Source organism: Strongylocentrotus purpuratus, unplaced genomic scaffold, assembly GCF_000002235.5.
Source record: "Strongylocentrotus purpuratus isolate Spur 01 unplaced genomic scaffold, Spur_5.0 spur5_scaffold_12, whole genome shotgun sequence".
NCBI lineage: Eukaryota > Metazoa > Echinodermata > Echinoidea > Camarodonta > Strongylocentrotidae > Strongylocentrotus > Strongylocentrotus purpuratus.
The window spans coordinates 6536956-6769229 of NW_022145597.1; the positions used below are offsets into that span (position 1 = coordinate 6536956).

Consider the following 232274-nt stretch of genomic DNA (forward strand, 5'->3'; position numbering starts at 1 on the left):
TTTGATAGCTTCCTTTGGGTATGTTTGTGGTAACAGGTAGTTGGCCCAATTAATTTGGTTGAGAAGTCAGTTCAAAGAAATTGGAAGCGAAAATCCGTTCTTGTACAGCGTATATCACATTAGCAACATTCACACGCGGTATAGAGTACCGAAGCTGTGACGTCATAAAAATCTATTTTTAGAATTTCTCAATTTTTTCTTCATATTTCGAAAGAACATCAAAAATAATGTCCAAATGTCGAAAACCAATTGAATATGTTAAGTATTGGCTGAGATATGACCATCTGAATAAATATACTCCCCATAGGAACTCAGTGTTATATGCTCTGGCTCCTAATGGGTAGGAGCCAGAGCATATAACACTGAGTTCCCATAGGACATAATTTCATTCAGATGGTTATATCTGAGCCAATACTTAACATATTGAATTGGTTTTCGACAATTGGACATTATTTTTGATGTTCTTTCGGAATATGAAGAAAAAATTGAGAAATTCTAAAAATAGATTTTTGATGACGTCACACTTCACCACTCTATACAGTCGGAGTTTAAGATTTAAAGTTTGCGAAACCCCGAAGTTAAAAAAACCAGGGGCGTCAATCCATTTTAAAATGTATTTATTTATTTATTTAATTCTGATATGTAGACAATAGACAGGATGACTCATCACCAATATTGGTGGTCTTCCATGAGTCCCTGTTAAACACAATAAGGAACAATAGTTTTGAAAATATATATATATAATGATAATAACATAAACAGAATTATGAACATAAATTCATAACAGCAATAAATAATAAGTAAGAGCATGTATAATAATATCCCGCTTTTATATAGCGCTTAATACAATGGCTCTAAGCGCTTTACAGATATATTATAATATATTGCCCCCGTCATTCAATTCAGTGCTTGCCAGCTCACACTGGGAATGTTAAGATTTAGAAATATCGACTTTAAAGCTTATCTGTGCTAATTTGGCTAGGAGGGATTAGACCACACATGAAGGTCACTGACAGAAAAAGAGGATCATGGGGGACCAATGGTCACCGATTAGGCATTATATCTATATAGAGGGAGCAAGTAGTACAGTGGGCCTTTAAGGATGTGTTACTATAAATTTAATTTTGAAACAACTAACTGGAGGGCCAAAGTGAGAAAAAGAGAGGTTTTCCTGACACTACCACACAAACTAAGCACACCTTGTTCATTCGAAAGATTTGTATCATAGTACACAGTATGCCAGAGGTGGGGGTGTCCAAAAGAGAGGCCCTTTTGACGAAAAATAGTATTTTGTGATTAACATTTGTAGGAAATCTTGAACCACCATGAATTTGGTGTCATAATTAACATTGACAATTTAAGTAAAAGCACGATTATGGGGTGATATTTTCGAAATATTTAATTTAATTTAAAAAAACGTTATTTTTCATATTTCAAAATTAGAGAATTGCCTTTTGTATAACTTTCCAGATATGTACAAGGACAATTTCTTATGCAAAGGAGAGGCTTATATCTCTTTTCAGTGAAAAGTAAAAGCAACCCCAAGTTATTGATTTGATTTCCACAAAAACGTCATCTTTTGCCCACATGACATTGTGTATTAACTGCATTCATATACGTGTATTAGTGTGTTGAGGACGTGTTTGGTGTGTTCCCATCGAGTTTTAAAGATAATTTTAAAGTAAAACCTCTTATCACCATGGATATTGTCTCAACAGATTGATAATTAAAGTACCTTCTAGTCTATATCAATTTCATTGAGTTATGTAGTGTGTGAAAAATAAATTTGAGCCGTAAAGGTGTTCTTCGGAGATATCTTTTCACTCTTATTTTGGCCAGTATCTCGGTAAATCAACTTGACAAAAGTGATTGGACATTTTGTAGTGCAGAAAGTTTAAACGATTAGGAGTGCTGAAGGCAATTGATAAGTACTTCTTCTGTACTCTGTGATGTTTCATGTGGACATTGGCAGTCCCTCCTCCCCCCCCCCCCCAAACACCGCGTCCCTATAGTAACTCTATTTATTCAGATGGTCATATCTCAGCGAGACTCAGCCAATACTAAACATATTCAGTTGGTTTCCGACATTTGGATATTATTTTCGATGCTCTTTTGGAAAGTGAAGTTAAAATTGAGAAATTCTCAAAATAGATTTGTTTTGATGTCACAGCTTCGGTACTACTAACCTAGTCCAATAGCGCAGACAATATTACGCAAACTAAGGTTGGGCCTTCAAACTAGGTATGGAGTTGCAAATTGAAATCGAAAGCAGTGCCATGCCGATTTGACGTTTACTCAAGATAAAGTTAACATACATGTAGCTTTAATTTGAAGAAAAAAAATCATCCCAATGTCTGAATTTTCCCAGATTCTTATTCTATTTCAGAACAAAAATAACATTTTACACAAAAATGATGGTGGGCGGAAGTAGGATGGGACGAAAAACAAGGAAATGATATGATTTGGCCCTATGCGGTATGGGCTATAAATAGCAGGTAGTGCCATGTTATTTCCTGCCTAGATTCGTCCACTCTACCCTTGCGCTGATTTTCTCTTCACGTTGTTGTAATCGAAAAGAAAATTAATTCATAGATTTTTGTCTCTAGCTCCCTTTAATTGGCTCGCCCCATTTTTTGTATTCTTAATTTGTTGATATTTTTAGTAATATTTTATATTTTTCTAAAATGGAAATCTGAGGACATCTAAATTAGATGGTTAGATAACAAAGTCATGGGACTTCTAAATCTACACTTCAATTTAAACTTGTTTTGATGAATTAGAGTCCATGTCATAAAGATATTGCACATTTTAAATGCAAATCATTTGTGTGAAATTTGACCCCCTAGCTAAGCATTCTTTGTGTACAAGGACACCACCGGTTCCTCAATCAATTCGGACGAGAATCGAGGAATCCCATTTTCATTTAGGAAAACCTCTCAAAACTGAGGACTGATTTATTCTGGGAAATCAAATCTAAACTGAAAAACGACATCTCAATCATGTTTGTCTTCTTCTTGGCTTCTTGGTATACAAATCACTTAAATCGACTCTCATCTGGGTGTGTGATTAAAAAAAAAACGTTCGTTTGTTGTTAAAACCACGTCAGTCTCTTTCCCGTGATTTTATGCATAATATTGTTTCTAATGGTGGTGTACGTCTGGTAGAATAACTAGAATGCGTATACATTGTACTTGAGAAGTGATGTGAATATTTTGTCCTATTTGCAACTTCCGAGTGCGACCTCATCTTGAGTGGCGAAGTATCCTTTGTCGATTTGTTATGTTTTCCACCGAACGTTCAAGTTCACTCAAGGTCAAGTGATATATTTTTCTTGGCAATTCAACACGTTATTAAGAATATATTGTTCCGCCTGTCAGACTGTATCGAAGTAGTCTGCGTGCACAGACCCCTTGTTAGTTGAAATTGATAAAAGAGTGTCTGAACGGTATAAGACTAACTATACTGCACGGTTTACTGCACACCATACATGCCCTGAAGTTGTGACTCGGCCAGAGACTGACATATTTAGGCCAGGGCTCAAGGATTCGTGAAATTCTGTATTAAAGTGTCAAAAAAGAGTATTGGATTAAAGACTTTAATAGTGTCATCAGGTTGTCACGTCCCTGTATCCAGTACGTGTCTATGGTTGAACTTTCAACAACGCCAAAGGGTCGTTTATTTTTCATTCGTGCTCCCCCTTTTTTATTACAAAGAAAGAGTTGTTAAAGGTACAATGTCCCTTTTGCAACCAACCTCAAATTCTGTAGAACTTTGCAGGAATTATGAATATGTCATGTATGTCCTATCTGTGAAATTTAAACGTTAGCAGTGTCCTCATATTCAAATTATGCAAGGAAACCCGTTTACTTGCTAGACTTCACTGTCAGACACTATTGACTGACTGACTGGCTTCTTTTCTTCATTGGTGATAACATACATGAAAAGAGTTGTAAAGGGTACATGAGATTTTGTCTACATCAATAACCCACTTCTTGTGATGGCCAAGATTAAAGTGATTGAATCTTTGCGCAGCATAAAACGTATGACCATTCGGTACAATTGTCTAAAAATCAAGACTATTACTTTTGGGCTCTATAGCCCTAAAGTCGATTTGACAACTAATAGTCGTTATTTTCCCACTTGAAGACATTTTCAAGCCCCACTTTTTTTTAGGGAAGTTCTAAATTAATATTATTTTTCAAATGCAGTTGGAATTAAACTTTTTAATTTTTTGGGCCTGCAAATGGGACATAGTACCTTTAAGATACGAACTTGGCACAACTTGTGCTGAGAGCAAAAAGGACGTAAACTCTGTGTAAAAGTATACTAATTTACAACCGTTTGGCTCTCAACAGACGTGTTTTCGTGTCCTGGTTTTCCAGAAGGTGTTAACACTTTTCAGCAGTGCCTCATTAGAGCCTTTGCGTTCGTTTATTTTTCCTTCGCGCTCCCCTTTTGTATCATAATATAGTTGAGTTGTACAACACAAAAAAAAACCATAGCACAATGATGCGAACATGACACGCACAGAAGGGCGTTATTCCTACTCTCTTAAAGGGAAATATATACCCTTTTAGCAAAACTAACTCTACAAGAAAGCAGAACAAGCAGAGAAGCAGACTTTGCGAAATCGGTAATATCACTGTGACGAAATGACGGACAACCTTTTGTTCCAACCCACAAAATGATTTAATGTCAATTTTTCAGTCGTAAAATCTATGATTCGGGAATGACTTTTCTTTTTAGAGAACCTTTATTAAAGGTAAAAGCCAGTATTGGAAACGCCCCAATTTCAAAAAATGAAATGGAAGCTCTTATTACTAATCATGTGAAAGAGGATGTATTGACTAATACATGACGATAAAAATGTTGCCGGGAAACCGCCTACTAATTTGGTAAATTAGTTTATCTATTGGTGTGTGAGAGATAAACGCACGTGTCGCGCACGTGTGCGTAGTCCCATATATATATTTCTGTGTACAGTGCTTGTAACTTTACGAAGACTGGGCCACGATTTCTTATCATTTTGTTGATTCCACAGAACCTTGCAGTACACATCAATACTTATATGCTAGATGATCAACCTTTTCTGATCGATTCTACAACGTTTCTTTCACAATGCAATCGCATGACCATAACTGGTCTTTATCTTTAATATGTTTTTTATGATATGTTGATTTGTACAGTCACGTTGAACGGGAGAGTTAACCGCGACTACGTCAAAATCCAGTAACCAAATTGCCGATTTGTGTGTTGAGACGCATATCTCATATTTCAAACACTCACAACTTTCTCAATATTTGTCCGATTTAATTCAAACTTTCGTCATTCTGTTATACTTATTTTTTCACTTTCATACAAGTGAAATTATCATCCAGGTGGGATTGGCCTACGGCTCCTTGAACATTGTTTATCACCAATGTTCGTTACGTTCCGTCGGAAATTCATCTTTACCTAAACCACATAATGCAGTTTCTTTTTGAGCTTCTACCAACCTTGAATTTTGTTGCGCAAGCTTTCGTCCACTCCTGTGGACTTTATCAAGCTAAGTGATCAGTCCAGGTTTAACTCACATATCCTGATCAGTCATACGTTTTCTTAGCTGCACTGCCTGGTGACCTGCGATCACTGGACCAAAGATAGGTGACAATAGGTACCCAAAGTTTAGTGTAGGCTTAATCCTAAAGGGATCCGGTAACTTTGTCTCAGATTCTGAAACAAAATTCTGGATTTAGCTCATGCTGCAATGATAATTATAAACCTTTAGGTCAGTCTGGAACCCCACGACTTTTACAAGCCGATCGCTTGTCTGATTATGAAGATATTTATGATTGGAATTACAAATTTTGAAAACCGTTTGCCAAACGGTTTTCATAACACTACAGTCTATTGGCGAAAACGAGAATGGTAAAACCGGTCACTCAAAGATTTTCTACTTTTTGAGGCACTTCTTGATCATTTTGAAGCGCAATTTTTTTAGGGCTTCAATATTATACCATATCACAGACAATCATAACACGTAGGGACGTGTATCTCAGATTTAACATTATTAAACGATCCCTTTTATCCATATGGACTCTTTCACCTTTCTTGACCAGAAGTTGCTTTCAAAGTCAATAATGAGGGCATCCTCCCATCCAAAATTATGTCCTCTGTTGAGTGCTCTGTTGTGTCCCTTTAATCGAGTTCTGCCAGTTTCCCCCAACATAAAAATTATTGTTACAATCTGTGCAAGTAATCTTGTACACAATGCCTCTCTTTTCATCTCTTGGAATATAATTCAGTGTGATTTGTACATGACTTGTATATAATTTCCATTGTCAACGTTCAAACGGCAATTTTTCAAATTTAACAACGATTCTCATTTACTTACAATTGACCGAAGTTATAGGCCTATGTCATAGAAAATATGAAATAAAAACAAATGTACAATCTAGACATATCGTAAAGGGGCGCCTATTCATTATTAGGAGGGTGGGGCATATTCATTTATTTAATTTTGGGGCGGCTAATTCATATGAATGTAGCTTTGCTCAGACGCACTTATAGAAGAAAAAATTGTTCGTCGTGTGCCTCGCTTAATCTTTTTTTTAATCAAGAAAATATTTTAAGAGGGCTTGAAGAAAATTTCCTCCAAGCCCTGCTCTAGAGCCGCTTCTCCAATTGCTTTCGATGATTATCCGGAATTGATTTTGTTTGTGATGACGACTCTCGGTCGACGATAGTAATTCCAAACCGTCTGGCTTCTAGTATCCTGTCTCACTATCAAATCTAACACAAAATGGGGGAGGGGGGGGGGGGGTTAAATGTTAGGGGCTTGCGCTTACCTATTACATTTTCAATAGGGTCTAAATTTGAAAGGGCACAAAAATACAATTATGGGCATAGTATGAAAGGTCGGGTATTAAAAGTGTGCTGCTCGCTCCACATATACTACTTTCAATGTTACAAACATGTACTTGAAATTTGGCCCACATGCTTGTAGTAGTATTTTCGAAACGACGCAATTTTAAGTATGTTTAACCCCCTCTCACCAATTGCACAATCTCATACAGTTACTCCTCTGATGTAATATAGTGCAGGAAATACTTTTTGCACTGTGCTTTACAGGGCAAAAAAAAAGCCATTTGCAATGTTCCTTCCTCATGCACACAGCGACTATTTTTTTCTCAGTATTTGTAAATCAAAATTTACAAGAAATGGGGGGGGGGGGGGTGGACCCCAGGCCCCACTCCTCAGCTGGACCCCCTGTCTAAACATCTGGACAAGAAACTAGACGAGAAACTAGACGGTCAAATGATTTTACTTGGCCTCATGCCAAAAGGAGAGAGGAGGGTGGAATGAAGCAGACACCGTTTCCGCCTTCCTCACTTTCGGGGTCAGTAGGTCAAATGGGACTGTCCCTTCGCTGTACGGATGTTTGTACACAAATCACAGACAGTAAATAAGAGGTGACAGCCGCACCGCTTTTTAAAGGCCCACTGTACTACTTGTAGCTACTTGCTCCCTCTATATAGAAAACACTGCATAATCGGTGACCATTGGTCCCACCCCCCTCCCATGATCCTCTTTTTCGTATGTGAAAGGGATCGTTTAACAATGTTAAATCTGAGCTACACGGCCCTACGTGTTATCAGTGTCTGTGATACGGTGTAATAATGAAGCCCTACAAAAAAAAATCGCGCTTCAAAATGATCAAGAAGTGCCTCAAAAAGTAAACATCTTTGAGTGACCGGTTTTACCATACTCGTTTTTCCCAATAGACTGTAGTGTTATGGAAACCGTTCAGCGAACGATTTTCAAAATTTGTAATTCCAATCATAAATATCTTGATAATCAGACAGGCGATCGGCTTGTAAAAGCCATGTGGTTCCTGACTGACCTAAAGGTTTATAATTACCATTGCAGCATGAGCTAAATCCCACTATGAATATGACTGACAAAGACAGCGGACAAAATATACAGTTCCTCAGGTAGACAAAGGAACATCCCTTCACTGATATTATGTAAAAATGTGTAGAACAGGTGTCACATGCATATTCACCTTTTTACATAATAGCAGTGAAGGGATGTTTCTTTGTCTACCTGAGGAACTGTATAATTTGTCCGCTTTCTTTGTCTGTCATATTCATAGTGTCAAGAACTTTGTTTCAGAATCTGAGACAAAGTTACCGGATCCCTTTAATGGAGAGCTGAGTTAATGAGATAGCCACCTGTCAGTGACCTTCATCGGTGGTCTAATCCCTCCTAACCAAACGGGTACAGACGGCCTTTAAAGGTCTGTGTAGAAACTAGAAAGCAGTTTTGCTGATAAACATGGACGAACAGGACCGTCGAAGAGAAGTTTCCAAAGTCGAAAGTAGAGAAATTTTCTATGCAGAGTGAAAACTAGTATTAGTTACTGGCAGCCTGGCAGAGTTAAAGGGGCGCAACTGTAGGCCTATTTTGCTCCCCCTCCCGTTAAAGATGAAGTTGAGTTCTGGTCATGCGATTGCATTGTGAAAGAAACGGTGTGGAACCGACCAGAAAAGGTTGATCATCTAGGATATAAGAATTTGTGTGTATTGCAAGGTTCTGGAATCATCAAAATGATAAGAATTGTGGCCAAGTCTTGGTAAAGTTACAAACACTTGCACAGAAAGATGTATATGGGACTACAAGAACACGTGGCGTAAAAAGCCGGCCCCCCCCCCCCCGATTTTTACGATGTTACATGCATATTTAGAATATGAAGGCATTTGAAGAGCCAAGCCAAGCAGGGAACATGTCTTAACTGATGTTCTTCCACACTTGCATAATAAGAATGAGTAATGCTCACAAATTATTTTTCACCTCTTCCCAGAACTCAACCTATATTCCCTTTTCCCAGTCTTTCTTTTATTCCTCTTCCTTTTTCTCACATTTTTGATTGCTTGTTAGAGATATTGCTCGTCTGACCCTCCTCAGTCTTCTGCAGAATCCTGAATGCGTTCTTACCTCAAACTTAATGCCCTATTGAAATAATTTTCGTTCAAACCAATTTTTAGATTTTTATTTTTTTATTTAATTATAGTTTTATTTCAACAGGGGGGTCTCATTCAAGTTCATTTCTGAACCTGCTCTCCTAGAAAGCCCTGCATTCACATAAAAACATGTACAATAAAAACGTGAATTCAAAACATACATGGGTACCTGGTAGGAATTTATTCCTTGAAACGCAGCGCGCGTAACAACTGCACTGCTAAAGCCAGGGTAATTATGCTGCATTATTGTAGAGCGTTTAGAAAGTAAGTGTTAGGCGCTATATAAGCAAATATAATTATACATACAAAGGTGAAATATACATGATTTATACAATAATTAAACATAGGTAACAAAAAACACGCATTAACAATTATGAGGGGAAAAATACAACTATCAAATTGAGAAAACTAAATGAATGAAATGTAATTAATAAAGGTCAAATTAATGTGAAAATATGTTTACAAGGGATACTGAAACGTTTTGACATTCTTTTTAAAACTTTGCAGCGACTTACAATTTTTAATATGATAGGGTAATTTATTGTATAATTTAGCTCCTGAAACCGCTAAGGTTTTCGTTAGCTTCAAATATTGCACAAATTGGTTGGAGCAATATTTAGCCAGGTCATTTTGTAATTCCGCACCTGTGCGGAGTGTTGCACCTGGGTAAAAAAAACAACAACATTATGGCGACAATAATGATGCGGTTTTGAGGTAATCGAGGTAATAGTATCATTAACCTCACACTGGGAAGTACTTTCTGGTCATGACCGCAAAATCATTTTGATTTGTATAACAGGCGGAAATTGGTACAGACTTCACGCCATGCCATTCCTAAAATACCAAGTGTTGAATATGTATGAATCGAATCGTACTTCTTGACAAACTGATGATCTTTGTAAGCATTTAGACTTTCTGCAACTCGATGTACACTTCCCGTGAAGGTATTGATTATATATATATATTGAATGGGTCTTATCTCCATTAATCAATAATAACGCCGCTCACCCATTGATTTAAACAGTAAAAAAGTGCTGCGACAATATGGTATAATTTTGGTATTCATCTGCTCGGTTGAGCACGAGTTAAAGATGCAGTTGAGTTTTCAGGAAAAAATAACTCCAATTTTTAACTTGTGCAGAAGTTTATACCTTTCGTACAATGGCGTAGGTAAATGGGTACATGTGCCCGTGCCCCCTCCCCCCAATAGAGTGGTTAAAAGAAAAAGACGGAGACTGACGCAACATTTAGGCTCTGCTCAAGAATTTAGGAATTGTGAAAATTAGAGTCCCTCTCTAAAAAAAACACCATCGAGTGATCCCTGACGTCACTCCTCTGGAGAGTGAAAATGTAGGGAAAATAGAGTGAACATTCACTCTTTCCTTCTTAGAGAGCACTCGCAAATCAATCGATATTCACTCCTAAACAAGTGATCCTTGACGTCACTCCCCAGAAAGTGAAAATAGAGTGAAAATTTACTCTTTAAAACAAAATATACTTGCAGACTACCCTTTTTCCCAATCAAGTAACCTAGTTTATTTGCATTTGATTTTCGGAATAATATGGGTGTTCTCCCCCCCCCCCCCCCCCCCCCCCCCCCCATCGTCCCAGTGCCTCCATAATGGGCAGACTCACGCCGTTTCACTCTTTATTTTTTTTTCCATTTCCGCAAAACAATTTTTCCTTTGGCCGTGTTTTTGGTGGTGCTTGTGTAAAGTAAGACGGGCAAGATGTACCGACGATATTATTTCTCATTGAACGGTGAAAAGGGCTCTTGACTTGTGACGGGTGGCAGTATCATTTCCGATGCTTTGATTTTCTTTAGTCATCAGCAATTGAAAATTTGGAATATGCAACATGAAGTTTACATTGACTTACATTAACTCAGGTACTCATCTTTTATTAGGGATGCCTTTATTGCATTCCCAGCCAAACTAATACGGATAATTTTATTACTTCTATAACCATGTCAAAATACTAACATACCTATACTAGTACCTTACTGTTGTTGTTATTATTAATCTTAGAGCGTTTAAGAATTACCGCAATGCTCCCACACAGGACTGTAGAAAGTATAAATAAGTTATCAATATTCATCATTAATAATTATTTCCTTTCATTATTTTTACAGCGAACACATACCGTCACCATCATCTCCATCTGCAGTACATTGGTCTACCTCGCCTTCTTCCACGGCACCGTCATCCACGATTTATTCAACCGTACCGAGGTCGACGACTTCGACGACTTCCAACCCGTGAACAAGGTCGAAAGAAGACGTACCCGGAATAAGAGTTCGCTGCCAGCTTGGAGTTATGAGCGGCGGAGAGACTCGGCAGAAACCAGCTTGAAACAACTTGCTCCAGAGGTGGGAGTCCAGAATTTGTTTTCTTATTATTTGTTTGATTATTGTTAATAATGTTATTGTTGTTATTAGATGATCTGCCGTGTAGCATATCAGACCACCTATTGATTTCGTCAGCATCTATCCTTTTTTCCTTTCTTTCTGTATGGATTTTGTTCGCTTCACTATCTAATTTTAATTACAAGTCATATGCCATATGCATGATGCTGTTGTTGCTGTTTTGGTTTTTATGGCGTGTATCATTCATTTATGAATTATTAATATTATTAACGTAGTCACTATCTAATATGACATGGTTAATGACAGTGCCATTTTAATGACATGTGCCATATGCATGATGTTGTTTGGGTTTTTATGACTCTTGTTATTAATTTGTTTTATTCGCCGACTATACGCGTTAAGCCGAGTGATGGCGCGATCCTAAGATTTATGACCTACTACACATGGAAACTAACTATTATATACAGTTAAAGGTAAAGACCAGTATTGGAAACGCCCCAATTTCAAAAAATGAAATGGAAGCTCTCATTACCAATCATGTGAAAGAATATGTTTTGACTAATACATGATGATAAAAAAATTGCCGGGAAACCGCCTACTAATTCATATATTTGGTAAATTTGTTTCTCTCATGGTCTGTGAGAGATATAGGGTAGTCCCATATACATCTTTCTGTGTATAGTGCTTGTAACTTTACGAAGAATGGGCCAAATTTCTTATCATTTTGATGATTCCAGAACCTTGCAGATGCTAGATGCTACATGATCAACCTCTTCTGATCGATTCCACAACGTTTCTTTTACAAAGCAATCGCATGACCATAACTGGTCTTTACCTTTAATGCAGGAGGAAATTCTAGTCTAGGCGTTTAATTCTCCCTGGTTTGATAGCGTGAAATGGCCTTGCACTTCAAACATGGTCTCGTCAACATTATCTGTTATTTTTAAACTCGACCTGTATTTTCCATCTGGCTTTCTGCCTCTCTCTGCCTCTCTCTCTCTCTCTCTCTCTCTCTCTTTCACTCAATTACTTACACCCCTCCTACTCTCCCCTCTCCCCTCCTACTCTCCACTCCTACTCTCTACACTATCTTCTCTTCATCGATACACTTTCTTTCTTCCGCCTCTCTTGTCTCCGTATTTTTTTCTATAGTGTTATTTTTTTATAGGAACCTATGAAATCATATAGTGCCCCCCCCCCTCTCTCTCTACCTACCTCTCTCTCCATCTCTTTCAGTCTCATATCCTCCCAATTGTTGTATTATTTCCTATTTTTCAATGATTTCCCTTGTAATACTCTCATATTTTCAACCTGTTTCCTTCTCTTCCTTACCACCTTTTCGTTCGATTGTACCTGCACGTGGATAATATAAATTTATCACTGTATAGAAGCGTTGAGGGGTAGTGAAATAATTGTTGGGGGGAGGGGCGGCACCCCGGTCTCATTGGGAAACTGAAATACGACGGCTACTGATCAGGGGAGGGTGCGAGAGGTGTTCCACAGTTCCAATCGTCGTCTGTTCCATCCTTTTCCCCTTCTCCATTTCCCTTTCTCTCTTTTCTCGCCCCTCTTTCCCTTTTTCCTCCCTCATTTTTCACCACTCATTTAGGGGGTCCACTCGACCCTGCTATAGCTATGCAACTATTCTGTGTACATGGGTAATCCTAATCCTGGGCCCCATTTCACAAAACTTGTCATCAGTGACAAATGACAGTTTTTGTTATGAGCTACTGAAATCCTTGCTTCTGATTGGTTATCAGCAGATTTGTCACTGATTTTTGTCATTTGTCATTGAGAAAAGGCTTTGTAAAGCGCCCCCCTGGACTAAAGGAAATCTTTCTTAAATCAAGGACAATCTCCGGAAAATTTGGGTCAAAACCTTTGGACCCGAAGATTTTTGTTGTCAGTATAATTGTGAGATTGAGACGAGGAGTTCTCTCATCCAGTCAGATCACACGAAAATCGCTTCCGATCCCGATAAATCGTGAGTGCCAGATATTCCCCGACGACTTTTCCCCGACGCTTATGATTCTGACTACTCCAATTTTACATCCTGGGACCCGTTTCACAAAGCCTTTTTTCAGTGACAAATGAAAAAACAAAAAATCAGTGAAGAATCTGCTTATAACCAATCAGAAGCAAGGATTTTGCAGTAGCGTATAACAAAAACTGTAATTTGTCACTGATGACAAGTTTTGTGAAACGGGGCCCAGATCTATCAAAATAATTCTGTCATTTCCTTTTGGTCGTTGTTTTACAGTTAAACCTGTATATACAGACCGATCAAGGGAGACAAGAAAAAGCAGTCTTTATAGGCAGGTGGTCTGTATGTACATGTACATGTTTCAATGACAATCCCTATTCCCGGGAAACGGGGAAAGTGGTCTTTCTATACAGGTGGTCACTAGAGCAGGTTTCTGGTATATACTCGTTTAAAGTTCTCTTTCCTATCCAGCGGCGGATCCAGGACGGGGTCGGATCGGTCGCTGCCCCCCCCCCCCCTTTTGGCGGCCTCAAAAGGGGGGGGATATAGAAAGACGGGAGAAGAAGAAGAAGAGGAAAAAAAAAAAGGGGGGGAATAGAGAAAAGTAGAGAAAAGAAGAGAGAGAAGGAAAATACAGGGAAAATATCGCTCTGATTAACGGGTCAGCAACGTATTGGATATGATTGAAACCGAATCCCACTGGGGGGGGGGGGGGGGGGGGTGCGGCCATTCGGCCGCGTTCTCCTCCTTTTTTGGTGGCCTTAACTGAATTTGAAATGGGAAAAGAGAGAACGACGGAAGAAAAAGGAGAAAAGAAAGAGAGAAACGAATGCAAAAGAGAAGAAGATAGAGGGTGAGAGAGAGAGAGAGAGAGAGAGAGAGAGAGAGAGAAAGGAAGAACATGAAACTTAAATTTACACAATACAGATTACATTCTTTCTAGCTTCTCACCAATCCGACTTTTTATTGCTTTTTGTAGCTCTTTTACTCGTCTTTTATTACCATCTATCAGTGCAGCTTTCTTTCTTTCAACAGACCCCCGACTTCTTTTGTTACCCAAGGCTTGTTTTTGTTTTTTCTTTATCATTCACCCTCCCCCTCCCTACCCGAGCTGCCAGGCAAGCGCTTTCTACGAGAGCCTGTCTCCGAAAGACTTTACAATGAATATAATTTATTTTCATGAATATTGATGTATACATTTTTTAACTTGTTGGAAATTGTTTTAATTAATTATGCTGTGCATTACGATTTCCTACTGCGTATTTTGTATATCACTTTATATTTTAGATATTTAATTTTTATCTGGGGGCCATCAAAGACAGCAGTTTATTAACTGAAGAGACAATCCTGTATATATAAAACTGAACATAAATATACAGAAAGAAATTAAAAGTTGGCTCCCCGAAGTTGGGGTCCTTGCATACTGGTACTTATTTTGTTTTGTTGGTGATTGAATGAATATAGATGATTTTAGAAGGAGTATAGGACTGCTACACGAATTCCATCGTTACAAGATGTTTAATCCATTGAACAAAAATGTCTCTATCTCTTCTCTCTTTCTCCCAGCTTTTCAACGCCCTTCCCGAGCCGTTCTCGAGCAAGATGAAAAATCCGTGTTGGAACATAGTGAAGAAGAAACCGAGACAGTGTCTTCCGTACTTTTACTTGATTGGGATGCCAAAGTGCGGCACCACGGATCTGTGGAATAAATTAATACGTCATCCCTATATCGTGTACACGCATAAGGAACCGCACTGGTGGAGTAGGACTAGAATAGGTAGGTGTTTTCGGTCAGTGAATCAGTAGAAGTTCTAGAGGGGAAGGGGAAGCTTGCTAGAGTGGGGAGGGGAAGATAAGGCCCACTACAAAAGAAAAACTTAAAACCCCTCCCCCCAACAGAAATCAAATAAATTAAAGGAAGGCACGTGTAGAGAATGAATGCACGATTAGCATCCCTTAAGTCCACCCCTCAAAACAAAATCTTCAAGCCTTTTCCCTCAAAATGATTAAGTAATTTCACCAAGGCACCTGTATAGAAAATGAATGTAAGAACCCCCTGAGCCTCCCCCCCCCCCCCCAAAAAAAAAACAATTATAAAAAATTATACATTTTTTATTTGAGGTAATAGCTAAGAGTTAAATGGAAATGTGCAGTCAGTGGTGGATCCAGGAGGGGGGCCGCACCCCCCCCCCCCCCCGGCCAAAAAAAGGACAAAAAAGTATATTTTTTTTTTTTGTGTGTGTGCTAAATAAAGCCCCAAAAAATAAATTTGCTCATCTGACCGTGATTAAATGCCTTAAAACCTGTGAGCTTCCAGGAGCTCTGCCCTCTGGATTTCACCCACGGCCCAAAGTCAGGAACCTGGATGCTCATCTGACAGTAATTTAATGCCTAGAACCCCTGAGCTCCTGGGGGCTCTGCCCCCTGGACCCCACACCAATTAGTGACCTGCCAGTGTCACAAATAAGGTATAAAAATATGCTAATCTGACGATAACTTAATGTATAAAACCCTTGAGCTTCTGGTGGCTCCGCCATCTGGACCTAACACCAATTTGTGTCCTGCTAGTGTCACAAATAAGGTATCGAAATATGCTCATCTGACAATAATTTAATGTATAACACCCCTGAGCTTCTGGGGGCTCCGCCATCTGGACCCAACACCACTTTGTGTCCTGCCAGTGTTACAAATAAGGTATCAAAATATGCTCATCTGACGGTAATTAAATGCCTATACCCCCTGAGCTTCTGGGGGCTACACCCCTTCACCCCCACCAAAAAACGTTCAGCAGGGCCTGCATGTACGAGTGGGGTGATGGGGATTTTTTTTGTCTACCCCCCCCCCCCCCCCCCCAAACGTTTTTGCCACTGCCGGTGTCACCATTACGTACCAATATTTGGCTCGCATAATTTCAAATTTGGGCCCCCCACCCCCAAAAAATTCTGGATTCATGCCTGTGTGCAGTCGGTCCCTAAAAAGAGGGTGTGGCATGGTACTATCATTTTAGGGGGCGCTGATATAATAAGAATGAGAACTGAACTGCAACAGAAAGAATAATTTGTGAATGATGATCACTCCATTTCATTTCATACCGTAAAACTACATCGGATGCAGTAAAATATTTTCATTTGTCACAGCTTTGACGGATACATCAATATCCTCCTGATATTATTCTAGTACCAAATCTTTCTTTGTTGTTTAATGTATGCTTTCATATTCCTGTTCTTCCTTGATAGGTCATGGCCATGCAGTAACAAAGTTAAAATCCGATCCCGTGTCTTACTACACCCGCTATGCTAAAGCTCTTGACAACTTTGCAAAAAGGGAGAGGCTCAACAGGACCAAGCTTGTCGTAGGTGAGACGATTCACACGATAGGCCTGTTCACAATTCGTTTGAACACCACGATTGTTAGTTTCTGTTACTAAATACAACAATGTTACGAAAGGAAGCTTCCCACCAACCTCCACCCCCCCCCCCCAACAAAAAAAACAAAACATAATCGCCTTGGTATCATCATTAAAAAGATTTAAAACCTTATTTTACGGACATTTGATTCGGAAGTATCGTTTTAACGATACCAGAGTAAGAAGTTTATGCCAACTAATGCAGTAGTCAAGTGTATGACTGTGTCGAAAGAAACATCATTGGTATTTAAAATAAGTCTTAGGGCTACATACATTATGAATGCAGAATGGAAAGAGGAGGCGAATGCTTTTAATGATATCTAATTGTATAGTTACACGGTTGGATGAAGTCTGCAACTATTCCATCCATATGACGACACATCGCGACGCCTCATTATGTAATGGACAATGAATTTGAATAGTAAATGCGTTTTGATTTGTATTAAAGACTTTTAAGCTGTAACTTGGTAAATATATAACATTTAATGTTACATCCTGGTGTGTGTAGGGGACGGTTCAGCGTCGACCATGTGGGATAACAGGTCCTGGAGGCATTACTATCCTAACGCAACCCGCGGCCCTCCTCATGTCATTGGGGAATTGATTGAGGCGATCCAGCCTGAAGCATTGGCTATTGCTATCCTGAGAAACCCTACGGATAGGTAAGCATCCTACAACTTGTGGTGATGATGGTGGTGATATTGATGACGGTGGTGATATTGATGAGAGTGGTGGTGATGGTGGTGGTGATATTGATGAGAGTGGTGGTGGTGGTGGTGGTGATATTGATGAGAGTGGTGGTGGTGGTGATATTGATGACGGTGGTGGTGGTGGTGATATTGATGACGGTGATGGTGGTGGTGATATTGATGACGGTGGTGGTGGTGGTGATATTGATGACGGTGGTGATATTGATGAGAGTGGTGGTGGTGGTGGTGGTGATATTGATAAGAGTGGTGGTGGTGGTGGTGGTGATATTGATGAGAGTGGTGGTGGTGGTAGTGGTGATATTGATGACGGTGGTGGTGGTTGTGATATTGATATTGGTGATGGTGGTGGTGATATTGATGATGGTGATGGTGGTGGTGATATTGATATTGATGACGGTGGTGGTGGTGGTGATATTGATGATGGTGGTGGTGGTGATATTGATGACGGTGATGATGGTGGTGATATTGGTGACGGTGGTGGTGGTGGTGATATTGATGACGGTGGTGGTGGTGGTGATATTGATGACGTTGGTGGTGGTGGTGATATTGATGACGGTGATGGTGGTGGTGATATTGATGACGGTGGTGGTGGTGGTGATATTGATGACGGTGATGGTGGTGGTGATATTGATGACGGTGATTATGGTGCTCGCGGCAATGAAATACGTAGTGACAGTGTGAGTGATCAGTAATAGTCAGAGGCGGATCCAGGGGGAGAGGACTGACTATTACTGATCACTAAAAAACCCCGTTAATTTTACCTTTTTTTGGTGGAAGATTTGCCCCCTCCACTGGCGCTGAGGGGGTTTCACTAATGAAATGTACTTTCTTGCTGCATCTCTTCACAGGTTATACTCGGACTTCCTCTATTTCACCAACACAAGTATGCTCAAATTAACACCTGAATACTTCCACGAACGAGTGAAGACGAGCATAGCCAAGTTCCATGAGTGTACCAAAGACTTTGATGTTCGTACATGCACATATGAAACCCAGGGTATAAAAGCTTATGTGGTAAGTAGCTTATCCATTGTATCCCAAATCCCAATGCATCTGCTTTCCATATATCCCTCGGTACACCCCTCACGGAACACGTACTTCCACTACCCCTCTTGATAATTCAGTCATGGATGCGCGACCAAATTCAAGGAATTTCAGATGTACATGAGTGTAACAATTCAAATGTCGTCTGTTTTGATATTTTTACTCCGAGCCGTTCCGATTGCGATTGAGTCAACTTCTTTTCATTTTGATCATTCGCAAAATTCATGGAGTTCATCAATCCTTATGCATTTTTCAACTTTTCTTATTGCTTCCTTCCAGTGTCTTTCACAAAATTGTATTTTAAAGTGATTGGGTATCTTCGCCTCACATTCTATACAAAATCCTGGATTAACTTATAAACCTTCAGGTCATTCAGGAATCCCATGACTTTAACAAGCAGATCGCCTGTCTGATTATCAAGATATTCATGATTAGAAAATCGAAATTTTAAAAACTGCTTTCCCAGGGTTTTTATAACACTACAGTTAATTGGGGAAAATGAGTATGGAAAAAAACCGGTCAGTCAAAGATTTTTACTTTTTAGAGGCACTTCATGATCATTTTGAAGCGAATTTTTGTTTAGGGCTCCATTATTACACCATATCGCAGACACTGATAACACTCTCAGATTTGTTAAACGGGAAACATTGTTTAACGATGCCTTTAAATGTTCTCACTTGTCATTATTGTTACAGAGATTGGAAGTCGGGTTGTACAGCATTTACGTCGGTGATTGGTTGTCATTCTTTCCAAGAAAGAAATTAAAAATAGTCAAGATGGCCGACTGGCATCAGAAATGCACCAAAACACTTGCAGAACTCTATCATTTCTTAGCATTAGGTAAGTGTATTAAAAATGCCTGGGCCCTGTTTCATAGAACTTGTTATCAATAACAAGTTACAATAATCACTGTTATGAGCTACTGAAATCGTGGCATTTGATTGGCTGAGAGCAAATTTGATGAAACAGCTAGTAGGGCACTGGTTCTACCCAAAAAGCCATACCAAACCATAACTATAGTCAATATACTTGATATTTGTGTTTATTTTTATGCTGTGACAAAATATCTATCAAGACTTAATTGAGCTATTAAGAACAAGACTATGTCTTAGTAACTTGAGAGCCTCCAAAACTGTAGCGCTTGGGGTATTCCAATTATTTTCCTCCTAATTAATACCCATACATAAAAGCAAAAATGTCAGTACCGGTAAATGCTGTAATGTTTTGTTAAAGGTTCATCCACTAATCTTTTTATTTTCCAAATATTGCCTTGTTTGATGATAGTTGGTACCACCTTCCTCCTTTTCTACTTCTCCTACTTGTTCGTCATTATCTCCTTATATTTTCTTGTTTATTATCATCGTGGGCCGCTTACACATCATTTCTTAGCAGTTAGGTAAAATGAACTAACCGTTCAATCACCATCATCATCTCCATAGTCATAGTATTTCCATCTTCTTTTTATAACAATTTCTTTTCTTTTTCTTCTTCCTTATCGTTCCAGAACCGCTTAAGATTCCATCCTTGATCAAGATTTGCCGAGACGAGGCAGAGAATGCTCGCTCTCCAGAGAAAATAAGTATTGGTCCAATGCTACCCGAGACGAGACAATTACTAAACGACTTTTACTCTCCTTATAACCTCGAACTTGCCCGTATGTTAGGAGATGACCGGTTTCTGTGGAACGATGAGAACGCGGGGAGCAGCGAAGAATCAGTGCCGTGAATCTTTCAGACTTGTAACCATGGTTACGCCTTTATGTCAAGAACTCAAGATCGGGAATCGTGTGCAAAAAATTCTAAACAAGTCATTTCTGACTCTTATGAATGTCAATTATCTGGTCATAGAATAAGGATGTGATGGAATAATTGTGAACACAGACGCTGCCAACTAGGCCTATATTATCGGATCAGGAAAGATACTCTTCATGTCGGCTGCCTCTTTTCTTGGAAGATATTTTTATGATGTTTTATTAACTAAATTGAAAGATGATGTATAGATCTATTACAGATACTTAAGAGGTAATATTTATTTTCTGAAGTCGGTCTTCCAAACCTGATGGGCTTAATGCATGCAGAGTTGCAGACAAAATATTCTTCGTCATCAGCATGATTTTATTCGATATTTTTAAAGCAGTACGGGAATTAGTCTTCTTTACTTTCGTTCACTTTGTACATAATTATGCTTGCCTTTGGAATGTCAATTGAACATTGTAACGTCTTAGTTTGCTTCGTCATTTTTTTAACATTTGAAATTGTTGATATCATGGAAGTATATGCCTTAGTATCTAAGGTTAGGATATATAGAGATTTGAATGTCTCTGTTGTTTGTCTTTCTCGTTTATCATGTGTTTCCTACGGTGGGGCAAAAACAATATTTGTAGAATATCGGTTTTATATGTTCTATTTTAAATATTGTATAAGAATTAGCGTTTCGCGATTCTGTCGTTCCTGTGGAGGGTTTAAATTAAGCCTTTGGAAATATTACATGTATATTAACAACAAAAAGAAAGATACGAGGTACATTTATTTATATAACTAATACGGAGTCGGTTAGAATTCGGTTTAGAGTCGGGTCGGCGGTGTGAATGAAATAATTAACAACCTGGTCACACGGCCACAAGACAGACGATCGACCAAAATATAAGATTACGAACTCCAACTTGTAATCGCTACATGTATGGGGATTTCAAAATGACCGAATCGGTAGTGTCACTGTTACGTAGTGGCAGACTACTTGTCCTTTTGTTCCAACACACCAAATTAATACCAAATTAATTTTGTCAAAATGTATAACTCAATTACTTAGGAGAAGCTTTCCTTTTTAGAGGTCATGTATTGATATGCTATCCATAAAATATGTTACTAGGGTGCCCAAGGAAAGAGCTGCATGAAGAGAAAAAACAGATATTAATGATATGTTTGTAAACGACAAACGGGAGTGTATAGTCCGTGCATACGTCTTATAATTGGTCGGATTTATTTCAAACTCCGCAATTCAGGTCTACTTATAATTCCACTATCAAACAAATTAACTCATTGCAAGGGTCGGATTGCCCTTTAAGGTAATGTAATATTTTGTTCGGTCTGTAGTCGGTCTATAGTCGGCCTCGTCGGTGTGACTGCTGGTAGTTCGGAGGACTCGGTTGTGATTTTGATTTTGTCGGTTAGTCGTAGTTTCCACCTAAGTTATGTTTTTTTTTCTTACGTTACATAATTATTACGCGATTATATATTTTGACTATATGTAATTTATATCGAGTTGTATAAGTTTGTTTGTAAAAAGCTCAGTGCTTTCGTATTTGTTTTTGGCATTTTTCTGCTTTACGTTTGAAGGCTTCTCGTCTGCCGATGAAATAGAGAAAACTAAAACAATACCGACAGCGCTGCAATGGTTACTTTTACTGTGATTCTGTATACAATAAAAAGCAAGGGAAAGAAAATCCACTTTAAATCATCTTTGATCCATTAACCTCCTGGAACTGGGCCCTGTTTCATAAAACTTGATATCAATAACAAGTTACAAGCTACTGTTATAAGCTACTGAAATCAGGCATCTGATTGGCTGAGAGCAAACTTGATATCAATAACAAGTTACAAGCTACTGTTATAAGCTACTGAAATCAGGCATCTGATTGGCTGAGAGCAAACTTGATATCAATAACAAGTTACAAGCTACTGTTATAAGCTACTGAAATCGAGGCATCTGATTGGCTGAGAGCAAATTTGTCATAGAAATTAGTCATTTGTTATAGATAAAAAAAAGTTTCATGAAACAGGCCCAAGGTTAGTGTCCCGACTAGTTCAGATATTAGACGCAGTAAAATCGCGGCGGTCATTTTACCACGATGTTGTAAAGTGCAATACGATTTTGTTGTATAATACAGAGCTCGATGAAGATGTGCAAGACCTTAGTTGCGTGCTGTTGCCTTTCATACACGTTTGCACAACCACGGCTGCTTTGCGGCGCCGTATCTGTGTTCCAGTATTTTTTGTTTTCTCGAAAGAGAGTACATTTTCCTCCGAACGAAGTTATGCTCAACTCAACATGACTAACCAAAAATTAGATTTCCACTATTCAATATTTCAGGCTTGTTCATCAATGACGCAGTAAACCGCCCCTCAAAAGGCCGCCGCGTCTTTTTGTTGCGGTAAATGAATGAATGGCAACTGCGCGTATTCACTGAGCTCTGTATAAGATACAGAAACGTGAAGCGTACTGTTACGGCATCATAAAAACCTACCGCGGATTTACCGCGTCATTTCTACACAGCCTTCAGAAAAAGAGAGAGTGTAGATGAGCGGGTAGGGGGCGCCAAAGTATTTTGTTTGGAGTAGTTATAGTACTAGAAGTAGTAGAAATAGTAATAGTAGTAGTAGGCCTATACATGGGTGTATGAATGCATACTACGGTGTATACAGCGTAGGGTTGCATGTATATAAACCCATGTTCTTATGGATATCAAAGGCAGCTTATTTATTGCTTTGTTTCATCCTAACCCTATGGGCTTTCTCCTATTTTCATCATCCACAGTTATTAGGTATTTTACAGCCTTATTCACTGTGCATTGTTAAACCGCAGCAGTATTTACATCATGATGTATTAAAAGTGTCCTTAGATTGACTTTTCTGTATTTTAATTATAACGCAAAGCTCAATGAATTCGTGTTGGACCTTTCTTGCCACAATTTAAAGCTATAGAGGCCTAATCACTCTCGTATTTAAACTTTAAGTTTGCTGAATCAGTAATGTCACTGTGATGTAAGTAGTTCCGGTTCCCATTTGTTCTTACACACAAAATGACTAATATATTTGTTTCGTTGTTGAAAATGTGTGCCTTGGGAGGATCAATTTTTTTCAGAGGACCTATGATAACAAAATATTCATGATATATTCTTAGCAGAAGGCCCAAAGGGAGAAGTCACTTGAAAGAAAAATATTTGACACGACAAACAAACCATTATACAGCAAAAAGGTTTGAAAAGTCGTGCCTCAATAAAAATGATAACAATAATTAAATTTAACACGATACATTATTGTCATAGAAAATGAGATAGAAAACAAAGATATGCATCGGTTAAATAGTCAAGGATGCAATCAAATTTCAGAGCAAGTAAATTTTAAAAATGTTTAATTGTTTAAATATGTTTCAGGGTGACACAGGAAGAACAGTGTCATATATTTTTATGACACTGAACGGGCAATCCAGCCAATCATTTTTAAGCAATCTATATACACATGTAATTAATTTTTTTTTAATTCTGTTATGTTTCATTTCGTTTTATGTCATATGTTATTTGTCTTTTTAATATGATTGGAAATAAATACAATACAATACAATACAAGACGTTTATAGTCATGCTACTCCACGAGCTTAGTCATTATAAAATGCTTTACCAACGTAACTTGTTTTTATGCCTCCGCCACCGACGGTGGTGCCGGAGGCATCATGTTTTCGGGTTGTCCGTCCGTACGTCCGTACGTCCGTACGTCCGTCCCGTTTGACCGTTATCACAATATCTCAAGAACCATTTAAGATTTAAACTTAAGACTCGGGAATAGTATTTATCACCATAGGAAGACGATCTGATTAGATTTTGGAGTACGTAGGTCAAAGGTCACAGGTCACAGAGGTCAACTTATGAAATTCCTTGTATTGAGTTTGTTAGCGCGATATCTCAAGAACCATTTGAGATTTAAACTTCAAACTTAAGGATAGTATGTATCACCATAGGAAGACGATCTGATTAGATTTTGGAGCACGTATGTCAAAGGTCAAGGGTCACAGAGGTCAACTTTTGAAATTCCATACATTGAGATTGTTATCATGATATCTCAAAAACCACTGGAGATTTAAACTTCAAACTTAGTGATAGTGTGTATCACTATAGGAAAACAATCTGATTACATTTTGGAGCACGTAGGTCAAAGGTCAAGGGTCATAGAGGTCAACTTATGAAATTCCATACATTGAGATTGTTATCATGATATCTCAAGAACCACTGGAGATGTAAAAACTTCAAACTTAAGGATAGTATGTATCACCATAGGAAGACGATCTGATTAGATTTTGGAGCACGTAGGTCAAAGGTCAAGGGTCACAGAGGTCAACTTATGAAATTCCATACATTGAGATTGTTATCATAATATCTCAAGAACCACTGGAGATTTAAACTTCAAACTTAATGATAGTGTGTATCACCATGGGAAGACAATCTGATTAGATTTTGGAGCACGTAGGTCAAAGGTCAAGGGTCACAGAGGTCAACTTATGAAATTCCATACATTGAGATCGTTATCGCGATATCTCAAGAACCACTGGAGATTTAAACTCCAAACTTAATTAAATTGCTCTATGGCGGAGGCATCATTTTCGACTGCGCGCAGTCAAAATTCCATCTAGTTTTCGTCTTCTTCCCTTTACTCAATGGCCGAGAGCCCAGGGGCGTAAAACGCCCTCTCCGGGTGCGAGAACATTGTCTTGATTGATGTTATTGAAATGTGAAACTTGTCCTGCCCAAGTTATTCTTGCCACAATTCGTAAAAAACACGAAAATAAGGGGCAATGAATGCTTGATGATTGTGCTCGTTCTGATCTGTCTACGCAACGAAGACAATCTAGTTTTTATTTCGGTTACAAAACATATTTATTTGTATCTTTTAACAGTTAGATGTTTTGTTTTGAAGGTCTAATTAGTGCCTTATTTTATTAAGAATATTTACGTTTGCATAATTGCATGCAATATGTCTCCAATATAAATGGAAGAGATTTTTCCCTGCCCCACATTTTGCCAAGGGACGTCATTATACATTCTTTTATTCTTATTTTTACTCCGCTTCCCTTTTCTAGTGCTTTCGTTGCATTTGTTTCATTCTTTTCTTATTTCTACGTTATGTTACATGTCCTTTATTACATTTTTATGAAATTGAGAGGTCTTCGCTTCTTATTCTGTCGATATTCCCCCTTTTCCGGCCCTGTGGCTTTATCGATATGTTCCATTGACTTTTTTTTTCAATACTAGTTTTCTTTCTGAATATTTTTAGATTTCAACTGCCCTTTCTAAGGCGTATTTCAATTTTAATTGAATAGTTCAATAGGCACTTCACTATTTTGTCTACTGAACTTATTTTAATGATTCAATGTGTAGTAAATTTGATAATGTTCATCTCTTTAATCTTAGTATTTAATTCAATTGACCTTTTGTACTATATTGTGGATGGAATTGGGCGGATATTAATCTATTTACCTATATCCTTACATTCTTAATCTCACTTTAATTTTGATATCGAATCCAAATTTTGAAATTTGAATTGATGATTCTGTTTTGTTTAAATTATTATCATCATTTTTTTATCCCCTATAAATATTATTTCATATTAGTTTTTTTGTGGTGGAAGACCAGAGGGCTACAGTTTTAGTTTTACTTTTTCCATGTATGGTCTCCATTAATAATTTTGTTTATTGTGTACCCAGGGTGGGGTGTACCACAGTTTGTTGTACCTTGTTGATCTTCTGTTATATGTTGAAATGCTGAATGATGATGATGATTAGACCATAGCTTTCATGAAGTTGTATGGGTGTTCTTTCTCTGCATTTGTGACGTACATGCAGGCCGTATTTGCAACCTTCCTTTTCTTTATTTATCAAAATTAGTTCTTCATATTATTTAATGTTACATTGTATAATATCATCATAGATTGTATATAATTGTGTATGCAGTGCTGTATTTTTTAATTTTTTATTTTATTTATTTTTTTTTGGTTTTTTTGGGGGGGGGGTTTTGATGAATATGAAACCCAATTTCATAATTTGAAGAAGAAATTGTGCGTCCTGTTCTATGAGGTATATCAGTCGTTTCATGATTATAGTATGGTCAATGATCAATCAATATTGTTGACTAGATTTATTCTTCTTCTTACTCTCTCTCCTCTCTTCTTTTCTTCCTCTTTCTTTTCTTTCTCTTTCTTCTTCTTTCTTCCTCTTTCTTCATCTCCGTTTTCATCCTTTTTGTCTTATCTTTCTCAACATCTTCCTATAATCTCTTTCCTTTACTTGTTCTTTCTTATATCTCATATTTTCTTTTCCTCGATATTCAAAGAATGGTTGATTATGTCATCTTGTCAAACAAAAGAGTTTTTATATTAAAGAAAGCACTTTTGTAGGAGAAAAAAAAACCAATGTGCAAAGTGTTTTCTTTTTGTCTCAAGAAAAAACTTTCTACATTATTATATGTATGGTACCCCCCCCCCCCCCCCCCCCCCCCCATTCCGATAGTTTTGGACCTGATATAATCTACATGTCAGTAATGATGAATGAAGTAAGAGTTGCAGAGACGTCAATCTTTCAAAAACAAATGGGGGAGGGGGTAGAAAACCACACTCCATACTCATTTCTAGTCGTTGGTTAATTAAAAGAAATACAAACACAAAAAAGAGCTATGGACTCACTTTTTTTCGCAATAAAGAATCTACTTTACTCCAGCAACATACATAGCATAAATGTACTATACATTTTCACACATTTACAGAATTCAAGCGCTACATATTTGAGAGAAATTTAAAAGGTGCACACACATTCAATACATTCACATAATCCAATTTTACACATACATATTTACATAACATCTCAAATGAAGGACTCGGAATCCATCAGTAAATTGTAAAATGTATGAACCATGAGCAAGTGAATATGAATTTTCTTTCCATGAAATGATATGGGCGATTTGAATGTTGATTCAAATTGTATATCATAATAAAGAAAGTGCTCTTTATCCACGTTACTTCTTATATTTGTTAAATCACAACATTTTCTCGTCGCCCTGCAATGGGACTACTTAAGAATCAGGGGCCATATTTAATTAAGTAAGTATTTAATTAAAATTTTTACTTGGCTAAGTAATATGTATTCAAATCATATCTGAGCATTTTACTTAAGAAAGTCAACTTTAAGGCAAAATCTTACCGGGAAGCCTTTTGAGGTCACATGGTCAATCCAAAATTATGTGCAATTAAAGCATTCAATTAAATAAGATAACTGTGTATGAAGCCATATGCCTGCCAATCAAGTCCTCCAAAATAATTGGCTAAGTCCGCAAGGGAACTGTCTTAAACTTAGGGTAATATACTTACTGAGTACCAAAGTATTTAATCTTACACGAAAACTTGGTAAACTACCCATATTTGTGACATTAGCATTGAATTGAATACCGGCCCATATCTAAAACACTGTCTACCAAATCAAGGTGATTTTTGATGGTATATACATATTGTACACAAATTTCAATTTACACATATTTTGTTTATATCTATAGACAATGACATTTTAAAAAAAAATCCAACCGACCGACCCAGGTTCTGGCACCTATAGGGCATCCCAACATCCTTTTTTTTAGGCCTTATATATGACACAAACAAAAACTTGCTCAGAGGAAAACATTAAATCATGTATCTACTTTCACATTTCTTTGTAAGATTGAACATGTTAAAACAATGATGAGTTTTCAAATCAAGAGCTAACCTAATAGATCATAGTTTAACAGATACAGCCTGTATTTGGTAACCCTGCTATGTGAATACAACTCTTTACAATTGAATTTCATCGTCAATTATCAATATCATCACCACCATCATCATCATCTTGCCCTTAACGTGACTCAGTAACATTGCCTCAGATTCTGAAACGATATCCAGGATTTAGCTCATGCTGCAATCATAACTATAAGCCTTTAAGTCAGTCAGGAATCCCATGACTTTTACAAGCCGATCGCCTGTCTGATTATCAAGATATTTATTATTGAAAATAAAATTTCATTTTTGTTTTTATAACACTACATTGGGGAAAATGAGTATGGTAAAACTGGTCACTCAAAGATTTTTACTTTTTTGAGGCACTTCTTGATATTTTAAAGCGCGATTTTTTTTATTAGGGCTTCAATAAAACACCATATCACAGACACTGAAAACATGTAGGGCCATGCATCTCAGATTTAACATGGCTAAACGATGCCTTTAAAGACCGTCAATACTACTGGGCCAGAAGGGATTAGACCACACAGCGAGGTCACTGACAGGTGGCTATTTCATTAACTCAGCTCTCAAATAACATAAGAAAAAGAGGATCATGGGGGACCAATGGTCACCGATTAGGCATTGTTTGTTATATAGAGGGCGCAAGTAGCTACAAGTAGTGCAGTGGGCCTTTAATCATCCCCATGGTTGAATAGCTTCTAGAGGACAAGCCTCTCTTCATTGGCAGCCTCGTCCCTGACCATTCTCCCAGCGTCTTGGTCCTGTTTCTGATGTAGGAAACATTGTTTCTTGCATTCCATCAAGGCCTGGAAGTCACCCCACATCGTCATCTGCTTCATGCTTGGTCCATGTCTCTCTTTCACTGCTTTCTGCTTGTCACGTAAACTCTGAAATGGTAGCAATGACTAATCAATTTAATTAATTGTTTCTTTATCACAACCAAACTAGTGGTTGAATTTAAAATAAAAATAAAAATACAAAGAGATGGATAACGATGATAAAAATAACGTACACTGATACTGTTTTCACACTGGCAAAATTTTGCTTAACCCTGGACTATAGGTGGGGTTAAAGGGGGTCTTATCCCCACCTATAGTCCGGTTAAAGCTTACTCCACTTTCTGTTCAGACACGTATTTACCAAAGTGGGCTAGCCCCACCTAAAGCATGGGGTTAGCTGGCCCTGCAGAAAAAAAACTTTGATGTGGCAATCTTTCTTCATGATTATTTCATTTAGTATTACAATTACACTGACGTTGTATCAATTATATCACTTTTTTATTATCATGATCATGTTTTTATAATTTTGTAACTTTGGAAAAAGGCTGTGAAGAGAAATAAAATAAATAAAATAAAATAAATCAATAACCATATTATCACTGATATCACTTGATGTACACAAGTAACTTTAAAAATGTTCATAAGACTGACGCAATCTCTGCTATCTTCTTTCAATTTCACCTTTTTGACCAATTTTTATCAAGAAACTTAAAGGCCCACTACACTACTGGTAGCTACTTGCGCCCTCTATATAACAAACAATGCCTAATCGGTGACCATTGGTCCCCCATGATCCTCTTTTTCTTATGTTAACTGAGAGCTGAGTTGATGAGATAACCACCTGTCCAGTGACCTTGCTGAGCGGTCTAATCCCTCCTGTAAACTACGGCAGATAAGCTTTAAATATTCTCAAGGCGAAAGTGTGGAAAAAAACTCACCTTTCCCAAATTCTCCTGTTCCTGTAGCTTGCGTGTATACTGATCCCTGAATGCCTTCTTCTTCTCCATCTGATCTGCGGACGTGTATGCTTTCATCTCGCTGGCTACCCGCTGGTTCTGCATCTCAACCATCTGCAGCATGCAATGAAGGTAGTGGTATCGGCTCTCCTCCTGACTGCACTCCTCACGATAAGCTCTCACCTCCTAAACAGATACATTAGTATAAAAATATACAATGACAATCGAGATTCTAGTTTTAGCTTGTTCCGAGAATGAGTCATTGTTTAATTGTTTTACATAACATCCCTTCCACAAGTTCCACCCGTATCTTCCACTTTTGTGATAGCATGTATCGTAATCACATTCACATTACATCTCAAACAAATTGCACTGCTCAAATGAAACACTGTATGTAGGACGTAAATATGTTTAGCTGTTGCTATACAGGGACTGCAGTATGGTAGTGCAGTTAATTCCACTCAGTGTTAATTGCACTACATGAGCGCCGTGACAACGCAGGAGTTGACCGCTGGAAGCATTAGAAATCTACTGTACGCTCGCTGAATTTTGCCATTTTTCTCCTTTTTTTTGGGGGGGGGGGGCGGGAAAACGAATACCGTAGTACCCTTTCCCAGGAAAAGGTGAACTTTTTGTGGCATCAGCAATAAAAAATAAACTATTCGCCAGGACATTTCTTTTCTAGTAAAACTATTTTTTTTCTTGTTGTGTACGTACTCTTTAATGCAACAATTTTACGATAAGGGACATAATAAAAACTATTGACTTGTATCACAATGTACATGTATGTCTTGATAACATCTATGTTTGTTGGTTTTACATCTCTACTATCTGCAGCATGAACAGGAGGGATTGAAATCAGCTCTCATCTCAACTGCATTCCTCACGATAAGCCCTCATATCCTAAAGTAGATTTCTTTTTTTCTGATATATTTTGAAAAATGTACAGTGTTCGAAACAGTTTTCCAAACCGGTCGGAGACCTTTTTTACATTTTCTTCTTGAGTCACATCATCTTTACTTCTAATGACGCCACAAGGTATTCATCAGATAACAAAAACAGATGACACAGATAATCGAAATACGACTTGCCTTATTACTTTATAATGATATATATCGTTGCCTGGCTGGCAGAAGGGCGTTAGCTCGAATTTCAGGTAAAAAAATGAAGCGTTAATCAGAAGGGCCTAATTAGCACTAAATTGCCTCAACTTTTATAAAACTGACTTATTTCTGAGAAAAAAATTGTGGCCGTGTTCTTCTATTACACTTCCATTTGTCTTTTAAGTTTTAAAGGTACTATGTCCCTTTTGCAGCCAACCTCAAATTCTGTAGAACTTTGCAGGAATTATGAATATGTCATGTATGTCCTATCTGTGAAATTTAAACGTTAGCAGTGTCCTCATATTCAAATTATGCAAGGAAACCCGTTTACTTGCTAGACTTCACTGTCAGACACTATTGAGTGACTGACTGGCTTTTTTTTCCTTCTTTGGTAATAACATACATGAAAAGAGTTGTAAAGGGTACATGAGCATTTGTCTACATCAATAACCCACTTCTTGTGATGGCCAAGATTAAACTGATTGAATCTTTGCGCAGCATAAAACGTTTGACCATTCTGTACAATCGTCTGAAAATCAAGACTATTACTTTTGGGCTCTATAGCCCTAAAGTCGATTTGACAACTTACAGTCGTTATTTTCCTACTTGAAGACATTTTCAAGCCCCACATTTTAGGGAAGTTCTAAATTAGTATTATCTTTCAAATGCAGTTGGAATTAAACTTTTTCATTTTTTTGGCCTGCAAATGGGACATAGTACCTTTAAACCAATTTTCGAAAAAGAAAGCAGTTAAATATAAAACAAATCTTTAAATGCGAATAATTCAAAAAGTAGCTTTTAAGTCGCTCAGGAGCTATCGCCCTTCTGCCAGCCAGCCGAGGATATATATATATATAGATATGTATAAGTAATATTCAAAGGCATAGGCAATAATGGATTTAATAGCATCATAACGTAGAATGATGTTCTCACCTGTTCAAGTTTAGAGCGATTGCTCTCCAGCCCGGCCGCCTTGGTATCGTATGCCGTCTTCTTATCGTCGTAAACCACCTGCATCTCTTGCGCCTGCTGACGTAGAGGGCGCAGCTCCTTAATGATCGGTGCCAGGTTCGCCTTCTTGGATGCTATGCTCGTATTCAGCTTTTGCACCTGTGAAGTGATTGTATATGATTCATATCGATTAGATTAAAATGATTTATATGATATGATATAAATGGAAAATATTTTTTAAAGACACATAGGAGTGGACTCTCAAGGGGAATTTGAAACCAATCGGATGTTTATCCAGATGGTGTCAATCACCAGGATTAGCCTGCAGTTTTATGACCAACAGGCCTTATGTAATGCTTTGCATTCCTCCATATGGTAAAGTTAGACTACCGTTCTCACTCACTTCCTAGACCAATCCAGGTTAGATCGGTCTAACTGTGAGTGTGAACAGGAGAGGTCTAGCTTGTTCGCACTATACAATAGCAACAAGAGCGGTCTAGCTTGTGAGTGTGAACATAACCGGAGCGTACCTCTGGAGCGATCCAGTGGATCGATCTAGCCTTGATAGGTCTAGGAAACGAGTGAGAATGGGATCTTATTATCTTCACCTGAAGACTCTCTGAGAAACTAGGGTTAAATTTTGTGTAGGACTCCAGGTTTGCTGTGTGCAGACTTGAAGCCCCATTTATGGTATTTCCACCAAGTCTTGTGTCAGCGAAATATGGCCTGCTGCACATGGAAACTGACGAACCTCTCCCTTTAATATTGAGAAGTCTGCACTGGCATGTCGGGGTTCACATATTTCTCTCCACTACAAAGTTATTAATAACAGAGATAACACAGGATGGTATTTTAGCATCCTCATTTTAGTGGTATTTTTTAAAAATTATCTTTCTGCTGAATGCTATAAATTTTATGAGTAGAAAAAGGAAAAAAACCAACCAAAAGAATTTAGTCCGCTTTTCCCCTGATACAGTGAAGCCTCATTCAGAAATGATGCTGTATACCGTAGAACTTTTTTTTTTTTGAATGACGTTAGTGTAATACGCTTCACATTTCTGAATCGTATTACACAGTGAATACACATAGGACCAATGTTGCACACACTTGCCATTCACTTTCACTTCATATCTGAACGAGCTTTGAATGTAGAACGCCTTGAGCATTTGACTGTCAAGTGGATTTGGCGCCTTATAAATCTTATGTATTATTATTATTATTATTATTCTTACCAGATGTGACATGTCCTCCAGAGTACGACCTTTGACATCATCCAACTCACTCTTGATTGTAGACACCTTCTCCAACTCCTCCTGGGTGTCATGGTAACCGGCCACGCCCTTCTTTGCTTCCAGTTTGGACTGTTGGACAATATAGAAGAACAATAAGTTTGGCTCACAATGATTTCTCAGTGGTAAATGCAGTACATTGGTTGCTATGTGACATAATGGAAGATCATGTGGTGACTGAGTTTAAATTTGGCTTCTTGCCTTTTAAACCTTTTTTTGTTGGTCAGTAATACTAAAACTAAAAAAATGCTGTCAGTCAATTAATTCTGGTGAATGAAATACATTATGGATGACCATGTCGTGACAAGGGGATTTTTTTATGTCAATTGACTGCTGAACAAAACCATTAAATCTAAGAAAATCTATTGTTACCAAAAGTTAAAAAATATCTCCTTGGTAAGACTGGCAATGCTACACATCTGCTAGCATGTCTCCATTAATACTGATATTGTACAAGGAATGAGACTGATTTCTTACAACCTGGGCCCCGGCATAAACTTACCATTGATGGTAACTTTGCCATCAATGGCAACTACCATGGTAGTTAACAGGGCTCAACAGCCAATCAAATCAAGGTTTCCATGGTAGTTACAATTGATGGCAAACTTACCATCAATAGTAAGTTTTGTGCAACGGGCCCCTGGACATCCAAAAACAAATCTACAAAGGGACCCATTGGGACAATGTAATTTGTAATATATCAGACTCAGCAATAATACAACACATACTCCTGCAACGAATGCTCTACAGTTCATTAACCAAATACCTAGCTTCTATCCTGTGTGAACTTTACATGTACCTAACCCTACAACTAGCCCTCAACCTACATATATTCTAAATTCCAGGGGCAACTGGAAGAACAGTATGAATACGAATGAGGCTACCCTGCGTAAACACAACATATTGTTATCATTACTATTACAGTCAAACCTGTCTATAGTGACCGCCCAAGGGAAACGCAAAAAGTGGTCTTTGTAAGACAGGTTTCTTCAGTGCATGTTTCAATGAGAAACCATTTTCAAGGAAAACAAAAAATGTGGTCTTTGTAGACAGATGGTCTTTGTAGACAGGTAGTCACTAAAGCAGGTTTGACTGTATTATTATTATCATAACCCTAACAACAACCCCAAGCCATTAACAAAACAAAGCCATGACCAATAGTGACCGTAGTCAGATCAGTGACTCACCAGACGGTGTTGTATCTGTTCGTCTCGTTGCTTGAGAATTTCCTCTGTCCTGGAGAGTACACCAAGCTCAGCACGCAGCTCTGCCAACTCTTGACGTTTCCTCTTGTAGTCCGTGCTCTTACCACGTAGCTTGTTGACGTAGCGCTTGAACTGAGAGGATTAGAAAAGAAGGAAATTTGGGTTAACAATAAATTTCAACAGCAAGCTTTTAACTCAGATTGCAGAGATATGTTTATTTCAGTTATATTAATTCAGTTGTAATGCATTTTTATTGTAAAACGTTCCTTGTCTGTATTTGATTTCTTGTTTACATTTGTTGTGTATTAAGGCCAAATAACAAAAATTAAGTGATTCTCGTCCCCGGCTGTGATGTACATTTTGTTTAAACAGCTTCAAAAGTTATACAAATCATTTGTTTTGTCATATATTACATCAGTATACTCACATAGCACAATATCTATGAGTAAATAGGCTTGGCGAGCTATAATTAGCATGGCAGCCATCTTGGGAAAAAAAATGCAAAATAGTAATGCCCTGCCTCCTCCTTTATTTTAAAGTCCAGATGAGAAACATGTGTTTTTTTAAATTTAGCCTTATAGCTTCATGGAAGATCAAATTTCACTGAATCGTTTATTTTTCTCTCTTCCGACATGTAATAAATAAATCAATTTTTAGGAACAAGGAGACCTTCATTCAATGGAATTATTTCGGTAGAAATATTCATATTTTTTGGAGCATCAAAGAATTTCCACTTACATCATCCCCTTTCAAGACCTCCTCTCCTTCTAGATTTTTGGCTGACTCCCTCTTCTCTACCAGCTCCTGCTTGGCTTGCACTAGCTCCTCCTTGGCCTCATGCAGACCATCCGCTCGACCTTCCTTCTTCCGGGCAATGATGGACGCTTGTTGACGAAAGAGGGAAAGCTTGTCATCCTTGGGGTCATTGCTCATCATTCGCTTCTCGATTAGGGCGTTCACTTCAGAGTTGACAGCTTTGATCTGTAAAGAAAATGTAAAAAAGGGGTTTTCATTATACAAAAGGTTCATGGGTATGGGTTACTACGTGGTTCTATGATAGTGCTCCTGTTACAATTACCCCATAATAATTCTCTTACATTTTTAACTAAACATGGTAATTTCACCAAGCAATTAAAATGCATATTTTGCAGTTCCAAGCAGGCAATATTCCCTGATATGTTCACCCTTCCTGGTTTCGCCATGGACTTTGTGTAAAACAGTTGCAGTCAATATTCAGCCTGATACGAATTGGCCTAGCTCGTTTAACATCCAGGACCTTCCAAGCAGCTCATTTGATTCTAATGACCATTTAGGCTAATAGTCATTTGGTTTAATCTCCAATAAGTCTACTACCTATTTAGTCTATCACTCATTTGGTCTAATTGCCAATCAGTCTATCTACCAGCTTGTCTAATGTCCATTTTGTCTACCATCCATAAAATCTAACAATCATTTGATGATTACAGTATCTTAACTGCTAAGGGGCCACCCTGTTGAAATCCAAAAAAAAATCAACAACAAAAAAATGATCATCCTTTATGATTAAATGATTATTAGATCATATGGATAGTAGGGTCGGTGTAGACCATATGGGAATAGACTAATCGGGTAGTAGACCAAACAGAAATTGACAGTTTAGTCATACCTGAGTCTGTATCTCCTCTAGATCTCCCTGTCCCATGGCTGGCTCGTTGACGACCCTCTCAAGATCCTGGCAAGCTTTCCTCAGAGTCTCCAAGTCCTTCGGAAGCTTTTCCTCGCACATGTAAGCATTGACCTTATTCTCCTCATCAAGCTTTTTCACCAAGTCTGTTGGTAAGATGAAGATGAAAACAAATGTGATATAACTGTGCTGATCAACACTGTTCATCCAGGTTCAAGGTTTTTTACGACAGATTTCTCAGATCGACTCTTGAAGTCCTCCAGAAGCTTCTCCATATAAAGCATTAACCTTGTTCTCATCATGTTTTTTTCACCAAGTTCAAACAAGTTCATTGGTGAAATGAAGGAAAAAAACAGTTAAGGTATATGAACATGTCTGCTGTTCATAAAGATTCAATATTTTTAGGAGAGATTCTTCAGAGCCTCCAAGTACTTCAGAAGCTTCTCCTAAGAAATGTAAGCATACACCTTGTTCACTTCATCAAGTTTATTCAGCAACTTACTCAGTAAAATGTAATAAAAGAATAATGAATACATTTCATATTAGACAGCACAAATCACATCATACATCGACATTGGCTACCAGAGTGCTCTGGAAATCATCACACATTGGCTGTAGCTCCAGCGGCCATTACAAGTGCACAGTATGTCCCAAGGCCTCTCCTGAATAGTACACAACAGCAATATTCACTCCAAGGAATTTTTGTGACTTTTAAATATTCAGTGTTGTATCAGTTGTGATTCTGTCACTTCGCAGTGTGAAACTTAAGTCAATCTTACTCACTTACAAATTTCTCTTCACATTTCATGCATGCTAGCAGACCTGTCAACCTCTGGAGTTTAAAAACTGTATTCTTTAATCCCAAAAGTTGTATTCTTTAATCCCAAAAGTTGTATTATACTGACAAAAACTGTATTTTCAACAACAACAAAAAGGATCAATGCCTCTTACAGTTCCTACATACAGGAATAATTTTTTCATGGATCATTTGGTTGAATATGCAAGATTTTGTCATGACTGGTTGTTCGATGAACCGATGAATATCCCCAAATTGCTGATGTGAGATTCTTGTAGGATACAGAATGGACATTTTGCCATTGAAAATGGCACACACACACAAAATACTCACACATTATTTTGTTTGTTTGGAAAATTCTACTGTCCTATTTACTTTTATATCCCGCATACTAAGAATCTTGCAATCTGATTGGTCTAAATGAGGTCACATGATAAAATATAGATAAGTACTATCTACCTGAGATAGTACTCTTGTAAAGTAATTTTTTGCTGCTGACCAACTTGCCCACCCTTGCCCATTGAAAACGCATAGCAAAGTAGATTACGCGAAATGTCAAATGAGCGTGCATCGACTGTATTACATGTATGCATGTTGCGCTTTGTAAAAATCTAGCTGAAGCTAAACTGTCTGCAGAATCAGTTCTTATTATTATGTAAAATTCACTATAATTATTGCCGATGTGGGATATAAAACAAATATTAACCTCCTTTACTCGGGCAATGGATACAAATTATAATCGCCTCGGTGATCTCGGCGATGATAGTTTGCACCATTACTCTCGTAGTCGATTAATATTTGCTTACTAGTGTTTCTGGTTTTACAGAAGGAAACACTCAAAAATATGGACAAATGTCCTTACCATCAGCTGATACTCCAACTGTAGACTGCTTCAAGTCCTTGAGTTGCTGCTTCATTCGCTGTAGTCTCTGCTCGGCATGGTGCAGCTAGGGAATATAGAATACATACAGAGATCAATTAGATATCATTCCAGGATGCATCCCAGTTTGTACTAGCCAGGGGGGTGTTTCACAAAGATCCTAAGTTGAACTTATCTTCAAGTTGGACTCAACAATTATGGAAAGCCATTAGCATCCTTGATATATTTTGTAAAAGTTATTTCAAAAGGCATAAAATGTTGATTCAAATCATTCATATTTTCTATTATCATGGGAGAATTCATGTTCTTGATGCGGAATTTATGAAAAGTCTAAAATACTTGAACTTTTGTTTTTGAATATATTTCATTATAATATATGTGATTGATACACGTCGGTAAAAACCCAAATTAGACACACCAGACTTATTTAGAGAGTAAAATATACCAATTTGGTCAATTCTTTGAGTGATTGATAAGTATACCTGGTTCTTCTGTTCTTGTCTCTGCTGTGCCAGTGATGCCTCCCTTTCCTGCTCCTTCCTGAAGTTCCTTGCGATAGACATCATATGCTCGTAGTTGGGTACGGTCTCCACCTGTAACATTAGAACAGTCATTGATGCTTGAGTCTTGAAGGAAATGTTCTTGCGAAATTAATTTAATAATAATTATTGTTAGAACATCATTAGTGTGTTAAATTTACTTGTCTTTATAGTGTAGCACATAAGATATAGCTTTGTGCTTTGTATTATCTGGTATGGTTGTCTATTAATACTACAACTACTACTTTCTACTATTACTACTATTACTATAACTACTGTACTACTTCTACTACTACTACTACTACTACTATTATTACTTCTACCGATACTAATGATTCTACTACTGCTACTACTACTTCTACTACTACTACATCACTACTATTACTACTACTACTTCTTCTTCTACAACGACTACTATTAGTACTACTACAACTACTACTATACTACTACCAGTATTATCATTACTACTACAACTACAACTACTACACTTCAACATGCCATGTCTATCCTATGTATTTGACCTCTTACCTTTTTCTTCAGTCTCTCGATCCTCTTTGCGAGTTGGTCTTTCTCATCTTCCATCTGTGAGATGTCTTTCTTGATCTCTGTCGTTGAGAAACCTGACGTCTTCAGAGACTCCGAAGTCCTGTGCAGCTCCATGAATGCATCGACCTGCGCCTCGTACTAGAAATAGAACAGCAGTACTTGACGGTTAGATTGTGTAGATTGACAATGGTCATAACCATAGCTAGTTAGAGAAATAGTTGCATCAGTGGAAGTTTCTCCTGACTGGTCAGTCATTTCATTGAGAATCAAAATAGTTATAGTTCCCTCAGTGACTTTGAACTAATGCATTTTCTATGGCAAACATATGATCAATCTCTAATTTTTAGGAAACTAAATCATCTGTAAATCTAGTTCCCATCAGAGTCTTCAATTTTCGGCAATAAACAATGAATGAAAGATTTTTTGATATGACGATGACTAATACTTGGTAATACCAGAAAGCACCATTCTTTTGGGGGGATGAATTATGTGGAAAAATTGCATGGAATTGCATAGAATAGACCGATTTACTAACATTTTCAAATTGTATGCATACTTTTTAAACAAAGGTTGTTTTTGACGAGCTGAAAGTTTGCCTGGGCTTGCCTGACGTAGCAACCAGTAATGTATGCAGACTGGATTCCAAGTATTGTAGTCCATTAATTAATAACAGGTTAATGGAATAACTCATCACTAGGTCCCCAGGAAAGAAACATAAATAAATTTGAATAGGTTAGTTAACCGGTCTATAGGGCAATACTCAGAACCTCCCCCCACTCCCCCAAAAAATGATAACAAATATATAAATAAATGAATAAATAAATAATCCATGAGAAGGGTATATCCTACCTGAGAGTATGTATCCATGACGGCGTCCTCTGCAAGAATCTCTCCTGGTACTTCAATCTTCACGAGAAACCTGGCCAGATACGCCCTCTTCTTCAACTCGGGCATCTTCTGGAAGAGCCATTCTAAGATGGAGTAGACCACTGGCTTGTTGCCGGCTACTAAGCCCTGCCGAAAGGTAGCCCTGTTCCCGTAATAAAATGATTCATTAATCAGTTGGATTAAGAAGTGATTATTAATTAATAAGAAACTCTAAAGGATGTCCCTCTGCATTCAAAAGTTTAGAATGACTTTGAGTCTTCTTTAATAGGATAGAACCATTCTAAAATGAAACTAGAAATGCAATCGTGTCACAACGATGTGCGTGCAATGACGCCATGTTTCTACGTGTCAAACGAAAGAGCTTCTCTCGGACTATCCAGAGCAATTTGTTCGAAGTCTGTAGCTTCTGTGATATTGGAGATAGGTAGGGCGAAAGAAAGGCCTCAAGAGTGACCTTGATGGCATGGTAATGACTACGCCTACGAAGTTTGTAAGAAATTGGGATAGGGGAAAGAACCTAGAAAGAGTTACTAAACACTGCGTGCAAAAACCAAGGGGATTTGGTGCATGTTCGTCATTGCAATAAACATCGTTCTGGGGGCCAAAAGCGTGAACCCGATATGCCCCATAGACAATGCGTGTAATGAATGGGCGGAAAACGTACAGGATCTGTATTATGACCGGAGTTAAATTGTTTTTTCTCTCTCTCTTTATGTCTCTTTATAGGCCGTATTTGGTATCATTAGAAAGAGAATTTCATGGTTGTTATTGTAAACTACTCTCTTTTTATCTATGATAATCCTATCGAAACATGTGATGTAAAATAGATTTATAGAACAAAATGGCGTCTTGAATGGCCCCCTTGACCAATTTCGAAAATCCGGCCAAGAGGTGCCCTGCGTATTGGAACTCGGCATGCCACTGCAAATTTTCAAGGAAAAAAAAGGACATTTAGGGGGCGAAAAGCAGTCTGAAAAAATGACGTCATAGCCGATACGTGTTAGATTCGGGCGGAATTCGTGTAGTGACCTTTGTTAAAATGCGATTTACTCACAATTTTCTGTGTGAACATATACTGTACTTGGTATCATGCGAAAGGGCACTTCATTGCGGTCAGTTTGACACTATTGTTATCTCCGCCAAATGTATTGCACGCATTTAACGCGCTATAACGTAATGCATAGTAAATTCATCATTTTTGGCGATAACTTTGCGCTGACACGTTCAAATTTTACCAAACTTGGCAGACAGTTGTCACGTATATGGATACATATGTCTGCCTAATTTCATTGACGTTGGTACAAAGATCGCCATTTTAGAGCAAGTTGAAGTTATTTTGGAATTTTCTTGAAAATGGCGAATTTGGAGGGCATTTTTCTCAAAGTCGGTCAGTGTTAGGGTATATAATTTTGTATATGGCTGGAAAGGGCATATCCTCAAGTATCTAAATCCAAAAAAGGGTACGGATCTGCCAAGCCATAATGGAGATACGGCCACAGAAAGAAAGCCAATTCCCAGAACTTTAGAGGGCGCTATTTATGTAGTGCAAAGCCATTGGAGCGTGAAATTTGGCATGGCTATGTGCAATTATGAGACAAAGATACTGCGAGAAGATGAGACGGAACGGAATTGGTTAAAGAAAGTTATTGCAATTTTTAGATTTGTAGGGGTCTAGTTTTCAAGAATTTGAGAGATTGTTGACGGAGTCGGTTTCAGATTTGAATTTTGACTATGAAGATGGCATTTTGAAGGTCAAGTTATACGTCGCAGATGAAAGAACATCTCTTAGACTATCTAAAGGAATTTGTTAGAAGTTTGTAGGATCTAGTATAGTGGAGATAGGAAGGAATGAAGAAAGGCCTTAAAATGGACCAGAAACGGACAAAATAGCGCCTGGATGGTTATGCATGAGTGATTTCGAAAATCGAAAAAGTAGGTGACCTTGATGAGATATCAGAGATTACGCCTACGAAATTTGAAAGGAAAAGAACTTGAGGAAAGTACCTAACTAGGAATAACAAGCACTACGTGCAAAACGAATAGGATTTCCGGACGATAAGGAAGAGGATAAGTATATTAATGGGGCAGAATGTGAACGAAAACAAGGCAATGACGAAGGTTCGTCATTGCAATAATTAAAACACAGGCTTGTTACCGGCTGATACACCCTGCCAAAATGTGGCCCTGTTTATGGTTTAAAGGCAATTCAGTTGTCATATAAAATCTTACTGGGGGTAATTTAATTCATCAGGAAGATTAGTAGTGATCTAAAGAATGCCTTTGAATCTGAAAAAAAATAACTGGGGTGAGTTTTTGCTCTTAATGCAGTCTAATAGTTCCAAGTGGACAGAACATAAATGATGAAGCTTTTCACATCACATCATGCATACATATCTGCATATTGGGTGTAAGCATTCAGACCATAGCACAAGCTTGAATAGTTCAAAAGCAATACTGAATTGAAATGTTTTTTTATCTTCTCCATTTTTTCCCCCCATGCATCTCCAGGTAATATCACTTGGCTACCTTTGCAGAACCAGCTCAGACAAGGAGCATGACTCTTTTTCTGAATGATTATATTACTAGTATAATTATTATTTTAAAAACCTTAAAACACAATCCTGTTGAGGAAAAGGATGAATTCGATACTTACGGCTCAACCGTAGGCTTGTATTTTAGGACTCTGAGTTCAGATAACATTCTCATGGCTGTAGCATCAGGCGTTTCCTCTCTGATATCAAGCTTATGCTGGAGGGGAAAAGTATGGAAATATTTTGGATATAAATATCAAATATAACAAATAATAACAATAGTAACACTCGTATAGCGCCTAATAGTACGTTAACATTACATTGTAATTATCATTACCTCGGTCATTCGATTCAAATGCTAATCCGCACATGATAGTGCCAATGCTCCTCTCCCTGAGGAGTATTCCGGCCAGGTGCCATTTTACAAGCGCACACATGCCAATCCAACCACATCAACTTTAGCATCCTACTAGGTATCCATTTAATACCTGGGTGGGGAGTGGCAAATAGAGATAAGTGTCTTGGCAGAGGACATTAGTGCCGCGGTGGGACTCCAACTGCGAACCATTTGACCCACAGTCCAGTGACATATCCACTAGACCACAACACCTCTACAATTTTATCCTCTGTAGCCAGGGCATCAAAGCTGATTAGATTGTAGCTCCTTATTTTATTTTATTCCATTTTTTAAAATGTTTTGCTGGTGACCACTTAACCATTCAAGTCTTACCTGTGGATTGACTTCGGATAAGACATCATTGAGAACCTGCAGCAGTTGAAGGGGCTCTAAGGCATCAAAGCTGATCAGATTGTAGTTCCTCCTGTAGGGTTCTTTGTTGAGTTGCTCAACCACATACTTCAGTATGGTACTCATCTTGAATTACTTTAAAAGCTATCGTAGTTCCACAAGAATTAATGATCGAAAGTGGATGTTCACATGCTTTCCTAATAGGGAAAAAAAATAGAGAGGAATTAAGCATGCATATATGTAGTTACATAATCTTGATTGCTTTGAAACAGAGTTCACTTCTCCACTGTGATGTGTCCCATTCTTATTTTTATGAATTTAATATTCATAAATGTATGATACATTTGCAGACTTAACAATATTATTAAGGAGAGGTATTTACTCACTTCTATATTATGGATTTTGATACTGGGGCCAGTTTCTCGAAAGTGTCATGACATAAGTCTAAGTGTGTGGACAATATAGAAAAGCATTTCAATTATATTACACGTTTCAATGGAATGTCCAAGAAGTTAAAGTCTAAATTGTAAACTTGAGCTTTTCACAGTCAACAGGTAAAGCAAAGTTACTCTATTTTTTAATACTATGGCGGATGCTTACTTCTCGCTCATCAGCATTTTCTTAATTCCACTTCTTCAAAATCTCTTGTTCAACATTTCCTTCTTTGCAGAGTTTGTTTTTTGAACTTTTGATGATTCCTCTTTTCCATTGCTATCTTGTTACCCATCCTCTTCATCTTTGATGTGTTCTTCATGTTTGTTATCTTCTGGCGTTCTGCTTCTTTCTAATTCCTCCTTTCCTGCCCGATTTATCTTCTACTTTAATAACAATATATACATCAAATCCAAAAACAGTCATCTGTCTTAATTCTTCCCCAAGATTTTTCATTCATGTTGTTCTCAAACTTTTTTCATATTCTCCTCATTTCTCTACTCTCTTTCATCACCCCCTCCTCCTCCTCTTTTGGGTGTCTTATTATTCTTTCCTCCTCCTCCTCCTCCTTCTTCTTCTTCTTCTTCTTCTTCTTCTTCTTCTTCTTCTTCTTCTTCTTCTTCTTCTTCTTCCTCTTCCTCTTCCTCTTCCTCTTCCTCTTCCTCTTCCTCTTCCTCTTCCTCTTCCTCTTCCTCTTCCTCTTCCTCTTCCTCTTCCTCTTCCTCTTCCTCTTCCTCCTCCTCCTCCTCCTCCTCCTCCTCCTCCTCCTCCTCCTCCTCCTCCTCCTTCCTCCTTCCTCCTCCTCCTCCTCCTCCTTCTCCTCCTCCTTCTTCTTCTCCTTCTTCTCCTACTTCTTCTTCTTCTTCTTCTTCTTACATCAGATAAGAAGATCTAGATTATCTAAAGACGTAAAAACAAAACTAAAAAGTCCGAAATCTCATCTTGTAAAATGACATGGATGGGACTGAGCTGAGATTGAGAAAGAGAAACCCACTAAAAAAAACTGCAGTAGGTCTACAACCATCTACAATAATACATTATTAACAATTGTGCGATATAAACTTAAGGTTATTCGTTTTGTGTTCAAAATAATGAGTTTCAAATACATACGATCAACATTTGGTGAGATATGAGCCGAATTCTTCTGCCTTTTCCCTCTCTGTCGCGGTCCAAAAAGCGTCAGTCAAAGAATTTCGTCGCTCAGTGACGTAAAGGCTCATGGGATATCTCGAAAAAGCATTGATTTTCATTCTCCTAGGCGGTTTTCATGTAGCGGGTTGGGCCAACGTGTCCTTAGTTCAGTGTAATTTACCCGGACGCATCTCGGCTCTGAGAGTCGCCTCTGTGTATGTAACATGCATGCAATTGTACTGTCCATATGTTTTCGTACACGTATTCTTATGCTTGCCAAGATCAATGGTGATTGATAGAAGTGGATAAATTACAGTCCATTTGTGAGCAAAGAAAGAACTCATTTATTGAGGAAAGTGTAGAGTACTTTAGGAGACAAGGAAGAACTGGTATTATGTCAAGTGAACGTGGAGAAAATGTGGTAAGAAATTTAGTTTTTGTTCTAAAAAAATGAATGAAAATGAGAATTCTGAATAGAATCTGAGAGTGAGAGTGAGATGGAAATGAAACAGATGGAAACATTCAAACAGGCCCGTGTCCTATGATGTAAATAAGACAGAAATAACCGTCTGGTATACTATCAATAGGGGCGCTGGTCCAAGAATAAGGATTGTCCGCATTTTCGTGGACGATTCGTATTTCCGATCCACGCATTGGTGTTGCGAAAAATGGATTCTGCAATGTTTTTCGTGATAAATTTCACATTGACTTGTAGACTCTAAAGGACTTTCACGTAATATGAGCGTTAAATCCTTGGGAAGACGGACAACCCATTAAAGTAGAAGGTGTCACAGTGAAATGGGGGAATCCGTTTTTTGCATTGCCAGCGCGCGGATCGGGAACCCGAAACCTGCCGAAGAAATAAAAAAAATTGTGGACGATCCATATTTTTTAGGATGCGATTTGTCCTTGTTTTTAAGGATATCCTAGTTTATGCGGACAATCCTCATTTTCAGACCAGCGCCCCTACTTACTTGGTAATTGGTAAGCCTTTGATAAAACTGAATTAACTGACATTTGTCAAGTTAACCTTCCCATACATGTATGTACAATACTGACGCTTTCGATCTAGATCTAGATGTAAATAAAAAGAAATAGGCCTATAAAGAATAAATTTTAACTAAAAACAGTATGGCACTTTACGTTAATGGAATTATTATTGTCTTCTTTATTTCTTTAATCGTTTTCAGGTTGAGGAGGAGCCGTGCAAAGTAGATAAGTGGAATGGAACAGCTGTAAAGAATGCCTTGGATGATGACATCAGGAGGGTAAGAATTGCGTTTTTAAATTTAATCTAATTTTTATGAAGGTAGTCCGCGGTTAAAGACGCACGTTCCCCGTATTCCAGAGGGCGTTCAAAATGCGTACGCGCTGGTGGACGCGGTGCTAGCTGCCTAATGACACCAACAGAATACGGCTCTTACGCAGATGGCATGTTCTGAATGCCTGCACAAGGCCGATTATCGCATACATGTGCCGAAGTAATACCAATCACAGTTCGGCTCTAAGATTTGGCTGCTGTTTCCGCCCACTTTCGTGACGTCACAATTGGCAGGGATCAGCTGGCTTGGCGAAGGCAGGCTGTACTTTGATTGACAGCTGTATGCAAATTAGAAGTCGATCTTCGGAACCAAGATGGTGATGACTAGAGCAGTGATAACTACACTGGCAGGGTGCGCCTTTAAAGTCCCGCCGAGGCACTAATGTCCTTTGGCAAAACATTGATCTATACTTGCCACACTCTACCCAGGTGAAGTAAATGGGGACCTGGTAGGAATTTATTTTTTGGAACGCAGTGCGTGTAACAGCTGCACTGCTAAAGCCAGGGTAATTATGCTATGAAGATTTCATAAAATTTATCGTCAAAGAATTCCGGAGAAAGTGCGATCTCAAATTTGGATGTTGAATTGGAACTCAAGAAAAAGTCTTTTAAAAAACGAGGCCTTAATTTGTGCACGGGAGATAACAGCAGATTTATTATAAAAAGCAAACAATCCAATATAAGGTGATATTGTATTTTGCAAGGCAAAATATCATACAATCAGTTGGTACCACTTTTTACTAACAGTTTTGAGGAGATTTGCTCTAAAAACAACAATTCCCAGACCCTTGTCAGTAAGTTCATATTTTTTTCGGTATGGATGCAAAATTCTGCAAAAATTTGCCAATCTTTTGTCAATATTTCCATAATTTCACACCTAATTCCATAGAAAATGTTATCTCCGGTTAAATTTAGGTTCCTCTTTCCATTTGCTGGTGTCAAATTTTTCGAAATCTTACCCATTTTCTAAGATAGCGAACTAAGGTCACGTGTGAACTATGGTCAAATCACCATACAGTGTGGTCAGATTGCCCATGTCTGCGCATAGGCCTATCTCCCCGATTCTAACAAAACAAAACAAAATGAACACAAGATCTTGGTATCCATTTGAGCGATGCTTTATTTGCGCAAAAAACAAGTAAAAACTGATGAGAAAAATCACATTACGTGTGGTTAGGTTGGGCTAGCCATAACGTTTGTCCTACCTTGTAACAATTAATGTATGCGATTCACATTCTGAATTTTGAAATCATTTATTCATAATGTGTTATGGGTGAATGAAACGATTTTGTTCATTAAATTTGATTACTTTACCCCCTAAATGGTGTATTGCAGGACCCCGGCCGAGGAGGATTCTCTGGATAAACAATATTATTATTATTATTTTTATTATTGTTATTATTATTATTATTTTTATTAAGTCTATTTTTTAATGTTTGATTTCTCCAACAGATTTTCACCAAGGTGTTTGAATATGATGAGAACCATTCCTTGATTGATAACCGTCTGCGCTTATGCAGTGTCGCCTGTATGTTTGCCATCGTAGCCCTCATCTACGACTACCTTAAACCATTCCCGGAATCAAGATCTGTCCTTGCCTTCTGTGTCCTAGCATATCCTTTACAAACCTCTCCACTTTCTAAGAGAATGTGAGGACTTAATTTGAGCCACTGCAGAAATACTATCTATGCATGAACAGATAAAGGTCATTTGTACAAAACTGTAAAACACATCAAGACGACTGCTGGATACATATTCACGAAATTTATCTAATCATTGTTCATTAATAATATACACCAGCAGAACATTCTATGATACACAGGCCGACGTATTATTTTCAAGAGGGTAAACAAAAGGTATTCATGGAGCAATTCAAGAAGCACCTACATGTACATGTACATCACTTTGGCAGTCATTATTCTGTAATTCCCAAAGTGGGACGTCTCCATGTGTTAAAGATCTGTGGATATTTTGGGGTCTTTTGTTCAAGTGCTATCTCTAAAGTGGCTCATTGATTGTACCTTTTATCAATTTTACAATGTTGTCATTGTATTGAATTGAATGGTAAAAGTATGAAGGCAAATATTAGAATGCTGAGATATTCTAGTACCGTTGTGTTTTATTTGTATCCCTCTAATGTGTAAGGATCGTTGGTCATCTGACAGTCGTTTTAGTGATATTGACCGTTTTTTACCGATAATCAATGTTATCATCATTTTATTCTATGTAATATTATTATTATTTATTTTTTGGGGTTGGGAAGGGAGATTAGGGATTAGAATCTTATAGAAAGTATTGCAATGCTCTTTCAAAATTGGCGCACGGACTCGGTTTCGAACATGGGACCTCCCGGTAACGAGACCACTGCTCTACCACTGAGCCATCACGCTTACTCGATTGTGAATGTTAATGTTCTTGGCATTTCCTGCAAAGTGTTTTTACATTTTTTCAATAATATGCCCATTACAGTGTTCAGCAGTTTTTATATTCCTTGACCACCATTACACTTATTTTGGCATGATGTCATTGTTGACCCTGTATACAACCATGGTAGAGAAGAACCATTTCCTGGTGACGAATCAGAAGGATGCTGCCGGTATCGACCCCAGTGATACCTGGTGCTGCGACTCCTATATGAAGAGGTAATTATCACTTACATACCCGTGGACAGAAAGAGTTTGTAATAATGAGGTATTTGCCATGGCAGGAACAAGACGAAAGCTTCTGAATAATATAAGAGGTCGCCAGCTGAGCTTCTTGGGTCATGTTATTCGGAAGAATGGTTTGGAAAATCTTGCACTGACTGGGAGAATCGAGGGGAGGAGGAGTAGGGGTAGAAGGAGAATTCCGTGGATGAGGAGCTTAAGGAGTGAGATTTCTGAAAGTGGAATTTACAGGGAGAATGAATTACTTTATAGAATATGGTACAGAGAGTTGTTGCATTCCATGGTCGCCAACGTCTCAACGTAAAGAAGAACAAGACCCAGTTCAGGTATCAACATATATATATAACAGCTTTTCAGGTAACACCAGCAGTCTGTGTAAGGAGCATCCCAAAGAAGCCAATCAAATTGATTTGCTGCCGATTAGTTGATGTTACGTACATGTATCACTAAAATCAGACACGATTATCATATGTACATGTATTTATGATTAGTATGAATGCGTAGTTGAATGTGTATACAACATCCATCAAGTAATTTTCCTATTTTTAGGCATAGAAGTTCTATGTTGTCAGTCAGACATGGTTTTGTCAAATTTCTCACAGATACATCACCCCACACAGATATATAGTCTAAACCTCTCCCTTCTCTTTTGATTTTCTTCAGGTTCGACGATGAATACAATCTGGTTCTCCAGTTTGAAGACGGCAAAACAAAGGAGAAGAGAGAAAGCAGCATCACCAAATCTGTCGGTTCGTGGTTTGACGAGAACGGATTGCTTCTTCACGAGCTTTTCCAAAATGATGTTTGTAAGCTGCACAGTAGTCTACTGGCCGAGAAGAAAGACAAGTAGTGCTCCTTTTTTCTTCCCTTTTTTTCTTCATATTAACCCTTTGCCACTGGGAACCGAGTCGTTCCAGTATTAAGCCTATAGGAATGTGCCATTTCGGCAGTCAATGCAAAGGTGAATTTCATGTTTGAATGTCGCTGATGTTAGGGTTGGTCTCTCTTTCTTTCTGTTACTTGAGGTAAATGTTATGTTAAGTTATAAGTGGTTTCTTTTTCTTCAAATTTTACACATGAAATATTCCACATTTATATCATATTCAGTTCACATTTTCAATCTAATGTTTATCTTATATTGTCTGAAGTATGTGTTTTTTTCAAGTTGGTTTTAATAGAAGCAGAAAAATGAAAGGAACATGACTGAAAGTTTGAGCAATTTCCAATTAAAAATAAGAAAGTTTTTAATATTTGAAGGGGCAATCACTGATGACAACTTTTAAAATTCTTAACTTTCCTATTTTTTAATCGGATATTGCTCAAACTTTCACTAATATGTTTCTCTCATTATTTCTGCTTCTACTAAAACCAACTTAATATCAGGGTGGACTTCCCCTTTAATATTTGTGCCACTCATTGGCATTTTATTTGAATCAGTTAGCGGTGCCTGCTCCGGTATGATATACAAGGTTACAATGGAGAGAAACTATTCCAAGAAATCATCCGTCATCTTCACAGAATTTGATATTTTATCTCACACATGCTAAAATAGGGTATATATACATGCAGATTGCACAGTAGCATAGTGTAGAAAAGGTTCAGCTATTTTAATTCATTTTAATGCATGATTATTAAGTGTACATGTACCAGATATGTAGAATACTAGACTACTATTTGGATATTTTTTTTCTCACAACTACCTTACACACAATTTGGGTATGAACAATTATCCGGTATGCTGTTGGCTGCGTTATTGTGAATGAGTTTTTCCGTCTCTCTCCCTTGCTTTGATTGTGGGAAATAGATTTGACCTTTTCTTGAAGTCTGTATCAGACTTACATTTACTTTTTCTGTATCCACCAGCCCTGCCCCCACCCCTAAAAAAAAAATAATACATCTAATAAGATGGAGATAAGCAGGCATATGAATTATGAAAAAGCTTTTTGTTTTTAGCCAATTTACATACACCTACATTGCTCAAGTCTGTACATTATACATGTCTACAAGAGTGTGGTACATTTGTTTTGTTTGTCAATAAATTGTTACTCAATTTCACAATTTGATTTGAAAAGCTATTGCCATTATTTGTCTTGTGTCACAGCTGGGGTGGGGCTCAAGGGATGGTATTCTCGAAAGCGGACTAACTTTAGTCCATGGTTTAATCCACCAACTAAGTATTGAATGCCAAGTGTCCATATGAATAGTCTGCTTTCGAGAATACCACCCAAAGTCTATTTACTGGTAGTAATGAAGCATTGCCGTAATTGTAATCATCACCTGAAAAATACTTTGTGTATAGCTGAAATGTATAAAATCAACCTAAAAAACCTTTACCTGCCAAGCATTCTGTCGGTAAACGGTTATGAAGAATATACAGGATAACTGCGTATAGGGTGCACAGGGAATCCAAGTCCGACTCGAGTTCCATGTGAACCCTAAACTATATGCGAGTGCATAAGCATGCTTAAACTAGTTTATCTAATAAGAAGTTTTTCGTGTTTTAACTGCAGTAGCTCTTTGTAGAAGTAATATTTGAATACATTATAGCGTCATCGAACCCTTTACATCAAAAGCAAAACAGGTTTTGGTGATTGGTACACTTTAAATAAGCCCACTTTGAAGAATACCAAGAGATTACCAGCCATTGACTATGTACCACACATTAATTAAATACAGTTGACACAAATTATGATAGATACTTCTTTTATTGCTAAATTAAAAGACTCTTTTACGATTGTACAATCCTTTGGAATGTAGAAAATGCAGTAGAAAATGTTACAATACAAAGAATGTAAAACCAGCAACTTCAGGATCTGAAGCTTTCATAAGTGGATAATTATAATAACAGCACTTTTCACAGCCAGAAACTTGCAAATTGTAAATATTTCATGTTAATTTCAAATTCAACCATTTCACAGCATTAATCTGAAACACCTGTGAAATTGATGAAAGTTTGTGCATGCAAAAGTTTCTGGTTTCGCAGTAAAAATGAACACATGGATTAAAGTAGTAGAAAAATATGGATTAAAGTAGTAGAAAAATATGCACGCAACATTTATTTACTCTGACTCATCAATCTACAAACACATACTAAAGTAATGTGAGTGATTAAGGACTCCAACACTGAAGGCGGACTGTGCCGAAACTTGTGTTTAAAGCTCATAAAATAAATTGCCAGTGATTTTACAGTCACTTTGGAATAAGCATTCCAGTTAGCTTTCTTTATACCCCTAATAAATAATTCTCCCCCCCCCTCCTAGATGGCTAGAAAGGAACTAAAAGTTATACTACAATCTCACAAAACATTTTAATGTCCAATACCAATATCATGGGTAAAACATAATTATCTTTGCACTCTATTACTCTTAATAGTTTTATTCAGGAATTCAGATTGAGATTGTGTCGCACCACCCATTGTTTTGGAACTCTTTATTATAAAAAATGTGCCTGTATGATTTCAAATATGACAAAATAGATACTAAGGTAGAACCTGCAGTAATTGGGTACAGGATGTTTAAACAAGGCTTCAGTATTGAATTTTCTACATCAAACTGACTTCATGCTAAAAATAAGCACTCTACAGACTTCACATAAAAGATATAACACCATTAAAAAAAATTATATTTAACATACATAAACCATTGATATGTGTGAAGAAAAAAAATTTGTGTTCTTTCTGTTGAGTATTTGTATCATTTTGTTCCGGCATTTATCAGCTATAGAACAAATATGTTGTGGTATATATTATATAATACCTAGTTTCAAATCAAAATCTTAAATTTATGATCTAACACATAGACGCAATGCTAATTACTTGATGTCAAATTGTGGCATTCGTAAACGACACATGCACAAATTTCATCTACAACTGCTTTGAATACAAGAGAACTACAAATAGCAGCTTTCTATGATGAAAAAAAGACAGGCCACATATGGTAATCAAGCGATACCAGTTCAAAATGCCAATTTTATAGTAAGCAACATTTTTTGTACAATCTAGCACAACAGGTAACTACTACCTAGTAACTACATGAACATAACATATAAAATCAACCTGCAGCATTACTGACTGAACTACTGAATGTGAATTAAAGTCCTTGGCAGAAGTGAAAAACAAAATAGATGAATTATATATCAATAGAAAGCTTACAAGATAAAGGTTACAATAATATAAATGATATGCTATTTTAGTGTCTTTCAGCGGATTAACAGCTCTTCATTCAGCTTTACATTGATATAAAGTTGTGTTTTCATCGGATAGGGCCTTTAAAGTACATGCATGTACACAGTAAAAGAATGTTACATATCATGATAATACAAAAGATTAAGGCTCTTATTGTATAAAAGTGAAAGACAGATGGTCACAAAATAACCGGTAGAGTCACAGTAGTGATTACTTTCATTTTCCCATTCACTATTTTTCTAAAACAAAAAATTGCCCAAACATACCCCCCCCCCCCCCCTTATGAAAACAACAGCTTTGTTGCCAGTTGCCAACAAGAAGGCTATTACACATGGACTTAGATTGTCAGTACATGTACATGTATATACAGCAGCACTATTGTAGACAATACTCTTCCAGAAAATGGGACATTACAATTTACATGTATACCACACATAAAAAAACTACCATTATGTCTTCACTCTCTCAATCTCCTCTCATCTTCTCTTTAAAAATATATTCCTCTTTTTTTATATTATTCTCTCTCTTTCTCACCAGCTATATGTAACTCTTGTTCTTTCCTGTTGTAGTGTCACTTCACATTAAAAGTGCACAATTGTTAGTGGAGCAGAAAATGATCCCCTTTAAGCGGACTTTCAAGAACACTTTCCACAAATTCTGACCCTTTTTGGGGCCCCCCCCCCAACCAAAAATAGGTACAAATGTGCTCTAAATATCAATCATTTAGGGGTTATCAAGTATAAATTCACACATAGTACCGTTTTTTTTAAAACAAAATTCGCCTTAATGTTATTCGAGTTGCAAGTTTCTCTTAAATATGTGACACTGAAGCAATTCCTTGCTTTTTCAAATCCACAAACATGTCAGAGTTGCAAACATTCCTGAAAACTGTCCCCTTTTGCAAGAAATTTCTAACTATCATGCATGCACAAAGTCACTTATATATTTCAACACAGAATGAAGGTTTATTGCCGTTCGGTCTACTATCCAATTAGTATATTCCCATATGGTCTACACCCAGCCCGTCCACTGTTCACATGGTCTAATAATCATTTAATCATAAATATCATTTGGTCCATTGACCATTTAGGCTAATGGTCATTTGGTCTAATTTCCAGTCGGGTTTAATTCCTAGCTAATGCCCATCTTGTCTACTATCCATAATGACCAATAGTCATTTGATGATGATTATTATTCATGATTGAATGATTATTAGACCATGTGGATAGTAGATCCCTGGGCTGGGAGTAGACTATTTGGGAATAGACCAATTTAGTAGTAGACTAACTGGTTATAGACCAAACAGCAAGTCACCGGAATGAATACCCTCCTTTACAATGGCTCCATACAGTTAATGTTTCGAACAATCCTCATCTCGATCACCCTCTTTTCAAGTTCTCTTCCTATAATGTCCACTCTCTTGGTCTATGCGTCAGACCCCACCCGACAACCTCCTGTTTCATCAGCGACAGGTGCGGCATGTGAGATTTCGGTATTGACGGCGTCGAGATGAAGGGTATATCCTCCTCGCCCCCAAAAGACCGCCCAAGAACCGACGCCCTCCCCGTCTCCTTATCAAACGAGGCGCTCAGCTTCCCCGACATGGGCCTCATGTGGCCCAACATTGAGTAATTCAGGCTTCTCGCCGACAGATTCGCAGTCGTCGACCCCAGTGCGGATTTCGGACGTATTCTTAGACGGTCATCCCTCTCGTCAGTGTTGTCTTTCTTGGTCTTGACACGACCTCCGATGGGGTGACCTAGGTTATAGGTCGGAGTGGCCGATTCACTGTAACTCCTGGTATGAAGTCTATTTGACTTGCCTGCGAACCAGGTATCTGAACCGTCTGAAAAATAGACATTTTAAAAAAATATATAAATGTTGGGCGTTATATAAGGGCGTAATTACGTCGTATTAGGGAATTTTTACATTGTATTAGGGTGTTATAATGCCGTAATAAATAGGGAAAATTTGTTGGTGGAATCAGGCACCCTAGTTTTCAGGTAAAACTATTAAAGGAAAAAAATCATGAGTAATTTCCCTGTATGATAGATAATGCAGTCAAAATGGTACTATAGCCATTGTTTTTGGAATATTTAAAACTTAACTGAAAGGGTGTAATAGAATATCTTATATACCTCACTTAAGTAATCCAGCAATCTGATTGGTCGAAATTGCATTCATAAACTTTAACTGTTCCCGAAAATTCCCAGTAACCATGATTAAAACAGTTCTAAAATCCCAATAACCATGGTTACCGGGAAAATAGTTCAGTCTCCATGGTTACCCCATAGGTTTACATGTTAAAAAATGGTCTGAGCGATCGAGGATACCGTACGTGTGCGAAGAATTGGTCGGTAATTTCAATACAATTGAATCTCGATCGATCTTACCGACAATTTTATCGTGCATTGTTGACATGAAGACGAAAATAAACTTCCAAAAACAAAAAAACAACATCTGCCGATAGATCTTGATCTAAGTTCGGGCCAATATGCATTGCAAAAGTAAAAGAAGGGCCCGTTTAATGGAGCAGCGGCGAAGCATCCACCACGCGAAGCCGTTTTCAATCCATTTTAATGTATATATTAGAAAAAAACTGCTATATATGGTGACAGAGCGCGCTGGCTGAGCGGTTTAAGGCGCTGATTTTAGTTACATCACCTTTTGTACGCAAGAGATCGAATCCCATTTTCAACAAAAGTTTTTTTATTTTTTATTTTTTATTTTTTAGTCTATTTTTTTTTGGCATATAAAAGTATTAATGACTGCTTTAATATTCGAGAAATAGTATAGTATTAATGACTGCTTTGAGAGAAATAGTTGTTTTTATACGCTCAAGGGAAGGTTAGAATTGTGCTGTCGACTGTATCAATTAGACTATTCAACACATACCGGTAAAGCATTATTAACATGATTCAAGGCTGAGAATGCTATAGCAGTGTCTGAATTTTTTTGGATGATAAATTGTGGGAAACATCATCAATCAGCATAATTTTGTCTGAGAGCTATCAAAAATTCAATTTAAATATTTGATTATTTTTCTGTAACAATATTGCAATCTAGAATTTACTCTTTTATTCACTGGTACCTACAAACTTTGGACAACACTGAAAAAAAAGTTCTCACCTTCAAACCCTTTCCCTGCTGTATTCATGTATGATTCGCCAACCGATCTTCCATCAAAGTAGTCCAACACCTTAGGCTCTGCAATTAAAGACAAATGTTCAATTTACTTTCAAAGTGTGGCCCCTCTAAAGTGTTGGGAGCCCCAAATTTGATGGCAAAATTTAACTCAAATTGTGTAATGATGTACTGAAAGAGGATGTCATTTAACACTTAACTCAGCAAGAACTTTCATAACAAATGTGTTTGAAGACACATATTGCTGACAGAATACAAAACTTGGATTTTTGTGTTGTATGCAGAAAACCGAAATTTTGTATTTTTTCATCAATATTCATCTTCAAACACATTCATTTAGAAGTCAGTGTTAAATGACATCCTCTTTCACTTCATTATACATATGAAGTGAATTTTTGTCATCAAATATTTTGGGCTTCAACACTTTAGAGAGGCTTTATGTTTGATTTTTCATGTATTTCATGTATGCTTTATACATTCAAGTTGAATCGGGCAATGTTAGGACATACAGCTCAATATGTACAGGCAGCCCTTAAGTGATCTCTTCCATTTATCATTGTCTGATTTAGAACAGAATACCTCAAATATTTATCCTGGATCTTTAACTCCTCATACTTGAAAAATGGGTCCTTACTTTCTTTCACCAAAATGTTTAGGAGATTAAAACTACATTGTATATTAACTTATGAATAATTCACCCACATAACTTTGTTATGAGGATTTTCATTTTGTCATACACTGGTAGTTGGAAATACAATCAAATCTGTCTATTAAGCCCACTCAAGTAAAAATAGAAATATGCAAATGTTATTTAGTTTAATATCCAGATAATAGTCTAATTCCCAGTTTGTCCAATGTCCATTTTGTCCACCGGCATCCATAAGGTCTAATAATCATTTTGATGACTATTATTATTTAATGATTAAATGATTATGAGACCATTGTGGATAGAAGAAATGGGTATTAGACAAACTGGGAAATAGACAGATTGGAAAATAAACTAAATGGGCAATAGACCAAATGACTATTCGCCAAAATTATAATTAGACCAAATGATAAGTAGACGAAATGATGATAAGACCATGTGTAAATTTACGGTAGAGGGGCTGGGTGTAGACCATATGGGAATAGACCAAATGGGTAGACAAACTTGTTCTAGACCAACAGCAATAAACCACCCACAGCACCCATGGCCAAGAGGAAGAAAATAACGGCGACCACTACAGAGAGTTGGTCATTGTAGAGAGGTAGCCATTATTGTGATTACTATATAAGCTGTGTAATGTTGACTTACTCTGTGTGGAGAATAGTGTACCTTCAACCGATGATTCTGGACTCACTGACTTGTATGTATCAAAGAGCCTGGGAAAAAAAAGATATTATTGAAAGGTCAGAACTCAGCAAAAATGTGTTAAAATTTGTAATATATGGCAAAATTCTATTACCCGTAATCAATCAACAGTTACCAATCAATATTATTACAAATCATAGAAATTCTGCTTCCTCAACCAGTAATGAACATTTGCAGTAGAGTAGCATTGTTACAGATGTATCAACTAGACATAGGTCTATACATAAATCCAGATAACTTAGGATGAAACCTGTTACAAAAGAATATGATATTTTTTCCATCAGGTTGAAATCAAATTATCAGCGTTATGCAACATAATATTCAGTCATTGTTTACTCTAAATCGTTTGTCACTTTTTTTTACAAGAGTATACCTGCCTGCTTGCTAAGAATGTTATATATTTATCTAGCTCATATTGTATCCTGAGAATTAAAAAAAATGATGATTGAAATGGAACTTGTTACTTTGTGTGGCCACACTTTTGCTGGATGAAGAAAAGAACAGAGAGAGGTATATAAGGAGAGGGAGAGTAGAGGTGTCGTGGTCTAGTGGGTACGTCACAGGAAGGTGGATCACAAGGTTCTCAGTTCAAGTTATCACCATCATCATCATCATCACCACCACCACCACCATCATCATCATCATCATCATCATCATCATCATCATCATCATCATCATCATCATCATCATCATCATCATCATCATCATCATCATCATCATCATCATCATCAACATCATTATTATTAATATACCGGTAAGTATAATTATTATTATCCTCATTATTATTGTCAATAAAGAAGTTAGTGACTTACCCTCTCTTAGCGAATGTGAACCTTATCCGAGATGGATGGATGAAGATACCATGTTTGTTTCTACAGCTGAAGTACTGCCTTCCCTTGTATAAACCATTGTGTTTACCAACTGCAGAAAAATATAATCATATTCAACTCTTTTATATAGCTTTACTCACTATGAACATGACGGACAATGAAAGCAGACAAAATATACAGTTCCTCAGGTAGACAAAGGAACATCCCTTCACTGCTATTATGTAAAAATGTGTAGAACAGGTGAATATGCATGTGACACCTGTTCTACACATTTTTACATAATAGCAGTGAAGGGATGTTCCTTTGTCTACCTGAGGAACTGTATATTTTGTCCGCTTTCATTGTCCGTCATGTTCATAGTGACTACAGAGTAAAGTAACTGAATCTGTATGTATCACTGTGTACCAATCACCAGAAAATATTCAAAGGACAATCCAATCCTTGTAATAAGTTGATTTGTATGAAAGCAGAAAAATAACAGAAACAGAATGGCAAAAGTTTGAAATGAATCGGACCAATAATAAGTAATGATTGTTTGAAGTATGAGATCACTAAGTCTATGCGAATCTCAAATTGGTAGTTTTCTTCCCCGATTTTTCTGCTTTTTGCTTTGAATTTCCCTTTAAATATTGGTAAAGGTGAACCTGCTACTAGATTGATCGATAAAGAAACTGTGTTTGTTCCTACAGCTGAAGTACTGCCTTCTTTTGTATACTATATACCATTTTGTTTACCAACTGTAGACAAAAAAACAATCATATTCAATATTTCCTGGTATCCTTCAGCTCAAAGAAATTTAATCATCTTAAAGTAAAGGTAACCTGTATTTGCCTGATAGGGTACTGTTGTATTTGGTATCATTTGTATTGCTTGCTAATTACCCGATTCATCAAGATCTATTCCAACACAGTTGTGAGGCCTCCTTTGTAGACTACTTCAAGGTCCCCTCATGAACTTTACCCTTGTATATGACCTCTACCTCTTGACCTCACCCTCTAACTAGACAGCAAGTGTCATAACTTCATCCCCTTTGCTTACTCACCCGGTTCATCTAGATCAAGTCCAACCCAGTCACCCGTGGTGTTTGTGAGTCCTCCTTTGTACTTCACGGTCCCCTCGTGAACTTCACCCTTGTATATGACCTCTACCCTTTGACCTATGTTGATGTTGATGAACAGGACCATGGCTAGGGAAGATCATGGGCTCACTGATCTGTAGGAATAGAATAATTGAAGACATATAATACTTGCAGCCATATTTTAAACTGTTACTGTCAATAGATAACGTCATCTTCCTTCATGCACAGTGCAGTAACACTAACAGTAACACTACAGTTTAAAATACGGCTGCAAGAATTTCAACACAGAGTTCACTTTCGACGAAGAAAATCCGGAAAAAAAAGACCCTTAAACGCATCATACAGTCAATCTGGTAAGTGGAACCGATATATTTGAGCTTACCGTAGGCCTAATTTTTGAGAATAAATGCATCGGATATGAATCCGCTAAAATGACATTATAGTCCAAAGTTTGCAGAGCTGGTTCAACGGTAGGCTTCTGTCTCTAAAGAGAGCTAGAGCCGACTCTACCCAAATAAGACATAAGAGGCTAACGGAAAAAAGAGACAGAAATTTTGGGTATAGTGCAAGATAAGCCCGAAAGATTCAGTCGCTGATATCGATGGTAATTGTTCCACTAATACCTTACGTCTGGCTCCACTGATTGCCTCTGATAAAAAATTCCCCATATCAGACAGCTATTTCTGTCTAATTACTCAGTCTCAGGATAACAAATGGGTTCACACATACTTATTTTGATATACCCCTGTATATAAGTTCTGATTTACGATAAATTAAGTTTAACGCAATGCCAGTAGACAGAGACAATCCCTCTTTGAAAATTGAATAGCCTTATAGGGTAGCTATAGCTGCCCGAAACATATACACCATATTCACCATCAGACATATATAGTGACATAAATGACATATCACACATCAAATATACAAATCGTTCGTGTATAGTCATAGTGACTGCACGAGCGCTCGATTTAGCCGGCGAGTCTGGTCAATGCTGTATCCTTTCTATACACCCTCATGCCTCATCCATGTACAAAATCAGCAAAGTGCATGCACTGCTAGCTGCTCCACTAGTATAGGCACTAGCAAATATTCAATCATGTCCCGTATATTTCAATGAAATTCCCGGCTTTAAAATGTACCTTAACTTACTCATTAAGCTGTCAAGATCAAGATTTAGTATCTGGTAGAAAAACAACTGATAAGAAGTACCCTTCCTTTCCCTGTCCCAGGCCCAGCTGTGATCTACACGCAGATGATGATCAACATCTCCATTTTCTGAGATCAGCCGGTCACCTGTGTTACGGTCCGATGCACCTGTTCACGCTAAATCCGTTGTTGTAGTAACCAGATTCCTACATTATTTTGTAGGGGTGTATTTCTAGAGAATGCTAAATATACATCATTAATCTTCCTATTTCCATCTATATTTTGAAACAAATACTTTATATATCTAGTAGTTATTATAAATTTATCAATAAAAAAGTAACAAGAGCGAAGGATTCTCTACAATAATTTTCAATACCCATGCAATGTTCACTAACCGCCATTGGGCCGGGCTATCCTCTATAATTTTCGGCATGAGCAGAAGGCAACAGAATCGCGCGAGGGAGGGGTGGGGTACATATGGTGGAGAAGTGAAGAAAAATCCCCTTCTGCGACGAACAGTGTCCTTTGCCGGTAAAAATGCCCCCATGAGCTCTGTTGAGGGTCTCCTTTCGTAAAATGGCCTCTTATGTATTCAGTATTGTATTTATTTTGTATTTATTAATTTCTGATATTTATACATGCAGGGCGACATGCACATATCACCAATTTGGTATTTCATCCCTTTAGCCATGCCCTCACTTTTACATCTTTTAAACAAGTTAATTTATGTTCATTAATGTACTATTACCAGTCTCTTTTTTCATGTAAAAGATTATATCATGTTTTGGATGGTTTTGAATAAAAATGAACTAATTGTAGTTCACAAAGAAGTATATAAATATACTGCAATAGTCACTTTATCTTGTGAATCATATACTAGTAGGCAGTGGCGTACGCAGGATTTTTTCAATTAGGAGGGACGTGTTTGAAAGTTGAAAATCGCGCCGACCCATCTTTCGCTAAGTGGTGGCGGGGGGGGGGGGGTTAGTGAGCACTAATCTCTTTTTTTTTTGCCCTACAAATTTGAAAATCGCGCCGACCGATATTTCGCTCAGTGGGGGGGGGGGGGGGCATTTTTGTTTTTACTTTTACACCTCCCCCTCCGCTTTAGCAAAACAAATATATTTGAAAATTGAGGGGGGGGGGTAATCCTCAAAACACCCCCCCCCCCCCCCCCCCCCCCCCTCTGCGAACGCGCCTGCTAGCACTCCAGCAAAGCATAGAGAGTCAATGCTATGCTAGTGGGTCTGTATAAATGAAGAAAAAAAATCAAAATAAAATCATAACGTTTACAAATAAAAAAAGAGATCGGGATAGACGGACATATGCCCAGCCCTATTACCTCTCCCCCCCCCCCCTTTCCCGTTCCACACATAGACCCCCTATTAGCTTATTGATATTAGCCAGTGGCTCAGATTTTGTGCTTTCTTTTCCTCTGCCAATTTGCTAGATGGAGAACACCATAACCTACAAAGCTTGCGCTGTGCTTCTTTGTTTTCGAATTTGACCCTCATAACGCTCATTTATTCATCGAATTGACATTCACCTCGTGTGTCATCGAAATAGTATGGCAGGTAAGATTAATTCAATCCATTTTTTTTTTTATAATTGACCCAATTGATCGAGAAATATCGACAAAATTTGGGGAAATTGATCCATAATAATTTTGTATGTGAGCCCATGTACCGACTTTCATGTTGGTCACTCCTGAACTTTTTAACTCGAAACTCACGTAAAGACGAGAAGAAAAAGAAGAAGAAGGAGGAGGAGGAGGAGAAGAAGGAGAAGGAGAAGGAGAAGAAGAAGAAGAAGAAGAAGAAGAAGAAGAAGAAGAAGAAAGGAGCAAAGCCAAAGATAGGGTGTCTGAACGATTTTTCAATTTTCAATTTGGGATCGTTTTTCACCATTTTTGTTTGATATTTGAATAAAAAATGTTATCAGAATAATACATTTCAAATTTCAAGTCTCACCGATGTTTCTATCAAAAGTTACAGCCCCTCCAAAACGCTGGTATATTCATATCATTTTGGTCAAAATCGACGAAAAAAAAAGTCCACGCAGAGTGATGTTGTTTTGCTAAATTCAGACAAACGGCTGTATCGCGCGATATGCAAGCGTATGCATATAGTACGCATGTTGCTAAGCCAATGCGCGACTTGCAGCTTGAGCCACGCTGTCTCCGCGATATGTGCCATTGACTAGTATGGTTGGCAATTCGCGCCGTAGAACCCGGAAGTGAATACACGTTGTAGTCAATGGCAATATTGCGGAGACAACGCACGTTGTCTCCGCGATATTGCCATTGACTATAACGTGTATTCACTTCCGGGTTTATCGCGCGAATTGCCAACCATAATTTCATTCACTATCATGTGTAATTGAATTTGGGGTTTCGTTCGTGCGCGGAGATGTTACGCGATGTAACCATGGTTTGGACTGAGCGGAGCGCACGCCCTCTAATTAGCTGATCCACCAAATAGCGAGAAGGATATTTTTAAACTGTTATCAGTTGTGATCCCTGGGGGCTAGCGAAAATATAAGCACATAGAATAATAGAATTGTTCCTTAGGACTGGGACTACTTATTAGGCCTGAGTCATGTCGGGATTTTCATAAACCGGGTCCCGACGGCCTTGCACCGATCGGGACCCGGTGTCCCGAAATCAGCTCGCAGGATTTGTCACTTGCCTCTATAAAAAGCGCATATCATCAGTATGTCCCTTAAAAGTGACCTTTTTTATCAGTCAAATAAATCAACACATGCATACCTCGGCACAGACTGGTATATTCTTCCATTTGACATTATTTTTCATCCATGATTGGCGATGTTTAGTGGCATTATCGTGCCTCTAAAAATAAAAAAACTCGAGCAAAAATATAAAGACAACATTCGAGCCGCCATTTTGATTCATGCAGGTTGAATAAATCGGGTCAAAGAATATGAATGTTAGAATAATAAAACGGCTTTCTAAAAAATTCTTCTTTACAACATACCGATCAAATAATTTGTTAAAGACAAAGAAATATTTATCTCTTATTTTAAACATCGCATGCTTTTTTTTAAAAGCTGAAAATTACTTGGTAATCACAACAAGAAGTTTCGATACGGACAGCTGTTGCAAGGCAAGTTCAGACTAGTCACGGAAAAATGCGCAGTGCACCTCTTAGCTGTAATGCGTGCCAGACCGAACCAAAACAAATATACTTGATCGTAACAAAAAATCATTCAAAACTACGAGAGCACAATTGGAAAGAGAACTACTGCTCAAAATTACCATAATCAGATACATTACTTGGACAAAGAATTCAATAATCGCCCAAGAAATGCCACAGAAAATGTGATAATCGAGGAGTAACTGGGTACATTTTTATCGCAAGGGGCCTTCTGCAAATACTCGAATACTTTGTTATACTGCTTTTACCGTAGAGGGCGGTATTTGTTTTCGATCTAGCCTCGTGTTCAATTTAAACACGTGTAATTCAGAGCAGAAGGCCCATTCCGATAATGATTGTACCTATAGTAACTCCTTAAATATCACTGTTTCTGTGGCTTTTCTTGGACAACTATTGTCTTCTTCCTCCAAGATATGTATCTGCTTACGATAATTTTGAGTAGTTGTCTTTCCAATTGTGCTCTCGTAGTTTTTAATGATTTTTTCTCGTTACGATCACGTCTTTGTTCTGGCACGCATTACAGCTAACGACGAGGAACACTGCGCATTTTTCCGAGACTAGTCTGAACTTGCCTTGCAACAGCTATCCGTATCGAAACTTCTTGTGATTACTAAGTAATTTTCAGCTTTTAAAAGAAGCATGCGGTGTTCAAAATCAAAGAAAAAATATATATTTTGTCTTTTAAAAATTATTCGATCGGTATGTTGCAAAGAAATACTTTTTAGAAGGCCGTTTTATTATTCAAACATTAATGTTTCTTTCAACCTGATTTAATTATCCTGCCGAGAGACCCGGCCAGTATAGTAGCTAGCTAGCAGCTGTTAACAACAACCCCATGGGTCGAACTGCTTTGCAACCCATATTTATATCAGCAGTTCGGATTGATTCAGGATGAGCTAGAATATGATTGGTAACAATTAAATACTTAAGTTTTAAGGTGGAATGATTTTAGTGGTGTGCAAAACTCCAATTTCTTACATGTTTCATTATTTTTTTCGGAGCGTCGGTTCTCAAAAACGAAACCGGGACCCGACGGCAACGGTCGGGTCCCGGTGTGATCGACCGTACCGACTCAAGCCTACTACTTATTGATCGGGGCGTCATATCTCAAAAGTGACAAACCTCAGAGTTAGCCAGGACACAATGTTTAAATTGCTGTTTTGACCAAGATATTTTTAGAATTTCGGGGGCTACGCCCCTTTGGAAATATTGGAATTCACCTGCTCTTTCATATGCCACCTCATTTATTGATTATCACCTTCAGGATCACAACAGATAAAGGTTTGAATCTCGAATTGAAAAAAAAAAATTGACTTTTTTTGCATGGTCGCGCAGTGCAGGTAGACTGCATAGGGATGCGTGTAATCTCTATGGGAAGAATTTTAGCACACAACATCGGGTGCGCGATCAGACACCCTACCAAAGAGGAGAAAGGAGAAGGGGAAAAGAAAGAAGAATGGGAAAGGAAGAAAAGAGATTAAGATTAAGTCTAATACCCCTTTCATAGTGCTTCTAGTTCTATCGGAGTCACACCGATGAAAATACCGATTTAATTTTCGTTATGTAAACGAAGGTAAAATCGCCGCTTTCCCTGCTATCCTTTTCATACTGTGGGTGAACTGCACTCGCTGTAGGGAGCCCTTGCCGTAAGGAAAGAATTATTGTGCAATTATTAAGCCCGCGCCTCATCTAGTTAGCATGCAGCATGCTCAACAAAAGTCAATAAACACAGCTGGTTATGATAAAGCGTGCGTACACTGCGACCTTTGACCATTTTCTTCAGCCTTTTAATCTGTGTTTTCTCCCGAACGCATTCACAGTGGCTGTTTCATCGGTGTCACACCGATAGAAAGAGAATTTAATCGCCTATTTCTCTTCTTTTCATCGGCTATTCTTTCGGCTCTTTCTCCTTTGTACCATTCATAATGGCTCTTTCATTGGATGCGTCTGGATGCATCTGATGAAAATCAGGCCAGTTTGAAAGGGGTATAAGACTTAGTAAGAGGAAAAAGAAGAAAAAAAAAATAATGACAGAAGCATAAAATTATTTTTGGTTACAGATGTACATGCTTTTTTAGTAATGAGCATTCTAGACATAAATAACCGTCTGGTATAAGGAATTCTTTAATTAAACTGACATTTGTTAAACTTCCCCATACACAGACGGTAACCCTTGCAACAGGCACAAGGCCAAAAATCCAAAAAAGCTTGCCCTCAGTTTCCCTTTATCTAGACTTAACAGTTTCATTTAGAAACAAAAAGATGATTGGAAAGAAAATAGATCTAATTTTCAATATACAATAAATAAAAATAACAAAAAATCATTGTAAAACAATTTCTTGAAGCTATTGCGCCCAATTAGATCGGTAATCAAACACAAACTGCATTGTGTAACCCCTCCTCACTCACCTGTATAATGTACTTCAGTCTCTGGATAGAGGCAGTCAATGAAGCCAGACAATTAAGTCTCAGCAAATATCAGAGACTGAAACTTGCTTTTTTGTCATTTTTTGCATATTACTAACTTTGCTAATATGATTTATTGCCTGATATAACTTATTTGAAGTAACTCATTACCTCTACTTGTAACCTTTCATGAAAATATATTTTCTTTATCTTTGTGCACCTAGATGATGATTGGTTTTCTGGTGAGGCGGGAGGAGAAGAAGGAGGAAAATCAGGGAAAAAGAATCAGAAAAGGAGAGCCAAGGCAAAGAAGGGGAAAAGCAGCATTTCTCAAGAGAATCAAGTAGACCCAGTTGAAGAGCTCCGACAGCGGCTGGCAGATGCCAAAATCAATAAGGTAATTTTAGATTTCAGTGCGATGGTTCTGATATTTTTAGCCTTGTGATTGCATCTGTCGAGTCTTTGTCATTTTTCTCATGTTTTTTTGACATTATTACCATCACCTTATAAAAAACAGAAAGGAAAGAAAAAGATTCTCACATTTTGGGGTTGCCTTTTCACTTTAAAAATATCTGGAGAAAAAAGGGGGGTTCCCCTGTTCACTACAAGAGGGTGAAAACAAATTTTAGGAAGGGGGTATGGCAGGGGTCACATAAGCCCCTCATCACCCATAGATTTTATGGGCCTGTACATACTGACAGTTTATATTTTACGCTAGCTCAAGTGAATCACTGCTGTTGTCAAAACAAAATGTAACATACCTGTGTTAAGCATGAAATCACACTAGTAGAAGTGTTTTAAACATTTTTGATGAGTTATGTTGATGACTGTGTTTTCTTTCTCTTACTGGTATTTTACTTGAACTTCTTGAAGGACCACACACTTGCAGGAAAACTGAGACAACAACTTTGGATTGTGCAAGACTTAGCTGCTGGAGTGAAGTGAGTGCAGAATTGTAACCCTAACATGTGTTCTTTTACACAGTTTGATTATAATAATGATAATAATAATAGTGGGTTCTGGTATTTATTTATTTATTTATGTTTGTTTCATTCACCTAGGGTAACCCCATTAGAGAGTAAAACACTCTTGTACTTGGGGGCTTACGGTATAGCGCTCATGTCTGTCAAACTTGACACTTCTGGCTCTATTTTAAATTGATCTTTAAACTTGAAGAGTGTGTTGAGTTCTGTCAAAGATTCCTTTTTAAATTGAGCTTTCTCATGCTCTTAGTCTTTTTATTTCCATGTGAAAAAATAGCAATAATGACACATGAAAAGTAATACTTTTGAAATGCCCTCATATTCCAAGTATGACTAGGATTAATGAAAAACTCTGGACAGATTTGTGACCCTGATTTGTACGTCCCTTGAGAGATCAATGCCAGTAAATGGTGAGAGCAAACAGTGGCATGAATGACCTTCCATAGTTAAGTCCAACTTTAAGTCGATCTTAGTCTTTGTGAAATACTCCCCAGGAGTGTGTTGAGCCATATTATTTCAGATTCAGAATCAGAACCAGATCGCCTTTAACCCATTACCTACTGGAACCAGATGGTCCCTGTGTTAAGCCTATGCAAAATATTGCAAATGAGAGAATTCAGGAGTCAGCGGGTTATTAATGAATCTTCTTATCATTCAATTTTACAGACCGAAAGTAGACCAAGATGATAAAGATGGACAGGCCATGGTGGAGGAATTTGAGAGGACTGGTATCATATCTCTTCCATCCAACGATGCAGCTAACCCTGCTAACAAAGCAGAAGAAAAGGCTTCCAAATCTGAACCAGTCTTCTTCACTCCCGTAGCTGGCGGTGCGGTGGTAGAAGATAAGCAATTCAAAAACTTGAAAAAGAAATTGAAGCAGATTGAGACACTCAAGGAAAAACAGAAGAAAGGAGAGAAATTAGAATCCAATCAGGTTTGTGCAGACTTCGACAATGTAACTAATGTGTGTTGAAATGTTACCCCCAGTTTTATTGGTTATCATTCTTATCTCGCCTCTTTTCCTGAAACCTTTTCCTTCATCACCTCCTTCCGTTTGATTCATATTCTATGACAGTATTTCTATTTCTATAACTGTATTTCTATCAAATTTCTATATATTGAGGATTCAGTGACACAGACCTAACTCCATATTTTGCCAAAAATGAGTATTTGATATCAAAATGTTCAGAAAAATGTGGGCTTTCCAGGAAACACAAAGACTTAACTCCACCCAAGACCCCATTGAAGTCGATGGCTAGTGAAACGTAGACTTAACTCTTTAGGGCCCAAGTGCTCAGTGACACATAAACCACTTTTTCTCAGAATGGCCAAAATGGAGTTGCGTCTTTGTGTCACTGACCCCTCGATATGATCTTTTCATTTTACCGTATACCAGTAAAATTAATTAAAGGTAAAACAAAGTTTTGGTATGGGGTCATGAATTTGGTTGAAATGAACATATTGGAAGCATATGCGATCCTACAATATTCAGTGATCGTTGTCGCAGTTGAAATCGAGTCTAAAGTGATGAAATTTAATTTAGCTATCCAGCAATGTTCTTTGAATAAAATCGACCAATTTGCTATTACTATTTAGAATATATATATATCACAACTACATATTCTGAGATTTTCATGGTCGCAGCTACCATCGTATGATCGTAGGCGCTATTTTAAATTTATCAAAATTTACAGGGAGTAACGGTAAATTTATATATTCAATTTTTATCGAAAGCAGAAGTGTTTTAGGGGCTAAATTTTTAGTGCTTATAATACATCCATAGGGGCATCCAGATATATCAAAATTGTAAAGAATCACTATCCTGCCAATTTTCAAAATTTGCCAAAACTTTGTAATACCTTTAACTCTATTTCACATTTGATATATAAATTTGTTGTTTACATCAACAGTTTTTTTTTTTTATTGTACCTTGGTCTTGTTGCATAAAACTTACAACTGGTGGTAAACTTGCTATTAATGGTAATTACCATGGCTACATCACTCAACAGCCAATCAAATAAAGGTTTACATTGAAGTTACCATCAATGGTAAGTTTTTTTGCAACAGGGCCATTGAAGGAAAGTTTAACCAACTGTACACAACCCCTCAAAAAAAGAAGCAATTGTTGATTTCGTTTTCTAACTCTGTTTTGCAGTTGGAGAAGATCAAATCCGAGGCTTCCGTCCGCAAAGAAATCCAGGAGACAGAGGAGCTCATCAGTAGACTTTCTGCTGAAATCAAGAGTTGACAACAGTTCATCTGTGTTGAGAAGCTACAAATTACCTCATATTGATGGGGGAACTGCCTTCCATGTTTTGTGGAGCCCCTGCCTTATCGAACAAGCATTACAAGACTGCTGGCTGAGATACTTCACGTTGCACGTTTTCACTACCATGTGAAGCAACAAGGAGGATCAAATCAAACCTTGACTTATGTGAGCATTGCTTGAGGAAGAGATAACATTCAGAGTTCAAAATGCAACAGGCCATTGTAGTTGCGATCAGGACATGTACATGCATTTAGTTTATACATTTCCATTTAGATAGAGAGGTATATCGGCAATACAGTTTATTGCTATCATGGAATGCAACAATTATTTTATTAGAAGCAGCATTTAAAGAGAAAATAAAAATGAGAATATTTTCCTTATTTCATTGCCTCTTTATGAAAATTAAATGTAGATTAATAATCTGTATTGAATTATCATATTCTCTGTATGTTTAATACAAGAGCCATCAGGTTCCCCTAGGCAATGGGTTAAATGAATAAAATACCTTTACAGTAAGTGTTTTGAATTAATGCAAAATTCATATCTTGCCCCAATATCCTACAGAAAAAAATCCTCTGTGTGGCCATGCCTTGAACCATAATGCATGGCTCTACAGAGGATTTTTTCCTCTTGGGGACTGGGAGAAAATGCAATGAATTATTGATAATTTATTGCATTTTCTTTTTTTTTGTATTTGTGGGGGCGGCCCCGTACCCTAGCCCCCACTGCATACATTACAGCCATGATTCAGTAGCTAAGCAATGGCCTCGTTACTGTGAGCCCCCAGGATCAAAACCGTGTCGATCAGCTATATTAGTGCCCTTTTGTGAGGCATTAATCCTCATTACTGTCAGTTATGACTTAAGGACGTAAGTCCCCTAGTTGATTAGCATAGTAGCACACACATGCTTTAGCAGTCACGCAAAACAAACATTGCAAAATAGTATTCAATAAAATCTGAGAATGTGTACTATTATTTAGATCTATTAGGAATAAATCATCATTGTCTAAATCATTCCATAAATTGGGGTAAAAATAATTATTCCACCTTTATGACCAACAGTGTAGTTGACTTTTGTTTGTCTCGATTTTGTTTGCTTGTATTTTGGAATCATTTCCATAATGAATGTTCAGTGGATTATACATTAAAAATTTCATCATGTTACAAGGACATTTTTGCTTTTTGTATTTTAAGATGTATTGCACAAACCTGCCTTGAACTGAAATAGGTTAATTGACCTGGTCATTTGTAAAAATTTGTACAAGTTCATTGAAATAAAGAAATTATTACAATGTAAATTGCACTTGTTTCATTATTCTGGATCAATTCATATTTAACAAAATGCAAACTTTGGATTTGATTATCTTTTGCATAATGATATAGAGTAACATCTTTTATATGCACAATATTGTCCATTACTGAAACAAGATACTGGTACTAGATATGTTCTATGAATGGGAGAACTTTCATTTTGACCAAAATTTAAATGTGCCTTTTCCTTAAATTAACAATCAACATGATGGGGGGGGGGGGTTGAGCAAGAGGGAGGGGGTGGAGGGGGAGGTATGTAGACTATTGGATGAGAAAAAGAAAGAGACATCGGGGTGAGAGGTGGGAGAGAGAGAATTAGAAACATATGGACGAGAAATAAATAGAGAGGATTAGGAAATAGACTAGTCTATTAACATATTCAAAATTTATAGATGTTTCTTTCATAGGGACCTAGTGACATGTTATCATATTCTCCTGTGAATGAACTACAATACTTGGATTTCAGTTTGAATATGTTATTTGTTGCTATGTCAGGCAAGCTTTGTGCAGGCTTTAAAGGTTTAGACCAGTTCTGGTCATGCGATTGCATTGTGAAAGAAACGTTGTGGAATCGATTAGAAAAGGTTGATCATCTAGCATATAAGTACTGGTGTGTACTGCAAGGTTCTGGAATCATCAAAATGATAAGAAATTTGGCCCAGTCTTGGTAAAGTTACAAGCACAGTACACAGAAAGATGTATATGGGACTACCCACACGTACATTTCATATTATATATTATATTTCCTTCAATAATGAATTATCAACAAATGTAAATTCTGAAGATTTGTGACCATGATTTGCATGTCCTTTGAAAGACCAATGCCAGTAAATGGTGAGAGCAAACAGTGGCATGATCGACCTGCCATAGTTAAGTCCAACTTAAAGCTGATCTTAGTCTTTGTGAAACACTCCCCAAGCTATCAAAAAATAACACAAGTTTCAAGAAGAAAGATGTATGAAGGGAAAGAGGAAAATGAATTCTAATCTGGAAATTGCACTAGAAGAAATACAAAAAACTTGCTCTGATCCAATGACAAAAGACACTAATCATATAATTTGCTTTGAAAGTGTTATTTATTAAAGCAATAACTGTTGGAAGCATATGGGTAGAAGCAATACAAACATTTATATAAACATACAATTTGTCGAGTCGAAGGGTGAGCAGAAATACAACATGAATATCAACAAAAAAAGTGCAAGTTATCAAACAGCAAAATCACTATTACTTCTGCATTGGAATGCTTACAGAAGTAAGAAATGAAAGTATTTTGCGTGACTGGCGTGTGTTATATATTTCACTTGCATCTATCATTAATTAATGTAAATTCCTAATACATACATTCTATAACATAACAGTGTACATTGTATTGCCCCCATACGGCTGTACTTTATAATTACAGTACGATTCTCATTTCACTAAATATTATTAACTCCTTGTATAGCATAAATGATATAAATCATACAATATATTTGCAATTAATCATGAATTGTAGTTGAGGTATCGAACACTGCATTACTAGCACATCCTGGCTTTTTAATTGATGGTTTACAAATAAAACAATGAAATATAATCTGAAGCACCACAAATGATGATTGCACATAAACTATTACAGAAAATCTGATGAAGAATAAGATTGCATTGATAAAGCAACAATGCACATATTTTAATACAATGTGTCAATACTATGTTATATTTTTTCTTTTTTAAAGATGGAAAATAAATTGAAATTGAAATTGAATTGAAATTGAAATGCAGGTGGATAATTCATGAGGTAATATCCTAAAACAATATTTATCCATGCGGTAGTTTTGAAAAAATGTTTGGATTCCATAGCTTACTATAGAAGCAGAAAAATTATGAATTCACAATGATGATTATGCATGTACATGATTTACCATCCCTTTCGCTACAATCTTTCCAGATTTTGGGGTTTGGATCAATAACTTGTGATTCAGAGCCCTAAAATATGCCAGTACAGTAGTAGAAAGGGCCAAAATGTATGCACACACTCACTATGAATATGACGGACAAAGAAAGTGGACAAAATATACAGTTCCTCAGGTAGACAAAGGAACATCCCTTCACTGCTCTTATGTAAAAATGTGTAGAACAGGTGAATATGCACGTGACACCTGTTCTACACATTTTTACATAATAGCAGTGAATAGATGTTACTTTGTCTACCTGAGAAACTGTATATTTTGTCCGCTTTCTTTGTCTGTCATGTTCCTAGTTACTGCCTCCATTTTTGTTCCATGACTATATTGCATGTGGTGCTAGGAATTTTAAGCAGGAAAACAAGCTATAAATTCTTTAAATTTGCAACACAATGAGAGATTTAAAATCATTGTTAGACAAATTTTGTTGATAACAGATTTCCTTCTTTAATTCTGCTTTCTTGTTGGGGTCATAGGTCATTAGAACATAGCAACCATACATACAACAAAAGATGCATACTAAAACCAATTTCCGGAATTAAGAAGGAAATCACAAACAAGTTATACAATAAAGAATCCATTCCAAAAGTAGCATGGGGTATACAATGTTAAGAACAAATTTCCTCAATTACTTGTGGGGAGGATATTGCATATGATAACTTTACTGGGAAGCGTAATTCTCATAGATTCATTATATATATATATATCTAAATAGGCCAACATCCAGTTTTTCTCAGTAAATAAATGAAATTGCATACACCTTTACTGAAAATACTTGAAAATATTTGTCCTCTTGTTGATAAAATGTAACGCAGATTAATGCCTTACCAATGCGTACGAGCGCATTGATTTCGTTTCGAACCTGGGACCTCTCGGTTAAAAGACCATTGCTCTCCCAGTGAGCCATCACGCCTCCTTTTTTAAGCACAAACTATTTTTATTTCAGGGATATGAAGTTATTCTAATAAAAGGATAACAGGCAGCAGCAGATGTAGTACCAGAGCTTTATTAATAGTACATATAATCAGAATGGTAATATAACAATGAGAAGAAAATATACCTTGACCAAAGAGAATAAGAGAATAATAACAATTTCACATATATATATATATATATTTATATATATATATATATATATATATATGGAATGTCAAATTTTACTACATATTAATAATATGTTCATAGAGCTTTCAAATTGGCAAGATTACAGAGAAAAACATGTTCATAAGAGGCAAAATTATGGAATTGTAGCTTATAATATTTATCATACAAACCATAAACAAACTGAAATATACACTTTTGTTATATATGAACATTATAGGAGCAAGATAAAGGAAATATTTTGTGTCTTTAATAGGTTGGAAGTGATTTAACTGTATTTTTCTACAATTTCAAGTAAATCCTATTACTAAGATGAACAATAAAACAATACTTTCAACAGAGAAACAGCCTCTCTTACCCAATAAATATATAAACACGTCATTTAATTATGTTTCACTGCATTATTGCTTTCAGTATATGACCTTTAACTCAGTTGAACGGTATACTATGGGACAATAACACCCCCCCCCCCCCAACAAAAACAAAACAAAACAGCACATACTGCTACTAGCTGGGCTTGAATGTACATAATTGATTCATCAAGATTGAAGCAAAACATAACATAAAGCCCATCCGATATATCTAAACTATTCTTTTTATCTTTTTTAAAGAAAGAAAATATATAGTAAAGCTAATATGACATGTTTCCATGTACGCTTTAACATGTACAACTGAATATACCTGAGGGCTACTAATGAGAACATGTTCAAAACAGATATCGAGGCTGATACAGGGGCCAATAAGTATTAATCAATTTGTCTGCATGCTGTTCTTATAACAGTTATACCTTTTCCATATTTCATTTCAATGTCAGGGTTCAAATGTTAGCAGTCTAAAAACCTGAACAGAGCTAAAGATATAGTTGATAGAGTAACATTTAAAAAAAAAAAAAAAACCAAATTATACCAATCAATATACTATCCTCAAAGTACGAATCTATAGCAATGCGATATATTTCCAGAACAAAATTTAAGGAAAACAGAACAAAGTCCTCCAACAAAAATGAGAATAATTATAGAGTAATTGTACATAGCCCTCAAAAATATATATAGCAATATAGCCAAATGATATATTCCTAAAAAATAAACGAAATTGACATTTTCATCACATTGTTTCTGATATGTACTTTAAAAACAATGCAAAATATGGCAAAGATGAACATTCTTCAAATCATAGTAACTGAATATATTCAAAAATATATTTCATTTGTAGTTATAGCACAAAACAAGCATACCGGTACACAAATTGCATAAAATATAACATCCAAATCCCAAAATAACAATTCTGATTCTTTAATCCCTATTATACACAGGAAAAGGTTATAATGCAATGCCAACAACAACAAACACCCCCAAAAAAAATCAGTTTAAAAACCAATTAAGATGATAGTACACACCCTCCGTTCCCTGGGGAGGAAAGATTAATTGTGCTATGCAAGAGAATGGATGTATTATGTGAGGTTTTGCATTGATTGAATTGAAAAGAAATGGACTTAATCTTGCTGAGAAATCACATGCTCTGCACACGGTAATGGGTATGTGGGACTTCACACACAACAATGGGTAACGTGGAAAGGTCCGGTTCAAACTTTTCAGCTATTTTTTGTCAAATTTCAAACAGGAGGGCATCTTGAAGGGATTGAGTATCTTTGTCTCAGATTCTAAACAAAATCCTGAATTTAGCTCATGCTGCAATCATAATGATAAACCTTTAAGTCAGTCAGGAATCCCATGACTTTTACAAGATGAGCGCCTGTCTGATTATTAAGATATTTTTGATTGGAAATCAAAATTTCAAAAACCGTTTTCCTAATGGTTTTTGTAAGTCTATTGGGGAAAATGAGTATGGTAAAACCGGTCACTCGAACAATTTTTACTTTTTTGAGGCACTTCATGATAATTTTGTAGGGCTTCAATATTACACCATACCACAGACACTGATAACATGTAGGGCCATGCATCCCAGATTTGTAAAACTGGAAACATTGTAAAACTGGAAACATTGCTAAACAATGCCTTTAATAATAGCAATCCTTCTCAGGGGACATTTCTACTATGATATTCTTCCAAACTTGCAAAAGGAAAGAGAAAGTTCCGTCACAAATCATCTTTCATCTTTAACCAAACTAATCCAAACAGCAAAATCAAAAGGGTCTCCCCTATTTCTAAGCACTTGGTGATAACAAATTATACTTCACAACTTTCAATCAAAGCACTGCAAATTCTCACTGGACAAAATGGCCAAATATGTACATCTCTTCGCAGAAAAATATTAACGGTGCAATTGAACATTGTCGCAAGTCAAACATACAATGGATGGAATTCAAAATAAATCTGTACCGTAATATGCAAACGTGCAAATTTGTTGTAAAATGTCCATAGTCTGTACACAGAAGGACACGCATAACAAGCTATTGCTGGAGTGACACACACAATGATTGTACAAAAATTTGACTTTGCTAATTCACCAAACGGCTAAACTGACGTCAAAAAACTTTGTGCTAGAAACCATTGCATCCTACATGACCAAAGAGTATGATCATTCGATGCCCGCAAAGAGCTCTTATGGCATTAACAATAGATTTTACCGCTTTCTTGCAAAAAACCACCAATATGCAGCTAACTACGTACATAACAATACTCCTAAATACTATCTAGCGATGCAACTATCGCGAGAAAAAGGCTACGATGCTTTACTACATGAACAAATCTATCCTAACATAATCCAGCAATTACATGATCCATACAGCACTGACTCTATTCACTATAAGCATCTATTGACTATATCTAATTTCACATCTATGCTTTCGCTTTCTAATAGCTCACTAGACTCCGAACAGTACGGACTAGTATGACTACACGTTACTGACTACCGCAATACACTTTGTAAGCCATTCAGTACATACACAAGTGCCTATTTGATCTATAAAGCTTTTTTTATCATTTCTTTTAATATTTCAACAGTTTTTTTTACAAATATGAAAGCACTTTCCACTGAATCAACTATAAAAACAGACATGTATTGCTTTGTTCGACAAATGTGCAGCAACTGTGTAGGTACATGTAGTACAAAAAGCAATCTTTCCTATGGTATCTTCAAAGCCGCTTAACTTTGTCTGATTTTCAATTTCTGTGAGCAAGCGGACATAAAAGTCCTGCATATTGATTCATACCACATCCAAAATGGAGCATGTGTAGGTTGTACAAAAAGGACTTCTACCTATCTTCAAAGATCTTCATCTTCTATGAGCAAGCGAACTTTTTTTAGACATTTCGACAAATGGAAAAGATGTGTAGGTTGTACAAAAAAAACCTATCTATCTTCAAAGCATTATATTTTCTTCAGATTTTCAATTCTTATGAATAAGCGGACATTACAGTCCTGTACATTTAAACTACAGCACAGATGGAACAAATATGTATGTAGTACAAAGATCACTTTTACCTATCATCTAAGCAATTTATTTTCTTATGATTTTCATTTTTCTACAAGCGAGCGGAGGTGACGGTCCTCCACATTTATGCTACAGCATAACTGTATTAAACAAGACAGCCGCCATGAGAGCTTCTACAAATGTCCGTGTGAAACATCCATGATTCTACATTGATATCAAACTACACCAACAACGACTTCAATACTGGTAAAGGTGCACCAATCGCAAACAGCATTTCAAGCTTGCCACAGCCTAAAACACACACTGAATAAAGACCGTATTCACAAAGGATAGCGAACACGGGACAACACATGTAGTTCAGCCACGTAAAGAATGATGGCCTGTGGAATACTCTGCATGATCCCAACAAATAGGATCTGACAAAGCTATATCTAACATCTACACTGCAACTAACACAAATACAGAGAGGAGAAATTTTCTTTTGTGTAATTCTCACCACAATTCAGGTTGTGATGTTTTTTGTAATTTAGATCATGATGCATGAAAACAATTTCACTACATAATGCACCCTACAATTCAATGCAAAGTACATATTCTTGTTTCCTTTCCAAAGAGAGCACCATTTTGCTTGCACTTAGGTATTGACTTATCCAAAGCTATAGAGAACCTGTCTTAGTGACCACAATCCAACCTTCTATACAGGTCACCTGTCTAAAGTGGTCATATTATCTCTCATGAGGCCGAAAAGTATGTTGTAGAACCTGTCTATAAAGACCACTTATCTATGTATATAGTGGTCATCTACGTGTATTTTGTAACACTCTGAGAAGAACTACATGTAGTAGAACCTGTCTATAAAGGCCACCTGTCTACATTGGCCACACTTTTTGTTTCCCTTGGATGGCCTTCGTATACAGATATGACACAAGTTTTCTATCACCTCTCAAGTAATTGCAGTTCATTATTTTAATATCATTATCATTACTTTTGCAATATGTACAGCCACCTACAGTGAATGAAGATTCTAATGCTAACAATTTCTATGTTCTATTCTTTTTGTTTATCCAGAGTTTAGCATCTCTGTTGCGTGAGCTATTTATTAAGTCTCTATCAGACGGTCCAATAACATGATGGTCAATAACATGATGGTCAAATAACATGATGGTCAAATAAATAGCAAGAGTACCAATGTTGGGTTCTGGTCAGCTTTTAGAAAACTGACCGCTCCCGCAATACATGGAATGAACAAGGCAAGGTAAAACTAGACAAATGTGTATGCAAACTAGAGCCATCTTATAGAGAGAGTTTGGCCAACTTGATTCCACTTGGTCACAACTGTAAACTGAATATAATTCAGCCTGTGGACTGCCAGGTTCAGAATTTTTAATAAACCAAACAACTTGATTATAAATACACTAACATGGCAGATATATATGGTACACACCATGGGCCAGTTTCATAAAACTTGTTATCTATGACAACTGCTAAATTTCTATGACAAATTTGCTCTCAGCCAATCAGATGCCAGGATTTCAGTAGCTTATAACGGTAGCTTGTAACTTGTTATTGATATCAAGTGTTATGAAACAGGGCCAATATGTTGTGCCCAATGTGGACCGGGGTTGGCCAAACTCTCCTAATCAACAGCACCTTATGCAACGCGGCTGCAGCGCCCTCTCTTGGTGGTTACGCTGTCACACCGTTGAGTGGATTCCTCCCGTCCTCCATGGTGATGACCTCGATGACATCACAGTTGAACGACCTTTCCTTGGCAAGGCCGGGGTTCTCAAAGGTCAAGCAGTGCGTGCTGAATCCCTTTGTCAGGTCTCCTTCGATCAGGATGCCGTCTCCGTCGCTAATAAAGAAAAGAAGGCCGATGAAATACAAGTAATTATTGTGAGTTCTCATCTCTACAGACATATTCAGAAGAAAAAAATGGTAGTTGAATAACAAGTAATTTTTGTTAGTTCTCATCTCTAAGATTTGAATAATAAGAATTGAAGAAGATTTTTTTTTATTACAATATTACAGAAATATTAACGAAAAAGATGGTTGATGAAATACAACTAATCTTTGGTAAGTTCTCATCTCTAAGGTTTAAAAAAAAAATATTAAAGGAGCTTTTCATTGATTACAATATTACAGAGATATATTCAGAATGTTAACACCAGAGCCTTATTAACAACAACAAAAGTTGCAGATACAATACACTGTATCATTTGCTGACTCTGATCAAATCTGTTATAGGATTGTGCAGTTGCTATGGAAACATTTCAAGAAGATGTACATCAAAATTATAATAATAATGATTACATTTATAGGGCGCTTAAAGCAGGCGTTTCTAAGCGCACAGGTGGTACTGTGTAACTCAGTATAATTATTCAACATGTACAACAGCTTAAAAGCAACAAAATAAAACAAAATATTACTACTTGTGTGCGCCTCCAGTATAATATAATTGATTAAAAAGGTGGGTTTTAAGAAGGGTTTTGAATGATTCAATGGATGGGGCATTTTGAATATGGGGTGGGAGTTTGTTTCAGAGGGCAGGGGCAATCAATGAAAAGGCAGGGTCACCATAACGGGTTTTTGTACGTGGGCCGTGAATTAATTGCATGGAGAAAGATGAACGGAGGGATCAGTTGAGGAGGATCGAAGGTAGACTAGGTCATGAAGATATTTAGGGGCAAGGTTATGTGTTATTACTTACTGTTTTTGGTTAAATGTCACTTATAGAAAGCCTCAGAAGCTTAAATAAAAAGAATATAGTTGGCATAACTCTGATATTTTATGGTAATTAAGAATAGATTTCAAAGTTACATGAAATCTGATAGCATCAATCCGATGGCATAATAAATAAAAACTATCCTATAGCAAAACATATGAAAATAAATCCAGGATAATATTAACTGACAATCATCGAAATCAAGCCCACAATAATGATTTGTTTTTTCTGCTCTGAAAGTGATAACTTACCCTCCTCCGACAGCAACCAGACTCGGTGACGCTCTCATGAACATCTCGTTCATCTTCTTCTTCAAGTCTCCTCCACTGGCTCCACTGGCTCTCCTCTCTCCATCCTCCCCTTCTACTCCTCCATTCTCCTTCACCTCCTCCTCCTCCTTCTTCTCCTTCTTCTCCTCCTCCTTCTCCTCTTCCTTCTCCTCTTCCTTGGGAAGGATGCCCACCCAGGGGTACTTCTTCTCCTCCGGAGCAAAGCTAAAGAGGAAGCTTTCACCGGTGCCAAAGTAGATGCCCTTGTGGTCTCCGTCGTTTCTCGTGCTCCAGCTCGATGATAGGAAGGCTCCAAAGATCTGCAGGGGGCACAGAAAAGAAGATTTATATTAAGTTGTCCAAGAAGGAGAAAAAAATTGTTAATGTCGTTGTCATCATTACCGTCCTCCTCATCGTCATTAAAATCATCACAGCCATTACTACTAATTTCATTATCCTTGTCCTTATCGTTAATACCATCATCGTCATCATCATCATCATCACCATAATCATCATCATAATCATCATCACCATCACCATCACCATCATCATCACCATCACCACCACCATCACTATCACCAGCACCATCACTATCACCATCACCATCACCATTACCATCGTCATCATCATCATCACCATCACCATCACCATCACCATCACCATCATCACCATCACCATCACCATCATCATCATCATCATCAGCATCACCATCACCATCCTCATCATCATCATCACCATCAGCATCAGCATCATCACCATCACCATCATCATCACTATCACCAGCACCATCACTATCACCATCACCATCATCATCATCACCATCACCATTACCATCACCATCATTATCATCACCATCACCATCACCATCCTCATCATCATCATCACCATCAGCATCAGCATCATCACCATCACCACCACCATCACTATCACCAGCACCATCACTATCACTATCACTATCACCATCACCATCACCATCACCATCATCACCATCACCATCACCATCACCATCACCATCCTCATCTTCATCATCACCATCAGCATCAGCATCATCACCATCACCACCACCATCACTATCACCAGCACCATCACTATCACCATCAGTATCACCATCAGTATCACCATCACTATCACCAGCACCATCACTATCACCATCAGTATCACCATCACTATCACCAGCACCATCACTATCACCAGCACCATCACTATCACCATCACCATCATCATCATCACAATCACCATTACCATCACCATCATTATCATCACCATCACCATCACCATCCTCATCATCAGCATCAGCATCAGCATCATCACCATCACCACCACCATCACTATCACCAGCACCATCACTATCACCAGCACCATCACTATCACCATCACCATCACCATCACCATCACCATCATCATCATCATCATCACCATCACCATCACCATCACCATCACCATCCTTATCATCATCATCACCATCAGCATCAGCATCATCACCATCACCACCACCATCACTATCACCAGCACCATCACTATCACCATCACTATCACCATCACTATCACCAGCACCATCACTATCACCATCACCATCACCATCACCATCACCATCACCATCATCATCATCATCATCATCACCATCATCATCACCATCATCAGCATCAGCATCACCATCCTCATCATCATCATCACCATCACCACCATCACCACCATCAGCATCAGCATCATCATCGTCAAAATCATCATCACCATCACCATCACCATCACCATCGTCCTCGACATAGTCATCCTTCTCCTCCTCATCATCACCATCACCTTTGTTGTCCCACAATTCTCTACTTCATACCACATCTGTGGAGGTGCCATAGTAAAGTGGTCAAAGCACTTGACTTGAAATGCAAAGGTCGTGGGTTTGATCATGACACGGCACTAATGTCCTTAGGCAAGGCATTAATCTACATGTACATTTGCCACTCCATACCCAGGAGAAAATGGAGACTTGGTAGGATGACAAAAGCCTTTGTGTCAGTGGTTACCATACGCCCCTGCATAAAACAATACAGTAGGAATAATTCCCGAGAAGAGGAGATGGTGCACATTGTGCATGAATGAATCTAATCACTAGGGTAATATTATATGTAAAGCGATTTAACCCTTACTGTACTGGGCTATTTCGAGCACTCTCTGACTGGGGGGGGGGGGGGGGGGGGGGGGGGGGGGGGCTTCTATTGGTAAATCAATAATGATCAATCAGAGAGTGCTCGAAATGATCTCGGCCGTCGAATGTCCGATGAACGCGAAAATTTGCATGTTTGTAGATATTTATGTAAGGAACATGATGGTATAATTAGTTTTTCGCTAATATGCAAATTTTTGTCGTTATAGCCTAATTAATTATGCAAAATGCTAATTTTATGCATTTTACAGAAAACTCTACATATTTGTCCGTAAACTTGTGAAGAATCTTGAAAATGTATTGAATAAATGTTTCCTTCATCTCAAATTCATGAGTTTTCATTATTTTTACGATATTCGAAAATCAATAGGTTAATTTGCATAAATTATGAATATGCATTCATGAATATCAAATCCGGAAATATATATCGGGAACTAGAATCCTTACAAACATCGGCAGACTCCACTTTTTGAATGTTGTCACTCATTATTCAAATGAAACTTCTTTTCTATCACAAAAAAGTTATTTGAAGTAATTAATAATGATAATTTATGCAAATTTGATGCGATTTTCAACTATTTATTTTCTTATGTATTTTATTGTTTTTTATTTCTTATTATATCTATTGTTTTATTTCTAATGTATTCTTTTGTTCTGAAATACATCAAGTTACTTTGAGAAACATATAAAAGCAATTTGATATCAATTCATAGCTTCACATTTCTGCTTGTACATGAATATAAGCAATTATAGCACTTTTTTGATGACATGCGCATACTAATTGTTATGTAACATCTTACAGGAATATCCGATTTTGACGAAAATGGTATCAAAATGTGCGTAAAACTTGAGGAAAAAAAGTCATGAAACGACAATTCAAAATTCCAAGCGGTTGCGGTGAAATCTCCGAAAATGTCGAAGGGGGGGGCCTCCCAGGCCCCCCCCCCCCAGTACAGTAAGGGTTAATAGAGACAGTATTTCGTATTAAGTGCTATATAAATCTAGATTATTATTATCTGAAGCAACAGTCATCTAATAATGGAGTGCCACCCACCTCTTGGTCCGATGTCTTGATGAGTAGAATGGTCGGCTCACAGTATTCACATCGTGTGTAGAAGGTCGTCAATGAGAAACCATGCTCCTGCGTAGTGAAGACCAAGCTAGGCTGGTAGATACTAAACCGAGTTGGTATCCAGCTCCAGATAGTATGCAGCTATAAAAATGATAAACAAAAATCATTACATATTCGTAAAATGGAATAAACAATTAAAGACTAGATCATTCATACCCTTACCAATTTTTGTACTTATTTAAGTATGCGAAAAATTAATTTGCCCTAATTAATATATGAAATCTTATATCTAAAAGTATTCATCGAAAAACACAAAAACCTTATCAAATTTACATACATGTAGGGTGTGAATAATTTAGTTATTAACTGTATATAAGTAAGTATTATCTCACTCTCATGAATCTTAAGTCTAAAGCCACCAAAAGTGATAATTGCAAGTTAAATGTAGATTGTACATTCATGTATTGTCTTTTACAAGCAAGAAGGGTGTTAACTCTGCGTTAAAGACCAACTATACTACTTGTAGCTACTTGCTCCCTCTATATAGCAAACAATGCCTAAGCAGTGACTGTTGGTACCCCATGATCCTCTTTTTCTTATGTTAATTGAGAGCTGATTTGATGAGAAAACCACCTGCCAGTGACCATGCGGGGAGGTCTAATCCCTCCTGGCCAAACTAGTACAGATGGGCTTTAATAGTGTTGAGCTACGCAATATTACATACCTGCTGGTGTGTGATGATAGATGAACTGATCTGGTTCAGCTTGGTGATGACACTGTTCTGTCTCCTGCTGGCAGCCCTGTATGGTGAGTTATCCTCTCGTAGAGTCTCTTTATGCTTGGTTTGGAACGTTCCTATCACGGACCGGGACAAGCCTCGGAACTGGAACCCAACCTAGAGAGACAGAACAAAATGAATTGATGCGGTTTAGTTTTGTGACGATCCCATCATTCTGTCTCCTGCTAATAGCCCTGTATGGCGAGTAAGCCTCGCATGAAATCTGTTGGTCTAGTACGTTCCTATCACGGACCGCGACAAGCCTCGGAACTGGAACCCTAGAAACCCTAGAAACACGGTTTTCAAAGACATTTAGTTTAAAACATGGTTGCGTTCAAGCGATTTCAAGCTATTTTTCGTCGGTCATAAAAATAAACTTGTCGCTAAAAATCGCTTGAACGCAAGGGATAACTCAATCATGATTCTATAACGTCATTATCGTGGCCTGCTTCCAGTTTGGTCGACAGTCGACTGTCAACAAATTTAGAAAGCATGTGGTGAAGTTGACCTATACTTCCTGGGTCAAACTGCGCAATGAACAGTGGCTGAGCTTGAAATGAGCGAGAATCAGCGTTGATGAAAAAGTGCTTGAAAGCTCTCCTGTAGTAACCATGTTTTTTAATGGCGTTTTGATTCTAGCTTCAAAAAATCACTTGAACGCACCCTTAGAAGGATAAAAAGAGGAGAAGCCCTCAACTTACAGTTAGGAGAGTGTTTGGGCTGACTGGAATGGACCGGACAAATTCTCTGATTGAAGCAGCCACACCATCGGGCGCCTCTGCAGTACCTGGGCAATTTGAAGAAAAACCAGAACAACACTTCAAGATAAAACATGTCTGCAAATCATCTACAGATAGGCCAAATGCATTACCGGTATTTCGTCAACTTTAAAACCAGACTTCTGCATGCATGAAATGTTTGCATCTTCCTGCGAGTGGTTAAAGGTATAGACCGGTAGTGGTAAAATTGCGGTTCAAGGGTTTTGGGTGCAAAATATCCATTCAATATTGTTTAAATATTGCCTTCAGAGGTTTAGATGGCAATACTTCAACCTAAATTCACAAAAAAGCTAAAATACATGCCCAAATGTTCAATGTTCAAGTGCATTCGCGATAGGGAGGGAGGGAGGGAAGGTCTTTACCTAACTATACTTTTGGGGAGCTATTGTAAACAAAGAGAAACACTGGCCAGAGTACTTTTTGTTTTTGCTTTAACCCTGTAATCTGTTGTTTCATGAACCAGCCCACCACATGCCCACTTTCGACACATTGTGGGTGCAGGGTGCTTGGGACCCTTTATGTGTTTGTAAAGCCCCTGGGTATCTCTGCACCAGGGTATTGGAAGAGTTACAGAGTAGGTCATTGTCTGGGATGTGATCACACACTTAACGGCAATGTCATGACTGTCCGCATGTCTGAAGCTCACGTGCATCCCAAGGTGTCATCATGGAATATTATTAAAGGGACTTATATGCTATACTGTTGCTCATAAAGTTGGAACATATTTTCTAACTTTTAATTATTATTATAATTTTTTTTTTAAATTTATTCATTTATCTTTTTCTTTTTTTTTTTTTTTTTTTTTTTGGGGGGGGGGGGGGGGGGGGGGGGGGGTCCAAGGTGAAATTTTAGGGCCCACATTCACCAAGCCCCAGATTGTGTCAATACCTGATGTATGTCAGATCTATTATAAAAAAGGCATCTGATATTAAAAAGTAGCATCGATAGTTTAAACTTGCTTGAACATGTATGTATATTTCATAAGTGTGTCATGAACTTTTATGTTGCATGTAAACATATAAATTACTGTGTCTGGGTTGTTCTAGTGTGAGTTTTGTCTGTACTATTGTTAGTGATCATGGAATATTATTAAAGGGACAATTCAGCTTCACCATCACCCATAAAGTTGGAACAAATTTTCTTATCTCATTTCTATCATAAATTATCATATCTATCCAGGCCAGATCGATATGATAATTTACCAAATATATAAATTAGTATGCGGTTTCCGGGCAAAATTTGTATCATCGCGTATTAGTCAAAACATATTCTTTCACATGATTGGTAATAAGAGCTTCCATTTCATTTTTTGAGAGGGGGGCGTTTCCAAAAGTGGTCTTTACCTTTAATAAAATTCCATGATCACATCGTGCGATGCACGTGAGCTTCACACGTGCCAACAGTCATGACATTGCCCTTACGTGCTTGATCATGTCCCTGACAATGACCTAAACTGTAACTCTTCAGATGGTGCAGAAAAAGCCAGGGGCTGTACAAACACATAAAGGGTCCAAGCACCCGCATTGTATCGGAAGTGGGCATGTGGTGGGCTCGTTCATGAATTGAAACAACAGATTACAGGGTAATTTTTTTTTTTTCTAAAGGTAAAGACCTTCCTTCCCTCCCTCCCTCCCCCACCCTCCATCCTCCCTCCCCCTCCCTCCCTCCCTCCCTCCCTCCCTCCCTCCCTCCCTCCCTCCCTCCCTCCCTCCCTCCCTCCCTCCCTCCCTCCCTCCCTCCCTCCCCTCCCTCCCTCCCTCCCTCCCTCCCTCCCTCCCTCCCTCCCTCCCTCCCTCCCTCCCTCCCTCCCTCTTCCACACCTCCAGTCTATCATAACTTCACTGTACCTTTATGTTTCTTGTAGAGCATGAGAATAGCTAGTCCTACTCTGTAGAAGATCTTCAATCCTTCTGATAGATAGCAGTCCATCACTCGGATCTAAAGTGAGCAGAAAGGTCAAAAGGTCAAAAAACAGACGATAATATATCAAATTCAAAGCACAACACTGACAAACGATTGTTATCCACAGGCTCATCTTTTCTTATTGAATAGAGTACCGGTACCGAAGCTGTGACATCATAAAAATCTATTTTTTTAATTTCTTCATTTTCTGAAAGAGCATCAAAAATAATGTCCAAATGTCAAAAAACCAATTGAATATATGAAGTATTGGCCGAGATATGACCATCTGAATAAATAGATTTCCTATAGGAACTCAGTGTTTAATATTGCTCTGGCTTGTAATGTTATGAACCAGAGCAATATAACACTGAGTTTTTTTAAAAATTCAAAATTCAAAAAATAGATTTTTGATGACGTCACACTTCACCACTTCCTTTCAATCTTGAAACACTGAGCCTTATGTCATGGAAACATCATAAAGTCAAATTATTTCAAACTGGCAACTCCTGTGGAATGAAAATGATGATGATAATAATATTAACATCTGTTTCTTAAAAAGCACTTTACCATGAACTGAAAAATGCTTACAGATTATCATTATCATGATAAATTGATAATGTTGGTGATGATAGTGATAATGATAAAATCTACTTCTGTTCAGCCTTTGTGATATAATTTTTTTATTTAAATCTACTTTTAGTTATGTGTGTGTGTAAAGTGATATGGTTGTTTTTGTTTTGTTTTCTTGGGGGGGGGGGACTTTTTTTAAGTGGAATGTTATTGTTAAAGTGGCCCAAACATGTTGACCAATGTGTACAGTGCTTCGTGCACACCGCTTGGAGTGGATGGGATTAACACTTTAAATTTAAATTTACAGATATAAATATTATATAGCCATTAAGTTGATTCAAGTCATAATTGAATACTTCTATTCTGTAAATAAAATAAAATAAAAGTAAACAACCTACAAGTGAATACATTCACAAATGTATCTAAGTATCTATTACAATCTCTTTGTTTCAAGTATTTCCTCATTATATCAATTACTTTAATGTTCTGAAACTTGATCCCCGGATAGCATACACAGACATATGAAGAGCTCGTATATAGATGGAAATAGTTGTTTTGTTTGGATCCTTACCAATGTTCTAATTAGATGATTGATTTGTGCACTTGTCTTCTTCCTCACTTGTTAGGGTTGACATATCTTTTCTCAGATTGTGTAAAACAACACGAAATGTATTTTCAATACAGTTGAATGACACTAGGTAAGTACAATCATTACAGCAGTATTTTTCACTGTTATGTATTTTTAAAGTATTTGTACATTTCTTCTCTCTCACTCTCTTTCTCTCTCCCTCTCTCTCTCTCCCTCTCCCACACTCCCTCTACCTCTCTCCCTCCCTCTCCCCTTCTCCCGTTTCTCCCTCTCCCTCTCCCCCTCTCTCCCTCCCTCTCCCCCTCTCTCCCTCCCTCTCCCCTCTCTACCTCTCTCCCTCCCTCTCCCCTTCTTATTGTTTCAATAAGCTGCAGATATATTCCCTTCCCTTTTCCTTGTCTTTTGTAGTTAAATGTGAGTATCGGTTCATGTATCCCTGTAATCTCCCTTTCCCTGTTTTAGCGTGTATTTGTGTTTTATAAACTTTACTTTAGTTAATTATGTCATTTTTAGTTTAAGGAGCCTTTCCACAACAAGCTCTGCTTTTCCATACGCTCCGCCACTTTATCTCTTAAGTTAAACTTAATGGACAATATTCTGAATAGTGTGTACCGGTATTGTATGTACATGTATAAAATAATCATTTTCAATATGTTGTTACACTCTTTGTAAAATGAGATATTGTGGAAACCAATAAACTATCTTCTCCCCTTTCTCCCTCTCTCCCTCTCCCCTTCTCTCCCTCACTCTCCCCCTCTCCCTCTCTACCTCTCTCCCTCCCTCTCACTCTCTCCCTCCCTCTCCCCTTCTCTCCTCTCCCCCTCTCTCCCTCACTCTCCCCCTCTCTCTCCCTCTCCCTCTCACTCTCTCCCTCCCTCTCCCCTTCTCTCCCTCACTATTGCACAAGCCACAAAGTCTGAAAGGAGAATGCTCACTTTTTACAGATGAATAATGAGAGATGTAATGCTGGAAAGATGAAGTAACTAGGGAACAATTTAAGTGTACCCATCAAAAAGCATTCCACACGTATGAACCTCTAAAATTACAATTTTCATCACTTTGTAGCCTGTTACGATTTCCTTTAAAATTGGAAGGCCAAGGTCCATAAAATAGTAAAATAAAAGTTTTTGGAAAGTAACTTTGACAGTTTAACAAAAAAGCATGCATGTTTTTCTCATAACATGCCAACTGTGAATCTATCATTTCCTTTGAATAACACATTTAAAAGTTTGTTTAACTACCGGTATGTAAAAGTGCATCTGTTTCAAATAGGAAGTTTCCATTTTGTCTCAGGGGTTAAAAAAACAACCATGTTCCTTTTGCATTTATGCAAGAATTAGTGCTCTGACATTTGCTCTGCTGACTGTTTCTCCCAGCAGGGTTTATTGTGCGAGAAGTATAGGATTAGGGTTGGGGTCGCAACTGGGTATTTAGGTTAAGTTGAGGTATTACAGGGGGAGCGATTGTCGCAGCAACAAGTGCCTTGTGGCAACTGAAAGAATACATTCACTTTGAAGGTCATAAATGTTCAACACAAGACTACAGAGGAATTTGTAATACATGATCTTAGAGGTGTTGAGGTCTAGTGGATAATATAGTTTGGATTATGGACCACATATGTCATGGTTCAGGTCCAATCTCCAGCATGAATATCCTTTGGCAAGATATCTGCCACTTTCTTCCCAGGGGCAGTAAATAGGTACATGGTAGAAAGTTATTTTCCTTGAATACTGTCAGATTCTTAGAACAACTGGGCTAAAGTCAGGGTAAAATTACTACTTTGTTTGCACTTGGTGTATCCCCTGGGATATGCTTTAATGTAATAAAAATAATAATAGCTCACATTTATAATATGCCTAATACTTTGTTTCTAGGCGCAGCACATATTATTACCCCAGAAAAAGTGCTGTATCAAAGACCTTTTTGGATTGGATTGGTAAAATCAAATGCATTGGCAATGGCAGCTAGGTTATAATAGCTATAAAAGTCAAGGGTACAACAAACGAATGAAACCGGAAACAATGAGTAGATGTGTCCCAGAACAGTCACTACCACCCCGGTATACACAAAGGGCTTCTCAGGAAGTTATCTTACAACACCACATGTGTAAACAGCTACGGTAATATTATTGATGAGAATGTCATACATGGACTTTATTTGAGTGCAGGCCCCTGCGGTTAGGTCATGGTGGCTTCATTGCAATTATATTGAATCAATTTTTAATGTATTGTATTTTAATGCACCTTTCTACCTTTTGTAAATTCAATTTGTTTCAGCCTTTTGATATGAACGTACGTTTTTGTAATCATGAGCCAGTTCAATTCGATTCCATACTTACAACATGTGAGAAAGGAAGATCCTCTAGTATCCACCAGATCCAGTCTTGGTAGATCTCAGCAACGTCTCCTTGCTTGATGAACATCTTGTGAGCTGATGCCTGGAGGATAGACAGAAGAACAAAAGATAGATGAAAAGAAGATAGATTCATAGGTATATCTTGTGAGCTGTTGCCTGGAGGATAGACAGAAGAACAAAAGATAGATGAAAAGAAGATAGATTCATAGGTATAATGAATACTGATCTTGTGAGCTGTTGCCTGGAGGATAGACAGAAGAACAAAAGACAGATGAAAAGAAGATAGATTCATAGGTATAATGAATACTGATCTTGTGAGCTGTTGCCTGGAGGATAGACAGAAGAACAAAAGACAGATGAAAAGAAGATAGATTCATAGGTATAATGAATACCGATCTTGTGAGCTGTTGCCTGGAGGATAGACAGAAGAACAAAAGACAGATGAAAAGAAGATAGATTCATAGGTATAATGAATACTGATCTTGTGAGCTGTTGCCTGGAGGATAGACAGAAGAACAAAAGACAGATGAAAAGAAGATAGATTCATAGGTATAATGAATACTGATCTTGTGAGCTGTTGCCTGGAGGATAGACAGAAGAACAAAAGATAGATGAAAAGAAGGTAGATTCATGAGTATAATGAATACTGATCTTGTGAGCTGATGCTCTTTCACTACTAAACAGTTGATTTAAATTATTCAGCAAAACAATTTCTGGAGAATGTTTTTAATAATTTTACCAGTTTTTATTTTCGGTAAATAGTATATTGCAGAATTAATTCTAAACATGTCTCTGTAGATGTAGAATTACCCTGCAAGTACTGGGTATTTCCCATATCAAAATCTTAAGTGTATGTGTATTGCATGTTATGCAAATCATTAAAACCATGACCGAAACTCGCTGACAAGAAACCTTTACTTTCCATAGTGGACATTGCTTAATGGCAGTCATCAATCCATTATCATATGAAAGTTTGCAAAAGTACGTTCACCCTTGAATGACATATAATCAACCCTGCCATATAGGGGCCACCTCTCTAGAAAGGCAACCTGTCTACAATGGTCATTTGTTGTGTTCCCTGGGGTCTTAATAAACAGGTTTGATGGTAGAAAAATTCTTTAAACAAAAATTTCATTACAACTCCTATCAAACTATATTTCACACACTTGATAGAAGAGTTCTGTAAGTACTACAAATATGTTCATCATATCCTTTCCAAAGTTCTCAGAGATCAGTCATGTTTTGCCAGTAGGGCGCTTTCGCAAACACGACGGAAGGCAAAGACGAAGGTAACGCCAGCGATAAAACAGTCTGCACATGCGCAAGCCAGAATTTTCTCTGTCCTGTTTATTTTCACGACCGTACGCAGCCATGATAGCGTTCGTTCCCTAAACACGACGGAAGAGCTGTATCGCCGTAATTCTCCCGTAGCTTTTACACCTTAGTCAGACTATGAATGGTATGTAAATAGTGTGCCTGAAAACAAGTCTCTGTAAAAAGTATGGAAATCCAATTTAAAAGAGCTCAAGACACATGCTTGTTATAATGTACTAGGACAGGGAACAGCTAAGCAGTATCTAAGGTCAATTTGAACTTTAGAAAAAGGACATACAGTACAGCAAAAAAAATAATTGATATTCAATTTGATATAGGAATATTAAATGGGCTAAAAGGATAATGTATTTGTCTAAACTAAAAATAATGACATCTGCAACTATGGTCAATTTGAGCTGAAACAAGACATGAAGTACACCCTAACTTAAAGAGGTCCTCTTTCAAAAATGCAAAGAGCCCAAGAAGGTGTTAAATCAGCTGTATGATGAGGGATCGCTCTCAAATGAACTCATGACATTTTTAGATGGATTGAAGCAATCATACTAAGAACCAAGCCCTTTTTTGTGTTGCTATAGCAACCACAATTGATGTGTTCAGCTGTAACTATGGTCAATTCGACCTGAAACGAGACATGAAGTACACCCTAATTTTGAAGAGGCTCTCTTTACATCTCAAGGAGCCCAAATGGTGTTTAATCGGCTGTATGATGAGGGATCACTCTCAAATGAACTCGTGACATTTTCAGATGGATTGAAGCAATGAAGCATTCATACCCAGGACTAGCCTTTTCATGTTGCTATGACAACAACAATTGATGCATTCAACTATTGCCAATTTGACCTAAAATAAGACAAGGAGACAGTACAATTCGATTTTTGAAGAGGCCCTTTTTATATTGCAAGGAGCCCCGATGGTGTCAAATCGGCTGTAAGATGAGGGGTTACTCTGGAATGACTCCGATGACACTTTGAGATGGATCAAAGCGTTGCAGCAATCACGGTTGATTATTAAAGCCCTTTAAAGATTACTCAAGTGGTTCTCATACCAATCACGAGTGCATACAGGGTATCATAACCCAACTTCACTCTGGACTCCATCTAATTTTGTTTATCATTCTTTATAAAAAGAAAAGAAAATGCATTTCATTTCTTCTTCTATTTTTTTTTTGGGGGGGGGGGAGAGGAAGCTGAAAGTACCCAATTTGCTTGGCCCAAATTCACGTATATGTATTTGCCCATTCAATGTTTGTATGAGACGCAGCTTGGCAGCTCTTGAAATATTCAAGAAAGCTCTACTCTGAATACTGAATAATATAGGTATCGTTAATATTGCATAGTTATTTGAGGGATCCACATTCTACAAGCTCTGCTTCTCCATTCCAGTTTTTTTACTCTAAAAAAAAAAAGCATAAGGTACAGCAAATGTATTCTTATTTGTACTTCAATTAATGATTTGCAAAATGCATTTTTTTTTTAATGTACAATGATTTATTTCTTGTCATAATTGTTTATATTAATTGTTCTGATGGAAATTAAAATAAACTGAAACTGAAACTACTTGTGATCTTTTTGGAGGTTATTATTCAAAGCTATAACTTTGCAAGTCTATAGAGTATTGCACACACATAAGATACAAAATCCATCTCCTTCGAGTCCCTCATTACCCAGGCTACAAGTGCTATACTAGTTTTGCACACTAAGAATCATCACATACAACACAAGGACAGAATATACATGTATGACACTTATTCAGCTTTCCTTCTCTGGTCAAAATCCATCAGAAAACAATGGCTAAACTGGAAGAGGAATTTACTTGTGTAACTTTACCCAATCAAGTCAATTTACACCGATAATTGGTGGTGAAAACACATATTCAGAGAATTCTAAAAGTGCCTGTCCGTTCCCAATTAGTAAAAGTCATTGTTAATAATCAACAACTTCCTAGCAAGGAAGCTAACCACTGTGGGTGGGTGATTAATGAAACTGTGTACGTGGAGTCTGAAAGTAAAAGCACACATCCAGGCCAGTTTCCACCGCAGAAACACTTAAAATGACATTTATTGCTGTAAATTATACCATCAACAGAAAGAGGATATAAACTACACTTGGCACTTTCAGATTAATCAAAAATTAGTTTTCCATATTTGTATTTATCATTGGGCCTGCCTTCATCAGCTTCAGTTTGCCAAATAACCCGCCATTTTAACTATTCCGATCACAAATTAACCAGTTAATTTGCGTCCTGATCTCATCAGCCCACGGTTGCGATTAGCGGGATATTTGGTTGAGAAAATATCCCAAGAAATCTTGGACTTGTTTCCAAAATATCCTGCTATTTGGGACAAAGAGGGCTAATTTGCGCCCGTCCGAGCTAGTGATGAGCGTATCGGTCTGGTAAAGAAGCAATTTCGAGCTTCATGTATGAAATTAACGGGTTATTTGGCAAACTCAAGCTGATGATGACAGACCTATTGTTTCTTCTTCATATGACATCAAAATTGCATGACCAATAAACCACTTCCGCATGATGGGTTTTATGTGATTTGAAAGAGGCAGTGTCAGAAATCTGATTATCCAAATTAAATGTATGTGAATGGCTGCTATGTTTGCTGCAGCATGGTTTTTAAAGGAAAGGATATGATTTGGGAGTATTAGTTGATTGATTATTGAAAGTCACATTATCCTAAAGTTTGTCTTCTCAACTTTTATTTGATGCCATCCTAAGGATGGAAGGATCATGCATGACTGAGCTGTACAATTTTAAACTAGGCAAGGCATATTGACATTGTTCAGCTGCATCCTTTAATTTATCCTTTAATTAATTCTTCAAACAGAATGTCAATTGTCCCCTACTAACTGCAAATCTTGGGCATAGTCCAGTTTCAGGCTCAATTTTTTTGGGGGGACTCTCAGTCAGTGCCTGATTTAGTTATTGCACAGCTCGAGAGTCCTCTAATGATGTACTTGTTGTTATTGTTTATATTACCTTTTTGCAATATTCAATGATAATTATTTGATATTTTAACTAATGTAACTTATTTATGTATTCGTTACTGCCATTATATTATCTATACTTGATTTGAATTTTAATTTTGTACCCAAGACAGGTGTCAGTCTTCGGACTGTTTGTGCTTGGTTTTTTATGTGATTTGCTTTTATTTCAAGAAATCCTATATATAATAGTTTTAACGTGTTCCTGAAAGCAGTCAATATTTGTATAATAATTGTATTTATTGTTAGTTTCAATGTGGCAACGTCATGGTCAGTCTTAGCAGGAAAAGAATACTCATTTTAGGGCTGTATACTACTATACTGACATGCTAAGAATTTGCAACAATTGAAAGTGAATGGCAATTGTCCTGAATGATAACACATGACACGCAATCGCTCATTCCCTTGAAACATAAATGAAGAGCTTAATTTTAAAAAGGAGCTAAATCCACTTTTGATAAAATTGAGTTATTAATATCAGAACGTTGGTTCCCTAACTACCCGTCTTTCAACAAAATTATTTACCTAAATTTTGGGAGCAATTATGAAAAAAAGCACATTCTATTACTTTTCAATAGACGCCTGTACAAAATCTGGTAAACATTTTCTGTTTTCTCTGAAGTTATACAAATGAATTTAGCTCCTTTTGGAATTAAACTCTTTAAATATAGAGATGATGACTTGTATTTATGTCACTTTCCTTTATCTGGTTTCACTTCCTGGTATGAATGACATTTGCTAAAAACTCCCACATCATGATATCGATTAGTCTTTATTTGTAGCAATGTCAAATCTCTAATACAGATAACTGTCATTGGTTGGAGTAATCAGAGCATATAGTTTAAGGATATACCGGTAGACCAGAAGTGGTAAAATTGCAGTTCAAGGGTTTTGGGTGCAAAATATCCATTAAATATTGTTTAAATATTGCCTTCAGAGGTTTAGATGGCAATACTTCAACCTAAATTTGCCAAAAAGCAGAAATATATGCGCAAATGTTCAATGTTGAAGTGCATTCGTGATATCTATCCAGGCCGGATTGATATGATAATTTACCGAATATATCAATTAGTAGGCAGTTTTGCGGCAACATTTGTATCATCACATATTGGTCAAAACATTTTCTTTTACATGATTGGTAATAACAGCTTCCATTTCATTTTTAGAGAGGGGGCATTTCCTAAACTAGTATATACCTTTAAACCAACCTTGCAGGCAAGCTTTCAGATTCAATTTAGAATATTTACCTTGTTAATGGTGTTTAGATAATGATGTGTATGCCCATTACACAGGGCTCGCTGCATAAAACTTACCTTTAATTGTAACTTTGCCAATAATGTTAACTTCCATGGAAACCCAGATTTGATTGGCTGTTGAGTGATATATTGCCATGGTAGTTAATATTGATCGCAACGTTATCATCAATGGGAAGTTTTATGCAGCGGGGCCATCGGGCAGTTGTGAAATGGTACCTGTCAGGAATGCTTCCCAAGGAGTGGAGAATGTGCATACATTATGTGCGGGTAAGCCTAAATTCAATGACTGGGTTAATAACACAGCCCTAAGAGATATCATAGATATATTGAGCACCGATATAGAAACTAAGTGTATAATTACTAGTATTTATACATGTACATGTATGTAGCCATATCATCATTATAGGAACATGAGTAACTAGACTCTATTCTTTAATGACATATTTTTAGATTTTGAAGTGCCATGTATCGGATAATGATCCATAATTATTGCAATGTGTAATGTTTATCCATAACTGTAACATATATGTAATTTTAAAAAATGACGAGTGGGTACCATTGAATTGTACTTTACTCTGAAACCATGAAAATTTTATTGGACAATATTTCTTTCTGAGGATAATTTGTAGCTGATGTAGCATATATAAATGTTCTTTTCTACATGGGAAACACATACTGGTACCTGTAGATCAGAAAAGTACTACTTACCGGTAATAAAAGAGTTTTCTTGATATCTAAATTAATAATTTTTCCCTCCTCGAACTGCCGACAATTAATCATATTTTCCCCTCCTTCATAGTTTGAAATAAATAACAATGTATACTAGATGAACCATTGAGAAAGAAAATTGCTAAAATTAAACCCCCCCCCCCAAAAAAAAAAAAAAAAAAAAAAAAAAAAAATTGTACATGAAAATTGTGATTACCAGTATTATATTATACACCATGTTGCCAATATAAAGACTTCATTGGAAATAGACTCAAAATTTTCTATTAATATTTTCCTCTTTCTGTTCATTTTTATGCTTATCCCAGCATTCTAGATCAAGAGATAGTGCAAAAAAATATCACTAAAAGGAGACACTGTACTAATGGGAGTTGAGCGGAATAATGCAAAAGGACAAGTTTGTCTTTAACGAAGTAGCCTTTAAATAATAGTTCAAACTATAACTGTGTGGTTAAAATATGATACAATGCGCTCCTGCTTGTAGGAACTGCATTTGTGTGGATATGCGCTACTAAAATATAATTTATCATAAGAAAAAATATTATGCCCCCAACTTCATGTATAGCGTGCAAGAGATAAATAAATCACCATTGTTCCCCACCTCACTAGTAATCAATTAGATTTGAATGAAGTACTTATCATCAGCCTATGTCTACTGAGTTAGAATAAACTATAGTTTCAGTTTGACTAAAGATCAATTTTAATATACAATAATTAAAAATAACTACAGCTTGTACAAAACATGGATCTTTTGAAACAATCAACATGCAAAAAATATAACAATAGCCAATTTGTGGTCAGGTCACTGGTAGTGATTTTTCAAATGATTGATTTTGCGCTGTTAACAAAGTTGATTTATAGGTGGTATATAAAAAAAGAGTTCCTGAACACAATGCATCACAATTCGCTTATATTCTAACTATAATGTGTGAACTCACAATTTGATAAACTGTGTACACATCTCACACACAGCAGAAATGCTCTAGTGATATTTGCTGTGCACTGTTTTGTCAAAGATATAGGGTTAGGGTTTTAATCAGGTTTTAGGTTAGGTTAAAGATTCTATGTCCCATTTGCAGCCAACATCAAATTCTGTAGAACTTTGCATTAATTATGAATATGTCACGTATTTCCCATCTGTGAAATTTAAACGTTAGCAGTGTCCTAGTATTCAAATTATGCAAGGAAACACGTTTACTTTCTAGACTTCAATGCCAGACACTATTGAGTGACTGACTGACTTCATTTTTCCTTGGTATAAAATGAGCTGTAAAGGGTACATGAGCATTTGTCTGCATCAATAAACCACTTCTTGTAAAGGCCAAAATTAAACTGATAAAATCTTTGCGCAGCACAAGACGTACACCATTTGGTTCAAGGGTCTGAAAATCAGACTATTTACTAAAAGGATCGCAATCCCTAAAGTCGATTCGACAACTAATGATCATTATTTTCCCAACAAAAAGACATTTCTCTTTTTTAAGTGACTACGTTGCTTTTCAAGCACGATATCATTAATCCAAACAATGATAACAGGAATGTTTAACGCACTCTAGTATTACTTCAAGAGTTGATTGATGCTTTAATACCGTTATGCAGGAAAATTTGCAACAAAAATTGGGTTTTCTCTGCAACACTGCATACATTTGATTGATTAAAACAGTATTAAAGGTAATCAATGTCAAATACATACATGTAGCACACATGCAGACTTCACTTTCGGCAACCTTAATTCTTAAATTTCTGGTGAAACAAATAAATTCTGAGAGAAACTGGCCCAAAATAAACTTTTCTTGCCACGTTCAAAAGATCTTTTGAAAGGTAATTGTTATTATGACTGCAATCATGATTGTGTTTGCAATTGTGGTTGTGACTGTGATCCAGATTGTGATCCTGACTGGATGGGTGACTGTTATTTTTATCCTGACTGTAATCATAATAATGACTGCAATCATGATTGTTATGATTGAACTCATGATGATTGCAATCATGCTCTGATCCTGATTGGGATCTTGATAGTGACTGTGACCCGATTGTGATTGCAATCACGATTGTAAATATCATGTTGATTGTGACTAAAATTGTTATAGTGATTATGATTATGGTTTCTATTGTAATCACCATTCTGATTTTCATGGTGATTGTGTTTACAGTGACTTTGCTAGTGATTGTGAGTGAAATCACGATTGTGATTGTGATTGTAATCATGATTGGGATAGTGATCATGATTGGGATTGTAATCATGATTACGATGGTGATCGTGATTGAGTTTGACAATGTTGTAATCAGTATCATCAACCTACCGCAAACCTTGCAGCCAGCTTCTCAAAGCTAATCCTGAAGGACTCGTGCTCCACCCAGGACACCTCCAAGAATTTGTAGCGGGTGCTTCCTAGAAGCGCTGACAAACCGTCAAAGGTCTCTTCTGGACTCATGTAATGCAGGAGCATGCCTGCCAAGGGTGCCAGCAAAGGACAGAAGAGGATGTCCGGTCTGGTGTCGGCCAGGACGCAGAGGAGACGGTTGAGGCGGGCTTGACCCTCTGACTTAAGGGCATAGGCAGAGGCTGGGTGGTCAGGGTCCACAAAGCTTGGTAAAGTGATGGACGACGGATCTAAGAGAATGAATGGAGCAGTGTAACGTTACTCATTAAAAAAACATAATCAAGATAGAGTTGAGTAAGTAGGAGTATTTTAACTAGAGTGCACCCAACCAAAAGAGGAGGATATGAGAAGAAGAGGCTTAATAACAGAGTTGTTGAGACAAGTGGTTCAAACACTTGGTGATGCGATGGCTGTGGGTTCAGGCACCTCCCCGAATATGTTTTTTAGGCCAAGACTTTAATTTGCACTTGCTTGAAGTTGGGAATTCGACTAAGAGTTAGAAACCGACCATGAAGCACCTTTCCAAGCCAGCAAATAATAACTTTAATATCTGAATGCAAAGAAGAATAAATGAAAGAAAGCAATCTGCAAGAACTGGCAAATATCACAAACAGCTGTGCTGCTTTGGTAAATGCCACACAAAAATGAAATTGGTTAGATTCAGAGCTACAATGTAAATCCCCTCAAAAGAATTATTCAGATTTTGATTGCACTTTTTGTTGATACTCTACTTCTCCTATAAAATACTTTGCTTTCTTGTTTGTTATTCATTCCCAAGGAATACAAGTAACTGAAATGGAGAGATCACAGAGGTTAAAATATTGACTTCTTCCTTCCGTGCTAGGAAGTAAGAGTCTTTCATATCGAGGGGTCAGTGACACAAAGACGAAACTCAGTTTTGGCCATTTTGAGAAAAAGTGGTTGATGTGTCACTGAGCACTTGGGCCTTAAGGAGTTAAGTCTATGTTACACTAGCCATTGACTTCAATGGGGTGTTGGGTGGAGTTCAGTATTTATGTTTCCGGGAAAGCCCACATTTTTCTGAACACTTTGATATCAAATACTCTTTTTGGCAAAATATGGAGTTATGTCTTTGTGTCACTGAACCCTCAATAAGCACTTGAGATCTGACTCAGCTCAGGGAGTCATCAGAATTAGCAATAGCAAAGGCACTCTATCTCTCCCTCTCTTGGTTGGATGGTACAAACCAGTTCCCCCCCCCCCTGTTTACACTACCAAGATTTATTGCATAGCAAAACCAAAACCAAAACCAATACCAAAACCAAATACCAAAACGGTCTGCCAAAACACATGCACTCACATCCCTCAGACACCCACATAAACATACATTAACACACATAAAGGCAAGATAAGGAAACTGAGAAACAAGAAATTCTGACTTTATACATTGTACAATGAAAACATCGCAACAGACACATATATACACACACATAAAGGCTAGAAAAGAGAACTCAACGTCTCATTTAACAAATGAACTCACCCACTTCTATGAGAAACAGCAGATGCTCAACCTTTCCTCACTATATCGCTCTCACACACACACACACAAACACATTCCCCCACATCCCTCCCACACACACTTTAACACACAGCGGGGAAAGGTAAGGGAACTCAAAGTCTGATTTTATACGTTGTACAATGAACTCGCCCACTGAGTCTGTTCCTTTGCCAAAGAGTCCCTCTTCCACTTCGTGGTAGACATGGGAAACAGATGCTCAACCTTTCCTCACTATCTCTCTCACACAACACAAACACACATTACCCCACATCCCTCCCACACACAAACATTTGTCTGTCCCTTTGCCGAACAGTATACAAATACACTCATCCCCAACACATAAAAACACCACAACAGACATATACATGTATACATATATGTACGCATAAAGGCTAGAAAAGAGCTACATACACGTCAAGGCAAGATAAGAGAACTCAAAATCTGATGCCGTCAATGAACTCACCCACTGAGTCTGTCCCTCTTCCACTTCCTTATAGACATGGCAAACAGATGATCTTCTTTTCCTCTCTCTCTCTCTCTCTCTCTCTCTCTCACACATTGCCCACACATAAAAAACACCCACACCCACACATCAACATAAATAGAGACAAATAGACAAGATAAGGGAACTTAAAGTATGACTTTACACAATGAACTTACCCACTGAGTATGTCTCTTTGCCAAAGAGTCCCTCTTCCACTTTGTGATGGTAGACATGGGAAACAGATGCTCGACCTTTCCTCACTCTCTATCTCTCTCACACACACACACATTCACCCACATCCCTCCCACACACACATTAACACACAGGATAGCAAGGGAAGCGAACTCAAGATGTGAAAAACAGGTGCTCAAGATTTCATCACTCTCTCTCTCATGCAAACAAATTATGCACTCAACCCCCACACATAAAACCACCACCAGACATACACATAAAGACTAGAGAAGAGAACTCAACGTCTCACTTTACACAATAAACTCACCCACTGAGTCTGTCTCTTTTCCAAAGAGTCCCTCTTCCACCTCGTGGTAGACATGGGAAACAGATGCTCCAGAACTGTTCTTGAGACATAGCGTCTTCCACATCTCCTTGCGAACCTAATAATGATACAAGAGAGGCCCTCGTGAGGTGAGAAAAGAAAGGAGCCCATATCTACAATCTAACAATCAAGCAATGGTTTTAGTGAATTATAGCTGATCAATTCAGTTAAGAGCTTCCATATTACAAAACATTGAAAAGAAGCCCATGATCTAATTGCATTCCTTAAACTTATATCTAAGTTGTTCAAATGTTCCGTGCTTTTATTTGGAACATCAATATCACATCTGCTGAGAACCAGGACTCTGGTTCATAAAACTGTTACCAAAAAGTGTCACAATCCTAAAACAAATTTGAAAACATAGCGAATGAATATTTACATAGAAATATCACCAGGGCCCAGTTGCATAAAACTTACCATTGATGGTAACTTTGCCATCAATGGCAACTACCATGGTAGCAGGGTTCAACAGCCAATCAAAATCAAGGTCTCCATGGTAATACTATTGATGGCAAAGTTACCATCAATGGTAAGTTTTGTGCAACGGCCAACGGGCCCAGCCGAGTCCCAGAATAGACATACAGGTACCTTTCAATATAATAATATAATATTAAGGTTAATCCTTTCTGTCTCTTAACAGACTATGGCCCGTTGCATAAAACTTACCATTGAGGGTAAGTTGGCTATTAATGGCAACTACCATGGTAAGAAGGCTCAACAGCCAATCAAAATCAAGGTCTCCATGGTAATACTATTGATGGCAAATTTACCATCAATGGTAAGTTTTGTGCAACGGGGCCCAGATCTTGATTTAATTTCTAATCACCTCATGTTCTGTGTCGCTTGCCCATCGTTCCTTGCGTATGACCTTCTTCAGCCTCTTCAGGTCCGATGGGATGTCTTCGGGCGAATGCTGCGGACTCTTTGTACCCTGATCCGATCCCACCGTCTGCACCAGGTCTGCATCCACCCACAGCATCAGGGATCTCCGCTTGTTCTCATCTGCGCTACCTCCGCCCTTGACCCTCCTTTGGACAGCAGAGGGCAGTTCGGATACTTCATTTTCTGCTTCAGCTGCATTTGATGTGGCCTGTCCATCGGTGGTTGTTTGATCTTTGGGATCATTGATCTGGACTGTTACCGAAACGGTTGGAACATCGATCTTGATGATAGGTTCCGTCACTTTTTCCTCAGTGACAGATTGATTGCTATTTGCTACAAAACATTAAGAGATAAACAGGATATTACTAATAATAATTTTATGAATAGGACACAATTTAGAAAAATCACTAGGATGACATTAAATGGTCAATAATTCTTTTTACTTTTAATCTTCATGTAAAGATACTCAAAATTTATTTTGAGGGCACAATTCACTGGATAAGTTGACAGCATAAATCATCCACTTGATAGATAATGCCACGTGTCTACTGTACATGAAGTAAAAACATCTGCCAATCTTGGTGATTCAAACAACATTTAATGCAGGGCCTCATTCTAACTTATTTGAAAAGGAGTTGGGAATTAACTTTTTTAGACTCTGTTACATGTACAGTATATGAACCCTTTTGTACAAATGTCAACATTTTGGCAGTCCTGACATTTGTCCAGGGTGCCCTTGTGTCCTGGGCTCCTGTTAGCATCACATCTTGTGTAATGATCTAGAAAATAGTTGATATGATCTTGAATGCAGAGTGCAACCCACTCTCGGATATGTCCACTGATCATTAACCTAAGGAATTCACAAATGGCAACTCCTGTAATTGAAATGTTACAGCTGATAACGGAATATATAAACTGAAAAATGCTGCCCATCAGAAGTTCTTTGCTTTATTCCTTGACAAAGATAATCAAGATCTGGTAATTCCATAAAGTGATTGTAAGGATCAGGCATTCACCTCATAAGAGATGCTTTCGACTTACTGATGAATAAATTCAGCTCCAAGCTTTTTGTAACACAATACCCGTCTGTTTTTAGGAAAAAAATTAACACTTTTCTACTTCAAATAAAACAGTAAATATTGGCCTTTCTAGAAGCTAAAATGTTTTGTGTAGATACATGCAGGTATAAACTGCGGCATTTTACACATATAAAACTACTTTTCATCAAAAAATGTTGTCCATAAAAGACATAATTAGATACATGTAAGCATTTAAATTACCAATCACAACATTGCTAACTTACACGTTTGAATTAAAGTACAATTAGTACAGACACACTGTATAAAATTCTCTCTTTTATCAAAACCCTACTTTCGTAAAGGGAAAACTTAGGGGTCAAACAAATATTTAACATCACAATTTGGCTGAGTATAATTTTTTATGTGCACTTAACTTTACAATTTGCAAGATTATACAATGAATATTGTTTGTGTACATTCACTACATTGTATGAATAACGTACTCTTCAGTATTTTTTAAACATACTCCTGTAGTTAAATTACTGCTATAAAACAAAGTCTAATCTTTTGTGTATTGAAAAATACAGTATAAAATATTTCAAGCATAATTATTGAATCATGCATTACATTGAACGCATTATCATTTTATAGGTTCATTTGGCAAACACCGAGATTACAAACTGCAAAGTGTGCATTTCACTACATTACATGTACATGTAGCTACTGACACTGCTAGGAGAGGAATTCGCATCATATCATATTAAATATTGACTTGTACCTTTAACTCATCAATGAGATGTACGTGACAACATGAATACTTAAAGTAATATATACTCCTCTAATATCTTATCTATTATTTGTACTTACAAGAGTGGAGAGTATGGAGAGAGGAAGAGAGTGAAACGATGAGTGTGTGGGAGTGGCGGGGTGGGAGAGCAGGAGAGAGGGAGACGGATGGATGAGGGAGAGATACAGAGAGAGACAGAGAGAGATTAAGACAGAGAAGGGGAAAGAAAGAAAGAGGAAATTGTGGGACTTACAGCAGAAACTAACTTACACTGACCAAAGAAAGGAAAAAAAAAAAAAATCAGATTAATTTCCTTCTAGCAATCTTTTACTTTTGTTTTTTCCATAAATACCTGATGATATGTTATTTTTTTATTTATTTTTTTGTGATGCAAGATAGTAAAGCCCAACTGTACTACTTGTAGCTACTTGCTCCCTCTATATAGAAAACAATGCTCTAAGCGGTGCCCGCTGGTCCCCCATGATCCTCTTTTTCTTATGTTAAATGAGAGCCGAGTCGATTATATAACCGCCTGTCGGTGACCACGCTGGGTGGTCTAATCCCTCATGGTCAAATTAGTAAAGACAGGCTTTAACTGCAGTTATATAATAATTACAGATTAAAAAGACACTGGCATAATTATGAAATGAAGATTCATGATATAAGAATTCCTCAAACTTTGAATCTATTTTTCCTCATTTTGATATGATGTGAACATACTGCACTACAATCACTCCCGTTTACCAAGGGTGTGTTTATGCTTAACTTTTTCTGGCCAGATCAGGCATCTGTTACGCGTTTAGTTTAAAACACACGGTTGCGTCCTTTCTCACTTTTGTAGAATCACCGAAAAACGGCAACCACGATCGCCGATCGTAAACTCACAAAAAGATGCGTTTACAATTTGTAAATCCGTTTAAATGGGTTTAACGCAATGACCTCTAGTGGGTCTACGTAGCATGCACAGTGCAGGTTTGCGAAACCAGCTGCAATGCCAATTAGGGCCACCCAGGGAGAATTGCCTGGAGGAGCCAGAGAAGCGAGCATAAACAGTACACCGTGGAACTGCGATTACGATGAGCGTTTACGATGAGCGTTACAAATCGCTCATTCTGCCTTCAAAATTTAAGCTTAAACGCACCCCAAGTAAGCTACTTGCTCTAAGTTTTCTTTTCCCCAAACAAAAGGCCTGTTTTCATCAGCTCGAGTTTTCCAAAAACATGTATTTTAACTATCCTGATCACAAGTTAACCAGTTAATTTGTGTCTTCATCAGCCCGCAGTTAAAATTAGTGGGATATTTGGTCGAAAAAATATCCTGAGAAATAATGGTCTTGTTTCCAAAATATCCCACTATTTGGGAAATAGCGGGCTAATTTGCGCCCATCTGAGCTAGTTTGTGATGAGTGTATCAGTTTGGTGAAGACGCGATTTCGAGCTTGGGGATAATATCCAGAGTCTAAAAATAGCGGTTATTTGGGTAATAAAACTCAAGCTGATGAAAACAGGCCTAATGAGTGAGTTGAGCATACATCACCTTCCCATAATGCGGACGTGTGTGGGAGAAGGGGTGGGGGAGGGTTTTGACGGTGGGTTGGACAACAGCCTGCTTTAATACTTCAGAGATATCAAGTACTGGAATCATAAAAATGATGATGAGCATTTTAATTACATTAGAGTTCACTTGAAAGAACTTCCTATTTGAAACAAGACGTGGGTTTGGTTAGCCCTAATACAAACACAATTCCCACACTACTGTAGGTGGGAGTTTCATTACAAGGTTGATTTCCTTTAGAGAAGAAAAATCCACTTTCCTCTTTTCCTTTATATTCGCTAGCATAATGCTCAATGGGTTGTAAAATGTGTACAATGTTTCGGTAGTGCTGTGGAGCACCCTGGAGCCTGGATAAAAATAAACATGAAACAGAAAGTCTACAATGTTGATTGGACAACTTTCTAATGACCTCAGCTCTTCAAAGTCAATACAACATGAGGTACATGTACGTCTTTATCAGCTCGAGATTGCCAAATAGCCCGCTATTTCTGATATGGGAAATAAGCTTGAAGTTACAATTAGCGTCTTCATCAGCTCGAAACTCCAGCTTTAAGAAATTAGCTCGAGATATTTTGCTCAACATTCGCGCATAATGCTAGTCTTCAGGCTGGTGAGGATGCACCGGACAAATAGCGGGATATTTTGCAAACTAGGCCAAGATATCTTGGGATGATTTCCCAAGCAAATAGCCTGTTATTTGCGCCTTCATCTGCTAAATAGCCCACTATTTCATGATCAGGGTAATATCCGGGATCAGAAATAGCAGGCTATTTGGCCAAATCGAGCTGATGACGACAGGCCTAATGTTGATTGGGCAACCTTCCATGATATAGTAATGACCTCTGCTCTTCAAGGTCAATACGACATGGAGAGGAACTTGGTAAACCAGGGGCTGTTAAGTAAACAAGTTTATCAGCAAATGAGCCGGAAGGTGATAGCAGTTATAAGGCAGGCTGGCCAATAGAAGGTGAAGGACGTTAGGCCTACCATGTACCCGACCACACCCTCCCCCCTCCCCCTCCCCACCAGCTACAATAGTAGACAGATTAACATCCAAAATTGGATTGTGATTTTGGGTTGACCCTAATGTAGCAGGGGTGTTTATTGCAACCAAGAGAGACAGACAAACAGATATTGAGACATACAGATATTGAGACGTATAGAACAACAGAGATTGAGATAAAGGCAATGACATGAAATTGAGTTGATTCAAGTAAAATGTCAACAAAAAATAAATCAGACAGAAATATATGAAGGAATGATAGAGGGACATTAAAGGATAGTACGAATGGGAGGTTGAAAGAGTGGACACAGCAATAAGTAATAAAGAAAAAAAAGAGAACAATGAATATCTAATATTACTCTTATAATAATAATACCTTGATTATTACGGCAGGGTAGTACATTTCTGGGAAATGACAATGATGCAGGAAATGAAAAATATGGTAGAGAAAAGGAAATACTCAAGCACCACATAGAGAAAGAGATTGAAGAGAGAATGAGGAACATGAGCCAAAAAGAACAAACATTCGCCCCTGACCTGTTCACTGGGGATAGATTTTCATTATTCATCCAAATTTTCTCCACACCTGGCAAACATACTACTGGTACATTTTACAAGTTAAAGTGACTCGGTAACATTGCATCAGATTCTGAAAAAAAATCCTGAATTTAGCTCATGCTGCAATCATAATTATAAACCTTTAGGTCAGTCAGGAATCTCATGACTTTTACAAGCCGATCGCCTGTCGGATTATCAAAATATTTATGATTGGAAATCAAAATTTCATTTTCCCAATGTTTTTTTTTATAATACTAAAGTCTATTGGGGAAAATACCGTAGGTATGGTAAAACCGGTCACTCAAATATTGTCACTTTCTTAAGGCACTTCATGATCTTTTCGGAGCGCAAATTTTTTTTTAGGGCTTGAATATTACACCATATCACAGACACTGATAACACGTAGGGCCATGCATATCAGATTTAACATTGTTAAACGATGCCTTTAAAGATAAAGACCAGTTATGGTCATGCGATTGCATTGTGAAAGAAACGTGAAATCTACCAGAAAAGGTTGATCATCTAGCATACATGTAGATGTACTGCAAGGTTCTGGAATCATCAAAATGATAAGAAATTTAGCCCAGTCTTTATAAAGTTACAAGCACTGTACACAGAAAGATGGATATGGGACTATGCACACGTGCGCGACACATGCGTTTTTATCTCTCACACACCAATAGATAAACTAATTTACCAAATATATCAATGAGTAGGCGGTTTCCCAGCAAAATTGTTATCATCATGTATTATTCAAAACATATTCTTTTACATGATTGGTAATAAGAGCTTCCATTTCATTTTTTGAAATTGGAGCGTTTCCAATACTGGTCTTTTCCTTTAACAACTGGCTTAGACACTCAAGCACATGACTATAATAAATTCATGAACCAGCTTACTCGCATGCATGATGATGAGTCACCTGAATTTCCAGCGTGCCTTCTCATACCCATTACACGCTTCAAACAGCACACATTACATATTTTGCTTTTATCTTTAGACCATTTTAGTATAAGGAATATTGACAGAGATAGATTGGGTTCGCAACCTCAACAGGTGATTCAAATCCCAGCGTTGTTATTATTTTTGATAAAAACTACTGCTCTCCCTAATACTGGTGGTAAAGCTATATAGGCCTACATGTAGATCTATACCTTGATAATTTTTAAAGAAGTAATCCCTGCTCGCAATTTCTTTCAACCATAATGAAATTTTGCGTGGATCAGCATTTTATGATGATTAATTAAATTTCAATCACACGTGTAGGATCCTTAGTATTTTCTTTGAAAATTTGAAACCATTTATCCCAATAAGCCACTTAGAATACAGCACTTATACAAATTTCACAGTCACACATGTAGGATGACTAGGATCCATGGTATTTTCTTGGAAAATGTGAAACTATTTATCCCAATAAGCCACTTTGTAGACAGCATTTGTGCAACTGATCCCCTAATATCCACAGATCTTCTACACATGGAGGCATCCCAATTTGCGCATTTTAGAATAATCACTGTGAATCAGGTGCTTCGTGAATCCATTTTGTTTGCCCTCTTGAAAAAAGAATACTTCCACCTATGTATCGTAGAATGTACCGCCGGTGCATAAATGAATAATGATTACATACACTGTGGCCCGAATTCACAAAGGAGGTTTGTCGACAAACCTTGGTTTTCGTGTGTCAATTGACGCGTTTTGACGCGTTTTTAGAAACTGTCAAACGTGTCATATGATGTACAATAACATGAACCTCGGTTTGTCGACAAACCTCCTTTGTGAATTTGGGCCTGTAAGTTTCATGAACACATATCCAGCAGTTTTCTCAATGGGTTTTACAGTTTCGTACAAATTACCTTTATCTGGCAATGTGCAGATAATGTAGTATACAGTGTAGATCTCCGAAGTACCTTATTATGGGGTACAAGGTGTAATATACCTACATGTACATGTAGATGTACATGTACCATTTCTTTATTTTGAAATCAGTGATTCTGTTTTTATAAATATATATTTTTTCTATAGAGGGCAAAATCACTCATATGACCAATCCTAAGAAGGAAATCAATCGCAAATTTTGATTTTGTTTTACAGAATCGATCAATTTGTTACAGATCACAAGTATTACACTTGGTTCCCCATAGCCAAATCACATTTAGCTTACCAACTAAATGTCCATCACAACTCTCATTCTTAATAGATCCACAAGTGATCTTCCAGTCCCTTCATTCAGAGGGGAGGTTCCTATACGGATTTTAGTTTAGTTTATACCATGGTATTCATTAAAAAAAAAAATTCCCCTGCAAGAGAAATGCGGTACCTTTAAATCACTCACCAAAAATGACTTTGGATGATGTCATAGGCTCATAGCGTGGCTCATTGCCACAAAAACCTTCGACCACGTACATGAACATACATGTATGAACATGTGCATGAAAAGGTCTGTTAACCCTTATGTTTAGACTTCTTTATCATCTGCTGAGAGCAATAAGGGCTATAGATCTTGGTAAAATGATGCAAGTTTTTGCCTTTCTGATCTCAACTGAAATGTATCAAAGTCCAATTGGTTCAAATAACAGTTATTCCTAGGCCCGGCCACTGGGTAAGGAGACCATACTGTCTGTTTGGAGGAAGAAGGGTGTTAACTCATATCGTTCTAACCTGAGTTATCGCCCTTCTGGTTCCAAAGAGCAATATAAAGGCAGTAGCTCAACCTTGTTTACAAATTATACAACTCTTTACGTGTATTTTTACAGCCATAACTTTGTACAGGTGTACTGCACATTCCATGATTTACAGGACATGTTCATCATAATCATTACCAGTGAAAAAAATACACGGGGGCTCGGGGCGAATTAGCCCCCAAAATGCTAAAAAGAGCCCTCAAAAGTCATAAAAGAGGCCCTAAAATTTGCATAGAGTTCAATGCAAAACAAATTAAAGAGTCTTATTTTCATGCAAGCAAGCTTGAAAAGTAGCCCCCGAATTGTTTAAAGTATTTTTTTCCCTGATCATTACAAATGGGGCATCATCAATAAAGGGCAATGAACAGAATTTGTAACGATAACAACGCCATGTATGACAATACAGTAACAAGAGAGATACTAACGTCCGAACTTGAATTGTAGAACTTTTTTTGAGGAGTTTGTATACTGTGATGAGACAAATGCTACCACAATTGCTCTGACAAGATTTGCTCGACACTTTATCAGTCATAGATTTTGAGTTAGGGTAGGTATAAAGGCATGCAGACATAAACACTGAGGCCCGAATTCACAGAGGAGGTTTGTTGACAAACCTAGGTTTATGTGCGTCATAGTACGCCTTGGTTTGAAACGAGTCAAACAAACCTTGGTTTGAAACGCGCACATAAATCTTGGTTTGAAACGCGCACATAAACCTAGGTTTGTCGTCAATTCGGGCCACAATGTGCGATTGCGGAATAAAAGAATCCAGTGTCAAGACATCTTTTACGAACATGCAGTGACTCAAATATTCATGATATACAATGTACCTCATCGAAACATGATTCCTTTATGATGTACATTGTATATTCATATGTGTACATTCATGCACATGCACTTATGGAATATTAATTCTATGAAGGTTTACCGTTACCATCATTTTGTTGATCATCATTTTGTTGACTTCCTGGATCCTCGCTATTCGATCCATCGCCGCCCTCATCTTTCCTGTCTCCACCATCCTCTTCCAGTGAATCTTTTTCTTTAACCTGAACATCTTCAGGTGAATCTTTTTCTTTAACCTGAACATCTTCAGGTGAATCTTTTGTGATTTCTTTCCAAAAATCTTCATGTTGGATCATAACAAAATCGGCACTGCTGATTGACTCGGAGGCTTTGCCTGGAGCTGGTACTACATGTATGGCATGAGAGTCTGTGGACTCTGTGTTGTCTTTTTCTGATTGCTGTGTGTGGTCTGTGTGTGAGTCAGTGTGTCCGAGGACTTGAGTGGTTTTCAGGTCAGTATCAGGAGTTACCTGGACTTCTGCGTCTAAATTTTCCATGCTGGATAGGTAGGACAAAGTGTCTGGAGGGAGCCCAGTCGAGTTTCTAGGACCTGCGGAAATCTCTTTTTCAGTTGGCTCTGATTCTTCTGTTCCCACAATGGTTTCAACTGGATTTACAGGGATGTCTTGATCATTTGTGTCTAGGAGTCTAGGAGATGGATCATCTGCAACGTCTTCTGCAGTTGCTTCTTCAGAATCTTGAGGAATAGGTTCATAGAGTGCAGGTGGAATCTCTTCAGTTTCACTGTCATTGGTATTGTAATTTTGTGTTTCTGCTCGAATTTCTGCTTCTATTTCTGCAAGGATTTCTTCCGGATTGACAACAGCATCATCATCTACTGACTCTGCTGGATGGGCCATGTTTTCTAACTCTAACTCTTGGGTTTCTGCTTCTATTTGGGCAAGAACAACTTGTGGATCAATGTCCGGCTCACTTGGGCTGTCACAGACCCTGGGGCCTGTTACATCAGTATCAGGTTTTTGTTCAGTGTTGACTGTATCATTGTTTGTGTCATCTTGTGATTGCTCTTGTTGTATCTGAGTTTCTCCCAGAACGGGAGAAGTGTCTTCAGATTGTGGTGAATCAATGTCTGTCACAGGGTCGGGTGAACAACCTGTGGCAGACTGCTCAGAAGGTAATCGTGCCACAGGATCTAAGGGTATTGTTTGATCACTACTAGGGGTACAAGAAGGGTGCAGTGAAGGAGGGTCTTGAGGATCAAGAGGTTCAGAAGAAGATTCTGAGGTAGGAATAGAAGGTACAGCAACAGAGGGTGGATGGGTAGGTTCCTCTACAGGGGTGCAACAGACAGAGACAGAAAAAGAAACAATACATGGATATTAAGGGTGTACAATCTTCAAAACTGAAGCAGGATGCAGAATACATAGAATAAATTACTACAAATCCCCAACACTAATGTATGTTAATGCTCTGGACATTACACAGAAATGTCATGCTACATGTATATGTACAATGTATTGTATGTTGATAGCGAAAAGGGCATTAATAATCTTACATGAAGTAAGCGCGCAACAAACAGTATTATTTTGATATGTGGATATCATTAATTGGATAAATGGATAAGCTCTTGCCTTGGTTAAAAGCCATATTAATCATGAGTGATCATTCAAGATAGTATTGTAGTTAGTTTTTCAAGATAAACATATAGTAATGTAGTTAGTTTTATTTCCATGGGCCATTAAGCATTTACTTACTCGCATGAAGAAATAGACTACATAAAAATAAAAGCTAAATAAAAGCAATTGTAATTATCTGTATGATATGTACAGTAGTTGCCTTAAGATACACATATTTTCACATTTCTTCCTGATGAATATTATCAGGCTACTTTGGATTGTGAAAAACAATGAGAAACTGAGCTCTTTGCTTAATATGTACCAGGGGATAGTCAGGGTAATTATCTTCTTAGGAAATGAGGCATTGATGGGCTGAGAGCAAATTTTGTGAAAGAATTTTGAATCTGTTATTGGTAAGACATTTTATGAAAGAGGGCCTTGCTTGCTTTCATTCTTCAGATCTGCCATTCTTTGTTCTCTAAAAACTGATGTCTTTCTGACAGGAAAAGCATCATTCAAACACCGAAAGTGAACCTTGCAGTGGTTTCGTCACAAGTGGCTAAAATTGGTGATACTCCTCCCAAGGTTTCCTTGAAATCAGAACTTGTATCACTTTTGGACTACACTAAGGTCAGTGATTAAAGATAAACTTTAGTACTGGTAATGCGATTGCATTGTGAAAGAAAAGGTGTGGAAAGGATCAGAAACAGTTGATCATGCAGCATGTAAGTATTGGTGTGCACTGCAAGGTTCTGGAGTCATCAAAATCATCATAAATTTGACCGAGTCTTGGTAAAGTAACAATCACTTACACAGATCATTCAAACACCGAAAGTGAACCTTGCAGTGGTTTCGTCACAAGTGGCTAAAATTGGTGATACTCCTCCCAAGGTTTCCTTGAAATCAGAACTTGTATCACTTTTGGACTACACTAAGGTCAGTGATTAAAGATAAACTTTAGTACTGGTAATGCGATTGCATTGTGAAAGAAAAGGTGTGGAAAGGATCAGAAACAGTTGATCATGCAGCATGTAAGTATTGGTGTGCACTGCAAGGTTCTGGAGTCATCAAAATCATCATAAATTTGACCGAGTCTTGATAAAGTAACAATCACTTACACAGAAAGATGTATATGGGACAACACACATGGTGTCGGGGCTAGTACTACCCTGATTTCCTTATCTTTCTATGCTCATTACTCATTGTTTGGCAAATGACATTTATTTGTAATCTTGAACATTCAGTGTAAGTTTCGTTAGATTCTGTGAGAATTCATTTTCTTTTTTTACCAGAACTCAAGTTTATCTTTAATACCAGGAAACTTACGGGCACAATCTGGAACTTATAATAATAATAATAATAGCTCACATTTATAATGCGCCTAATACTTCGTTTCTAGACGTGGAACATATTATTTCCCCGGTCATCGGATTCAGGCTTACCCGCACACAAGGTATGCACATTCTCCACTCCCTGGGGAGCATTCCAGCCAGGCGCCATTTTACAAGCGCCATTGCTAATCAAACCACATTAGCTTTCGCATCCTACCGGGTACCCATTTTAACACCTGGGTGGAGAGTGGCAAATGTAGATCAATGTCTTGCCAAAGGACATTAGTGCCGCGGTGGGACTTGAACCGCGGACCTTGTGATCCACAGTCAGGTGACATATCCACTCGACCACGACAACTCTACACACTTAGTGTGGCTTCAATCCTCGCCCTTGTTTCAATAAAAACGATATTGATACATGGTGGCAGCGGTGGGATATTGAAACAGTCCTCAAACACTAAGGATTAATGAATTAATGTGACGATTACAAATGGATGATTAAAGCTTTTAGCTTGTATACAAACAAGTGCACTTTATTTATTATCCATAATTAAACCTAGACTATTTTAAAGTGGATTAGGTATCCACTTACAAGTATTTTGGGTAGTATGCAAGCACAGCCTCTAATTTGACACTTTACCACAATTCCTTAAGCCTTGAGCAAAGGCTAGATTTGTCAGTCGCTGTAGTCTCATAGTGCAGACACTGTGGCACAACGATCTTCAAACTTTATTCATGGAGCAGCAAGTGTCTACATGTATCTAGCTTCAAACCCATGTTTAATCCACTTCGATTAATATGGGCCTTTATAGATTCGAGAACAGTTTGTATCTATTTGCATATTTTGTTACCAAAGTGGAGAGCTGAGTTGCACCTGTCCAGTGACCTTGCAGAGCGGTCTAATCCCTCCTGTAAACTACGGCAGATAAGCTTTAATATGCAATCACCGGCTACGATAATATGAGATTCAAAGTGTTCATGCACATGTACTGTAGATGTGTTATCACTGAGCAATAGACAGGTTTACAAACAAATTCAAATTTATGGATGTTTATTTCCTGGCACCCTAGTGACAAGGCATTCCATTAACATGTTATTAATGAATGAGCAATATTTGGTATCCAGTCTGCATAGATTACTTGTTGCGAAATGGGCATTAGACAAACTGGGCATTAGTCAAAATTGGAATAAGACTAAATGAACAAAAGACCAAATGAAACTTGAGTGTCATTTGTATACTGCCAAACAAACTCTTCTTTTTACTTTGAAAAACACTCCCCATTCCAGGGCTAGGCATTAGCACTTGACGTGGCCAGAGTGCTTGTGTGCAGTACCTGGATACCGATAACATCCCGAAAATACTATACACCCAATAGAACAACAAGAAAGACATCATATTCCACAAGAAATTAAATTTAAAAAGAGTCAGCATCTTTGGAAATTTTACACACAAGATCATTCACAGCAAATTCCTTTTTTGGATTGCTTAAAACTTTATGGATTTTGCCATCGAAAGGGACAGGCCCCAATAAAAACATACATTACATGGCTGGTACATTACATGCAGGTAACTTAGAGAAATGTAGTAGTACGAAAAGATCTGTCTGTAACACAAAATGAAAATTTGATAATTAAAAGTTCAGTTTGAAAGATGCAACTGAATGAAAGTTTAGCTAGCATAAAGCCTCATTCAGAACCAGCTCCATATCCGAACTACACCTGTATAAGGTTCTGCCTCTGTGTGAAAATAATGATTGTCAACATTTATGCAGTTTGCGTTCCGGACACATCTATTCGTACTTCTACATTTCGCTTTTAAAGCTCATGTACATGTACATGTACCTTAGTTTACGTTTATTTAGAGCCAAAAGGGCATTAACTCTGTGTAAAAAATATATGAGTTAAGGCCCTTTCAGCTCAAAACAATTTAATCAACTACCGGTATATAGTAACTAGGGCTGCGACAAGTAGTCGAGTGCTCGCACTGTTGACAAATACTCGAGTATGATTTTTTGTACTCAAATATTCGGCCGCAAAAAAAACCCATTAAATTATTTTTAAAAAACATGGGTCTGAATATTCGAGTATTCCCTTGAAAGCCTGGGAGTTTACCCAGGTACCTCATTACACTGTTGTGTACAGCCTTAATAGTAACCTCATCGCGTCAACCATATGAATATAAAAAAGCAATGCACTAATGTACATGTAATGTGTTTCAATGATACAAATTATTCAGCAGAATAAATTACAAGCCATGATAATAAGCAAGAGAGTAATTAAACAAGCAAGCCAAATCACATGCAAGCTACATGTACATGAGAGCTGGCTGCATGTACATGTACAGTATGAAGAGGAATTCAAATGGATGTGAAAGCATTATTATTAACTTTCACATGCCGTTACAGGGAATAATTTTCCTCAAATATTTTGATTAGCAATTTCAGCTGATGGATAAATATTTCAAATGAAATTCTGTACATTTCTATGGAAGAAAACTGCTACACAAACAATATTTTGTATAGCAGTCATGCAAAAATGCATAGCAAATTGCGATGCGATACCAGGAAAATTATTCCCTGCGTTAAGTACCAGAGGGCTGCATGTAGGCGAGTCTGGCTCTTCTGGTTTAACCCATTGAATACTACAGCACAAGATACAATCATTCAGGGCCGAGGTCTTTGTACAATGTGCATTAAAAGTTTATACATAAAAAAATCACATTGTATCCCACAGGTTATGTCTGCCACATGAAACAGCCAAATGTAGCAAAACATACTGAAGCGATGAAAAATCATGGAATTCATGACTGATACAGGCTTTCAGCATGACAATGACAATATTCATAAAATCAGATTTGAGAAAATCTATATTGCTCCCCAATATTTTTAAAACATTATTATCATTTGTACAGTATGTAATTACCCCCATCCCAATTACACAATAAAACAGTTACAGTATTCTGATTTTCCATATTTTATACAATTTTCCTCTCTGGGAAGTTGGTAAGATGGTTTGTTTCCACTTTTTTGTTTCATTACAACAATACAAGAAACCAGAATTATATTCATTCATCCATTATACAAACAATTCTTTGGGTGTTCTTAAAATTTATCTTAGCCCCAAACAAAACAAACCATCAAGAAGTAGTTTACATACAGTACATGTGTACAAGGACTCTGACCTCTATCATTATCTTAAAATTCTTTCATCACAATATTTGGTTGGAAATTGGAAGTAATATATCTAAAGGCAATAATCTACCTGATGGATCCTCATCTCCATTTTTACCAGCTCCTAATTCTGTCTCTGTGGCTGGAGGATCAGTATTTGTTCCCATAGCAACGTCACCAGTCTGGGCATCACCCGTTTCATCTGGAGGAGTCGGCATGACGACTAGCTTCCCTCAGATCCTCAAGTCCAACTAGATAATGAAAAGGAACAGGTTAGGTTGGGATCAGGTAGATGGGCAAATTTTGCACTGTTGACGACTTGGACTTTAATGGCGAACAATCTTTGCTGTGTATATCCAAAAGAGTCAAACCGAGATGATGGTTCACGAATTGAAAGAGCGTCGCTCTTTCGATGATGTCACATTATGTAGACCAGGCTTGCAATCACACTGTACTGCCTTGTAATCCGTAACAAAAAAAATTAGAAAAACAAGGTCAATATACATGTAACTGATGAACTAATAAATCTCTGCCATTCACTGTTTAAATTTCAAGAAAGGTTCATAATAAGGCTGCGACGAGTACTTGAATACTCGAGTACTCGCACTGTTGATAACTACTCGAGTACGATTTCTCGTACTCGAATAGTCGGCCGCCATTTTTTTTTTTTTTTTGGCCTGCGGCTGGCACTGTCTTCTGGGAGCCTGGGAGAGTATTCGGGTACCTCATTACACGGTTATGCACAGCCTTAGTTCATAAGGTACTTTTTTTTTCCCTCATAATCATTGTCTACACAGCAAAAGATATATCTTCCTGTTTAACGTATCAAGCCAAGCGGTGCACTCACACACGGCCGATTACATCACATCATTCCCTGGCCAAGGGCGTAAACAATCCTCGAGGATGCGCGATAAATCATAACAGACAAACACAAACTTTAAAACCAGCTTCCATATCTTCCAAGTGTATGTAAAAAAAAAAATCATGCACCACTCCAACCTAAATATGAAATTTTGAAGGAGTGAAATTATTAGTATCTAAGTCAGACTTGATCTAATATCCCAACAAATAAACATCTCTCGAGCTTGACACATCTAACAATGTACACATCTAAATCTAGGTTACATTGGCATTGACGAAGCCATGGCTGAGAAGTTTATTTCACATCTAATTTTGTGTACTATACATGTATGTACTACACCTGTAGCTGCATAATCATAACCATAAACTGACATAATCAATGTTTTTATTTGCTTGAATATGCTATAAAATAATAGAACTGTACAGTTCAATGTTCATTTGTCATTTATTGATAATTTATACAAATTTATGACTTGATATAACAAACAGAGGTAGACCGCACGTACACATGTAAGAAACTGCTGCTTGCACTAAATCACAAGTTCACACCCCCCCCCCCCCCCCCCCCCCCCCCACTCCTACAGTGTATGATGTCATCAAATCATCTCCCTTTTTTAGCTCTACAATTTCGGGTTTCAGTGCTTTTAAATCCAAGTTTTCAGAAAAAATTTACTTCTGCTCTTGCAGACATTTCAAATAGCGTACATACAGTATACAATGTAGTTTGACAAATATGCTATGGTTCATAAGCTTTTGACTGTTTCCTTTTTCCAGTTTGGACTGGGTCTTTAATGAACTTCCTGTCCATAGAAATCAGTGAATAGGAAGAAGATTAGATCATTCACAATGTACTTGGTCAGTTTGTATACATTTTTGTAACTCCAATTGGTATATTTCCTCTTACATTGTAGGGATTCACCAAAGTACAAACAGGAATGACCAGAGACAGGAATTGAAGATTAAACACCTTTTATCAGGCGACAATGGCCTCAGAAAACCATGATAAGAATGTCACAGAGAAGTCTCCATTTTACAACTGCCCGATCCCGATCCCGATCACAATCACGATCATTTCAGTATCAGTTTACAATAACAATCCTAATAACATAACATGGTATTCAGTAGACAGGAATTATCGTCAGGTATGGGGAATTCTTTAATAAAATTGACATTTGTCAACCTTCCCAATGGATACACAGAGAGGCGTCAGTGAATCCAGAGGTACATGTAGTCTCAGCGGAACAACCATCGATATCAGAGACTGGATTTTTTGGTCTAGGTATTTAGTGGCATTGTTTGGAATGAAAGAAGAGGGCATTAATTGCCTTCATTCAAATTATTATCTCTTCTCTTTTCTCTTTTTTCAGGAAAGAGTTTACATGTAGGTGTAACAATACACTTGGTAAATTAACAAAATATAGGAAGAGTATGTTTTGAAAGAATATATACAGCAGTTTGAAAGAGTAAATGAAACATCCTACAATTTCCAGAAATAGTTGGATATGTACAGTGTACACGTACAAACAGACCAAACATTGATGTACACTAGTGTAAGACCTTGATAAACAGCGGTACTTCAAGATGTAATTTGTGCTCTTCTTGAGAACGCAAACGATATATTGTATACTTGCAGTGCTTCATCTGTTTATCAAACTTACAGAGATCTTAATAATACCTGATTTCAAATAGTTTCCAAATTTAGTGCGTCCATAACAATGGAAAAGCACTTTTTAATTTATTTTTACAAGAAGTCAGTTTTGGTGTTGCGCTTTTTCTTTTACCTTTTTACCTTGATGTTGGGCTTCAAGTATAATTACTTATATGCCCCTCTGCAGCAGGATTAATGCGCCTACACAGTGATTTCGTTTGTAAATTCAACTGATATTTTTTAACTGTGCTATTTTCAGTTTAGTTTCGGTTTTGGTTGCATCAGCTCAGGTTAACTGTAGTAGAGCTCTTTTGAAGGTTTCCACGGCTAAATATCTCACAATTACGATCCCATTTTTTTTTTTTACTCTGACTCTGACTTAGATCATTACTAGATTTAGACCCAGTTTGACAAAGTTTAAGCTTAAAAAAGTTAACTGTTAACTTCATGTTCAGAGCCTACAAAATTAGAATAGGATTAGATCTAGGATCTATCTAGATCTATGTAGATTCTAGATCTATAAATATGTAAGTGCATTATTTGATTAAAACAGAAACAAGACTAGGTACTACCACTACTTCATTAAACGGCTAGGCTACACTTTAATAGATCTAGGGTCTATATGGCCTAATATTCTAATAATACTAAAAATAGACTAGATGGAAATATTTGTAAAAAAACTGTTAATAGCACTCGAATGGACGTAAATTGTGGTTAACACACACACACAGTTTGCAAGAATCTTCAGTCAATTGAAGGAGGCAGACTTGATCAGAAGAAGAAGATGGACAAGCCACAGGACAGGCTACATAGTACATGTCAGCATCAAGCATCTTCCACTAAGTCTAAAGTACGACTCCCATCATATCAGATTCAACGATAATCCATTTCTACGTAGCCCGCTGGCCCAGGCGGAAGCCCAGGTGAAATACCGTAGACTCTAAGCCAGAAATTGCTAGCTGCGTCTTGTTCTCAGAATCAGCTGACTGAAGGCACTAACTTCGCTTTTACTTCACAATATTAACATCTCCATAATAATGGCAACATTGAATACTCACAGAAATATGGTGAATCTAAAATCCTTTTAGTTTCCTTGGGATGATTTATTCTCCTTTTTGGGCTCCAAGTAACCGACCGTACCACAATTTGCACCAGTAGGCCTCTGTAATGTGTATACAGTGAACGTAAAATCGTGCGCTGGTACTGGTGGCGCGCATTTCGCTCACCTGTTATACGAAGCGCACATTGATTTCAATACAGTCGTCAGTGCATGCAGCTTCGTATTAAAGTAGATGCTACATCCACCACCAAATTGGATGCGTGGATGCACTATGGGCGTTGCGCGCTCTGAGTGGATCATATTAGCTGGGCATGCCGAGAAATTATGATAAAATCCAGATAAGGTTTGAGGATCCCCCCCCCCGGGGGTGGGGGGGGGGGGGGAATCAATACATATTGGATCAAAACTGGACTGCCCAGATATATCACACACTTGCCCTGGCCCTGGCCCTTCTATAAGGAGTCGGGAGGATTATCTACTGGTACCAATTAAGATGGAAGTGTTTTATGGTTAACATTTCAGCCAAATTGTTGAAAAGGGTTCAATAAAATTCTGACTAGAGGAACCAAAAAAGTTTGAACAACCAGAACAGGACTACGAAGCAAAGTAAAGCAAAACATTTGGTCTATACTTTTACCGTAGGACTACCACTAACAATGTTTCTCAAATAATCAGTTTTATCCAATTTTATCCATTTTGCGCATTATGATATTAAAGATGAGGAAATAAAATCTCAAAAGCGTAGGAGGGGGAGATTCCAACGGGGGACTTTAGATTTAAAAAATATCATTGTCTCTGGGATTGGGCGGAAGGGGAAAGTGACATTCATGGCTGCTCATACCAAATTATATCACTACACTAAATTTCTCTTTCCCCCGCCCCACCCTTGAAGGAGCTTCCTCTCGATCGGGACAGTGACAAACGCAATTTTCAAATCACCGACCCCTCAAAAAACCCGAGGAGACAAAGTCAAGATTTTTTTCTTCAGTTACCACTTTCTGTGAACTTGGGGAGCGAACTCAACTACCTTCAAATAACTATGTGGATGACCTGTCAATTGTTAAATGTAGGAACTGTAACCGCAACCATCTGAATTACAAAAGTCTATGGACTATCATCGAATGACGATGGAAACGCCATTAATCGCAACAACAACAACAACAATCTAACCTGGTGTGATCATAATCATAATAGATGAACCCCCCCCAAAAAAAAAAAAAAAATAAATAAATAAATAAATAAATAAATAAAAAATAAATAAATAAAAATAAATGAATAAAAATAAACTCATAAATGCATAAATAAATAAATAAATAAATAAATAAATAAAATAAAATAATAATAATAATAATAATAATAATAATAATAATAATAATAATAATTTTTAAATGTGCTCAAATGAATGTTTGTTTCCTATTCTCCCCAAATCGATCCTGCAGTTTCTACTGGAAAATGAACTGGCTATACTGTAAAGGCCACCAAAATATTAGGAGTAATTATTCAGAATGACTTAAAATGGGATCAAAACATAATATCATAAACTTCGGAGCAAACAGCAAAATTCATATGCTTAGACTACTGAAACGTCATGGTCTACCCTAGCTATGATGACTTCTTGACCATAATACATGTGCTACATAAGGCCTGTCATTGAATATGCAGCCCCTGTATGGAATGGAGGCATCACTAAAAACCAAATCACCAGGTTAGAAAGAGTCAAAAAGAGAATTTTGAGAGACTCAGTGATTATCGGTGCACGTTACTCAACTTATGACACTGTCCTAGATGAATTGAAAATCGAATCTCTCTCTGATAGAAGAAAGAGTTTGTGCTTGTCGTTCTTCCAAAGACCCTAATCTACACTGATCAATTTAAACAGTAATTCTCTCCGGAAAATAATTCAAGAACACTAAGACGTAAACACCAAATCCCTGAACAATATAGATGTAAAACTAAACGAATGCAAAATAGTCCAATTCCGTACCTCATCCGTGCACTTAACCAAAGTAAACGATGAACGATCCCCCTTTTCGTGTACTCTTCAGGCTCGGCAATTTCATTACCTTTTTGTTTTGTTTTGCTTTGTTGTTCTTTGACACCCCTCTTTTTCTTCTTCTTCTTCTTGTTCTTCTTGTTCTTCTTGTTCTTGTTCTTGTTCTTGTTCTTGTTCTTCTTCTTCTTCTTCTTCTTCTTCTTCTTCTTCTTCTTCTTCTTCTATACTTCTTTTTCTTCTCCTTCCTTTTTTCTCCTTTTATTTCTTCTTTTCTTTATTTCTGGACTTATCTTCTTCTTCTCCTTTTTTCTTTCTTTCTTCTTTCCCTTCTCCTTATTCTAATTCCTTCATTCTTTGATTTGATTGGCTTGCCTTTGCCAGTGTATACACTCATACCAATTTTTTGTATTGTATTTGTTTCATGATTTTTAAAGTATTTCTTTAAAACTCCATTTTACCCTAGTTTTACCATATTGAATTGAACTTAATTGAATTTAACTGAATCTGTCATGTGACAATAGTTTATAATCCCTCTTCACCACCATCTCTTGTCTACTTTAGGCATTGTTTTATATTTCCACATTGTTTTGTTCTTTTACTCTTTTAACTCTTTTATCTTTATCTTCTCTTTCTTCTTCTTCTTCCTTTCCCTTCTTTTCCGTATCCTCCTACATCATATTTTCCATTGTCGCTTTCTACTGTACTGTTTCCTATACCTTTCCCCCTCTCAGCCTTCAGTACTCTTCCTCTTTAAATCTCTTCCATGCACTCTTAATTTCAATGAGTTATTGTATTTGCAAACGTTAATCCTCATCACCTTTCAGTTTTACTCTCGATTTTTTGGTAATTTTACCACATATCTCCTATTGTAATATTTTGTGGGCAATATTCAAGTGTGTGACAAATAATATTCTTCTGCCTGCAAAAGAAAGCCGTAAGCATTATACCCGAGCTGGAACATGACTATATACCCCACTATTTGTTAAACTGAAATGCTTAAAAGGTTCATGATATTTGGCCTCCAAATTGCGATATTTATGTTCCGTTTCAATATAAAATCGTTACCTATTAATTATCTTCAGCCATGCACAAAGAAAACGAAAGACTTGATGCATGGCTGATCGTCAACGAAACGGAGTTAAGACTTTTGTCAACTCTGTTTGTTGCTACGGCAGGCAGCCAGTGAAAACGATTTCGTTTGATCAAATTATGGAAATGCAAGCTTTACTTTAATCAAACAGGACATTGTTATTCCTGGCTCATTTTTCCTGATTAAGGTGTCATAATTATGAAAGGGCAGAACTTTCTAGAAATGTGATTTTCTCTTTGACATTCAGTGCTCGCCAAGTGGCTTTTTAGTACCCTCTCTTCGAATTGTTTGTAATCACTCATGCGTGAAATATGCATCATATGAGTTGCATTAAATGAAAGAGGAGGATCTACGCTTTACAAATATTTGTCATTTATTAATTATAATTGTGATTAAGTTATGATTAAACATCGATAATTCTCGGTTTCGTTTTTTCTGGGACACATTGTATTGCGGGAATTTCATCTCAAGCTGGCGCACTTCCATTTCTCTCAGCTAGCTCAATGTTGACTTTGTGTTTCGAATTCGACGTTCAATTAGATATTACATCATTATAGAAATGGCGTCTGCTGCACTGCGTTCTGGGCTGAAAATTACCTGCAAATCTCCCGTATTTCGGCGATGTTATTCTAAAGCAGTTTTGTATGATCATGTAATTGATCGTCGGATTAGCAGTCCGGCAAAGATTCTTTCAGATAGTGACATGTGGGATGAGTATAATTCCCTTAAAAGTTACTGCGAAGGGTTCGGTAAGTTAACAATTACAACCGGCTAAATGACGGGGGTAAATGATCGTGTGCCAAGCCATGCCATGGGCGCATGTAATTCTTATGCGCTGAACAAATACGTTATCCCCTGGCCTGGCAAGGCAAGGGACCCTCTCGCCAAGCGATCACGGCCGGCCCTAGCCGTCGATCGTCGCGCTGGGGCCTGCTTTTGAACCGGACCTAGGCTACATGCATGTAGATAAGGTTTTGGCCTACTTCTTATTCTAGACCGATATTCTGCCTCTTCTTGTTCTTGTTTCTTTGCCCTGCTTCAGTAGAAGCTTAGTTACATTAGACCTCTTGCCAAGTCTTCAACTATGTATGAGTATGAAACCCATTTTAATGATTAGACTATCGACCTGGGCAGCGTCTCACGAAACCGTCATAAGTACAAGTTGGCTGACATCCCATTGTAACATGTGTATTAAGTTTAACACACGTTTCAATGGGATGTCGGTGAACTTGTAGTTATGACGGTTTCGAGAAACGCTGCCCTAGTCACTTAATACTAGATCTAGGCCTACTTGGGTATAGACTACTTACTTGGGTGTAGAGACTGGAAGCTTAGCTATTTGTCCCTCTATTTCTGTTGCATCCTGTCTTAAGTATGGTTCAAACTAAATAATCAATGAATCAATGAATATGCAGTAATATGATTATGAATATGAGGCCAAGTCAAAAGTGTAATGTTGCAAAATGCATTGTTATTGTCGACTGAATTCTTTATTTGTTTGGATGATGCAGAGCTACCAAGTGTCACGCATTAGGCGTGACATCATGCATTTGGAGGGTCTGGAAATGCTCTCACACACGGCGTGCGCACTAGATTTAGAAAAAAGGCTATACCTTATACGTGTGTTATACCCTCGCACGCGCGCTTGTGCGCCGAAAAATTAAAATGTCACGCATTGCCGATCTTTGAACTTGGCGTCTCTGATGATGGGTATTGCGTTTAAAATATGTTGTGGTGGTCGTGCATGTTACTTATCACATTGTAATTTTTCTTCCCATTTGAATTATTCAGCTGCAAATCACTGATACAAAGTCAATCCAATGGGAGCAACTTTCTTTAGAATACCCCACCACAAAATTGACCAAACGTTTGTAGGGTACCACACGCAACTTCACCAATCAAGCTAAATCTCAAGACTTAAAGGAATCGTTTAACAATGTTAAATCTGAGATGCACGGCCCTACGTGTTATGTGTCTGTAATATGGTGTTATAATGAAGCCCTACCTCTACATTTGCCACACTCCACCCAGGTGATGTAAATGGGTACCTGGTAGGAATTTATTCCTTGAAACGCAGCGCGCGTAACAGCTGCACTGCTAAAGCCAGGGTAATTATGCTGCATTATTGTAGAGTGCTTAGAGACTTCTGACAAAGTAAGTGTTAGGTGCTATATAAGCACTGTAATTATTATTATTATTACAAAATTGCACTTCAAAATTATTAAGGAGTGCCTCAAAAAAGTAAAAACATTTTAGTGATCGGTTTTACCATACTCGTTTTCCCCAATAGACTGTAGTGTTATGAAAACTGTTTGGCAAACACTAGATTTGATTTTGATTTTCAATCATAAATTCTTGATAATCAGACGGGCGATCGGCTTGAAAAAGTCATGGGGTTCCTGACTGACTGACCTAAAGGTTTAATTATCATTGCAGCATAAGCTAAATCAAGGATTTTTTTTAAAGGATCTAAGACAAACTTTTTAAGTAACACTAAACCTAATCCTAACCCTAACCCTTACCCTAGGTATTCAACGTCTATGTACATTAACCCTATTGGTGGGGTATTCCAGGGCTCTCACTCAGCTTTTTTTCTTGGTTGCCAGCCGGGCATCCTGTGTTGTTTTTTTTTTGTTGCCAAATGGCAGTTTAGGTAGTCACAGTGAATACGTTTTGTGTAAGTGCATAAATCTGCCATCGCGTCTGTCGCGCCGTCCAAATTACCATTCACCATGACCGCCAAAAACTCGATCCCTACGCTCCGTCTCGCAACCGCGAAACTTTCCGTGTTTTCGCGTACATGTGCGTGCGACTTGGTAAGCCAGGTGAATCAAGTTTTTTACGACCAAATTTGTGTATACAGTTTGATACGGAGATTCATACGCGCAGACCAAGAAATGCACACAATAAATACAAAGCTTACTAGTAGAGAGCGACCACTCGTAATCGTTATTTTACGGGGGCGTTTTGCGATTTGAGCCCCATCCCAGTAATCGGAATTTGGGCTTATTTTTTTGGTTGCCAGCCGGGCAGCCAAGACGGGACTTTAAGGTTGCCCGGTGGTGTTTTAGGTGGTCAATGGCACCTGGGCAACCGCTAATTTCGAGCCCTGAATTCTAAAGTTAAGCCATCAAATGATCATATTTGCCACCAATGAAGTTACACATGTAGCTTAGATTATATTTTTTTGACATATTAATTTTTCTTCCCCATTCTAATTCTTCAGCTGCTAATCATGGATACAAGGTTGACCCAATGACCGTATTTGCCAACAATGAAGTTAGCTTGGACGATATCGAGGTATATGGATTCGACTACGACTACACACTGGCCTGCTACAATGATGCATTACATCATCTCATCTATAAGCAGGCTCTCGATAACCTCATTCTCAAGAAAAGGGTATGTGATGATGTTTGAGAATTGTTGCACCTGCCTGCTATTAAAGAAAACGTGTATATGCGTGTAAGTAATTCCAGGGGATCAACGGCTTTAAAGTTAAAAGTCCTCTCTGAGGGGACTTGGTAATGAGGATTAATCTTTAATTAAAATGCACATGCGCATTGACTTGGTTTTTAACCCGGGACCTCCCGGTTGCTACATAGACAGTAGTTTAGTCAAAAGTAATCTGGAATTTTAGTATAATTTGAGGGAATTCAACTCTTATGAAATAAAAGAGAGATTAAATCAAGTATTATACTATGGATATTATTGGTCCTATACAGGGAAAGGGATTCATACTGTTCAAAAATTTACATTTGAGTCATTTAGTGTGTTGGAACAAATAAGTAAGTTGTTTGGCACTACGTCATAATGACATAACTGAGTCAGCCAATTTGAAATGCCCATACGTACAAGTGTATATAGAGATTACAATTTTCAAAACTTTTAACTTTCTTATTTTGTTTGTCTGCTTCCATTCAATATTTCATCAGTCTGCTTTAGAGTAGTTGTCTATCCAGGTTGTATTTTTCTTTAAATGATGACTATTATCTAGAGTCTTGTACTGTATGTACAAGTACCTACATCCATACCGAGTACCGTTATACATGTACCTAGACTGTACATAGTCATACACAGCTGTATACAATATCTCATTTCATTTTTTTGTTTACACTGCTTGGAGCATCCCTCTGTATCCATTCATCGAGGATAACATATAGGGCCCATTACAGATGGATTAAATCACATTAACCTTCAAGACCTGTTCACATTTATAAGTTAATCCACTTCAGCAAAGTAAAATCTACTTTACATGTATATTAAATGAATACCAAGTAGGGTTACAATAAAGTCACATCTCACAGACAATGAAAACGGTTTGTTACGATACAGCTGCCCTACATGTACCTTTTCTAAGAATACACACGGTACACAGTAGAGTGTACCTTTCATTAAAATGATAATAATGGTTTATTTCTTTAACAATATATACATTGCAGGCTAGAGGCAGGATTGTACGATAGTGTTTACAAGATAAATTAAACAAATAGAATCATAACAATACGAGTTTAACATTCTTTATGCGATTGTAAATTATTATAAATGAGCATGATACACACATTTGAATCTGCCATTAAATGAGCAGTACGTTTTAAATGTATAGATGAGCGTTCAAAAGAGTATAGGTAGTGTAATAATAATAATAATATTGGATATTTATATAGTGCACATATCCACTCTGCTAGGCTACCGATTTCGGTGCTCACAGCATTCAAGGAAATCCTTCCTACCGGTACCGCTTTCACACCTGGGTGGAGAGTGGCAGATGTAGATTAATGTCTTGCCAAGGGACATAAGTGCTGCGGTGTTACTCGAACCGCAAAACCTGTGATCTACAGTCCAACGACTTATCCACTAGACCACATCACCTCTACATGTATAATGTAAAGGATGACTACGTAACAAAGTATGAGGCATAAAATATTGTTATTCTAATCGGTACATAACTGTGGGGCACATTACGCTGCTGCTGTTTTGAGGTGGTTTACAGCGTGGCGTGTGAACAGGGTTTTATTAGAGCTTGAGTTGTCACAGCCTCTGCCCTAGGCCAAACGAGATTGTAAAATCAATAATGCAGATCATGTGTGTGCACTGGATGCTGGGGAAGACGATACCCAGGGGACTTTGTGCATTCTCATAGGTTGTGAGGGTCTGCAAATGTTACAGTTCAAGATGCATTTCATTAAACCCCGGTAGCAGTCTTGACCAAGAGCAAGACAAGAGAACATTGCGAATAAAATTAATTGTACTTTGTGAATTAATCTTGGTCCCATTTTCTATGAATGCAATGATGTTACACCAAGGTTCTTTTTCAAGGGGTTTCTCTACATCTTCACGATGGGGGGGGGGGGGGGGGGGGGGGGGGGATAACAATTTGCTGCATAGGACACACATTTAATTATCTTATTATCTAAAATCATTAAGGGAGGGTACACTACCCCCCCTCCCCCCACCCCCATGAACACAAATTATGCTGTACTTCTGCACTTCAACAGCCAAGCATTTCCCATGTACAGATTGTGGTTAGTTAAAAAGTAGATTTGTGACAGTGTGTAATTTGGGTGTCAAATTAGATGCAGATGATGCAGAAATAAGCTGATGTCTAGTTAGTTGTACTTAATAATGTCAAAAGTAAGAAGATGAAATTAGGAATACATGCATTTGTCATCCTGCATGATTTCCAAAAATTGATATTAAAGCTTAATATGCTATTGCTATGTTTTGCAAAGTGGATGTAATATGAAATCTAATAATAAAATAGCATTGTTATTTATCATTTTCTAAAATATTCTTTTCTTTTCAGTTTCCCCCTGGTATCCAAGATATGCCCTACAACCCAGACTACCCTATCAGAGGACTTCATTTTGATACTAAGAAGGTAGGTCTACTCTATGTACATGAGTTTTGATAAGTCATTTGTTCAAAAATGGTTTAATAGAGTATAGGATACTGGTCCTAAACAACAACCTGCGTATGAGGTTCACCGCCAAATAATTCAAGCAACAGACTGGAGCAGGGCAAATTCAATGTTTGGGCACTAGTGTGATCACCACACCATTGTTTAGCACAAAATTATTTGGAACTAGCAACCTTGACAACTTGGCCAGTATGTCGTCACACTTTGGTACTCTTTTGGGTACTGGCGCACAATACAAGACAATTGTGCCAGTTTTCAGGTAAAAGCCCCATTTCATGCCATGTATCAGGCTTTTCTAGAATACAAAATACAGTAGCACATTGTAGATGATTTTCAGACCCTAGCTCTCACAGATTCTGTCTAGCTATAATATATTTCAATTATCATAGATAGTAAAAAAAACAAAAAAAACAAAAAAACATTTCAATTGTTTACCTGTCAGTTCTTACTTCATATCATAGCTTGGCTGATCGATTTTCTCATCAAAGATATTTGCTAGTCCACATAGTTTTTTTTCTTTTCTTCATGTTTGAAGTACCTGATATCAATTTCATATCCAGGCAAATGTTGCTATGTGTTGTTTTTATGGATATACAGACTTTGCTTGACTGTAGGAGATGTATACCAACAATTTATCCTTATCTTACATACTTTGGTCATGTCTCTCAGTGACCATAAAATAAGGTGTTTATGGGTAGGTGCAGAGTGTTTGACCCTAGAAGAGATCTAGTAATGACCATAAGAATGTTAAAAAGTAGCTTATAAATACTTAAGGCATATTCAACCCTTCATAATTTCATTTTTTAGATGCACTTGTGTATAAGACGCACCACTATTTTGGGGACCGAGAATTTTTTTGGTTGTTTTTTTTGCTCACTCTGTAGGCATCAAGCCAGGTCCGTGTTCGAATTTGTGCTTGAGAACTTGTCACAAATAATAGTAACAATTTTGTTTTTAAAACTAAAGGTGACAGACAAATTTTCCTCAAAATCCAAACGGAAATCCTGGCATACAGGTAGTGTTGTTCTAATTTCCGAGTGGTATGACTGAGCAGGAGACATTGCCAGACAAAAAAATCGACACTTTAAAAAAGATATTAACAAAAAAAAAATTGTTTTCCTTCTTTTTTTCTTCTTCTGTACCTGTGTATAAGATGCACCCCCGACTTTCAATTTTTTTATTTTTATTCGGCGGAAAAAAGGTGCGTCTTATACACAGAGATTTACGGTAAGCAATGAATTTATTTTGTTTTCCCTAATTCTCCAATATTTACAGGGTGTTCTGTTGAAAGTGGATGCTTTCCATCACATACAACTAGGTACAGTGAGAAGGTGTGTATCTTTTTCCCCTTTATATTAATAATGTGCTTATAAAGTCTCTAAGCGCTATTTGTTTCATTCGTTCAAGTATTCTGTGAGAAAAGAATAAAAACAAGAGTTATTTTCATGAAAATAACTCTTGTTTTTATTCCATTTTCTATCTTAATCCCCAGTTTCCTGACTGTACATTTTTTGTTTAAATTTGTTTTAATCATATAAAAAATTAATCAAATATTTTGGGAGAGGGCATTTGTTCCTGTGAAATCATAAAATTCACTTCATATCTGCTGCTATATTTGATATGAAAATGACTATTTACAGAAGGCCAAGCATACATGTGTGTCCCATGTTCATTACCAAGTGTTATTTGTGAACGTAAATTTACATAAAAGTATCTTTTCATTTTGATGTTTTGTCCGATTCAAGCTCTAGTAGGGCTATCACTATGAGCTTCATGCAGTCATTAGATTACTGAAATTCTAGATGCAGTCGGTATATGGGACAATATAGCTCGGACTTTTACAGTATATTTAACAATTATTTTGAACAAATGATGGCCATCTAGCAGTAATACGGTAGGCCATTTTTGTAATGTCACCAATTATACTTAAGTGCCTCAATACAAATTATTTCATTCACCTGTTACAAATAATTGTATTTCAATAGTCAGAATGCGGATTGCATATATACGTGTTGTTAGGTAGGACAAGGTGACAAGCCATAATGTTTATTCTACCTAGCAAGAAATACTGTATGCATGCGATTTGATTTCTGACTATTAAAGGTAAAGACCAGTATTGGAAACGCCCCAATTTCAAAAAATGAAATGGAAGCTCTCATTACCAATCATGTGAAAGAATATGTTTTGACTAATACATGATGATAAAAAATTTGCCGGGAAACCGCCTACTAATTCATATATTTGGTAAATTTGTTTCTCTCATGGTCTGTGAGAGATATAGGGTAGTCCCATATACATCTTCCGGTGTATAGTGCTTGTAACTTTACGAAGAATGGGCCAAATTTCTTATCATTTTGATGATTCCAGAACCTTGCAGATGCTAGATGCTAGATGATCAACCTTTTCTGATCGATTCCACAACGTTTCTTTCACAATGCAATCGCATGACCATAACTGGTCTTTATCTTTAAGATATATCTATTCATAACAGGTGAATGAAATAATTTGCATTGAGGCACTTCACAAAGACAAATGCATTACATTTGGTTACATTACAAATAAAGCCTATTACGGAGCATGCACTTTATAGATGCAGCAGCTGCTCTACAGTGATATTTGATGATCAACGTACATATTTTGATAATAATTATTATCTCTTCACAGGGGATTGCAGGCAGTCAGTAATGAAGAAGTGATAGAGATGTACGGTGGAACTCATATACCTGACGAAATGATCGTTGATCGCAGCATGCATGGCTATGTGAGTATGAGAGTGTACAAGATTGATTTATCACTTGCATCTTGAGACCCTAAGTCAAGCAATCACGGTCTAAACCTCTAAACTTCCACCGTGGAATAAAATAAGCATGACCGAGGAAAGGATAGTATGAAAAGGTATCATTGACCATTTTTCAAGTACAGTCAAATCTACTTTAGTGACCACCTGTCTACAAAGACCACATTTTTTGTTTCCCTTGAAAATGGTTTCTCATTGAAACATTTACTAAAAGATCATGTCTACAAAGACCATTTTGGGGGCGGTCGCTATAGACAGGTTTGACTGCATCTGTAAAGTAACCATACTCTTATGTCCATATGGCCTTAACATCCAAGAGAATAATATTTTTTGATATTTATTCATTTATATATTGCAACCGAATTGTTGGATTTTAAATACAAGTATAAAAATCAATCCATTTCAACGATAGAAATGATTCACACCGTGAGCTTATGTAGAGTAAACAAATTGAGTGGTTTATTAATAAATGAATATCTATGTGCTTGCTACAATCAAATTGTTACACAATATCAAATAAATTGAATACAAGAACTGGATGTGAGCTTACGAGTACAATACTTCATATGATTGTGTTTAACATCAAAACTAGGTTTAGTTAGGAATACTGATACATGAAAAATTTGAACTGTTTTTTGTATGTTTGATGTTCTCTAGGAGAAAGGTCTACGTCAGTTGATGGATATGTTTGCCACCGCCGAGATGTGTCTCCTTGTCAACGTTATTGAGGTATGTTGACTAAAAACAGAAGGTTAAGTTCTGGGAAAGGTGAAAAAATAATTTGTGAGCTTTTTCATTCATTTTATGATAGTGTTGAGGAATATCTTAGAAAAAAATGTCCCCTTGGAAAGGATGGCTCTTCAAATGAAATATTACAAGAAAAAAACTAAAATGTTTTGAACATATTCTTTCATGCCACATGTTTGTGTGGTCTTATGTACACATTTTCTTGTAAAGTACATTATGATCATCATTCTTCAGACAAATATGTCAAAACAATTCTTGAAATGTTGACAATGGACCTTTTGATGTACTGTTAGTTTTCCTTGAATGTTAAATAAAGATGTTCATGAGTTGGTGTATAGTCATTTGTAAAGTAGGCAACTTGGCAATCACTACATAACACTGAGCCAACAGGTATTACGCTCCCGTGTATCGTTGATGTTCTGCCCTCTATATACCCATGCATGAGCAACTTTAATATAACATAAGAATTATTGAGACAACGGGTTGGTAAAATTTAAAAATGTCAACCTTTATTTCTTAAGAGATATACGTGTTGCTTTTGGCTGCTCACTACCAGAACCGTTTGCAATTAATTATTTATCCCTCTTTTTTCCCCTTTATTTCAGTACTTAAGAACGCGTGGATTTGACTACGATCCCGAATACCTCTTTCATGATATCCATGTAAGTATAAATGGGATATATTTTTATTTGTGAAAGTCCAATGATTTCTTTGCAAATTGTCTGCAGAGTAAAATACAACTCTTTTCTTCAACTTGAAGAGGTGTTGCGGTCCAGTGGCTAAGTCTCTGGACTGTGAAACAATAAGGTACAGGGTTTGAATCCCTGTCACAGCACTTATGTCCGTTGGCAAGACATTAATCTATGTTTGCCCTTCTCCACCCAGGTGAAGTAAATTGTTACCTGGCAGGAATGAGTTCCTTTAAGCAATTATAACATTTAGATACACAAACAATAATAGAATAACATACTAGTGAAATAATAGCTATTTAACTACATACTTGGGGAGTTTGGTGTAATATGATGTTATGTAATTGAAGTGAAAATATGTAGGCAAAAAAGGAAATGAGTGCCCTTTCTAATCGCAAATCATAATTTTTTTTAATGAGTTTAAAGAAAGACTGATATGATAATATGGAACTATACGGCTCATGAAAAAAAAGGAATGAGAAAAAGAAGAAAAAAAACACGCAATTGATGTAATACTATATAATTATTTAAAGTATTCTATAATTAAGGATGATTACTTAGTGATGTCAGCAAATATGTAAAGTTATTTAAGTGAAGCCAGTAAGTAAAAATGCAAATTGGAATTGTATCAGATAACAAGGGATGTCTAATCAAGTCATTATTACAAGCAGGACATTTCTTTAGATGCAAGATAATTTACAACTATAGGAACCTAGGAGAATGTGCATACATTGTGTGCGGGTAAGCCTGAATCCGATGACTGGGGTAATAATATATCTGTAAAGTGCTTAGACACATTGTTGTATCGATGTGTTGGGCGCTATATGAAAGCGGAATATTATTATTATTGCCACATTGATGTTTGAAAGACTTTTTACTTGTTATATTTTAGAATGCAGTCAAAGAAGTGCACCAATCAGGTTCAATGCACACAGAAGTTGCTAACAATGTCCGTAAGTCTTGATTATTAGTAATAATTCATATATTATTATTATTATTATTATTATTATTATTATTATTATTATTATTATTATCATTATGAAGTACCAGTATTTGGCATCAACTGTGCCTAGGAGGGGGAAAGCCAACTGAATCATTGTAACCCCTTAGTCTGTCCATCCTGTATAACTGATTGGGGTGTGCAGGTGGACCACTACACTGGGGTTATCCCCTACTCTTATACGAATAGTGCAGTGGGTTCTTAACGCACAGAGATGGTGACTCTCCACTACACAAGGCATCCAATGAACATCTTATCCTGGGAATGGAGTGTTTTCCACTGTAACATAGCCTGCATCTATAAAACTTCAGTCATCCGCCTGGGTTGGAGTTGAACCCACGATCTTTGGTTCAACGGGCCCAAACCTTTTCCAACTGACCCAATTCCCCTCCTCTAGTAGATAGAGATATCATTAAACTTTAATACTCCAAATGAAATTGAACATCCTTCAACTTAACAATTTATAAAATTCAGTTTAATTATTTCCTGTGACATGGAGTATTTCCAGATACCATACTGGCATGTCAGTGGTCATGAACAAAAAAGTATATGGAATACACAGATCAGATATTACAGGTTCGACATTGTAATAATTTCTTTGTATGTTACCATGACAGATGAGTATCTGCAGATGGATACTGGTATACCAGAGCTACTTCAGAGGCTACATGATGCGGGCAAACAACTCTTCCTCATCACCAACTCAGAATTTGCTTTTGTGTAAGTCTAAGACCCTGTAATCCTCCTCCAATCCCTTTTGTTTCGAAGAAATGCGGCACTAATATCATTTGGCAAGATATTAATCTACATTTGCCACACTCCACCCAGGTGGGGTAAATGGGTACCCGGTAGGAAGAAATTCCTTGAATGCTTGAGCGCCTTTTCATGGTAGCTTGGTTAAAGCCAGGGTAATGATATGATAGCAGGGCCATCCGGGAGAACAGTATTAATACTGATGAGGCTACCCTGGGTAAAGAAGATATATTAGTAATATTATTATATATCTTGACTGTTAGCTGTCGAATCGAATTTAGCGATCACGGTCGTTTAATTGAATAGTCTGATTTTCAGACCTTTATACTGAATGGCTGTACAAAAATTCAATCAGTTTAATTTTGGCCATTACAAGAAGTGGGTTATTGATGTAGACATATACTCATGTACCCTTTATGGCTCATTTTAGTTATGTCATTACCATAGAAAAAAAGAAGTCGGTCACTCACTCAATAGGGTGTGGTAGTGAAGTCTAGAAAGTAAACAGGTTTCCTTGCATAATTTGAATACTAGGACACTGCTGACGTTTAAATTTCACAGATAGGACATACGTGACATATTCTTAATTCCTGCAAAGTTCTACATAATATGATGTTTGCTGCAAAAGGGATACACTACCTTTAAAATATAATCTAAAGCGCAATTTTGTCAATTTGTTCATACAGGAACAGTGGTATGTCCCACCTAATCGGACCAGACTGGGCTAATCTCTTCGATATCATCGTAACTCAGGCGAGAAAGCCACAGTTCTTCAGCGATACTACAAGGTATGTTGACAAAAGTACTATGAATTTTATACGGGGGCGCTGTTCAATAATGCATTCCAGAGCCATCTATACACAGAGTTTGGCCAACTTGGTTTCACTGGGTCATAATATGGCGTATATTCTTTTATTTTGTGCTTACCCAACAAAGCAGTAGTCGCCATGTTGTGTCCAACTTGAACCGGGTTGGCAAAACTCTGTGTATGGATGGCTCTGATGGATTCTATGCTTGACAGTGATCTAACAAATTATGCTGGTGACAATTATTCATCAAATTTAAAGATTAAGGTCAGAGTTTTACTTAGGTTTTAGATTAGGGTTGTTATCTGATTTTAAATTAGGGTTGGGAAAGGGGTGCAACTGGATTTAGATAAGATTTATGGTTAGGGATAAGCTTAGGCTTAGTGTTTGGTCAAGGGTAACAGTTAAATATTCAATTAGCATACATAGGGAATAGATCGTTGGAAGTTTTCTTCCGTAGTTGTACTGAGCGAGGCGGCAATTCGCTCGAAGATGTCGTTGACGAAGAAAATGTTTTCATAGGACCACATTGATGTCAAGAAGAACAACTCAAGTCATTTTCTGGTTCTTGTGGCAGGGCTTAAAGCCCCTCTCAAGTGTTGGGAGCCCCAAATTCACGAAAAATTTGACTGCAGAATTTCACTTAAATTGTATCATAATGTGAAAGAGTCATTTATGACGCGCTTCTGCAAAGATTTCCCCCAGAAAATGTGTTTGAAGACAAATGTTGACAAAAGAAACCGTAATTTGAGTTTTCTGTTGTATGCAGGAAACCTAAATTTTGTATTCTTTCATGAATATTCAACTTCAATCACATTTGTTTTAAAAATCACAACATTTTAGGGCTCCCAACACTTTAGAGGGGCTTTATCACTAACCAGGATCTGAGAGCAAGAGACTCAATAATTTAGAAAATCCCATTATTAAGTCAAGAAATAGAAAGTAAATTTATTTTCAATTTATTGCTGTCAGGGAGTCTCTGTCTCTAACAATAAGACTGATTGTTCTACTGATTTAAAGGCTTGGTGTCTGGTAGCTTCCTGGTAGAATAACAAAAAACAGATTCATAATAATAATAATAATAATAATAATAATGGTGGCTTCTTATATAGCGCACATGTCCGTCACGTCACGCTCCTGTAATGTAGGGTGGGTGGTGGTGGTTATTTTACCTGACTGCTAAGAAAGCATAAATGCTTGTAGGTAAACAACCAAAGGACCGACAGCTTTAAGTCCTCTCCGAGGGACCTGGTAGTGAGGATTATAAATGCCTTACCAAAGGGCACTAGTGCATCGCCTTGGTTTTGAACCCGGGTCGCCGGATTACGAGACCAAGTTGCTCTACCAACTGAGCTACATGTATAACGCCTCTATTTTAGGGGTTATTCTGTTATAGGCATTGGCCAGCCAGCATATTATCAACATTTCATTAGTAGGATTCTAATGTATGTATTTGTTCTTTATTTTCTCCCTTGCAGACCTTTCAGATCAATCTACAGAAAGACGGGGACACCCTCTTGGGCTCAAGTAACGGAGCTTAAGAAAGGAAAGATTTATGTTGAGGTGAGTTACAAAGCAGTTCAAGTCCTTGATCAGTTCATTAGTTCTTTTCTTTTTTAGTTACAATATTATTCCTATGTTTGATATAGACTTTCACTGTGATAAGTGGGAGAAGGGGGTGGTGAGGACTAGGGGGAGGGGGGTAGTCAACAGAAATTTTCAGCAGCGAGACCATGCTGGACTTTCAAAATCATTTTGATAAGCATTCCTCATTTTCCAGTAAAAGTCAGTCAAAGGCCGTTTCCATTTTAGGGGTTATTCTATTTATAGGCATTGGCCAGCCAGCATATTATCAACATTCCATTATTAGGATTCTTGAATAATTTAATTAGACACATATTTGTATTGTTTGTCTGTTTGTTTTACCTGACTGCAAAGAAAGCAAGTGTATGCTTGTAATTAAGCAACCAGGGGACCGACGACTGTAGGTCCTCACCCAAAAGACTTAATAATGAGGATTAATGCCTCACCAAAGGGCACTAGCGCATCGACTTGGTTTCTAAGCCAGGACTTCCCGGATACGAGACTACTGCTCTACCACTGAGCTATCGCGCCTGCTACTGTTCTGACATATCAAAATATCTGAGATATCCTAAAATAGAAGGACAGTTTGTCTGTTTCAATAAATTGTTCATAATGCATACAAACTGATGAATTTCTTTACAAATACCATTCTCCCTGCAACTGTACCCTCATAATCACTGTATATTTATTTATTTTTAGGGCAACGTTGAGCAGTTTACCAAACTAACAAACTGGCACGGTTCCGGTGTGCTGTATTTTGGAGACCATGTATACAGTGATCTCGTGGAGCCTTGCTTGAAGAATGGTTGGAGGACTGGGGGCATCATACCTGAACTTGATGTAAGTACTCCTATCTCTCTCTTTTTCGGGATGCCTGGATCGATAGTATGACGCATTTATGTATGCTTTTGCAAATGCTGCACAGACATCTTCTAAAATGAGTTGGATTCCCAACTCTAACTCCAGGTAACAACACTACAGATTATACCTAATTTAAAGATAAAGGTGAGTTCTGCTAATGCGATTGCATTGTGAAAGAAAAGGTGTGGAATGGATCAGAAACAGTTTATCATGTAGCATGCAAGTATTGGTGTGCACTGCAAAGTTCTGGAGTCATCAAAATCATAATAAATTTGGCAGAGTCTTGGTAAAGTAACAAACACTGTACACAGAAAGCTATATATGGGACAACACACATGGTGTCGGGGCTAGTACTACCTTGATTTCCTTGTCTTTCTATGCTCATTACTCAGCCAGTATACATTTTCTTCCAAAATTGTTTGGCACATGTCATTTATTTGTAATCTCGAATATTATTATTATTATTATTATTATTTATTAGGCCAATCATAAAAGCACAATACAAATACATTTTGACAGATCATGCAATACATAAACAATACAAGAGGAAAAGGGAGGGAGCAATGTGTGGGCCAGGGCTCACAAAAGTGAAATTCAACACTATTACCCAGAGGCATGTGAGCCCTCACATGTTGCTCCCAAATCAACTTATATATATTTTGAAACATAACATTGACTTACATACAATATTGCACATTGTATATTGAATATTCAGTGTAAGTTTTGTTTGATTTCACAAAACTTGTCATCAGTGACAAATGACAGTTTTGTTATAAGCTACTGAAATCCTTGCTTCTGATTGGTTATCAGCAGATTTGTCACTGATTTTAGTCATTTGTCATTGAAAAAAGGCCTCGTGAAATGGGTCCCTGATCGCCGTACAATGATGAGTAAGTCCCGTGCCTCCATAACACCCTTCCTCCCCAATCTACATTTGCTTTTATACAGAATATAATGTTCTCAATAGCTGGTGCTATGCCATAGACAACCTCAGGAAATGATCTCATCTATAAGATCACCATGTATGACAGTTGCATAGCTTTATTCATGCCACTTACTGCAAGTGGTATGCCAGAGACCCTACTTGAGCATATTTTCATGTAATAGCTCCCTCTTGTGTTTTGAGATGAACCATTTATGTAGTCCTGAACTATAGTTCACCTACCTGTATATTGTAGTCTGCAATCTCAAACCTTTTTTTATTATTTGTATTTGTATATTTGTTTAATTAGCAGATGATGAGGGATAGTACTGTTTGTTTCTGTGTTATGTCATACAGTCAAACCTGCTTTAACACCTGTATAGTAAAACCACCTGTCTGCTATAGTCACATTGGTAACAAGGAACGACGCAAGTGGGTTAAGTAGCTTAATAGGCTGGAAAGTAGAGCTACTGTTCAGATAATCTCAAAACTGCAAGACACGAGAACCAGTAGCTTGGACTGCATGAATTATTAGTCTAGGAAGTAAGTGGCCACCAATCTGAAGAAAATGTTGTTTAAACTTACGATATATGCAATAGTTTCCAATAAAATAGGCTTCCGGTACAAACAATAAAGTTGAGAAAACTACTCCATATCATAAGTTCGCACACTAATCACACTAAACACTTTTATTTCTTATAATTTTTTAAACAAAAAAATCATTCTTCTATGATAATGTTTTATAGTGTCAAAACTCTCACATATACAGTTAAACATCTAAAGTAAATTGTAAATATGCTGTTTGATTGTTTTCGTGACAAAAAATGAAAGGTGGACTGATTGTATTAAGCCCTTTGTTGAATACTTTTAGATCAAAGTTTTGATATATCCTATTCTCAAGAAACATAAATCCAAGTCAATTTTTCACATACTTACAAAATGACAAAACTTGGTAAGGGCATGAATAATTAAGTTGATAACTGTAAAGTTTGTCATTGGGAAATCATTTCTGTTCAATCCACAAGCTTTCCAGTTGATTCCATGGTATCATTTTAGTATTCTGCTTGTACGACATATTCTATTACAGAAATTCAAGAGCTTAAACAGCGTGTCCACACACAAAACAATTTATCCCGAAACTCTATAACGATACGTCGTATAAAGAATCATCGTATAAATTCCAGGATGTCCACACACAAGAAACGTCGTCACTAAAGAATCATCGTATAAAATGCCCCCTGTCCACACACAACATTTTCCGTGATTCTTTATAGAGTTTCGCGATAGTGATAAGAGGTCTGGTCTCATTTCGTTCGAGGTCACGTTAAGCCCCGCCCAGTTAGTTACACTAGTTACACTCCCCCTGTCCACACACAACATTTTCCGTGATTAGGCGTGATTCTTTATCGAGTTTCAGTTCGAAACGATGCCCAAACCTGCGTTTCGTTAGACTAGTTTCGTTATACGACGTATCGTTAGTGAGCGTCCACACCTACAATTTTGGTCGTAAAACTATCGCGAAACGGTATCACTATCGCGAAACGGTATAGCTAATCATGATTAGTCACGGAAAATGTTGTGTGTGGACAGGGGGAAAGTCTTTCTACCTGTTTTCATACTCTTAAAGCTTATCTGCCGTAGTTTACAGGAGGGATTAGACCGCTCCGCAAGGTCACTGGACAGGTGGTTATCTCATCAACTCAGCTCTCAGTTAACATAGGAAAAAGAGGATCATGGGGGACCAATGGTCACCGATTAGGCATTGTATGTTATATAGAGGGCGCAAGTAGCTACAAGTAGTGCAGTGGGCCTTTAAATAAAACTACATTCAATGGGAATTTGCATTGTTTACCAGGATGATCATGGATTCTTGCATATTGCACAGTATTTTTACCCCAGCTTTGTTGCAGCTCCTACTACAGCACTGTAGTATTCTAAGGAAGAAATTCCTGGCAGGTACACATTAACTTCCCCTGGGTTGAGGATGGCAATTGTAGATTAATGTCTTTCCAAAGGATGTTAGTGATGCTACATTTACTCAAATCTTTCACCTTGAACTCTACAGTCAGGTGACTTATCCACTAGACCACAAAACACTTCAAAAGCAAAGCTCATTGAATAGTTATTTTTTTTCAAGATCATATTTTGCTACCCTCCTTTTCATCCATTCAGGATATGTACCAGCTATAAATATGGAAATGTTTTTGTTGACATGTATCTCTTGTCCATTCCTAGCCTTGCATTTATTTTTACAACAAGATAAAAATATGTCCTCATCGAGACTCAGTCACCCAAAGCTCATTGTATAGTTATTTTTTTTCAAGATCATATTTTTCTACCCTCCTTTTCATCCATTCATGATATACATGTACCAGCTAATATGGACATGTTTTTGTTGATATGTATCTCTTGTCTTTTCCTAGCCTTGCATTTATTTTTCATAACAAGATAAAAATATGTCATCGAGACTTGCCCTCGACTTTTGATGTAACTATTGATGGTACTACCAGTATATTCACTGATAAGGAGATGGATTATTAAACATAACGATTGTCAAAGATATTTAAAGAGGCCTGATTATGAGACAACTGCTCTACTGGCAATGGTCTCATAACAGAGAGGTCCCTGGTTTGAAACCAAGTCGATGTGCTAGTGCTTATCAGGACAATTACCCCCTGGACAATCACCTCCCCCCCCCCCCCCCCCTCCAAATGATCTTGTGAAAATATGCTGCAGATCGTGTACGCTACAAAGCTTCAACAAATTAAGATAATTTCCAATAACAAGTTGGAGCATCTTGTGGAAATCTATATTGTAAATTTTAAAATATTGGGAAGTGTCAAAAAAAAGTAATCAATAGGCCTGTTTTCATCAGCTCGAGTTTACCAAATAACCCGCTATTTTCAGACTCTGGATACTGTTGCGTCTTCACCAGACCGATACGCTCATCACAAACAAGCTCAGACGGGCGTAGATTAGCCCGCTATTTGGGAAAAGGCGGGATATTTTGGAAACCAATTACCAAGATTTCTCATATTTTCTGAACCAAATATCCCGCTAATTGCAACTGCAGGCCCTAGGGCTGATGAAGACACAAATTAACTGGCTAATTTGCGATCGGGATAGTTAAAATGGCGGGTTATTTGGCAAACTCAAGCTGATGAAGAGTTTGATACCATGATTGATTTCTTCATCAGCATTGCAAATTCATGTTCTGTGAAAGTTGGCCATAAAACTTTGGACCGATTTATATCTCTTTATCTTCTCAGTTCTCAAAGATTCAACCTTTTCATGAGATACACGCGTGTCAAATTAATTGCCTGCTTTTATTTGACATTGAGGAGAAAAATTCATTTTTGTTTGATACCAAGATTTTATTCTTTATTCATCAGTATTGCAAATTTATGTTAAAATAAAACTTAGGACCGATTTCCTTTCAGTTTCTCAAAGATTCAACCTTTTCGTGAGAATCATGCGTGTCAAATTAATTGCCTGCTTTTATTTGACATTGTGAAGTAGAGAAAAAATACCAGCAATAATCAAGAATTATTTAGGGTTAGTGGTGCCATGATGTATTCAGATACGCTCTTATTATTTAATGATGTCTCTTTATAAGGATCCATGTTTTAATTACTCTCTTTTGTATTCTCTAAGAAAGTGACCTATATTTATACATATTTATTGCAGGTACAAGTACATGCAATTTTTCAACAAAATTTTCCAATGATGTTATTTTTTATTTTTTATTTCATCACTTTATTGAATATCAAAATCAAACCAAGGAACATAATTATAGGCGCATATCGAACAAAAGTTTACATTTAGAATCAAGACAAATTGAATTTATGACATTTTGCAGGGCACAATGATTTGAATTTAATTATTTCAATTTTTAAAATCCATAACTTACTTTCTTCAACCTTTCACTTGTCCGTTTGTCAAATTTTTCTGCTTTCTCTGCTTTCCTTAAACCTCTTGAATGTCGGGTTGGGTTTCCCCTTTCAAATGAAATTCACTTGTGTTTTACACACAATTTACTGCTTTAGACCAATTTTCATTGAACCAAAACCAATTTAAAAACCCCATCTTTTTTAAAAATATCATTTACACTACTGGATTTTTTTAAAAAAGAAGTTACCCAAAGAAAATTCACAACAACTGATTTTAATGGACAAATTCGTGAAAAGCATGAATAATTTGCTGAAAAATCATATAGGTAGTATCATGGAAAGGTGTAAAATGCTTTGTGGCTAGCTGTGTCTGGCATGTGACGTCTCAAATCTTGACGCTTTACGGAGGACTGCGGATGACAGAAAGTCTGGATCTCAAAATTAACATTTTTTGAGAGATGATTACATATTTTGAAGAGAGAAGTTGTTATATTTGATCAGTAAGACTTCTCCTTCACAATGATATGAATTTTGCATCAATTCAAAACACTTTTAATTCTTCATGTAAAACAAAAAAAACCTCAGTGTTAGTTAATTCTGTTGGGTTTTTTTGTGCGAGTTGTGTGCATAAGCCACTTGTCACTACTCTGCAAGCAATAGCACAGAAGTGAGGAGATTCACATGAGTAAAAACTGGAATAACTCACCATCGATTTGAGAGTGAGCATTTCCACTGTAAAAACTGACGAAGTTTTCAGCTTGCGTCAAGAAACTACACTCCAGGGGTGGTTTTGTTTTATTCTGGTTTTATATCGTGTTTGTGGGCAGTTGCCTAACAAAGAAATACCAGAATATGAGAAAAACTATGGTTTTTGCTTACAGTTTAATAATAATAATAATAATTACAGTGCTTATATAGCGCCTAACACTTACTTTGTCAGAAGTCTCTAAGCGCTCTACAATAATGCAGCATAATTACCCTGGCTTTAGCAGTGCAGCTGTTACGCGCGCTGCGTTTCAAGGAATAAATTCCTACCAGGTACCCATTTACTTCACCTGGGTGGAGTGTGGCAAATGTAGATCAATGTCTTGCCAAAGGACATTAGTGCAGCGGCGGGACTCGAACCGCGGACCTTGTGATCGGCAGTCCGGCGACGTATCCGCTCGACCACAACACCTCAACAGTTTAAATGCCCAAATAGTTGTTTTTGCAGTCATCTGTATAGAACTTGCCCTGATTATTTAACTCATCTTTTCTAGAAATATATTATGCTGTTTTGTTGGTGAAATACCAGAATATGGGAAAAACTATGGTTTTTGCTTACAGTTTAAATGCTCCAATAGTTGGTTTAGCAAAGATCTGTAACTGTTTTGTTTTGAAGTTGCCCTGATTATCTAACTCATCTTTTCTAGAAACATAGTACGCTGTGTTGCTGCCCATAAAACTTTGACCAATCTCGCTCACATTTTGTTTAGTACCTCGAAGATTCAACCTTTTTCATGAAATAGACCCATGTCAATTAATTGCCTGCTTTAAGTTGACTGACATTGAAGGAGACACTACCAGCAAGAGCCATGCCTACCGGTAATAGTGTTGAATGTCATTTTTGTGAGCCCTGGCCCACACGTTGCTCCCTCCCTTTTCCCTCTTGTATTGTTTATGTATTGCATGATCTGTCAAAATGTCATTGTATTGTGCTTTTATGATTGGCTTAATAAAAAAAAATAATGATAATAATACTGGTATGCAGAAATGATAATTTAGGAAGCCATAACATTTGTAGATCCGGTCTTATTAGTTTATTACCTCTCCAATTCAAGTTTATGCTCTACTTTCTACCAGTAATTGCATCAGAATTTGCAGCTGAAATGTAGTAACTTGGTAACATTGTTCTGATGAGAGAAAGTGGTGCTAAGGTAGTGACTTCAATGCTAGATATACAATTAAAGATAATCTTTTTTGAGTGAGTTTTTTTTGAGTGAAAACAAACCATTATTGGTGATAAAAATTGTGAAAAACTTATCTTATCGATTCCTGAATTTTCCCAACTATATTATGATAATTTAATTTAATTGTAGGTTAATGTAAATTGTCACGAAGCAAAGAATTAGCTCTATATACCATTCCAAACATTTAAGTGTTGAAAAATTTGTTAAAGCCTGTTTTATGAGAGAGAGAGAGAGAGAGAGAGAGAGAGAGAGAGGGAGGGAGGGAAAGTCTGGGGGGGGGGGGGCTCTACCTAAGAGTATTTCCAAGAAGTTACGTCTTTGTGGTTAGTGATGTCATAGCTGCCGAGGGGCTCTTTTCTGTATTTGTCACTAATACGTAGCAGCACTTGTTTACGGATAGTTTCCCGCTACTTCCATACCCCCTTGTGAAGGGTTCTTCCTGTTTGCGTGAATACATCGTTAGTCCCATATCCGATCAAGCGCCAAGACACAAAAAACTGTTTTTGCAGTTGTCATGGTTATTGGTGACATCGTAGCAGGTATTCCTTGGTCATAGTGCTAAGGGAAGGTCATGGTTTGGCTTCTTCTCTTCTTCTATTGTTAATCTTCAAAGGGCTATGCAGCCTATCACAAAGATTCATAGAAAGATTACCAGTTTTGTACGTAGGCACACTCAACACAAAGTTTACACCCTACTCTTTGCGAGAAGTGTAGTGTGTTATAACATGCTTAAGATGTGACTCCAAGTTAATGCTCTAGGTCTTGGTTGAGGAACGGAGTGTTTTCCCCTGAACCAGAGCCTACATCGAGAACAGAGGGGAGCAGCCGGCTTGTACAGCCAATGCGGCAACAAGCATTTTGCATATCTGTCTGCCCCGGGACTCGAAGCCAGGGGCATGACGACAGTCATACATGAGAGCCAGATGATGATCCAATTGGGCCACACCTCCTCCTTGTTGTAGTTGATGATGATGATGATGATGATGAACAGCATTTGTATGGCGCCATATATCTGTTTCAAAAAACATTCAAAGGCGCGAGCTCCTCCAATAAATTTAGCATTTAAATGTCTGAAGGAAGATGTGAGCTTCCAAAGGAATTCAGGATATTATGACAGCTTTAGCTCCAGCAACTACATGTATAGCTCTCAGTGCCTCATAAACACCACATACCCACTTACTGCACCTGGGTCTAGTGTGGCAAATAAAGATTAATGTCTTGCTAAAGGACATTAGTGCTGCAAGTGGAATTTTAACCTTTCACCTTGTGGTTGATAGTACAAACACTGGTCCAGTTGACCACAACACCCACTTGACCACAACACCCACCTCGGCCTATAATCATTAGATAGGTTCACATCAGAGTCTATCAACTTAAAGTCAAGCTTGTGGTTTTACACTTTGAGGTTATGGACCATGCAGACACACTTATGGTTATGAAACTAGAGTTTACTCAAGATTTTAAACGTTTTAAAGCTTATCTGCCGTAGTTTACGGGAGGGATTAGAGTGCTCTGCAAGGTCACTGGACAGGTGGTTATCTCATCAACTCAGCTCTCAGTTAACATAAGAAAAAGAGGATCATGGGGGACCAATGGTCACCGATTAGGCATTGTTTGTTATATAGAGGGCGCAAGTAGCTACAAGTAGTGCAGTGGGCTTTTAAAGATTTAAAATGGTTAAAGTGATAAACATGAGCAGGGAGGGAGGGAGGGCTAACACAAAAGGCCTGTCTTCATCAGCTTGAGTTTGCCAAATAAACCACTATTTTCAGACTCGAGATATAAGCTCTAAATTGTGTCTCCACCAGACCAATACACTCATCACAAACTAGCGCAGACAGGCGCAGATATTAAGCCTGCTATTTCATTAATATTTTGGAAACAAGACCAAGGTTTCTCAGGATGTTTTCTCGACCAAATACCCCCTCTAATTGCAATTGCGGGCTGATGAAAACGCAAATTAATTGATTAATTTGCAATCAGGATAGTTAAAATAGCTGGGTTATTTAGTAAACTCGAGCTGATGAGGATAGGCCTAATGACAGCTTGCCTGGCTTGTAGTTTAAATTTTGACCACGAGCGTTGTTTTGGTCCTTTAAGAACCCTCGTTGTTTAAAACTTTGATATTTCGCAAAGTTAAAGGAAACCAAAACCTTCATACTAAGTTACTTTTATTGTAAAGTTTAAAAGATTTGAAGAAAATCAGTGAAAATTTGAACAAAATCGGGCAAGGAATAAGAAAGTTAGAGCTTTTTGAAATGACGAGTCACTAGAGGGTGGTATTCAATTTGATGACATCATCTGTGAACAACTCTCCATGCCTTCAGTACATAAAATTTCACAATTTTGTTGTTTTCTTTGTATTTATTTGTGTTCTAGATCCGACTTCATAACATGTGAAGTAGAATATCATTTTGCATTCTATATCTTGCTTTCAGGGGAGTACATTATCTCAATCACAAGAAAGAAGGAAAAACATGAAATTTGATGTACAAAAGGCATGGAGAGTTGTCAACAGATGATGTCATCAAATTGAATACCGCCCTCTAGTGACTAGTCATTTCAAAAAGCTCTTACTTCCTTATTCCTTGCCCAATTTTGTTCAAATTTTCACTGATATTTTTCAAATATCTTAAACTTTACAATAAAAGTAACTTAGTATGAAGGTTTTGGTTTCCTTTAAAGTTTACAACTATGATGGTCTTGTGTGAACATAGCCAGTGACTTGTATAATTTTTTGATTGACCAACCCAAGTGACCTACAAACCTATTTAAAGGCTATTTCCTTTGTCAGGGTATTCACAGTTTTCCAGACAGCAAGGATACTGACCACTTGTACTGACCATTCACCATGGGTCATTTGTCTTGAAAGGGTTTCCCTTTTAACATAAATCAATAATCCTATTTATTACATATCACTTTGATTCTGAGTACAGCAGGGTTCTAAACAATCGATTTTAGATATCCTTGAGTTCTTGGAGTGTGTAATTATGTAAACAAATTATATTGGGGGATTACTGGTACCTGGGGAGTGTTTCACAAAGACTAAGATCGACTTTTAGTTGGACTTAACTATGGGAGGCCATTTATGCCACTGGTTGCTCTCACCATTATGATCTTTAGATAATATTTTTTCCTTCAATATTATAATGAATTATCAAAAATGTAAATTCTGTAGATTTGTGACCATTATTTGTACTTCCTTTGAGAGACCGATGCCAGTAAATGGTGAGAGCAAACAGTGGCATGAATGGTCTACCAAAGTTAAGTCCAACTTAAAGTTGATCTTAGTCTTTGTGAAACACCCCAAGAACATGTAAATATTTTTGTTAAATACATTGATGCCAATATGGGACAATGTCTGAGCGCATTCCCTAATGCTTTACGTTGTATTTATACATGTACTTTTATTGACATCAAGTCCAGAGCAATTCTCACCAGGGCAATTGTCGCTGAAGTAATCGCTGAATCAGATTTTTGCAATGGGTACCACTACTGGTGTTGAGTAAATTTAGGTTTTGACGACAATAATATGGACAAGTCTGTAGCCTTCATACATTGTACACGTTCTTGTAGCTTTGGTTCATCTGTTCCTGTTTAGAAATGAAGACAAAACTTTATCATGTTGGTTTTTGTTTCATCAAGTTTTTATTTCAAAGAACTGACATAGATATTAGATACCAGGTCCATGGTTTATGATATGCATTGTTTGATGTGAGTGGTAGGGATCTCAAGATAATAAAGGAAGAGAGAGAAACTGTAATCTATAGTCATTATAATTAAATCTCCCTTTTTAATACTATACATCTCTAGAAGTCCAGGTACTTTGCCCCACTTCTTTTCTGGAATAAAATATTACAAAAGAAGAGATATTAAGCAATTTTCTGAAAAATACATGTGGGGGTTAGTCTTGGATAGTCTGGGGAAAAACATCAACATATTATTACTTCAAGAGAGTGGACTTTTGTCTTTTGATTGATAGTGGGTGTAGTGTATACACCGATACGGGCGAATTTTCATGGATGTGAGCCCTCTACGTTTATCATTACACGCTGGGGGGCTTCTATCAGCTTGCGCTTTCATCTTGCATGCAACGATCATTGCTTTCTCACAGACAAACCACTTATTATTCCTTGCCGCTTTCGGACATTTCAACTTCATTTTGTCTAAATTTATTTCATTTACGATGGATGAATGGGTAGATGATGTCCGTCATTGGCGAGTTTTGCGTGCGTTTTCGGCAATCGAAGTTTGGGAGACGCCGTTGTAACGGTGTCCCACATATTCATTATCGTGTATGTTAACATGCAGATGATTTTATTGAATTGAAGAGAGTGAGAGACGGAATGATTTAGAGTTAGAATATAAATAATTCAAGGAATTTTAGCTAGCTGGAGCAGAGTTGTGAGTTCGATCTTACGGTACGGAGGCACTCTCACCACACCGCCAGTAGATGCGGGCCTAAGTACGAACGAGCTCTCGCTCATTCAACTTTCCCATTCAGGTGCTATCCAGAAGCCCCCCAGCTGCCCCCCAACTGTAGCGCCACTTACGGCGGCTTGCGTGGAAGGTCGCCCAAAGTGTATTTGTGTATAACCAGCAGTGCTGAGGAAGCCAACCATTTCCTGTGCAAGAAATATTCCACAATATATATGGCTTCATTAAAAATTGTATCCAAGGAGCTGTTGAAATGTGTGTGTACAATACAGAAGATGTTTGGTACAATTATTCATGTATGTTGTGTAAAATATTGTTTTTAAAATGGGACTTGTAGGGTGACATGTCGGTTTGTAATATCGTCGCTGTTTTCACGAAGTGACGGTAGTGAAAAAAAATTGCATTCACTTTGCGTTACGATTTTCCTCACTACCATCACTTCGTGAAAACAAGGACGATATAATGAAACCTTTAGTTGCCAGGGTTTTTTGTCTGTCATCTTATAAAAGGTCTTAAAATGTTTTTTTTAATTGTTCCAAAATTAAGGATATCTCTTTAAAATGCCTGGCTACCCTTATACATTATTTCATATTCTGATAGATCGTGAAGTGTAGATCTGATTTCATATCAAAGTGTTGGTATGGAATCTGGCTAAACATTGTAAGGAATCATTACTATGTCAAGAAGACCTAAAGTTTGATGAATGGGATACCTGCCCCCGCAGGGAACTTTGGGGCATCACCCCTAAATTGCCCTACTGTTCCAATAATTCCTATGTTCCTGGAGCAAAGGGGACGGAGCTAGGTCCCTTATTGCAAGGCCCATACTTTCATCGGCTCAGGTGAGCATTTAAAGATCGACGGACCTCTTGTTTATGAGTTTTGAACTTTTATTTACAGTTGGTGTAGTATTTACCAGCAGTGCTATTAGAAAGAATGTCATATCCTTAGTGAAAATCATTCCAGAAAACATGTGGTTTCATCGTTTCATGAAATCATGCATGTGCATACATGTAAAATGCAGAAAGCTCGCTTGAATCTTAAATAATTTTACTGAGCCTAGTTGAAATTATGTTCTTTGAACTCTTTCGTCATGCTCTTGCATCATCATTCCTCATGGCGTTACAGTTCCTAGAGACACCTTCAAAATAATTAAGTTGAAAAAAGGCTAGCTACCTAAATTTCTGTCAACAGATTTCATTGCATTGATTTGACACAATTCTGTCAATAACAGCCCTCTCAAATACCATTGTATTCCTCAACCCTGGAATGTAGACCTTCATAGATGTGTCCTCATCCATCAATTTCATTCAATTTAAAGAGAAAGTCGTGTTCTGGTCCTGGGAAAATATATCTTGTGAGTTTTGTAATTCTTTTAAAGCCCCACTGCACTACTTATAGCTACTTGCGCCCTCTGTATAGCAAACAATGCCTAATCGGAGAACATTGGTCCCCCATGATCCCCTCTTTCTTATGTTAAGTGAGAGCTGATTTAATGAGATAACCACCTGTCAGTGACCTTGCAGGGTGGTCTAATTCCTTCTGTAAACTAGTACAGATGGGCTTTAAGTCAATTGGGAAGAACATTGTAGGAGGAATGTCTCCTGAAGAGAATGTCTCTTCAAATCCTTTCAAGGTTTCATAATCGGAATATGACAATAAATGGCTGAAGTATTGGACCAAACATTCATGCTTCGTGTACGTGTAGTCCTATATACCCACTTCTTTGTGAAGGGGTATGTAGTTTTCGGAAAGACCAAGTTCATTTCTTCTCCTGACATTTTGATAATTCCAAAACATCACAGCATGCAATAATTGTGATGCACGTCATGATCAACTTTTCCCTGTTGTTTCTTACAGTTTCTTTCACGGTGTTATCTCTTGACAAAAACTCAAATTTCATCTTTAAAATTCATCCTTCAATGATGATGATGATGAATATCAGCTTAGTGATGTCATATATACAAGGTCTTAATGCTTTGTCCATGCTTAGAGGATATCTTTTGTGAGAGGTTTCCTTTCAATTTGAACCCTTTGAATGGTTAATAGTCTGTTCACACTTCAGGAAGTGTATAGGAAACATGTATAAAAAATGTCATATAATATAAAGAACAATCATATAGCAAAAGAGCATAGAGACTAGAAAACATGTATAAAGAAACTAATTGTGAAAGGTCCATTGTTATGACAGCTGGCTTCTCATCGGTACGTGCTCTCGATAAGCGTCGTCCAGTTATATGATTTTCATACAATACAACGTTCAGATGACAGTGGGAGCCTGACTATAGATTTTTTACGTTCAAAACAATGCTAAAAAATTTCATGATATGATGTTTACACTAGAAAAAATGTAATTACAGTCGACCCTGCTTTAGTGACCACCTGTCTACAAAGGCCACATTTGTTGTTTCCCTTGGAAATGGTTTCTCATTGAATCACGTACTAAAGGAACCTGTCTACAAAGGCCACATTTGTTGTTTCCCTTGGAAATGGTTTCTCATTGAAACATGTACTAAAGGAACCTGTCTACAAAGACCACCTGTCTACAAAGGCCACATTTGTTGTTTCCCTTGGAAATGGTTTCTCATTGAATCATGTACTAAAGGAACCTGTCTACAAAGGCCACTTTTTGTGTTTCCCTTTGGTTGTCGCTAGCGGCTATAGGCAGGTTTGACCCTGGGGTTTGACTGTACTATATAATTGTATACAACTCTCAGCGTGTCCACACACAAAACAATTTATCCCGAAACTCTATAACGATACGTCGTATAAAGAATCATCGTATAAATTCCAGGATGTCCACACACAAGAAACGTCGTCACTAAAGAATCATCGTATAAAATGCCCCCTGTCCACACACAACATTTTCCGTGATTCTTTATAGAGTTTCGCGATAGTGATAAGAGGTCTGGTCTCATTTCGCTCGAGGTCACGTTAAGCCCCGCCCAGTTAGTTACACTAGTTACACTCCCCCTGTCCACACACAACATTTTCCGTGATTAGGCGTGATTCTTTATCGAGTTTCAGTTCGAAACGATGCCCAAACCTGCGTTTCGTTAGACTAGTTTCGTTATACGACGTATCGTTAGTGAGCGTCCACACCTACAATTTTGGTCGTAAAACTATCGCGAAACGGTATCACTATCGCGAAACGGTATAGCTAATCATGATTAGTCACGGAAAATGTTGTGTGTGGACAGGGGGTAGGTATTGAAAGGATTATGGTAGTCTGAATGGGGGTGTGAGAGACTTAAAGAACTCAATCGTGACATGTCTGTGGGGTTTGTATTGCTTCAATACCTTGTTTTAGACTACTTTTATTTTCCATACTGCACCAGTGTAATAATCTGAAATGAAAAGTTTTTCTTCTTACATCACAGGAATCTCAAGGCTTTTTTAAAAAATCGGTTTCGGTTGATTTTTCGGAAGTCTTTACGATCATGTTTTAATGGCTAGAAGATTTCATCAGATGTCCAATGCAGGAATTTCCTGCTGTCTGTTTTCCAGAAGCCTTAAGTTTGCGAAGATTTATAACATTAAATATGGCATGTGGTACTGGAATTTTCTGTGGTACTGGAATTTCCTGTGGTCTGACTTTTTAAAAAGAAACTAAAGGATTCATTAAATGATGATGCAATGATCCATGGAATTTTTTGGGATAACATAAATGTAATGTGCTTCAAAATAAAGCCTCGATTAGATAGATTTATGAAGTGTTAAGCGGTGATGTTTTGGTGTGTACATTTTATATCAATAATTATTATGTTTTATAATGGTTTAAGTTTATTACACTTCACAATCGCATTTATGTGTAGTAGAATACAGAGCTACATTACGCACAGGCCCTTCAAGGCTATGTTGCACGCAGTTGCCATACATTTACACGTTGTTTAAAAAAACAAAACAGTTTACCGTTTCATATCTGAATGAAACAATTGCAGAAAAAAATAAAATTAGCAAACTCCAACGTTCTTAAATGTTTGTTTTTTGTAGTAGTGTAAATGGGGGTTAGAAAACATAAAAGTTTTTCAAATTGATTTTTCTGCATTGTATTAAATATCGGCCCTGTTTTGTGATTTTTTTAAAGTGTATCTCGATGATCTGGTTAGAAAAGTTTGCGTGGATGTAAGAAGGTCAAAGGTCGTAAATCTGTATGGGGTTATTTTGTTGTGCATGCGCAATACTCACCAAAACGAGTTTTACCAAGCACTGACGTTTTTTGATGGGTTTGTTCTAGTAGTGTAAGTTGTAGAAAACCCCAATAGTTTTTCGAAATGGTTTTCCTGCAGTGAAAATAGGCCCTTGTGTTGTGATTTTTCTATGTGTATTTTAATGATCTGGTTAGAAACGTTTGCTTGTATGTAACAAGGTTAAAAGACTTTAAATCTGTATAGAGCTATTCTGTAGCACTATTGAATCCGTCCCCAACCTTGTTAGAAACTTTGCACGTATGTAACAAGGTCAAAAGTCTTAGAATTTGTAGGAGCTTGTAATATAGTACTTAACAGTACTACTTAAAGGTAAAGACCAGTTTTGGAAACGCCCCCTCTCAAAAAATGAAATGGAAGCTCTTATTACCAATCATGTGAAAGAATATGTTTTGACTGATACATGATGATAAAAAATTTGCCGGGAAACCGCCTACTAATTGATATACATGTAGGTAAATTAGTTTATCTATTTGGACATGATAGATATAATGCACGTGTCACGCACGTGTGCGTAGTCCCATATACATCTTTCTGTGTATAGTGCTTGTAACTCTACCAAGACTGGGCCAAATTTCTTATCATTTTGATGATTACAGAACCTTGCAGCACACACCAATACTTAAATGCTAGATGATCAACCTTTTCGGATCGATTCCACAACGTTTCTTTCACAATGCAATCGCATGACCATAACTGGTCCTTATCTTTAACAGTACTACTAAACAGAATATGTAAATGCTCCTGAAAACAAGTGTGTCACAGCAACAGCATAGGGTGGCCGGGTTCTGGGAAAGATGAAATTTAATGTGTGAGCTTTTTTATTCTTTTTGTGTTAGTGGGGAAGATTATCCTACCTTCACACGCTTTTAGTCTCTCTTCTAATAGTTGCCTCTTTGATTTTCTTTTGATGACTGACCATAATAATTAGATCAACTTATATAGCACAGCTGCTGTATGAAATATGAATTGGCAAACACAGATGTTTTTCTTCATTGGTGTAAATGGCGGTCCAAGTTATTGATGATTTAAAACAAAAATGGTGTTTGGGTTGTGTAAATGGGCCTATTGTCTGACTATGGATAGCCTGACTATGGATAGCCTACACGCCACAGAGAATAAGAAAGCAGATTTTCTTTCTCTTTTTTTAAATTACCATTTTAATCCTATTGACCGGGAAAAATACAAGAATTAGATACGAAAGAGGATTAGTAGGCACGTGTTTTTTCATCATATGACCACTGACCGGGTTGTGTAAAGGGCATCCCCGCTAAAACTGAAACTGATATGGTGTATTTAAAAAAAGGTTTGTGTATTTTTAAAGTTTCAATCAATCAAACACAAATTGGCAACTCTGTAATGAATCCTAAGAGGTGCTCTCCCATTTGTCTCTGTTCATTAAAAAAAAAAATCATAACATAATTTTTCCTAAAGAATAAGTATCATTATTACTCTTATCGAATTTAATATCAATCACTTTCATACAGCATGATAGCGTAATTGAAAAAATTCTTTTACATTACAGGTGTATGATTTTGTTTGTAGAATTATAGAATATGGTTAGCTCATTAAAGGATAATATTACAATAATTACTAGGTAGCATCTACACTGGAATCAGGGCATTGAATTCTGCAAAGTTTAAGAATCGATCTATGATATGTAAAAAGTTAAAACAACAAAATTAGTCCAAATAAAAGCTTATTTGATGCTTTCATTTGGAATTTTCTGTGGTAAAGGAATTGATAGAATAAATACAGATAGACATACAACATCATAGTCGATTAAAAAAAAACTATTTTGAAATCAATACCTGAAATAGTTCTTATGTAATGTACTCATGACATTCTATAATTGCACAATATCTTGCAAATTTTTGATAATTGATGTCAAATCTCCCATATTAGATCATATTACAGGTGCAATTGCCAGCTGTGGTTAGCAGGAGTGTGACTGGATTATAAGCCACAGTTTGGTTATAGGCATGTGATATTTTGGCAAATATGTTATTTTATCACATACTGGTAATCACCAAATGGGTATTTCCCTTAATAAACATGCAATTATTGCAATATATGCTACCGTGAAATAGATTATGAAGGAGATTTGTCACATGTTCTGCAATAATTCATATTGATGTCTATGTATATTCTTTAATACATTCAGCAAATTATTTGGTTATTACCTTAAACCCCCTTGTAAACTTGAATACATCTCACAGCAGACTCATCAGATGTATTGTGAATTATGTTGTGCAAATAATAGAGATATTTGGAGGGAGATAGATATTTATTGTGTGATTTTGGGGGTATTACCGGTATTTGCTTTTGTGGGAGTTTTTCTTTCTTTCATTACTTGCTCGTGTGGGAGTATGAGGAGATAAAAGCTTCCAAATGTTAACCTGCTCTGATTTATATTCTTGTAAAAAGAATTAATCAAATTTAGTGAGATACATAGCATTGAATTGGTAGAATGAAGAAAATAATTGGATTCCTGAATTACATAGGATACGTACTATCTAACAGTACTGGAATATTTGCCGACAATTTTCAGAATATAGTTTGGTTTTTTTTGTGTTGTAATATCATGGTAATGTTGGTTTTCCAAGCAACCTTTTAGATAAAGTCATCTTAATAACCATGTGATCAGTAAATTATCTAAATTATTTGACATGTTGGGTAGAGTTTTCCTTAATGATGTCATTGTATAGGTTCATTACCGGTTGGTTTAATTATTTTTCATGTTTCAGTTTTGAAAATGAAAATCAGAATATAATTGACATTAGATAACAATGCTATTATAACACTTGATTTAATGATCTTTAGTTTCACTTTTCATATGGTTCACCCGTTTATAGCTATTAAAGGAATTGGTTTACACAACCAGGTAAATTATCAACACAAAATTGTTTTAATATGCATCACTGTTTGTCATTTTCTAAACATTTAATCTTATTTGAAGTAATATAAAAAAAAAAAAAAAACATGCTTGTGCAAGTATATATACTGTTTCCATGTATCTTTCAAATACGTTTTTCCCCATTTGTGATAATTATTGTGTCTATGTACATTGTAAAATATAATATTAATGTACCGTGTGAATGGAGTTTTTTAACAGATACCAACAAAAATGCCTTCCTTTTGATTAAAGACAAGAGTCAAACATTGCCTTTGCATAAAAAGGAGTACTATGAATATGATATGATATTAGATATGAATAGAAGAGGGTTCCATTTAATTTCATATTTTGTCTGTTTGAAGCCAGAAGGGTGTTAACTTTAACTTGAGTTACAGCCCTTCTGGCACCGACCAGACAATTCTAAACATTCCCTGCTCCTTCAAATCACTATTCAGAGCAAGTTTTCTTGATGAAATTAGATTTGTCTATGCACTCCAAAAGTTTAAAACAAGTTGAAATAGTAATTTGTTCCATGATTGTGTAGATTTCCTCATAATCTGCTCGTTTATTGTTGTCAAACATAGTTGTGCAACTCATGCTCCGGCAACAATTGTTCCCTTCCTATACTAACTAAATTCTTTACTTTAGACTCTTCAACTATCTATGCAATTTGTTTCGTTTTAAATTGTGTTTTCACCTGCCATTATACCGGTAATCACCTTTTAACTAAATTATATCTCCATGATAAGACAATATATTCAGACTATTAGCAAATGACAATAAAAGAACAAAGGAATATTAGATGCAGATGAAAATGAAAGAGAATGAAAAGAGAAAGAGGATGAATGAAGATGACCCGACGTCAAACAATTAAGGACAAGAAAAACAAGAAGTACAAACTGACCACCAAAATGTCATAGACTAATCAGGGACTTTCCCTTGTAATTGACTATCCTACAGGGAGGTTCACACGACAGATGGTTACCGTAAATTGAAGTTTAGGTCATTTTTTTTCTTTGCCTCATCAGAGGATTTATTAGGTAAGCATGGTTTACATTCAAAGATACAATAATACAAATGAAATCAAACTTACATACTCACAAAAGCATCATTATTGGCATAAAAAAGAATTGAAATGAGATTTTGTTTTGCAAGGCATTAGAATCATCATTAACATAAGAATTAGTTTAGGTCATGGTTTTAAACTTTAAAGATATTTTGTAGTTACGGACTTGCGGACACACTTGTGGTTATGTTACTTTAAGTTAACTTGAAGTTACAAACCCCGACGGATCCTAATAGTGGAGCGATAATTATGAGTAACAGGGGTCCTCGCTCAAAATTATGTGTCGTGCTAACGCAACGACCAGTTCAAAATTACACCACAGTTTGTAGTTAAAATGAATACTTTCCCTAGCTTGTGGTTTAAAACTGAGTTTGAATACTCCTTGTTTGATCCATGATGAACCCTCATCGTTGTTGATAAAGTCTACAAGTTTTGCAAACTACGACGGTTCCGTGTTAACCCTTGTCATCGTTGTTAGAGGATCGTTGTTGATAACTATGAGGTTTTCCGTGTGAACATTGCTGTTGACTACCAAGGAGCTAGTTCATTACCTAAAGTGTGGGTGTGACCGTGATGATAGATTAGCTACTTCCACAGAGGGTTTTTCTTGTGATGGAATGTGGGTTGTTCTCGTGTGAGTGAATCTGGGTCATGAGTTCAGGTTAATTACCAAACTGCTTTCTGTTTTAATGAGGGAATTCCAGCAAGTTTGTCTACTTTTAAGTAATGCTGTATATCCAAAAATCTATTGTGTTCTACATGTAACTTTTTGATTGGCAAATGAATAGTTGCATGATCATCAATGATTGCAACATCATACAGTGCATAGCATATATTCCTTCATTCAAAACAATGAATACCGGTATATAATGATCATGAAGAAAAAAGTATTATGATATCAACACTGAAGATATGATAATAAGTACCGGTAAAACAGTCGTTATACAATTTCCTTGTGTACGGATGATCGGTGTTTCTTGTACTTTTTGTATTTTATCATACTCCGGACAGAACTCAATATTTTCTTCCATAACTATACAGGTACATTGGTACTAATTCTTCTAGAGAAGTGACATTCTGTCATCAGTGTACTGCATTGAAGTTTTGTAAATAATACTAATTAACTCTTTCATAAAAATAATTCCACATTTTGTGGCTTGGCTCAATAACTTTGGATTCAGAGCCCTAAGCAATATGCAAGATAATTAATAAAAAGAACAACATTTTCTGCACACACTGCATCCATTTTTGTTAGATGCTAGGAATTTTAAAAACATTGATAAGCTCTAAAATCCTTAAATTGACAACACTTGAGATTCAAATTTGTGAGCATTACTCATTCTTATTATGCAAGTATGGAAGAACATCAGTCAAGACATGTTCCCTGAAAAGCATGGCTCTTCAAATGCCTTCATATTCTTAATATGCATGTAACATCGTAAAAATCAGGGGGGGGGGGGGCGGCTTTTTACGCCACGTGTTCGTGTAGTCCCATATACATCTTTCTGTGCAAGCGTTTGTAACTTTACCAAGACTTGGCCAAATTTCTTATCATTTTGATGATTCCAGAACCTTGCAATACACACAAATTCTTATATGCTAGATGATCAACCTTTTCTGGTCGGTTCCACACTGTTTCTTTCACAACGCAATCGCATGACCATAACTCGACTTCATCTTTAAATTGCATCCCTAGGTTTAGTCTTTAGGGGTATTTTTATCAGTTTTTAAAATATAAGCGTAATGATACTACTTCTAGTTCATATGTGATTTTACACTTTTTAGTTTGTGACTTTATGCACACTTGAAATATGGATTTCCCTTTAAATTGGCTCTTATAGATCAATAATATGGTAATGTCTTGGTCATGTATATGATGCAGATCCATACATGTCTACCATGTTATTGCAATTGATTATTGTTTATTTATCCTTATTTCCTTCTTTCCTTCCTCTTCAGGATGAGATCGAGATCTGTAACTCACTTCCTTTCAAGAGAGCGGTCATATGGTTGAATGCACTACAAGACCTCATTGAGGCACATCAGGTGAGTTTCTGGGTTAGGATTGACAGAAGAATTGAATGAATGAATGAATGAATGAATGAATGAATTGAGATCTGTAACTCACTTCCTTTCAAGAGAGCGGTCACATGGTTGAATGCACTACAAGACCTCATCGAGGCTCATCAGGTGAGTTTCTGGGTTAGGATTGACAGAAGGATTGAATGAATGAATGAATGAATGAATGAATGAATTGAGATCTGTAACTCACTTCCTTTCAAGAGAGCGGTCACATGGTTGAATGCACTACAAGACCACATTGAGGCACATCAGGTGAGTTTCTGGGTTAGGATTGACAGAAGAATTGAATGATTGGTGAATGAATGAATGAATGAATGAATGAATGAATGAATGAATTGAGATCTGTAACTCAGTTCCTTTCAAGAGAGCGGTCACATGGTTGAATGCACTACAAGACCTCATTGAGGCACATCAGGTGAGTTTCTGGGTTAGGATTGACAGAAGAATTGAATGAATGAATGAATGAATGAATGAATGAATGAATGAATGAATGAATGAATGAATGATTTTAAGAATTTGAATGTGTACGTCTCAAAATGGAGACAAAGTTTTAATGGATGGATGGATAGATTGATAAATAGACAGAAAATAATAGGAAGAAGGATGTATAAGGATTGATAGATAGATTGGCCCGAATTCACAAAGTAGGTTTGTCGACAAACCTAGGTTTATGTGCGTCATATAACTCGTTTTGACGCGTTTTCATATGACGCACATAAACCTAGGTTTGTCGACAAACCTCCTTTGTGAATTTGGGCCATTGTGTCTGTAACTTGCTCCCTTTCAAGAGAGCAGTTACCGGTATACTGCTGAATGTGAGTTGCATACAATCTGTGTTGTTAGGTTGGACGAGCCATACTGTTTGTCCTCCCTAGCAACGATTAATGTATGCCATTCGCATTCTGTCAAGTGAAGAAAAGTATTTGTAACAGATAAATGAAATATTTTGTAATATGAAACTTAAAGAAGATTTATGCATTAAGTTTGATTACATTACGAAAATTTTCTATTAGTTTGATACATTTCTAATTGTTGGCAATTTCATTTCTTGACTTCTCATTTTTCTTTTGTCACTTCTGACAGGTCCATGAGTCAGCTGACTGCAAGGCTGTAGTGAATTCATGGATTGCTGAGAAACATCAGCTCAGGTCAGTAACTTTTAAGCAGGACTGCACTACTTGTAGCTACTTGCGCCCTCTATATAGCAAACAATGCCTTTTTCTTATGTTAATTGAGAGCTAATTTGATGAGATAACCACCTATCAGTGACCTTGCAGGGAGGTCTAATCCCTCCTGGCCAAACTAGTGCAGATACATGTAGGATTTAAAACCCTTGCTGGGAAATGATGAGTGCTTTAAGTTTTAAACTACGAGCTGGTCAAACAGACAGTAACAGCAAATTGGTGAAAACTCAAAGTTAAAGGGCATCTGCATTTCACATAACTTTGAGTGGAGACTGCCCCCTCCCCCCCCCCCCCCCCCCCCCCTACATCATAGATTTCATGTTAAAGGTAATACACAGTTTTGGTAGGTGGTCATGAATTTGGTTCAAATGAACATATTAGAAGGATATGCAATTTTACAATATTCTATGATCGTTGTAGCGGTTGAAATCAAGTCTAAAGTGATGGCATTGTAAATAATAAACTCTTTTTGTTGTATAGTTCCCTCTCAAGACTGATATTACTATAGCTTTAAAACGATGTATCTTGGCTATACCGGTAATCAACCGATTTGCTCTCATAATTTTAAAGAATTCATCCAATTTTCAAAATATCCCCAAACTTTGCATTACCTTTAAAACCATGAGCTAAACTGCAATTTTGGCGTTCAAGTTTTAGTGCAAAAGGTAAAAGGATAGCATGAATCATTGAAAGTAAGTGTAAAGGTAAGCCTTCAGGTTGTCAGGACAGGAAGTAAGTTAGTAGCACTGCGACCTTTTGTCAGTTATTTTAAGGTTAATTACTCTATATTAGTCAAGGTCATGAACTTGTAGGTTTTTTTTCATGTCATATCTTTGTGCTCTCTTGACCCTGTTGTTTGAAAGGTTGTAGACAGTAATGACAAGAGCGAGTGTGAAAATGGTCCACTTTTGGGTAGTGACAATCCCAAATAGTTTACTTAAAATCCTCTTGTGGTCGTAGTGGATACGTCACCGGACAGTGGATCACAAGGTTCGCGGTTCAGGTCCCGCCGGGGCACTAATGTCCTTTGGCAAGACATTGATCTACATTTGCCACACTCGACCCAGGTGATGGAATCGTAATTGATACAGATGTTGACTTTGCTCACATTGAACATGAATTATATTCATGTTATTATATATATGATAAATGTTATAGAGTACCAAAAGGATATGCACAAAGAAAACAAAAAATTTTGACCTTGTCTTGGGATCACTGTGCCACTCTCATGAAAGAAAGTTTTCATTTTGGTGTACCATCACCCCCCCCCCCCCCTCTCCCATTTAAATGAAATGAAATAGATTCAAATCAACTTTTTTCCTTCTAATTCATTGTCAAATCTTACTCTTGCTCTTTTTTCAGGATGACAACCAAGTCTCTTTTCAACCAGCAGTTTGGCAGCGTCTTCCGAACGCACCACAACTACTCCTACTTCACCTCGCGTCTCTGCCGCTTCGCCGACATCTACATGGCTTGCGTCGGTAACCTGCGCAACTACTCCTTAACGCACACCTTCTACCCGCGCCGTACGGCCCTGCCGCACGAACTTTCGTACAATTTCACAGTGCAATGACCCAAATCTGGATGAACCTGTAAAGATCAAGAACTTGGTTGCAAATATAGCTGGAATGTTGCCAATGGTTTGAGTACAATGTGATGTCATTATCCAAAGCCCTTCCTCCTCCAAATATGAGGCAGTAAGCGGAAAGATAAGTTGCTTTTCTAAGCAGTTTACAATGTACTTCGAAAATGGGGCTCAATGTGCCGATATTACACCAGCAAGTTGCATAATCTGATCCTAATTTTTATCAGCAAATAAGAATTTTAAATCGCTGTCTGGGCAATATATTTGAAAACATTTGTGACCATGTTGACAGAGCTTTGATAATAATGTTTCTATGGGTGCTATGTCTTTCTTGTATAGTGTACTAAATTTGATGAAAGTATTACATAACTAGTGACCCTGTGCTATGTATTCATGTACGTTGTGTATCCGTAAACATGGTCATCCAGTGATTATCAGCTAATTGTATACATTTTAAGTGAGTTTTGACATTATTGCGAGTCAATAATTTTACCTTGATCCTGAGGGATATAAAGTACAGTCAAACCTGCTTTAGTGACCATCTGTCTACAAAGACCACATTTGTAGTTTCCCTTGAAAATGGTTTCTCATTGAAACATGTACTAAAGGGATCTGTTTACAAAGACCACCTGTCTACAAAGACCACTTTTTGTGTTTCCCTTGGGTGGTCGCTATAGACAGGTTTGACTGTATCTTTATATTCAAGGGGCGGTTACTATGTACTGCTCTGACATTAATTATACATTTACATATATACATGCATTTTAACTGCTATGATATGTCTTGACTATCAAAAGAATAAGAAAAGATAATTTGTCCTTGTTAATCTATGAAAGAGAGTCCATCTACGTTAGGGACCATCTGTATAGAAAGACCACCTGCCTACAAAGACCAACGTATTTTGTTTCCCTTGAAACAGTGTTTCTAATGGAAACATCTGTTACAGTAAACCTAAGTATAAAGACAACCTGTTTATAGAGACCACATTTTTTGTCGCCCTTGATTGTTTTCCTCATATCTTTTTGGTTTTCTATGAAGAAAAACTTTTCTTGAAAACATACATAACATTTATATAAAGACCACCTGTCTATTTAGACCACATTTTTGTTATCTCTTGAAACAGCGTTTTCTCTTAAAAACATGTATAACAGTAAACCTGTGAAGAAAAAAAAGACCACCTCCCTATAAAGACCACTATTTCTGTCTCCTTTTGGCAGTCTTTCAATACAGGTTGACTATATTCAATCTGTATATCAGAAGTAATATTGCAGTAGAATTTTTAGATGAAGGGCAATGTATATGTCTCTCTCTGAGACCCGTACTGATAGCTTAGGTTATTTCTGTAGATTTTCTTGGTCCTTTGTCTTCCATTTGTATATGTGTATCATATGTTGGCAGTTATTGGCCAACAAGTATCCTTAAGGCCCTTGTTTTTAGTGCCAAATGTTTGCCAAATGTTTGCCAAAACTACGGTATTCGAATATGACCTTTTTTTAATGGAATTGGATAGGTGTATTATTGTTCCAAGTCTAGCATTTTTCTAATGGAGTATTAATTTCTTCCATTTTTTTGTGTGGAGGTGGGGAGGTAATTTTTAACATTTGTTATATGTAAATCAAACAAATTGAATGAAAATACAGACCACATTGTTCCATAGCATATAAAACTTCTTCCTTCAAAAATACTTTTGTGTAGTTTAATTGAAAATACATTTTAAAAACATTTTGCATATAAAGAATATGTATTATCAAGGCAGACCTTGCATTTGTCATGTACTTTGAAACTAGAAACTTTCATGACATAGAAGACATTCAGAAGTTGGAAATCAGTTATGGAATTTTCAACAGCTTTATGCATTTAGTTAGGAACCATTGGACATCGAAATTATCTTCCAATCTAAGAATGTGTGTTGATATAATCACTTTATTTTACAAAAGAGATATATGAGAGACTTTTTTCATCAAATTGTGTTATATCCTTCCTTCCAAAGAGAACTTTCGTTCGATAGAAGGGGAATGAGCTTGAAGACAGAAAAGAAGAAATAGTGCTAATCATTTCAGAGGTAGTTTGCAGGAACACCATCCAAATGCGCTGTATTTCATATTATGGGTATGATTGATTATTATTGATATGTTATTACTAATGCTTTTTCATTTCTTTCATGTTTTTATGATTTTTATATTTTTTGTATTACCCCCCCCCCCCCCTCTCACTCTCTCTCTCTCTCTTCTCCCCCTCCTGCCTCCTCCCCTTCTCTCTCTCTCTTCTCCCTCCCCTTCTCTCTCTCTTCTCCCTCCCCTTCTCTCTCTCTTCTCCCCTCCCCCTCTCTATTTCCCCCTCTCTTTCCCCCTCCCTCCCCCTTCTCTCTCCCCCTCTTTCTTGTTATCCCTCTCTGTTATTCTCTGGTATCCCCCCACTTCTGTATCATTTCCTTGTATCTCAACTCTCTCTCCTCTCTCATTTTCTTTCTTACTCTTTGTTTTGCCCTTCTGTCTTTCTCCATCATTCTCTTCTCTCTCTCCTTCTCTTCTTCTTGTACAATTTCTGTTCATGGTTTGTAGATGAATTCAGGGAGACTTGAATTAGTACTAAACAATATTGACGCACAAAATATTCACTTTTGGGCCAGATAAATGGGACCATCATAATTATCTTGAAGAGTATATTTATGAATTGGTATTCAATATTTGTGTTCATATGTATATAATGCTTGGCAGTACATTATCAAATGCTAGTATCTGAGTGTTTTTTGCATGTTATTCATTGTTTAAATATGTGTGTTGACATTTGTTACTACAAACCTAGGTTAAAATTTGTAAATTATAAAATTGGAATTAATATTTAATAGATGTGGGATCATCATTTTCGTACACCCCTTTACTATGGAAATAATAATTCCCTTATTTACTCCTCAAAAGAAATCTTTTGTGAAATAATTATTGTTTGTTCTTCTTTGATTATCTGAAGCATGTTTTTGTTCTTTCTTGTTGGACATAATTATGTGTCTTTTTTTTAATCACTTATATGAAAGTTTGTCCAATTTGGCTTATATGATATCTCATGCTGCCAACTGTCTCTAGATATAAATGATAACATTATTGTTCTTAACTGAATAGTACTAGTTCATTCGTCCAGGGTGTCATAGAGGTTGTTTGATCCTTTCCTCGGACATTTTGTATAGAACGTGTATTAATTGATTATTATCAATTCGATTTTGTTAACTCACATTTACGATTTATTGGTTATCATACTTCATAAAATGTTGACAGTTTGAAACCATGTTGAATTTGTGCAATTATCATTATTGCTTCTTTTATGCATGTTGAAAATTTACTTTGTAAATAAAAAGAATGCAATAATCTTAACATAATCAGTGTTTTGGTTTCTCTTATTTTATATTTTGTTGCATCAGTAAGGGCTAGTTTCCAATTGTTATAGATCATTTTGATATGAAAATGAATAACAACAATAATAATAGAGTAATCTTGTAATAGCGCTCATGTCTGGCACATTGCCACTCCTAGCTGTTTGGACAATGCCGAATGAATTCCTCCCAGGTACCAGTTTTTTTACCTCCACTGAGTGAGGACAGTATAGTGCTGCCGTAGAGATTCGAACCCTGTACCTTGTGGTTCACAGACCTGGGACTTATCCACTGGACCACAGCACCTCCACCATTCCCCATACATGCCAACTGTTCAGATTAAAGAGCAACATTCCTCTTTTGGGGAGAAAATAATTATCATTTTAATGCAGGTGTTCCTCTTCCTGTACAAATTTGTCTGTAGTATTGAATAGGAGAGTTAGGATTGTTCCTCTTTTTTTTTTAAATAGCATAATTTGTACAGATTTCTGATTTTCAAATGTTGGCATGTATGCATTCCCTATATATGAATTATTTGACGCCACATTCCACTGCTGGTTTATACACTATTTACTTTTGTGAATGCTTTGAGGTTTAGTTGAAATATGAAATCGGAGCTACAAAGTTGACACCTTCAAAGACAAAAAATTGTTTGCTTGAATGATTTTTTTTTCTGTAATCATGATTGTAATCACTCATCATGAGTGAAAGGAGTGTCGACATTATTGTCTGCATCTCCACTTGTTTTTGGTTTGCAACCCCGCCGCCCCTGCTCCCCCTATACCCCTAATGATTGTCCATGAAAAAGTTGGAAAATTTTACTCCTTTTTCTGTTATTTTTTTCGGTATGTTTCCTCTCTTCTGATAACCCTTCTTAACAATTCTTCGAATTAATATACAAACCTTTTATCGGCAAATTTGAAAAGTTGAGGAACTTTTAGTTGTTGCTCTTTGGAATTTATTTAAGACAAGTTGGCCCCCGCTTGAATTTGATAAGTGAAATTATATCTAGCTTTTGCTTTTACCTCCGACACGCTTAAACGGGAGTTAAACCGGTTTAAACTGGGTTATACTGGTTTCTATTTTGTATAAACATTAGCTTACGGAAGACATTAAGCCTGTCAAGTGCAAATTTCCGCTCTCAAATCAGTGAAAACTTTTTGAACAATGGATGTCATGGGCAATGCGAAGGCGTGGTGAAGGATGGGCCAGAGGAAAGTTCACCAAAATTATGACAACATTGAGATAGAACCCGTCAAAACAAACGATTAAAAAAAGAGATTATTTTGATGATGTTGACAATGTTTGATGCAATTGGGTCGCTCTGATAATAATATTGTTAAAGGTCTTGAATGGCCCTTCACTGACGAACATGACTTTTAACACACTTCAGAAAGTTTATAGAACCCCTCTTCATGTTAAAACTACTACTATAGTAATTCAATTATTAAAGCCCCACTGCACTATTCATAGCTACTTGCGCCCTCTATATAGCAAACAATGCCTAATCGGTGATCGTTGGTCCCCCATGATCCTCTTTTTCTTATGTTAATTGAAAGCTGATTTGATTAGATAACCACCTGTCAGTGACCATGCATGGAGGTCAAATCCCTCCTTGCCAAACTAGTGCAGATTGGCTTTAAATCCACCTAAAAATGGATTGCAAGTTACCCCCCCCCCCCGTCCCTCCCTCTATTATTCCCCCTCCCTCTCTCTCTTTCTCTCTCTCCCACACTTTCTTCCCTCCTTCTCCCTCTTCATCCAGCTTCTCTTTGGATACTAGTCTTCCTCTATATCATTGTCTGTCTCTCCATCTCCATCTCCTCTGCCAGAGGGGGCAGGGTTAGTCTACAGCCCCAAAACTTTGGCAGTCGTTGTGATTTACAGCGTCTGCAATACGAGACTAGGATAGGCTCTGTGCTTCATGAACAGAAAAGTACCAAAAACATTCTATACTCCCCCCCCTCTTCCGTACGCCCCCCACCCCCCCCCCCCCCTCAATCCATCCCTGCTCTTGAGCTTTGTCTTTCATTATGCTATATGCGACCTTTGGTTTTGCGCTATTTTACCAGTCCCACCTCCCTGGTAATACCTTCCATCTACTATAGGCTCGAGTCCATTGTTATGATAATTATATAAAAGTTTAAAAGCGCCATACTGTTCTATTTATAGAGTCTGTTGCTAAGGTGCCTGGTAAATATTTTTTCTTCGTTTTTTTTTCTCCATTGCACATGCTATATTTTTCCATTTATAATCTGTTTCTATGGTACCTGGTTAACGTTTTAACTTCGGTTTCTTTTTCTTCTTTCTTTGTTTCCATCACATGCACAAGCTTCTCAGTTGTTCATGCATATTTTCAGAATCAAAGAAAGTAATAAAAGTGAGAACATCGGGTCAGAAAGAACTTATTATACATTTAGCTCCAACAATTTCCCAAATTAAAACATTGAATAGACCATTCTCGTAATGTAACCAAATTTCATGCATATGTCTTTGTAAAGTGCATCAACAATATTTAAACCACCTGTATTTATTAATAATTGTATTTTAATAGTCAGAATGCAAAACTCATAGGCCTATATTAGTTGTTACAGGTAGGGCAAGCCATAATGTTTGTCCTATCTATAGCAACAAGTAATGTATGCAGTTTGCATTCGGACTCTCGAAATACAATTTATTGAATTAAAAAATTCGTCTCGAGGCACTTCACAAAGACGTCATAATGCATTAGATTTGGTTACATTACGAAAATGGCATATTGAAATGTATTATAATCGCCTCAGTGCAAAACACAACAATCGATGCCCTAGTAAATTCAAGCGAAAAGATATAGGCCTGTTAATTATATTGTGCAAAGAAAATGTTTATGTGCCCTACAGCGCTAGCTCATTCATCCTTTTTTATGAAGGAGATTATTACAGCAGAAAGTATATATATATATATATATATATATATATATATATATAGAATCAATTTTGTTGAAATTATCTCATATTGCAAATTAGAAAGACTTTATTCTCTTGGTATATATTCTTGGGCCACTCCTTTTTCGATAAAAAGTACATTTTACAGCATTTAGGTTAAGGGAATGTTTTATATTTTTCTTTTATGGTATCGATTTAACACGATCTGCCAAACAGACCACATTATCTGCGTAAGAAGTGTAATGTAAACAGATATTTCATAAACATCCTCTCATTTCCATTAACAAAAATTAACAATGTGCACAAACATGTATATAATTATCTTTATACAAAAAAACAAAAGAACGAATTAAAATAAAACGACAACCATGTTTTCGATTTCCTTTTTCAGTCAATTTTAGGATTGAACCCCCCCCCCCTTCGGATAAAATGAGTGCCTCCAGAAATGCCAATAATATTGTCAGGGTGTTATAAGTCTCAAGTACGGAGTGTTTTGCCCTAATTTCCGAGTGCTTTCATTATAATATTGTTGATTATCAAAACTCAATTCCCTGTAGTAAAAGTTTCCCACGTATAACATTCTTGGAAATTGGTATGGAATCATTTGTTAATGCTGCTATGATAATTTGATATAGGCCTATGATAATATGATAAACAGCTGTTATGGCTGTAATGACTGTATTTTACCATTATTGCAATTGTCTATGATTATGATTATTTTCTTTTTGTAAACTGATCTGTAAACTGTTATAAGTGGAAAGCGAATTTCCAAATGGATAATGATAATTCAATGTGTTTATATCATCTCAAATACTGGTGGATTAATATCATTTTATCGGAGTCTTTGTTGAAATTGTCTTTAAATATCAGAAGTTATATTTGATGGCACGTGTAAGCTCGTAGGCTGGTATTCAATCATCATTAAATTTGCTGACAAGACGTGATGTAATATTTTAGTGATAAGAAATTTCAATATTTGGCATGAGTCACTAGTACAATATGTACCTAAATGATAACCTTATGATTTCATTTTGTAATCGCTTGTTGATTTAAAGACATTGCCAGATCAAATTATTTCGAAGTATTGTGCCGAAGACAGTCGATATGAACTGCACTGATAAGAAATGTCAATACTTGCAAAGTTACAATTCGACAATAGATGTACAATGTATGCTTTAATCGTGATAAGTATCGGAGTCCCTGATAATTTTTGTATTATTGTTGTTTGTTCAGTTTCAAAAGGCGGCTTTCGGTCATAACATCCTTTGATAAGTGACAATATACAAGAAGACCAAAACGTGATATCATCATAATCATTTGAATCTGGTAGCACAGTCACTGACATCGAGGTCAATGGCAGGTATCTGATAAGAAAAGAAAAAAAAGTAAAAAGTAAATAATTACCGATGAGAGATGTCATCGCCTGTCAGAGGGTGACAGGTCTCAGATAGATCTCATAATTATTATAGGGACAATTATCATGATAATCACGTAACATCATCATATTTAAATCGATTTTTGAATATCAAAAGTCTGGTTCAAGAACCTTCAATAATACCAGACAATGGCTGAATATGATTAATTATTAATCTGATAGAAAGCTGAGGACAGTAATGACTTTATTGATTTAATATGTCAAGAAAATGCCGAAATATGATCGATGTGAGGTACAATGGCGTTGCGTCGAATTGCAAACGAAAGTGAAAGAAAGAAAAGAAAGAAAGAGAGAAGGAAATAATGAAAGAGGGAATAAAAGAGAGGGAGAGAAGGTGAGAGAGAGAGAGACAAAAGAGAAAGAGAGTGAGAGATAGACAAAGAGAGAGAGAAAGAGACAAAGAGAGCGAAAGACAGAAAAGAGAGAGAGAGAGAGAGAGAGAGAGAGAGACAAAGAAAGAGAGAGAGAGAGAGAGAGAGAGGGGGGGGGGGGGGGAGAGGGGAGTATATAATAGAACATGAGTTAGAATATTAAATTTCCAACCAAGGGGTATAAGGAAATGTCGTACTTGACCCCACTCGGTTGGTCGCCCCTAATTCCTCTCACTTTAAACCACCTATATTCCAGTGCCCCAGCCTCACGAGTATAGACACTTGCAGATTTAGGGGATAGGGTCCTCAACCAGCCCATGTCCGCCCCCCCCCCCTCCCCTTCTTGATATGCAAGTGGCATTTACGCATTCACAACAGTCCAAGAATGTGTCCATCCTCTTCCGATGTGATGGCCACTTCGTATTTCTTGTTAAATCTTGTTTATTCTATTTTGGGGCTTGCTTAATATTACCAAAGAAGCTAACGAACGTTCTCCCCTCTGTTTCACATTTTTGGATCTGCCGCCCCCTCCACCCACCTATGACTATAGAACTACGCCACTCAATCGGTCAAGTATACGTTTAGGCCCTTTATTAACGAGGAGAGTATGGTTGAGTTGTTTGTTAAATATCAAAAGTCTATTATGACGTCGAACCATGCACCGTGTAATCACAAACAATGGATGTGAAACTCATAACAAGATACGTGTTTGGTATTTGTTTTGTAAGTTCAATTAATAGTCAGTGTTCTCAACGAGTAATGGATACCTCTACATAATCTTCTTCATTCATTTTGTATATAGACTAAGGAACCCATTATTATTATTACATGATTGTTATTAGGAATTTGTTATTAGAATTATGTATCATGTATAATATTTTTGTAATTTGTAGGTTAACATTACTTTGTATTTTTGTTCAGCGCTTAGAAACATTGTAATAAGCGCTTTATAAATGTTATATTATTATTGTATATATCATTTAAGAAAGGCGCTATATTATTATTCATTTTCGTTATAATTATTATTATCAATGTTATTATTATTACTATTATTATCAATTTTATTCATGTTTTATTGATCTTTTTCATTTCAAATAAACCTTTTTCATTTCAAATAAAGCATCACTTAATATGAAAATAAAGTATGGTGGATCAGTATAATGAAATAAAATATAGAAATATATCAATATTATTATTACCACCATCATTATCATCATCATCATCGTCGTCATCATAACGAACGAGATGATCCTTACAAAACCTTACATATAGAACCCGGAATGCAGATTTCCTGTTATAATTATATAGATTATTCAATGCTACTATAATATACAACACGAATAAGCCATCGTTGGCCGTACAAATAAACAAATTCAATCAGATAAAAATATCTGCAAACAGAACAGTTTCAAGAAACAATAGTAAATCTGTCATGTGTCAAAAGAGTTGTAAATGTGTTAAATGTAGATTTTTCAATGCTACTGAACTAATTACAACACGAAATGAGCCAACGCCTTCGGCCATACAAACACATTAACAAATTCAATCCGATAAGAATATCTAAAAACAGAACCAAAATAGGAGCAGATTAACAGTTTCATTAAGAAACAATGACTAAAAATAAATTCATCATTACGTCAAAAGTGTTGCCATACAAATTAACAAATTCTATCCGATAAGAATATCTAAAAACAGAACAAAAATAGGAGCAGATTAACAGTTTCATTAAGAAACAATGACTAAAAATAATTCTGTCATGCGTCAAAAGAGATGCCATACAAATTAACAAATTCAATCCGATAAGAATATCTAAAAACAGAACCAAAATAGGAATAGATTAACAGTTTCATTAAGAAACAATGACTAAAAATAATTCTGTCATGCGTCAGAAGAGATGCCATACAAATTAACAAATTCAATCCGATAATAATTTCTAAATAACAGAACAAAAATAAGGAAAGGTAGGCAGTTTAAAGAAACAATGACTAAAATCTGTCATACGTCAAAAAGTTGCCCAGTTACAGATAGTTGGTGACAGCGCTAAGAAGAAGTAGATGTCACTGGCGTATCCAGAAATTAGTAAATTGGGGGGCGGGGGGCGAATTCACCCAAGACTCGGGAGGGAATGCAAATTATCAGGGTTGTACGACACTTGCTCCTGCGCCAGTTATTGCTCCATGGTTAATGTCCTATACTATCGAATACCTAACTTCAACCCTGGGCTAATAACCGCTATACCTAACCCTAATCCTAACCCCAAACCCTAACCTAAAGCCCTACTGCAATCATTACACTAACACTATACATAATTTTGACGAAATAAAGCCCGGAGCATGACTATTTCGCCGGGGCACCATAATTTTATCTGGGTATAGCACCGCGTGCCGTAACTCCACTCCAAGTTGAAGTTAAACTTGTTTTTGTTTACCTTGGGCTTAATGGCGGGGGCGGGGGGGGGGGGGGGTGGTCAGGGGGCTACGTAACTTGGTTTCATTATATTATAATCACCCAACTGTTTTCATTAATCATGGACTCGATGGGGTCGCCTCGATCAATCCTAAATATGTTTTATCACGACTTCAACGCATGCAAGCAAAAAAAAATTTGTACGTGTCTCTCTCATCAAAGTGATGTAATGAAAATTATCTGTAAAGCACCCAGAGACATCATGGGCGCCATTAACTATTTTTTTTCTTCATTAAACAATGAAGCAGTAAAAGTATGCATTAAACTAATAATCTATTGAATTTGCAACAGATTTTAATTCACAGTTTTGATTTAAGTTTGATTTGATTTATTCACTGATTAATTCCAAATCATTATTTTTCACTGATTTTACTATTTGAGGTCATATTTTGTATAAGGCGTGATTGAAACTATAATGTCCCCTCAGAAGAAAAAAACCTGTTTGTAAACATGTCATCTAAAAATGGGATATTTAACAATCAGACGCAATAAATATTTGTGTTTCTATTTTAGAAGCTTGATAAGGGGATCTGCTCCCAAATATAAACTACACATGCATAACATGACTGTTTACATATAGACCAAGAAGTTTTGATGTGTTGTGGTTCAGTGGATACTTTTTCAGACTGTGGATCACAATGGTTCGCGATTCGAGTCCCGGCGTGGCACTAATGCCCTTTTGCCACTCTTCATCCAGGTGGGAAAGGGTTACCGGTATATAGGAAGGAATTCCTAGAATGCTGGGAGTACCGAAATCGGTAGTTTAGTAATATTGGAGCGCCTAGAGCACCTTGCGTGGTTGATATTATGTGCGCTATAAAAATAGGGATCATGATAATAATAATTATTTTTAATCATTATGTGATAATATACAAACATCTTAGGTATTTCCTATTTCCATTATGTGTTTTAAAGACGCTGATCAGTTTACCGATGACGAATAAGTTAGGAAGAGCTAGACAAAAAACAGTTTGTTGTCAATTTATCACCTGCCATTATGACCCTCGAGGTCAACTAAAAATAGAGGAATGGTAAAATATATTTTTAGCTGTTCAGGTGGAAAAAAGTGATTGTGGTAAATTAAAATTGTTTAGAAGATTATTAGGTAGAAAATAAATTCTAGAAACAGGATGAAAATCTATCTTGAAGGCTTCAAGATAATGTGATGAAAAAGTCTTCTCAAATGTTTGTTTACCCTTGGTTTGTCTAGCAGTCCAAATAATAGACAAAAAATTATAGTATTTATTAGTAATGCTGGTTGTTGCACCTTCTTTTCATAGATTTTTTGTGTGAATTTGGAAAAGATAATGTGGATATACTTGATGAGGTAATCCCTGAAGCAGCTTTTCCAAGCTATACTGGGACATAATATTATATAAGGAAACGTAACCTATACAATTTGGAATTTTATAATAATCGAGTTTCAGCTGCTTTAGGCAGTCACCAACTTAGCGTAGATTCTTTGTTTTCTATTCTGGAAGAGATAAATAAATCACGAAGTAAACAAAATAGTAGATAAAACAAAGATAATGCTATTCGTTATCACTTTGTATTTGACCATTATGTAATCAACTGGTATTGTAGTATCATGGAAACTGGGGCAAAAATTAGGACCTGGACCTTTCTTTGTTTCTTTCCTGTTTTGTATTTTTATTTTTAAATCAGCAAACATGATTTGTGCTAAGCTTCAAACATTGGCGTATATTTATGTCATGGTGTTGTTGTTTTTGTTTTCTTTTAGGGCCTGAGTTTATCTTCTATTGCACACGGGTTGTTGTATTGTTACAAAGTTAACAATCAGGTTTTGCACTAAGCTCAAAATACGCGTTGGTATAGTTTTGTCCCCAGTTAGACACAGGGGCGGCGCCAGGTTATTTTGTTAGGAGGTGATTAGACGCATGGGATGTATGAGCCTGATGTGCCCCCCCCCCTCAGAAGTTAAAGATTTTTTTGAAATTGACGCATAAATGGCTCGATTTGGTGCATAATTTTTTGCCAAATTAAAAAGAAAAACAGTCTTAAGTGCAACTAACTGGAACAAGAACGCAGGGGGTGTTTGAGGGGGGGACAGAATTTGAAGATTTTCTAGAAATTGATGCATAAATTATAATCATTGCTCGATTTGGCGCATCCTTTTTGCTAAATTAAAAAGAAAAACAATCTCAAGTTCAGCTAACTGGAACAAGAACGCAGGGGGTGTCTGTGGGAGGGGGGGGGGGGCACATCAGAAGTTGAAGATTTTCTAGAAATTATTGATGCATAAATTATAAATTATTGCTCGATTTGGTGCATACTTTTTGCCAAATTAAAAAGAAAAACAGTCTCAAGTTCAGCTAACTGGAACAAGAACGCAGGGGGTGTCTGAGGGAGGGGGGGGGGGCACATCAGAAGTTGAAGATTTTCTAGAAATTATTGATGCATAAATTATAAATTATTGCTCTATTTGGTGCATACTTTTTGCCAAATTAAAAAGAAAAGGAATCTTAAGTTCAACTAACAGGAACAAGAACGCAAGGGGTGTATGAGGTAGGCACATCAGAAGTTGAAGATTTTTTTTTGAAATTGATGCAAATTATATTGCTCGATTTGGTGCATAATTTTTGCCAAATTAAAAAGTCTTAAAGTCCGTCTGTACTAGACGAGGAATTAGACCACCCAGCGTGGTCACTGATGGCTGTCACATCAACTCAGCTCTCAATTAACATAAGAAAAAGAGGATCATGCTGGGGAACCAACAGGCACCGCTTAGGCATTTTTTTCTATATAGGGGAGCAAGTAGCTACAAGGTATTAGTGGGGCTTTAAGGTCAACTAACAAGAACAAGCCCAAAGGGAACTAGAATTTAAATCGTCACGAGGACGATTAAGGTGGTCTGTCTTCAAGTCTTATGATAGATTATAATATTTACTTTATTGAGAAAGGGAGAAGTTATATAGACATGTAAACAATGATGATCATCATGATGATGATGATGATCTTGATAGTAATGGTGATGACGATGATGATGATGATCATCATGATGATGTTGATGATTATCATCAACAGACCATGATGACATCAGACTGACAAAAATGAGAGAACATTTAGATAGTTTATAGTCACAGCTACAACATACTCAAAAATCAACAAAAATCAAGCCGAAATAACGGCGATATTGCTCGCAAAAGACAAGATTTTGTAGAATCCAGATTTGAGAAAAAGTCATCTCGCATAAGGATTGCACGCAAAAAATATTGGATCAAGTGATAATAGGGTAATAATAAAGTAAATATGGTTGTTTATTACATTATTTGCGATTGTACGTGTTTTAATATTGAAAGGAGATGGTACAGTGAAAGGTCAAAAAGAAAAAAAAGAGAAGAAAAAATTGTTGGAGACGCCCGGACTCGAACCAGGGACCTCGAGGTCGGAAGTCAAGTGCGTTACGGATATACCAAAACATTTCCCATAGAGATTACACGTAAACGGGAAATGGAATTCTCAAATCCCACTTTGGAAGTGAAATATGAGCATGATCCCGGCATCTGAATGAAAAATAAAGGGCACACTTAGGATAGCTTATTGTCTCAGCTACAACATACTCAAAGCTCAGCGTAAATAAAGATAAAACGACGGAGATATTGCTCGCGAAAGACGAGAATGTAGAATCCAGTTTTGAGAAAAAGTCATGTCCCATAGAGAATACACGCAAAATGTGAAAAATTGACATGCCACCTTTAATCGCAAAAATACGCCATGATACCTTTGTCAAAATGAAATATTGTGTTGACTGCATTTGTAGAGAATTGTCTAAGCTAGATCATATCAAAATTTGGAAGAAAATTGATCAACATTTGCAGAGATACAATCAATTTTCCAAAAATCTGCTGACGTCATAATATGAAAATTGAAATTTTGAGTTCGGAGGCCATTATGATGACGTCATGAGTTAATTGAGGGTCAAATGAAACATGAAATCATATCTCCGATTCATACTCTATCAAAATATGAAAAAAAACTTGGGGTCACCTTAAATCCTAAAGCGCTACAATGGATTTTGTACAGGCATGTTTTTGCCCATGTATGCTATGTATTACAAAAGCTCGCGCGCACGGTAATTATCTTAAACGGACGCTCATTCCGTTATTAATGGGCAGAAAAAGTTGAACAAGGTATCAAAATGCTTGGAAAAATGTGTCAAATATGATGACAGAAAAAAATTGGCGATTCTATGTTGGAAGATGCAATTACGCGCGAAAACGCGCGCGCATGTGCGTGCGCGCGTTTTTTTGCAAAATGCTTAAAATGGCCTGAAACGTATAGAAAATTAATTTGGAACGAATTTGAGCATTTTAAAAATTTAATGCGCGCGTACGTGCGCGTCGAGGTGCGCGCGCAAAATTTGATGAAATTTTCAGTTGACCTTTGACCTGAAGTTGATGTATACCAAATATGGTTTATTTTTGATGACTCGTTATTGAGATATGATAATGACCTGATTTTTACAAAATGGCGCCTGGATGACGTCACGATGACCCCATGAACTTGAAAAAGGTTTCGGGAACTTCATATCATAGGGCCTGATGACTAGCAGAAATTTGAAGGAAATTGACCAGGTCGAGTTCGAGTAAACGTATACACAAAAAAAGTGTACGGAATAAATAAAAATAAATAAAGAAAGAATAAAGAATAAAGAATAAAGAATAAAGAAAGAAAATTCTAACGAAATCAATAGGTGATCTGTCATCGACAGACCACCTAATAACGGCGATATTGCTCGCAAAAGACAGGAATGTAGAATCCAGATTTGAGAAAAAGTCATCTCCCATAGGGACTACACTCAAAAAGTAATGGATCAAGTGATAATAGGGGAATAATAAAGTAAACATGGTTGTTTATAACATTATTTGTGATTCTACGTGTTTTAATAAGCAAAGGAAAAGGTACAGTGAAAGGTCAAAAAGAAAAAAAAAGTGAAGAAAAAAATTGTTGGAGACGCCCGGACTCGAACCAGGGACCTCGAGGTCGGAAGTCAAGTGCGTTACCGATGTACCAAAATATTTCCCATAGAGATTACACGTAAACGGAAAATGGAATTATCAAATCCCACTTTGTAAGTGAAATATGAGCATGATCCCGGCATCTGATCGAAAATTAAAGGGCACACTTACGATAGCATATTGACTCAGCTACAACATACTCAAAGCTCAGCGTAAACGAAGATAAAACGACGGAGATATTGCTCGCGAAAGACAAGAATGTAGAAACCAGTTTTGAGAAAAAGTCATGTCCCATAGAGAATACACGCAAAATGTGAAAAATTGACATGCCTCCTTTAATCGCAAAAATACGCCATGATGCCATTGTTCAAATGAAATATCGTGGAGAATACATTCGTAGAGAATATTCTCAGCTAAAACATATCAAAATTTGAAAGAAAATTGATCAATATTTACAGAGATACAATCAATTTTCCAAAAATCTGCTAACGTCATAATATGCAAATTGAAATTTTAAGTTCGGAGGCCATTATGATGACGTCATGAGTTAATTGAGGGTCAAATGAGACATGAAATCATATCTCCGACTCATGATCTATCTAAATATGAAAAAAATTGGGGGTATCTATCCATTCTGAAGAGTTAAAATGAATTTTGTATAGGCTTGTTTTTGCACATGTAATGTGGATAGGGATAATGCAGATCCGCGTGTGCTGTAAACTTTGACGGACGCTCATTGCGTTATCACTGGTCAGAAAAAGGTGAACAAGGTATCAAAATGCTTGGAAAAATGTGGTTGATATGATAAAGAAAATTTGGCGTTTCCATGTTGTAAAATGTCAGTACGCGCACTTACGCGCGGAAACGCGCGCAAAAAAGTGCTCTCGCGCAAAATCTTGAAAATGCTTACAATGGCCTGAAACGTGTGCAAAAAAAATTTGGAACGAATTTGAGCATTTTAAAATTTTAATGCGCGCGTACGTGCGCGTCGAGGTGCGTGCGCAAATTTTGTTGACATTTTTAGTTGAACTTTGACCTGAAGTTGATGTATACCAAATATGGTTTATTTTTGAAGACTCGTTATCGAGATATGATAATGACTTGATTTTTACAAAATGGCGCCTGGATGACGTCACGATGACCCCATGAACTTGAAAAAGGTTTCGGGAACTTGATATTATAGGGCCTAATGACTATCAGAAATTTGAAGGAAATTGACCAAGTCGATTTCGAGTAAACGTATACACAAAAAAAGTGTACGGAAGAAATAAAAACTAGAAATTTAATTCGTCATGGGGACGAATTAGGTGGTCTGTCTTCAATTTTCATGATCATTGACACGTCAAAAAGTAAAAAAATTGATGAAAAAAAATTGTTGGAGACGCCCGGACTCAATCCAGGGACCTCGAGGTCGGAAGTCAAGTGCGTTACCGATATACCAAAATATTTCCCATAGAGATTACACGGAAACGGAAAATACAATTCTCAAATCCCACTTTGTAAGTGAAATATTAGCAAGATACCGGCATCTGATCGAAAAATAAATGGCACACTTATTATAGCTCATTGTCTCAGCTACAACATACTCAAAGCTCAGCGTAAACGAAGATAAAATGACGGAGATGTTGCTCGCGAAAAACAACAATGTAGAATCCAGTTTTGAGAAAAAGTCATGTCCCGTAGAGAATACACGCAAAATGTGAAAATTGACATGCCTCCTTTAATCACAAAAATACGCCATGATGCCATTGTCAAAATGAAAAATACGTCGTGACTTTATTTGTAGAGATTTGTCTCAGCTAGAACATATCAAAATTTGGATGAAAATTGATCAATATTTACAGAGATACAATAAATTTTCCAAAAATATGCTGACGTCATAATATGCAAATTGAAATTTTGAGTTCGGAGGCCATTATGATGACGTCATGAGTTAATTGAGTGTCAAATGAGACATGAAATCATATCTCCGACTCATAATCTATCCAAATATGAAAAAGAATTGGGAGTATCTATCCATTCTGAAGAGCTACAATGGATTTTGTATAGGCATGTTTTTGCCCATATATGCTATGTATTACAAGAGCTCGCACGCACGGACATTTACCTTGAACGGAGGCAATCATGATGACGTCATGAGTTAATTGAGGGTTCGAACGGACTTTACCTTGAACGGACGCTCATTTCGTTATTAATGGTCATAAAGAGATAAACATGGTATCAAATCGTTTGGAATAAATTGGGCAATACTATGATAGACAAAAAAAGGCGATTCTCGGTTGCGTACGACCATTACGAACACAAACATGCGCGCAAATTTATGCTTGCGAAAATTTTCGAAATTTTCGAAATGCTTGAAATGGCCTAAAACGTACTCTAATTTGATCAAAAAGTGATTATGAGCATTATTTATTTTTGCGCGCACCGACGGGCGGACGGACGGGTAAGCGCGCGTTAATTGACCTTAAGTTGACCGGACGGATATTGACCATAATCGTTATAAATATGAATGAGAAATGATTTACGGTTATGAAGATATGATCATGAGTTGATTCTCAGAGCACTTTACAAAATGGCGCCTGGATGACGTCACGATATGTTGATAAACTTGAAAATGTTCCTGTCACGTCTTAAGATGATGACCTATGACTGTGTTAAATTTGAAAGAAATTGGACGGTTTAATTTTGAGTAATCGTGCACACAAAAGAGTGGTCACAAATTTATTTTAATTGAATTGTGTTTTTGTACAAATTCAATTAAAATACTAGATTTTAATTCGTCACGAGGACGAATAAGGTGGTCTGCCTTCAAGTTATATATACATGTAAACAATGATGATCATGATGATGATCATGATGATGATGATCTTGATAGTAATGGTGATGACGATGATGATCATCATCACGATCATGATGATGTTGATGATCATCATCAACAGACCATGATGACATCAGACTGAACAAAATGAGAGATCTTTGAGATAGTATATAGTCTCAGCTACAACATACTAAAAAATCAACAAAAATCAAGCCGAAATAACGGCGATATTGCTCGCAAAAGACAAGAGTGTAGAATCCAGATTTGAGAAAAAGTCATCTCCCATAAGGATTACACGCAAAAAGTAATGGATCAAGTGATAATAGGGTAATAATAAAGTAAATATGGTTGTTTATTACATTATTTGCGATTCTACGTGTTTTAATATTCAAAGGAGATGGTACAGTGAAAGGTCAAAAAGAAAAAAAAGTGAAGAAAACAAATTGTTGGAGACGCCCGGACTCGAACCAGGGACCTCGAGGTCGGAAGTCAAGTGCGTTACCGATATACCAAAACATTTCACATAGAGATTACACGTAAACGGAAAATGGAATTCTCTAATCCCACTTTGTAAGTGAAATATGAGCATGATCCCGGCATCTGATCGAAAAATAAAGGGCACACTTGTGATAGCTTATTGTCTCAGCTACAACATACTCAAAGCTCAGCCTTAACAAAAATAAAACGACGGAGATATTGCTCGCGAAAGACGAGAATGTAGAATACAGTTTTGAGAAAAAGTCATGTCCCATAGAGAATACACGCAAAATGTGAAAAATTGACATGCCTCCTTTAATCGCAAAAATACGCCATGATGCCTTTGTCAAAATGAAATATCGTGTTAACTGCATTTGTAGAAAATATTCTAAAGTAGAACATATCAAAATTTGAAAGAAAATTGATCAACATTTGCAGAGATACAATCAATTTTCCAAAAATCTGGTGACGTCATAATATGCAAATTGAAATTTTGAGTTCGGTGGCCATTATGATGACGTTATGAGTTAATTGAGGGTCAAATGAAACAGGAAATCATATCTCCAATTCATACTCTATCAAAATATGAAAAAAAACTTGGGGTCACCTTGCATCCTAAAGCGCTACAATGGATATCGTACAGGCATGTTTTTGCCCATGTATGCTATGTATTACAAAAGCTCGCGCGCACGGTAATTATCTTAAACGGACGCTCATTCCGTTATTAATGGGCAGAAAAAGTTGAACAAGGTATCAAAATGCTTGAAAAAATGTGCCAAATATGATGACAGAGAAAATTTGGCGATTCTACGTTGCAAAATGCAAGTACGCGCGAAAACGCGCGCGCATGTCCGTGCGCGCGTTTTTTTGCAAAATGCTTAAAATGGCCTGAAACGTATGCAAAATTAATTTGGAACGAATTTGAGCATTTTCAAATTTTGATACGCGCGTACGTGCGCGTCGAGGTGCGCGCGCAAAATTTGTTGACATTTTTAGTTGAACTTTGACCTGAAGTTGATGTATATTAAATATGGTTGATTTTTGATGACTCGTTATCGAGATATGATAATGACCTGACTTTTACAAAATGGCGCCTGGATGACGTCACGATGACCCCATGAACTTGAAAAAGGTTTTAGGAACTTGATATCATAGAGCTTGATGACTGACAGAAATTTGAAGGAAATTGACCTTGTCGATTTCGAGTAAACGTGTGCACAAAAAAGTGTACGGAAGAAATAAAAATAAAGAAAGAAAGAAAGAAAGAAAATTCTAGCGAAATCAATAGGTGATCTGTCGTTGACAGACCACCTAATAAATAAAGAATAAAGAAAGAAAATTCTAACGAAATCAATAGGTGATCTGTCATCGACAGACCACCTAATAATCCTACCAGGTACCAGGACGTCGAGTCACCCAGGCACAAGAGTCGTGTGATTGAGGACAATAATTTGCCTTGGACTTTGCAGACTAAATTGAGAGAGCTTCTTGGATAAAGAAAAATGTTGTTTCAACTGATATTTTCCCCTTTTAAGTCTTTACTTATTTTTTTAAAGACCAAAATAAAGAATAATGATGACGCTGTCGTAAACTTGAAGATGTATTTGAACATCAAATGCCCTTCAGCAGTATAGGTCTAGTTTACACACAAAAAAACAATTAATCAAGTCTGTCATCAGTGACGTGGAAACATGGGGCACAGGGGCAATATGTGTGCCCCTCCCCCGACCCCCATCGAACGATGAAAAGGAAAGGGAGAAAGAAAGAGAAAGGGGTGACGATCGAGAAAAGAAGATACCTGAATGGATCACCTCTTGGACTCCTTGGTCAGTAGCCTAAATTGTAAATCCAAATTTCTCTCTCTGTGTAAGCCAGATGCCCCCAATTTCCAGCCCCCCCCCCCCTCAATGGGTGCACTTACGCTACGCTACTGTTTGCCATGATTCATAGACAGACATTAAGCCTGCATGCTTGCATACAAACACCTGGGTCAAATCAAAGAGTGTTGGTAACTCCTTGGTCAAACACAATAAATGCGATAACAAAGTCTAGACATTATTAAAATAAGATAAGAGTTATCATGCTACCAGGGCCGTCAATAAAGAGTTGATATTAATCACAACTTATTTGCGATATCGATCGTAACTATTTACATAAGAGATAGGAGACTGCAAACTTGCTTGATTGATTGGAGGATTTGCGATTGATTGGGATGGTAACTCTTTATAAGACGGGGTCCGGATTGGTTATTTGTCGACGGGTTGTCAGACTAGCCATGCAAGGCTGCTGAGATCATGAGATCACATTAAAAACTGTGTATTAAAATATTGACATGAACATTACGCATGTTCCCATGGCAGTGCATGTTGCCATTTCCAATTAATGCATCATTGGACAAAAAATAATCACTAAAGTTCGAATTTCCTATTTCAAGTAACATTTTTAGGGCTAATTATAATAGTATAATATTTAACATCACCATTTTTGTAAGACGTTTCAATGATTTTACGTGAATATACTCATCGATTTATTAAGAACTCTTCGAAAACTTTAACGCTATCACGCTGGTACTATGTTGAAAGATATTCAAGACTTTACATTAGGGTAATCGCATATGGACATTATAAAGATTGATAAAGAAAAAATGTACTTCATGCATGCATGCACGAGGCATAATCGTGATCACACGTCATTCTTTTATAGTTACATGATACATGAGACATATTTATTTTGTCTGATTAGTCAATGTCAGATGAGGTTAAGAAAAACCTAACTATTAGCCTAGACCAGCGTTTTTTAACCGAGGGGCCGCATAACACGTTTATGGGTGGCGTGGGAGAATTTGAGTTATATCATAAAATATTTTGGAATACAATTTTCTGAAAAACAAATATTACAAACTGCCAGAGTATGTAGTTATGTGTAGAGACGGGATTTTAAAGATGGCAAATTTTAATTATTCCTCGCTTGCTTCACTTGCTCGCAACATTAAGAGGATGATGATAATCGGAGAAGTGCCCCATTCTTCGGATTCGTGTATCGAGGTGACCGAATCATGTATATTCGGGGGTGAGGCGATCGCATACATCAATTTATATCTATAATGTGTTGATTACAAAATAAATTTGTCACCATTTAGAAATAAATCATTATTTTTGGCTCGCTCGCTTCACTCGCTTGCAAAATTTTGAAACAAATCAGCCCGTACATGACTGTGTTCATGGCACTTGATGAGTGCCAGAGGGATGCAAAATAAAAGTTCTGTGATGAATTTTGGATCGGGGTGACGCGATTTTGTTTTAATTCTTCAAAGGGTACCGTGACTTCAAAAAGGTTTAACAACACTGGCCTCGACGACAGTTTGTACACGGCACGATTGTAGCGGCATGGGGTAGTTACAATCATGAATTATGTCATGTTTTTGACTGACGAGCACTAAAAGATGTCTAAGGTCAGACAAAATTGTTGTAATAAATGGAGGATTAAAATGTCCCCTCCCCCCCCCCCCCAACAAAAAGGTGAAAAGGCAGTAAAATGGAAGTATTACGGGCTGAAGACCTTTCTTAATAAAATCTATTTAAAAAAATTTGTGTTCCCCCTACAAAATTTTCTGAAAAGCATACCATATTACAATTGAAGTTGCACTTAATCTGAAGCATTGCAAACAAAAAATTCCTATTTAGCATTTCCGTTCATGCTTGAAATGAGAATGATTTGGTATGCCTATAATAAATTGCAGCTCAGTTTTAATAAACAACCAGACACCCCCATTCGCCCCTCCTAAAATCATTGAAATTATCAATATTTGGGCACCGCATCCTATATACCGGAAGCAATGTTATTGTACATTATTTTATATTTCATTTAGTATAACACTGTCAATGTAAAGAGATGTGATGCGAGAGCGTGTTAGGCCACTGTCTTCACTCGCTCGCAAAATTCAGAAACTAGATTGTTGAAATACGGGCAAGAGACCCTTGCCGATATTATGCACACGCCTATAAGTTAACCCCCAGATACGGTCTCTGAATTTGGCTGGAGCTAGCAACCAACGAATGGAAAAACGCTCAGATTGGCTGGACTGCTTCTACAAAACAGTATTTCTGCCTTTTCTGGCGTGACCAGGCCAGGCCAGGCCAAGGCCATTATCAAGTTTATTGTGGGATCGCTCTTTTGCAGACAGATAGTCTATGAATACAGACTCCATAATTTCCATAATTTCCATAATTTCCATTTGTATATTATGTATAATCTTGACTCGTGAAGCCGGGTTTGAAAAACTATGCTCCGAAAATATTATTGTTCCCGGGTCGATTTGTGACACAATGTAGAATTCCTAGCTCCCACAAAGGATTTGACACTTATATATCTAACCTAGCCTTTAATAATTATGTCTAAGCTTCTTGGTCTGGCCCTAAGTCACGCTCAACTCATCAAGCATGAAGTACCCCCCCCCCCCCACTGGACCTCCATGGCACACTGTGTTATCTCTGATTGAGCTGCAAGGGGAAAGAAAAGCCTGGGAATGGAGCAGAAATACATTATCTAGACAAGAGCAAGACGTTTGTAAGATACTTTTGAAAATCATTCCACGGAAATCGTTACGGATTTTCCGGTTCTGAAAACTGCAGGACAACCTGCGTAGCATCTGTATGTAGCTTGAATTCTTTATGCGAAACCACCAACAAAAGATGATTCATAAAAATAATGTCATGTGATTTCATTTCAGAAAAAAGTTACATGTTCTAAACGAGAAAACATTTTGGTGAAACATTTCGTCTGGAGAAAATCGAAATATGATGCACATGAATCATTTCTGATTTAATTCTTAATAGATAATTGATTGATATTAACAAAATTCTGGCCCCTGCATGGCATTATCAATTTATGTAGTTAAGCCATGTGCCGATCTGTTCGCAACGCAACGAATTACTGCAGCTATCTTTAGACTAGCTCTTGGGGGCTCGTCGGAGGCTTGGCCCAGACAGCCAATCAGAGAGCGGCACTAGAACACGCGTTGTGAACGTGGCCCTGTATCCAAACACAAACAAAGCTCAGCAGTCACGCGTGCAGTCATGCTATGCAGTGGAAATAATAGTTCAAGTTTTCTGATTTCAGTATTAATTTAAGCATCCCTTTCTCGGTACTGAATTATACATGGGAAATAGGACAGTTGACCTCACCCTATTTGAAATTAAATAGTCTTAAACTAGTCGAAACTTATTGTAAAAACATGTTTTTTGACTATCTGTCATCTTGTTCCAAATCCTCAAGGAAAGAGTAAAAATATTATATTTTTCTAACAAATAGCATACACAAAATGGAGAGATTAGCCTTAAAATTATGTTTTGGGCATGTGAATATCGAAGAGGGTGTGGTTTAATTTGCTATCATCTAACTACTGCGCTCAGTTGGCTTATGGAAAGTAAGGGACTCGGTATAATGGAGTTATAAACAACAAAGGTTAGATGAAAATTCAAGTCTTATGGGGGTATAGGCACATATTCATGTCATTTCGTACGTTAGAACAGACTTTACGCAAATTAAGGACCAGTATGCCGTTACATTTAATTATACATGTATTATCGTCTGCATGAGGTAGACATGTTGAATCTTTTGATGACATGCGCCTACAGTCATGACTAATCGTTCTAGTATGTAAGATACATCATCCCCACTGGCATCCAGCCAGCACGTGCATTCCTTCGAGGAATAGAGAGTGCAGTAGCTATTACGAAAATGTGTCGATAGGTTCCAGTCAGTATAGTGCTACTTGTACTTGGCTGAATGGGAAGACCCGGGCCGTCAGACATACGTAAGTTACACAAAAAAGAGGATTAAGATAGGATTACAAAGGCTTACGAAATAGGCAACCTCACTCGATGACTTCAATCATTGCGTCATCTGTATATTATGCAATAAAGGTACAATCATAGAACATGGTTATGATTTTTAGAGTTATAAATAATTGAGTTGAGTTCTCGAAAGTCCTAGCGATCGTGCATGTCAACAGATTCCTAAGACTTTAGAATGTTTAAAAAATAGGTCCATCTGTTATCTTTCGCAGGAAATGCAACAAAATAGGCCTACAGAGAAAGATGAATTTGTCCATCATCACTTTTAAATGTCGCCATAATTCTGATCATTTTAGGCCCAACTATAATTGATTTAAAGAAATGCATTGCCTTTATCCGATAGCTCTAGGTATAATTTGTTAATTTGCCAATATTTCACATCTCATTTTTATTTTAGCTCGGTTGACCGTCTACTCAAGCTTTTGCTTATAACGGCGACCTTCTGCTTTCTTTCTTTATTACACGCAATGGCCCAACGTATAAGTTTACTCTTACTCATGTATTATACATTTGTTTCTATATTTTGTATATTGTTTGCATACCTTACGTTTTATATAATTATCCATATTTGTTGTATAACTGATTTGTTTGATTGCAGAAAATAAAGTCTTTGAAATGAAAAAAAATGAAAATGAAAATGGTATTTTCTATCCCTTTTCAAAGAATAGCAATGTTTTAAACATTCTAAAGATGCAGCACGCGTTAATCTGCACCGCCCCCCCCCCTCCCCTCTCTGTTCCCCATACCCCGTAGACATGGTACGACTCCCGATTTCCAAGAAATTACACGAAATCGATTAGTCAATCTGAGAAAATGACAATGATTCGCGTCTTCCAGGCAGTTCGAAGATCGTGAGCACCGTCTTTATATTTCACCAGAACAGTACTGAAGAAAATAATATAGGCCTTTGGTTTTGAAAACAATACATTTTCCTTTAGTAAATGATTATATTGATTATTTCCCGTTTATTGGTTTCCTGTGTTTAAAACCAAACCGATGTCTTTTTAGAAGAGACTTCCCGGATCAATTTGTTATACAACAGAGGATCATTGACCTATTTTAGTCGATAACAACGGTAGTAGACTTCCACGCACGCACGCACGTGGGCGTGAAAGGGGGTTGGGTCATCATTACGTAATCATTTGTTTGTTGGACAGTAAACCCGTGGTCCATCACCATCTGTACTTAGAATTTGAGCAATAGGTTTCGAAATGTACTATTGGTATGTAAAATTGTTCTTTTGAATTAGGTAGCGTATAGTACAGGTCGTATTTAGCAGTTAGGGGGTTTATCATTTCATATCGCGAATTATTGCTCATGATGCACGCCTAGGCCACCCACATCCTCGCAATTTATCTCATTTATGGTTTCCGTCATCTGCATCGTATTCTGTTTCAAATGTTAATTATGGTACTTTTTCAAACAATGTTAAACGGAACGTTTTTTTGACGGATTATTTGAGGCTTTTCGATTGATAAGGATATTGTCATCATTATAGTTTAGCTAGTCTCGGTCTTATCGACTAACCTTTTTCTGAGATCAGTAATTTAGCCATGATTTTGTATTGTCCTCTCTCCCTAAGCGGTTCCCTAGTTTCTTCCTCCTTTGTCTCTCACATTCGCTTTCTCCCAAATTATATCCTCCCCCCCCCCCCCGCACCTCTCTCTTTCTCTCTCGTCATTTTTTTAAAAACTCTTTCTCAAGGATTATTCATCTTCTCTCTCCTCTAATACCATCCCCTTCTTTCGCCTCTCCACAATCAGGGGATAATCCTCCTTCTTTCAATCATTTACTTCGACGTGCATACCCTATTACATCATCGCGACATCGCTTCCAGTATCTTATAAAAACTGCTATTAAAATGACTCTTCTCGTGTCAAAAAAAATTCTCTTCTTTTCTGTTTTGGGGGAGTGGAAAGTTACACATTCAATCAAACCGCGGACCATTAAACCGCAATTCGCAATCATACTTCGGAATACAAAAGCGAACGAAGAAAACGTGATTATAAATCGGTTCGGATGAATAGGTTTTCAACCGTGCATTTGCCTTTTTTCGTTGGCAAAAGACTTTTTTGTAATGGTAAAACTGGTTCAAGGGAATTAGAGTCAAACGGCAATGCATGATGCAGTAAGTTTGTCCATGTGTAAGTCTATGGCCTTGAACTATAGTGTGTCATCTTTATGGGTCTTTTATTAATGATGAAATCTTTATTATTGATAAAATCTTGCACAATGTTGATATTATATGCTGCCCCCATAACTACATATTTCATGGACAATACCTAAGCATAAATTATGACCGTTTTATGATTTATTGGTATTAATATTATATTACTTTGATTACAAATTCATAGTCGGATCATTGAGGAATTTATGAACATGCTGTTAAAAAATTGCTTTGCCACAAATGCCACATTGCTCATGGTCATAAACTACCTATAAACATACACTTTACTTGTGGCATTATTTACGAAGGAAAGAAATGAGAAAAAAATCAAGAAATGAGAGAAGATTCTTGTCATTCAGATATAAAGCACATTTTTATTAATTTCATCGTTTTCTTTTTTCTCGCATTGAACATGTAAATTGTAATACGAGTTGCAATATCTTATAACTTATATACAACGAAAGTCCATTTCTCTTCTCAAACTAAAATTAGATGCTTTTTTCATTCATAAATCATAGTGTATCATACGAAGTTGGAACGAAAATTCCACAAAGAATCATGTACGCAAATTCAATTTGTACAATCATTAGCAACCTTTTTTCTTACTTTGAAAGATTCAACATAGAAACATGATCGCATTCAATGGGTTTTCGAAATATACAATGAATTATCACAAACGGAAAGTTCTGTCTTTCCGTCTATAAATAGAGACCCTGTATTTCAAAGTTGTATAGATAACGAATAGAACAGATTTATGATGATGATAATAACATTAGTAATAATATCATTAATAATAACAATTAAACTTTGTTTAGTGTTTACCTATCTTCCTGAGAGACTAGCCCAGCAGGCAGCGATTTTCAGGTACATGTACCCATTTACTTTTTGGTGGAGAGTGCCAAATGTGGAGTAGTGTCTTCCCCAAAGACGTTTTAGTGCCGGGCTCAGATTCGAACCCTCAACCCTTGGATGGGGAGTCGAGTGAATGAACCACTACACCACAAAACTTCACACTGGTGGTACCAAAATATAAATCGAATCTAATTATTACACATAATGATCAATTCTTCATTTGTTCTTAAAATCGTCCCACCCTCCCCCTCCTAAGGCCCAAAGGGAAATATTTATTTTTTAGAGAGGTAAGACCGAGCGTGTACCTCCGTAGGCCTACTAACATAATATTCAACATTACTGTCGTTGTCAAGACAACAGAACGATTTTCGCCGCATTTCTGGCAAGAACAAAATCAATTAAAATGTCAATTCTTTTCTTTGATATACAAGTGGAGGCGAAAATGCAATCAGTATCACACATAGTACTGAATTTGGAAGACATTTTTACTGTGCTCAAATTCATGAAAAATAGTTGCATCACCAAATTGCACCAACAGATCATCGTATGACTCAAAACTGAATCCAACCCCAAAAAGGGCGGGAAATTGATGCAATGTGTTTATAAACAAAAGACAAGTCGGCTTACATCCCGAATCCTCATCTCGTAGAATATTCAGTAGCGAGAAAACACTTCTTGTCAACAACGTCACCTTAGGAAAACCCCCTGGAAATATGTTAAAGAGCTGCGCATGCGCATCAATAGCTGGACGTCAAGTGCATATGGATGGATGGACATTATGAATGCATTGTTCGCAAATGAGTCAACACAAGCATGATACAAGTCATGTCTATGCACGTAAACAGATGCCTGGCATGCACTAGACGCGTGGTAGATGAACAATCGTCAGTATATTTCATAATTTGAGGTTTTTCGATCACTGGATTACCATTGCAACGATAATAAACCCAACGATTGGAGTTAACTAATAACTGTAAAGGGTAACATACTTCTTCAGTTTCATGTCACCAAACCAAACAATACTGAATAGATTCTAGACTCTACTACTTTTTGAAGAGAGCAACATCATGATTCTTAAAATAATTCATTTGATTTCATTTCATATCTATAATAGAAAAATTGCACTTTTGCACAAAAATATTTAATTTGTGCTTACTTTGGTTTTTGGTCAATGTTAAGATTTCCATACTAAACTTAGATTTTGTTACTCACATATTGTATGAATTGATATCAAAATATATCAAACACAGATAGTCTAGATCTATATTAGCCCTTCAAATGATGGTTGGATGAGAAACCAGAGAAATGGGAGGGAAACTGACCGACAGTTGGTATAACAATTAACAAATGATTGAGTAGCCCTTTCCTTCTTGTAGATAATTAAATCAAACTTCGTCAATAAGATAAACAGGGCATATTAACATTAAGTAAACATTCTCTTGCATTTGAAAACGTTCAACGTTTTCACCATAGTCTAGTCTAGACATAATAATATCGACATATTGTTGCAAATCTTGGGAAAGAATTACACAAAAAAGGCTACATCACCCAGTGTTAACTGATAGTGATAGTGATAATCATTTGAAAGCAAAATATCAAATATTTTATAGACATATTTTCAAAATATTATTTTTTCATACAGATCTACTGATTGTTTCATAGTTTGCATACCATCATCCTCGACAGATAGAGAATCTGCATCTTCACGGCACTTTCTTTTTGGATTGTGACTGCAACATAGGATAAGAACGATTTTACTCCTAGATCTAGACCTAATTCATTCATTCACTGTCACAGTTCGATAAGTTTCTGTGAGAGAAGTCTTTGAAATAAAGCAAGTTCATGCTTCATCTAGAGTCAGGCTATACGTGGAACGATTTCGGTTTCAAGCAGGATTGGTGATCTCCAGTTTCTTGTTGATAAATCGTCGTCAGATGCTTGGAAACGTCCGTGAGATGTGAGAGAATTGAGAAGAGTCCACGAAGGTGTTCCCTGAAGGCCCGGGCAGTCTCGGCCTGTAACCTGGCACTCTCCTCATCGAGGGTTTCGTCCTCCAGTTCACTCAGCTCACTCTCGTTCACCGGTCCACGAGCCAATTCCCTCTTCACCGCCTTCAACATCGAGTAATACGTGTGCAAGCTGACTTGGTCGTTGGATACCTCTTTCGTCGACGAGGGCAAGGCGCTGGTTGATGTTGGAATCACCGACATCGACGTGCGTGTCGAGTCGTCGTTGTCCATGAGCATCGACCCGCAGTTGTCCATATTGATGTCCATCAACCGGCTCGGGATCAACACAGTTTCGTCCATTTCGTTGACGGAGTCGATAAAGTTTTTCATGATGCCGAGAATAGACTGCGAAGGCGGTGCCTTCTCGTTGTCTCGTTGCTGAAGCTCCATCATCATACTGTGGCAGAGTGTTGTAAATTCAAAATCACTCATCAGACGCGACGGGGTATAGCTGGAATGCAATAGGAATTGAGAAGTTCCACACAAAAAAGGTTCTCCAGTTGATAATTCCTCAGATGTCAATGCTCGTCTTAGTTGGGCTAGATTCTGGATAATTCAATAGACCAAAGCTGAAAAGATAAATGATGTCAGGACAGTCTAGTCGATAGCTCAGCATGTTCAGCCTCCTTCGGATTTGATGAAGATTGCAAATGATATATCCAGCTCGAACTCCTGAGGTATATATTGCAGTTTTTCTGTGTACAACTGTGATTACCAGCAAAACAACCTTCCGGATAACTAACTTAGCTTAAGCTGGTATATAATAAAGATAACGTCGTGCTAACGATGCAGTGTTAACGAGTAGAGAAAACGAAACTACATGTGCACTTTTTGCATGAAGTCTGTAGCAAAATACATCTCCTTGGCCCTGGCTAGCTGCATAGATAATGAATGAACCATTGCAACACACACCCCCTACGCAAACCACAAAGCCCCGTGCGCATGCGTAACGTATGACGAAACAGGCGAGCCCCCAGATATGCTAATAAGCTGCGATCACGCTATGCGAATGAATCACTTGGGTTCGTCAACTCCATTGGCTCAATGCATATATCGACCCTTGCAATAACTAGACCAAGGGACCGCCTGAAAAAAATTCCATCTATTGAGAATAGCTTTCAGTCATTTTCATTATATTTGTCAAATATTCATCATTTATCTTAAAATAATGATAGAAGTATACAATCTCGTCATAATCCTTGATATTTTTCTCTATTATCTTAAGGATTTTTATAAAGAATGGCAAAATTTTGTGGAGAACGAATTGAATGTATTGATACGATCCTCTTCGTGGTGTTTTCGTGATCGGACAAAGTTTGTTGAACCTGTACTACACCTTTTCATCGAGCAGGGAGAGAGAGAAAGAGAGAGAGAGAGAGAGAGAGACGGACAGAAAGCTACAGACGGAGTGAGAGGGAGTAATTTTTTTAACATCATTTTAAGATGAAAATATGGGCATAATAATGAATTAGATGTATTTTCTGTATAATGCAATTTCGTGAATTAGCAGCAAATGTTAACAACCTAATATACAGCAATAAAATCTCCTAATATATTATATAGTAAAACAACCGAGTTTAGAAAAAAAAGAAGAAAAAAATGGCCCAATTTGAAAAACCCCATTATTTTGACATTGATAATGATCTTGCCTATAAAAACAAATTAATATGATGTTATTTCCCCTTTATTTTCAAACATTTATTCAGAACAAGCACACCTTCTCGATATTTTTTTCTAATGAAATGCAATAAAAACAGCAATCTTCCCAAGGTATGGATTCGCTCTAAAGATAAAGAAACAACTGACAGGCAGATGACTATTATAGGCCTACATACAAGTAGTATACAGGCATCACAATTCACAAGTATATTCCTCACAGTCCTCTCTCTGATAATACATTGTGACATTGAAAATAAAGTGCTCAACCATAGTTAAAAAAAAATAAATAGAGAAGATAACATGTTTAGAAATATCCAAATATGTTCGAATCATGCTGCATATCATACCAATACACCAATCGAAAAGCAAAACACATAGAAAATCAAAATAATGAAATTTCCCCATTTATGTAGAAACAAATAATGACAACACTTGCTTCTTCTTTTTTTGCATCACCACTTTTGTCTCATTTGATTTGAATGTTTTTCTTTCAATCAGATAACATAGTAGCTAGGTCGTCATCTTTATTTAATCGCTAAGTAAATATGTTCAAGTAAAGACTGTTTTCCCCCGGCCCCATAAGAAACGAGTATCGAGAGCTCCCTCCTTTCGTTTTCTTACAAGAAGTGAAATCACTCATCGAGCTCCAATCAGCTGACTAGGGTCGACAAACTTTGTCAAAAGGTAAACATGGCATGAGGTGAGCACGAGGTCGCCTGTTGCCGTCTAGCCAATCAGAATGCTCAGTCAGAGACACCGCCTCCAACTTAGATAATGCATATTCATAACGTGATCGACCAATCCGATCAGCTATAGCAACCAAGCCCATTTTTGTAACCAATCAGATGCCTGTAGCTCAATATCACCCTGGATGTTGTTGTTGTTGTTGTTGTTGGGTAATTGTTTATTGGCGTTCATTCAATGTTGAATATATACGCCATAATTATTTTTAATTTTATAAGGAAAATCAGTTATAAATAAGAAAACTGAGGATAAAGATTTGTAATGATGTAATTAAAAAGTAACGCAATTTTTTAGGAGTCTCTGGATGGTTTGCAACTTCGTGTTTCTGCTTTTTTTTTAAAGTTTAATCTGGTCAGCCCGGTTTCGATGGCATGGAAAACTAGCTTTGCCCGATGTGAAACAGGCTTCTCGGCTACTCGGCGTGCGTGCGCAGTGATCTTTTAATTTTATAACGCACGGTGCCTAGACCACTCAGAAACACAGAAACACTATAAATTGAGACACATCGTACAGGGGCGCTCCTGAAACCGAATTTCCAATCCATTCAAGTAAATTGATATACAAATCTTATCACATTATCACTATTTGTAAGCAAACATTTAAGTGGGCTCTTTGTTAGTATCAATGCATAAAAATAGAACAATTGAAAAATTAACGTCTTTATTTAATATTATATATGGCCTATATAGGCCTATATATTACATACCTACATACATTATATTTCTTTATTTATTCCTCCTTTTATTCTCTTTATGAGAATCTCCTAAAGAAGCGATAGGGGAAAGAAGTACTTTTGGCTTATTTTACTTTACTTGTAGGTAAACTTATTAGGTCTCTTGTTTTATTTGAAGCGACCTGTTCTATGGATATATAGTAGGATGGCATATTGAGCCTTCTGTGAAAACTTGAAAAGTATTCTTTTTGTTTCTTCTATTGTTTTGGTGTCTAAATCTGAGAAAAGCATTGCTCGTTCAATGATATACTTATTACAATAAAATATAAAATGTTCTTCTGTTTCACTGATGTTACAATAATCACAATATTCTGTTTCACTTAAACCCATTTTAGCCTTTTGTTGGTTCAGTTGAAGAACACCCATTCTCAATCTATGTAATGTTACTTCACTGTATCTGTTTACCTTGATTGATATACATGAATGATTCTCAAATCGTTTTAAAGGTGATTCTATCGTTTTCCATCTATCTTCCCCAATTTCTCGTACTCTTTTACTCAGTATTGATTTCAGTTCTTGTACATTAAGATCATTGTTAATTTCTATGTTTTTCTTTAATGCTCTCTTAGCAAAACTATCTACTACTTCATTCCCTACTAGTCCACAGTGAGATGGGATCCATTCTAGCGTTATGTTTATACCTCTATAATGAAGGTGTGTTATTTTTATCAGTATTTCTATTACGAAATTTTCTTTTATCTGCGATTCTATTGCATTTATTGTACTCAGAGAGTCTGAAAGAATAACTATACCAACATAAATATTCAAGTTTTCAATCCAATCTAATGCCATAATAATGGCTACTTGTTCTGCCCTGTATGACGATGTGTCATTGTGTAATCGTTTCTGTTCATGAATTTTCATCGCTGGTACGTAGAAGCCTGCTGCTGCGTTGCCTCTTTTAGGATCTTTAGATCCGTCTGTGTATATATGTAGGTGTGTTTTATATCTAGTGTTTATTACTTCTAAAGATTTGGCTTTTTGATAGTGTGGGTTGTCATTCTTGCTGATTAAAGTATGTAATTCAGTGGAGATGGTGGGTGGAATGTAATGCCATGGTGGAAATGGTATTGGTCTGTTTTCTTCAACTTCATCCGATTCTTGAACTATTTTCTCGTTTAGAATTCTAAAACCAAAGGGCTTTTTTCCTTTCTTTTTTTTAAGATTTTCATACTGCCAACAGTTGATTGTACATTTTCGGACTGGGTGTTCGGGAGTAGATTTCACTTTAAAATAATATCTATTCGTCAGCATTTTTCTCCTTATATCTAGTGGTTCTTCTCCTGTTTCTTTAAGCAGGGATTGTAATGAAGTTCCAATAGGGCCACCAGTTATAATTTTTAAAGCCTGATATTGTACTGAGTTCAACGTATTCTTTACTAAGTTTGAAGCTGAATCGTATGCTTCACATCCATAGTCAAATAGTGAACGTATTAATGCTTTATATACAATAAGCATAGAGTGGGAGTCATTTCCCCATGATATACCAGTTATTTTCTTCAAAATATTCAATTTTATTTTACATCTTTTTACTATATCCTGAATATGTGGTCTCCAACTTAATTTTTTATCAAACATTAAGCCTAGGAATTTGTGCTCCTGTACAAAAGGCAAGGGTACTCCTTCAAGATTCAGTTCACATTTTTTATTACTATTTGTAAATAGAAGCGAAACTGTTTTTTCATGAGATATTGAAATTCCCCAGTATTTAAACCATTCATTTAACCGATGTAGGTATGTTTGAACTTTGTCTTGAACAAACGTTTCATTTTTACCTGATTTCCATATAGCACAGTCATCTGCAAATAATGATAAATTCACTTCCTTTTCCAATGGTATATCATGCATCATAATGTTGAATAAAATTGGGCTAAGGGCACTTCCTTGTGGTAATCCATTGGCTAGGGTAGATATTTTAGATAATGTCTGTCCATTCCTCACTTGGAAGGTTCTTTTCTGTAGTAAGTTCTGAATAAATGTATACATGTTTCCTTTCACTCCTAATTTGAGTAATTTATATAATAAACCATTGTACCACAACTTATCGTATGCCTTTGTTACATCTATAAAGCAGACTAGAGTATGTTCATGGTTCCCTAAGCTTTGCTGAATACTATTTTCAAGTAGTATAATATTATCTGTAGAGCTTCTTCCTTTTCTGAATCCGCTCTGTATGCTCGGAAAAATACTTTTATTTTCTAAATACCAATCTAGTCTTCTATAAACCATCTTTTCCAATATCTTTATAAAGATGGGAGTTAATGTTATTGGTCTATACGATGATGGTTTTTGTGGATCTTTACCTGCTTTTAGTATCGGTATCAAGATTCCGTGTTTACACTGTTGGGGGATGTTTCCACTTTCCCAAATCTTATTCATAATTTTTAACATTTTATTTTTAATCTGTACTGGTAACTTCTTGTAGATTTCATATCCAATTTTATCTTTTCCTGGTGCTGTATCTTTTTGATTTTTCAGGACTTGATTGAATTCTTGCATAGTAAATTTTTGATTCAAAGACTGATTTCTACGTTGTTCTTGATCGTCATTTACATTTTCTTGCATAATATATTCTTTAACTATATTTTCGGCTTCATTGTTTATTATTGTACTCTCACTAATATTTTCAAAATGATTAGCCATCACATTTACAACCTCTTGAGGATTTATTATTTCTTTCTCTTCGTATATTATCGATTTAATGTTTTTATTTTTCTTATTAGTCTTACTATTTTCTATTTTACGTATCATATTCCAAATGTCTGTCATTGATGTGAAACGAGTCATTTCCTTACAATAGGTGATCCAATAGTCTCGTTTTGCTTGTCTTTTGATCTTTTGTGCTTCTGCTTTCTTTATCAGGTAATCTTCTACATACTCTCCAGTTTTTCTTTTCTCTGCTAGATATCTTAGGTGATTTCTTTCTTTTATACTTTGTGAACATTCCTTGTTCCACCAGGGAACAGGATTTTGTCTTCTTTTTGATTTCACTTTTCCTAGACGTATCATTATGTTATTCAAAGTTTCTACAAATATAATGTAAGCTTCTTCTACATTATGTTCGTCTATATTTATCATCTCTTCTTCACATGCTTGTTGGAATGTTTCCCAATTAATATTAGCAAGTGACCAATTTATTTCTTCCGGATCAATCTTTGGAAGATCATTTTGATTTCCTATTTCTATCAATATAGGAAAATGATCACTTCCTAAAGTGGTAGATTCTACGCTCCAAGAAATCTTATGGGAAATATTAGGAGATGAAAAGCATAAATCTAATGCTGAACGCTTTGTCGTTCTATGGTCAATTCTTGTACCTTCCCCAAGGTTACAAATCGTAAAATCATGTTTCAACATGTATTTTTCGATTATTTTTCCATTTCCGTCGGTCTTGTCACTACCCCATAAAGTATTATGTGCGTTAAAGTCTCCTAATATAATTTTTCTTTTAGCTTCTTTTGCATTTTTTGTTATATTATCCAATATCTGTGGTGTTATCTTTTTACATGGGTTATAAAAGTTCACCACTGTGTATATACATTGATTGAAATATATATTCACCGTTTGACATTCTATGTCTTCATGTTCTGTAACTTTGTTATGTCCTAACGAATTATGGAAGTATATAGCACATCCACCTCGTATGCCTGTTTTTCTATTTCTATAAACTCCTTCATAATTATTTATATCAAAATTTTCGTTTTCTAATAGCCAAGTTTCTTGCACGCAAATTAAATGAATTATTTCTTGTCTATTATTAATGTGAAGTCTCAGTTCGTCTCCGTGACCATTTATGCCCTGCGCATTCCATTGCAGTATATTTAGGGTCACGGAGGCGAACAGACTAAAATACCAGGTCAATAACATTTTGTTCATTTAACATTTCTTTAGTGAGATTGAAAAATTTGAGAGCTGCTCCTACAATCAGGCTTATTGGATTATCTTTCTTTTGATTAAAATTTGCAAGAATATATACAATAAATGAAATTATTTCTTCATTACTGGCATTGACAACGAAGTTTTTCTCATTTTTACAAACTTCTCCTCCTTCATGAACATACTGCGTGGTTCCAGAATAATCTTGGTGTGCAGTATTTTCTTTCGTATTTCTGTTTTGTTGTCTGCCTTCGCTTTGTTTTAGTTGTTTGGGATAAGTTTTAATTTCCTTCTCAGATTCTTTTATCTGGGGTGTTTGTTTGTTTATCTGTACCGGAAAGTCTACCGCTTGTCTTTCTTGTGAAAGAGGAGCGTGTTGGATTTGGTTTGTATCCATTGCTTGATCTTGATCATTCTTCCAAACTTTGGCAGCTTGAGCATAGCTTACTTTTTTTTTCTATTTTGATTCTTTGCACTTCTTTTGCTTTTTGGGCTTCTTGACATCCCAAATATGCCGCAGAGTGTTCGCCTCCACAATTAACACATTTTGGCGTTTCTTTGTGGGGACATTCGTCGAAGGAGTGCGTCTCCCCACAGCGAACACATCTGGGCATGGATTGACATTGTGCTATTCCGTGGCCGAAACGTTGGCATTTGAAACATCTGAGTGTGGGTGGAAAGAATTGTTTAACCTTAAATAATTGGTAACAAAACGTTATTTCAGAGGGGAGGTTGGTGCTGTCAAATGATAGAATGATATTCCTAGTGGGAATTGGTTCTTTTATTTTGTCTTCTCTTCCTTGAGAACCATTTTCTTTTTTGTCATTTCTTCTACTCATCATTCTTTTAACCCCCACAACTTTCTGTTTAGTCAGTTCATTTTGGATTTCTCGTTCTGTCATTTCGATGGGGATACCATATATCACTCCTTTCACCCAATTTCTCAACTCTTCCACCTTCACGGGGATATTTCCGATGTTTTCAATTTCTTTCACACTTCTCATTTGCTTGGAGTTTTTACACTTTACCATGATTCCATTCCTTACATGCTTCACGAATTCCACTGGATTATTGCCCACCACTGCATGTATAGCTTTAGCTATCACTAGGAGATTCAGATTGTTTAGATTTTTCGTTTTGTCTATTGGGACTAAAAAGCATTTTAAGTCAGGTGGTTTGGGGGTTGAGAAAGTATCATTTTCTTTATCCGAATTCGAAGTATCGTGCATTTTAAGTGTTTCCACTTCTCTACTTTCTTTTCTTCGTCTTTTTGCTGATTGTTTTTTCCCTGGACTGACAGTCATAAAATCATCTTCTGTTTCGTTGCCTAATTGCTCCGGAGCGGAGGCCGCCATGGTTGCAGTGACGTGGCGCCACTACAAAAAGGCGGGAGTTTCAAAAAGATTCGATAGTTTTTAACAGTGTTAGTATAAACAATTTGCCCACAAAATGTCTGCTTACCTTTGTGATTCCTTCTTGCGATGTAGGTGTACACTAGATATTCCAAATAATATGTGATATAAAGGAGATTTTCTATTGTAAATCCTGATATTTCCTAAGTGTAACAAATTTGCGTCCACGCCCTATCGCGAGCGCCCTCTGTCTAAGTTTGTGAATAAAGAGTCATCTTTGTCAGGTGATACGGTAGTAAAAAATTCTTTAAAAAAATAGATCCCAACTGTCACATCAATAACTGCATTCCCTTAGATAACCCTAGATGTTGTGGTTATACACATGTTCATGTACAGTACTTGAAATCAGCTGTAGACGATTGTTTTGTTTAATATTAGTAGTCGTATTTCAGGTGTACCCAAAATATTGTGTTTTCAGGAGGCGAATTTGTTGTTGTTTAGGGGTTAGTTTAAACCCCGCCCCCCCACTCAGCGTTATTTAGGGTACGCATATGCATGTTCCAAGCGCCCCCACCCCCCTTTCAGCAAAAGTCCGGTGTGTAAAGTCAATACGGGTCGACCTTTTTCTTTTGCTATACGAGCCTTTTTCAGCACCCCCCCCCCCTTTTTTCAGTAAAAGTCTGGTGTGTAAAGTCAATACGGGTCGACCTTTTTCTTTCGTTACGAAAGGACATTTTGGTAACACGCACGGGGTCCGTCCGTTCTCGGAGTGGGGGGGGGGGGGGGGGGGGGGGGGGGGTTAAACAGCACCTACCATCCTTTGGGATTTTAGAATTATAGACTTATCTACTTTTTTTATAGACAATATACCCTATCAGGGGTTCTAGGACAATTACCCCCTGGGCAATCACCCCCCGGAAAATTACCCCCCGGAAAACTACCCCCCAAGGACAATTACCCCCCGGAGAATTACCCCCCGAGGACAATAACCCCCTAAGGACAATTACCCCCCGAAAAATTACCCCCCGGAGAATTACCCCCCGAGGACAATTACCCCCCAAGGACAATTACCCCCCGGAAAATTACCCCCCGGAGAATTACCCCCCGAGGACAATTACCCCCCAAGGATAATTACCCCCCGGAAAACTACCCCCCGAGGACAATTACCCCCCCCCCCCCCCCCCCGGGGACAATCAGGATTCAATAGCAAAAGACGATCTGTCACGTTGAGAGATGCTGTGAAGGCTACGAGCCCATAAAATCCCGTGCATGAACCCACATTCGTTCAAATACTTGCGCGTGATCTTCCTCATTACTACACATTTTTCTTTAACTATAATCTATGCAACAACACTGTGGTTGCTGTTTTCTACGAAGGATTTCTCTTGTGCAGCGTTATTTCAACTTTTTGTTCGACACGATGCCCTCTTAAGAAATGAAAAGTTTCGCCCAATCTTAAATTCTTCACAAACTATTTATTTTGCATCACTCTGGCACTCGTCAAGTGCTATGTACACACGTATGGGCACATTTGTTTCTTGATTTAGTGAACGAGCAAGAAAAACAAGGACAAGACATTTTCAAAATGGTAAAACATAATGTTGTAATCAACACACTAGCACAGATTTAAGGTATGCGGGCGCCTCACCGCCGAATGTACACGAATATAAAGTGAAATATTCGGTCATGACCTTGATACACGAATATGAGGATATTCGGGCCTCTCGTTGCCTTGATTCATCATGTTTATAATTGTGATGAGTGTGGTAACAATGTGATGTCGAAATAAAAAATATATATTCGCAAAATATTGTCAGTGAGCAAGGAAGAAAGATATTTTATTATTTGTTTACATTTTATTTTCTCATGAAAATAAATACTCTACCCGTTTCTGATATTTGTTTCTCACAAAATCAACGTTTGCCAAAAAAAATTGTCATGTAACTAACATTCTCTTGCGGCACCCCAGTTGAAAAAACGCTGCTCTGGAATTACAAAATCATTGAGATGAATGTACCCAAGTGCGGATACTTATTTTCTTTTAATATGGCACCGTACATACCATATATTTAACTTGAAGGCAATTTTTATTTCAAAATAAATTACAGTACAAGAAAACATATTTTAGTTCACCATGACAACAGAAATGTATATATATATTACATTACATTTATGAACATGAAGAGAACCTTAATTTTGGAATAGATCATGGATGAGGGCCCATTATACATACAAAGACAAATATACGATCAGCTGATTAGAAAAGTTACAGAGGATGCATAAATAATGATATCTTACATCCTAATTTCTTTGTTTCTTTGGAGACTAGCTGTATTAACGCGTACTCATCTGCGCGCAATGTATTGTTAAATTTCTAAGAAATGTAAATTCCGTACTTTGATTTGATACATGCGTCTTCTGGCAATTGAATTCGATTTTATACATGCGTCTTCTGGCAATTGAATTTGATTCAATACACGTGGCATATTAAGTCAAACTTCACAAAGGTGGAATGGATACAGAGCGAGAGGGGTGGGTGAAATCTCCTCCTAGGAGGATACATGTACGTCAAGCAAAAAGATTTGGCAGATGGGTACGAGGGCTTTGAATGTGAGCTACGAATATAAATATAATTTATACACAACCCCTGTACGAAACAAATCTATTCCGTCATAAATAACTAAGAAAATGAAAGTTCATGACATTTTCTCTAAATAGCAATTTGAAGAGGAGCTCGCATTATACGTCACAGTGTTACAAATTCCCTGGGTGTGATTGTCCTCGGGCCGCGGTAATGGTGTTTCGAGGGGGGGGGGGGGGGGGGGGTAATTGTCCTCGGGGGTAGTTGTCCTCGGGTGGTAATTGTCCTCGGGGGTAGTTGTCCTCGGGGGTAATAGTCCTCGGGGGGTAATTGTCCTCGGGGGTAGTTGTCCTCGGGGGGTAATTCTCCGGGGGGTAATTTTCCGGGGGGTAATTGTCCTTGGGGGGGTAATTGTCCTCGGGGGGTAATTTTCCGGGGGGTAAATTTCCAGGGGGTAATTGTCCTTGGGGGGTAGTTTTCCGGGGGGTAATTTTCCGGGGGGTGATTGCCCAGGGGGTAATTGTCCTGATACGCCTATCAGGATATGTAAGATGCAAGCACATGAAAGAGAAAAAAAGAGATAAAGAGTAGTAGGAAGGGGTAGGGAAATAAAGAAAGACGAAACAACTGAACAAGGTCCTAATTATCATGCATCTTTCAGCTTTTAATGGTTTGATATAATAATAATAATGCAGTGCTTATAAAACACTTTCCACCCAAGTCTCGAGGCGCGATAGTGAGGCCGTCGAGAATCACTAGATATTAGGCCATTGTTAGATATAATTTTATAATCGAATGTTTTGAAGCCTAACGGCCTTCCTTATGGGGGGGGGGGGGGGGGGGGGGCTCTCGATCGGCTAGAATCTGGGTTAGTATGAAGTTGTGCAAGGACGAAAAATAGACCAGTTCACAGTTAGCACATGTCCCAAATGAGTTTTCCACACAGGCCGATGTATATGCCTAATTTGGCTTTAGGGTAGGGCGATAGGTGGTCTGAGGCCCTGTTCATGTGTATCTATTTTTCGGTTAAGTAGGCTGGCCGGTCGCATACAAATTGCTCATCACAGCCGAATTTCAGTCCCAGTCCGCCTCTGTACGTTTGTCGGTTTTCGTAGGAAAAATAACCTGTTCTGAAAGCGTGTTTGTGTAAAGACTAGGAAATTGATTAGCGCCTTCTCAACATTAGAGGGCGACAATTCATTTCACAAGAATTGGTGATATAAAGTTTGTGCAGGGTAAATAAAAAAAAGTATGGTGCAACACGTTTGGTGAGATCATTCTCAGTTACTTTCAAAACATGACATAGTTTAGAAAACTCCTTGCCTGTAATCATGGTCTACATGAGAAAGAAGGTGAAAATACACAGTTTCTACTCTTTGATGATTCACTTTGATGCACCATGAATAATAAAACTTTTGATGTATAATTTTTTTTTTTTTTTAAAGCTATTTTTTAAAAAGAGATTAGGTAACCTTTTCTCAAATTCTGAAACAAAATCCTGGATTTACCTTATGCTGAAAATTTGAGTGAAAACAGACCATTAATAATGATACAAATTGGGAAAAAAAGATTTGATCGTTTCCTTAATTATCCCAACTGTATTATTACAATTCAATTGCATTTTAGATGTACACCCCTGAATGGCGGGGGTGGTACTTTATTAACTTCACGATCTCACGAGGAATAAACTACACTATTAAACAATCAGGTACATATAAATAATATCAATGATTTATTATAGATAATCAACACGGTATTATCAAGGGTCGTATAATCGGTCTTGTACACATAAGAACGCCCTAGGACCCCGGCCCCCCCCCCCCCCACTCAGAGGTCGGAATGACCGCATGCGTGTTGCCAAAATGTCTGGTAAAGGGGTATTTTTCGTGCGACAAAGTCCGGCCCGAGAATTGTAAGAAAGGGGGTGTATTTGACTTTCCACCCTGAGATTTCTTTAAAAAGGGGGTGTTTTTCTTTTTTTCTCTCATCTCTTTGGACTCCTGAGAAAATATTCCGAATTTAGGGGGTACATTGAGCATTTTTCCTGATTTAGGGGGGTCTCCAAGGCAGGAAAAGCCTGTGAAAAGCCCGCGAAAGGGGGGTTTGGAAATGTTGGCAGTCCTCAGATAGGGGGTGCTTTCAAAAAGAGGGTACGAGCATATGCGTTCCCTAAATAACACTGAGTGGGGGGGGGGGGGGGGGGGCCGGGCCTAGGACGGCAAATAATTAACATACAAATAAGAGTGATCATAGTAAACGTAATCGCAGAGCTGCCAACCTCCAGAACAGAAAATCAGTAATCACAAGGCTCAAAATCAGTAATTTGGGGTATAAATCAGTAATTTCTTATGCGGCGCTATGAATCTAAAAAAACGACACGCCAACACTGCGCGGACGCATGATTATCTGAAATTTTTGGTGATTTTACTCACACAAAGATGTTAAGTATTGAATTTCAGGTCATCACAACACAGTTTATCATGAAAAATGGCTCCTATTCACAGCACTCGCTACGATAAATCATATTTAATTCATTAAAAAAAAAAAAAAAAAAAAAAAAATCTTTTTTTTTTTTTTTTTTTTTTTAAATCCGTAATTTGAGACAACATTCCGTAATGGTCGTTAATTTCCGTACCAATTACGGAAAATCCGTACTAGTTGGCAGCTCTGTAATCGTCTCGAGGGAACCACCTCGCAGGTATAATCTCCGTCATGTTCAAAATTGAATGCAACAATATAATCAAAAATCAAAAACAACTAGAAATTTAATTCGTCATGGGGACGAATTAGGTGGTCTGTTTTCAATTGTTATGATCATGCTCATCTTTAATTCAATGATCAAATATAATGATGTTAATGTAAAATGATGTATAAGAAATGATTATGATCAAAATCATGATCATAATGAAATTTAATCAAACAAGACCGGAATGTAGAATGCATATTTCAGAAAAAGTCACCTTTTGATATGCCACGCAAATTAAGAAAATTCTGACATGTCGCATTTAAACGAAGTTTTTACTATGATGACGTCATCAAAATGAGAAATGGTGAGATATAGATAAAGAGAAGGAGAGCGGGAGACGGGTTATAGTCATGTAAACATACATGAGCTGGACAGAGGGATGAAAGAGGAATCAGAATGCACTTGGAAGGAGAGAGTATAGTATAAGAAAACATGGTAGGGGTGAAATAAGAATACTAAGGGCAAAGTAAAGAGCTAGAGAAAATTAAGGAATATCACAAGACATATTAGAGGGAGAACAGGAGCCGGAGCCGGAAAAAGGAGAGGGCGATAGGGATGAGAGACTAGAGAAAGAGAGAGGCAGAGAAAGAAGGAAACAGAGCAAGTGAAGAAGAGGGAGGCAGAGCAAGAGAGGGAGACATAGAGAGGGAGAAGGTGAAAGAGTAGAGAGAAAGAGAGATAGTAGTCGAAGAAGATGATGACATCAAATAAGAAACGAAAGCAAAAATACATATTTTTTTAAATTGACCCGCCAGGAATCGAACCTTGGTCACTGGAATGGAAGTAAAGTGCGTTACCGATATACCAAAACATTTCTATTCAATCTTTCTATATTGAAAGGAGTTTTTTCCAGATCGGCTAAAGAAAGCTTAAGTATAACACCAGTCTTTAAATGTGGTGACAAGTGTGAATTTACAAACTATAGGCCAATTTCTGTACTGTCAGTCTTCTCTAAATTATTCGAGCGCATTGTTTATAAAAGAATTATTGAATTACTTGACAAACATTCTATTCTCAATAAACATCAATATGGTTTTCGTAGGGATTATTCAACATGTATGGCTCTAACCAGTCTTTCTAGTGCAGTCATAGACGCATTTGAAGCAAATGAATTTGCAATTTGAGTTTTAATAGATCTGTCAAAGGCCTTTGACACAATTAATCACAATATTTTACTATCTATATTCGTTATGGAATACGCGGTGTAGCTCATAAATGGTTCACCAGCTTTCTTAACAATCGATTACAATGTACTAAGCATCAATCGCCTATTTCGGAGTTTAGGACAGTAACATGCGGAATTCCACAGGGTAGCCTGCTTGGGCCACTGTTATTTATATTATATGTGAATGATATTTATAAATCTGCTAATGAATTGTCTTTTATACTGTATGCAGAAGACACAAAGATATTTGAAAGAGATTCAAACTTGAAGTCTCTTATGGATACAGTAAATGCAGGTCTTATATATATATATGTGAATGTTTCAAATCTAATAAATCATCTGTAAATGTAAATAAATGTAATTATATGATTTTTCACAATGAAACAAATGCAGATTTAAATGATCTCAACATTGTTCTTGATAATGTCATATTGCTAAGGGAAGATAAAGTCAAATTTCTTGACGTTTATTTAGATAGTTCCTTGTAATGGAAATACCATATTTACGAAGTTGAAAGTAAGGTGTCCATGGACCTTGTGGCAGATTAGCCCTGTGTTAAATAAGTTATCCAATAAAGTCTTCTACTACTACTACATTGGCATTATATCCAGACTCAAACATCTATTGCCAATCACATTCTACGTATGTTAAATTGTGCTCTTATACTGTAATCTTGTTCGGGCGAATTCCTGCAAGTACATAATTCAAGACCTTACATTATTGCAGAAGAAGATTATTCGTATAATATCCGGAATGCACTATCGCTCCCATATTGGTCCCGTCTTTAAACAAATTATTTTCTTGAGATTCAGTAATATCAACTTGGATCAACAGGGTATTTTCATGTATAAAAGCATGAACAACATCTTCCCATCACAATTTAGTGATCTTATCAATTTTCAATGCAAATCGGAAACCCATACGTATAATACGAGAAGCGCTGCCAACACTCATGTCCCTAAACATAGAACCCGAAGATTTCAATTTGATATTCGATACTCTGGGCAAAAATTGTGGAACACCTTACCATCTATCCTACAGAAATGGCTCTCCTCGCAGACCTTTTCCCGTAAGGCAAGAATGTATTTAATTGCTCGATATTAGTACCCTCTCTTGTATTTATGTGTGAAAATGACTTCTTTTCGAAATCAATAACAAGTTGTATGACCGATGATTTATTTATTTTCATCACTTACGTAAATGCATCAGTCGTTGCTAGGTACCGTCTGTATATATTCCCCAGGACAGTGCTGTCGGATGAAGCTGCTGTTTGTTGGTTGAGTTTGCTCGTTTGTAATGCTATCTACCTGCTATCTATTTTAGAATTGTACTTTGTTATTTTATGATGTAATCGCAGACACATGCACACCCCAATTGAGTTAACTTACTCTCTTTAAGTGAACATGCCTTCCTATACTTAATTCTCTTCTATTTTTTTTTCCTTTCCTTTTTTTTATAAATATTTCATATCAAAGTTCTGTTATACAAGTTATGCTTTTCGGGTTTTCGCCTCCTTCCGTATCTGAATTATTTACTGTATACTCTGTTTAAATCATTGTCACATATACAATTTATATATACATTGTGTTCTTCATTGTAATGTTGAGTAGTAAATAAATGTTAATAAATACAATAATACAAACTACGAAGTTTAAACTGTGTTGCATATTGACCATTATGGAAGATAGATTCAGACAATATGACTATTGACCTCGTACAATGAGCAGTTGCATCTTTGACCCTAATTGACATAATGAAAAATGCATTTTCACAATTTTATCTTATTCCATGAAATGCTCTACCAGTCATGTTCTACCAAAATTGTGCTGCGCAGATATCAAATCGGTTTATTTTGGGTTATTACAAGAAGTGAGGTAGACAAATGCTCATGTTCCCTAGCAAGCTCATTTTATGTACTTAAATACCAGAGAAAAAAATCACTCAGTGAGAGTCTGACAGTAAAGTCTAGACAGTAAATGGGTTTCACTCATTTTATGTACTTAAATACCAGAGGAAAGAAAATCACTCAGTAAGAGTCTGACAGTAAAGTCTAGACAGTAAATGGGTTTCACTCAATTGAAAATTTGGTCATGATCCCATCATCTGATCAAAAAACTAAAAGCACCGGTTTTGTAGCCCATGGTCTCAGCTATAACATACCAAATTTTGGGATAAAATAGAGCACGAATAAGCGAGATAGTGCTCAAAGATGAGTGTCATGTAGATTCATGATGTGAACGACATTCACCTTCCATAGAGATAACACGCAAATGAAGAAAATTCTGACATGTCGCCTTTAATTTAAATTTTCACCATGATGACGTCATCAAAATGAAAAATAATGGGCACTGATCTTGTAAAGAATTGTCTCAGCTACAACATATCTAAGTTTGAAAGTAAATCAATCAATATTTACAGAGATACAATCAATTTGCTATACATATGATGACGTCATAATATGCAAATTCGTTTTTTGAGTTCCAAGGCCATTATGATGATGTCACGATATATATAATGGCCAAATGAGACCTAAAATCATATTTCCAACTCATATTCTATCCAAATATGAGAAAAAATTGGGGGTTTCGTGGACTTCCTAAAGAGCTATAATGGATTTTGTATAGGCATGTTTTTGCCCATATATGCTATGTATTACAAGATCACGCGCGTACGGACATGTATTTTAAACGGACGCTAATTCCGCCAATAATGGTCATGAAAAGCTAAACATGGTATCAAATTGTTCGGAAAAAGATAAGGAATACCCTCGTCAAAAAGACGTACTAGAAAATTATGCTTCGTTTGGCCGCTACGGACGAAAACGCGCAAAAATGCGTGTTTTGCGTGATTTTTATGAAATGCGTAAAATGGCCTGAAACGTATCCAAAATGAATTTGAGGCGATTTGGAGCATTTTGAAATTTGCGCGCGCACTGACGCGCGGACGTACGCGTACGCGCGCGTTTTCTGACCTGAAATTGACCGGACTGATATTGACCTTGATCATGGTAAATATGAATGAGAAATGGCTTTCAGTTATGAAGTTATGATCATTTGAGATTTTCCAAAAAAAACACAAAATGGCGCCTGGATGACGTCATGAAGACTTGACGACCTTGAAAAGGTTACTGTCACGTCTTATGGCAATGACCTATGACTGTGCCAAAATTGAAAGAAATTGACTGGACGGATCTTGAGTTATCCTGTGAACAAAAAAGTGGAAGAAATAAAAATAAAGAAATAAAGAAAGAAAATTCTGACGAAAACAATAGGTAGTCTGTCGAAGACAGACCACCTAATAAAGAAAATCCTTCAAAGTTCTAGAAAATGTGCAATTTCAACTTTCAATTGAAAATTCCGACATGATCCCAACATCTGATCAAAAAACAAAGTACACCGGTTTTGTAGCCCATGGTCTCAGCTATAACATACCAAATTTTGGGATAAAATAGAGCACGAATAAGCGAGATAGTGCTCAAAGATGAGTGTCATGTAGATTCATGATGTGAACGACATTCACCTTCCATAGAGATAACACGCAAATGAAGAAAATTCTGACATGTCGCCTTTAATTTAAATTTTCACCATGATGACGTCATCAAAATGAAAAATAATGGGCACTGATCTTGTAAAGAATTGTCTCAGCTACAACATATCTAAGTTTGAAAGTAAATCAATCAATATTTACAGAGATACAATCAATTTGCTATACATATGATGACGTCATAATATGCAAATTCGTTTTTTGAGTTCCAAGGCCATTATGATGATGTCACGATATATATAATGGCCAAATGAGACCTAAAATCATATTTCCAACTCATATTCTATCCAAATATGAGAAAAAATTGGGGGTTCGTGGACTTCCTAAAGAGCTATAATGGATTTTGTATAGGCATGTTTTTGCCCATATATGCTATGTATTACAAGATCACGCGCGTACGGACATGTATTTTAAACGGACGCTAATTCCGCCAATAATGGTCATGAAAAGCTAAACATGGTATCAAATTGTTCGGAAAAAGATAAGGAATACCCTCGTCAAAAAGACGTACTAGAAAATTATGCTTCGTTTGGCCGCTACGGACGAAAACGCGCAAAAATGCGTGTTTTGCGTGATTTTTATGAAATGCGTAAAATGGCCTGAAACGTATCCAAAATGAATTTGAGGCGATTTGGAGCATTTTGAAATTTGCGCGCGCACTGACGCGCGGACGTACGCGTACGCGCGCGTTTTCTGACCTGAAATTGACCGGACTGATATTGACCTTGATCATGGTAAATATGAATGAGAAATGGCTTTCAGTTATGAAGTTATGATCATTTGAGATTTTCCAAAAAAAACACAAAATGGCGCCTGGATGACGTCATGAAGACTTGACGACCTTGAAAAGGTTACTGTCACGTCTTATGGCAATGACCTATGACTGTGCCAAAATTGAAAGAAATTGACTGGACGGATCTTGAGTTATCCTGTGAACAAAAAAGTGGAAGAAATAAAAATAAAGAAATAAAGAAAGAAAATTCTGACGAAAACAATAGGTAGTCTGTCGAAGACAGACCACCTAATAAAGAAAATCCTTCAAAGTTCTAGAAAATGTGCAATTTCAACTTTCAATTGAAAATTCCGACATGATCCCAACATCTGATCAAAAAACAAAGTACACCGGTTTTGTAGCCCATGGTCTCAGCTATAACATACCAAATTTTGGGATAAAATAGAGCACGAATAAGCGAGATAGTGCTCAAAGATGAGTGTCATGTAGATTCATGATGTGAACGACATTCACCTTCCATAGAGATAACACGCAAATGAAGAAAATTCTGACATGTCGCCTTTAATTTAAATTTTCACCATGATGACGTCATCAAAATGAAAAATAATGGGCACTGATCTTGTAAAGAATTGTCTCAGCTACAACATATCTAAGTTTGAAAGTAAATCAATCAATATTTACAGAGATACAATCAATTTGCTATACATATGATGACGTCATAATATGCAAATTCGTTTTTTGAGTTCCAAGGCCATTATGATGATGTCACGATATATATAATGGCCAAATGAGACCTAAAATCATATTTCCAACTCATATTCTATCCAAATATGAGAAAAAATTGGGGGTTTCGTGGACTTCCTAAAGAGCTATAATGGATTTTGTATAGGCATGTTTTTGCCCATATATGCTATGTATTACAAGATCACGCGCGTACGGACATGTATTTTAAACGGACGCTAATTCCGCCAATAATGGTCATGAAAAGCTAAACATGGTATCAAATTGTTCGGAAAAAGATAAGGAATACCCTCGTCAAAAAGACGTACTAGAAAATTATGCTTCGTTTGGCCGCTACGGACGAAAACGCGCAAAAATGCGTGTTTTGCGTGATTTTTATGAAATGCGTAAAATGGCCTGAAACGTATCCAAAATGAATTTGAGGCGATTTGGAGCATTTTGAAATTTGCGCGCGCACTGACGCGCGGACGTACGCGTACGCGCGCGTTTTCTGACCTGAAATTGACCGGACTGATATTGACCTTGATCATGGTAAATATGAATGAGAAATGGCTTTCAGTTATGAAGTTATGATCATTTGAGATTTTCCAAAAAAAACACAAAATGGCGCCTGGATGACGTCATGAAGACTTGACGACCTTGAAAAGGTTACTGTCACGTCTTATGGCAATGACCTATGACTGTGCCAAAATTGAAAGAAATTGACTGGACGGATCTTGAGTTATCCTGTGAACAAAAAAGTGGAAGAAATAAAAATAAAGAAATAAAGAAAGAAAATTCTGACGAAAACAATAGGTAGTCTGTCGAAGACAGACCACCTAATAAAGAAAATCCTTCAAAGTTCTAGAAAATGTGCAATTTCAACTTTCAATTGAAAATTCCGACATGATCCCAACATCTGATCAAAAAACAAAGTACACCGGTTTTGTAGCCCATGGTCTCAGCTATAACATACCAAATTTTGGGATAAAATAGAGCACGAATAAGCGAGATAGTGCTCAAAGATGAGTGTCATGTAGATTCATGATGTGAACGACATTCACCTTCCATAGAGATAACACGCAAATGAAGAAAATTCTGACATGTCGCCTTTAATTTAAATTTTCACCATGATGACGTCATCAAAATGAAAAATAATGGGCACTGATCTTGTAAAGAATTGTCTCAGCTACAACATATCTAAGTTTGAAAGTAAATCAATCAATATTTACAGAGATACAATCAATTTGCTATACATATGATGACGTCATAATATGCAAATTCGTTTTTTGAGTTCCAAGGCCATTATGATGATGTCACGATATATATAATGGCCAAATGAGACCTAAAATCATATTTCCAACTCATATTCTATCCAAATATGAGAAAAAATTGGGGGTTTCGTGGACTTCCTAAAGAGCTATAATGGATTTTGTATAGGCATGTTTTTGCCCATATATGCTATGTATTACAAGATCACGCGCGTACGGACATGTATTTTAAACGGACGCTAATTCCGCCAATAATGGTCATGAAAAGCTAAACATGGTATCAAATTGTTCGGAAAAAGATAAGGAATACCCTCGTCAAAAAGACGTACTAGAAAATTATGCTTCGTTTGGCCGCTACGGACGAAAACGCGCAAAAATGCGTGTTTTGCGTGATTTTTATGAAATGCGTAAAATGGCCTGAAACGTATCCAAAATGAATTTGAGGCGATTTGGAGCATTTTGAAATTTGCGCGCGCACTGACGCGCGGACGTACGCGTACGCGCGCGTTTTCTGACCTGAAATTGACCGGACTGATATTGACCTTGATCATGGTAAATATGAATGAGAAATGGCTTTCAGTTATGAAGTTATGATCATTTGAGATTTTCCAAAAAAAACACAAAATGGCGCCTGGATGACGTCATGAAGACTTGACGACCTTGAAAAGGTTACTGTCACGTCTTATGGCAATGACCTATGACTGTGCCAAAATTGAAAGAAATTGACTGGACGGATCTTGAGTTATCCTGTGAACAAAAAAGTGGAAGAAATAAAAATAAAGAAATAAAGAAAGAAAATTCTGACGAAAACAATAGGTAGTCTGTCGAAGACAGACCACCTAATAAAGAAAATCCTTCAAAGTTCTAGAAAATGTGCAATTTCAACTTTCAATTGAAAATTCCGACATGATCCCAACATCTGATCAAAAAACAAAGTACACCGGTTTTGTAGCCCATGGTCTCAGCTATAACATACCAAATTTTGGGATAAAATAGAGCACGAATAAGCGAGATAGTGCTCAAAGATGAGTGTCATGTAGATTCATGATGTGAACGACATTCACCTTCCATAGAGATAACACGCAAATGAAGAAAATTCTGACATGTCGCCTTTAATTTAAATTTTCACCATGATGACGTCATCAAAATGAAAAATAATGGGCACTGATCTTGTAAAGAATTGTCTCAGCTACAACATATCTAAGTTTGAAAGTAAATCAATCAATATTTACAGAGATACAATCAATTTGCTATACATATGATGACGTCATAATATGCAAATTCGTTTTTTGAGTTCCAAGGCCATTATGATGATGTCACGATATATATAATGGCCAAATGAGACCTAAAATCATATTTCCAACTCATATTCTATCCAAATATGAGAAAAAATTGGGGGTTTCGTGGACTTCCTAAAGAGCTATAATGGATTTTGTATAGGCATGTTTTTGCCCATATATGCTATGTATTACAAGATCACGCGCGTACGGACATGTATTTTAAACGGACGCTAATTCCGCCAATAATGGTCATGAAAAGCTAAACATGGTATCAAATTGTTCGGAAAAAGATAAGGAATACCCTCGTCAAAAAGACGTACTAGAAAATTATGCTTCGTTTGGCCGCTACGGACGAAAACGCGCAAAAATGCGTGTTTTGCGTGATTTTTATGAAATGCGTAAAATGGCCTGAAACGTATCCAAAATGAATTTGAGGCGATTTGGAGCATTTTGAAATTTGCGCGCGCACTGACGCGCGGACGTACGCGTACGCGCGCGTTTTCTGACCTGAAATTGACCGGACTGATATTGACCTTGATCATGGTAAATATGAATGAGAAATGGCTTTCAGTTATGAAGTTATGATCATTTGAGATTTTCCAAAAAAAACACAAAATGGCGCCTGGATGACGTCATGAAGACTTGACGACCTTGAAAAGGTTACTGTCACGTCTTATGGCAATGACCTATGACTGTGCCAAAATTGAAAGAAATTGACTGGACGGATCTTGAGTTATCCTGTGAACAAAAAAGTGGAAGAAATAAAAATAAAGAAATAAAGAAAGAAAATTCTGACGAAAACAATAGGTAGTCTGTCGAAGACAGACCACCTAATAAAGAAAATCCTTCAAAGTTCTAGAAAATGTGCAATTTCAACTTTCAATTGAAAATTCCGACATGATCCCAACATCTGATCAAAAAACAAAGTACACCGGTTTTGTAGCCCATGGTCTCAGCTATAACATACCAAATTTTGGGATAAAATAGAGCACGAATAAGCGAGATAGTGCTCAAAGATGAGTGTCATGTAGATTCATGATGTGAACGACATTCACCTTCCATAGAGATAACACGCAAATGAAGAAAATTCTGACATGTCGCCTTTAATTTAAATTTTCACCATGATGACGTCATCAAAATGAAAAATAATGGGCACTGATCTTGTAAAGAATTGTCTCAGCTACAACATATCTAAGTTTGAAAGTAAATCAATCAATATTTACAGAGATACAATCAATTTGCTATACATATGATGACGTCATAATATGCAAATTCGTTTTTTGAGTTCCAAGGCCATTATGATGATGTCACGATATATATAATGGCCAAATGAGACCTAAAATCATATTTCCAACTCATATTCTATCCAAATATGAGAAAAAATTGGGGGTTTCGTGGACTTCCTAAAGAGCTATAATGGATTTTGTATAGGCATGTTTTTGCCCATATATGCTATGTATTACAAGATCACGCGCGTACGGACATGTATTTTAAACGGACGCTAATTCCGCCAATAATGGTCATGAAAAGCTAAACATGGTATCAAATTGTTCGGAAAAAGATAAGGAATACCCTCGTCAAAAAGACGTACTAGAAAATTATGCTTCGTTTGGCCGCTACGGACGAAAACGCGCAAAAATGCGTGTTTTGCGTGATTTTTATGAAATGCGTAAAATGGCCTGAAACGTATCCAAAATGAATTTGAGGCGATTTGGAGCATTTTGAAATTTGCGCGCGCACTGACGCGCGGACGTACGCGTACGCGCGCGTTTTCTGACCTGAAATTGACCGGACTGATATTGACCTTGATCATGGTAAATATGAATGAGAAATGGCTTTCAGTTATGAAGTTATGATCATTTGAGATTTTCCAAAAAAAACACAAAATGGCGCCTGGATGACGTCATGAAGACTTGACGACCTTGAAAAGGTTACTGTCACGTCTTATGGCAATGACCTATGACTGTGCCAAAATTGAAAGAAATTGACTGGACGGATCTTGAGTTATCCTGTGAACAAAAAAGTGGAAGAAATAAAAATAAAGAAATAAAGAAAGAAAATTCTGACGAAAACAATAGGTAGTCTGTCGAAGACAGACCACCTAATAAAGAAAATCCTTCAAAGTTCTAGAAAATGTGCAATTTCAACTTTCAATTGAAAATTCCGACATGATCCCAACATCTGATCAAAAAACAAAGTACACCGGTTTTGTAGCCCATGGTCTCAGCTATAACATACCAAATTTTGGGATAAAATAGAGCACGAATAAGCGAGATAGTGCTCAAAGATGAGTGTCATGTAGATTCATGATGTGAACGACATTCACCTTCCATAGAGATAACACGCAAATGAAGAAAATTCTGACATGTCGCCTTTAATTTAAATTTTCACCATGATGACGTCATCAAAATGAAAAATAATGGGCACTGATCTTGTAAAGAATTGTCTCAGCTACAACATATCTAAGTTTGAAAGTAAATCAATCAATATTTACAGAGATACAATCAATTTGCTATACATATGATGACGTCATAATATGCAAATTCGTTTTTTGAGTTCCAAGGCCATTATGATGATGTCACGATATATATAATGGCCAAATGAGACCTAAAATCATATTTCCAACTCATATTCTATCCAAATATGAGAAAAAATTGGGGGTTTCGTGGACTTCCTAAAGAGCTATAATGGATTTTGTATAGGCATGTTTTTGCCCATATATGCTATGTATTACAAGATCACGCGCGTACGGACATGTATTTTAAACGGACGCTAATTCCGCCAATAATGGTCATGAAAAGCTAAACATGGTATCAAATTGTTCGGAAAAAGATAAGGAATACCCTCGTCAAAAAGACGTACTAGAAAATTATGCTTCGTTTGGCCGCTACGGACGAAAACGCGCAAAAATGCGTGTTTTGCGTGATTTTTATGAAATGCGTAAAATGGCCTGAAACGTATCCAAAATGAATTTGAGGCGATTTGGAGCATTTTGAAATTTGCGCGCGCACTGACGCGCGGACGTACGCGTACGCGCGCGTTTTCTGACCTGAAATTGACCGGACTGATATTGACCTTGATCATGGTAAATATGAATGAGAAATGGCTTTCAGTTATGAAGTTATGATCATTTGAGATTTTCCAAAAAAAACACAAAATGGCGCCTGGATGACGTCATGAAGACTTGACGACCTTGAAAAGGTTACTGTCACGTCTTATGGCAATGACCTATGACTGTGCCAAAATTGAAAGAAATTGACTGGACGGATCTTGAGTTATCCTGTGAACAAAAAAGTGGAAGAAATAAAAATAAAGAAATAAAGAAAGAAAATTCTGACGAAAACAATAGGTAGTCTGTCGAAGACAGACCACCTAATAAAGAAAATCCTTCAAAGTTCTAGAAAATGTGCAATTTCAACTTTCAATTGAAAATTCCGACATGATCCCAACATCTGATCAAAAAACAAAGTACACCGGTTTTGTAGCCCATGGTCTCAGCTATAACATACCAAATTTTGGGATAAAATAGAGCACGAATAAGCGAGATAGTGCTCAAAGATGAGTGTCATGTAGATTCATGATGTGAACGACATTCACCTTCCATAGAGATAACACGCAAATGAAGAAAATTCTGACATGTCGCCTTTAATTTAAATTTTCACCATGATGACGTCATCAAAATGAAAAATAATGGGCACTGATCTTGTAAAGAATTGTCTCAGCTACAACATATCTAAGTTTGAAAGTAAATCAATCAATATTTACAGAGATACAATCAATTTGCTATACATATGATGACGTCATAATATGCAAATTCGTTTTTTGAGTTCCAAGGCCATTATGATGATGTCACGATATATATAATGGCCAAATGAGACCTAAAATCATATTTCCAACTCATATTCTATCCAAATATGAGAAAAAATTGGGGGTTTCGTGGACTTCCTAAAGAGCTATAATGGATTTTGTATAGGCATGTTTTTGCCCATATATGCTATGTATTACAAGATCACGCGCGTACGGACATGTATTTTAAACGGACGCTAATTCCGCCAATAATGGTCATGAAAAGCTAAACATGGTATCAAATTGTTCGGAAAAAGATAAGGAATACCCTCGTCAAAAAGACGTACTAGAAAATTATGCTTCGTTTGGCCGCTACGGACGAAAACGCGCAAAAATGCGTGTTTTGCGTGATTTTTATGAAATGCGTAAAATGGCCTGAAACGTATCCAAAATGAATTTGAGGCGATTTGGAGCATTTTGAAATTTGCGCGCGCACTGACGCGCGGACGTACGCGTACGCGCGCGTTTTCTGACCTGAAATTGACCGGACTGATATTGACCTTGATCATGGTAAATATGAATGAGAAATGGCTTTCAGTTATGAAGTTATGATCATTTGAGATTTTCCAAAAAAAACACAAAATGGCGCCTGGATGACGTCATGAAGACTTGACGACCTTGAAAAGGTTACTGTCACGTCTTATGGCAATGACCTATGACTGTGCCAAAATTGAAAGAAATTGACTGGACGGATCTTGAGTTATCCTGTGAACAAAAAAGTGGAAGAAATAAAAATAAAGAAATAAAGAAAGAAAATTCTGACGAAAACAATAGGTAGTCTGTCGAAGACAGACCACCTAATAAAGAAAATCCTTCAAAGTTCTAGAAAATGTGCAATTTCAACTTTCAATTGAAAATTCCGACATGATCCCAACATCTGATCAAAAAACAAAGTACACCGGTTTTGTAGCCCATGGTCTCAGCTATAACATACCAAATTTTGGGATAAAATAGAGCACGAATAAGCGAGATAGTGCTCAAAGATGAGTGTCATGTAGATTCATGATGTGAACGACATTCACCTTCCATAGAGATAACACGCAAATGAAGAAAATTCTGACATGTCGCCTTTAATTTAAATTTTCACCATGATGACGTCATCAAAATGAAAAATAATGGGCACTGATCTTGTAAAGAATTGTCTCAGCTACAACATATCTAAGTTTGAAAGTAAATCAATCAATATTTACAGAGATACAATCAATTTGCTATACATATGATGACGTCATAATATGCAAATTCGTTTTTTGAGTTCCAAGGCCATTATGATGATGTCACGATATATATAATGGCCAAATGAGACCTAAAATCATATTTCCAACTCATATTCTATCCAAATATGAGAAAAAATTGGGGGTTTCGTGGACTTCCTAAAGAGCTATAATGGATTTTGTATAGGCATGTTTTTGCCCATATATGCTATGTATTACAAGATCACGCGCGTACGGACATGTATTTTAAACGGACGCTAATTCCGCCAATAATGGTCATGAAAAGCTAAACATGGTATCAAATTGTTCGGAAAAAGATAAGGAATACCCTCGTCAAAAAGACGTACTAGAAAATTATGCTTCGTTTGGCCGCTACGGACGAAAACGCGCAAAAATGCGTGTTTTGCGTGATTTTTATGAAATGCGTAAAATGGCCTGAAACGTATCCAAAATGAATTTGAGGCGATTTGGAGCATTTTGAAATTTGCGCGCGCACTGACGCGCGGACGTACGCGTACGCGCGCGTTTTCTGACCTGAAATTGACCGGACTGATATTGACCTTGATCATGGTAAATATGAATGAGAAATGGCTTTCAGTTATGAAGTTATGATCATTTGAGATTTTCCAAAAAAAACACAAAATGGCGCCTGGATGACGTCATGAAGACTTGACGACCTTGAAAAGGTTACTGTCACGTCTTATGGCAATGACCTATGACTGTGCCAAAATTGAAAGAAATTGACTGGACGGATCTTGAGTTATCCTGTGAACAAAAAAGTGGAAGAAATAAAAATAAAGAAATAAAGAAAGAAAATTCTGACGAAAACAATAGGTAGTCTGTCGAAGACAGACCACCTAATAAAGAAAATCCTTCAAAGTTCTAGAAAATGTGCAATTTCAACTTTCAATTGAAAATTCCGACATGATCCCAACATCTGATCAAAAAACAAAGTACACCGGTTTTGTAGCCCATGGTCTCAGCTATAACATACCAAATTTTGGGATAAAATAGAGCACGAATAAGCGAGATAGTGCTCAAAGATGAGTGTCATGTAGATTCATGATGTGAACGACATTCACCTTCCATAGAGATAACACGCAAATGAAGAAAATTCTGACATGTCGCCTTTAATTTAAATTTTCACCATGATGACGTCATCAAAATGAAAAATAATGGGCACTGATCTTGTAAAGAATTGTCTCAGCTACAACATATCTAAGTTTGAAAGTAAATCAATCAATATTTACAGAGATACAATCAATTTGCTATACATATGATGACGTCATAATATGCAAATTCGTTTTTTGAGTTCCAAGGCCATTATGATGATGTCACGATATATATAATGGCCAAATGAGACCTAAAATCATATTTCCAACTCATATTCTATCCAAATATGAGAAAAAATTGGGGGTTTCGTGGACTTCCTAAAGAGCTATAATGGATTTTGTATAGGCATGTTTTTGCCCATATATGCTATGTATTACAAGATCACGCGCGTACGGACATGTATTTTAAACGGACGCTAATTCCGCCAATAATGGTCATGAAAAGCTAAACATGGTATCAAATTGTTCGGAAAAAGATAAGGAATACCCTCGTCAAAAAGACGTACTAGAAAATTATGCTTCGTTTGGCCGCTACGGACGAAAACGCGCAAAAATGCGTGTTTTGCGTGATTTTTATGAAATGCGTAAAATGGCCTGAAACGTATCCAAAATGAATTTGAGGCGATTTGGAGCATTTTGAAATTTGCGCGCGCACTGACGCGCGGACGTACGCGTACGCGCGCGTTTTCTGACCTGAAATTGACCGGACTGATATTGACCTTGATCATGGTAAATATGAATGAGAAATGGCTTTCAGTTATGAAGTTATGATCATTTGAGATTTTCCAAAAAAAACACAAAATGGCGCCTGGATGACGTCATGAAGACTTGACGACCTTGAAAAGGTTACTGTCACGTCTTATGGCAATGACCTATGACTGTGCCAAAATTGAAAGAAATTGACTGGACGGATCTTGAGTTATCCTGTGAACAAAAAAGTGGAAGAAATAAAAATAAAGAAATAAAGAAAGAAAATTCTGACGAAAACAATAGGTAGTCTGTCGAAGACAGACCACCTAATAAAGAAAATCCTTCAAAGTTCTAGAAAATGTGCAATTTCAACTTTCAATTGAAAATTCCGACATGATCCCAACATCTGATCAAAAAACAAAGTACACCGGTTTTGTAGCCCATGGTCTCAGCTATAACATACCAAATTTTGGGATAAAATAGAGCACGAATAAGCGAGATAGTGCTCAAAGATGAGTGTCATGTAGATTCATGATGTGAACGACATTCACCTTCCATAGAGATAACACGCAAATGAAGAAAATTCTGACATGTCGCCTTTAATTTAAATTTTCACCATGATGACGTCATCAAAATGAAAAATAATGGGCACTGATCTTGTAAAGAATTGTCTCAGCTACAACATATCTAAGTTTGAAAGTAAATCAATCAATATTTACAGAGATACAATCAATTTGCTATACATATGATGACGTCATAATATGCAAATTCGTTTTTTTGAGTTCCAAGGCCATTATGATGATGTCACGATATATATAATGGCCAAATGAGACCTAAAATCATATTTCCAACTCATATTCTATCCAAATATGAGAAAAAATTGGGGGTTTCGTGGACTTCCTAAAGAGCTATAATGGATTTTGTATAGGCATGTTTTTGCCCATATATGCTATGTATTACAAGATCACGCGCGTACGGACATGTATTTTAAACGGACGCTAATTCCGCCAATAATGGTCATGAAAAGCTAAACATGGTATCAAATTGTTCGGAAAAAGATAAGGAATACCCTCGTCAAAAAGACGTACTAGAAAATTATGCTTCGTTTGGCCGCTACGGACGAAAACGCGCAAAAATGCGTGTTTTGCGTGATTTTTATGAAATGCGTAAAATGGCCTGAAACGTATCCAAAATGAATTTGAGGCGATTTGGAGCATTTTGAAATTTGCGCGCGCACTGACGCGCGGACGTACGCGTACGCGCGCGTTTTCTGACCTGAAATTGACCGGACTGATATTGACCTTGATCATGGTAAATATGAATGAGAAATGGCTTTCAGTTATGAAGTTATGATCATTTGAGATTTTCCAAAAAAAACACAAAATGGCGCCTGGATGACGTCATGAAGACTTGACGACCTTGAAAAGGTTACTGTCACGTCTTATGGCAATGACCTATGACTGTGCCAAAATTGAAAGAAATTGACTGGACGGATCTTGAGTTATCCTGTGAACAAAAAAGTGGAAGAAATAAAAATAAAGAAATAAAGAAAGAAAATTCTGACGAAAACAATAGGTAGTCTGTCGAAGACAGACCACCTAATAAAGAAAATCCTTCAAAGTTCTAGAAAATGTGCAATTTCAACTTTCAATTGAAAATTCCGACATGATCCCAACATCTGATCAAAAAACAAAGTACACCGGTTTTGTAGCCCATGGTCTCAGCTATAACATACCAAATTTTGGGATAAAATAGAGCACGAATAAGCGAGATAGTGCTCAAAGATGAGTGTCATGTAGATTCATGATGTGAACGACATTCACCTTCCATAGAGATAACACGCAAATGAAGAAAATTCTGACATGTCGCCTTTAATTTAAATTTTCACCATGATGACGTCATCAAAATGAAAAATAATGGGCACTGATCTTGTAAAGAATTGTCTCAGCTACAACATATCTAAGTTTGAAAGTAAATCAATCAATATTTACAGAGATACAATCAATTTGCTATACATATGATGACGTCATAATATGCAAATTCGTTTTTTGAGTTCCAAGGCCATTATGATGATGTCACGATATATATAATGGCCAAATGAGACCTAAAATCATATTTCCAACTCATATTCTATCCAAATATGAGAAAAAATTGGGGGTTTCGTGGACTTCCTAAAGAGCTATAATGGATTTTGTATAGGCATGTTTTTGCCCATATATGCTATGTATTACAAGATCACGCGCGTACGGACATGTATTTTAAACGGACGCTAATTCCGCCAATAATGGTCATGAAAAGCTAAACATGGTATCAAATTGTTCGGAAAAAGATAAGGAATACCCTCGTCAAAAAGACGTACTAGAAAATTATGCTTCGTTTGGCCGCTACGGACGAAAACGCGCAAAAATGCGTGTTTTGCGTGATTTTTATGAAATGCGTAAAATGGCCTGAAACGTATCCAAAATGAATTTGAGGCGATTTGGAGCATTTTGAAATTTGCGCGCGCACTGACGCGCGGACGTACGCGTACGCGCGCGTTTTCTGACCTGAAATTGACCGGACTGATATTGACCTTGATCATGGTAAATATGAATGAGAAATGGCTTTCAGTTATGAAGTTATGATCATTTGAGATTTTCCAAAAAAAACACAAAATGGCGCCTGGATGACGTCATGAAGACTTGACGACCTTGAAAAGGTTACTGTCACGTCTTATGGCAATGACCTATGACTGTGCCAAAATTGAAAGAAATTGACTGGACGGATCTTGAGTTATCCTGTGAACAAAAAAGTGGAAGAAATAAAAATAAAGAAATAAAGAAAGAAAATTCTGACGAAAACAATAGGTAGTCTGTCGAAGACAGACCACCTAATAAAGAAAATCCTTCAAAGTTCTAGAAAATGTGCAATTTCAACTTTCAATTGAAAATTCCGACATGATCCCAACATCTGATCAAAAAACAAAGTACACCGGTTTTGTAGCCCATGGTCTCAGCTATAACATACCAAATTTTGGGATAAAATAGAGCACGAATAAGCGAGATAGTGCTCAAAGATGAGTGTCATGTAGATTCATGATGTGAACGACATTCACCTTCCATAGAGATAACACGCAAATGAAGAAAATTCTGACATGTCGCCTTTAATTTAAATTTTCACCATGATGACGTCATCAAAATGAAAAATAATGGGCACTGATCTTGTAAAGAATTGTCTCAGCTACAACATATCTAAGTTTGAAAGTAAATCAATCAATATTTACAGAGATACAATCAATTTGCTATACATATGATGACGTCATAATATGCAAATTCGTTTTTTGAGTTCCAAGGCCATTATGATGATGTCACGATATATATAATGGCCAAATGAGACCTAAAATCATATTTCCAACTCATATTCTATCCAAATATGAGAAAAAATTGGGGGTTTCGTGGACTTCCTAAAGAGCTATAATGGATTTTGTATAGGCATGTTTTTGCCCATATATGCTATGTATTACAAGATCACGCGCGTACGGACATGTATTTTAAACGGACGCTAATTCCGCCAATAATGGTCATGAAAAGCTAAACATGGTATCAAATTGTTCGGAAAAAGATAAGGAATACCCTCGTCAAAAAGACGTACTAGAAAATTATGCTTCGTTTGGCCGCTACGGACGAAAACGCGCAAAAATGCGTGTTTTGCGTGATTTTTATGAAATGCGTAAAATGGCCTGAAACGTATCCAAAATGAATTTGAGGCGATTTGGAGCATTTTGAAATTTGCGCGCGCACTGACGCGCGGACGTACGCGTACGCGCGCGTTTTCTGACCTGAAATTGACCGGACTGATATTGACCTTGATCATGGTAAATATGAATGAGAAATGGCTTTCAGTTATGAAGTTATGATCATTTGAGATTTTCCAAAAAAAACACAAAATGGCGCCTGGATGACGTCATGAAGACTTGACGACCTTGAAAAGGTTACTGTCACGTCTTATGGCAATGACCTATGACTGTGCCAAAATTGAAAGAAATTGACTGGACGGATCTTGAGTTATCCTGTGAACAAAAAAGTGGAAGAAATAAAAATAAAGAAATAAAGAAAGAAAATTCTGACGAAAACAATAGGTAGTCTGTCGAAGACAGACCACCTAATAAAGAAAATCCTTCAAAGTTCTAGAAAATGTGCAATTTCAACTTTCAATTGAAAATTCCGACATGATCCCAACATCTGATCAAAAAACAAAGTACACCGTTTTGTAGCCCATGGTCTCAGCTATAACATACCAAATTTTGGGATAAAATAGAGCACGAATAAGCGAGATAGTGCTCAAAGATGAGTGTCATGTAGATTCATGATGTGAACGACATTCACCTTCCATAGAGATAACACGCAAATGAAGAAAATTCTGACATGTCGCCTTTAATTAAATTTTCACCATGATGACGTCATCAAAATGAAAAATAATGGGCACTGATCTTGTAAAGAATTGTCTCAGCTACAACATATCTAAGTTTGAAAGTAAATCAATCAATATTTACAGAGATACAATCAATTTGCTATACATATGATGACGTCATAATATGCAAATTCGTTTTTTGAGTTCCAAGGCCATTATGATGATGTCACGATATATATAATGGCCAAATGAGACCTAAAATCATATTTCCAACTCATATTCTATCCAAATATGAGAAAAAATTGGGGGTTTCGTGGACTTCCTAAAGAGCTATAATGGATTTTGTATAGGCATGTTTTTGCCCATATATGCTATGTATTACAAGATCACGCGCGTACGGACATGTATTTTAAACGGACGCTAATTCCGCCAATAATGGTCATGAAAAGCTAAACATGGTATCAAATTGTTCGGAAAAAGATAAGGAATACCCTCGTCAAAAAGACGTACTAGAAAATTATGCTTCGTTTGGCCGCTACGGACGAAAACGCGCAAAAATGCGTGTTTTGCGTGATTTTTATGAAATGCGTAAAATGGCCTGAAACGTATCCAAAATGAATTTGAGGCGATTTGGAGCATTTTGAAATTTGCGCGCGCACTGACGCGCGGACGTACGCGTACGCGCGCGTTTTCTGACCTGAAATTGACCGGACTGATATTGACCTTGATCATGGTAAATATGAATGAGAAATGGCTTTCAGTTATGAAGTTATGATCATTTGAGATTTTCCAAAAAAAACACAAAATGGCGCCTGGATGACGTCATGAAGACTTGACGACCTTGAAAAGGTTACTGTCACGTCTTATGGCAATGACCTATGACTGTGCCAAAATTGAAAGAAATTGACTGGACGGATCTTGAGTTATCCTGTGAACAAAAAAGTGGAAGAAATAAAAATAAAGAAATAAAGAAAGAAAATTCTGACGAAAACAATAGGTAGTCTGTCGAAGACAGACCACCTAATAAAGAAAATCCTTCAAAGTTCTAGAAAATGTGCAATTTCAACTTTCAATTGAAAATTCCGACATGATCCCAACATCTGATCAAAAAACAAAGTACACCGGTTTTGTAGCCCATGGTCTCAGCTATAACATACCAAATTTTGGGATAAAATAGAGCACGAATAAGCGAGATAGTGCTCAAAGATGAGTGTCATGTAGATTCATGATGTGAACGACATTCACCTTCCATAGAGATAACACGCAAATGAAGAAAATTCTGACATGTCGCCTTTAATTTAAATTTTCACCATGATGACGTCATCAAAATGAAAAATAATGGGCACTGATCTTGTAAAGAATTGTCTCAGCTACAACATATCTAAGTTTGAAAGTAAATCAATCAATATTTACAGAGATACAATCAATTTGCTATACATATGATGACGTCATAATATGCAAATTCGTTTTTTGAGTTCCAAGGCCATTATGATGATGTCACGATATATATAATGGCCAAATGAGACCTAAAATCATATTTCCAACTCATATTCTATCCAAATATGAGAAAAAATTGGGGGTTTCGTGGACTTCCTAAAGAGCTATAATGGATTTTGTATAGGCATGTTTTTGCCCATATATGCTATGTATTACAAGATCACGCGCGTACGGACATGTTTTAAACGGACGCTAATTCCGCCAATAATGGTCATGAAAAGCTAAACATGGTATCAAATTGTTCGGAAAAAGATAAGGAATACCCTCGTCAAAAAGACGTACTAGAAAATTATGCTTCGTTTGGCCGCTACGGACGAAAACGCGCAAAAATGCGTGTTTTGCGTGATTTTTATGAAATGCGTAAAATGGCCTGAAACGTATCCAAAATGAATTTGAGGCGATTTGGAGCATTTTGAAATTTGCGCGCGCACTGACGCGCGGACGTACGCGTACGCGCGCGTTTTCTGACCTGAAATTGACCGGACTGATATTGACCTTGATCATGGTAAATATGAATGAGAAATGGCTTTCAGTTATGAAGTTATGATCATTTGAGATTTTCCAAAAAAAACACAAAATGGCGCCTGGATGACGTCATGAAGACTTGACGACCTTGAAAAGGTTACTGTCACGTCTTATGGCAATGACCTATGACTGTGCCAAAATTGAAAGAAATTGACTGGACGGATCTTGAGTTATCCTGTGAACAAAAAAGTGGAAGAAATAAAATAAAGAAATAAGAAAGAAAATTCTGACGAAAACAATAGGTAGTCTGTCGAAGACAGACCACCTAATAAAGAAAATCCTTCAAAGTTCTAGAAAATGTGCAATTTCAACTTTCAATTGAAAATTCCGACATGATCCCAACATCTGATCAAAAAACAAAGTACACCGGTTTTGTAGCCCATGGTCTCAGCTATAACATACCAAATTTTGGGATAAAATAGAGCACGAATAAGCGAGATAGTGCTCAAAGATGAGTGTCATGTAGATTCATGATGTGAACGACATTCACCTTCCATAGAGATAACACGCAAATGAAGAAAATTCTGACATGTCGCCTTTAATTTAAATTTTCACCATGATGACGTCATCAAAATGAAAAATAATGGGCACTGATCTTGTAAAGAATTGTCTCAGCTACAACATATCTAAGTTTGAAAGTAAATCAATCAATATTTACAGAGATACAATCAATTTGCTATACATATGATGACGTCATAATATGCAAATTCGTTTTTTTGAGTTCCAAGGCCATTATGATGATGTCACGATATATATAATGGCCAAATGAGACCTAAAATCATATTTCCAACTCATATTCTATCCAAATATGAGAAAAAATTGGGGGTTTCGTGGACTTCCTAAAGAGCTATAATGGATTTTGTATAGGCATGTTTTTGCCCATATATGCTATGTATTACAAGATCACGCGCGTACGGACATGTATTTTAAACGGACGCTAATTCCGCCAATAATGGTCATGAAAAGCTAAACATGGTATCAAATTGTTCGGAAAAAGATAAGGAATACCCTCGTCAAAAAGACGTACTAGAAAATTATGCTTCGTTTGGCCGCTACGGACGAAAACGCGCAAAAATGCGTGTTTTGCGTGATTTTTATGAAATGCGTAAAATGGCCTGAAACGTATCCAAAATGAATTTGAGGCGATTTGGAGCATTTTGAAATTTGCGCGCGCACTGACGCGCGGACGTACGCGTACGCGCGCGTTTTCTGACCTGAAATTGACCGGACTGATATTGACCTTGATCATGGTAAATATGAATGAGAAATGGCTTTCAGTTATGAAGTTATGATCATTTGAGATTTTCCAAAAAAAACACAAAATGGCGCCTGGATGACGTCATGAAGACTTGACGACCTTGAAAAGGTTACTGTCACGTCTTATGGCAATGACCTATGACTGTGCCAAAATTGAAAGAAATTGACTGGACGGATCTTGAGTTATCCTGTGAACAAAAAGTGGAAGAAATAAAAATAAAGAAATAAAGAAAGAAAATTCTGACGAAAACAATAGGTAGTCTGTCGAAGACAGACCACCTAATAAAGAAAATCCTTCAAAGTTCTAGAAAATGTGCAATTTCAACTTTCAATTGAAAATTCCGACATGATCCCAACATCTGATCAAAAAACAAAGTACACCGGTTTTGTAGCCCATGGTCTCAGCTATAACATACCAATTTTGGGATAAAATAGAGCACGAATAAGCGAGATAGTGCTCAAAGATGAGTGTCATGTAGATTCATGATGTGAACGACATTCACCTTCCATAGAGATAACACGCAAATGAAGAAAATTCTGACATGTCGCCTTTAATTTAAATTTTCACCATGATGACGTCATCAAAATGAAAAATAATGGGCACTGATCTTGTAAAGAATTGTCTCAGCTACAACATATCTAAGTTTGAAAGTAAATCAATCAATATTTACAGAGATACAATCAATTTGCTATACATATGATGACGTCATAATATGCAAATTCGTTTTTTGAGTTCCAAGGCCATTATGATGATGTCACGATATATATAATGGCCAAATGAGACCTAAAATCATATTTCCAACTCATATTCTATCCAAATATGAGAAAAAATTGGGGGTTTCGTGGACTTCCTAAAGAGCTATAATGGATTTTGTATAGGCATGTTTTTGCCCATATATGCTATGTATTACAAGATCACGCGCGTACGGACATGTATTTTAAACGGACGCTAATTCCGCCAATAATGGTCATGAAAAGCTAAACATGGTATCAAATTGTTCGGAAAAAGATAAGGAATACCCTCGTCAAAAAGACGTACTAGAAAATTATGCTTCGTTTGGCCGCTACGGACGAAAACGCGCAAAAATGCGTGTTTTGCGTGATTTTTATGAAATGCGTAAAATGGCCTGAAACGTATCCAAAATGAATTTGAGGCGATTTGGAGCATTTTGAAATTTGCGCGCGCACTGACGCGCGGACGTACGCGTACGCGCGCGTTTTCTGACCTGAAATTGACCGGACTGATATTGACCTTGATCATGGTAAATATGAATGAGAAATGGCTTTCAGTTATGAAGTTATGATCATTTGAGATTTTCCAAAAAAAACACAAAATGGCGCCTGGATGACGTCATGAAGACTTGACGACCTTGAAAAGGTTACTGTCACGTCTTATGGCAATGACCTATGACTGTGCCAAAATTGAAAGAAATTGACTGGACGGATCTTGAGTTATCCTGTGAACAAAAAAGTGGAAGAAATAAAAATAAAGAAATAAAGAAAGAAAATTCTGACGAAAACAATAGGTAGTCTGTCGAAGACAGACCACCTAATAAAGAAAATCCTTCAAAGTTCTAGAAAATGTGCAATTTCAACTTTCAATTGAAAATTCCGACATGATCCCAACATCTGATCAAAAAACAAAGTACACCGGTTTTGTAGCCCATGGTCTCAGCTATAACATACCAAATTTTGGGATAAAATAGAGCACGAATAAGCGAGATAGTGCTCAAAGATGAGTGTCATGTAGATTCATGATGTGAACGACATTCACCTTCCATAGAGATAACACGCAAATGAAGAAAATTCTGACATGTCGCCTTTAATTTAAATTTTCACCATGATGACGTCATCAAAATGAAAAATAATGGGCACTGATCTTGTAAAGAATTGTCTCAGCTACAACATATCTAAGTTTGAAAGTAAATCAATCAATATTTACAGAGATACAATCAATTTGCTATACATATGATGACGTCATAATATGCAAATTCGTTTTTTTGAGTTCCAAGGCCATTATGATGATGTCACGATATATATAATGGCCAAATGAGACCTAAAATCATATTTCCAACTCATATTCTATCCAAATATGAGAAAAAATTGGGGGTTTCGTGGACTTCCTAAAGAGCTATAATGGATTGTATATAGGCATGTTTTTGCCCATATATGCTATGTATTACAAGATCACGCGCGTACGGACATGTATTTTAAACGGACGCTAATTCCGCCAATAATGGTCATGAAAAGCTAAACATGGTATCAAATTGTTCGGAAAAAGATAAGGAATACCCTCGTCAAAAAGACGTACTAGAAAATTATGCTTCGTTTGGCCGCTACGGACGAAAACGCGCAAAAATGCGTGTTTTGCGTGATTTTTATGAAATGCGTAAAATGGCCTGAAACGTATCCAAAATGAATTTGAGGCGATTTGGAGCATTTTGAAATTTGCGCGCGCACTGACGCGCGGACGTACGCGTACGCGCGCGTTTTCTGACCTGAAATTGACCGGACTGATATTGACCTTGATCATGGTAAATATGAATGAGAAATGGCTTTCAGTTATGAAGTTATGATCATTTGAGATTTTCCAAAAAAAACACAAAATGGCGCCTGGATGACGTCATGAAGACTTGACGACCTTGAAAAGGTTACTGTCACGTCTTATGGCAATGACCTATGACTGTGCCAAAATTGAAAGAAATTGACTGGACGGATCTTGAGTTATCCTGTGAACAAAAAAGTGGAAGAAATAAAAAATAAAAGAAATAAAGAAAGAAAATTCTGACAAAACAATAGGTAGTCTGTCGAAGACAGACCACCTAATAAAGAAAACTTCAAAGTTCTAGAAAAATGTGCAATTTCAACTTCAATTGAAAATTCCGACATGATCCCAACATCTGATCAAAAATAAAGTACACGGTTTTGTAGCCCATGGTCTCAGCTATAAACATACCAAATTTTGGGATA

At 37.0% G+C, this 232274-nt stretch overlaps 8 protein-coding genes across 16 annotated transcripts; 4 read left to right on the forward strand and 4 right to left on the reverse strand.

Moving 5' to 3' along the window:
• The first annotated feature begins 11034 nt into the window (after nt 1-11034).
• On the forward strand, nt 11035-21953 carry LOC591575 (carbohydrate sulfotransferase 15). Its single transcript, XM_030981701.1, has 7 exons — nt 11035-11370; nt 14918-15128; nt 16588-16707; nt 17266-17419; nt 18316-18481; nt 19207-19351; nt 20016-21953. Exons 1-7 carry the CDS (start codon nt 11050-11052, stop codon nt 20234-20236), a joined length of 1338 nt encoding a protein of 445 aa, XP_030837561.1. The 5' UTR covers nt 11035-11049; the 3' UTR covers nt 20237-21953.
• A 6659-nt stretch (nt 21954-28612) lies between these two features.
• Nucleotides 28613-44547, reverse strand: LOC100891506 (intraflagellar transport protein 81 homolog). 3 transcript variants are annotated; one of them, XM_030981702.1, is made up of 14 exons: nt 44455-44547; nt 42895-43109; nt 42287-42381; nt 39595-39775; nt 38728-38883; nt 38143-38253; nt 37643-37727; nt 35967-36130; nt 35060-35302; nt 34304-34453; nt 33060-33188; nt 31810-31986; nt 29756-29959; nt 28737-28925 (listed from the first exon to the last, which is right to left on the reverse strand). In XM_030981702.1, the coding sequence occupies exons 2-14, from the start codon at nt 43036-43038 to the stop codon at nt 28737-28739; spliced, it is 2028 nt and encodes a 675-aa protein (XP_030837562.1). In that variant the 5' UTR covers nt 43039-43109; nt 44455-44547. The 3 variants fall into 3 exon arrangements, with proteins under 3 accessions (XP_030837563.1, XP_030837562.1, XP_030837564.1); XM_030981704.1 differs by lacking the exon at nt 28737-28925 and adding an exon at nt 29405-29524 and having other exon boundaries at nt 29716-29959; XM_030981703.1 differs by lacking the exon at nt 44455-44547 and having other exon boundaries at nt 28613-28925; nt 42895-43038.
• Nucleotides 44548-44688: 141 nt separating this feature from the next.
• Nucleotides 44689-50525, forward strand: LOC591648 (probable signal peptidase complex subunit 2). The gene is made up of 5 exons (XM_030981708.1): nt 44689-44896; nt 45666-45743; nt 47249-47409; nt 48304-48438; nt 49126-50525. Exons 1-5 carry the CDS (start codon nt 44870-44872, stop codon nt 49310-49312), a joined length of 588 nt encoding a protein of 195 aa, XP_030837568.1. The 5' UTR covers nt 44689-44869; the 3' UTR covers nt 49313-50525.
• Nucleotides 50526-51151: 626 nt separating this feature from the next.
• LOC100891440 lies at nt 51152-60351 on the reverse strand. Of its 3 annotated transcripts, none has more exons than XM_030981707.1 (6): nt 60258-60351; nt 59013-59182; nt 57953-58061; nt 57084-57151; nt 55775-55852; nt 51152-54491 (listed from the first exon to the last, which is right to left on the reverse strand). In XM_030981707.1, the coding sequence occupies exons 2-6, from the start codon at nt 59152-59154 to the stop codon at nt 54049-54051; spliced, it is 840 nt and encodes a 279-aa protein (XP_030837567.1). In that variant the 5' UTR covers nt 59155-59182; nt 60258-60351; the 3' UTR covers nt 51152-54048. The 3 variants fall into 3 exon arrangements, with proteins under 3 accessions (XP_030837567.1, XP_003725067.2, XP_030837566.1); XM_003725019.3 differs by having other exon boundaries at nt 60198-60351; XM_030981706.1 differs by having other exon boundaries at nt 60188-60351.
• A 1284-nt stretch (nt 60352-61635) lies between these two features.
• LOC105439734 (eukaryotic translation initiation factor 2A-like) lies at nt 61636-69631 on the forward strand. Its single transcript, XM_030981709.1, has 5 exons — nt 61636-61768; nt 65998-66170; nt 66647-66714; nt 67423-67693; nt 68915-69631. The coding sequence occupies exons 1-5, from the start codon at nt 61762-61764 to the stop codon at nt 69005-69007; spliced, it is 612 nt and encodes a 203-aa protein (XP_030837569.1). The 5' UTR covers nt 61636-61761; the 3' UTR covers nt 69008-69631.
• A 5845-nt stretch (nt 69632-75476) lies between these two features.
• LOC100891364 (TBC1 domain family member 24) lies at nt 75477-120327 on the reverse strand. 5 transcript variants are annotated; one of them, XM_030981711.1, is made up of 14 exons: nt 120198-120327; nt 116722-116881; nt 110762-111843; nt 110641-110728; nt 102049-102437; nt 101166-101280; nt 98583-98893; nt 89956-90054; nt 86404-86494; nt 84479-84564; nt 83724-83894; nt 82982-83140; nt 79752-80089; nt 75477-78630 (listed from the first exon to the last, which is right to left on the reverse strand). In XM_030981711.1, exons 2-14 carry the CDS (start codon nt 116846-116848, stop codon nt 78462-78464), a joined length of 3225 nt encoding a protein of 1074 aa, XP_030837571.1. In that variant the 5' UTR covers nt 116849-116881; nt 120198-120327; the 3' UTR covers nt 75477-78461. The 5 variants fall into 5 exon arrangements, with proteins under 5 accessions (XP_030837571.1, XP_030837573.1, XP_030837572.1 ...); XM_030981713.1 differs by having other exon boundaries at nt 110641-111249; XM_030981712.1 differs by having other exon boundaries at nt 110641-111444.
• A 3483-nt stretch (nt 120328-123810) lies between these two features.
• On the forward strand, nt 123811-162966 carry LOC753908 (5'-nucleotidase domain-containing protein 3). Its single transcript, XM_030981715.1, has 15 exons — nt 123811-124031; nt 126509-126684; nt 129089-129163; nt 130478-130533; nt 131867-131963; nt 132657-132728; nt 133352-133408; nt 134328-134388; nt 135053-135155; nt 135875-135976; nt 137473-137557; nt 138278-138418; nt 159766-159852; nt 160972-161036; nt 162435-162966. Exons 1-15 carry the CDS (start codon nt 123842-123844, stop codon nt 162643-162645), a joined length of 1578 nt encoding a protein of 525 aa, XP_030837575.1. The 5' UTR covers nt 123811-123841; the 3' UTR covers nt 162646-162966.
• Nucleotides 162967-189867: 26901 nt separating this feature from the next.
• LOC590003 (mid1-interacting protein 1A) lies at nt 189868-193264 on the reverse strand. Its single transcript, XM_003727970.3, has one exon. It carries the CDS (start codon nt 192804-192806, stop codon nt 192228-192230), a length of 579 nt encoding a protein of 192 aa, XP_003728018.1. The 5' UTR covers nt 192807-193264; the 3' UTR covers nt 189868-192227.
• Nucleotides 193265-232274: the final 39010 nt, after the last annotated feature.

Bases quoted from the DNA above. Each gene is read 5' to 3' on its own strand.
- LOC591575 (XM_030981701.1), top strand. From the start codon at position 11,050: ATGCTCCCACACAGGACTGTAGAAAGTATAAATAAGTTATCAATATTC. The intron at 16,708-17,265 runs GTGAGACGATTC...TGGTGTGTGTAG, and splicing joins CAGGACCAAGCTTGTCGTAG to GGGACGGTTCAGCGTCGACC. The intron at 17,420-18,315 runs GTAAGCATCCTA...ATCTCTTCACAG, and splicing joins CTGAGAAACCCTACGGATAG to GTTATACTCGGACTTCCTCT.
- LOC100891506 (XM_030981703.1), bottom strand. From the start codon at position 43,038: ATGAGTACCATACTGAAGTATGTGGTTGAGCAACTCAACAAAGAACCC. The intron at 35,303-35,966 runs GTATGACTAAAC...TTTTCTTTACAG, and splicing joins TAGAGGAGATACAGACTCAG to ATCAAAGCTGTCAACTCTGA. The intron at 33,189-34,303 runs GTGAGTCACTGA...ATTGTCCAACAG, and splicing joins AACAGATACAACACCGTCTG to TCCAAACTGGAAGCAAAGAA.
- LOC591648 (XM_030981708.1), top strand. From the start codon at position 44,870: ATGTCAAGTGAACGTGGAGAAAATGTG. The intron at 45,744-47,248 runs GTAAGAATTGCG...TTTCTCCAACAG, and splicing joins TGGATGATGACATCAGGAGG to ATTTTCACCAAGGTGTTTGA. The intron at 48,439-49,125 runs GTAATTATCACT...GATTTTCTTCAG, and splicing joins TGCGACTCCTATATGAAGAG to GTTCGACGATGAATACAATC.
- LOC100891440 (XM_030981707.1), bottom strand. From the start codon at position 59,154: ATGGTCCTGTTCATCAACATCAACATAGGTCAAAGGGTAGAGGTCATA. The intron at 57,152-57,952 runs GTAAGTCACTAA...TTTTTTTCCCAG, and splicing joins TTCACATTCGCTAAGAGAGG to GCTCTTTGATACATACAAGT. The intron at 55,853-57,083 runs GTAAGTCAACAT...CTTTAATTGCAG, and splicing joins TACACTATTCTCCACACAGA to AGCCTAAGGTGTTGGACTAC.
- LOC105439734 (XM_030981709.1), top strand. The intron at 66,171-66,646 runs GTAATTTTAGAT...AACTTCTTGAAG, and splicing joins CAGATGCCAAAATCAATAAG to GACCACACACTTGCAGGAAA. The intron at 66,715-67,422 runs GTGAGTGCAGAA...TCAATTTTACAG, and splicing joins GACTTAGCTGCTGGAGTGAA to ACCGAAAGTAGACCAAGATG.
- LOC100891364 (XM_030981710.1), bottom strand. From the start codon at position 116,848: ATGCCGACTCCTCCAGATGAAACGGGTGATGCCCAGACTGGTGACGTT. The intron at 98,894-101,165 runs GTGAGTTTATTG...TCATTCTCTTAG, and splicing joins AAAAGAGACAGACTCAGTGG to ATCCGTCGTCCATCACTTTA. The intron at 90,055-98,582 runs GTAGGTTGATGA...TCTATCCTCCAG, and splicing joins AGCTGGCTGCAAGGTTTGCG to GCATCAGCTCACAAGATGTT.
- LOC753908 (XM_030981715.1), top strand. From the start codon at position 123,842: ATGGCGTCTGCTGCACTGCGTTCTGGGCTGAAAATTACCTGCAAATCT. The intron at 124,032-126,508 runs GTAAGTTAACAA...CTAATTCTTCAG, and splicing joins AAGTTACTGCGAAGGGTTCG to CTGCTAATCATGGATACAAG. The intron at 133,409-134,327 runs GTAAGTATAAAT...GTTATATTTTAG, and splicing joins ACCTCTTTCATGATATCCAT to AATGCAGTCAAAGAAGTGCA.
- LOC590003 (XM_003727970.3), bottom strand. From the start codon at position 192,806: ATGAGTGATTTTGAATTTACAACACTCTGCCACAGTATGATGATGGAG.